This window comes from Xiphophorus couchianus, chromosome 1, assembly GCF_001444195.1.
Source record: "Xiphophorus couchianus chromosome 1, X_couchianus-1.0, whole genome shotgun sequence".
Lineage (NCBI taxonomy): Eukaryota > Metazoa > Chordata > Actinopteri > Cyprinodontiformes > Poeciliidae > Xiphophorus > Xiphophorus couchianus.
This window is the reverse complement of record NC_040228.1, coordinates 12386363-12667692: the sequence shown is the minus strand read 5'-3', so window position 1 is coordinate 12667692 and position 281330 is coordinate 12386363. Positions and strand designations below refer to the sequence as shown.

Here is a 281330-nt window from a genome sequence, read left to right as displayed (position 1 = left end):
GATGGCATTTAATGAGCTTTCATTACTTTTGCATTTATTTACCCTTCATCTAATCACTGTTGATAGGTAATTACTCGACCATCAAACCTAAAGCATAGAATTTCTTTATTGTTTTATGAATTTTATCATTCATAAAAACTACTGCTCCCAGTTGTATTTCTCTGTTTTAGATGGACGTAAAATCTCTACTTTGTGTTCTTAAAAGCACGTTCACCTGCATTCGGGGTTGTTTGTGTTAAACAGGATTCTTCTCTATGGAGTCTCAGTTCTTTTTTTTTTTCTTTTTTCTTTTTTTGGCTTCTTGCGTAAGCAGTCTTTCTGCTGACCCTGAAGCCTCTCTCAGAATAAAATGTGACCAGATAAACTGCTGTGGCATCAGCTCAAAGCCATAAATATGTAAATATTAAAATAAATATCCGGGTTCTGGTTACAAACCTATGTTATATCGCTTTTACATCCACAGATTTCCTCTAAGACACATTTCTGAACGAAACATCACCAATGGGATTATGAGTGTAAGCTGTGGCACTCTGTTTTTAATCATTCAATTTTATTTGTTTTCATATTTCCTTCATTTCTAAATATCGCTCCCTCTGGCCGCCTTGTGTATTGACTTTGTTTTTTCCTTTTGTTCTAAATTAGTACATGTTTTGCTTCCTTTTTTTTTTTTTTACTTGTTTGATTTGGGCCCCCTTCTCTGTAACTCTCAGAATAACTTTTTCTCGGAACTGCCTCTCTTATTTAACCTTTCTGAACGACTGGTTTCAAAAGAGGAAGCTTGAGCATTCGCTGGCTTTGCTTCACAGCGAAGCCGGGTGGTTAAAGGAATGCAGAAAACAGCTGGTTTTTGGAAACATGTAAACAAGTTTATTATTTTATGGGTTTTATTGTCCATAAAGGCCGTTTCTGCAGCGTTGCTCACGACTTGAGGAGGCGGTCATTCTCTGCACTGCTAAGATAAGACTATGGTGGCATGAAGCATGTTGAAACCATTTTTAATATGAAACAAAGATAACCTGATTAACCTTATGATGCTAATTTTTACTAAGGCAAAAATCAGCCTGATGCCCATATGAAAAAGTATTTGAGGAGAATTTGCTGGTGTGCTTCGCAACGTTTTAGAAATTACTTTGTAGCTTTAACCAAACAGAAATTTTGTGTCCGACCTGCTCTTGACATTCTTGAGATTGATGTGTTGCTTTGTGAGGTCCTTCAGCCCGCTACGTGTTGCCAGACAGATTTTATTACCAATTTCTTGGACCATTCTATCCAACAACAAATGTGTTTTATTTCTAAACCATTCAATGTGCTCAAGTCTTTAGTTGTGTTTAGGATCACTCTGTGTTATTGAGCTTCGTCTACTTTCCCATCGGCTCTCTTTCCATATGAGAAAATGTCTGCGTCGTGATTCTTCCACCACCATGTTTCGCTGTGGTGCATTCAGGGTAATATGCAGAGTTTTGCATTCAGGCCAAAAAGTTCAACTTAGGGCTCGTCTGACCAGAGCACAATCGTTCACGTTTGCCGCATACCTTACATAGCTTACTGAAGTTTGCCACTATTTTGTAAGTACTTGATATTTTTCTTCTTGCACAACTTATTTGTTCTTTTAGCAGATTGCCCAACAGTTCTGGGTTGTTTTTCTTTATTCCTCTAATGTTCTCGAACACCACACCTCTGAGATGAGATGGATTCATACTGACATTAAATTACACTCAGGCAGACTGTTAAACAATCAAGTGTCTCCTGAAATCAGTAATTGACCTGGATTTTATGTGAGGTTATCATAGTAAGTGAGACTCAATTCAAATGCACCCTGCATGTTTCAGATTTGTATTTCTAAAAAAAAAAAGAGTGAGAAGCATGTTTCTTTCACATTAACAAATTAAGCTACACATTTTCTTGTACACAAAATTCATATAATTTTTTTAAATTATTATTATTATTGAGAGTTTAAATTTGTTAAAATCAAAGTTTGGAGTTGTGATGCAAAAAAATATGTGGAAGACTTTAGGTGATTTGAATATTTTTCGCTAGACACTATGAGCACTCTAAAATCCAATTCCTGGACACTATGCTTTTCTGCATAAGTGTCTCCTAAATTGTTCTCATCAATCCCACTTTTTTTGTTTTGTTAGGGAAAAAAACTATATATGCTTCAGCCTGTGCTAACTATGTTTTGCAGTTCAAATCCAGGAAGTAAAAGAACCTCTGGGGTCTCCGCCACAGCACGGCGGGTAGCTTCAGCTGAAAGACAGCAAACAGGTCACCCATCTGAACGTCACTTGGTTCAAACTATTATTGCGTGTTTGTTTATTGTGTGAGATGATCGTGTTGTTGCTCTGGAGGAGAATCGTGGCAAAAGCTCGATGTTGAAGCTGAAGCCCCCAGTTTAAATCGACACCAACAAAGATGCTTCCATCAAAGAAAGCAAAATTTATCAATATATCAGGAAAATGTTTGGCCAGAGTGTCAGTTCTGCACCTTATTTACCAACGGGGGATTTTTACTTTTTTTTTTTTTAATTTTAGGCTGACAGTCGAAAATAGTTTACCGGCTTTGTAGAGGGAAAGGGTGGGAAGCATGTTCATGCTTTCAGTCTGCCGATCTGGCCAAAAAGGTTTCTCTTCTGCACAGTCGTTTCCTGTTTCTTTTCTTCTTTTTTTTTAACCAGCTGGTCTGAATTGAACTCACAAGTTCATGTTTCATTTTTTCACAGCACTTGATAAGATCTACTAAAGCAAGTCTTATGCTCACAGGGGAGCAGCCTTCTGTGAAATTCAACGGTAAAAAAAAGGGGCTTTCAGAAGATGTGTACCGCAGAGAAGCTGAAGCGAACTGGATAACTTCACCTGGACAACGGACAAGTTGTTTGTGTCTTGATTTAACTCTTGTATGTTTTAGTCAAAGTTATTCTATTAAATTCAGTTTGAAAAGAAGCCCTTTGCTTTGCAGAGCGCTCTATTGTCACACTGTTGACATTTCCTCTTTCTTACTGTACGGTTGTAGCTACTACTGTGGTTTATGTTGCACTTCCATGAACTCACTGTTCATGGAAGTGCCACAAAAACGCCGCAGAGCTGAAATGTAGTTGATTGTCGTGTTCTCACAAAGAAGAAGAAGAAAACAGAAAGGGAGATTCCCATAGAGTTTATTTCGAGAAAAGGCTTCTTAGCTTGAAATGCTCTGTACAAATGTATTTACTTGCATTCAGATTTGACTAGCGATCTTAAATTTGTGAATTCATTTAAATGTCTGTGTTGCACACGGATGTGGGGACTTGATGTTTGAGTGAATTGGAGAAAAGCAGGCTGAAATCTACAGAAACACTGGCACTCTGCTCTGGGTCACAATACGTCTCAGAATACTTGCAGCAAAAATGAAACTGGTTATTTATCTGCTAATAAATAACCAGCAAATCTTGTTGAAAGCTTTGTGCTTCATGGACTTGAAGTAATACATAATGTGCAATTACCATGCAAGAAAAGACATATAACCATGCGACAGCAGCATTAATTTCCCTTTTATTAATTAATACAGATTGTTTTTGCATGTGAGGATTACACCAATGGCTACAAGGAGCAGGGTACACTGCCTGGAAAGTCATTGATTTTCATTCATTCTTTTTTTTTTTTTTTTTTATAACTTCATAGTGATTATTTTAAGAGAATTATCTACCAGGAGATAGGAACTACTCACAGCCTCTCAGCAGAACCCCATTTCAAAGACATTTGAAGTATCCCTTTAGGATGAGTTTTGATTAAAAAAGACAACACATTTTAAGAACTTAAATGTGTTCATTAGCAACTGTTTGATTTTGCTACAACAAAAACAAAAAATACAGAAGTGAAAGAATAGCAAACTAGCACAATGTAATGCAGGAATCTACATATTTTTAACACTATCAATACATTGGACTTTTAAATGCATTTGAAAACATGAATTTTTAGACTTAGCTGTTTTACACTATTTACTCAGTGTGCATTTAAATGATATTAAAACATGATCTAAACTGCCTCGTAGACATCTTTGCTAAAATTTGGTCTGAAACAGGACCTTTTTCCATGTAGTAATTCATTTTTTACAGGTTTACTAGAAATGCAAACCTATTTCAACCAAGTTAGACAAGCATAAGAAACATCAGAATGACCGAGGCTCAAACTCATGATCACTTTCTCACCCAATATCTTTTTACCTGATGATTGTGCTTCGGTACTCTTCACCTTATTTAGGTCTAGAGTTTCTGAAGTGGGCATTTCATATGAAAACTAATTCTTTTTTATGTGCAGGCAAAGGTTCAACTCTGTTCCTCGTCTGACATATTCTTGTCGGTATCACGTCCTCTGTGTCTCAGAACAACTCTGAACAACTAAGCCACAGAAGTGGAAGTCTAGTAGTTCTGACTGGAAATGAAGATTTGTGCTGAACGTTGGACATTTTCTATGAAAATAAAAAACCAACAAAAAACCTGACACACACACTTTGATGTTGTCACCTCCTCTGGAACAAGGATAACATTGGTTCAAATGAAGCTATCTGTGTTATGGTTCATTCTTCCTGGTATTATTGATATTTTTGTGGACATTATAGTTATTTAATTCAAAGTCTGAGCACACATCCCTTTTAGATCAGGCAGTTTGTTTGGACAAACCTCAATGGAAAAAAATACATAGGTCTGAATCTGGGCACTTTTTTAAAAAAAATTCTTTTTTTCATATTTGTTAAAACTATCATGTTGTGACAGCACAATATAAGACAGATAATCTGTAAAAAAAATATCGAGCTCATCCATGTGCTACTATTGGCGTCAGCAGAAATGCACCCATCCCTGTCAAAACCAACCAATCAGAGCCAAGAGTGGCTTAGCGCTGTCAATCAATCTCGTGTATGCGCTGCTAAGTATGATAATGGTGGAGAAGCAACTTACCGCTCCAGGAAAACTGTTTACCTGTCATTATCAGTAGCTATGCTAACTAGACTGAGTGTTTGTAGCAGTTTAGTTATGATTCATGTTGCGGTGAACCAGCTGTGAATCCTTTTTCTCTCTAAAGTAGCAGAGAGAAAGGGGGATGGTGGGACGAGGATGATTGACACCACTGAGAACCTTCTCCTGCCTCTGATTGGTTGTTTCTGACAAGCAGTGAATTTCTGCAAATGGCAGCTGGACTGCAGGGAGAAAGCAGAGGGGCTTGATTTTTTTTCACTAATTATTTGTCTCATATTATACTGTCAAGACATAGTGACAGTTTTAGCAAATATGTAAAAAATCAAATTAAATTAAATATTTTCTTCCAAAGGAGTGCCATACTGCAGCTTTATTTCAGCGCTATAGTGTTTGACAGGATCCCAAAGGAAGATTAAGATTCTTCTTTTAAAAAAAATAAAATAAAAAATCGGATCTACATATCGGGTTTCTTCATAACAAATCAAATTAAAATGACTAAAATGTGAGTCTTAGTCATTTTAATTTGTTGTGCCCAATTCACAAAACTTTCCAGAGGAGCCCCTTGTATTTTAATCAGCTTCAGAAAAGATAAACAAAACCCAAACAGGTTCTACAGCTTCCTTTAAACTCCATGTTTACTGATGCTAAACTAACGGCGCTTATCTTACAGCGCAACCTCTGAGGAAGAGGAGGGGGAGGCGGAGGCGTTTCTGCAGCGTCTCTTTGCGGACGGTCCCTTGGCCCCGCCGCGCAGCAGCGCAACAGCGTCACCGCATGAATGACAGCGAGTCGCGTCGAGGCAGGGAGACACTTTACCGCCGCCGTCGCCGCCTCGCAGGAGCTGCTGGAGCCGCGCAGGACGCCCCGCAGCCCGGCCGGAGCAGGTGGATTTCCGAGCAGCGGCCAGATTCGTCGGGATGCTCCAGCTTCCATGTTCGCCGCGGTGAGACCATGAGGAGGTGACCGGGCTGTGGCGCTGACAGGCAAGGAATGTGCGCCAACAGGTTGGCAAAGCTTTTCGCCATCACGTCAACTGGACCCGAGTTGCTGAACGTTTCGATATCGGCTTCCCTCCCTCTCCCCACCCCAACCCTTCGCGTTGTTTTTTTTTATTGAATATTCCCCAGCACCAGCTCAGTAAATGTACGAATACGGAATCATAGATTGAAGTGAGACGCGTTTTTGTTTTACGCCACAGCTCTGATCTGCGGAGAGAGAGCGGCTCTCAGCGCACGTTTCCTCTTAGTAAAACCAAACATGGTAGTTTGAGTTCAAGGCAAACCGTCAAACTGCTCGGTGGGGTTTGTGGGAAGCAGAAGCAGCTTTCAAGATAGGCACTTTACGGTTCAGCTGAGTTGAACTGAAGTTTACCTGTTGTTTGTCCTGACTTTATTTGTCCTTTGAGTATTTCTGTCTGTGGAACGAACCTTAGAGCAGTTATTTAAAAAAACCAACAAAAAATCAAGGCCAGTGGCATCCAAGTGAGAGCAGTATGCACAGAAACATGTATGATATTCACTAGAAGTCTGTTTTTGTAGAACAAACCTGACGAGAATAAGTAGAGAGACCCACTTTGCTGTCATATTTCATGTCATTCATTGGCTCTACACTTGAACTGCACATCCCCCTCCTCCATCAGATGAGCTGGGACGGTTCTGCTTAGTGCTCTTAAATTAATCGTGGGCCTATCTTGTTGAGCTTGGCCGCCACTTCCTCTGACTGGCTTGTGTTTTCCGGCCAGCAGCAGGGGAGCTGACGGTAAATGAGAGGCCATCACCATCATGCCCCCGGGGAAGTATGGGACGCAGGAGGAGTGGGAGCAGGACGGAGACCAGGAGATCTTCATGGACTTCCTGCTGCCCACCGGGATCTTCCTGAAATTCCCCGTGTCTCGAAACGACACCATCAGAAACATCAAGAAAGTACGTCTCCTCACCTCAGTTCACCTCTCTTGGTTCAATATTGGTGTTTTCTGTTATATCCCACATTGTTAAAGAATCATAAGATGCCCCTGTATCATTAATGGGCTTTAATCGATTGACTGCAGATATGCTCTGTGGCTCAGATGACCGCACAGATGCAACTATAGCTGTTTGTTGTCACTCACAATGCATCCTTTTAAAGTAATTGCTGGCTTAAGATGTGGTTCAAACATTAAACTAATAACAAAAAATGTAAAAAAATAAGCCGCGGTTCAAGCAGTGCTCGCTGGTTCTCATCCAGTGATTCGAGAGGGAGCTGCAGAAATGCTTCCCAGAGCGAACGCGGCCAGATCTGCTGCGAAGTGTGAGTGTGCCAACAGTTCTGCCACTTCATGCTGCTTCATTCAGCCGCGTTAGGTAATGATTCTCTCTCTGAGGCCCGGAGAAGATTATTGAAAGACGAAGTCCCTTCCAGGTCAAAGGGAACTCAGTGGTTTTATTGGAATAACTCTGGATGTGATCAGCAGATTTCCCCAAGTGTTACTGGTTTCTGCAACAGAGAGCTCTGAGTTTTGTTGTTTTTCTTTTTTGCATGTGTATCAGATGGTTTGGAAAAACGCCAGTCGCGAGGCTATGTTCTGTGGACTGCGTGATCCGGACCTGTACGTCTTCACCTGCATCAACCAGACGGCAGAGCGGGAGGAGCTGGAGGAAGAGTCGAGGAGGATCAGCGACGTGCGGCCTTTCATGTGTGTTTTGAGGCTGGTGGCGAGGGAGGGGGACCGCGGCGAGAAGCTCACCAACACCCAGATCAGTCTGCTCATCGGCAAAGGTGAGCCCACAGTTCTGCTGGAGTGCTTTGTCACTGGCATGACCTGCTCTGAGGTTATGAGAGGTCAGTGTATTACCTGAACTAGAAAACTCCAGTCATTTAATACAATGGTGCCTGGAAGTCGGATTTTCTGAGTTTCCGGTTTGAAGTGGAGCAAGAAAATCCTCTGAAGTCTGAGTGGGAACGCTGAAGGTTGTGGAGAACCTGTAGAGAGTCACAATTCCTAGTCCTGGAAATTCTGAATGAATTCAAAAATCGATTTTAGGCCGCTTAATTGTTTTTGTAGAAATATATTTTGAATAATTCTTTAATATTTTCTTTTATTTAAGAAAAAGCCAGCTAAGCTTAGCCAACGCTCACAGAATTTTATGCGCAAATCTATTTTTGTTCAAATATCAATTGATGGGATTTGATACTGTACGGCACAGTAGAGAATTACAATAAATGTTGCAAAAACATGGTTTCTGAATCAACAATAATTTTTGAATTGACCATGAAAATTGTAATCGAATTGCTAGACACTGAAAGATTTGCATCTCTGGGAAGTTGCAGGGCAATATCCAATATGGCTGCTTCAAAAGTTGCAGATCTTGTCTATTTATTATCACTTCTTACTGTTTGAATCACATTAACATAGTGGCACAGATGGTTCTCTACAACCTCTGAATGTGATCATGTTCCTTTTATTGTTTGAACCTCATTTTAAAATCTCCTATCTGTCCCTTTATAGCCTTCGATGTTACACACATTGATGCATTTGGGAAGGAAAACTGAATTATCATTCTCTTCTGCTTGTTTCTTTGTCAGATAGGGGAAATAAGAATCTCAAAAAGTGCTGTAGCAGATATGTATGAGTAAGCTAAAGCAGTGGTTAGCAGAATTTGTTGAGCTTTTTTTTCCCCAAAGAAAATTAACAAATTTCTTGCATAAAGCAGGAATTTAGCAAGAGTTGCTCTTAATAAGATAGATACTTGTATATATATTACAAATAATGAATTAATGAAAATGAAAACAAGTGACCATTCATGCATCGCCCTCAGGCAGGGTCTTTCGGTTGTTTATTTATTTTTTTTCATCACTTTGCAGCAAAGTGAAGCTTGATTTCTGCCAGAGAGATCTGTTGTTTGTGTTTGCAGCGTCTCGCACGTCTAAAGCATATTCCTTTACAAACCACCAGGTCTTCACGAGTTCGAAGCCCAGAAGAACCACGAGGTGGACGAGTTCCGAACCAAGATGCGGACGTTTTGCGAGGAGAAGTCCCTGGATCGGCAGAATTTGCCGTGGCAACGGTGGATGGAGTACAGCTTCCCGTGCGAGCTTGAGCCGTGCAGCTCCCCGGCGGCCGGCGGGAGCTCCAAATCAAAGCACGGCAAAAAGCTCTTCGTCAACGTCAAGTTTGAGTCGAGCGATGTGAGTCGTCCTGCTGTTTTACTGGGTTATGAGTCAACTTGGCAGACACTTGTTGATCTCACAAAGAGCGCTGTCGCTTTGATTGGAAAAACAACGGTTCCGACTTGAGTAGATTTAATGTGGGGGTTGATTTCTTTTTTTTAATTTTAGTCAGCATTAAGAAAATTTGGAAATCCCCCACCCACTGCAACAACCCCGCCTTCTAAACATCTCTCAAGAAACAAGCTTGATGGCTACTTAATTTAAAGTTGTCACCTAAAATTTGTTCTTTTTGTTTGTTTTTTTTAACGTTTGGCTCTTGCAGGAAAGCTTCATGCTGCAGCAGGACTCCCAGGATCTCCCTGTGGCTCTGATGAAGAGCGCTCTGAAAAAGAAGGCCACCGTCTTCCGCTCGGTTCGACAGGAACCCGAGGACTACACCCTGCAGGTCAACGGGAGATGGGAGTTCATCTACGGGCAACACCCGCTGGGCCAGTTCAAGGTGAGGAAAAACACGCCTGGCCAATGTCGTTTACATTCAATGGTAAGGTAAAACTGCATCCAACCCAACACATTAACATATGAATCTACATAAACATGTAATTTATGACAAATTGAAAGTTGCAATCTTTGAAAACAACTGCTGCTGTCATGATCAGTCCCTTTAAGCTTCCCAGAGACAAGAAGAAAACATGATGGCTTTAGTTTAGTGTGGGAATGTGGATTTTATCTCACATGTGAATCATTTTTAGTTTTTCAGAGTGAACTTAACAAAGTTGTTTTTATTTGTTTGTTTGTTTTTTGCGCCAAGGCTTTCGCAGAAAGAAATCTAAACTGAATGAAAACATCGTTCTGTTTTCAAAATGTTCCAGCTCTCGGCACGATTATAACTCTGTAAAGAGATGTCGGCCTCGACCTTGAGCGCGCAGTCAGACGTACGACTGTACGCTGATGAAAGTCATTTTTACTTCATGTTTCAGTTTGTGTTTATATAATGTGGGGGCTTGAATAGAGATGCACCGATCGATCGGCCACTGGCGGGAATTGGACTTTTTCTTTCATTGCCACTTTTTGTTTTCTGTCCATTAAATGTATAGAAAACCAAAAACACTCACTGTTTCTGACCTTTAAACACACAAATTAACAGCATGTACGGCTATATGGAGAGCTGTTTCATTCAAAATTAAATAAATAAATACTGTTACTGATAAATACTTTATATTCCACATGTTGATTTTCTGCTAAATTCAAAACTATTGCTTCTATTAAAAGCTGCTGCACATTTTTTCTCTTTTATGTTTTATAATCCTTGGAAAAAGGTCTGATTTAACAGGTCAGTCCTCCAAATAAAACCTATAAGCGGTATTGACCGAGAAAAGACACCTGATTGGTTTGTCTCCAGTTTTAAGCCTTCGCAGTCATAACTATTCCTGCTTTTTATCACCTGGACCAAACATTATGTCGTCTGGCTCCCTGATCTCGTCCTTTCATGCCACAAAACCTCAAATTATACATTTTAACAGTGTTTTTAATACTTAAAGACCAACCTCTGCCGTTTGCTCAGCTTGGCTGAAGCTTCGTGTCAGCTTCTCATAGCTTTCCGTTATCGTTCTGCAAGGAACTATGTTATCTTAAGGAGCTATTTTTAGATTTTTCAGCCATCATTTTCTGTTAATCAGCTTTCACTTGAGAATTTACCAGTAAGAGAGAAGCGATTTTATCAACGCTGCAATACTATGCTGATTTCTAAATGGTGTTGCAGTGGGATAGCTGAATGAGGAAGAAACGCCACCCACTCCACTGCTGCTGCAGCTCCTTACACCCTCTCCTTAATTTGAAAATATTCTCCAAATTTTATGAGATACTATTCAGTGTCCAAAACTAATGGCATACAATACAATACATTTGTTTTTTTCTGCTTTTGCTATTTCTATTTTCTTGTAATCCCAAGCATTTCAGAAAACCCAACTCCCTGCTTCAGCTTGTAGATTTGCTTTTGCGCATTGTAACTGATTTGATCTATTTTTCTTGGGGACTGTGACACAAAAATGAGCAAAAACGTGCTGCAGGTTAGAGCTAGGAGTTTTGAATACTTTGGGGGGGGAAAAAAAAGAAGAAAGAAATTACAGAATAATTCTCAAGGTGTCCTTGAAGGGTAATCAGAAAGTTGTGAGCCTAATATCAGCTTCAATCTACGGCCACATGTCAGTGTGTCCTTGGGGAAGGCACCAGGCCTGTCACAATAAGCAATAAATTTAATTGCATAAGTAAGAACAAGAATTTTCCATTTTTCTCGTTTCTTTCTCTCTTTCTACCAAAAACTGGATGTCAAAAGTCTCCAGTCTGGTGCTTTGGGTTCAACTAGCCTCTTTTTCTGAAGGACGATTTTGTTTACAGAGACTTCATAAGTCATTTTATTTGTTGTTTTGATTATTATTGTGGATATTTAAAATGTCTTCCAGTTCCAGTGTTAAATCTTCATTATAATTTAAAGTTTAGTGATCTTTAAGAATGCTTTCTTGCATTATTATGCCATTACCATTATATATTACTTGAAAATGGTCTGAAAGCAACAATATTATCGTTTATCGCGATAACTTCTGGGACAATTTATCATCCTGGAAAATTTGACATACGTTCTTGACCTTTAACTTATTTTATTTTACTCAAAAAAGTGCAACAAGGTCTATGTAGTCAATTTATGGTTTATAACCTGGAACTGCTTTTTTAGCTAGAAAATATTCAATAATTAGGGGGAAAATATATCGTTTTAAATTGTCTGACCAAGCAATGAACAGAGAATTGACTAATTTCAACTTCTGGCTAGTCTTTAGTTTCCTTTAGTCTTTGATATATGATGGCTTTTTTGACAACAAATAAACAGTAGTTGTTTTTTATTTTTTTTGTTTGCTATTTATTCTTTTTTCAATAAACCTTTTATCAATAAATCCACAGATCAATTAGATCGGACTGTTTTTTGTTGCGGGGGATCCTTAAAGTGACGGGAACAAAACATTTTTGCTCTGCAGAAATGTGCCGTGTTGAAAAATTAAGTGTTTGTTAAACTACGAATGCTGTTTGTAAATAAATATCCAAAATAGTATAGATATTTTAAAGACACATTTTTCTCACATTCATGTAGCAGTGAAAGTTACTGCCAATATTCTTCACATGGATGCTAGGTGTGTAAATGAAGAAATCAGTTTGTTCTGGACTCAAATATTGTTGCCGTCCTTGTTGAGTTCTGTGTTTCTGAAGCAACGTTTCCCAAAATGTAGTTTCATTCAGACCGAATCAGATATTTTTATAGTTTGCTGTACTTGTTCCTACGCTCTCAAGCCTTCTGGACCTGCTGCAGAGAGGCGGTTAGCACAGATGTCACAGTAATTCCTCCAACAGGCTCTCTCTCTCGCTCTCCTTCTCTCTCTTTCCATGAAGAAATGTCTTGCAGAGCTGCCAGTAACCTCCCATCATTTATGTTCTTCTTATACAGGGATTCAGAGCAAATATACAAGCTTGTAGCTAATTTTAAGCTGTGTCACTTAAAAACAGCAACAAAAGAAACACACTTATGCAGACAGTTGTGACAAAAAGTGAAAATGTTCATAATCAGTTGGTTTCATTTCAGATCTGCAGTTTGGTCTTAAGGGAAAAACTGCAGCAGCTGAAAGCGTGTTTATTCACACGTCTGCATGTGAGTTTGGACCTGTGCCGGTGGTCCGACACAAAGCCGGGGCGGCTGTCGCATCAGAGGCGGCTTGAGTTGAGACTTTAGGTGGCAGGAGGCTCCCCTGTTGATTTTGAAACCCCAGCTACCTGATGGAGTGACTCATATCTGTCCGGCAGTGCTGCAGAGAGGAACTGCTTCCATCCACACATAATGAGATTTTCACTGCATTAACTTACAACAAATGAACAGCCTTCAGGAGTTTAACCAGTGCCATCAGGACGCTGGGAAATATCTGTGGCTGCTGAGCTGACTGATTGCTCTACCGGTAAACAAAAACAAAAAAAAAAAGTCCTCTTGTCGCTTTTGTTTTCTCCCCAGTACATTTTCTCCTGTTTGAGGAATGGTCAGAACCCCCAGCTTACCATGGTGCACCACTGCACCATCAGCAAATACCAGGAGGATCAGGGCAGAGTGTGCAGCCAGATGTACAAGACCCGCTCCCTGTCCAGACCGCCACCTCTGCCCCTGAAGAAGGTAAGGAGTCGTCGCCCTTTAACCCAGCAGCGCTCTCTGTTTTCAGTTAATCCTCCACCAGCCTGTGAACTTTAGCATGCTTACGGCTACAGTGCAAAATTACGCAGATCAGACGGAGCGTCTCAATAAATGCAAAATTATCCAAAGGTTGAACGGGGCTTAGACTTTACCAGTTTTCTGCTAAAGTTATTGAATTAAAGTGAATGTTTACTTTCACTAAAATTTAAGGAGCAGGTAAAAATGCCAAAATTTTAACAATTTTGTTCACTTATTAAAAGGCTACTGGGAGGTTGAAAATTTCAGGTTTGAAGTTGGTAGAAATTAGCAGAACATCATAATCCTTTCAAGGTTTTACACCAACCTTGTCCAAAAATCCAACATGGCTGTCTTGCACATAATTCTTAGTGATAGTTGCAGTAAATAGTTTAGGCTGTTTGATTTCTGTCAACATGTCTCAGTAAGTCTGTTGCACACACTGAACTGATTCATTTAGGAAACGAGTGTGAAAGTGGAAAAAGCAGAGAAATGTGTTGTCAGCTTGTATGTTTGTATCAGAGATGTTCACAAGTCATTTTTTTCTGATTCAGTCTTTTTTGCCTAAAGTCAGAGTCATCAATTCTTTAACCCTGCATCATCATAGGTTAAGGTCTATGCTAACTATTATAGCATTGTTAATTATCTTTCAATTTTGAATATTTATTAACGGTCGTCCTTTATCAATTTCTCATTGACTTTAATCTGCTGAAGTCTTCTTCATATTATATTGAAAATTTTATCAAATGTAATATGGAATGTTTATATTCCCTTTTAGAGTCAAATTTTGAGTTCCTGTGTAGAAATTAAATAAGTTTTGAACATCTGAATGAATGGAACCGAAAGTGATTTTAGTTTTATGATTTCAGACAGAAACGAGATAATGTAGGAAGTTATGTTTAAGTGTATTTTGTTATGAAATTATCCAAATTATTCCTTTGGAGAACCATTCATGTGGTCGTTATTATGATCGTTATGAGCCATTAACGTCCCATAATTCACAAACGCCACTGATAGGCCTGTCACAATAGTCAACAGATGAATTAATCGCATGATAAGTTAAAACAAACTCAATAATTTCCATTGGCATGATTTATTGTTTATCTCTTTTTTCTCCCTCTTTCTACCAAAAACTGGATGATAAAAGTCTTCAGTTTGGTGCTTTGGTCTAAACATGCCCCTTTGTATGAAGAATAATTTTGCTTACAAAATTCTTTTTATTTGCTGTGTTGTTTATTTATTTTTGGATATTTAAAATGTCTTTCAGTTCCAGTGTTAAATGCTTGTTATAGTTTAAAGTTTATTGACCTTCGAGAATTTGTACTTGCATTATTATTTTGCCATTACTGTTATATTACTCAAAAATGGTCTCAAAACAACAATATTATCGTTTATCGCGATAACTTCTGGAACAATTTATCGTCCAGCAAAATTTCTTATCGTGACAGGCCTAGCCACTGACTAATAATCAAGCGCATTCTTTCTGAGTAAAACATACGCCGCGGTGCATCACCTATCAGAAGGATCTGTAGCTCATTTAGTTCCTTCCTTTTTTTCTTTATACGTGTAAACAATATTTGAGTCTTAAACTAGGAGCCAAAGTGAAGTCTCACGTCTTCAGGGCACAAGTCTAAGTCAAGTGTGAAGGTTTTTATTTTTGTAATTCAAGTCCAATTTGAGTTTTAGTCTTGCACTCAAATCACCGTCTCTAAGCCTTTCTCCTTAGTAAATGAAGTAGATAGTTTACTTTCACTTGCTGTAATTAAATATAAAGGAATCCAACCGTTACTCAAACCAGAGGAAATTTACTTAGGCTACCGTTTGTAGAGAGCTTCTTGTTCTCTTTTTTTTTGACAGCTCAGTACTGCAGTGGTGTTTTGTTTGCTTACTTTTGAAAGAGTAAGTTTGTTGTGTACTTTGAACGTTCTTGCCAAACAGGAAACTGCGCCAAGAGCTTCACCCCTTAGATTACACCGAAGGCAGAGAATGCAAATGTATTTTTAGGTAAATAGAAAAAAAAAATAGAGAGAATAATCTTTCCTCCTCTTTTTCTTTCCCTCTCCTGCAGCAGAACACCTCCTCCCTCTGGTCCATAAATGAGCCCTTCTACATTCACCTCCTTCAGGGGAGCAGAGTCAATGCAGACGAGGGGATGAAGGTCGGTGTGTTTTCGTGGAGGTTTTCTCTCACTTTGCTGCTCATTGAAATGTGGCATTCGTTTGTTTACTAATATCTCAACTTCAGTTATAGGAACTGTCAGGTTGACATGCAAATGACAGAATGGGGGGGAGAGGGGAGGAGAGAGGGGCACGCCGATAGGGGTGGGGGGGTGGTGGGGGGGGGTCACATGTCCAAACCGCACGTTTCCCATAATTCATCAAGTCGGTTGGTTAAAACTTCAAAACAGGAAGTGGGGAGGGCCTATCTGGCTTTTTATGTCTCACTCTGAGGCCTTAATTCTAAGAAAAAAGGCGGGCTTCGTGCTCTTTCCCCTTCTCTTGCTCTCAGATGCGCTTCTTTATATGGCTGTACGTCGCACACGTTCTGTTAACCTTCGCGTGTCGGCCTGATCTGCAAAAACTATCCTCCTCCTTCATGTGTGTTTTGTGTTTCCACTCCATGACAAAGTGCGTAACTACCCAGCCGTTTTATTGTCAAGAGTGTGAACTTCGTGACTCATGCCAAAGTTACCGTGTTGCCTTCCTTTGGGCCCATTCAGCCACTGGCATACAGAGACATTAACAATTACAAAATATAGATTTAAGATTTTCCTAATTTAGGATGACCATATTGTTTGCGCGGTGTTCAATTGTAATTCAATGCTTTTTGTCATGCTGCCTGGACTAACCCCGAGTCACAGCAACCTGTTTACATTGAGAGCGTCGACCCTTTGACTCATAACTCGAGTGACACAGGAAGCTCTGAATCATCTATCGCCAATTCTATGAATCTTCCAAAAACAATCATCCTCACGCAACAGCTAAGCGATGCAGCATCCAGACTGCAGCTGGCGGCCTTGTTCTAATCGCCCCCACAAATGTGTAAATGTGCGTTTGCGTGTCTTTGCTCCAACGCAGCTCGTGGTGCAGGCCGGCCTCTTCCACGGCAGCGAGCTCCTGTGCAAGATGATGACGAGCTCGGAGGTCACGGTGTGCTCCGAGCCGTCGTGGGACCAGAGGCTGGAGTTTGACATAAACGTGTCCGACCTGCCGCGCATGAGCCGCCTTTGCTTCGCGCTCTACGCCATCATCGAGAAGACCAAGAAACCCCGCGGCACGAAGAAGAAGAACAAGAAAGCAGTAAGTGGCCCGTCGGGGTTTGGGATTTGGCAGGCTGATGCTCAGGCCGACGGGTGTAAATGAGTTGGCAGGTACAAACGCTCTGCTGCTTGTGTTTTGGTGCGTATTGTCTTGTGTGTGCTCTGTGGGTGTGTTCTGCTGCTGCGTCTGGTTGTGCAAGTGTGTTCAGTGGCAAGGCTGCGGTTAGCGTCTCATCCGCTTTTGCTCTTTTATCTGCACATTAGTCCAAGGAAGGAAGGAATTCTAAATACATACTCACAGTTGACACCCACACACTTAAAGTTGAACTTTTCATTGCTAGATATTGGAGCTTACGCTGCGACGGCCTATAGAAGCACAAAGCAAAACGTTCCCACTGAGGAACCTTTTTTTTTTTTTGGCTTCTATGTAAACCTGCACGTCTGTTTTTGTTGCAAACATTACACTCACAAATCAAGATGCGAGTTACTGATTTCTGAGTCATTTGAGTCAGAAAGGTTTTGACTTAATGCACAGCTTATGTCACAGTTTAATTGTTTGTACTTTGGATGCAATCATTTTTACCTAATCTAATTATTTCATATTTCAGACCCAGCACACTCCTTTATATCCACAAACAGCATGAAGATCAAATAACATACAAGAGCCTTGCTTAATTCTTTAAATCCATTGAAATTTGTCACATTACAACCACAAACCGCATTGTCTTTTATTGGCATTTTATGTGAAAGACCAACATAATGTAGTGAAGTAGAAGGAAAATGATCTGGTAAAAAGTCTTTACCAATAAAAATGGGAAAAGTCTAGATTGTATTTGTATTTTGGCCCATTTTACTTTGCAAAATTGTCCAACCCAGTCAGGTTGGCTGGAGAGTGTGAGTGGGACATTGATTTTTACGTTTTTCCACGGATTCCACTACCGTGTTGCACTATGATGATTCTGTGAAATGCATAGAAAGAAACTGCTAATATTTCATTCCCTTAGTACAAATTACAAACATAATGATCAGAATAGTCAAAATAATAATAATTGCAAAGTTTATGGTTGCAAATGGAATTTAAAGACCAGGAATGATTGAGACAGAGTTATGTGGCGCTTTTCACCAAGATTGTTATGTAAAAAAAAAAAATTAAAAAATGGATCAGTTTTGATTAATGACAGATTTAGATAAGGTCTAAAAATTGACCTAATATTATATAATATCATTTGGAAGGAACATGATTCTCTCACTGTCTCTACAAATCTCAAAACATTCAATGTAAAGAAAGTTTGACTCAGAATGTAAACTTGGATGTGAGGGGATTTCAAATCCCCTCACATACAGAGCACCATGGTGCCATCTCAGGACAAACGGAGGTGTTTAGTTCAAGATGCAGCACACTTTCTGAAACTAGTCGTCAACAACTTCAGTGCAATGAATCAAAGCTGAAGAACGGTAACCGCTATCTTCTTATTTCACGAACCAGTCAGCCTGCGACTAACAAAGTGAACAATTTTCTCCTCTGTCCATTTGTCAAGCTGATGTTTTCCGCACTAAACTGTGAAACCAATGTGAAAGGTAAAGAAGCTTCCCCACACCCACTTGGTGAACAACAAATTCCCCTTTTTTCTGCAGCTGTGGTCTGAGCATCTTTTGTTATGACAGCGCTGCAGCGGCTGCTGGCAGCATGTTTGGGTTCGCCTCCCTGAACAAGTTGCCCAGGTGTGTTTCCAGGGTATCGAAGCCACTTCTGCTTTTTTAGCCACTTCTCTTTTCTGATGTCCGGAGGAGAAGTCCTGCAGGCAGACGGAAGTGGGGCTATTTTAGCTCGACTTGTTTGTGCCTCTGTTTTTATCTACGCGCATCTCGACTCGGATATATTTGCGCTTTTTGGAGAAATTATGAAGTAACGAAAGTTGTTATTTCTAAGACCTGCCCGGAGCTTAGTTCCTTTTATCCATCATGACAGAAATGACAACCAGGGAATGTTTTTTGGTAAAGCCGCAAAGGTTTTGTGTCCATAACGTATAATTGGCACAACCTGAACAACATAAAGGCAATGCTATAAGAGAACGCTATTAATTTAGCACGGATAAACATAATGCTCTTGCTTTGTTTTCAGTACACCAAACATATTACATGACTTAATACAAAAGTATGCTCAAACTATTAGTATTTTTTGTTAAGATATTCTTTATGTTGAAAAAGTAATTACTCCCTAAGTCTTGGCAGCGACATCTTCCAGTAAGAGTTTTCCATAAGTTGCGATATCTTAAATCAATGTGGAAGAATATTTTTGCACTCTTCTTTGCAGAAATGTTTTCCTGCATGAAGGGTCTGTTCAAGTTAACGCAATACCATGTCAGTCGGACAAGACCAGCCTTTGATTAGGCCACTCCAAAGCTTTAGTTTGGTTTATATATTTTCATTCTAAGGTGGATTTACTTAATGACCCAATTGCGCATGAGTTTAAACACACAGGATAGGCATATCTTCACCATCAGATCAGGATGTTCTGTCAAAAAACAGAATTAGTTGAAAAAAGTTTGAATGAGTAAAAAGGTTTATTTAGGTCAATTTAAAAAGCCACTACCCAATCCTGTTCGCTGTATTTCTTATATGCTGTGACTACTTGTTTATCGCTGAAACCTAACCAACGCTGCATGTTTCCAGGACTGTCCGATTGCCTGGGTAAACACCATGCTGTTCGACTACAAGGACCAGCTGAAGACCGGGGAGTTCCTCTTGTCCATGTGGCCATCTGTACCTGGTACTTCCTGTTCAGTCTCACATTTCCCTATCTCTAAAAACACTTGACATGATCACAGCATCTTTCACCGACACCTAGTAGCAAGTGATCCCATCAGAAATACCCATAGTGGGAAGCGATGCAAAATAAACCCAACGTATTTACACACGTTCTGTGTTGTGGGTTGCAGACAGACAAGCTGTTAGATTCAGAGGTATTTAAAATGCACTCGCTTCTTGTTTTTCACTTGTTTATATACTGTTTTTATGCTCAGTCTGAACGCGCAGTAAAAGCTTAAAGGGTTATTCGCAGATAACATTTTTCTCATAACATGTTTACCTTCAATGCAAAATGTTTTAATGCACAATTTTGTTCACCACAGATGACAAAAGTGACCTGCTGAACCCGATGGGAACGGTCCAGAGGAATCCCAACGTAGACAGCGCCGCCGGACTCCTCATTCGCTTCCCTAACATCCGGCCCCATCCGCTCTACTATCCTCCCCTTGACAAGGTCGTTTTATCCTAAATGTATATGGGCAGCCTTATTATTATTATTATTATTATTATTATTATTATTATTATTATTATTCCAAGATGTCACATCAGGTTTACACCCCCTAAAAACAGAAAGTAGTATATAGCAATTTCAAAGTTACCAGATCCACTGGACATCTCTGAAGTTTGAATTAATTATATCTCAAGAAGCAATTTTTGTACTAGATAAATGTACTCAATATAACAAATCACAATCAGCTATATTGGCCCACATTATCGCTGTTCGCACAAGCAATTACGGTAATTTGACTTCAGCTTTTCAAGGTGTGCAGACATAAAGTATTAATATTTAACTGTATATTAAGTACAATATTAAGAAAAGAACAATATGTTATATTGTTTGGTTGGATTTGATTGTTTGGAAAGGATGGATTTTTCATAAATATTCGCTGTAATTTTGCACCATTGTGGTAATGAAAGAAATTTTTTATTTTGCTTTTTAGCACGTTTACGTGGACACCACGTAAACATGAATTTGATATTTTGCCGCAAAACCAACTTCATGTTAACTGGTTATTGAAATAGATTTTTTTCTGTCTCCAACCCCTGTCAGACCATCGAGCCAGAAATGAACGGCAACACTGTTTTTCCCTCCAAAGACGAGGTAAAACAATAAAATCCTTCTAAAACCTGAACACTGTTAAAGTAAAATGAAACAAAGCGTGTCTTGCTGAGTGAGTTGTGTGCTGCTTCTTTGTCTTTTCGTAGTACTTGAAACTAAAAGAAATCATGGACAACAAAAACTACACCGAGTTTTTTGAGGATGAGAAAGAGCTCCTGTGGAAGCTCCGAGCCGAGGTCCGCGACTATTTCCCCGAGTGCCTGTCCAAGCTGCTTCTCATCACTAAGTGGAATAAGCGTGAGGATGTAGCTCAGGTGTGGAGATAGTTTGATTTTTTTTGTTTGTTTTTTGACTCAACTCGTGTAGCTTACACATATTCCACACTCTGCATTAGTTTAAATGGGTTGTTTATTTTATTTTACTTTCAACTTGTGAGGGTCTTATCCTGACTCCATGCTCTGTCTTACCTGAAGTTACATGTTCTCTTGTCTTTCTCGTTTTGAAGGCATTGGCATTTCTATCTTCTTTTCTTTTTGCCTGTTGACTTATTTCATATGTAGCTTTCATATATGTTTCACTTTCTGCTCTAATTGAAGTGTCATGTTCTCTTGTCTTTCCCATTTTGAAGAGTACTAAGAGAAATTAGATATTTTTTATGTTTCATTTTGTGTTTGATCCTCAAAAGCACACATTTCACACTCTTCCATACTTTTTGTGGCTTTACCACTTTGAACACTTTTGTATAGCCTTGTAATCCTGCCCACAGGACTTGGCGACAAAATAAGTTTGGATCCTCATCCAGGCTTGTTTTTCCACAGTTCCAGTAGTTTTAACATGAGTAGTAATAAATAAAATCTTCAAATAATATTTTGAATGTATGGTTTCCCCAGTCATTCCTCCAGTGGCCCGTCGGGTTTTTGAGTTAAAAAATGTTTAAAGTTGACAGGAAATTTGAAAATGTCAATTGATAATCGTATGTTATTGAAAGATTGAAAATTAATACCTGAACACCAACTATAAAAGTCTTTAAAAATGCAAACATTTTAAAAAAGCTTTAAAAAAAATAAGTAATGCTAAGCCTGGTGGGGGCACGAGTAAAGCCTGGTGGCCCACCAGACTTATAATACACTGGTGGAAACCCTGATATTACTTGCTAGCATTATTAATGAGTTGAAATGCACCCCAACACCATGGCTTTGATCACACTTTGGATATGGCATTAAAAAGATTTGTTATTTATACCTCTGTCAGTGGAGGGGTTCAACGTAGCTAGTTTACCAAAATGGTAGCCTTATTGGTAATTAAAGTGAAAATTGTCTTCTTGAACTTGTTAGATGGTGGGTTTACTGAAAAGCTGGCCTGAACTCCCTGCCATCCACGCCTTGGAGCTGTTGGACTACAGCTTTCCTGATCCAGCAGTCCGGTCCTTCACTATCAGATGCCTCAAGAAGCTCAGGTACATCGACTAGCAGACAACAGGCTTGAAGATTTCTATTTTTGAATATCAGCATTGATTTAAAAAAATAAAATACATTTCTTCCACAGTGACGATGAGCTGCTGCAGTACTTGATCCAGCTGGTCCAGGTCCTGAAGTACGAGTCCTACCTGGACTGCGACCTCACCACCTTCCTGCTGGAGAGGGCGCTGTCCAACAGGAGGATAGGACACTTTCTGTTTTGGCATCTTAAGTAAGCCATAGTCTTATCTCATAATAGTATTTATTTATATATATTTTTTAAAAGACACAGGATAATTTTTTTTTTTCTTGACATTTTTTGTTGTTTATTGTAGATCTGAGATTCACGTAGCATCGGTCAGTTTACGTTTTGGCTTGATTCTGGAGGCTTACTGCAGGGGAAACATCCACCACATCAAGCTTTTGTCCAAACAGGTAACACGCCGCTCGTTTAGTCAGACGTTTGACTCCCACATTAAACGTGTCTGCTGTTCTAAAACTCAACCTGCGCCACCCAGAACGAGGCTCTGGGTAAAATGAAGGCCCTGAGCGACATCGTCAAGACGGGCTCCCAGAAAATGACGGTGGACGACCTGAAGCTGTGCATCAGGCAGGAGTCGTACCTGGAGGCGCTGTCGGACCTGCTGTCGCCGCTCAACCCCAGCGTCATCCTATTTGAGATCTGGTTAGCATTACACACATACACACAGCGGTTTATGCCCTCTGAAGATTAATTACCAAAGTCTTAATGTTAATTCACAATAAGAAATGCTTCCACCTTTATTTACGCTCTCTAAAGTCCTACAAGTTTTGTTTTATGAATAGTTGCTTATAATAAATAATTATCAGTATAAATGCATATTTTAAAAGCTATTTTAGATATTAATTTAGGGGAAATATAAGAAGACAAAAAGTATTTTTGTAAACTCTGAGACATATTTAAAAGGTGGCATGATTGACATGAGCTTTTTATTTTCACAGCACTGATAAGTGCAGATTTATGGATTCAAAGATGAAGCCGCTCTGGCTTATGTACAAGAACCCTTTGGAACAAGCAGACATGGTCGGCATCATCTTCAAAAACGGAGACGGTGAGAAATGAGGCGATGCTAAAACGTCTCCTCACACATGAACACTTGACCTTTGTTAACTAAGAAAGTAAATGTGACTTTAATTTAACAAAAGGTGAAAAAGAAAAACTCTTATGTTGTAAATGAAAGATAAACATACCTCTGTATTTGAAAGCTTATATAATAAAAAATAACAGACAAAATCTAACTACTCTGCCTGAGAAAAGTATTCACACTACGTCTGTTGCAATAAGCAATAAATCACATAATATTTATTATTACATAATCAATTTAAACTCAATAATTCCCATTTGAATATTTTACCTTTTTTTTTGTCTTTTTCCACCAAACCTGGATGACAAAAATCTTCATTCTGGTGCTTTGGTTTGAACTAACCCCTTTTTTGAAGGACAGTTTTGTTTATAGAGACTTTTTTATTCATTTAATTTGTTATTTCTGTTGTTTTTTTTTTCTTTATTTTGGATATTTAAGATTTCTTCCAGCTCCAGTGTTAAGTGTTCATTAGAGTTTAACGTTTACTTATCTTTGAGAAGGTGTTCTTGCATTATTATTATTTTGCCATTACCATTAAATATTACTTAAAAATGGTCTCAAACAACAATATTATCATTTATCCCAATAACATCTGTGGACAATTTATTGTCCAGCAAAATTTGTTATTGTGACGGGTCTAATTCACACCTCTTAGTCTTTCCCGCATTTTGTAACATTACCACCAAACGTCTCTTTGTGTTTCATTGGGATTTTATGTGTTTGACTTACACAAAGCAGCACATAATTGTAAATGGTAAAGAAAAATAATGTGTTGTTTTTACATTTTTTTTAGGAAGAGTGAATCCTGCACGTCCACATCTCAATGCAATCTGCTGGGTTTCCTTAGATAGAAAACGTTAATTTGAATAACAAAACTGAGACTAACACAGGGTCAAGTGGATTTTATGTGGAACTCAATTAACACTGCAAATGATCCTGAACGCACAGTTGTCATGGTAACATGTGGTGGTAGCAGCATCATGCTGCAGTGAAGTTTTCTTCAGCGGGATCAAGGAAGCCGGTCAGAGTTTGTGGGAGGAAGTAAATCTGTCTGAGACGCCAAACGTTGAGGCAAAACATTAGTATTGCGACGCGTTTCTCCATCCAGTTTTACTTGGCTTTTTGCAAAGAGGAAGTGAAATTTCTTTTATCCTTAATATGAATGAAACCAGAACCCTAAATAACTTCTTTGCGATGAATAGTAGTTAGACAAAGTATTGACTCATAGTTGCTAAATATAAATGCAAAGCAAACGGTTCTGTTCATGATGAAATTAAATTACAGACTCTATTTACCAATTATGTTACTTAAAATATTTTTTCCTTTCAATTTATTTAGGGGTAGCAGAATAAAGGGAGCTAAATACAAATGCAGGCCACATCAGGCTTTTTTTTCTATGTGTAAAAATGTTTAAAGTGTGTGTTCATGAATTTAATTATAATAACACTATCAAAAAAAAGAAATGCATTGACATTTTTGTTTGAAATATGGCAAAATGCATAGCAGTTGAAGGGGCATGAATACTTTTTGACTCTGATGTAAATTTTACAATACGTTTGGTTTATTTTTACATTTTTTCACTTATTTTCTTGCTTTGTTTCCTCAGATCTCCGGCAGGACATGTTAACCCTGCAGATGATCCGGCTCATGGAGAACCTGTGGAAGAAAGAAGGCCTGGATCTCAGGTGGGATCCGCTTTTCTCATCCTGCTTGATGCTTTGAAAATGAGAAGAACTCGTTTTCAAACTAAATCCTGCTGATTCCGCCCCGCGCTGTCAGGATGATCCCATACGGCTGCCTGTCCACCGGGAACAAAACGGGGCTCATCGAGGTCGTGAAGAGCTCCGACACGATCGCCAACATCCAGAGGAACAGCAGCAACAGCGCGGCCACCGCTGCCTTCAACAAGGACGCCTTGCTCAACTGGCTTAAGTCCAAGAATCCAGGGTGAGTAAAGTCGACAGTAACGATGTGAATTAAATCATCTCGATACATTATCATTCGATCTGGAAGATGCAATTGCCTTTTATTTCAAAAACGGCATTATGTGCATTATGTTTGCACCGAAGGACTATTTTAAGCTTCTAAGAAGCCACATAGGATCAGTGGGGTTTGTTTATGTAGATTTTTTACTAGCAAAGGGCTCCAGTTCTACACAAGGGCCTCCCCAGTGCTCCCAGGACAGCTTCGTCACAAGGCCCGTCCCAGTTGTGAATGTGAAAGTAGCTCCTGCCATCTTTCTGCATGAGCTGTAATGTGTTCGCCTCCGGAAAATAATTCAAATCTCAAGGAGGCAGACAAGATATTATTTCCAATTTTGTCTGTTAATAAGTTAAGATGAAACGACTAATAGAAACGTTATGTTTAAAACATGTTAAGGTGGTGTTATGTTATAACTTTATTTTAGCACAAAATACCACTAATCTGACGTAGTGTGGCAGCCTTACTGCTGGATGTGTAAAAAGCACTTTGACACTTTTTGTGGATTAATATTAACATCAGTCAGATCAACTCTAATGCTATAACATATTCATGTTAATAATCTACAATTTGCTACAGCAGTGGAGCAATAGATCCAGTGCTGGAATAGAGGGGGGAAAAAATTTGTTAAAATCTCAAAAATGTTGAGGAGGATTTCAAATAATTAGGGTTTTTTTAGAAGACGACATCTATTGCTACATCAGGGAGTTGTCTTATTACGGTCAATGGAAATGAATATGTTCATATTTTTGGCTATGTAATATAATTTAAAACTGCTGGTCTGAATTTGTGTATAGTCCCTGCTAAAGATGGTTCATAAAGGCTGGTTTCTGCTCAGTGATTTAAATTAGATTACAATAATATATAACGATGGGTTAAATCATAAGCTGAAATGGATTTGTCAGACATTACCTGTCTTTTTCAAATGGCTTCCTGCTGAGGCCAGAACAATTTGCTAACATCTTTTCATGGAACAAAGTGAAGTTCAGGCAACTTCATCAGATTTACAAAAACATCAAAGAACACATTAATCAGTAAAGATATTACATATTCAACCACTAGTTGGCAGCAGAACTTGCACCCTTCTACCATATTGTTGTGCATTGCTGCAAAAACAAGCCCTATACGACCTAGGCATTCAACTCTGCACTCCATAAATTATAGTTAGCATTTTTTCTTGATAAAGTAGGAGTTGCTATTATGACAGAAAAAATGTAAGAAAAAAAATCTACATTTTTTTATAGTTCTGTTTAGACCTGAAGCTGAAGAAAGACTTAAGCGTTAAAAGTGAAAAAAAAAAAAGATTTTTTTTTTTTTTTACCTTTTTTTGGTTTTTTTGCAGGGACCTATTTGGTTTCCACGTGTCCTCAATGGGAGTTTTACCCTGATCATTTTAAAATTTAGTTAAAAGAGTTTTTCCCACAGCCTCCATCTTTTTCTGGACCTAAGCAGATTGTGAACAAAGCTATGAACCAAACTCAAACCTAATATAATCCATAATATATTTCCTCCTCAACATAAATATGTTAGTCATATAGTCCAAATGGGCTCCTCGTTTACTCTCTGTAGCATGGTGGTGTCCTATTCCAACCTTTTAGACATTTAGATGTGTCTCTCCACCAAAAAATGTTTTAATTCTTATAGCCCTCTGTGAAATATTCATCTTTACTTCTACTAACCAACTGCCATTTAAAGAGGCCATTCTTTAAATATGGCCTTTGAGAGGCCATATTTAAAGATGCCTCTTTAAATAGCCAGTATTTAAAGAGGCCATTCTGTTTCCTGCCTCTCAAAGTTCTTTGTGTGACCGGAATATCTAATTTATAACCTTTGTGTCGATGAAGTTTGAGCCAAAAGCTGCAACGCGTACGGTTGGTGGATTCCCATTCATCCTGCTGCTTTTCCGAGCTGTGTTTCAACGCTGCAGCAGGACGGAACGAAGTGCACCGGCAGCTCCTTGAGCAATAAACGAGAGTACATTTTTATTTGGTGCCAAACCGTCTGAAGGTCTCGTATTCTCTAAAAGCTTGTTGAAGAAACGGGTCTGTTGGAGGAAATGAAAAAAGGTGTTGTACGTCACTCGGCAGCACAGGCACAGCTGACCGCACGACAGAACAGAAAGGTAATTATCTTAAACGCTGCAGAGACCGAAGAAGAGCAGGGGAAATTAGCAAGAACGTAATACAGCGGAGTCCATGCACATCTAAACTGAAAGGATGTGACGGTCGATCATTAAGCTGCCACAGGATCTCCTTTATAAATACTTTACGCATTGTGTGCAACAGCAGGGAAAAACTGGAAAAGTAGGAATGTGCTGCACAAATAAAACCCATTTATGCTGTCTTTCTTTTCTTCTCTGACTTCATGTTTCTCCAGGGACAAACTCGATCAAGCGATAGAGGAGTTCACTCTCTCCTGTGCTGGCTACTGTGTAGCTACTTACGTGCTGGGGATTGGAGATCGCCACAATGACAACATCATGATCAGGGAAACTGGACAGGTCAGATTTAACGCATTCACATGAATCATTAATCAATATTATTTTTCTATTGAGTTATTTAGTCTGAATATTCTGAGCCTGATAAAAGGCCTACACATATTCTCCACGAGCAGCGGATTTCAGAAAGAGGAGCAAAGTTGGTTTCAGACTTCACAAGAAACATAATTCCTGGAAGTCTTCATAGAACATCTGAAGCATTGCAGCATATTTCAGACTAGTAGTCACACCCGCTTCAAATTATGGAGTAATAACACAGCAGTTGTTCAGAAGCCAACGAAAACGTCCAAACCGGACCTGCAAGAACAGAGGGCAGGTCAGGTTTGGTCAGGTCCTATTCTTGCATTCATGGGAGAGATAATAATATCTGTTCTCTTGGAGTATGTGTAGGCCTCAAACTTTATACGACGGTGAAAATTCTAGTTAAACAAGGCGAACCTGCAAAGTAAAATATTCAACAAGTTCTATCCATTGCGAATCTTTCTAACAGAGACAATAACCTTTCATATTTAGCTGTTTCACATTGATTTCGGACACTTCCTGGGAAACTTCAAGCGGAAACTCGGGATCAACAGGGAGCGTGTGCCTTTTATCCTGACGTACGACTTTGTCCATGTGATCCAGCAAGGCAGGACGAACAACAGTGAGAAGTTTGAAAGGTACAAAGTATAAAGCATAATTCATTTACCAAGGAGCTTTGGGGATGTCTTTAAATACTTACAGCGATTGTCTGCTTTGTCAGGTTCAGGGAATACTGTGAGCGGGCCTACAAGATCCTGTGTCGAAACGGGACGCTGTTTGTCAACCTCTTCGCCATGATGAAGGCAGCGGGGCTGCCGGAGCTCTCCTCCTCCAAAGATATCCAGTATTTAAAGGTACAAAACTCCGCTCATTTTGCATGAGTCTGTATATGATTAGGATTGTGATAACCTACATCAAAGCACTACATTTTATCTGGAGTGTTTGCTCCAAAAAAGCGTGATTTTGTGAAAAAAAGCTTCCTGTGACATTTATTCTAGAAGGACTGTAATGGATATCAATAACTGTACATTCCATAATTATGTTACATACATTATTTATTTGTTGGATTTTCTATCATTTTCGATGTGAGATTATTGTACTGCTATAGGACTAAACCTTCCCTTCAGGACGTTGTAATGTTGTTTTGTGATTATTGCAGCTGACACTTACTGATTTTATGGCACCTTTTTCAAAAGGTTGTGGTCAAAGTTGCAAATTTTTTTAAGCTTCATTTTTCCCATAACATTGTTTTACCAAAAAGTTTAAATTGCTACATGTAGCATTCTTTAACAAGATAATAACTATCTTGTTAAATAATAACAAGATAGTTGTTATTATCAACTATAATAATAGTTAAATAGGTATTATTTAACTATCTTGTTAAATAATAACAAGATAGTTATTATTTAATGGACCTTCTTGAAATAACACCCTTAAAACAAATAAAGTCCTGTCCTGAGGTGCAAAAGAGTAATTCTTTATTGGTTGTTCAAGTTAACATAAAAATGTTCACACATTGTAAATAAATTTTTAAAAAGGCAGATGTTACCATCCAGCATCACGTGGTTTCATCTGGCAGGTTCGACGATCGAGACGTGAAACAGGAAAATAAATTAGAAGAGGTCAAAGGAGATTGGTCAAAATTCAACCTAGTGCAGTGATTGGTCAGAAAAGAAGGAAGTACGGAAAACATTAAGGTGATTGGTTCAGATTTGCCTGAAAAATTGTGATGGCTGGTAAAAATTGCAAGTTTGCACAGAATTGCGACTGATGAGAGAATTTACTTCAATAGTTGCGATCTCAACACCATAACTTCGTGGAGTTTTCCTTCTTTGCACACATAGCTGACTGACAGCTTACAGTCTCTCACATCTGGAGAGGTGGGAGCTGTGCTATCTGGCATGTTATCAAAAGAGCTTCATGAGGGCCTGCGCCCCAGATACACAGACTATTTGTCCTGAAGGCAGCCCTCTAGGATTCGACTCCTAGTGTCAGGACCTTTCCTGCAAGTCTTCTGCCTCTCCTGTCTCAGCACTTTGAATACTGTCACTTCCACCACTAAAACAAACTGAGATGTAAAATTTTTACGTCTTTTAAAAAAGGGTGATTTTTCTTTTTTTAAATAGTGGTATCCTGAAAAAAAAAAAAATCAGACTTGTACGCCTTTTAGTTACAGTGGTTTAGTGACGATGAGAATCATGTTTCCATTTGCGTCTCGTTTTCAACAGGATTCTTTAGCTCTGGGCAAATCGGAGGACGAAGCACTGAAGAATTTCAAAGTGAAGTTCAACGAAGCTTTGCGGGAGAGCTGGAAGACGAAAGTCAACTGGATGATGCACTCCTTGGCCAAGGACAACAGGCCGTGAAAGAGCACCGCACCGGTGCAACCTGCCAAAAATGATAACTTTTAACTTATAGACAGAAAAAAAAACAAATGAGGGATCTAAATTTATTTGACACATGGCATTCAAACACAGACAGTAGCAAATGTTTACATGCCAGCGGCTGAGAAACAACTAAACAGAGGCATCCAGTGGTCCTTTCAACACAGGCCTTTTCAAAGTCAAGGACATTTGCTCCCGTTATCTTTCTTCCATCAACAAAATGAACTGTCTTACCCAAGCAAAACCATAAATGTATATTGGATTTAGTGGAAATTGGTACTTGAAAACCATCTGCTCCTGCAAAGCGCATCACCGAAACAGGAAGTTCATCTCGGCAACTGCATTACTCAGCAGAGAGCAAGCTGTAGACAGCCTGTGGGATGACTTTATGACTTTAGATGTCGCTCACCGGGGGAGATGGCAACGCATCGGATGGCAACGGAGCCGTCACATATTGTCTTGATCTGCCTCTCTCCGACAGTGTTGTGTATTTTTATAATGTGCTTTATTTAATTAGACTGGTGTAGAGAACTTGTAAATTTATGATGTTTATTTTAAATTAATTTAAAATAGTTGTGTCATTGGCCTTTAAGCTTTACTGAGTGCCAGTATACGTTAAACCTAATGCGAGGCACAACGTTTCTCATTTCTGTTTTTCATGAACACACCAGAAGACCAGGCTTTGTCCAGAATCTAGCAATAGAGTCATTTTTGCATCAAAGCCTTTAATGCCATTGTTAACGTTTTTTTTTCTTTAAATAAAAAAACAAAAGATTAGCTTAAGTTTGAGTGTGATGCAGGAGGAAGCAACCTGTTCAGGCTAAACTGGCATCTGCCTACGTACAACTCTAGATTTCACAATCACAATCATAAGAGTTGCTTGTAGAGAGAAACGCAGTCAGACTCATTTGTTTACCTCATATTTTTTTTCTTCTACAAAACATAGCAACTTGCTCTAGTGTTGATGGTAATGAATCATCCTGAACGTGTGCTTCGTGTTAAACTGATGGATTTTATTTGAAATGCCTTAACTCAGCTTTTAAAGACGCATGCCACTGGCAGCTGGTAGGGAGGAAACTCAAGATGCTCTAAAGCAAAGATGTCTTGTGAAGAAAGAGAAAAATGCTGAGGGTTGCTTCTTGAGACAATCGGTTGTAACAAAAGAAAAAGAGCCATTTACTTATGGATGTGCTTCTCATACTGTGATTTTGGTCACACTGTTCATGTCAGAGGTCAGCGTGGTCGATGCAGACTCTCTGAGAGTGTTCACTGTGTTTGTGAGTTTGTGTGTGTTGTGATATTTAAGTTTTGCACTTCCATTGACATTCTTGTCAAATGTGCCAGGTAACATGAAAATATTTCATGCTTTTAAGGTCAATCACTGTCATAATTTAACTGCAGCACAAAGTGCTTTTTGTCAGCTTAAGTGGGGCTGTGTACGGTTTGATTTTATTTCCAGACAAGTTTTTTTTTATTTTTTTTATTACTTTACATGCTGCATACCCCACTGTATGTCCTGAAAGGACTGCTTGCTTTTTAAAATATATATATTGTTAAACAGTCTCTTCTTATTATGAGTCTCTGTGCACTCATGACAAGAAGAAGAGCAAGTGTAGCTGTAGATCTAACAGCACTGAGTTGACTATACTTATCATTTCTGTCCTTTAAAAGGGGCCTCACTAAATACTGCTTCTTTAAGCAACACTGGGGGAAATCAGTCGCTCCTTTTGCTAATTAAATATGATGCTGTTGCCTTTTATGCTGGTTGTCATTTTTAAATTGTTAGAAGCCCCTTTAAGGTCCATGCCAGATTTTCAGTTGTGTAGCTAAAGCAAATAAATTATCATCAAAACAGAAGTTTGATGTGACATTTTTTTTGCACCCCTTTTTTATACATTTGCCACACTTGCTGTTTATGAGTGAAATTTAATTCCGAATAAAAAAGTCAGCAACCACCGAGGCTTTCAGGAGGAATTTTTTTTGCAGCCTGGATGTTTCTTTGCTGAGTCAATATTTATTTTAAAGTCCTTGGTCTATGTTATTTTGTTGTTTTTTTTTAGAAATAATTTGTATTTTCAAGCAATGTCCTCCTGGTCAAATTTGTTGAGAGCTCACATTTCAAAGAGATGATTTTGAACTTGCAATCAAATGTAAAAGGACCCAGCTTTCTAGATTTTACAACATGAATTCTGTAAATCGGACAACTCTCTCGTTTACATTACATAATTTAAGATATCAGAAGAATTGCTCAAAAAGGCAACAAAATGAGATTTTATTAGAAAATGTCACTTTCAGTATCAGGAAAGTGGTGTCCCGATACGAATACAGTTATCCGTATCGGGACACCACTACTTCTCCCTCTGTCTTTGACAGCTTTTTTAACCCCTAGTGCAGAGAGTCTTGACAACTTCTGGTCACTTCACTTTGAAAAATGTTCCCTGATTTCAAAACTTGTCACTGCAGATAAAAAGTTAAATATATTCATTATATTCATCTGCTTGATGTCTGATGAGATGTGAATTCTCTGTTTAGCTTGTTGAATATTTTTTAAATTGGATGAAAATTAAATGCAATTGAATTTGTCAATATCATTTAAAAAAATGGACAGGTAGATATAGATTATATTAGAATTTTTTGATAACAAATGACAATGGAAAAAGTCTAACACAACCGTTGCCCAACATATTATTTTAATGAAGCTTTTCTGCTTTCATTTTTAGTCCGTACTTATTAGACTGCAATAAGTAGATTAACAGAACTTTTTATTATGCATTCTCACTTGGTTTTCTCTGTGCTGTATCCGTTGTGGGCTTCTTAAACATGCCACAACACAACCTGTTCATTAAGCTAATCATTTTGAACGCTCTCTAATTTTTTCAACTTTTTTTTCTCCTTTGCTAAGTATATCTTGTATTTTTCATGTGAAAAAGGCATATCTGTATGGTGCAAGGTCAATGTTAAAAGAAAGTTTAAATAAGCTAGTTGTACTCCATATTGTTGAAGCATCTTTTGAATTAACCCAAAAATTGTACTCAAGTAAGAGCAGCAATGCTTGTAACACATTTTTACTGAAATAAAAGTAAAAAGCAGTCATCCAAGAAATTACTCCAGTAAGAGTAAAAAAAATATTTGATAAAAAAGCTAGCACTAACTTTGTATTTTTATTATTATGTCATACTTTAGGAAAAAAATACAGTTTTGTGCAAATTCTATTATTTTAAAAACTAAAAATATTAATACAAATAAACTACATAATTATAAAAATAAGAAATTAGGTATTCTAAATATACTTTTCCAATCTAAAACTTATTCAGCTATCACTTCCACTCGGCACTGTATAGTAGAACAAGTTAAAATACTTCCAGCGACAATTTAGTGCTTACTCTTTTGGTACATCAGGCTCAGCAGATAAAAAAAAAAAAAAAACATTAATTAAAAAAAAAATTAGTTTTTGTGACGTCTCGTATTTTTCACAGCCTATTTGGTGCGTGTCTGGTGAAACATGTTTGTTTTTCATTTTAGTGAAGTCACTCACAGTGGGTGGAGTATCCAGAAATGTAATGCAAGTAGCGATACTTTATATTAAAAAGTAAGATGTAGCTCCTAAAATTGTTCTTTTTCTTTTCCACTTGAATAAATGTAGCTAGTTACTGCCCACCTCTGTTTAAATAAAAAAGAAATGAAGGAATAAAAACCATAAACAAATGACTGTAATAATTGGGAAAAGTTTAATTCAAGCTTAAGAATATCCTCAGCTTGATCGTGAGCGCCCCCTGCGGCATGCAGCGGTACTGTAGCTCCAGCCGCGGTCTCTGCTGGTTGATTCAGTCCGCCGTAGCTCTGCCGACTGGAGGGATGTGACCCCGGAAAAGGACGCCCTGCTAATACAACAACACCCCATTCAAACAGATCACACAAGAAAGTAAAGCTGGACCAGGAGGGGTGAGCTGTCGTTTACTTGACGGGTATTAGTTTGTCAATAGGGTTATTTTTTTCCTAGTTTGAACCGCGGTGCTCGGACGTGTAGCGGCGGCACCTGGATGCTGTTTCCCTCCGCTGGAACTTCATTCAGGCTTTTGTCTGTGGCATGCTAGGCGAGCTAGCTTGGTTGGTTAGCTCTGCGGCTCGGCTTTGGTTCCCTCCAATTAAAATGTCAGTTGATATTAAAACATAGAGGACTTATAACTGGTTAGGACTCATGCTTATATGCGTTGCAACAATGGCTGTGGTTCTGAAGCGGTTCGGGGGGTACCGCTAAAAGGTTTGCTGCTTGCTAATAGAGCTACAGTTTAAACTGTCTGCGTCCCGCAACATGATTTCTGAGCAGTACTAATATGCTAAAGGAGCAATTTAGGCTTCCTGAAGCTGTGACTTTTCATTTTCTGTCCACAAATATTAATAGAAAGTACATTTTCTCTAAATTATATTAGATCTCAATTGACAGTAACAGCAGTATATATTATGAATTCCTACATGTTATAACAGATATCGACATGATATTGTAGATACAACTCAATATTTAATGTTTTTTTTTTACCCTTAAGTTAGTGCCACAAATACACCTTTTTTAAGAGGTTTTCTATTTTTAATGCAGCCACAGATCCATTGTGCTGCCCTGCCTTTTAGAGTGTCTGCTGCACCCCCACTCCCCAGTATCTGACAGCCCTTTTAGTGGCAAAGCTGGCTCCCTGTTGGCAGCAGGACATTGATGAGTGCTGCAGCCAGCAGGTGTCAGGCCTTGGTCATGGGCAAACACACAGAATCCCCCTGGCAACTGGCACACTTGGTCGTGTACCACAGCATGTTAAGCCTCTCTTAGTTTGCACATTCTCTTAGCTGTTTAGATTTTTGCGGAAGGATTAGGACCACTTGCCTCCTTATACTCCCTGAGGGGTCATCATCAGCTGCCTGCATGCAGCCCACACCGGAAGGGGAACGGCTGGTTAATCTCCGCAATCACTAGCTCCGTTTTTGGTCCTAGTCTTGCTACCCAGATCCAGCGTGTCATCATCTCACACTTGATGTTTTCACAAAATCACTTATAAATCTTTTGAATAATTTTAATCAGTCACTCATTTTTTCCCCCCCTTTTCTCATTTCCAGATATCCTTGTTTCCTTGTCTCTTATTCACAGCCACTTGTATTAAATTGTTCTCAGAACATAGAACATATATATAGCTGTTTGTAATCAGAATTTTCTGCCTTGCTTTGATGCTGGCGCTTTTGAAAATCGTGCTGCTGCACCCCCAAGGGACCAGCTTAAGGCAGCAGCTTCTGTTTCAGGTCCTTTGAGGGACCCTGAGGAGTGAGAATAGATGCTCTGTGATCATAGACCAGATGAGATGTTCTTTTTTTTTCCCACAGGGTTTCAATGGAGTCTGAAAATGTATGGAAATAGTCTAGATTTTAATTAAGCATTAGCTATTTTCGGGGTCTGAGTAAGTACTGAAATGGTATCTTCATTTTAGACATCTGTCAACTTATCTGTTCAAGTTTGTTGAGTTCTGCCAAATTATTTGAGTTCACGCATCACATGACGACGACAAAACATGACCCACTTATCACTGATGTTTTCACACTCTAGTTCATCACCATTGTCCCAAATACTGTCACTATTGTTGTAAGGCCACTGCATGAGCAGAGATGCCTGCGATACAACCAGCAGGTCCTTGTCGGACCTTTTCTAGCCTCTGGTGTCTGCTTGGCACGCTCATGGTGTTGGAGGACCAAAACTGGTTTGACCTCCAGGAAGTGTGTGTGTATGTGTGTGTCGAGTGCCAGGTTTATGATTTACTACCTGGACATGACTTGTGTTGTCTTGACTTGATGTGAATGTTCAGATGAGAATTTAATCAAAGAACGAATGAGTGCTTGGGTCTAGAGTAGGGCTGGGCATTTATCGTATCATTTATTAATTATTTATTCTCATGATAAGAATTTTGATTCGTCATTGTATTGATAAATTCCAAATGAGGATGTTAAAGTTAATCAAAACCTGACAGTTTTATGGGCTATTTTTACTATTTTCTTCACTGTTTATTCTACTAGAGCATCAATAAATATCACTAAAATATGGTTAAATGCTGTTATTGTGGAGTTTAGTGATATATACAAATCACACTTTTTCAAGGTAAATTGCATCCTAAAAAAAGCCAAATTTAAATAGGAACGTTTTTCAAGGGCAGTATTTGTGTTTGTAGCACTATGAATTCTGTGCCATAGAATTACTTAATTTATCACCATCTTTATTCGTTTCACATTTATGCTACAAAATATTGTGATAAAATTCTCATTCCATGTCACCCACTCTTAGTCTCTGGAGATTATTATAATAGTTTTTGGGGGTTTTTTGGAAGAGGGATAAGCAATTCATTGCTCTAAAGTAATTGATGTAAGAAATCCAAATGTTTCATCCCTTAAATTTTATGTTGTGTTGGCAAATACAAATATGTGCTTCAGGGAAATATTTTTGTCATGTGTTGTCATATTTTAAATTAGCAGTAACATTTTAAATATGTATTATTCAATGAAGAGTCTTCTAATATATTTGCATACTTATTAGTTAATAAAGACACAGACTGTGCCAGTTTTCTTTCCTCTAATTTCTGTGTTTGTTCATGAACAGCTGATTGCATCAACACTGCCTGTATTTAGAGATGAAGATTCTTGTCAGAGATTTTGTGGCACATGTTGTCCAGACGCCCCTAAAAGCAAGCAATTAAGTCTTTCTCCACCCTTAACGGAAAAAACAGCTCCAAAGCATAGAGTTTCAATCTCCATGCCTGACTGTGGGGATTATGATCGGGTCCGGTGAATGTAGAAGAGCTCAAATGCGTCCCCTTCTGTCCACCAGACATTCTCCCAAAATTAAGCATTCTGATCTTCACTGGTGAATTTAAGACGGACCTGAACAGGGGGGCATCTTTAATTCATTTGAAGATTTCAAATCCATTATGGTGTGTTTCACTGTTCCTGTAGCCTAGAGTAGTATGACATTTGATAAAATAATTTTTCCAGCTCTGGATCAGTTAGGAAAAAGAAAATGGCGTGGAAAATCTGCAGTACAACTCTATGTCTTTCTGCCTGTCACTGTCTATCTCTCTATCATTTATCTATGTAAATCCGTCTGCCATTTTTTTCTTTTTTCCAAATATTGCTCCAGAAGTAATTAAGAATCGATTCTGTAGGCAGGTGTGGTTAGCACAAAAACAGGTTAAGTTCATTAAAAATAATAAAAAGAAATGTATTTATTTTTTTCACAAATGAAGGTGTCCATAAGAACAAATTGGCTTAAATTAGATTTAATAGTGTGAAAGAATCAGGCTTATGACACAAATTAGTATCAACGTTGCTTGCTGTTAAAAATGTATTGACTGATTTTACATGTTAAAATGTTTTTATTAATAAAACCATTGACTGAAAAGTGAGCAAGATATGACAAGATGTTGGTAGAGTGTGTGTGTGTTTGTCAGTGGGGGTGAGTTTGTGGGCGTGTGTGTGTGTGTATGGGTGTACCTGCAGTGGCACAGCTGCTCTGCAGAACCAGGGCAGGCTGATCAGCTGGCAGCCACACCAGCCTCATGGCCTACTAATGTTTCTCACACATTTGCTCAGGACGTTGGAGCAGCTCATGATTGAATTCAGGTTATTTTTTGCTCTCAGTTTTTCCTATCTGTTCAAGCCATCAAACTGTTCGAGTCATATTGCAGGACTCATGCTTGCTGTAGGAATGTGATTTGTAAACCGGACGTTTCGCGTCGTTCGGGCATCATGCAATGAACTGGGGTGGGTGCGACTGTTTCTGTGCTCTCCGACGGGCTCTGGCCTTTTTGACCTCCTGTAAATGTGTGAGCATATCACGTTGCATAATGTGTACCCTTGTTGCACTTTGTGGCGTGTCTGGAATCTGAAATGATTTTGAGAAATGATCTTTGTCCCTTTTTAGAAATGGCAATTGATACTTTTGGTAATGGATGCACCATTTGATTGTTTGGTTACCATTACTGGACGTTCTTCAAATAAGGAGAACCAAAAATCATGTGATGCTGTTAAAGCAGCCAGTAATTGTTCTAAACGGCACATCTTTACTGTGAAAAGTTTTCAAAGTTATGATTAAGGATGACTCGCATAAAATATTTTATCTTTTTGCTTTAACAGTAAAAGGCCTTTTTGGCTACACTGTTCATAAATCAGAGCCCCATAAACAAAAATACTACTGAAGTTAGAATGATTCAAAGTTTTCTACTTTTACTGTCAATAAGATGTTTAGGAGAAAATCAAAGGAGGCAAAGACAATTGGGAATGCTATTTTCTCCAGTCTCTTATCAATGTTGAACGCCACCTCTGTATAACTTCTCTGATTGCGTTTAGGCTTTTAACTTGGTATGGTCCGGGTATCCATATCAAAACAGTGAGGTTTTAAAAAGCTAGTTTCAGAACCGCTCTAAGCTTCTTTCATGGAGTTACTTTGGTTTAAAGTCCTTTATAATTTTTTTTTCCTGGAAAAAACTCAAAGTGAGCAGGATTTTGTTTGCATACATCTCCTCACACAGTCCTGCCCTCACCCCCACATGTTGCTGCACATTACCAGAGTTGTAGCTCAATTAGCTATTGTTTAAAGTAGGGCTGTGCAAATAACAAAATGTATTATTTAATTTTGAATCTGTTTCCAAAAGATCACAAATATAACATTTTGTCCAAAACTGGGTAATTGGATTTTATGTCACTATTTTGGCCACTTTCGAAGACTGGACCCATGTGCTTCAGGCGGTTGTGGTTTTGAATCGTCAGTGTGAGTATATGTGGCTGTAAAGACAGAAAAACAAGAGGAACAACAGATCAAAACTGTAAAGGTACAAAAGTGTCTAATGACTAGTAGTTGCACTGACAGCAGTGTTGTTTAGCCAACAATAAAAGAAAGCAAAGGTTCACTTCTTTTAAGGTTTCTGCCAGAAGACTTCCTAAGCCTAAGTGGTTGGGTGTCAGGGCAGTCATTCATCCCTGAATGACGGGCCAGCAGCTCGTCATGCTTTTGAGTTAAAAAAAAACGTTTAAAGTTGACAGGAAATTTTAAAATATCACTTAATAATCATGTGTTATTGAAAGATTGGAAGATTAACACCTGAACAACAACTATAACGCTTTAAGAAATGCAAATATTTTAAAAAGACTAAAATAAATAAGCAATGTTTAGCCTGGCGGGGGCACAAGTAAAGCCTGGTGGCCCACCAGGCTTATAATACACTGGGGGAAACCCGGTCTTTGGTAACACTTTGGATTTATATGCGGACTCAGATCATCAACACCTGATGTGCTAGATTCGGTGTTCAATGGCATATGCAATATCACAAATCTGTTCAACCTCATCTAATTTGACATTAAACTACTCATCCAACCTGGAGATGACTGGATTTGATGGAACATATTATGCCTAATTTTACATGTATGTATATATTTTTTCAGTAAATCTGGCCTACTGCAAATATTGCGTAATGGATTTGGAAATGCTTGCAGCCTGTTGCAAAACTTTGAGCCAAGGTAGGCTATATTTAGCATGTAGGAGAAGGATCTTTAATTAAAAGTTAGCGAGGTCCACTCTTGGGACATTAACATGCATGTGTAGTTAAATTGCTCTGTGTAGTTACATCAAAATGAACAATACAACAGTCTAACTCCCGTAGTACCCATAGAATCAGGACATTTTCCTTTTAAGAAACAAATCTGTGCTTTAAATCGTCAAATTTTGACATTCATTATAGTGAGGGAGGAAAATTGAAAAGGTTTGTCATTTATAATATGAAGTAAATTGCTAAAAAATGTGTCATTTTTAGGACGAAATCATAATTGTTACATCCCTGAAGATTAAGATTAGATTAAAAGAATTGTATTATTACAATTCTTAGCCTGGTTTAGCAGCCCCTGATATCCTAACTGATTGATATAAACGTCACAACTCTTAACAAGAGCCCAGCGCTGGTACAGAGAAAGCAAGGGGGGGTGTGTCTCAGGGGGATTAGACCTGGATCAGCATTAAAGAAAGCCTTTGATTATGTCTGGAATATTACCCGGTTTGAGTCGAGGCAGACTGAGTGTCCCTCGAGGGATTAATGCAGAGCCAGCCCACCACTACATGCTAACCTCAGGAACACACAAAGGAATCTGACAGGATCCTGATTGGGTACTTGAAGGGTTGGAAGACGTGAAATATAGTACCAAGCTCCTGGTACACTACACAGCCTGTGGTTTGGGTTTAAATGTTGCTCTTAAACTTGTACAAAGTAGCTTATCTACTCTGATTAAAATGGTAAATCTGCAATTATTTTAAATTTGCACACCTCTCAGTTTGTATCTTCCAGATTTTTATATGTTGCATGTAAATAATTATTCACAATAGATTTGATAGGTCTGTTTAGATCATAATTACAGTCTTTGTCAATTTTGTAATGAAGTTTCTTATTTTGCAGTCATAAAATCAACTTTATTTGAAGGGCAGGGCATGATATTGACACGGCTCTGCTATAGCCTTGACCTAACATTTGTCATGATCATGGACTCTTCACAAATGTTTATGACTGATATTAAGAATTAAAGTCAGTAACTAATATCACATTTAATGCAAAGAGACAACTTGGCATTAACAAAGGCAAATATTTATTTGTAGGGACAAATGGATGTTAACCAAGAAATCATAATCTGTCATAAATGTGTGACAGATATTGTCACACATATCTTGTCATACTGATATGTGTGACAAATATTAATTATGGTCGCATGACAGCCAAAGTTAAGACTAACAACAAGTGACAGGGTAATGCAATATCAACACATAAAGCTACATAATTATTTTAAGTTTTATCATTAATACCCTTTAGGAGTAGGCCTGTCACTCCTAATAAATTTTGCTGGATGATAAATGGTCCCATTAATGTTGTTTTTGAGACTGTTTCCAATATCATTACCTTAATGATAATTTTATTATCATTATTGATTATCATTGTAATTATTTATTGGTCTTGAATAAATAAACCTTTTGTAGAGCATACTTGACATCTAACTGGAAGATATTTTAAATATCCAAAATAAAACATAGCAACCAAAAACCAATAAATAAAACATAAATAAAAACTACTTACAACTGGAATCATAAATAAAATGGATTATAATGTCTCTGCAAGCAAAATTGCCCTTTAAATAATGTTAATTATCAGAATGAAAATTATCAAGCTCATTTTAATCATGTAATTGAATAATTAGATGCTTATTGTAAGAGGCTTAAATAAAATGTTACCCACTTGTATCCTCAATTAGGGACAGTCGGGTCCAAGATTGAAAGAAATGATTTAAGTAAAAATAAATCAGGCTAATTTATTTGGAGGAAAATATTTCTAAAGGGAGTGCTTCTTTCAATAGATGAGCAAATGATGCCAGTCCTCTGCTCATATTCATCTGTAACTCAGAATAAGATGTAATGTATAAATAAAAATTTAAAAAACTTGGAGTGGAGTTTATTCTCCGTCACATCAGGGAAAGAGACAGAGTTTTTGTCTTTTTTGTGTTTGCGGTACTCATCACGTTTCTGATGACACGTCTCTACAATCGTGCAGTACTTCTATTTTTGAGCCAACATTCTCATATTGTGCTTTTGTAGCCCTTGTTTTATTTACAAGACTACAAGCAATACACACGTTTTTGTGTATTCCTGTGAAAGGGTGACACTTTTAGGGATGGTTAAAAATAAAACCTGAAGCACTCAAAGCAGAGTCCTGCGTGGATATGATGCTAAATATGGATTTTCAAGCTTCAAAAACAAACCTCCATGGATTTGTAAAGCCTTGTCATAAAATCAATATGTTTATTTATACTGCAAGTGATTTTGGAATGAAGTGCTCCCGGGTTCGAACAAACTCATAGAAATCCTTGTCAAGACAGGAAAATATTTATTATAAATATCTGTTGGTATCCTTGGTAAAGATGTGTGAAAAGCCTTAAATGTAGCTTATTATTGCAGCAGCACAGTGTGACAGAAACATTTCAAATCCAGACTTTTTTCTATATATTCAGGAAAACGTCCGTGTTAAGAAATATCTACTTATTTTTATTAAATCAAACTAAAATACTTTGTACGAACTGCTTTTGTCAACTAGACAGCACTTTGTTTGCACCTGAAACATTCCACAAGATTGACAACATGGAGTCAAACTGTTGTGACGATAAGAAGTATTAACATTCATCAGTCTGTCATTGCACACAGTCAAAGCTGCCCAAAAATCGACATTGCTGTAAAAGTTAAACTTCTCCATTATCACAGGAGTTGAATCGCTGTAAACTTTACTGCTGAATTACCCCAAAGCTACATTTAACCATAGCTTGAACTGTAAAAAAAAAAAACCAAAAAACTGTGAAAATCTGTTCAAACATCTAAAGTAACAATCCCAGTCAGTTTTTGTGTTTCGCAAAACATTATCAGATAGTTTTTATCAATAAGGGGCAGATTTTTACCATAATCATTTGAAATATTGCACAACACATGAAAAATGTGTAGTCTTCAACATTTTAGGTGAATGTTGCAATGACTGACTGGGTGTCAGATGGGGAGCATTCAAACTGATCATCCTAAAAAAGTGATGTCTAATTAGGAAAGACTTTAGTTGCATTTATTATATAGGAATTGTTCAGATGTGCCAGTAAGTGTAACACAACAAATATTTCTTAAAACTATTATTTCCTACTGCAGATTTTTTTTTATCCCATTCAAATTCCAAGTTGTACCACTACAATAAAATCTAAATATGATTTAAGAGTTTTTAGAAGAAGTCAATAAATGTGGTGGGTGTTGTAAAATCACCTTTCTAAAGATCTTATCTCAAGACGGCTCCTTTGGCCGAGTAACCACAGTCTCCGCTCATCTTTTGTCCTGTTATTTGGAGTGACTGTTTGATTCGAACCTCTGAGGAAGACGTATTGATGCTCCTGAGTTTCACTCCGTCTCCACGCTGCAAATCTCTTTGCTCGGCATACGAGCTCTCCAATTCGTCTGAAGCTCAGAGACGTGATCAAAAGCGTCACGGAGGCTGATCTAAAGACGCTGCCGCCACCAGCCTTCCTCCCTACACGAGCCGCCAGCATCCTCCCTTCATCTCTACCCCCACCCCCAACTCGTTCACCCACCGCCACCAATCCCCTGGAGGTTTCCTGAGCAGCTAAACTGACGCCAGAGAGCTCTCCATCTTTTTATGTCTGTCTGTCTTTGAGTCTTCAGCAGCTCTCCAAATAAAAAAACGTGATCAGCCTCAAGGTTGAGGCGAATAAGCGACTCTGTTGATTGCTCCAGTTACAGATGTTGTAGCTAGTAGCATGAGCTCCAGCTGCTCTGATCTGGGTGATTTCATTGCCTCACTTTGACAACTAAGTGTCCAGCAGGACCCCCACTCTTCCTCTCTCTGGTGGGTTCTGGAAAAGTGGGCTGATCAGCCGGCTCCTCAATTAAATATAACCCAACATCAAACGACCTGTCAGCATGCGTTAGCGGCCCTTTGTTCAGATAAGAGGCCAAAATAAATTGCCAGAACTATCATCATTTTCTGTGGTTTGCTCAGGCTTTTTATACGAGATATTTTTGGGGGAGAGAAAATCCTGACATGCATAGTGATGTGCTCTCTTTCTACATCATTTTTGTATTTAATGGGTTTATTTATTTGGTTTTTCAATTAGCAGATTTAAGCTGGATATCCAGCAGCGCTCATTGTTGGTGCATTGTGAGATTTAATGCGACATTAACCGACCTTGATGCGTACACGCGATCACAGCATAACTTCTCCCTTTTTTATCACCAACATTAGATTTGGCAGCTCCTTTTTATCGCTTGCTTTCACCTCCTCCCTCTGTTTTTTTTTTCTCCACTCCTTTTTTCCTATTTTCTGCATCTCTGCAGACTGGCTGTGAAAATAGGTCAGAGGCAGAAGTGAGATCTGTGCGAAAACTACCTCGCAATATTAATGAAGTGGTGAGGCGCCTAACCTGCACTGCACTGTGACTGTACTAAAAGATAAGAGTCCGTTCAAAGAGGTCAGACGGGATGTATGCAGAGGCTTTCATGTGGTCACACTCCGGTTTATGCATCCATGTGTGTGTACTTTGGCTATTTTTTAAATAATTTTTTGTCCAGCCCCTATAAATCAGAATTTAAAGCAGAACATGTTTTTTAAAAAATCGAAAAAGTTGAGCTAGAACCACCAGATCTAAAATATTATCTACAGCAAATGAACAGTAGCCGAAAGCTGTGATCTCATCTAATCTTATCTAATGTAGCCTGACTTTGTGGCTGAAAAACCTCCACAATTTCATATTTTTAACTCGCACTGTTAATGTACATTACATGTGTGACAAAATTTGTGTTAATGCTGCTGGGTTTTGTGTCACCAGAGCCACAGGAGCAGAGGGGATGAACCGCGAGGAGGCGCCGGGGAAGTCTCCTGAAGACATGTACATCCAGCATAAAGTGCGGGTCCTGCTCATGCTTAAGAAAATGGGTTCAAATGTAAGTATGGTGACCGGAACAGCAGGCTGGTTTTCACATTTTAGGTGTAGGATAAGAACAAATGGGCTTCTGTTCCTCTGCCATATACTGGCATATAGTATCTCATTAAGTATTTATAGCGTTTTCTTTACTTTTGTCACATTATATTCACAAACTTGTGGGGATTTTACGTTTGACAAACAAAAACTAGTGTGGAAGGAAAATGATAAATCATTTTTTAAATTATTTACCAGTAAAAATCTAAAAAGTGCGATGTGCACCTAAAGGTGACTTCTCCAATGACTGGTTGTAATATGACAAAATGTGAAAAGACTAGAGATTTGAATACTTAAGGATGCTGTATTTCCAGCATACACCAACAGAAACCTCTTTAACTCAGTGACACAAAAAAATATGACTGCAGAGTGAAAATACATGCAAATGTTTCTGACTATGAAATGTCTGAAGAAAAGAAAGTGGCAGAGCAAAATAATTTCCTTGAGAAAATTGATTTTCAGAATTGTTATAGAATTATTATTATTGAGCAAAGCAGCAGGATGCAGGTCAGTGGGATCAGAGTTTCTGCCTGCTTGTTCTTGTTTTAGGCTTCATAAAGCTGCTCTGTTTACTCTTTCTCAGCTTACACAGAGCGAAGAAGCTTTTCTCCGGAGTTACGCAGGAGTGGTTCACAGTCAGATGAGCCAGCTACCACAGCACAATATAGACCAGGGTAAGACTGGAACACACACTTCATAAAGTCAATAATAATTGTGTTAGAAGGTTTTTTCTTTTTAAATGTTTATGTTTTGGGATTTTTTCCCCCTGCGGTGTAATCCAAACATTGCCACTCTGACATGCTGCAGAGCTGCTGCTCTGGTTAATCTAAAAACAAGAGAAAATCCCTCTACACACCTCATTCTCAAAGAGTGCACAGCTCTGTAGACCAATCGCATTCCCTGACTGTGCATGGGAACCATCCAGCCGCCCACCAAGCTTTGAGATTACTCACCCAACAAACGGCGCGCATCGCTGGAAACAAGTGACTCACCCACAGCAAGAGCGAAACTCTCGTCGCTGTCATTTCTCTCTTTCTCTATCAGAAAGTATTTTACTCTGTAAACCAAATCAGCACTCCGGTCTGCCGTTTTGCTTCGTGAACATTCATTCTTTTTCAGAGGAGTCCACTAGAGTGCACTGTTGATCTTTTTCACCCACCCTCTGGTTGCTTGAGGTTAAACCACAAGATGGCGCTGCATTAAAGCAACAGTGTAAGTGCAGCAGCACTGCAGTCATCCAGCAGAGAAGTGTAGATATTTTTGTTCTGCTGGATTTCCAGTCCAGTAATCATGTATTAGGCAGCGGCCTGCTGTGTCTCAGGTCCTGCTTTCCTGTTCACGACGTTCACACCTTCAGGGGGCGTTGGAAACAGAAAATTGCCTACAACGTCTTAAAGTGTTAGGTCAGTGTCCTTGCCTGTGTCCTTTCTCTGTAACGATAAAAACACTGCCAGAGAGAAGTGAAGATAATTTCTCTTTTTTTATACTCCTATAAGAGATGCAGTTAAGACTGTGCAGGTTTCATTACAGCCTCACGTTTGTTCATTAACCAGCAGAACATGAAGCATGGCACCATTTAAGGAGGTTTATAGCATCTATAAAAGCCTCATCAGTGATAAGTTCACAGACGTTCTGCCGTCTCTGCTTTGTCAATACAATGGGATCATCTCTTATAAGTTATGGAGTGATGGAAGATGTGAAAGGTGCTCTGTTCTTCATACATTAGAGAACAGATGCACTGAATGTCCTTCGTGCGCCCATGAATTATTCACGGTCCAAAACTGGTCCGAGGTATTGTGATTAGGTATTACACACACGCTGGAGAGGTAATCCGTTTCTAAATAATCAAGGCTGCACAAAGGACGAGGTGTTTCGGTGTGTGTTGGCAAGTCTGAGTGTGTTTGATGGGATTTGATATTTAATGTCTGGCAAACTTGTTTCTTCCATTTACACTTTCTAATAATAATATGATGATGAACTTTAAACTGTATTTTACTGATGAGTTTAAACGTTAAATGGAACGAACCATTCTGTCCTGGTTTTAGTTTCTGGTGTTGGTTCATGTTGTCATATGCAGCAGCTGCTCCATCAATATGCTTCTGCTTCAGTCCAGCAGCAGGGTGTTTTGTTTCTCATGGTGCATCAGTGGTCTGTCAGAAAATAACAAGGCTGTTAGAGCGGCCAGATGTTGTCCAGTGTTGTACACAAAAATGTTTGGTGTTAAAATAGGCTGGTAGTTTTGACGTGAAATTGTTTGCTGTTTTTTTACCTGAGATGCTTGAAGTCTCCGTTTCTCATTCTGATGGGATTAATGGTCGTCGTTTTGGGGAGTGAGCAGCTGCAGTTCACCCCCCAAGTGAACTTCGACCTCTCCTTAAAACTTTAAGGAGAGATTTTAGCTACTCCATAAACAAAATGAAAAGCAATGAGGGCAAGGCTGTTGCACATCTCTAACTTCTTTCATTCTGACTCTTTTGTTTGTGCATTGTTACAGTAACAGCACAAGCATCTGTTGCTGCAGTGAGTGACGGTTAATCAGCTAATTTTAATGAAATCTGTATTTAATTTAAAAAGCAAATAATCTTCACAGTACTTTTAAGGTAATTCATAATGTCGCTGATCCGACTGACCAAGCTGATGTATATAATTAAGGAATCAGATGCTACAGTTGAAGAAAAGAGATGAGACATTGCTTTATAGTAACAAAACAGTTTATATCACATTTGTCAGCACCAATATTGTTTGGTATAAAGCAAAAATAATGTTCTATTTTCACCTCACTCTCTGTGAGCAACCTAACCACGTCAAAACAATGATGGTGGATAAATTATCTGCTGCAGTGACGAAGTTTTTTAAGGTTTAAAACGTCTTTTCAAAATTGAGTCTTTCCAGCTGGGTGGTGATGAACAGAAGGTTTACGGTTTCACATAGGAGCACATTGTGATGCTTGAATGTCAGACATAAATTTATTTTAAGCTGCTGAAGGCACTTTGTGAAACTTAGCACATCTGTCTGCCAGGATTATCTCAGAAAAAATGTTTAAGGGAACATTTAGACGAGAAGCTCAGCTTATGTTTGATTATTTTAACACTTTGCAGTTGTGTGTTAAACCGCTACAGAGTATATCAGTTTCCCAGCTGCCTATTTTTGGTACAGTAGAATAGAAACATGCTTTGTTGTCAATCGGGTGTCAAAGCAAGAACTTAAGGTAAGTGGGAGCACTCATATTCACACAAAAGTCCAACAATATAGAAATAGGAATAAGACTGTGCTGTACGGATAAATTTACAACACAAGAAAAATGATACTGTCAAGTTTTTTTTTTTAAAAATGGCATAGTCAGATTAATAGTGATGTGCAGCTGAGTAAAGTAATTTGGAGATGAAAAAACTTCTTATTTACAAGAAGTGGAAAAACTGCAAATTACGGAAACAATGTTATTTGAAACGAGAAAACTGCAATAAATTGCAACCCAGACTCAAAGCACAATTAATAAATACATTTAATTTGAATGATACATGGATATGTTGCTGTATCCATTACTTCATTTCAGCAGGATTTAATATTGTAATTTTTTTAATTGTTATTTCAAGTTGATCTAAAGCAGTAGCAAAAGGATTATTTTCAATTCCAGTTTTGTATGATTTTCACTCATTTCAACTGTTTTTTGTTTCTTTTAACTTTCCAATTTATCTCAGGGATTTTTTTTTGTTCTTTTTTCGGATGCAGTGAATGGCAACATTATTATCCTATAAAAATAAACTAAAATGCAATTGTTTTAGATCTTTAAAGGTTATAAAATAGGTTATTCTGATGCATTACACTTCCACTGATAACATTAGTTGATATAGAAGATCAGTTAACAGTTTTAATGTTGATTAATAGATCTGAACGGGTTCATGTTGGTCCCTGTCAGGTCTGAGGAGCTGCAGCTTCTTTTAGTGCACAGCAGTGAGATGCAGAGTTAAGGAAAAATATGAACATGTTGAGACAGGATCCCCTCTTATCAGCACAGTCAAGGAGTCCCAGGAATAATCTGATGATTGATTAAAATTTACAATTGAGGAAAATGTGATGAGAGTATTTGCTTGTATTTTCTTAATCTGTGCAGAAATTTAATTTCTCCCCCGTTCCAATCAGTCATTCCCTCACTGATTAAAAGTCAGCTGTCATTCTGTTTATGGGTCACTTCATTTGCATCTCGGATTATTTTAATTGGCACATTAGCATAAATGCAAAAAGTGAGGGAAAAAAAAATTGTTTAGCAGATTTTAATTAAAGCCAAGGAGGATTTATCTGCTAAGGCGCCAGCACTGAGATTTTCTTTATTCAGCTGCCTTGTTCTGAATTCTTAATGCTTTGGCCTTGCAGGACCCCATAGACTTTGTATGAACACTGTTATTATGTTGGGAAGAGCATGAACCCATTAAGTGAGGCTTGTTTTAGTGTAAATTAGTTTATTCTTGACTCATGTGACTGTGTTGTTTTGTTTTTTTTAAGTGGATTAAGACACAAAGAAACAGAAATTCTGTTACGCAGTGGTGACTGCGTTTCCTTTGTAATCTGGCTGCTGGTGCTCTTAATTAACCGTTTTAATTACGGCTTTGCGGTATTTACATTTCATTTAAACACACAAAGGCAACAGTTGGTAGAATCTGTGTTGTATTACAGAACGAGGCCACTGGTTTCTCTCTTAAGGAAACCAGTTGCCTCCAGTGGAGGGCTTCGGCGAATGAGAGGCGAGAAAAAGTTGCCAGAGAAACCTCAGTTATCCATGGAAACCAGAGTTTCCTTCAGGGATTTGAAGTTGCTCTATAAACTGAGAGAATGCTAATTGTTGTCAGACTACACAGCTAAATCTTTAGCGCAAGATGATTTCATGTGTGGTGGTTTCACTTAATTTAATAATTTCAGTTGAAGATGAAAATGAACACTAATGCAGTCATACAATAAATATGTTGAATTAACTCTGTAACCTTTAAATAGCTTAAATAAAAGATCTGAAATTTGGCAGGTTAAATTTAATAGTTATGCAAAATCATGGCAAAAATCATTTCAAGGCGTCTTCTGAAACAATTACCATTCAGAGACAAGAAATGTTTTCCTTTACTGAAAATTACTGAATTAGACACATCTAAGATCTAAAATTAGGTGTGTGTGCAGATTATGTTAATTTGTGATTTTTTGTTGTTGTTGTTGTTGTATTCTGTAGGGTTACACACCTCAACCGCTTTCTAGCATCTGAAATTTGCACTTACTTGAGAAAACAATTGCCAAAGGATGCATCTGTAGCTTAAAAAATACTTCTACAGCAACATTTGAAAAGGTCAGGCCATTCTGTTTGACTTCTTTAGCAATTCTGTTAGCAAAAATAGAATTTTTTTATTTACATTTTTACCGTTATACAGACTTTAAACCAGGGGCCACAGATTAAAAGTTTATACTTATGCTTCTCTGCTCCTCTTCATTCATGATATCTTAGTTGTTACATGAAGTATTTAGTGAATTAAATAAAAATGAAGCTAAAACTGGAGACAAAGGAGGATTTTCATCTTAAATGTAAAATGTATATATATATATAGTTTTACAGTTTTGGCTTAATTACTGCATTTTGTTCATTCAAACACTTTCTTTTTTTTTCAAACTTTTTGGCCTTTTTTTTTCCTGAGTTTGTTACTCTAGCTAACAATTAATCGATTACTGAATTAGTTTACGATTTTTTTCAATAATCGATTATTTGTTTTCAGCCCAAACCTTTGGAAATTGAGTGTTGAACCTCACATAACCCGCCCCTACAGTCTTTCCAACGCCGCTGTTCTCGGCGCCTTTATCCCCTCAGCCGACCCTGCACAGATTGTGACCTTAAATGTTGTTGGTGCTGCACCACTGCAACACCAGAGCCATCAATCCAGACTCTTCTCTGCTTTTTTTTTTCCGTCTAGAAAGACGGGCAGAAAGCGCTTCATTCCTCTCACTTCAAACAGGCTCCCTTTGAGCTTAATAAAAGATTTCGTCTCCTCAGAGGTTTCGCCGAAGCTTTCATGTTGCTTTTTTTTTTTTTTTATTTCAAACAAGCTAAATATTGATTTATACTGCCTCAGAAGTGTAGAGGAGAACTGCGTGTTCAGGTTGTTCCTGATGATGCTACCCTGAAGCAGGGATATCGGTAAAAATGATCCACTCTTTGCTCTTTTAGATAATTTTTCTTAATAGAAAATTTAAGAATTTAAATTCTTTAGCTGTATTTCTTTTTAAATATCTGGTTTAGTGAACAAGACTGTTCAGCTCTAGATGCTGATATAAATTTGCCCAATCAAAATAATGATTCCTATAATTACTCTGGGTCATTTGTTTTCTTCTACAGAGGGATTTGTAGAGGACATATCAGGTAAAGACATAGTGCTGCTGTTTTTTTATTTTTTTGAGCAAATCGACCCTCGCAGGTCTTTGTGTTCACCTCTGTCTGGGAGGCGGAGGTAAGGAGCGGTTCAGCCTGAGGCAGATGGGAAGGCAAGAGAACGGCTGGAAGCAGAGCTGCATCAAAGCTCACCAAAAGCCGCCCGCTCGTGCGCAGCGGCTCCGGCGCGGCCCGATTCTTATCTGCTGCTAGGCAACAGCGTTGAGGGACCTGACGTTTCCATCTCGTCGGCTAGAGCTTGTTGCTGTGTGTGTTCTCTGAGAGCGCGTGTTGGTATCAGGGCGAGGTCCGAACATGACTCTCAGGCGCTGTGTTCAGATTTAGCTCGGCCTCTGGGAGTATTTTGAGAGAATATCTGTTGGTTTCTGGCTCGCGTCGCTTTGTGCCCTTGGCCTGAACTGTCTGTTACGGGGGGCAGAAATCTTTCACGCAAACACCACACAATTCAGATGGTGCTTATTTCCGTCAATCTGCAGCGTTCCTACGGCAACTGGAACTTGGTTTCTGTATTTTTCAGGACTGGAGAAGGTTGGGAAAAGAAAATAAGGATTCAGGAAAAGTTCTGGTTTTCCAGGCTTTATGCCCTTTCCCATTATTTAATGTCTATACTTTTTGTGCCCTTCCTTTTGTTTATCCCTCTATATTCCCTACCTTGTGTCCATCCTTTCTTGGTTTCTTCCATAGTTCCTCTCTTCTTCTATCCTTTCTTTTCTTTCTTTATAATGTTCCTTTTCCTTCCCTTCTTCTGTCCTCCCTACTGGTTATCCTAACTTGCTTCTTTGTGTCGTACCTCCATTCCCTCTTTCCTTTCTGTCCTTGCGTCCTTCAGTCCTTCCTCCTTTCCTTGGCCTAATATTGGTAGCTGTGCTGCAGCTTGACCTTGTCGGAGCTGTTTTTAGTTGTGCAGCAGTGAAGGTGACAGATGTGTCCAGGTGCAAAATTATCTCCATTTTGAATAGTTCCAGATTAAAGTCTTTCAAAAGAAAACAATTTGACGCACAATAACACACAAAACTAGTCTAGTCTTGTAAATTCTGTCTGTTCCTCCTTTATTTACCTGCATCGTTCCCAGTCAAAAGAGAAAAAGACATCCTCTCCCTATAGATTTAACCTTGCTGTTGTTCTAAAATGTACTGAATGTATCCTAGGATAAATGCTCTCTGAAAGCGATACCCAGGTCAAACACAAACTTGTTTGTAGGATCTGTTATGTCTAATGAAGATGATCCTCTCTTTGTGCCAAAGAGAGGATCGAGGCTCACAGTCTCTTGGCCTACTTTCATATCTCTAATGATTAAACCTAACAGGCACTCCTCAAAGCTGCTGTGAAAGTGGGGTTTTTTAAGTAGAAAAATGGTTGCTGTCAGAACGGCTTCCTAGCCTTTTAAAAGGTGTTGATCTTGGTGTTAAGCATGCTTGAGACTGTAAGGTGTGTTTTTACAGCACAGGATGGTGGTGACAGTAGACTATCGCACTCGAGCATGATTTCTCCTTCATTTTATTCCTTTTAATGACCAGAACCACATAATACTGTATCTGTGTACTTTTAATTCAGATACTGAGCCAGGTGGTAAAAGCATCAAAACAGTTTTCTTTTCTGTTTTCAAAGAATTTTTAAACCACTCATTTCTCCTGAGTTAATGTCTAGAATAAGGGTCTACAAACTTTACACTCCAAAGAGCAATTTTTGCCCTCAGTAAAACTGTTCAAAATGTGACTTATAATTTCTGAAAATTATCTGCTACTGGAAATGTTTGCTTTTTTTTAAAGAACCTCCATTTTATTTCTAGTTTTATGTAACCAAAATAATTTTATAAATAGTGGATTGAGATGTTTTCTTCAATAGCATGTTATTAAAAAATTACTGTCCTGCGGAAAATTTAAGAAGAGCTGAAATTGACTATTATTTGATTGTGATATGAAGGAACAGCTGCACATTTTATTTAATGATGCGTCTTTTAAATCCTGGTATTTAAACACTTTCTGGAGACGAAAGCTGCTTAAACAGTTCTGCTGTACGCCATATAAATAGTTTAATAATTTGAAAAACTACTACTGAATCGCTTGTTTCTAAATAAAAGCCAGCAGACAGGTTTTATTGTGTATTTGACATAAATCACAAGTCACATAAACACCAAAGAGGCTGTAATTATAATCTACCATAGCACAAAAGGAACAGGGAAGAAATACAAGCATGTCATGTTTGCGAGTCAACTCTAAATGATGCTTAATGGTGATAATATCGGTTGATTTTAGTATCAGGCAGCCTCACGCCTCAGGCTGCCTCAGTGGAGGAGATTGAATGGCAGTGAAGCTTCAGGTCTGGAGGTTATCAGGATTCTGCTGTCAGCAGCCCACTCAGAGCGTCGCCACGTCCCCGTCAAGACGACCGAGCGGCTTTACGCTGCAGGTGTATCTGTCAAGGGAAGAGTTTACCTGCGTCCACCAAGCCGACGTTCACAGTGGGATGTTTCCTCCAGCTTCACCGGTCACAACTGACTGGATTCATAAGAACCCACGTTTCACGTGTCGAGCTAGAGTTGGTGTTTGAGCCGTGGGTGTCAGAATGGAAAAAGAAAAGAAAAAAAACGCTTGAGCTTCTTCATATAATGTTACAAAATGTTGTACAATCACTCTGTTCCCTCTGTGTTCTGTCTCCCACTTATTCTCTACTATATAATTTACAGGATAACCAGTCTATAACCGAATGAGGAGAACTGATCATTAGTGAATAAACACCTCTGGCAGATTTAGATTTAAAATGTTCTTTCAAGTTTATTTCTGATCGGCAATATGAAAGGCTCTCTTTGAAACAAAATTGTTTTAAATGAAAAAGAAAATTATTTATACCCTTAAAAATACAATTTTTGTTGGCAATGACACCCACCTTCTAAAGAGTAGACAGGCTTTAGTTTTCACTGGTATTTTGGGAGTTGCAGGGCTGTTTTATTTAATCAAATAAATATTTTTGGCCCACAATGTCCATGTTTGAAGGACTACAGTGTTTTTGTGCAACATCACTTTAAATGATTCATGGAAAATTTGCCTATTCATAGATGTTTTTGTAAAACATATCTAAAATGTTTAAAAGAGAATGCAGCTTTGGAAGCTGAAATGTTCAGATGCAATGCTACTTAACAGTTAGCACAGTCCAGACGCCCCACTCATTTTCCTCGACATTGATTGGCTGAACCTTCAAGAGCAAAAATAAGCACAACCTTAGATATTAGACTGTTTCTAATTTGAGTACTAATTGTGTTAGAACTACTAAAATAGGCAGTTACAAGGACAGTAGATCAGGTCTCAAGTATTAGTGATTTTCAGTGAGTACCTGAGAGAGGCTTCTAAAGTATATGCATATATGAATCATTTAGAAAATTTGACACATTTTCATTTTACTGCAGCTAGAACAGCATGTCATGAATGCTCAGGTTAGTTAGCATAGCCACCGATGACGGCAGATAAACAGTTTTCCTGTAACAGAATATTGTTTCTCCACCATTAGCACCAGGAGTACATGAGTGATTGACAGCGCTAAGACACTCCTCCTGACTGTGATTGGTTGTTTTTGACTGAGAGCTGTGCATATCTTCACATGGCAATAGAAGACAAGGAAAAGTTTGGAGGAGATTGATCTTTTCACAGATTATGTCTGACTATACTGTCATGGCACTTTTAACCTTTTTTTTTTACTTCTTTTTCTTTTAAAGAAATACTGCAGCTTTAAGCCAAATAAAATCTAAAATACTGCAGCTTAAATAAGAAGAAGATGAATATATGATGAAACTGCACCAGTCATTGCATTTTACAGATGCTCGTTTTAAAGTAGAAGGTCTGTTGCATTTCATTTGTCTCGCACTCGGCTTTGAAGGTCAAAGTCTCTGATTGACACACTGGGAAATGAGATGGAATCACTTCCTCTCTGAATCATTTATCTCTTATTACAAAAGGAAACTCTCCAATCTCCTTTAAATGCTTTCCTCGTTTTCTCTGAACATGTTTCATTTTCTCTCTTTCTTTTTTTTCCTTTTTTTTGTATCCCAGGTGCAGAGGACGTGGTGATGGCGTTCTCACGGTCAGAGACAGAAGACCGACGACAGTGACCCAGGCCTCTCTCCACCTCTTCCCAAACAAACCCACCCACTGTCCCGCCCTGTGCATGATTCACAACAACATCCAACTCCACAAACAAACACACACACCGATGAGCTCAGGAGAAGAGGGGCGCCTGCAGGAGGCAGAGGAGGAGGAGACGCGGAGTTCGCCTCCTACATCCTGCCCCTTCCTCACCTACTGACGGCACCTGGGATGCACTCGAGCGGGTCACTGTGGGCTGTGGCCTTGGCAATAAGGCAATCTGTGAACACACTCACAAATTGGGTAATTGTCTGTTTTCTTTTTATTTTCTGTGGTGGCATCGAGGGTTGATTTTTGTTAGGTTCTGTCCGCGTCGAGGTGTCGGGCAGCGTCACGTCTGCTGCGGTCACCGAGGCGGACCTTTTCGACAGCTGACCCGAAGCGAAGAAAAGTGATAATCGTGTTAGAGGAGACGGTTGGCAAGTATTTCTGCTTTTAAAAGCCCTGCCGTTAGTTTCGGGTTTTAGCTGTTGTGCGTTGTTTTGTTAACGAGGGGCCTCGTTTTGTAAAAAAAAAAAACTCTCAGCAGATTTAAAGTTACAACCGTGTCTCAGGATCCGGTAGAAAGTCTCCCCGGTGGAGTCCAGCTTTAGTATTTACCACTTCTTCATCTCATTCGGTCACTCATAAGAAGAAGCTGGTGTGAAAACATTAATTTTAAGAGTAACTACTCAAAAAAACAGCTGCATATGACCGCATCAGTGTTTGAAGACATTTTCTGCTTCCGGTTAGATGGTTTTAAATTTAATTAACTATCCACACCGGACTGTGGCCTGATTATGAGGCTCACATTTTGGTTGTAGGACTCAGATAAACTCATTTAGCGACGCATCGATCCCCGACCCCCGTCTGCCGCTTTGGTCGGCTTCAGCCGTGCTCTGCGACGGGCGCAGCTGGATCTCGTTCGTTTTCTAATTAGAAGTTGCAAAGAAGAAAAACAGTGACGCTTTACTGAATCATGGTATGAACCGTAGGATTTCTGACAAGGTATCGACAGGCCGATAGAGCAGAGTGCGAGTATCAATCGTTCATGTTTAGTTTAGTCCTGGATCAATCGACGCTATTTATGAAGGAGAAACGCCTGAAGGTCTTTGTTTAAATCTGGATATGTTGTGCATGAGGCCCCATTTATTATTCATCTTTCTGCTGCTTTCTTTATTCTTGTCAGTGTTTATTTTTAATCATGAGCGATTGATCAGAAATTACAGACACTACCAGATGTTATCGAATCAAACATGAAACACAGGTGTAAACATCCTTTCTGCTTGTTTTTTTTTTCACTCATTGTGACGAGTAAAACTATAATATGATAGTTTTTTTTTATTGTACGTTTAGCTTATCTTGTAACCAGGTTGCTATGTATTGCAAATTTTTTGCTCAGGTCCCTCTTGAAAATGAGATCTAGATCTCAACGGGGTTTACCTGATTAAATAAAGGAATATAGCTGGAAACTAGGAAGAATGAATTTCATGTGCCAATTTAATAATAAAAAAAAAAAAAAAGCTGTGGGTGTAATTTATTGTTTCCTGAATTGATAATATTGTTTTCACTAAATCGGGAATTAATTTAACCAGCAAGCAGCGACTCTTTTACACTAAATTCACACAAACTCTAACTTTTAACTACCTGTAATCAAACCCATAACGCCAAACATTACAACTGTGTGCTGTTTTTTTCTCTCTTTTTTTTTAACTGTACTATATCTGTTGCACTATTATCAGCGGGATATTTGTTTTTAAAAATAGAAAATAAGGAAAACGTTTTAATATCTAGGACAAAGATTATTTGTTTGATTCACTGCGGGGTGAAAAGTATGGTTGTAAATGTGTTTTTATTTGTCATTTACAAAAAAAAAAGTTAAATCTTTAATTGATGCAGCTGGACTTTGAAAAAAAAAAAGAATATTTGTGTCTCAACAGGCATATTTCTTAACAACATGCTGATTTATTTAATTTAGTTTTAAGATGTTTTAAAGCCAAGCATGTCTGCTTTGTGGTTTATCATGTTTATTCAGCCTTGTCACAATGACCATTGTTTGTATATTGTTGGTATTTGTGGAAGCTATCAGCTTCGTAGAAATGTTTTTTGTTGTTGTTGTTATTGTTGGCGGTAAGTTCAAGTTCAGACTGAATGTTTCCAAGAATCATCGCAATGTAAACAGCCAACAGGTCTGTCTGTATTTTATGTTTACTTTATTATAAAACATTCTTTATTTGTCTCTATGCATTTTTTTTCTAAGGTGTCTTACTGTACATTGTACCCATCAGGGCTGGACTGCAGCCTTGGATCAAGTTGTGTGTGCGGGGGTGGGCGTGTGTGTGTGTGTGTGTGTGTGTGTGTGAGTGAGAGAGAGAGAGAGAGAGAGAGAAAGAGATCCTCATTGAACTTAAAATCTCCCTGTTTTGATTTTCAGCATGCTGTTAAGTTGAAGGCAGGATTGTGTATCTTCTTACTGTGACCGGATGTTGCTTAATTGTTTTTGTTCTTTTTATTTTGTCGCCTTGTATTTTATTTTCCTTTCCAGTCTACATTGATTAGTTGGTTTCTTTTTGGTTTTGTATGGCTGCTGACCATACTGCCCTAATGCTTCCAAATCCAACTGAACCATTAAAGAACTTTAAAAAAGCAAAACTTTAAATTTCTTTATTTTTACTCTAAGAAAACAAGCTTTTAGGGTGGAAAAAGTATTAAAATAACCAGAGACTTTTCACCACCAACATTTGTTTCAACGAGGAATTCAGGTATAAGCAAAAGCTACTTTGTCCCAAAGGGAAATAAAATTTAGTTGCAACTCACAGCATCCAAGTATCTTCAAGGAGTCGTGGATTCTGATACTATCGGCAGATCTTTGGTAGCAGTCAGTCTTGCAACAAATCTGAAGAAGCCTCTGACTGAAGACACCGTTTCTGTACGACAGTTTCATTACATGCTAACAGCTTGACAATATTTAACAGCAGCTAATCTATCTCATTTGCTTTTCTTTAAATCTCTGTAATAGTTGAGCTTTGAAGATACCAATCAGCTCCCCCAGTTGAAAAAAAAAAAAAAAGATTTGTTGCAGCAGTCCGTCCAAAACCAGAAGGAGTAATTGTCCAAACACCCAGATTCAGCTAAAAAGTGATGAAAGTTTTCAAAAACAAGTCAGAACCAAGAAAGTAGAAGGCTGCGGGGTTTTTTTGTCTTGGAGATTGGTCCAAACTGATGGGGAAATTAATGGAGCAAAATATGCAAGAGTCCTGGAAGAAAACCTGTTAGAGGTTGTAAAAAGCTGAGCCTGGGTCGGTGATCCATCTTTCAGCAGGACAGCGACCCCAAACATACAGCCAGAGATGCAAGTTTACATCAAAGCATATTCATTCACGTGATAAATCATTGCATTTTGTTGGAAACACATCGATAGATAAGTCCTGTCTCACTTATTTGAACATTTGGAAATGTTTAATTGAGTACCAGGCATGTCTGTTCAAAAGACGCCTTCAGATCCAAGAGTTGAAAACTACAGAACAGTGGTGGGCTGTCAAGGCCAGCAAAGTCTTCTCTGCCAACCCTAGAAAAGCGAAAAGAAAAAGTGTAATATGCATTAATCATACTTCATTTTATCTATAATTTCATTTTTATTCGACAAACGAGTTGCTTATTGGTATTTTTAAGGTTTCACTTTAAATTCCTCCTTTAAAAAGTGCCTTAAACGCATCTGGCAAGCTGGTCCCACCTCAGGACCTGCGGTACCGATAGCCTTTCGTCAAAAATCCAAGGCAGTAGGCCGCCACTATGGGCCGCCATAGTTGACATGACTGGCAGAATTATCAGCCAATCAAAATTGACATATTGAAGGCCCTGACTGAAACCCCATGGCAGAAGAATGAAAGCTTCGCAAACCAACAGTAGCATACATTTTGACAGAAATTTGTTTGTAAGCATATATATTTATATATATGTGTATATATTAAAGCTGACATTTGCAGTCAGAGCCTTGTTGCCCCCCAGTCCAACCTGGCACATCTTCACACGTTTTTTACTCAGCCGCTAATTGAGTCAGATCTCTGAATAGGATGCTACTTAGCCACTCTACTTGTGGGGAGAAAAGAGAGTTTCTTTCTGCTAATTATGAACATCTGTTCACTGTTCCTGTACCTTCTTTCACACATGGAGAAAAAGAAATAATTGTTCCATTAAGAGCCAACAAGCTCGGGGAAAATACAAACAAGCAGACAGACAGTGTTTCAGCATCCCTGCAGCAGCTTACACAAGAACACACACACACACACACACACATACACTCTGTGGGACCTGTTTCTCGTTTTGTTAATATTTTAGTGTTTAATTTTTGATTAATGTTTGGCATAATTAATTTCTCATAGTTTTCGTAACAGATGTTCACAACATCCAATCATAGCAGATTAGTATGTTTTAGACTAATGAGAACGGTTTCTATACTGTTTCAGTCGCACATGACTTCGTGTTTCCTTCAATATACGACTCAGGTCTATTTCTGCAACTCTACAAAGACGGAAAGACAAGAGGACATCCCTTTCTCACTCGTGAGTGGGACAATCATTTTTTAAGAAAATGTCTCTCCTAGACTTGCCTATCCAAAAATACATCTTTGCTCCCAAAGAAGAATTAAATACACGGGTATCCTCCTCCCACTGTCCAAAAACGTGGCGAATTGAGCTGGTCTCTCTGTGTGTGAGTGTCTGCATGGTGGTTTGTCCTGTGTGTCTCTTGCTGCCACCTGTCCAGAGTGTACACCTAATGGCTGCAGGAGGTAGACACCTGATAGACACACCTGTGACCCAATAATAACAAACGGGTATACGGACAATGGAGGGATGAATTATTAGTGAAGGAAAAACGGTCTGAAATGTTATTAGATATTTTTGTCTGCATGAGAGAGCAGATTTCTGCCCCACTGTGTCGATGACATTCATTAGTGTTACCACACGGCCTCAGACAAACAGAAGCCCAGCAGAGCCCTGCTTACGCTGGACCTAATTGGCTCCCGCTGGCTGAAAGACACAGAGTGCACCTTGTGTGTGTGAGAGAGAGAGAGAGAGAGGGAGAGAGCGTGCAGCACATTTCCTCCACTTCCAGCAACATAAGCTCCATTTCTCTCATTCTCTCTCTTTCTCTTATCCACGTGAGGCCCTGGCGTTGTGTTTATCTGATGTCAGACGGATCACATCCAGAGCTCTGCGCCCTGCAGCTGCCAGCATGGAGCTGCTATACCAGCTCTGCCATGTCACGTTACGCAGCTGTGTGAGCACGGTGTTCTGACTATCAGTGCTACCCCGTCAGATTTTGCTACAGTAGCACGGATGGATAGCTAAGTCTATCTGACAGTGCTACTCGTCCAAACCGAAAACCATAGCGGGTTGTGCTAATGTTAAATATATTGGATAACATTATTTGAGTGACGGGACTGAAGTGGAAGCTTAAGGAGCTCTACTTAGCTTAGCATTGGGACAAATTGTATACATGAAGAAACCACAAGAAGATCACTTCCTTCATCTGAATATCCTACCCATTTAAAATGCAAAGCTATAGATGTATGCACTAATCCTTTTACTCGAATGTCCTACCTTTTTAAAAAATATTTTAAATACAGAGGTGTTTGTAAGAATAAAACAGTATCAAACAGGGGAAACAGGGTTTTATTGGAATTAAGTTAAACAGACACATGTTGCGCAGGTCTTTACTTTGCGCTTTACTGCAGCAGCTCCGGGTATTTTTTGTTTGTTTTTTTTTTTAACTCGGGTCAATGCAAACACAATTTCAGTCAGTTAATTTCATCTGCAGGATATATTTTTGATGCAAAAGCTTCAGAGTGTATCCCGCCTCTCGCCCGGCGGCCGCTGCAAGGATTAGCACGTTCCCCACTCCACGTCTGAACATCTCTAGTTTGAGCAGTTAACACACAATACCTACAAAAATGGTTCCTTCTCTTTGTTTTCTTTCATGGCAGCTTTAGCCAGCAGAACTATGGGTCCGGGGTCGCCTCACAGTGTCAGGAGTATAGATTTACTGCACCAAAGTGGGACGTTGAGCTATTCCTCCTCTTTAATTTATGACTTTATGAAATGGACAAGTAATGACTTTGACAAGGAGGAAAGAAAAAGATCAATTCCTCTAATTTTGTTGAAGTTCATTTTCTTGCTTAGTTGTTTTCTTAGGTCTGTGTTTGACGAGATTTTCTTGATTTCCCACTGGACTGTTTTTTGTTTTAATTCTTTTTTCCTGGTCTTACTTTCTTCTCTCTCCTCATCTCAGTCATGATTCGTTTTCTAGCCCTTCTCCCTCATTTCAGTCATTCACTTAAAGTAAATTATGTAAGCCCCAGATCTTCAGCTCAGTTTTGCTGCTGTCGTCTTCCCAGTTTGCATTATGATCCATCTCTTTGAAGTTAACATTTTTTGTAGTCCTGTTCACATTTTCCTATTTTTTTTAGACTAAAGTTAGTTTCTAATCTTCAGTTGTGATCATTGCAGACTAACCTCCATCGGCCGCAAACAGCACAATGAATGCCTGCTTTACCTTCTGTTGACTGGGTCTCTCTGACTTGGAGAATGATAATTTATCATTACATATTTGGAGGTTGAAGCGTAAACATTGACAACTAAAGATCTGCTTTAATATCCAGACTGGAATCTGCATGTTTTGCCCACTTTGAATCAATTTTCTTCCTACTTTTAGCCACTGGTTGCATTTAGCTTGGAGCCCATCCAAACAAACCCATCATGAGCTCAAGCCTGTTCGCTAACAAGCCTCAGCAGACTCAGTTTTAAAGTATTTTACGTGACCCACATGATATTCTGGATAAATATAATCCTGTAAAGATATTCAAAAGTCTGAAGCTGCCCTCAGGTGATCAAGACGCAGAAGGAAAAAATGTTTTTTATTCGTTTTTTGTCAGCAGCCCAATGTTGTTTGTTTAAAATCACACAAAGTGAGCAAGATGAGATGAAAACGCATTGAGAATTTTTCTAAAGCATAGAGCTACAAAAATAAACTCAACTATAACAGAATAAAACAATAAAAACAGAGAATCCTAAAAAAAAAAAAAAAAAACAGAGGAAAAAACTATATGGTGAATGTCCTGACTTTCTATTTTATTGCTTTATTTTGTACTTCTATGTGACAAATCTCTCTTGTCTTCTGAGTTTTTTATTATTAAGTTTACTTAACAAAACCCACAGTTGTGTTGTTTTTTCCCTTTTCTTTATTTAACAAGGACAAAACCCCATTTCAGATCCGGTTCTCATTTTCAAAAGGACGATGTATTTAACATATATTATATTAAGAGTGACAACTGAAGCACTAGAGCTAATCTTTTCTCTCTTTTTTTGTACACCTGGACTCTTCAATGAGTCATAAAAAAGAAAATAAAAATAAAAAGGGTGGGAAACTTCTCCAGGGAGGAAAACCTCAACTTACAGAAGCACCGACTAAAATACACCCGCCCTGATAAAACTAAGTGGGATCGATGCAGCTTCATTGGAAAAAATAATCTGATCGGCGGCACCTTTCATCTTCAAAAGCGCGAGCACGGCGGCCGGAGGAGAGAGAGAGAGAGAGAGAGAGGGAGGGGGGGTCGTCCCGTCCCTCCTTCCCACTTTGTGACTCAACATATTAAAGCTGAGCCGGGAGGGATCCAGAGGCGAGGAGGAGGACGGATGTGGCGCAGTACAGCGCTGCAGAATCAGTAACAGTCCTACACGAAGCCATGCCTGCACTCTGAGCCTCATGACTAATGGATGAGATTCGCTCTTGGCTCCTGCAGCTCGAACGGTCGAAAGTTTTCACCACCGAGGAAACGGAGCCCCGTTTTATTCATCAGCCTTGATCAGTCGCTCTCTCATGCATATTCATTAGTAAACCTAGCGTGCTCATGTAAAAGCGTGAATTTTTTTAAAAATTTGACATGCTTTCGAAAAGGAGACCTTCAAGTTTACATAATTTATAGATTTAAATTTAAGGGAGTAACGATTACTTTATATTAGGTCTGGCAAACCTTTTTTTTTTGAAGCAGAAGCAAAAAAAACCCTCCAAAAGATTCAATTAATCGTTTTGAAAGACGGAAATGTTGCATCACAGCTAAACATCTCTGCATGAGGCTGGGCCACGCTGTGCTAAAAAACGGGATCCTGATGTTCCCGCTGTCGGCCTAACTCTGGGAAAAGTGAGAGAATGTGTCCCAGATTTCTGAATCAGACAAAAGTGGCGAGAAGGAAGCCAATGATGAGAAGAAGCCATTTGCAGTTGAGACACGGCAAACAGGTGGAGGGAAGAACACTGATTTGCACCAGCACCACTACGATGCATGGTGGTGGCTCCATCAAGCTGTGGGAGAAACCTGTAATCCTGGCGGGAATTCTGTTAAAATCTGCAACATACCTGAGACTGAAGCTTGAACAACCCCGAACTGGACCAGTTGCAGTCCAGACATAAATCTAAACGTGGCTCTTGTTTACAGACTCCTCTCCATCCAGTCTGACTGACCTGGATCTATTTTGCAAAGAAGACTCAGCAAAAGTGTGAGTCTGTAAATGTGAAGAGACAAAACCAAGAGGACCTGCAGAAGTAACAGCAGCAAAAAATATTTTTATAAAGTCCTGACTGAACCACTGCAGGCATGTTTACGTCACGTCCCTGCTGTTCTTCACAGCCTCTTGTAAACAGTGTGTTGTTCTGTATGCACTTTGACCTTACTGTACAGTTTGCTCTTATTTTCATATTGTTTTACATCATTGTGAGCATTCGTGCTTAACTTGCTCCAGTGACACCTGGAGTTCCCCACCATCGGACAAAAAGATATGTCTGTTCTACACTGTTCTGTTCTATTCTTTACATTTTTTAGTTTTTATTTGAAAATAATAGAAATGTTATCCTTTTCCTTCTACTTCACAAGTATGTCTTCCAAATCAGATTTATTGCTGTGGCATGAAAAAGTTGAACCTCCTAGTCCGAATACGAGTCTAATCCTGCAACACAAACGCCTGCGTCGGTCAATATGTTCAATTACTTGTGCAGTGGACACACACACACACACACACACACACACACACAAAAGCTCAAATTTTCTACCAAGTCAAACGCCGACCACGAGAGACGACATCAGTAACAGGAAGATCTGCGGTTTCTACTCTGTTGCCCACCTGAGGGTAATGACGCACAGCTCAGCCTGAAGGCTCCTGCCATCTGCTCCGGCTCTTTGTGGCTGCGATTTCGCTCTGACAGCAGCTTATTTCCACAATATATTCGCAGGATAACTATCCACCTCCAGGATTCCCACTCCTCTGCTTCCGTCAACGTGAGGCGTATTTCATAACGCGGGCTGCAGCTTTGAGGAGGTTTCTGCAAAAGATGCACACGAGGAGGGGGAAGAAACTGACTTCACACAATGAAGAAAAAATGTATGTTTCCAAGTGGGGTTTTTTTGTCATAAAAGAAGGGGGGGAAAAATCTGTAGTTTTTTTTTTTTAAATTATTATTTCCAGATGGGAGATACTAACATAATCACTTGAGCCTAAAATATCGACTCTCGCCACCGTCTCGGAGCCAGATTGAGGGAATGCCAGCAGGCCTGAAGTATGTAACATGGTGACTAAAAAAAGGCTGAGCGCGTCCTGTTGCTGCAGGACCGACATAAATTTAGACAATGTTTAGAAAAGATCCCATTACAAAAATAACACCCTGCTGAAGAAATATATTATCCACAACTTCCTTTTCTTTTTTTTTTAAATCAAACTTTATCCTACTTTTATTATTATCTGTAAATTTTGACACCAAGAGCTTCATTTTTCTTTCAGATTAAGCGGAAATAAAGCTGAAACTCCCCAAAGGCTTCTATTTTAGTTCCACAGCCTGAAGGAGGAATCCTAAAAAGCTGAACGTTAGTCCCCCCCCACCCCCACACACACACACACACACACACACATCTCCACCCATCCGCCACTTCAACCCCAGCCAGAGAGGCAGGGGAGGGAAAAGACTGATGCAGAGCCAGCAGCAGCAGCAGCCACAGCTCCAGCATTGATTAATGAAACAGACCCCGAGCTCTCAAGTTCAAAACTGTATTTATTACTCGGCTCTCCTCTCCGCAGATGATGGAGTCTGCAAAAACACAAACTCGGTCACAGAGAGAAAGAGAGAGAGACAGACCGTACTATGCTTGTGTGACTCATTTCCCTTGATTGAAACCGTTTAACTCCTTCTGACGTTTACGCACTGTAAAAACCAGCAGCTCGGATCCACACAGCACGTCATGTCTGACTGGGAGGTAGGCTTCTTTTTGGGGGGCGGGAGGATTTGACCTCGAATAAATAATTGGAGCGCCGGAGCATCCTGCTGATCGGCAGGAATCTGCTGAATGACTCAGCACTCTCAGCTGGAGCGCTCAGAGCAGACATCCATCATGCCGGCAGCTGTAGTAGTCTGTCGGCTGCGGGGCCGCCTGCTCTGACAGAGTGAGTCTGGGCAGGCGGAGGAAGCGACGCTGCTGCAGGGGGGAGAATATTAAAGCTGACCTTGTCGGGAGCAGGTTAAAGAGAAAGCAATTGTGGACGTTACCAAAAATCTAACTCGGCATCTTGGGCATCTTTTGTTTATGGATTAAATAAAAGCCTGACTTTTAAACGTACATTTTCAAAGAGTGAACTCAACACGTTAGTGTGAGAAAAGCACCTGTAAGTGGAGGGATTCTGCTAAGCAGTTCTTAGTAACAAATGGACCAGCCCATAATTCATTTAATTTCATTTCACAGCACAGAAGTTTGATGCAGCATGCAGAGTTATGTTTCCAACCCAAAGAAATAGCTTATCTCACAATGACTAATGTTAGAGCTTTAAAATGGGACTCATACCTGGACTACTAAAAATTTAACAAACAATAACCTCAAAATGTCTAATAAGATTTTTATTCAATAACATAAAATTGCTGAAATTTTGGATTAGAACCACCAAACCAGACAATCTGCATGGGATTGCCGCTACAGACGTTGCATGCATCAGACATAAAGTTTAAAAAAATATTCTTCTATCATATTATATTCAACAACCCACTTCAGTAACATCTTGTCAGTTAAGTTGGTTTGTTGCTACAGTGGTAATAGACCAACTGGAAAATGTATTTTATTGACAAACGAGTCAATGTAGATTAAATGTTTTTCACTTAAGATTGTTCCTTATGCAGAACATCAATGTTGACCCCAGAGCTGGACAGTTATGGTTATAACCAGATGTTCACGTAAAGTCCATAAAAAGACACGTGACCTGATGTCTTCAGTTTGGTTTTTTTATATATTTTCTCATAGTTTCCTCATGATGCCTTCTTCTTTGGGAGGTGCACCAATCTTTCCTCCACCAAAACACCCCCACCACATGATGCCGTCACTCACCTATTCAGAGTTGGAATGTTGTTCTCCATCATTTTTGACCAAATGTACTAATGATCCCTCTTGTTAACCCCTTCAGTTTTAACTTTATGTAGACCACAGGACACAGCCTCCAAAGTTATAGTCTTTATTCCTAAGCTCTGGGTTTTGTTGCTTCTTCTCATATTGTGAACTGGTTTCCCCTAGAATAATGACGTTCTCTAGGTAGTTTAAACTTTTGATCTGAGGTTCGCGTGTACCTAAAAGCAATTCTCAACATGTCACCAATTGGTGCAATGAAATAAGACAAAGAAATAACGCATTAATCAGTGTGTGCTTCTTTCTCCATTCAAGATATTCTTAACTCGATTATTGCTGAGCACCTGCCACCTATTTAGGATGTGCATGGTTTTTGTTGTGTTTTTTTTTTGTTTGTCTTAGCACACCTGTGTAGCTGGACCTATAAAATATTCCAAAGATGTAGTTTGAGAGGCATAAAGAAAGCAGTGGTTCCCAAATAGCCGCCTGCTGAAAAACATGACCTCCATCTACTCCCGTTGGATTTTAGAACCGGTTCTTCTTGCAGCACAATATGCCAATTCAATATGCAGTATGATAATGAGCGAAAAGTTAGTTTGGGTCCAACGTAACACTTGGATAAATCTAAAGAAAACCATTTTGAATAGCATTTTCTTGAATCCAAAGCTTTACAGAAAGCAGTGGAGCAAGACGGTCAAGGCGTTTCCGTACACCAGTGTTCTGACGTCGATGCACTCCAACAATCCAACTCGGCTTCATGCGACACTGTAAGTGACAGCTGACGCAGCAGCGGCACATTTTCGCCTCGACACATCGGCGGCTGAAGGCTGTTTGTGAGCTGATCTTGTGAGGTAATGGTAGAAGCATAAACAGCCACACACGGAGAAGTGTACTCATTTTTCCACTGTCTGATCAGAAAGGTGGCACCGGCTCGTGCTTTTTTTTTTTTTTTTTACCTGAACGCAGGTGCTGTTGCTACGGCAACAGTGGAGGATACTGCCTGGATGAATCATTAACTGACTGTCCATTCACCATTCACTCTGTGCCTCGGGATCAGGTCTTGACCTTCTCCACATCCCTTGATAAAACTGTGCCGCAGAAACCGTTAAGCCCTGCAGTTGCAAAATGTGTTTTTCTGTTTTCTTTTTTTCTTTTGCCACTTTAACTTCAGCCAATCTCTCAGCTCTGACCGAAACACCCGGATCCTCCTGTCCTGCACTCAAAATTAGAGGGCAGCTGTCCCAGGATTATCTCGTCCTGAGACAGATTCTTGAAATGTTCCGGACGGATTTACCAGCAGGGCGACGCGGGGCGGGGGAATGCCGGGAGCCACTTATTCGGCTCAGTGTACAAAAATATCATTTTGAAATGTATCACTGGGAGGCATGGAGGTTTGGTTTGTTTGTGTAGTGAAATGAATCTGCCAAAGGGAAGACGTTACGCTTTACCTCCTGTCCTGCAGCATCTTTTTTTAAGGCCTAATTTTAGCGTGGGTCATGTGAGGGTCAGAGGTTAAAAGTTAAGTGCTGTGAAAAAGTATTTGCCCTCTTAAAGATTTGTGCTATCCTTGTCACCTTTAAATGTTTCAGAAAGTCAGACATATTTTATGTCAGATGAAGAGACATAAAATAAAATGTTTCTCAAATGATGACTTCAAATGTCTAAGAAAAAAGATTTGAGCCAAAGGCTCAACTTGGCTCTTTGTAGAGAAAAAAGACGTCTTGTTAAGTGAATTACTGCAAATAAATATATTTTCAGTGAAGGCTGAACTTTATTTCACAAGCAACACCCAGGCCTGGCTACTGCCTAATGATGCCTGGAATAAATAACTTCCTTTAAAACAGCCTGTCAACAAGACAAAGGTTAAAAACTCAAACGGTAACACATCAAGCTCTTCACTAAAGAAATTCAGCTACGGATAATAAACACAATCATTGCTATCTTTCAGTCTGAAAATGGTTCCAACAGTTAACAGGCTTCATTTGTCTCCATTATGCTCAGTGTTCGTGATTCAATAATAACAAAAAAAAAACAGCATTCACAGAAAGGAGAAAACCCCTACAGACCGAAAATAACCCGGAAAGCATCTTGATGATTGTTACAACATGCCGACAGTCAGACATGGTGGTCTGGGGCTGCTTCGCTGTTTCATGACCTGGATAACCTGCCATAATTGATGGAACCAGTAAATGCTGCTCTCTGCCAGAAAGTGTTTGACCATCAGTTTGTGACCGCTGTGCCACATTTATACTATGCAGCAAGACCAGTACTTGAAGCAGACCAGCAAGTTCGTTAATAAAATGCAGGTTTTGGAGTGGCTCAGTCAAAGTCTTGACAGAGTTCTGGTTGAGATCCAACTCTTTACTCTCCCTCAAATGTTATTAAATTAAAAACATATATATAAATATATTTCCTCCACGAAAAATGCAAACAAGTCATTGCCAGTCATCATTTCTTTTTAACATACTGAAAGAAAAACAAGCTTTAGGAGATTTTTTTTTCTTAATCAGTGATGCGTTTCAAAAATAAACTGCTAATAAAAGTTTAGCATTTAAAGTTAGAGTTGGGCGAGGCTTCATGTTTTGGACTTGTCACTTAGGAAGTGACCAGTCCTTCCTAAGTGAGGAAGGACTTAGGAAGTCCTAAGTCCTACTTAGGACTCTATGTTTTGGACTTGTCACTTAGGAAGTTGCAGCGATTAATATATATATATATATATATATATATATATATATATATATATATATATGTGTGTGTGTGTGTGTGTGTGTGTGTGTGTGTGTCCTCATGGAGTCAGTAATAGAGCCACAATGAGAAGTGTGACAGTCTATTTTGAAAAGTGCCCCAGTGAGCTGCACTGTATCCTCTATGGAAAATACATCCACACCTGTTAACAATTCAAGCGCTTTCCAAGGACTGTCAGACCCACATCTCTTCTAGGGGGGATGCCTCACCATATTCTCTGAGATATTTTATTTTTTCTAGTAATATTGCTCATTGACCTTACATGTAAACAAGTATTCTACTTCGTAGCACCAATGGAAAGATGTCTAATTTATCTCACTCCAAGTTAAATACTCCAGTGGCGCTGCCATTTGTAGACTGTTTGAGGCCGACATCACTGCAGGATTACAGACGAATCCAACTGTCTCATTGGGGAAAAGGTGTGCTTACTCACCTCCAAGCAGAGGTGACAGTCGGGCACGAATTACCATTCTCATTCTCCCCCTGCTGACATCACAGCTCATAGCCCGCAGCCACACATTTTAAAAACGGGAGACGAGGCAGGAGAGGAGCGGGAGAGAGGGAACACAGCGGGGAGCGTGAGTGAGCACCGGATGTTTATGTTGCTCTGGCGGATTTTGTGCTAAGAAAAAACAAATTTGTAATGGAAAAAAAAAGAAAACAAGGATGGGAGAGGTAGAAAGGAAGGGATGAGAGGAGAGGTGATGTCAGAGGACTTAAAAATCGATGATTAAAAGGTCACGAGAAACCACAGGTGAATGCCTGGCTAAATAGCACCTTTTGGCAAATGGGAAACCAAAACTGGCCTCTAATTGATCACAGGGAGAGACGAGGAGAGCTGCAATTAAAGCTTTAAGAGACGTTTTCACTGAGAATGACTTTGAACTCCACAAACCTATATTTACAAATATAGATTTTTTTGGGCTGACAAAATGTCCCACTGTGCAGATAGAACTATGTACTACAGCTGATCTGTTGGTGTTTGAACTTTTAGTTTGTATTTCTTTATAGCTCATTTGTTTAGAACTTGCCATTTTAGTTTTGTCATTCTTTTAGTTAATTTATCTCATTATTTGAACACTTTCAATTAGTGTCTCTTTTTGTTTATTGTTCCTGTTAGCTTCAGGTTTTTCTCCTTTCATTTATGGTGTTGCTGTGTCTTTACTTTCTTGCCTTTCTCGGCTCTCAGCTTAGATGTTTTTTGGTCCTCTCTTTGTCTGCCATTCTGCTCTCCTTCCCACCTGTTTTCCATTTCCTAATTTCCTCTGGCTGCGCTCTCCCAGCTGTCCCCACTCACCTGTGATTAAGTCACGGACGCCTCTTCTTCTGTATTTAAGCTCTTCCTTCTGCATTGCTCCTCACTGGCTTCTTCCTTGATTCTCAGTAATCTACTCTTCATTAACCTCTGGTATCTATCTATTCTGGCACTTTTTGCTGCTGACCAGTTTTCTTTTGTAAATTTAACCACTAACCATGCATTCAATGAGGATCTGGTTGTCTTGTCTACCTTAAACTATAGCATAAAATGAAAATAGCATTCACTAGTAGGTTTAGAATATTTGTTTAGTGCTGCAGGATCTAACATATCCTTACTGGTATAGTGATCTGCTCCTTGTAGATAATTGTAGGCATAGTTGAAAGATGACCTTCAGTGCTCACTGTTCAGATTTTTAATGAGGTGTGGTCTGGCTGCAAATCTTCCCAAACTGTTTGGGGAAACAATAGATGTACTGAAAGCTTGGTGGAACTTCTGAGGTGTTATGGACATTGGCTCAAACCATTGGAGGATGAGGCTTCGCTTTCCAGGATCTGTGTGTTTGTACCTTCTTAAATAGTTATGATTATCAAATAGTTTCCATACTCATAAGTATAAGGACCATAGCAGCACAGCCAAGTTTCTATCTTCACAAAATAGAATTGGAGATCAGAGCTGAACTTCTATAAAATGACTGGTGTACTAGTACCTGATTATAGCGCCAATAATTGCCCTATTATGGAAAATTACCAATCAAAGCCAACCCATGATTTAGCTGTAATTCCCAAATGGGCTGAAAATAAGTGGGAATCCCCCAAAAGGAGGGCTGGGGTCAGGAAGGCCTGGAGGTGTCTGCATCACATCAGGGAAGCCAAGCTTCCCTACTTATCAAATAAATTTAATCAACAGAGAGCACAGTGAGCCATCCAGGATAATCACTTATTGCATTACTGGCCTTTTAACTTGGACAAGATTCTGACTTTTGTGTGTGGGGTGGGGAGGAAAAGCACAAGCTCAACAAAATCTGTAATGAATAAAGGTAATTAACCAAACGGATGCATCGGGAGCAGCTTGCACAGTGCTGATGAGTTGATTCTACAGAGCTCAGCTGCAAACTTTATCTAAAAGCCCTCTGAAACACAAACAGCAGACTGACTGTGTGTTTAGTTGCTCTCTGTCTGGGGTAGTGACCTGATGAAGTAGTTATCACTAATTTCAGTAAATAGCTGGGTAACAGCTTAATTATGAACAGCTTGAAAGAAAACAGGGCAAAGGAACCAGTGCTGTGGTATCACCAGTCTGACTAGAGACTCTCTGATATACATGTGATTAACTTTAATAATCAAGATATCTTGTCCCAAGAACATATTTCAGCAAAGCAGTGGCTGGAAGATGGTTAGGAAGAGGGGAATATTTCTGCTCTAAGTAAATCTAAACATATAGATAAGAGAGTTTGTAAAAGTGATTTAAAGTGGGATTTAAAAAAAAAAAAACTCCCTTCAGTTCCATATAACCCACTTACCATATGAGCCTCAGTTAAGGGTAATGAAGGAGTAAACTACTGACTTCCTCCAGTCTGGACATCAGGTTTTCCTGCACAAGAAAAACCGGGATCACAGATTTTAATCACAGACATGTCTCAGCTAGGGGCCTGTTATGGTGGGTGGGCTGCACGTCTTGTTTCTACATCTGTTATTAACTCCATCCACTGTGTGGGTGAGCACATGCTAATTATGAGCTTGCACCAAATAATAGAGATCAAATTTACTGAAAGGTTTGTTGAGTGATTACACATTAGGTTTAAAACCAGTCCTTTATCATCTTTGCATGTATCAAACTAATTGCCATCATAACATGTTTCTACCACAGTTTTACATAATATCTATTTTTATGCACATTTTAACAAAAATTCTGCCAGTCTGAAACTAAAGCATAAAGAATTTAGTGATGCTTTAAAAGCTTTAGCACAATGCCATATTGGTGTCTTTGAACAGATTTACATTATTTTAGCTCCCTTTAATACTGGCTGGTATACCTTTTGAATTTTTTTAAAATCATTCTCTGGCTTTGTTACTTGACATTTGCTGGTGTGTAACGAAGCTGTCTTCCATGGGATGCTTTAGAAGTAAATTCATACCCTCCTGGAGAAACTTTCCTTCACCATTTTGATTTGACAGCCTTCCATTTAGTCTAGTCATATTTCTGTTTGATCAGGAGTGATTATCACTTGCGTGTGAGTCGAATGATCTGTAAAAGCATCAGAATCTAAATAAATTGGAAAACTGTGTTTTCCAACGCTTTCAGAAAATACTAGACATTCATCATACTATTATTTTGACTGTTTATTTACATACTTCATGAAAATACATAACTACTAAGAAAGCTAAACCTATACCAATTTGCTAAGCACATGGGCTTTATGGGTAAAAAGTGGAAATACAAAGTGACAATGGGTACAAAATTGAAGAATCGACTTAAATCAGCATTTATGTGGCATAGTGGCTTAGCAACTCTCCAGTTCAAATTTGGTGTAGTAAAGCTATGAATATCCTCAAAAGTTAAAGAGCTTCTTTGCTATAAAGCTATCTTTGGTACATTGAAAACACTGGTGTACAGATATGCATTAGCTCCCACCCACTAATTTACATTTGAACAGTCCCAACTTTACGAAGTCCAACTTGTCTAATTTCATCAGCTGCCGTGGACGAGGCATTTAATTTTCTCTGCTCATAACGTGAGACTCCAGGGAGCCAGGAGGACCTGCCCTTCACTGATGACTGATTGGACATTTTGTGACAGCCATGACAGTCCCTCCTCCCCAAATACTCTGAGGCAATAAAGCCGAGGAGGTGAGAGCGTGTCGCCGACCTGACCCGCAGTGTGAACCCTCCCAACAGCGTGTCAGAGGTGACCTTCTGTGGGGTTCAAGGGCCAAGCTCCTAAAAACAATAACATCAAACTCGTAACAACCCACACACACACACACACACACGCCTCCGAGCAACCTGATGCCCATCTGGAAACGCACTCAAAAGCGCAAGCGAGAAGAGATGTTCTGTTGAGATAAACTATAAAAGCAAAGTGAATCAGAATGCTTAACATCATATTCCTGTGATTTAACTAAATATTTAACCTTGAGATGTTGACAGACAGCCTAATCTGCAGGATCCTTGAGGCTTGATGAAGAGGGCTGAAGGATCCTCTGAGGGTTATCAAGCCCCATCTGCCTGATTCCCACTCACTCCGGCTTTGTGCTCATTACGTCCTGCTTTTAGTAGTAATTCTGCCGGAAAGGAATCAGAAAACGTTGTTAGCAATTTCAAACTGTTCCTTGTCTATAATGTCACTGAGAATATATTATGAAGGATTTCTATGGAAAATTGTGTGAACTAGATGGCAACAGTGCATCACTGCAGTCCTTTGTGTGGTTTGAGCACCAAGCGGCCTTTAAAAAAAATCATTTCAAATTACTTGATGGCATCACAAACTTCTGAAGTCGGGGTAAATTTCTACTGCTAAAGCATTTTGGTCTACAAATGTTTCCCTACATAACGGACTTGAGATCGGCTGTATAAGAAGTGTGTTTTCCAAAAATTAGGAATCATGAATTTATCAGAAGGCAAACAGTAAAAGTTCATAAAGAAGGCCAATGAAAATGCACAGCTATAATCCTCTGATATAACTTACAGTATCTACTTTTATACGTAACCATTAAATACTGAGACTCCTTTTATAAGTCAGCTGTGTCTTTGTAATAGATGCTCATTAATGATTTGATTTTCACACATCATTAACACAATATTGTTTATATGGCAGTCATTAGAAAGTAAAGTAACTGTATGACGCTTTAGGGACTTTTGTTTTTAGAAAATGATCTCCTAAGAATTCATGTCTGGAGGAATATACATTTTTACAAATATGAAATAAGATTTTTTTTTTAAGAGAAAGGCATTTCTTCACCTCTCAAACTGGAGTGTAGAAAGAAGGCAGGAGAGGCAATACAGTATTTAGCATCTTTGTGTGCAGTCCTCACAACAGCTTTGATTCTCGTGATAAAAGCGGAGTCTTTTTTCCACGCTCCGTTTGCCGCCAACCACCCGCTGTAAGTGCTGCTCGCTTTAATGTTTCTGAGAAAGCAATTACTACCGTCAGACACCGAAAATGACTTAAACTGAGGAAAAACAAAACTGAGATGGAAGGATTTTTGGAGTAATCTTGGCAACAAATGGGAATTTCTAACCTTCACCTATCATAGTTACATGGTTTTAACGTTGTAAGTCATTACCTGTTTTCTTTTGTTGTTTGATAAGTTGCACGATAAGATTTGTATTTTAAACGAAAAACAACAAGTGTTCACGCCACTTTAAATGGTATTTGTGAAATACTAAGGTACTATTCCAACCCATACCATTGTTTGGTATACTATGCAACATGAAACTATAAAATAGTATATGCTATGCCATGTTCGGCTACACTACAACATGCTATGCTATATTGTAGTATACTATATACTGTACCACACATAAAACAGTCCTGCTTCTCCAAAAACTTTGGATGTTTTCTGCACGTCATTAAAAGTAAATCAACTGTATGCAGCCCTCTTCTTTAATTCATAAAACATAAACATAACCATCTTCTATGCAAGCTTGTGTCTTGTAGGGCCTGGGGGATTAGGATGCCAGTCCATTATAGAGGAGCACAGAGACAGAAAACAGACATTCATGCTTGCACACTTCAGTAAACTTCATATTTTAATTCTTCTGAGGGGAAGATACATTTAAAGGGTATGGAGCTTTAGCAGACATTCTTACCCACCTGAAACTATCATCTAATACAGTAAAGTTAGTGGTATTGTGTTTTCACACTTATGAGATGTGATTTAATTTGATAAAATACATTTTCTGTGTTTAAAAAAAAAGGGGGGGGGGGAATCTATTTACCTTGCCTAAATGATAATACGTGCATTCAATTTGTACAAAAATAAGGGCTTTAAACATCTTTTCACAGTACAGAGAGATAGCACTAAGAGCAGACAACAATGCATCGGCAATCATGGCAATCCCAAACAGCGGGGCCATTAGCCAAGTGTGCGAGATGTTCTGGAGGAAGTAACACTGCTGTGATTATTCGCTGATGTCTCACACCTTTCCACCAAACCTGTTTACTGCTCAGCATTGTTCCCCAAAGACACGACAATGGCCACTATCTGTTCACTGGAGTGCCGGACATCTGTGAGAGAAAGAAATGCTCGCTTTCCCTCCACCACTTCATTTGTTGCCAAGCTGGGAACACATAAAGCACTGTTCTTTAGTTCTGCTGCTGCTCTGAAGTCAATAGACTCTCCTTGTTTATAGACTCATCACTTAATTGTGGTCATTCTCCGCTGTTTACTTGTGATGATTGCAGCTGTCAGGCCAGTGGAGAGAGAACACTCACTTCTAGGCACTTCCAAGGGTTATAAAGGTTATCGCTATGTTATTTCAAATTGTTATTGTTTTCCAGTTGAGGTAAATGAACAAAGGGATGCTTAACACTGTTACAAATGCGCCAAATAAATTAGCTTAAATTCACAACAGGACTTTCCTCGTGATGTTGTTTTTGAGTGGCTTTCTGAGGTATGATAGCCTCAAACAAAGCTACTCTAGCATGAGTGGAATGTATGCTAGCATTGCTCAGTGTGATGCAGATTTAGAAGTGTATGTGCCGAAGTAGCTCTGTGATTACTTGGCATCTTCTCCTTAGGGGTGCTGTCTGTTTTGGAGGGTGTTGATTAGAAACTAGCTCCCAATTTGCAATTCAGGAAGATGCTATTCTCACTTTGGTATGCATGTGTTGTAGCTGTGTTACAGTGGGAAGGATTGTTGGAAATGATCTTCCACTTTAGGACAAGTCGTTTTTTGTTGTTGTGGTTGTTTTTACCTATCCTTTAGAGTTTCAGCTTCCACCTTTCCTGTACTGTATGCCTCTCCGGTGATTTTGGAAATGAAATGCCACAATATAGATAGATGTTGCTTCTGCTTTTTTGTCACATTTATGTGTTGCAGATCATTAAACACATTTTAATATCAGACAAATGAGGTTTGGGTGAATACTCAATCTGTTTCTTAATGGTTTAATAAGAAAAGATCACAAAGTAACAGGTCAGCATTTCCAGATATAGAGCAGATGTCAGGGATTCTCACAGTGCTGCCTGCAGACAAAGCAGGTGTATAATGACATATTCAGCTCCAAATTACAGTTGCACTTTATATCGTTCAATTACATCCAAAATTTCAGAAAGTGACCAGATTTAAAATGTAGCTGTTACCTGACCCTCCTCCACTGTAGAATGCTGTTTAATGCAGTCAGGCACTTTGCAGTATTACAATCACTGGATCGTATTGGAGGAGGCGTTTGGCCCCGGCCCTTGGTCTCAGTTTAGCCGTCTGTGCTAAAGAGGCTGCATGCTCCCACAATAACACCGCTGACGTCACTGGCCAACATCGGACTTGTGATGCCTTCAGGCTCGAATGTCAGGCTCGGAATTTGGACTACATGTATATTTAGCTTTAAATGAATAGAACTGACAAAATCAGACAAGTGGATTGTTTTTTTGATCTGCAGTTGGGGAAACAAACGAAACCCATAATAATGAAAGGATAAAAGAATAAGCAAATCTTCTCTCGGGAATCATCTGTGAAACACAAGTTAATGTTTAAAGTTCACTGCACATTGGTTTAAATATTGTTAGTTTAAGTTGACACTTTGATACATATTTTCAATTTCCCAGGAAGACTTTGGTAAAAATATAAACTGTGTCCTGGAATTGCTTATATATATATATATATATATCATGGAGCAATACATTAATCATTAAAGTATCTGTCAATCAGAAACAACGCATGAGGAGTGTTGTTGTGAAGTGAAGCACCTTTATTAAAGTTGAGTTTGTCCACGTTTAAGCTATAATATTTTCAGTTTAAATATAATTCATGAGTTTATGCATCAGTAACATGATTTCCGCTAATAACAAAGGACTAGAGAACTTTTCTGATCCAAACAAACAAGAGGAAGTTTCTTCAACTTCACCTTTGCTTTATAGGTTTTACTGCATGTTGCATCATTGCACAATCAGTCTGGAAGGCAGAAAGATGACAGCTGGTAGTTTTCTCAGTCATTTCAGTAAACATCTGCAAGAAAACATGCTGGGGAACATGCATTCTTTTGACCATGGAAATTTCTGTCAGAGCGACTGTGTAAACATTACAGGGACGTCAATAGATCCCCTTTAGGTTGTTACATTTGTTTAAAACAATGATCAATAATTATCACTGCATGAGAAATATAAAAAAAAACCTACACTAAAGCATTGCCAGCTGGCTTGAAACAGTTTGAGGTGAAAATGTGTGACCCTTTACTAAGATTTTCTGTTGACATGATATAATAAGATGACATTGTTTTAGGGACAAACACTACACTGCACCTCATCAATTAGTTACAAGTTTTATGAGATCCATGGCCCTCATGCTGTTGTTTGAAAGACAAATAAGAACAATCCCACTGAGCTGAAACCACATTTTAGGGATTTACTGTGGATATTTGATAATAAAAGCTCAGGAACGATGTATCAATCCATTTCACACTTGTCAAACATATAACCACCCAAAATGCTGACCTTTTGCAAATCACACACAGTTATAACGGAATAAAATTTCCACTTCATTTGTTACAGTTTGATATGGAAATGTGTCATCTTTGACAGTTTTTTTCTTTAAGTTGTCAGCTTTGCTGCGTTGTCATTTTTTGGTCTTTTTATATCTTGTTATTCAGTTCTCATCTCATTTAATTTATTTTCTAGTCATTTCTTCCTCTTGCGTTACTTTTTACCTTTCTGTTTTCTCTGCTATCACACTTTAGTAACTCAGTATAAGAAACTTGGTTACGCCCAATGAAAGAATTAATTAATTTATTTAGCCAGTTAGTGATTTATCGTTTTAAACAGTTTTTAAGTTATTTACTGAATCTGCAGATTTACCTTCTGTAATCCACTGATAAAATTCTAAGCCTTTACATAGACTATATTTTTCTGTCTCTGATTTTTATCTTGTTTATGTCTTTGTGGAAAAAGAAACCATTGCAACATGAATTCCTTCTTTCTCACAGATCACAGAAAAACTATTGGTGTAGTTAAATTAAATTTGTTCGTCTGTACATTTTTTTTTTAGATTTTGTTGGTTTAATAACTAACACAGTTGCTTCAGGAATGGACCTCAGCATTTTCCTTTCTATATTTGAGGTTTTTGATTTTACACCATGGAACTAGACTTTCTACTTTGGAGCAGGTCAATGATGGCAACATCAAAATGGATAAGAAAAAGCCAAAATGAAGGCCACTGACGCTCAAAAATCATCCAATGTGGCTGATTCGAGATAATTATGCTGAGGCCAAAATTCCTCCAGTCACCTTACAGAGTTATTGCCAGTGTTGCAAATGCTACACTGCACCTCATGATTTTAATAGTTTTTTAAAATTATTAATATTAAACTGCTTGATGATCCACACACTGGAAGGTGACAAAAAGCAACAACTGGACAAATGTATTGGGGGGGACATATATTCTTTTCTGCACACAAAAAAACTCTGGACAAATTTTCAATTTTACATTTAAACTCAATGATTTTCATTGGTTACTGTGCTCCAGTCTTTGTGGAATCAGTAAAAGGTAAATTAAGTAAAATTCAGGTGCATTTTCTAGAAAAAGACGGGGAAATTGTTACATTTTGAAAACTATTTATTACTGTAAGTCTTTATTTAAATTACGTATTTTCTCTACTTACTTGTTTAACATTTTGATATCCAATTAAACTTTAGCCACTCTCTAATGATTATTTAAACCGTGGTGACTAGTTTGTGCGGACACGTCAGTGCGATTTCCGACAGTCCGAGAACGCAGCCGGCAGAAAACTGCGAGAGAATCAGTGATTGAAGAGAGAGCAGAGCGGCGGTAGCGACGACGGCCATCTTAGAGCTACCGTGGTAACCGACACTCATCTCCTGGATTTTATTTTTTCTGTTCACTATAAACGCTCCAGCCTGACTGACGAGGACCGAAGAAGGCTGTGTTTGACTTCCCCGCGGCTGAACTCCAAGTCAGGATGCGGTTCCGAGGGAATAAACAATTTGCATCCGCAGTCGGACTGGTCCTCGGACTATTATGCGCGGTGGAGGCAGCTAAAGGTAACTAAGCTGGGATTTATCTGAGCCCGTTGCGTCTCTGTGTGTCTTGTGTCTGTGTGAGCCTCCGGCAGGCTCGCTTCTGCTTGGGGCTGGAGGCTGGCGGCTCTCCGGAGCCTTCTGGTTCCGTTCGGGAGCCGTGAAGGTGAACTTGCGGAGGTATAGCCGGGCTGATGCCCTGCGACAGACTGGCGACCTGTCCAGGGTGTACCCCGCCTCTCGCCTGCAACGTAGCTGGAGATAGGCACCAGCAACCCTCCCGACCCCATTAGGGACAAAGGGAGAACAGAAAATGGATGGATGGATGGATAGCCGGGCTGACGGATGCCCGACCACTAACCTGCTCAGGGATGGTGGGTCCAGCGGATGAATGTGGCCGGTGGCAAGTGCATCCCGCGATAATAATAAACCAACACAAACTCCAACACCAGTAACGTTCATTATTATCAGTTTGTGACATTTAATCTTAAATCTAATCAAATAAAGTAAAACGTACAAGACGACCCCTTTATGTCATCTCCATCTATTTCTATTTTTGGGTTGCTTCGTTCTCTCTTTTTTTAAAATGAAGAATAAAACAAGCCTCACCCTCTCTGCAGAGTTTATAAATTATTATTCCCTTTTTGCAGGTACTGCATGTACTCCGCTTAATTTTTGTATGTATATATATCTATATCTATAGATAGATAAAAAAAACAAACAGAGTTCTTATTTTATTTGCAGCATTCATTTAGTATGATTGGGTTGTGGTCCCATCGCGATGGGTGTTGTTGGGTCCGCTACGCACTGCAGATCTTATTCACATGTCCTTGTTTTTGTCTGTGGATGTAAATATTTATGAGCTGAGGAGCTCCAGCAGAAAGATCTGCGCCTACTTATGAGCAGAAACTGTACAAAGTCGAAGTGCTGCTGCTCCCTTCTTTTGCAGCATGTCTTTATTTGCTGCAGGGAGGTCCTCCGCCCTCCTCCCTCCTTTTCCTCCCTGCTCCTCCCTTTTCAGAGATAAACCCCCCTCTCCACCTCCACCGCATGAATTTATAGACTGTTTTTATCCTTAAACTCAAGGCACTGGATCTCCAGAGCGAGCTCCCTGATCCGGGGTGTGTGAGAGGCAGGTGTTAGTCACTGGACGTTATCAGCAAGCCTGGGCAGCTACCATGCCAGCTATCCATTGTTGGGGCTTAAAATATTGTGGGAAAACTTGATTGTGCAAATTTGGAAATTGGGTGTGAACTGGAGGAAATGATCCCTGAAAGGAAGGCTGTTCAATCAAGAGACATAAGGAGCTTCCTTTTATTTATTTCTTTTTTTAAAAAACATGCACGTATGTTTGAGCATATTTGCAAAGCACCATTATCTATGATTCAATGTTGATTATATTATTTGATCTCCCTTTCTTGGGCTTCCATAATTCAGAGTGATGTCAGCCCGCCCGGGGAATACCGTCTTGTTTTACAAGTTTCATATCTTGTACTTAGTTGGACTTTGAATTCAGGTCAACTCTGGGAAGGGAAGATTTAAATACAAATAATATTTTCTGTAATTTATCATTTCTTTTTAAGAAAGCGAGACCAATCGATTGAAATCAGATTTAGTGCGAAAAAAATCTTAGGATTTTATTTTTAAGCCATGTTAGGGCCACCATACTGCCTGTGACAACCACAGCGAAACAATGGTAGATATGTTTTACATGTGTTTCAAAGCACCTTTGGAACCAATTATCAGATTGATTTCCAGTCGCATTTAACCCCAATTTTACTCTGTGCTGGAGAAATGTGTTGTGCGGTTGAACCGGTTATGACAGCAAATTAAATTCTCGCTGTTATGTGATTAACCTGTTCATTATCCTGCCAAATTTCTTCAGCCGCAAATCCATTGTTCAAGCTAATGATACTTTTCATAGAGTCACCAAGTTCATGAACAATTTGGAATGGAGTTGATCATTTGTAGTCTGGTTAAATAACCTAAAAAACCCCTAGTGAAGCAGAGAATAATGTTTGAATTTATAGATTTTACTTCTTATCTCGACATCTAATAGATAAAATTCAGAACCTTATGAAATGTGAGGTACATTTACATTAATTTACAATCAAATAATGTGTTTCATCTGCGATTAGCCATGTTAAAACTTGTGGTTTTGTCCTACTTTTTTCATTTTGGGTTTATTACTGACAGAAGATGATAAATCTGCCTTCACTTCCACTGGTCTTCTTACTGTGAATGTCAGGTTGGAAAAAGATCGTTGGTTCATAGAGTAATGAAATAATGTGTATTTTCATTACAGACTCATGAATTAAACGTGACCACACAGCGTGCTGCTGACACTTTACGCCTCGTGAAGAAAATACCAAACTGAATGGCTAAACTCAAAGGTAGCCATTAAGGGAGTGCTTTATCCATGCCTATTTAACGTTTTTTTTTCTTCCAGTTTCCATGTGAAACGGCTGAGAATGCTCAGCAGTAACTTCATTCCCTTTGTCATCCATCAAAAGGCCAAGAACACCGGCAAATACTTAGTGCTGTGCAAAACGTGCCAGCATCCCAGTTTGTGTGTACAAAGTGCACCTGCTGCCTTCCCCTGCTCTTATCAGAAAAGAAAACCTGTGGAGGGCTTATTTTTTTATTAACCAAAGGTTACCTGCCTATTTTGTGCGCCGCCTCGTAACTTGTTGTCCGTCTATTTTTTTTAATTATTATTATTACCAGCCATCTGGCAGCGAGATGAAGAAGCCAAAAACTCCCGAGGGTTTGTTTCCCTTGTGGTTCTTGGTCTTGAAAGCTTGTTAAGAAGTGATTGGATGCCAACTCTATATGAAACAGATTGAGCTAAAGGTTCAGTTCACATGTTTTGGTAAACATCAGAGTTTGTATTTAGAGTGTATGAATCATTTCACCGCTGTCAAGAAAATGTCAGAGTGCAAATGAATTTGTCTCATGCTGTGCTGGTCAAAGTGTTCAAACTACCGTTCACTTCTCCACCAGAGACACTTCTGGTCATTAAAGTGCTTCTTCCTTGTTTTCCAGATGTCACCCATGTCATTTATTTCTTTTTCTGTACCCACGAGCAGCTGCTAGGTTTGTCCACTATGTTCTCGACTCAAACGTTAGGTCTGCTGCAATGCCTGAGCTACTTCTGTGCAAACAATCGGACAAAGGGAACACTGGCTGCTGGGAAGTTTCGTGGCTCATTCATCACTGAATTAAGTTAATTCCAGTCAAACAAATCGGATGCCCTGCTTTGTGAGGCGTTAACATATGGGTTCTCCTCACATGGCTGAAGCTTATTAAAAACTCAAGTCAGATGCTTTAGTTTTCTTTCCAAGCCTCAACAAGTGGGGTTTATTTAATCTTTATTGAATTCATTAATAAAACTAAGTGTACTTCACTGCTTTATCAAAAATCGGCCAATGTTCCTTTCTTTGGTTTCTTTGACATTTGGCACGTTGAAGATTGAAAAAAATACCTTTCAAATTAAGTGCTTCAGCACACCCTACAATTTTTGGTTTTCATGTACTTTCGGAAACTTTGTTTTATTTCAGTAAAAAAAAAATTAAATAAAGGTTTTGAAAATGCAAACAATATAAATTTTTTCCCCAGAGATCGTACTCTAAAGAAAACCATAAATAACCGTCGGCCATATAAAACTGGATCGGTGGTTCTCTGTAGATCACAATAAAGCTGAACCTTAATATTTCATTTATGTATACTATGGTTTCCCCCAATGTATTATAAGCCTGGCGGGCCACGAGGCTTTACTTGTGCCCCCACCAGGCTTAGCATTGCCTATTTATTTACATTTTTTTAAAATGTTTGCATTTTTAAGACTTTATGGTTGGTGTTCAGATATTAATCTTCCAATAACACGGGTGACATTTTCAAATTAACTGTCAACTTTAAACATTTTTTTATCTCAAAAACACGACGGGCTGCTGGATGAATGATTTTCAAGCCCCTAACCACCGGACTTAGCAAGTTTTCTGAGGGAAACCTTGTTTAACTTTTACCAATCCTTTTATACACTAAACTAACCCTTACCCTAAATCAGCTGGAAAATCCCAGAAACAAATGATACATATACATATATTTTTAAAAAAAACTCCACAGACCTGAACAACCCCCTCAGAAGTGAAGGGAGCTCAGGTTTCTTATGTGTTGCAGAAAGCCGTCACTTAAGCCCCGTTTAAGCCTCGAAGCTATTGCTGATCTGTAAGTCATCGTTCCGTGTTGTGGCGATTAGAAATTGCATGAATACACACGACTGACAATGGCCGCATTGTTCGCTCCTCTCATGCCACTCCAATGACAATGTTGTGAGCTGTTATTCTGTATCAGTTTACATACTTGTTTTTCCTCTAAAATGACAATGTTAAATGTCAAGAGGATAATGGTTAAAGGGTTAGGCTATCTCCCTGAAGAACAGGTCTGCTAACATTAATATAAGCCAAATGAGGGAAATTGTAGTTTTTAAGAAAGGCATCATCGACACAAACTTAAACTTACTTAGGAAATTTGAAATATTTTGAAGCAGTGGGAATAATCAATGCTTTTTTTGTAATTAGATCTTATTAAATACATCAATGCAGTGGAATCATTTTATTTTACTTTAATAACAGCCCGTGTCTATGTTGCATTTCTAGCAAAAACACACTCTTTGCAAAACTCAACCATCTCAGGAGGTTGGGGTGGGGGCGAAGTCAAATGGAGTTCAGCAAGAAAACTGCACACAAAGCTGAATAACAGGTTTAAACTCAAGACCTTTTTCTGTGCGTTTTTGATGAAGCCTTTAGCAAAAATAATTGTATTTAAGAGAATGATAAAATGGTGCTGAGGATAACTGATAGAACGACCGCCTAGTAGGTTGTAGCTACATTCAAATGAAATTAAAGGATCTTTGGTTGTTTCAACAAGACCCTGTTAAATTTAGATGTATGTTTGTTCTGAATTTTATCCCAAATTGTGCTTGAAAAGTAGGACATGAATGTGTCACATAAATTTGGTTGAAAGCTGGTAAAAACAATCATTGTTTCCCCTTTTTTAAAATTTGCTCTGAATAGCAGTTTATTTACCAGCAAACACTGTGCTTCACATGTCAGGCCTAACATGTTTTCCAGCAGCGTTTTCTCTCAGTGAAAGGCTTCCAGGGCTGGACTCTTGACTGAGCAGCGTGCAACAGTGTGGTCACTGTTTGAGAGATCACAACTCAAGCCCCTCAAGAATGTGCGTATTAGATAATCCCCCAAGTGCTAAGATGCAGAGGCATTTTGATTTGCTAATTTGCCTGTGAGGGTCTGAGACCGCTGGACTCTTATTATTTGGGTCGGCGGTGACTTTCCGCTGGTTGGTGCCTTTACGAGCTGAATGGAGGCGGTGAACTGTTATGAAAGGGTCATTTAGTTGTGAATATTAAGTTGGCCAGATTACTAGGAAGTTGTCAGTCACCAAGAAAAGCAGAATGCCTTAAGCTTATTGCCTACTTATGCTTGTTGTGGGAAAACATCAATGTGGAGGTGAAAAGTTTGGGGTGACTGATTTTTAATTTCAATGACATGAAAATATTTTAAAGCAGACATTTTGCTTTTTTTTTGGTAAATTCTTGCACGTAAAATTTAATTTCTAACTCAAGAATAAATAATGATATGTACATGTAAATTTTCCAGTACAAGTCTGGAATTTGATTTCAGTATTTTTCAGGTCTGGATAAGTATGGAAAAATAAAATGTGAATGGAAGAACAATTATATTTCCACACTTTATTCATGATTCCATTGTGTAAATCTTCTTTCCTTCTTTCTTTCCTGCTTTTCTTCCTTTCTTCCTTCTTCTGTTCTTACCTTCCTTTGTTCCTTTATTCATCCCTTTGGTCCTTCCTTCCTTGAGTCATATGTGGTGTCCTTCCTTCCTTCCTTCCTTGAGTCATCCCTTTGAGAAGATCTTTAAGAAGTTGTGTGTCATTTTTACATGTCTGTAAGTTATGTTATTTTTCTGTGAGTGAACAGTAACCAAATTCCCGATTGTACATCTTCTCTGTATGATTACCTTTCTCCCTGGAGTCCCGTTGTTTCCAGGGGAAAGAAAAGAGCCACAGCAGAGCTATTCACACTGGGGCGTATCACATCCACATTCAGGTTCCATGGGAAACAGGTAACCAGAGATCACGTCGTCTGCTGCAGGGCCGCTACCCTCCAGCAGCAGTATAGAGCTTCATCGTCTCACTCTTCCTCACTGCTGCTGTCGTGCAGCTCACACAGAGAGCTGGTTGAGTTACGTTTAACTCAACCAGCTCTCTGCATCGTTTCCAAAGCCCCCCCCCGCCATCCATCAGCCCCCCTCTTCAGAAGAGCTCTGCGGTCATCCAGGGCGTGCTCGCGCCGTTGGGCGGCTGTGATTGCACAGAGGACAAACAAATGCCGTTGCCTGGCAGGGGAACTGAGAAGCTTTCCTGTCTGAGTTGTATGTTTTGGGAGTGTGGGCCCCTGAGGCCCCAGACCTTCCTTTATGGCTTCTTGGGCCTCTGAGAACAGTCCCAGGTCTGTGATGGAAGCGCCTTGCGACGGTGAACTCAGGAACCTGCAAGACAAACGGAGACGTGTGCTCGCCGTTTGTTACCGAGTGCAGATTGTTCATTGATTATTCCTGGTCCACTTCTCGGCATAATTGTAGTTTTTCAGTAACTCAGATTTGCATGCACTGCATACCTTCACCTTTTTGGCTGCGGTGCCTATTCGTCTTTGCTGACTTAAAAAAGGCCTAGAGCTGTATTTGACAATGCCAAAAGGCAATGCGCTGTTTTTTCTTGAAAGTACAGTTGTTTGCTAAAGCCTTTCTACTGGTTATCAGTGTTCTTGAATACATAGAATATTTTTTTTACTTTTTATTTTGCAGCAAAAATGTCCCAGACTCTCTCGGGTGCAGCACTTCAAAGTCTGGCATTTCTGTCTGAGCACAGATAAACCCTCCCTCTTGAGTGTGCTGCTCCAGCTAATAAGACAAGTATGAACAACCAGGCAACAGACGGGCTTTATTTAGCCTCAAACGAAGAGACTGCCGGTCTACTCCAGAGAGCGTGCTGCCTTCAGTCAAGAATTTATAATTCTTTGTATTTATTAGCAATGCAGGTGATCAAACATTTACTTAAAAAAAACACTGAAACTGATGCAAGCTATTCAGTAGGCTAGTTATTGTTTCCTTTTTTAGGTAACTGTAGGGACACAAATTCTTCTATAGAGAAATATACCCAGTTGTAATATGCTTCTTTAGCACACCAATCACAAACTGCACACACATTTTCAAACTTATTGAAATTTATTGATACTTTAATTGGATAGCCAGTGGAGAAAATAATAAAACTAACATCTTTGACGAAATGGACGATTGGAATTTACTTTAACAATAAATCAACATTTTTATCATGATAACAAATTTATCACAATAAATGATGAACAATACAATAAATGCCCATCCCTACTATAGAAAACGTTGTAAAATTATTCACACTCCTTTCAATGTTGGTATTTTTTCCCTTCATTTTTTTTATCCTGTGCTTCTAATTGAGATTAATCACCATCCTGACCCTGCTGGTGAAACATGGTGGTGGCAGCTTCATCTTGCAGCGATGCTCTTCCCCAACAGGTCAGGCTTTGCTGATTTCTATGAGTGTCTTTTTTTTAATTATAGTTTAAGATCGAACTAAATCTGTTATGATAATATAACAGATTTAGTTATGTTATCATGGACAAATATTTAGTCCATCCCCCTACCAAATCATTGTCTCAATCCTAATATGTTTTGCGTTCTGGCTTTACTTGTGATGCGATCAGAGAAGATGATTTTCCGGCTGCTGCCATAACACTGGTGCTTGATTTATGAAGCGGAGCTCCACACCGCAGCGCGGCCGCAACACGTGACTGCACCATCATTATTACACAACAAGCCCTTTGAGGTTTGCTTGTATTATAAACCCTCATCTGATAATCGCAGGCCGCTGCTACAATGTGCTTTGTTATTCCTCCTGAGCAAACAGCAGCCTGTGGCCAGACGTATATGATGTATTTCCTTAATCAGGACGGGTATTCGGGGCTCGTGCGGCTAATGGATCTGTGAAAAACCTTTGGCAAATGCTCCAGATAAAGCCACGGTTAATTGTCTCTTAGGGAAACAGTCTTAGATTTTCTGCCACATGTTATCAGAGCTGCAGTTGCTGTTTAATGATTTCTTTTTCCTCCATGTCACAGAGACGCGCTGTCTGGAACAGCGATGTGGTGGCGGACTATTGAATCTCAGGATTACCAAGAGCTATTGTGTCTCTCCCGTTCTCCCAGGAAGTGTTTCACACGGTTTATAGGTCAAATTGTATAGGTCGGGGTTCAGTGTTTGTGTCCATGTGAATGTTTGTTACATTACTTCATTCACTGGGTTTGCCAAACCTAGCAGTTGTACTTGTTTTGTTTTTTTTAATAGTATTAAAGAAAATGTCATAGTTTTAAACAGCTTTTTAAAGTTAGTCTCATACCAACATAGAAAAACAGCCTTTTATTAGCGTAATAAAATCGAACTGCTGCCAAGTATTTTCTTTTTAAATGTTTCTTATTTAGATGTGAAGAATGCAGAATGCTTTTGAAGCTCTCAGGAAAATCTATAATGTTGTGTCAGGAAAAGTAAAGACTATTGAAATGGAGATGTGCTGAAGATTTAGATGAATGTTCTTTCAGACAAAAATAAAGCGCCAAGATTTGCAGCGTTGTGATTGCAACAACCATCATAACTGCATTTTTATTACTTTGGCCTCATTTAGTTGTATTTCCCAGCTGAAATGTTTTGTCATTTATTCTGAGAAATAATTAGAGCTGCAATAGTAAGACTTCAGTACTTACAAACTAATTTGTGTGCAATTTGCATTAATTCAGTCAGTTAGTCTTTGAATCCTTATATAGCCCCTTCTTAACATTCACGTAGATCAAGATGCTTCACACAATCAAACTCTAGCAAAGTTGCATAATATATGCAGATTTACTTATTTATGGTTGGACTTGGAAGTAATTAATCGTACTGTGAAAAGCCAGCTCAGGATATTTTTCTCATTAGACCTTTTAAAGAAAAGTTTCAGTAATCGGTAATTAAATCCAATAAACATTGATGCCAGTTGAACAAATTGCACTCAAGGTTTGCTTATAGAGACGATCATTTCTGACATAAAGGGATTACAGTGGACTGCTGGTATATGGAGAGGTCTGGGATCTGCAAATACTTGAGACATTTGCTCTTTTATGAGAGCAAGGACCCTGTCCAGGTGTGCAGAGCGGATCTGTAGGTGGTTTGGAACTACTGGTCAAAAGCAACCACTTTATCCTGCTGTTTATCCATACGTCTTCTCTCCAAAACATTTTTGGCCTCCAAAATGTAATGTTTATTATTTTCCTGTGCTTTCATATGCTTGTTCTATTATGAAACTGCATCTCTCCACATGTGCACAATAAAACCTTGGCAGGGGGCTCTACTGTTTTGTTTACCGGTTCTTGTTCGACCTTTGGAGAGAATGAAGTGGCATTCCTTCATAGGATTAAATGTTATTGGCTTTGTTTGCTGTAACAGGATTGCATAGGACTCTGTTGCTGGGCTCAGTGGATGCTCAGCAGTCCACCATCTGTGCTCATACAGTCACAGCTTGAGATGTGAATTTTAATTCTCTTCAAGTTTTTATACTTTTCTAGTATGTACGATGTACTGGTGTACTGGTTCAATGTTTTGGTAAATTCACCTTACCTGGATGTGTGGATATCAGAGATGTTTCTCCTCTCTGACCCACAGAGTGCAAGCTTAAGCTTTTCTATTGCAGAGTAATACTTTGCCTCTTATATTTCAGTAGTTTCCTAATCTTTACTTATCTGCTATTAAGGAGAATGAGGCTTTTTCTGAATGTTACTTACCTTTAACGCTTATTCAACAGAATTGCCTTGCAGGCATTGTTCACTTTGTTTATATCCACAAAGTGTTTTGTGGTAAATATAACTACAGCAGACTCTCAGGCTAACACGTTTTACTCATATTTTACTTTAATATATTCCCTAAAAGCAGGATCTTCATACACAATGTTTGGCACCTAAAGTAAGTTGAACATGGAGCAGAGGAAAAAATAAATACCAAACCACTTATTAAATAGTCCTTTTATTTGTTGGCTGTCTCTGCTTTAATTTTTCAACATTTACCCTTTTAATTATTCCTGAACTGAAAATTGATGGCATGACCTGATGACAGAAATCAGAAATAAATGTTGATTTTAGCACACATTAAATAAAAGAAGTAGAGCGCAACAGGTTTGTTTCTACTGGGGATGGACCGATCATCTCGTATCATCTAGTTTTGTTTTTTTTTTTGTTTGTTTTCACGGATACCAAATTTCTTTTATAGCACTAAAACACATGTAAACCAATTTCTGTAAACTTTGTTTCAATACAATATTTAAATATAATAAGCATTCATCATAAAATAAATAATGTGTTGTAGATTTTTTGAAAGTGGTAGTAGTTTTAAAGCAAGCAGAAAATTAGAGAGTTATATTATTGCTATTTATGAATCTTAATCTGTCCCTAAATTCCCAAAATTACAACATTAATCTGTCTGTCTGTCCGTCCATTTATTACAGCTTGTCTGTTCAGGCTCCATCCATCATTGGGTGTCATCAAATTAAAGAATAGTTCTTTAAACAGAAAGTTTTCAGTTTGGTGCATTTTTGAAGAACTTAACACATTCCAGGATTTCCATCAATTATCAGTAGTCTAAATTTTCAGATTTTGCTGATGACGGTATGATTGAGTTGCATTGAGTTTTTAAGTTTAATTTCTGAGTGTGGAAAACCTCTAATTGAAATTTAATTCCCTCCCAGAGTGCATTGCTTCAAAACCACTTCCTCTAATCTTACTCCTTTATGACTCCTAATGATTTCCCTCCTTGTACAACTATTCTCTCCCCTTTTTCTTGCATACAATAACATAAATAGATTTAAATGAACCAGATTAATGTGTTGCATCTTTGTTTTTATGTGTGAGCAGAAATAACACAAATAAACGTTATCTCTCTCTAGTGGAGGCTTGCAGGGAGGGGGGATGAAGCCGTCTTGTCAAAGGGGCTTTGTTGGTAATTTCACAACGATGACTTTCATGCTTTAAAAGAAATGTTATGCAATTCTTGCTGCATGCGTACGAATCAGACAGATTTGAATTTCACCAGCAATGCACAGCGACATTGTAGCAGAGCTTTTGAATTTGCCATTGGTTGTGTGGGTTTGCCTCTTTTGTTTTCACGCTGACACTTGCTTGCATTCTTCCACAGTTTGCCATCTGTGAATGTATCTGGACCGACTCTTGTTTCAGTGGATCTGGGCTGCCAATCTGGGTCGCCATTGTTGGGAGCAAGTCACGTGTGTCAGGCTTTTCGCTTGTCTTGCAGGGCAAACTTGATGGTCTTTGAGTTTCCCTTATTTAGGAGCCTTTCTTCAAAATATGTCTGTCCATCCATCCGTCATACTGCAAGTCCTGCTTATCTTGTTTTTTCCCCCTCTGTATCAGATTGAAATACTTTACTAAAATACCTAGTAACACTCTTTACAATCAGTCCTGGTTCACCGAACCTTAGCGATGACAGCCATGACACGAGCGGCTCTTGGTCGAGCAACAGGTCCACATGTGACCCAGCTCAGAGTAACTGTGACTCTGTGGAAGCTAAAGCTGATTATTGCGGCAGTCTGTCCCGGCGGCCCGCCTAAAGAGATCCACTTCACTTCAGGTCACGAGTCACTTAGCGAAGCCATTTATTGGGCTTGGTCATTTCCAAATCACTCGTAAGCACATCGAGGTTTTCATATCGAGCGCTGCTTTTGGAGGATGGGATTTAACCGGGCATGCCGAAAAATAAAGTCATATCATTTTGGTTTGACTGATAGAGTCTTTCAGAAGTCTTTCTTTTGCATAGTTTGTCCATGTTAGTCACAAATATTTGTTGCAGGAGTTTTAATTTTATGATGTATAAAAACATGTTGTAATAAAGATACTTGCTGGTGGCAGTAGCTGTAAAAAACACTTTCCTTCACTGAGGCCTTCATAATACTATTTAACTGTCAATTGTAGATGTTGCATATCTATTCAAGTAGGTTGTAATTACTTTTTACTGATTGTGCAATCAGCGATGATTACTCAACATTATGTGATGATACACCAGCAGCCGATCCAAGTATTGCAGAAGAATATTTAATCTTGTCTTTAAACATGTGCATCCTTTGCATTTTTGATGTTAGACTCCAGCATTTTAAGTTTCAAGCATTTTAAGTATGAAACTTAAAAAGCTATTTGATCTTGCAGAGTATTTGTTTTAGTTAGTTTAATGCTAAAAAAAAAAAGAGAAAACGCCAAATTCAACTTTTGTGCTAGCAGAATGGGGATAACAAATGTCTGGGTTTTTAATGCAGACATTTTAAATCTCTGCATTAAAAAATGTTAATGCAGACATTTTTTTATATGTCTGCATTAACTCATACATGTATAAGTTTAATGTTTCACACTCCCAAAAGCAAAAGGCTTGAGTTAATTTGTTTAGTCTGACAGCCTCAGTAAGCTGGTTATTTGACCTGCTGCTTTGTTTCTGCTAATAAATGTCTGATAAAACTCAAAAGATATAATAATTAATGTTTAAATGTTCTGGGACAAATCTTTACAGCTTGTTTATTTTTGTTCTACAGACAAAACCGGTATTTGAAACGAGGCTTTCAGTAGCTTGCTTTGATTCTTCAAAAAACAAACGGAAAAAATCTATAATGGGGGGGGAAAAAAACATTATGATGATTGATGTGCCACTCATTTATTAAAGTGGCACATCAATAGTTTAATTGTGATTTTCCTAAAAATTGTGAATTTAAAAAAGAGAATCATTTAAAAAGAGTGCCTTGCAATGGGACCTTGAAAACACATTTCATTATGTCACTTAATCAAAAATAATTAACTTCTGGAGACATTTTAACTTCAGATGGATTATGTCACGGTGCAGCATCCCACGTAACATTTGGCAACATAGTGCTGCGGTCGATCATTTCCTGCCATTGATTGTGTAGGCTGCAGCGGCAGGTTATTGTTGTTGTCTATTTGGTGCATGCATGGATGGCTGAGTCAGACTGAATCATTTGTATGGGCAATTGTATGCTGCATTAATTGGATAGGCATAGTGAGCATTCATTTGTTGCTTAAAAATCAATAAGGACAGCATTTTTTTAATGTGCCTGAACCGTCATTGAAAAGTTTTATCCTAAAGAGCAAAGGAGGTGTCATTCCTGATAGAAGTTTTTGCTGAGATGATGTTGATCTGGATGTATGAAAAAGAAAGATATTTTCTTTCTAGCTCTTATTTGTAGGTAAAGAAATAGTTTGTTTGGTTAAAGCAAACAGATATAAGCTTAAAAATTATTATGGGTCCAACAACATTGCTAAAATCTTTAAAACATTTATTATTTATTTGTTTATTTATTTATTTGATTTGTGACATAGAGCTACAAAGTTTGCAAAAACAAGTCTGAAAAGTCTGCATGTCCTGCTAACAATCTTTGCAAAGTGGAACACTGACATGATACCAGCTCCTGTTTTGATATGCCTCATTGATCATGCGATCAGTGAATTGGGTCCAGAAAAATTTCACAGAAATAGTTTTTCATCTACTTTGGAAACTAAGTCTATTACTTTGGAAACCGTTATTCTTTGTGTTCAGAGTTACAGCAACATGCTGTACTCAGTTCTGTCTTACATGCCTGAGAAACTCGCATCAGTGAGCTGCAGCAGCCAACAAGGCCTGTTTTTTTCCACTGTGAAGGTCAAATTAAAACATTAAAGCGCCTCAATTTTTCCCCTGATTGGTCAACCTCAGAAATACTACAAGTTTGCACATTTTTCAGTGGATTACATTTTATTTCTCAAATCCTGCAATTCCGTTCATGTCTTCTGCATCACGGTGAATAAAGTATGGAAAAATGTTTGTATTTACAGACATTCAAAAATGATTCATACATCCATCCATTGGTTTGTTTATCCATCCATTCGTCCGTCTGTCCATCCAGTAGTTTTTGTAGGTTCTATATTTAAAGCCTAGCTACTGTTTCCTTGCAAACAATTTCTTGTCAACTTTTACTTTTTTTTAATTAGAAAATGTGGTAAAAATGCCTCTAGAAATATAAATATAAAAAAGTCTTCATAAGCCACACAATATATAAATTATTCAACAACAATGTCATAAATGCATGTTCTCCTAATGTGGTGCAGCCTGGTTTAGCTCAGTCGTTATATCTCTGCTTCTCACTCTGTTGTCTCCAAGTGTTAGCATCATGTCTGCAGATCAGTAGCACTTTAACGCCATTGTTCCCTCTCGTGGTGGAGGCAGGGCGTATTGACTGTAAGAGAGCTGCCTTCCTCCTGTTTTCTTATCCGGCCCAAATATGTCACTCACTGCAGCTTTTCCTGCTGAGTCCTGTCTGCAGCTGGGAGGCTTCCTATGCAGACAAGTGGACAGAACCCCAAACCTGACCGTGTCTTCATCATCTACTTGTTTGGTCTGCTGCAGTTAGCTAAACAAAAACAGTGAATCTGTCTTTTGAATGTTAAATATGTGGGGGGAAAAAACCCTCTCAGTTACTATTATCTTGAAATAATCTGGTCTCCTTTCTGGAGGTTGAAAGGTAATACGGAAGAGGGTAGATGTAACACAAAAAGGGATTTAATTCTTCTGCAGCTCCTCATCAGCACTCTGGTTTTTGCTGCAGGTTGTCTCTCCACGTCTAAAAATAACATTAAAAGCATCCCTAAACTCATTAAAAATGCATCCATGCTGCATGGCAGGATGGAGGAGATAAAAGTCATTCCAGCATAGGAAGAAACTTGGTAAAAAAAAAAAAAAGTCGCCACAAAAAAATCTGAATATGTCCACTTCCACCGAAGCGAAGCTATGATCAGCTTGTTATCCGTCGTCGTCGTTTGTTGGCTGATGTTTTCTTTCTCTGCTTCCTCACAGTCAATAAGCACAAGCCGTGGATCGAGACGACGTACCATGGGATTGTGACGGAGAACGATGACAAAGTTATTCTGGACCCCCCTCTAATTGCGCTGGACAAAGACGCTCCTTTACGCTACGCAGGTGAGAGAGAAAGCATAACGCTGCTGCCGCTCGTTCGCCAGCTCATGACCAACCCTGCTGTTGAGATCACCTTCAGGTCGTAAAATGAAAGAGAAAGCAATATTATGCAAAACAACTGTGTGACTCACAGATGTAGATAGTTGATATATATTATTAATGGTCGACAATGAATTATTAATTTGTCAAATTCATTATTTCTTCCCAAATAAGACAGAAAGACAGCTGTTCTTAACACGGAAGCAGATCCTCTGATCTATTCTGAGCGCCAGGCTTTGAAATCACAAAAGCATCATTGTTAATGTATGAAGGTCTTCCACCATTCTGCGTGTTTTAATAAGTTTTAATTCTTCCCATGATGACTGAATCTGAGATAAACTGTTTGATTTTTTTTAACATTTAAAACAGCAGCTGACTCAGCATGAGGAGGTCAGGAACCGTTAAATCTTACCTTGTTGCTTTAATTATGGTTTCGTTCTCTGCGGTGGTACACACATGCGACTCAACCATAAGATTTTTATGACTTGCCTTTCATACTGATGGACATCTGGCTGCCATACCGCAAGATTGTCCCTTTTGATTTATCAGATCAAAATTGTTTTTTAAGTGTTTTTTGTTTTTTTTATTCTTCCCAGAGGGGAGCCACAATTTATGAGTTTAATGTTATGAGAAAAACATTTCCTCCCGGTGTCTTTAATCACATCAGCATTGGCTTTTGGTAGGGCCTTAAAGCAGCAGATGAGTTGCACGGTCTTTTATCTGCTTTATTGCTCCTCATGTGATCATTTTAATCCAGGATTACTCGTCTTGAATTCCCGTGAGGCTTCAGCTTCCACATTTTCAACCAAAACAGACGACATAAGCGAAGAGGAAGGTGACGGCCCCGCTAAAGCGGACCTCCGCACTGTCGCTGTTTTTACCGATAAGCCTGCAAAAACAGAATAAAACGCTTCATTCTCTGCATGATGATTGTCTCCTTTCACAGCAAATTAGTGCTGAATACACAGCTTGGTGCACCCACCTCTTTCAACGGGGGCTCCCCTTTTGATGAGTGGCGTTTATGAACGGACTGTGTGTCCCTGTGAACTGTCTCTGTCTCTCTCTGCCTCTTTGGAGGCAGAGCAAGCAGTCTGGCTTCACGTGGCGGCAGGGGTGATCTGCTCCATCACGCCAGATTCCCTCCATCTGTGCCAACTAAGAGGGTTCCCCGTTAAGCCGACCCACAGGCCGCTCAGAGGCCCAATCAAATACACGCCTTTAAGTCAGATCAGAGTGAATAAATTCATGTTTGCAGTAAGAGAGTTGCGGTTTAAGTTAGCATGTGCTACAGTGCCTTTTAAAAGTATCCGTAGCCCTTGAATTTTTCCACGTTTTGTTAGGTTATAAGCGCATATTTAAATTTAATTTACTGGGATTTCATGTGATAGGAAGATGCAAAAAAGTGCATAATTGTGTAGCAGAAAGTAAAGATTTTTAAATTTTTCCACAGATACAAATCTGAAAAGTTTGCTTTATTTAGGATCCACATTTAGCAACAGCAGTCCTGGTGCTATTTTCCTTCCTCATGATTTGCTTCAATAAAATAGTTTCTAAAGGTTGCATAAAAAAAACTAAACAAAACAAACAACATGGCAGAATAAATATATTTCCTGGTCAACTGTAGTATCATTCAGTTTATAACTTGGGACTTACATTGTTTGCAGTTTACTAGAATATTGTTTCACCTGTGCTTTAAATTTACTTTTACTGAACATAAAAGCTGACATTAATAAGACATTTGCCTTATTTATGTATTTATTTAGCATTTGCGAATAAATTTTAAATTTGAGATACCGCTGGATAAAATATGGCTTCCCCGATCCCTGCTTCTGAAGCACACGAAGGGCTAAAAAATCCCCGAAGAGAACTTACGGAGGCCTTCACAGAAGCCTCCAGAGAGTTTGTATGAAATGTTGCTTATAATATGGCGAAACCCATCTGTAAAGAAGATAAATGACTCACCCAAAGCCTGAGAGTGTGATCATACAGTCTCTGGAAAGTGGGATTCTTATCTGTAACCTTATTGTCATTTCCAGGAGAAAAAAAAACTTATGTGCTTTTAAAATTTACTTTTTTTTTAATTCGGAGAGAGCCTTCTCCTTATCATGATCTTTTCTGATGTTGGTTGTATAAGTGTACAGCTCAAGAATGTCTCTTCTTTTCCTCAACGTGTCTTCTAACTTTCTTCCTATCTGGGTTTATCTCCTCTCCCCTCCATGTAGAGAGTTTTGAGGTGACCCTCACCGAAGAAGGTGATCGTGGGCTTTTTTTTTCTTCTGCCTTGTGCTTATTTTTAATTTTAATTTCTTTTACGATTAACCCACTAACATAAAAAGCAACATCCACACGTTTTACACAGAAACTCCTATCATGCTCTGTAATTGACCTCCTCGTTTGTTTTTCGCTGGTTCTTTCCCCCTCTCCCCTCCTCACCTTGACTATTTTTTTAAAGAGCTGAAACAGCTGGATGAAAAGTGTGATGTGGGGACTGACTGCTCTTAGAAATATCTGTGCATGAGACATCCATTGCAGTTTGCAGACCCTAACAGTGTATCAGCTGTCACCTCGAGCACAAAAACCACCTTTGAAAACAGGAGTTCTCTTGTCTTTTTGGCGCCATTTCGTCCAGCAAGTTCAATTAAAATAACCATGGCAGCTTTTAAAATGTCTTGAAGCTAAATCCTACAGCTGAATTTGACTCCAATAAAAGATAAAAATACACACAGATTTCCTGAAGGTGCTACATGTGCTCATCATTGGGCTTTTCCTCTTACAAGTATTTGAGAGCAACTCCTGCAGATTTCTGTGAATTTGCTGAGATTGTTAACCGATGCAAACTCTCTCTTTCTCTTCGCTGCAAAGCTTCTGTATTTTGCATCCCTCGCCTCAGTGGATCTCTTTTGAGTTTAATTCTCTGCCACTAATCCCAACCATTAGCATGGCTGCAGTCATTTGATGTGGATGTCAGGCAAGTTGATATTTCTAACCCCAGTTCTCATCCAGTGCTTTTTGTTTTGGATCCTTTTATCGTGCTGGTTTAGTTTCCGTATGATTTCTGGGTTTGTTTTGCAGTTGTTTTTGGATGAGAGGCAGGCAGAATTACACAGGAAGACTTTCTTTAAATGGTTCAAACTACTTACTGGAAGTGTTATTTTTTTCTTTCACAGATTTTATTGGTGGGTGGAGGGGGTTGATTGATGAATTGGTGTTTTATCACCTTTATGTTTAATTTTTTTTTTATTTTATATGCCTTTATCTTTGTATTCACTTTTTTTTAAAGCTCTGTTTCACAACTTCTGTTTGTTACAACATCCTGAGTGCTCCTGTGAAATGCCTGTCCACGTTTTTTTCAGTTTCCGCCTGCATGACTGGATGCACTGGTTTTCAAGTGGCTTGGAAATTAAAACAAAGTTATCTCAAATGTCCCACACCCTCGCCCCAACTACTCACCCACATGATGTGCGGTTTGGCTTCCTCCACAGACTCCATGCACTTCTCTACCTACAACCCTTCGGTTCCCAAAATTTGTGGCTGTTTGTTTATTTTTGCGTGGATATTTTTTTCACAATTAACGCTATTTATTTATTTATTTTTTTTTTTTTTTCATTTTATCTAAAATTTGATGTCGCATCTCTCATCGACTGTTCTGAGCAAATTTCCTTTTGACTCCTGACGTATTCAGGTGAGATTTGCGGCTTCAGGATCCACGGGCAGAACGTCCCCTTCGAGGCAGTGGTCCTGGACAAGTCCACTGGCGAGGGGGTCATCAGGGCCAAGGAGAAGCTCGACTGTGAGCTGCAGAAGGAGCACACCTTCACCATCCAGGCCTATGACTGTGGAGAGGGTCCTGATGGCGCCAACATGAAGAAATCACACAAGTGAGTCAAGCTTGGCCACGTCAGAGGATACCTGATTTGATTTATTGCACAGTCTGTTTATAGACTTTAACATTCACAGATTTACTGTATTATTACATGCAGTAACTGTATAAATATACACAAAGACATTTTTACTCACTACTTTACACGCTATTGGATGTTGCTTGCAAAGGAGCCAATCGAGGAGCCAGATTTATCTTCTTATTGATGGGATGGACCAATAAAAGCAAAGATAAGGAAGACCGTAGATTTTGGTTCCTGCGGTCACGCTAACACTATGTCCACTGCTCGTATTTTTAGGTATATTTAGTCTGTGAAATAGTGAAATAGTTGTTGCTTATTTTGTAATGTTTTACGTTTTTGTTTGCAAATGTAGTGCTTCATTATGCTGTCGATGGATAGCTTTATGCTGTTTTTTTGGCTTTGACATTTGATCAATTACCGTAAACTGTATTAAGTTGTAATAACAATTTTTATATAACTTTTTACAGGATGAAAGTAATAAGAAATAATTAGTAGAATTACAGAATTGCTTGAAAGAAATTATAATTATAAAGAGATTCTCCAGAGTGAGCCTTTTCTGACTAAACAGAGGATAAATCAGCAGGTAACATCTTGCTGCTTGACGTGAAGCCAGCCGATACGCTTGCGGGTCTTTTAGTAGCAGTAGAAGCCGGGTAATAAAGTTCAATCCACAATAGAAAATAATTAATTTTATCTGCTCTTCACTACAACTCCTCTCTTAGAAACAATTTAAACAGAAACTGAAAATTTAATTTGTTGTATTCAATTTGAGCGAAACTCCTGGTAAACACATAAATAGATCTTTTAATTTCCTTTGCATAGTGAGATGCTTCTACTGAAATCCTTGTTGCTGATAAAACATGCCAACCGTGTTCCTGCTCCTCTCAGGGCGACCGTCCACATCCAGGTGAACGACATCAACGAGTATTCCCCAGTGTTCAAGGAGAAGACGTACAAAGCCACCGTGATCGAGGGGAAGAAATACGACAACATCCTGAAGGTGGAGGCGGTGGATGCCGACTGCTCCTTCCAGTTCAGCCAAATCTGCAGCTACGAAATTGTCACGCCCGATGTTCCCTTCACCATCGACAAAGACGGTGAGGACCTTGAAGGAGCGTGCCTTTGTCTTTCCCCGCTTGGAAAACGGATCAGCGCGCAGCCGAGATAATGGATTGTATTGACAGGGATCAAGGTGTCCATTGATTTGTGTACAAACTGACACCACAAGGGTTTCATTTAAAATTCAGCGCAAGCAATGGCAGCCTTCTGCAAATATCATCCAGGGTGGTTGGTATTTTCTCATTATGTCTGTTTCTCATATTTCTTTGTTGAAAAAATAACACAAAAGAATCAATAGATAAGAAGGAACTAAAGACAGTTCAAAATGGCACCTCAACAACAGTGGCCATCCATCTTCTTCTCTTCCTTTACGTCAACGATTTATTTTTGGACTGTTTGTGAGGGTATTATATTTATTACATCTTTATAGTTTAGAAAAATGTCAGTTTCATCAGAAAAATGGTTGAAACTTGAGTTTTATTCCCCTTTGTTTTTGCCTTATCAGGCTTTATTAAGAACACTGAGAAGCTGAGCTACAGCAAAGAGCGCATGTACAAGTTGACCGTGACCGCCTACGACTGCGGGAAGAACCGAGCTTCTGAAGATGTGTTGGTCAAAATCAGCATAAAGCCCACCTGCAGACCCAGCTGGCAAGGTATGAAAGTCACACTTTCCATACTATTTTACAACTCTACACAGATTATCACTCCTTTAATCTCTCAATTCTCCTTTTCTCTTGGTTTTCAGGCTTCAATAAGAGGACTGAGTATGAACCGGGCACCGGTAGCCTGGCTCTTTTCCCCAGCATGCACCTGGAGACCTGCGATGTGCCCATCACCTCTGTCCGGGCCAGTATTGAACTGGAAACCAACCACATCGGAAAGGGCTGTGACCGTGACACGTACTCTGAGAAGTCACTGCACAAGCTGTGTGGTAAATAAATAAACGCTCCGCTGGAAATGTTAATAATTTGCACTCAAAGCGGGACTTCTTTTTCTTGAGCTTTTCTACATTTTACAAACGCAGAGTTGTGAGGTGGAAAGAAAATTATGCAAAAATGAGAGTAGAATATGTCGCCCTCCTGTAGTCTCAATAAAATAAATCCAGTTTCCTTCCAAAGTCACCTAATTAGCTATTCCAAAGTGCAGGGCACGTCTTTTTCCACCAAGATGAGAATAGAACATATTTCACAATCCATCCTAAAAGACCCAGAAACCAATTATATCAGTTCATTGCTCAGTGTCGATTTGGGGGAAAAGGGCAAAGATCTGATCAGATGAGAGTGACTCACATTCAGTTGCCAGGGATACCAACAAGACTTGCAGAATAATTACAGAGAAAGATGATCATTGAGGAAGGTAGAATACATATGTATGTCTTTTTTTTCCCCAGATTTTCATTTCAGAAATGGTGAGAGCCATGTTTCCTTTCCCTCCTCTTTACAGTTGCGTAAAATTTTGTGTTGAGCAAGCACATAAAATACACTGTAGTCATGTGACAACATGCAAACAGAGTTTAGGGGGTGAATATTTTTGTTAGGCATTGTTTTTCACCTCTATCACTCATTTAATCCGCCTTTCCATCTGTTCCCTTATAAAAAAGGGAACAGATGCTTTAACTTTTCAAGTTAAAGCATAAGTACACAAAACAGAATCCAGTGTAGATACGTAAATCTGCTTCTGCCGTCGTCGTATCTTAGGAGCCAGCTCCGGCACCGTGGAGCTCCTTCCTGCTCCGAGCAGCTCTGCCAACTGGACGGTGGGACTGCCCACTGATAATGGACACGATAGTGACCAGGTGTTTGAGTTCAACGGCACCCAGGCCATCAAGGTGCCCGATGGTTTGGTGAACACCAACCTGAAGGAGCCCTTCACCCTCTCTGTGTGGATGAGGCACGGACCCGGCTCCCACGAAAAGGAGACGATCCTCTGCAACTCAGACAAAACAGGTAGAGGTCTATGATAATCTGATACGCTGCAGAAAAACGGCATCGCTCTGATCAGATTAACAAAAGTCAGCGTTGTTCTTCAGGTGATAGAAGGCCAATGTTGTAATTATCTTTATGTGTCTCTGAAGGTTCAGACCTGATCTAGCTGACTCTAGATCGTTCCTCTTTAGGTCAGTGCATCTGAAAGCTGAGTATCTGAGGTCAAACCTGTGACAAGTTCCCTCGGCATCTCATTACCGCCACACACTTGGTCTGCTAGTTCATGGGATTAAAATAGCCATCGTATCTCTGGCTCAGACTTGCGCCACAGTTATAATCAGTGTTTGTGTTGCGCCAACTGGAGTGTGCAAGCCCTCACTCTCACCTCTGCTCACTGACTGCGCTTCCTTTTATTTTAGAGACTATATGATCAGTCACAGGCTGCCTTGATCTTATTTTCTGTAAAGTCTCTGGTGTGATCAGTGAGCAGGCGGCCGTGGCGGCTCGTCAGCTTCGGTTCGGCTGCTCATATAAGAAGGATTACATCAGAACGGCTGTGTCCCGGACAGGACGCTCTGAGGCTTGTGATGTCAGCGCACCATCCGTGACCTCTCTTTAGCACAGAGTCACGAAAGCATAAATCCTGCTCTTATGGGTCACCACACGTTAAATCTTGGTGCTCTAATGAGAACAAAGTAATGTTAGTTTTTTTAAATTATTATTAATTTAAGATGTCACATTTTCAGGAGATTAAATGAAGAGTAGGGTCTAAACCTGATCGTTTCCTCTTTCTTCCTACCTGCAGATATGAACAGACATCACTACTCCCTCTACGTTCACAACTGCAGGCTAATCCTTCTCCTCCGCCAGGATCCGTCCGAGGCGGAGAACTACAAACCAGCAGAGTTCCACTGGAAACTCGACCAGGTCAGCCGCCACTTCTCAAACCGAGCCCTGTTTGTGCTCGTACAGCTTTTCAACTCTTTTATTATTATTTTTTACTGCCATGTTTGCAGGTGTGTGACAAAGAGTGGCATCATTATGTGCTCAACGTGGAGTTCCCCACTGTTTCTCTGTTTGTGGATGGGACGGCCTTCGAGCCCTTCATGGTCACAGAGGACTACCCACTGCACCCCTCTAAGATCGAGACTCAGCTCACAGTTGGCGCCTGCTGGCAAGGTAGACACTCTGATTCCCTTCAAGTTATTTAATAAGCATTCACAGTTTATTTCAGAGGTTTCCAACACAATCCTGTAGACCCACTGTCCTGGAGATACACCTCCGTGTCTATCAGTGACAGTCATTGAAGATCCTGGTTTACATAGAGTGAAACAGACAAATTTATCTGACATAATACTATGATATAAATAGAATTTTGAATTCAATTTCAGTTCAAGAGGTGTGAATACTTTCAGAAAGCACTGTATGATGATGAAATAAATAAAAAATATCTAGCAGTACTCTTTACAGTCTGTTTTGCGTTTTGTTTAGTCACTAAATGTTGTTTTTACTCTTCCTGGGAATCTCTACTGATGCGGCATGATCTTTTTATTCTGTAGCATCTGTAGTCTCTCCTGCAAAAATCCTCAACCTTCCTTCCTCTCTCTTTCCCTGCTCTCTCGTTTCCCGTCCAATCACAGAAAACTCGGGACATGACAATGACACTGAGGCGGGCCCTGAGACCACCTCAGGTTGCTTAAGTCTTTCCCTTCCTCCTCAGACATGTCCATGTGTCCAGAACGTCCCGCCATGCTAACAGCTTAACTGCATCTTCACGCCATTTTAACTAGAATGACAGGAACATTCTAGATGCAAAGATTGTTGTTTGCTTGTTTATCGACCCTCTTTACAGCATGATTGGCTGTGTATAAGTTTTGTGATGCCATCCTACCTGTTATGTTTTTTTTTTTTTCATTTTCTTCACCACCTTTTTAATGATTTATTTAGATCTTCAGCAGTCAGGAGGTTTGTCCTCTATTTCAGCCAATACTCTGTCTCCAGCAGAACAGAAATAGAAACATAAAGAGCACAAAAACAACTCCGATCCGACTGCGTGTTTTCGTCCATACCGTCAAGTGTGACCTTGTCGAAACTCCTGCATATCAGATAACAAACCTGCAGTTGACTAAAAATACGCAGATGGCTGAAGGTTCGTTTGACCTAGGGATGTACGGTTTGGGGCTAACCCTGCAGTAATTAAAGCTCAGTATTATATATTATATTTGTCAATATCAACATTTTCCCGTCTTGAAGTTCCGTCGTTTGTCACAATTTGCTGAGAAAAGCAGATAATTTTATTTTTATTTTCCTCTCCTTTATGTCTTTTTGTTGTTGTAATATCTTTATCCAGAGTACTTTCGTAGCTCCACTTCATTGATTTAAATGTTGCATGTGCTGAAGGCATACATAAGCTCATCCATCATCTGCCTGTCTCATCCTCCAGGCCTCGGGCCTTTAAGGGGGGCATATACTAACTTGCATGAACTTCATTCATGCCAGCTTTGCTCATTGAGACAGCACGCTTCCATAGTCAGCTCTGAAACATTGAAATCCCCTCTTTAGTAACTCACTTATTTTCGTGTTGTTACTTTCTGAACCAGGCGGGAATGCCCGAATGGCTCAGTTTTTCCGAGGAAACCTTGCAGGCCTGATCATCCGCTCCGGCAAGCTGGAGAACAAGAAGGTGATCGACTGTTTGTACACCTGCAAAGAAGGCCTGGATGTGCAGCTGCCTGAGGAAGTAGCTTCAGCGGTGAAGGTGAGGGAGCAGAGTGGCTCGTGCAGGCTGGTCAGTTGCTTTTAAAGACATACCACACGGATCGTAGCTGTTTTATTTTGTAGTGACTTTTTTTGCCCACCGCACTGATTTATTTATTTTTTTGTAATATCTTACATAGTATATGTAATTTGTTAGAATATAATACAGGAAGATACCAGAACTGCTGTGAGCAGAGCAGAGGCAAACTCTTACTGTGTGTGAGAGAGAGAGATCACTGCAAATAGGACTTAAACAAGAATTTTCAGAACAAAAACAAATATAATTGTGATGTTAACATTTTAAAATGTGAAAAATGGCCTCAACTTGTTTGGCATGGCTAACATTACAACCACAGTATATTCTCTAGAGAATATGGAGCCTTATAATCCAGTTTGTCTCCCATCAGGCAGAGATTGACTTGTCAAAATGATAAAGCCATTCCCCTCTCCTGTACTCTGTTCAGCCTTCCTGTTATCTGCCAAAAGTCTTGCTCTCTTCCACATTTTGCAGCATGAATAAATGACAAACACTTTCAAAATTGTTTCCCTTTAAAGAACTTTGTACATGTTTGTGCTTCCTCTGACACTATTTTAAGCACCACAACTGTAATTGACACAGCTAAGAAGCAGGTCTTCTTCTATTAGTAACAACTTCCACACTGAAGGCTGTTCTTCTGTCACAAGATGCCTTTCTATGTGAATTATAAAAGAAGGAAGTGACTAGAAGGGTTTAATGATGCTGAAAAGCAGACTGATAAGGGTTAAATAAATTTTTAATTGTCTCATAAGTAACCTTTACAACAATGTGTCTGCACATTGTTGTAAAGGCGAATCCGTACAACTTCCAGGGATTTTACACTTGAAGATCTGTTTTAGGTAAATAAATAAACTTTTGGGTTCAGTTATTTAAACTCCTACTTCATTTCCTTCACTTAGGTTGATTTCAACCCCAACCAGTCCTCTCTGACAGTGGAAGGCGACGACATCGGCGCCTTTGACAAAGTCATGCAGCATATCTCCTACTTAAACTCCCGCCAGTTCCCAACCCCAGGCATTAGGCACCTTCGCATCTCCACCACTGTCAAGTAAGTAACAGAAGCAAAACGTAATTTATCTCAGAAGCCTGTGAGTGGACAGCATGTACACTAAATTAGAGAACAGGGACTCTTTCATTTACGACCGTGATTTTAGGGTATTTGTCAACTCTTTGCCAGGTGTTTGAACGAGGACGCCTGCGTGGCGGTGCCAGACGCTGAAGGCTACGTGATGGTGCTGCAGCCCGAGGAGCCGAAGATCAGCCTGAGCGGCATTGACCACTTCGCCCGCAGCGCCGCTGAATTTGAGAGCCAGGAAGGCGTGACTCTGTTCCCCGAGCTTCGCATTGTCAGCACCATCACCCGGGAAATGGAGGCCGACGCAGAGTCTGAAGCAGCAGAAGGCACTGACGATGACCCCACAGGTAAGGGACAACTGGACCTTAAGAGACCTTATAGTTTAGAAAATTAGTAAAATATTTAGTCAAAGTAAAAAGAAAGCAGTCAGACATGTTTTTAACCAGAGTGTTGGTGTAGCTTCAGCTGTCTGTATATTTATTTATTATATGGAGTGAATATCTTGGTCCGAGCTTTAATTTTCAGTTGTTGCTGATATGTTTTCTTCTTGGTTAAATAACCTGAAAGGCTGAAAGGCTCTGCAGAAATGATTTATAACAGTGTAGAGATACTGTAGCTGGCAATAACTTTGCCTGGAGGATGAGGGAACTGTACAGACACAATGAGACGGAATCAGAGCTAAGTTGTTTATTTCTGGGCGTGGTAAGCGACCAGCCGTGCCATCTGTCGGGCTTCCACATGGGTTAAGACGAGGAAGGACAATAGACATGCTCCAGAGCCGACACAGACACACTAAGGTACAATGTGCTGTTGTGAGCAACACGCCATATGGGACAAAAGGGGCTTAGTAAGATCTGTTGCTCTTACTTGCTTTAATCTGACCCAACTCTCATGACCGGACAGCAAACAAGGTCACAGTCAATGTTAAAAATCATTTAATTGTAGTTGCCGGAGAAATTAATTTGTTGCAACTAAAGCTAGACTGCATATTCAAGCTTTGAATCTAGACAAATTAATATCAGATGGCAGGTTCTTACCTTTTATGCAACTCTTAAATAATATAGAAACATTTATAACTAGCTTTTGCCTTGTTTTACTGTGAAATATACTTCAAATACTGTAGGAAATTCAGTTTGACATCCATCATAAAACAATCTTGCACACAATTTTCATCATAAACATTTCTTTAGATTTAGCATCACAGCTCAGATGAACAATTGATGCTGCAGATACAAAACCCACACTAGTGCTCCTTAATGTCCCAGCAATTACCTAATTATAGTACTTCATCTAATGCCACACAACGCAGACACTCAGTTTGTGCTGATGAAGATTCTCTCTTTCTTCCCAATATGGTCAGTTTGTGATTAGGTATTTCAAGTTGCTCATTTACCATTGCCTGTTTAAGCAGCTAAAACAAGTTATTGCAACTGACCAGCATTTCTTACTTGTAGAAGCAGGTGACTGTTGCTATTCATTTTCTAAAGAAACCTAAAAACCCAACTAAAACATAGCAGTATCAGGTCTTATTAAAGTGTTGGGTTTTTTTTCCTTTTTTGCTGGGTTTCTTTCAGTTCAAGAGACAGTTGTGTCAGAGGAGATCATGCACAATTTGGACTCGTGTGAAGTGTCTGTGGTGGGAGATGAGCTGGACGGCGAGCATGAGAGCCTGGAGGTGGATGTCTCTCAGCTGCAGCAGCGCGCCCTGGAGATGAGCTCATCTAACCTGGGCCTCGTCATAACTGGTACACAACACCAGAGAAAGATACAGATAGATGGCCTCCACTGAAATGACGCGTTTATTTACTTCTCTGTGTGTCTTCCAGGTGTGAACACTATGGCCAACTATGAGCAGGTCCTGCACCTCATCCGCTACAAGAACTGGCACACCGAAGCGCTCTTTGACAGGAAATTCAAGCTGGTCTGCTCTGAACTCAACGGTCGCTACATCAGCAACGACTTCAAGGTTGAGGTAGGAACACTCCTGACAACACATCACCATCGTTTTTATGAATTACTGACATCTCAAAAAGTCCTGTTTGAAAGGAGAAGTTTACAAGCGAGGCCTCCCTTCTCTTTAGGTTAATGTGATCCACACGTCCAATCCTGTAGAGCACGCCAACAATGCCATGGTGCAGCCCAACTTCATCAATCCTGTCCATCATGCCTCTGTCGATCTGTCTGGTCACAACCTGGTCAATGCTCACCAGGCTTCGGGTACTAAAATCTGTGGAACATTTGGATGTTTTTTGGCTTGTTTTAATCATGCTAACACTGTCTTTGTGTTATGTTGTACAAAACCTGATAAAACTGTGTTTTAGCTACAAGTATCTTACCAGTTTTAATAGGCAGATGGTATTGATGCTAAGTGTTGAAATCAAATCTGTTTAATTAAAGCTCTAGAAATGATCCGGTCTGTTAAAAGGCCGGCGCTGCTGCAGATGGATTACTGCGTATTTAGCCAAAGTAGGGCGTCTGTGAAACACAAGTTGTTTTTTTCCCCTTTTAGTTTCATTTTATGGTGTTGGTTTAAGGATCTGCGACAGACTGGCGACCTGTCCAGGGTGTACCCCGCCTCCCGCCCGGAACGTAGCTGGAGATAGGCACCAGCAACCCTCCCGACCCCATTAGGGACAAGGGTGGACAGATAATGGATGGATGGATGGTTGGTTTAAGGATTACACTTGAGCTCAAGTCTGTGACATCTGTACCGGCCATGTTTGGAGCTCGACCTTGTATCCTAATCTCTGGTATCTGACAAACACTCCCGGTCCAGAACAGAGATCCTATCTGGATCACGTTAGGGAAAGTGGAGCAGTTTGTCGGGAGACTGGAAAAGCTATTTAAAGAAAACACACACACACCTTGAGCTCCTTCATGTGCAGCTCTGACACACCGTGGTTGCTGCTGTCCTTGAAATGTTCTTGTGCCTTCCTGCGTAAAACCGGAATCCTTCTATCAATTTCCCCCCGCTGCTTTCTGATTCGGGCTGTTTTCTCTGCAGTGGTTCCCAGCGCTGCCACCATTGTCATTGTGGTGTGTGTGAGCTTCCTGGTGTTCATGATAATCCTGGGCGTGTTCCGCATCCGAGCTGCACACCAGCGCTCCATGAGAGACCAGGAGAGCGGCAAGGAGAACGAGATGGACTGGGACGACTCGGCCCTCACCATCACAGTTAACCCCATGGAGGTAGAAAAAAAAGAAATAGATGCAAAATGAGATGAAATATTTCACAACGAAAGATTGTTCAACTTTAGACTTGATTAGTGATCCTGTGTGATGCAGTGACTGTGTCCTAGAAGCTGTGATGGAGGGACATTGTTGCAGAACTTGCATTTGAAATAGGAATGAATCAATTATTTTTGTGGGTTTTTTTCACTGTTAATGGCTTTTATTTTAGCCAAGAGAAACAGGTTTGTTGTCCCATGTAAGCCACCATTATAAATCTCAGTATTTTGGCAGGGATAAATATGTGAAAAAATGAAATTAGATCACTTTTTGAACAAAGCATAGCTAAAGGAAGCCCTTTTTTGAATAAGGAAACAAAAATAGGCTAACATTACTATTTAACTGTGCAATAACTTAAATTTAACAAATTTATTAATCAATAAAGTAGTTTTCAATTGAATTGAAAATTCTCTTAAATCATTTTTTTAAAAACGGTTTCTGCTTGAGAAACATTTAGAGAACGAATGTTGAGATTGGTTTTTGTTTTGGTCTCAAATCCCTTGAAATATCAGAAAAACTTTTCTGTTCAAAGACATTTCAGTGAAGCAAAACACGAAATACTAAAAACCGAACAAGAAGTAAGACCATTTCTTAAAGTTGTGTTAAAAAACAGAATATGTGAAGTACAACAAACAAAGGATGCATGTTTTGAATTTCTATACATTCTGTCTTGTATAGCACATTTCAGCTATACAAGAGAGTGCTTTACGTCATAGAAACACAAAAATACGAAGTTATAAACGACACCATGCAGTCAACAATTGCAAAAACCAGTAAACATTACATTTTGATGAGGGCCATCACTAACCGAAAATAAAACTCCGAAATCATCAGATTTGAAGCACTTGCTTAGCCAAGAACAAGATGGCTGCTGTGAGTCCTCCCACCATAATTGTTTCTGACTCCCGACAGATTTTATATGTAGTGCTGACATTGATGCTGCGCATCACCTCTTTTTATCACGCACACATTCATTTTAAAAACAGCTGCGTGGGTTTGCAATGGACATGTTTGGTGAAAGGGGCCGGAGGCAACGTAATCCACGTAAACGGCAGAGCAGAAACTAAACGCACAGAAACCAGAAACTTGAAAACAGATGAACAACAAACCGGACCACAGCTCAACGTGAAGATGACTGAAATGCAAAGAGGAGACAAAGAAACTCACGACTAGGAGAGGCAGAAAACAGGAGGTAAAGAAAGTACCAGACTAACAAAATGAGAAACTCTCAAGCTAAGATCAGCAACTGCAAATGCATGAAGCTTAACCATAAAACAGTGTTGATAAAAATTGATGTTCACAACCCCTTTTGGTCCAAACTGGCTGAACTGTTTTGGAAAAAAAAAAAAAGAATTGGTACAAATTTGACTGTTATATCAGCCAAACCTTTGGAGGCATCCTCTAAAAGCCCCAGGGCACCTCAATACAAATGCACTGATTTTTAAGTTCTTCACAATTATGAACTACTCTTTTTTTTTATCTATTCTATAGCATTAGTAACATCAACAAATAGTTTTAAAATGTTGTAACATTCTATAAGATAATTTTCTAGTGTTAAATGAAATAGAAATATCTTGGACTGGATGATGCAGTGTCATATATGCATAATATAAATCATAGTTGGCCACGAATGACTGAATAGTGACTGTGTTTGTCTGATTTTCAAGCAACTATATTCAAAATGAAATGTACATTTTTACACTGATCCTAAATCCCAAAAAAGTGGCGATCAATTTTGCTGTGTTACTAGCACCTCTATATCAGCGGGGCTTTCAATTAGACATTACAACAAAACTGGGTGTAAAATACCCTTATTTAGTAAGGGTGCACCAAAAAATCGTCCCTGATTTCCTCAACTTTGGGAGATGATTGGTGGAGCCTCACATGTGAAGCCGACCTGATCCACCGATCCCATCTTCCTCAATAAAAATCTAAAAATAATCTACTGTTGCTCTGCTGTGAGAGACATTTGACTGACAGACCCACCAGGTTATTTACGTCTGCAGTTATCAATAGTCACCCCACCGTTTCCAACTCTTGCTATATTTAGCAACAATTCAGACAAAAGAAAATTGGTGTTGGCCAAAATTGGAATCGGAAGGTCAGGCTTTTTAAAGATTTTTAATCTGTGATCGGCGAGAAAACAGCAGTCAGTGCATCCCTACTGTTAGTAGTCAGGGAGGGGCAAGTTGTTTGAAAACTGCTATTAAAGCTGCAATCCATTCGCTATATTCGTTTTTGCACTCATTTGCCATCTCTTCTTCTCTAAGATCTCGAATTAGCTTTCAGGCCAACCCTGCATTTATGATGATGGTAGCTGAGGGATGAGAGGAGATCATTAGTAGAAAAATGGAAAACAACTACCAGTGCTACGTAGACCACAGACGAGCACCTTTATGTGCAAACAAACACGTTTGGGATGTATCTTGCCCGGTTTTTTTTTGTTGGTTTTTTTTGCATTAGTAACCAAACTTCCCCTCCCCTTTTTTCCTGCACCCTGTGATGCAGACGTACGAGGACCAACACAGCAGCGAGGAGGAGGAGGAAGAGGAGGAAGAGAGCGAGGACGGGGAGGAGGAAGACGACATCACAAGCGCTGAGTCAGAGAGCAGCGAGGACGAGGAGGGCGGTGAGCCAGAAGACCAGCAGCGGACCAGCAGACAGCAGCAGCTGGAGTGGGACGACTCCACCCTCACCTACTGAGACACACCAAGCCCCCCACACATGCTCTGACACACACACACACATAACCAAGCCACAGTCACCGCTTTACGCACCCCTCCATGCAGTTTCATGTCTAGGAGCCATGATATATATATATATAAAAAAAAAAAATTTAAAAATAAAAACGACAAAAGAATAAATAAAGTATAGAAGAGTCCTTCAGCGTATAGGGTCAAGGCTTTCCTGTTGTTATCTTCGTGGTGGTACTCAGTGTAGTGTAGTCATCACCGGATTGCTGATTTTTACTTTATGTTTTTTATTTATTATACTTTTTAATTCCCTGGAAAACTTGGCCTACATTTCTTCTGGAGTGTGTGAGGAAGCCAGCCCTGCACTTTCTGTTCTCAGTCAGGCTTTCGCGCGGAGATTCTTTTAGATTTCCCGATCTATGTCCTGTGGCTTAACGCTTTTAGGGTCGCTTGCCATGACTTCGGTTTTCTTGATTGTAGTCCACAGTGGAGCAGTTTTATCGAAGTAGCCTGCAATCTCTCTTTCTCTTTTATTTTTCTTGTTTTAGTGCATGAGGAAAACTTGGGAAGTCTTACGTGTAGAGAAATGAATTGCTTTTTAAAGGTTTTTTGTAAATATAAAAACAATGTAATTAGTCAATGTGTTTAGTGAAAGCCCGCTCAGCAGGGCTCGATATCTTAAAAAAAAAAAAAAAAAAAGATAAACACGCCGTATGTAATGTAGAATATTTGTGTCACCGCAGGCTGTAGCATGTCGCTGAATTTCTGCTGAAGCTGTTCCACCGTGCTTTTCCCAAAAGTCTGCCTCGTGATGAGAAACCCAGGACTGTTACGCGGAGGTTTTCATGACAAGGTGGTGTCTGTTTTTTGACGTTTTCTTTTGATCGTTTTTTGCGAGAAGTGAAACCGGTTCCTGTACTTTTCTCGTGAGCAGGATGATTTGACAGGTTTTCGCCCCGTTACTATCGACGACCAAAAGCGCCACAATCTGAAAAATAAATCATTTCTCGAACCTTTTTATGCAATACTGACTTAATAAGCAAAATTTGGATTGATATATAAAGAGTAATGTCAATAAATAACTGATTACAGAATTAAATGTGTAAATTATTGATTTTACATTTCATAACATATTAAAATCAGACAAGAATTTTATAATTTTATTTAATTGTTTCAGATTTTCTGTCATCATGAAATAACTCACTGTTGTAAAAGATGCCCTAACATCTGATTGGTTGGCCCGTACCACAGTTTCAGCCTAACACAATGAATCAGAGTCAGATTTTTAAAATATTTTTTAAAATTGAACTTCCTGTCAGTTGCTTTTAAACATCCAACTCAAAGCTATTTTGTATCATAACTGATGCATTAGGCGTTTGTGTTTGTTTATTTGTTTTATTGCCTTAAAACCAATTGCCACCGCAGGACTTTGAAAGATTTCAGTAAATTCTGAAATACTTCTTATTTTTAACATTGTGAATTTAGATATTAATCAACCAGCTCCACAGTTAATTATGCTTCACATAACATTGTAATATTTAAATAATAACAGCTAAATCACTTCCTTTGTCTAATGTTACTGAAACGATTAAGACATATAAATATTTAATAAATGACTTATTTATTAAATTGTGGTGTTTTTGGCCCATCAATGCGTCACGCTTTGCTCCGCGTGCACAGGTGGCAATGCTCGACTCCTGGCGTTCACCTCATTTCGTTCCCGGTAGAACTCGTTGTTGTACAGAAGGAATCTTTTTATTTTATTTTTCAGATCAGCTGCGCTTGTTTCACAACATTTGGTACTTTTGCAGACGGCAGGAGAGCAAGGCTGCGAGATTTTGAAACGTGGGTCCCGAACTTCCTGCAAGTGAGGAGTTTGGACCAGCAGAGATTTGCTCTGCACCTCCACCGAGGTTCAGTGGTGGTGGTTGGATTGTTTTTCAGAGAGAAAAATGAATCTTTGCTCCACGGTACGGCTGTTTAATCCTAAAATGATCACAGGTTTATTCGGTGCATTTTGAACCTATTCTCCTGCTCCGACCCACATCACGGATTTTGCTCTATTTCAGCAGGAAAACACTTTAAAAATGACTTCTTCTTTTTTTTCCACAATAGACCACTAGACTTTATTGTTCATGGAACCACACTGGTAGAGTTGTTCCTACATATTTGTTTACATTTGGTAAACTTAATTTTCCTGCTGGAGTTTAGTATAAAAGCTCATACGATCGATTGGGAAAATGCGACCAGCCTGTCTCCTCTCAGACACTGTTGTCCGTCACTGTTGTGTACATACATATATATATAAATATATTTGTCTTACAAAACCAGAAGGTGACGATCCTTTGCGCTTTACTCTAGTGTGAGGGTACTAAAACCTGCATTAATTACTAGCAGATTTGGGGCATTGCATGGCGCAGAAGTGGTGTTTACAAAAAGCATTGTGGCTGGATTTTGGTTATTTTTCCTTTTTCTTTTTTTGTTTTTGTTTTGCATGAGTCTGTTTTCAGAGGCCAAATCTGATTTTCTTTATGGGGACAGAGCTTTCTTTTAAAGAGTTGGGTTTTTTGTGTGTTTTTTTTCTAATCTCCATTTAATTGCTTAACGACCAGTCTCCCTTCCACCACGACACGTAAAGCACGGGGCCAGGTCTGAGCCAGCTGAGGTGGGGAGTGCCTTTTCGCCAATCGTTGCAAAATTAGCAGGTCTAACAGAAAAATAAAAAACAAAACAAAAAAAAACACATTTATCCACTTTCTTTTATTTGTGGCATTTTTTTTTTATTGTTTCATGCTAGATTTCTTACAAAGCTGAGAAGATGGGTTTTTTCAGCTTGTAGTGACTGTAGTCCACCGCTAGTTTTATTGAAACTACAAACATTCTACATTAGATGTCATGTGTCCTTATTGATGTGTAGAGAAAGTAGATCCATATTGTATCTTCTATAGATATTGTACTGAATCCACCTTTAAATGATGTACAGTACATGAAGAAATCGCTTTGGCAGCATAATGTGGGCGTACTAATAAATTTTGCTGTCTGTGTACAGTGGAAGGTGATTTTTTTTTTTTCTTTTTTTGAACCGTGTCCCATCGCCAGAGTTGTTGAGAAGTGATTCTGAGGGCAGCATGAATTTTACGCAATCGCAGTAAGGCCTGCCATCTCCAAAACTCGCATCCTCATCGTGTCAGACAGTTCAAAGTCCAGTTCAAAAGTCAGTAATGCTTTTAACACAAGCCTCCGCCATGACTCCAACCCCCTTAATCTGAGTCACTTCTTGCCATAAAACGCAGCCAGGCCGTAGCGCCCCTACTAGGAATCAACTTTGCATGAGCCACACGTCTGTGAATGTCCCGTGTGGGGTTGAGACGGAGAAAGGAGTCTGTGACGCACTACTGATTCTCGAGATTGTCTTGTTTCACACATCCATCACCCTCCAGACCAGATTGATGTTTTTTTATTTTATTTTTTTGCTGTTTCTTTTAAAATGTTGCTCAAATGGACAAACGGTTGTGATGTCTGCATAAAAATGTTGGATGCTTCCTTTGTTGCTTGTTGGAGCCGCTCTCACTTTCCTAGCAGCCGGTAGGCGGGTTGTAGCCAAGTCGACGCTCGCTCTTAAACAAAATAAAGGATGAACTGATGGGATGTAAACACTTCCTGTCCTTGTTTTTTTTTTTTCTTTTCTTTGAGTTGTTACAATAACTGTGCCACTGTTTAAAATGCATTTCTGGGGTGGAATAACACACCCTGCATGCAGAACGTCTGGAGCAATAGTGCCCTCTGGTGTTGAGTAAAAATTGTGCAACATTTTTTTTTAAGATCACAGGTTAATAAAATTTAAACGCTGCTAACATGAACATCACTGAAGATTTGTAGAGCGTGTCTAAAAGCCAGGAAGCCAAACCATAACAGGACATACATCAACACACAGACACTCTAATAAATAAGGTCAATTTAGAGATAATTAACCTAACAGTCATAGTTAGGTTAAGGAGGAGGAATAAAAATAAACCCATTGAACTTTACCGCATGATGCATATCCTTCCACAGCCGCTGGATACAAGAAGTAACTACAGCTAACATTTAAAAACTGATGTTTAATGTATTGATTCCATTGTAATGATTGTGTGTGAAACTAATATTTTTTTTGTCCTCCTGTAACATACTGATTCTGTTCTAGCAGCACTGAAATGTGAGTTTTGCTCAGTTTAGTCACTAAAATGTCCACAGAAAAACACTAGATTGTTTATAATTAAGGTGATCAACAGCTTTTTCTAAAATGTATTTTAATATACAGTTTAAAAAAAGAAGTGTTATTCTAAATACAATCGATATTCATCACGGATGTACCGGTATACTTTCTGGAAGTAAATTATGATACTTGTAATTTTAAATCTGAAATGCACAATACTTCACACATGATCAATATAAAGACCATTTTTACTGGACCTGTTGAGGAGCAGCTCTGTACAATCAGAAGTCACTTTATGCTTCTCACAGCAAACGATAGACATCATGCGCAGTCCAGGTCAGAAGTTTTCGTACCAATCTTTTAATTTGGGCCTTTTGGAGATTAATTTACGCCAATCTTTCCAGCATAGGACAATCGTACAACACGAGCTCTGTGATTTTTTTTTTTTTTTTTTAAAACAAGAAACAGCTGTGTAAGTTTGTTATTGTTGCTTTTCAGTAATACAAACAGGGTCAAAACTGTGCATACAGGTAATGGCTGAAATATAAGTATACAACCCCAACTGTTTTTAGATAAGTTCCCATTAGCAACTAATATCTCATCCATGTGTTTTTCACATCTGTTAAAAGACTTTTGGTGGAACTATATTTTATTCATTTTCTTGGTAGAATTGGTAGTTTATTTAACTTGCCCGGTTCCTGGCATCACATTTCAAAAAGCTTTGAAAAGCGATTCAAACACATCCAGTTTGGATTTGTTTTTTAGGAACATTCTCTCGTTTGAACAAGCTGTTCCCAAGTTTCAACCGTCTCCCTGCTGATTTCAAGTAAATTTAATAGTAGTCATCCTCCTTATTCATTGTTCCACTTTGGGCAAATATCTAGACCGCAGCACGATGCTACCAACACCGTGCTTAGCACTTGCCTCACCTTGATTCCTCTAAACGTTCTTCTTGTCACAATAAAGTCAAACTGATGATCCCAATTCTTGTGTTTAACCACGGTTAAAAATAATAAGAAATCAAATAATCATTAAAAGACCACAAGTAATGATTTTCATTCTAGCTTGAATGATGAAGTTCAAGCCTTGAGGCACCTTTATAAAGGCTCAGGATCATCATTTTTTTATCCAAACAACTTCAGTTTAATTAAAACCTTAAGAGTCTATGAACTTTCAGGTTGTAAATAAGCACACAGCAAACCAACACTACAAATCACAGCACCGTCGTCTTCTACATTCATTTGCATGTATTCGTACCGACTATATTACAATTTTACAGACTTGGACAAATAACTGAAATTTACAAAAGTTAAGAAGTATAAAACAATACTATTAAAATTTTTTGCATCTATAGAAACACTAAAAAGTGCACACATTTTTTTTGCAAAACTTGATTAATTGGCACACTTCTTTTTTCTTTTTTTTAATAAGAACAACAAAGAGTTATAACTGTAATTTTGTAAACAATCTATGCTTGGGTTTTCACCCCAGAACTGGCTAAGGCCATAATTTTGTCTTCCGACCCTGAAAGAAAAGGAAAGAAATACAAGATGAGCGTTGGTAGTTGAACAAACTGAACAATGAGTTCATAAAGATTTCCATAAAGTGTTTCTGCTCACCCAGGTTTGCAGTGACTTTTTCAAACTGACTCAGAGTCGCCGTCGCGTTTTCAGCCAGGAATGTGTCATCCTCTGGAGTGAGCTGTTAGGGAAAAAAATACATCTACAATGTCACAACCCTTTAGAAAAAAAAAAAAAAAAAGATCAGTCTGTGAACATCATAACTGCCACATGACTAAAATAAACTCCAACGGGAATTTTGCATTGAAACATTAGCAGAAGCCACCGAATCAGACTGCGCAGTGCGGGGTTCGTCACCTTCTCTCCCAGCTTCCTCAGGGCCGTGAGGATTTCCATTTTCTGCTGCGTGTGCACGTCCCGAGACATTTTCCCCACCATCACGTCTCGGTCCATCTGCCCAGAATGTCGCACAAAGGTCGGACAAATTTCGGGCAGAGCCATGGAAAAGAAAAACACGATGCAGTGAGTGGCGTGAGCCAAACGCTAATCAGTCAAAAGATTTAACGGCACGAATGATTCTAACAAAGCTCCATGAAGACTGACAGAGGAATGGGTTCACGACGATAAGAAAGAGCAAGCAGGTTTTGAGGGAATACATTCAAAACCGAATTTAGGTCTTTTACAGCCTTTTTGACGCCAACATCAATATAATGACACAGGCTTGGCCATGTAATCACGGATCTGATCTGGGCTTTGGTTGTCTGCTGTTCAGTGGAGCAATGGAGTCTATCGGCTCTTCAGCACTGGAGGACACAAAGTGATGAGAGGTGCATTTATTGGTAAAACCAGGAGAGAACTGAGCAGCAAAAGAAATGTTTAGGAGGTTTAACAATTTGACAAAAAGGAACAAAACCAATTCTGAAAATGCTGCAGTCAACCCTTGAATATTCTGACCATTTCTCAGGCTGTGACTGATCGGTGCATGTTTGAAAGTGTAACTCAAACCTCGGCGAGTCGAGTCCTCAGCTGTCCTGGCTGCTTCTTTGCAAAAAGTCGGATCACCTCTGGGGTTTTGAATGCTTGGCTGATGGCAGCTTGGATTGCCTGATGGAGATAAAGACTAAAACAATGAGATAGTGGGACAAATTTAGAAATACATTTTCATTTTTATGAGACAATCTCAGAATTTAACCACAGGATCTTATAATTTTATGTGCCAACAACTAGGTAGCTAAAAGCAAATTATGCAACATCCGAGTCATTATTGTCAGATACTGCAGCTTCTCATAATTAGGGAATAGCTAAGTCGAAATACTGACTTCTAATACTATGATTTTATATTACAATTGTTAATCTCATTCTAACTCATTCATTTGATTATTCCTTCATGCTTGATCTGCGAATGTTACAAACTAGCCATTGACCTCCACAACAGCATTCGAATTACCAGGTAACAAAAACAATAAGTATTTTCTATTATATACGAGTGTTGATTATCAGTCATCCAGGACATATAAGTGCTTGAGTAAAGGCAACTGGACTTTTTCTCCTGTTTCTTAAAGATGTTTCATCTCTTATTCAAAGGGCTTCTTCAGTTCAGAACTGCATGGGTTAGGTTATTGTTTTCATGAAATTAAAATGAACATTTATTTTTAGCGCTTTAGAAAGCACTGTCATACCGCCAAGTTTAAACTTTTTCCAAGAGTAAATTGAGATTTTATGCAACAGCATCACAGATTTTACAGCATACATGTGAAGGCCACATTCTAGACAAACATATAGAAGCTCTTTAATAACAGTAAAAAAAAAAAAAGATTCCCTGTGGATTTCCTGTTTGAAACTTTAGGAGAAACGCCTTCATGTTAACCTTTACAACACAATGTGTGTTCTTAAGAAATGAATTAAACGACAGTAAGGACTTCTCAGACAGATTCTACTTTGAGAGTGTTTAAATATTGTTTGATTTTATGTGTCAAATGCCCATGACATGAGATGCAATTTTTTTCATCACGGAGTGGGAGTATTACTTCTACAAATTAATAAGTTCTTATTAATAAATGTCCCTACCAGCTGCATCCCACTAAGTTCATCCACCAGTGTCATGTCTCCTGTCATTATCTTCTTCAGTGAGTCATTGAATTCCTCCAGCTGTTCCAGTGTCTCTTTCTTTGTCTCCTCATATTCCTCCTCGTCCAGGTCCTCTCTAGAAAAACAAAACAAAGAAATGATAAGGACCTTATAGAAGATGAAAGGTTAATGAGTTTATTGATTGGTTTATAGTGCACCTGCATTCCTCCAGGTCCTGAAGCTGCTGCATCAGTCTGTCAAGCTGTTCCTCCATGTTCTGCTTCAGTTTGCTGGTTTCCGACTTACCCCGTGATGCCATTCTGTTAAAATTATGTTTCCAAACTCTGGGTAACAGATTTAAGGAAGCAAATTAACAAGCAACAGATCAGACTGGCTGACATTAGTCAGTAAGTCCCAAACAGACTGAACTTGATGCCTGGTGAAGCTTGTATTCACCGTGGCTGCTATCTTTGGTCACTATTCCTGATTATTTTACACAATAAATCCGGAGGCTCAGATAAACATTGATACTAACAGCAAGCTAGCATGCTAAAGCAAAGCATCTCACCGTGAGTTGTCTTTGTAATAACCAGTTATAAACAAGTGGTAGGAGCGAAGGACGTTTGCTTCAGGCTAATGGGAAGAACCATAAAATAGCGAACAGAACCACTGCATAAAAACCCATATAAAAAAATGACTACTTTAGTAAAAAAGACTGTTCACTGTTTGTCTCGAGTCGCATAAGTCTTGAGGATTTGTGACCATGAACGTAACTTCAGAACGTGGGTGCGGCTCTCGTAAATTCTGTCCAATCAGATTTGTCTATCTTTACGTAGCCCTCGACGTCAGCTACGTACAGGAAACAGCTGACATCCGCCAATAGGAGAGCGAAACAGAAACTGCATTATTTTATAATAGGTACGAAAACGTACTATTTCTTTTGAACACTGACTGTTATTTTTAGTTTGTCTTCTTAAAAATAATTTGGGTTACCTCCATGTTACTAACTTATAGAGCTAACAATCTAAATTACGATGGGAAATTCAACTTTAACGAGACTAACACATGTTAGCTCTAGTTATAGCTCTGCTATTTTAGCCTCTCAGCATAACAAACCTCCAGTATTTTCTCTTGGGGTTTTTTTGTGCCTGGGTTTAAAGGGACTACGTTAAATCACACCTGAGTAGTGTCAGCTGCTGTGTTTGTTGCAGGGCAAATCCTGCACCAGTATGAGTAATGGAGAATCCCAGTACATCCAAAGTGGTTCTGCTGGCCTGCGGCTCCTTCAACCCCATCACTAACATGCACCTGAGGATGTTTGAGCTGGCCAGAGATCACCTGGAAGACACAGGTTGACGCCATTTAAGATTGCATCCTTTGTTTTAGTGTTAAGAGTTTTTTTAGTGTCAAAAATGGATCTTAAAATGAACTTGGAGCCCGTGAAGAAAGGGAGAAATTTGTGATGTGCTTCTACCGTCTTCTGCCTGACAGAACAATCCTGCAGCATCATCTTTAACTAAGTGGGAAGTGGAGCATTGTTGCTAAGATCAACAAATAATAAAAAATAACAAAAAATAGAAAATAACAACTATGGAACATTATGATTTTCCTTATTTCTTCATAGATCCTTTCCAAGCAGTCGGGCATATTTTAAAAAGAAAGTACACCCTAGTAATGTTAAATTCATACAAAATGCCCACACTTGTAGAATTTAAAGGGAGGGCTACTTTCGTTTTACATGACTTACTATACAGCAGAAGACAAGGTTGTGGTTAAAATATCTACAAATGCATTTAATGCTGTCTAGAGCTGAAGGCCTCCTTTAAGCACTGAAATCCTTAAGTAGTACTAAAGTGTTAATTTTAAACTTTAAAAAGTGTTTTTGAAGAGTTGGAAACTGCATAAATTATCGTTTGTGTTACTTCATTTTGCACAGTAATAAATAATGCACTTTTAAACTTGGTGCAAAGTGGAGGAAAAGACACCTGGTCTATTTGAGGCTACCCTGCAATTTTGCAATATTTCTTCATAACTCATTATTGTTTCTATTCTTTAATCATCTCAAATCACACTCCTACTGTGATTTAAACACCAAAACCATATCTCCTTTGTGTTTAAGGTCAGTACAGTGTCATAAAAGGAATCATCTCCCCGGTGGGCGATGCCTATAAGAAGAAGGGTTTGATTGAGGCCAGCCACCGGGTGGAGATGGCCAGACTGGCCACAGAAAGCTCAGACTGGATCACAGTGGACTCCTGGGAGAGCCAGCAGTCAGACTGGGTGGAGACGGCTAAAGTTATCCGGTAAGTTTAAAGTTCACAAAACATTTTTTCTCTTGGATTTTTTTTTTTCATCCTCTGACTCTGTTTTAGCTATTTTACATCTATCTGTGCTGACAGCTGGCCTTTAAGCATATTCACATTAGATGTAGTGACGCACGTGAGTATGGCTTAATTTGAAACTTTGGTAAAGTCTTCCAAAGTTTTGATATCATTTTTATTGTATCTGAGTCATTCAGACTTTAGACCTTTTAATTATTTCTTTATGCAAGAGTTGAACACTTCCTGTTTCAGACTCTATGAAATGTTTCTAAAGTCAGCTTTCTTGCTTGAAAAAAAAAGCTAATTTAAAAATAAAGGTTATGAGGAAGTGGAAAATGTGACAGATGGAATTTATAAGGGCAAAATAAAAAAATTTAATTGGACTGTTGTGACAAAATGTATGTGGAGTAATGTTGATACCTTTAAGTAGGCTCAGAATAAGTTGGAAGTTAGGCTGCATGTAAAAGTGTCGCATGTTACCTTCATTTCATTTGTACATTAAAGAAAGGGTGATGTGATTATAGCGTGCTTTGTCCACTAGATGGCAATATTAGGTCTGTGTGATATGGAGACATCCAGGGCAGGAGCCTGGAAGTGCAGCTATGTGAGCAGAGCTGCTACAATAAAACTTCTTGAGCAAAAGAGAACTCATTATTTTCAAACATGAACTTAACAGATAAGACGGACGATTTTAATATATTTTCTAGATTTATACAATACTCTCCCCTAATTATTTTCCTGTATTTTTGGATATTTTTATTAACACATTTTGAAGCTGGATTTTGTTCTCATTACCATTTGGAGCAGTGAGACACGATCACCAGCGTATCAGATTTACAGTACTTTATTGGGTCTACATAGTTTGACGGCAGCTGCAGCACACTCTAAAACTATTAACATTAATAGTTAACGGATCCTTTGTTTACTTCTCAGAGATTCTGACTCTCTCCTTTGGTAAATATAAAATAGGATAGAAGCTAATTGCTGGGCCTAAGGGCTTCTTTCATTCAGTCATTAAACATTTCCTTCAGTTTTAGTTGCAATGCTGAACAAGATATTTAGGATTCGTGAAATTGCGACTGGGGAATATTTTTGCTCAGAGAATATTTTTTGGCTCATAGATCAAAAAGACCAGCCTGTAACCTGCAAGATGTTTTCATAGAATAATAACAGATGTAGATTTTTGTCTTAAAACACATATGGATTGAGGGATTTCAACAGCTGCTTTTGACTATGTAGCTGTTTTGTCTTTATTCGTACAGGCATCACTATGAAGAGCTGCTCGCTAGAGAACATAACAGGGACAACGTGGACACCGTCAAGTATACGAAGAAGAGACGTATAGAGGAGAATTATATAGCGAGTTCAGTTCATCACAGGAAAAGAGGTAAGCTATGAATATATGTAAGGTTATGTAAGTAAATAGATGTTGTGTTTTTGGCGTTCTTGCTTATCTACAGCTTACTGCGTTCTGCTGAAGTGAAGGAATGCAGTTTTTTTTAGGGTGTGGGCACTCTGTCTCATGGTCTGGACGACAGCCAGTCACAACCAACAAAGTGAATTGTTAGAGTGAAGCAGCGTGAAAATTGCCTCTGGGCAAAAAGGTGGTATTTACAGATGCACTTGAAATTAAAGCAAAACTGCGTCACACAAGAGCAAAACAATAGCTGGTCATGTGAACAATGGTGTCATGAGCTTGTCGTTATCATTAATTAAACTTAACCTGCATTTAAAAAGCATTAAAGGTTGTAAACAGGTTTTATAAAAGGTTTTGTCCTATGTCAGCAAAACTAAACCAAAATTAAACATTTTTCATTTACATTTGTATTTATTTACTTTGTTTTTATTCATTTTAACATCAATAGGCACACATATTGATGTTATTACAAAGCAACACCCCCAAAGAAACAGGTAAGTTTCTAAAGTCAGCAACAAAGCTAACTTTAGAAACTGTGTGATAAATCCCATTTCATGGTCTGAAACAGGAAGTGTTCAACTCTTGCATAAAGAAGGTATTATAAAAAGTTTTTCTCCAGCTATGGAGAAGTATGCAAACCAAAACGTATACAAAAACTTTTGTTTTTCCAACATTATTTCCTGTCTTAATATCTACATGTTTTGTCTATCCATCCATTTATTTGTTTAACAATCATCCATCTATCTAATGATCGATCTGCATTTCGTTCTTACTGAACTATTTTTAAAATGGTCTAGAAACAGGCTGGAAACTGTGCAAAATTCAGTCTTTGATTCTACAGAATCTTAGTTTTATGTCGAAGTTGTCTTCTCAAAGATCTTTGAACAGGTGTTGCTACACCCCATCTGAGCTCCTTCAGAGCTGAACTCCTTGTCCCTGTGCTCAGATGGCCCTCAGCTGATGCTGCTGTGTGGAGCAGACGTCCTCGAATCCTTTGGAATCCCCAATCTGTGGAAGCAGGAGGACGTCGCTGAGATTGTGGGTCGGTACGGGCTGGTTTGCATCACCCGCAGCGGCGGCGACCCACACAAGTTCATCAATCAGTCGGACGAGCTGTGGAAGTATCGCAAGAACATCCACATCGTCCATGAATGGGTGATGAACGATATCTCAGCGACTCACGTGCGCCGGGCGCTGCGTCGAGGCCGAAGCGTCAGATACCTGCTGCCCGAGAGCGTCATCCACTACATTCAGGAACACGGCCTCTACAGCGCCGAGAGCGAGCAGAAAAACGCTGATGTGGTTCTGGCACCTTTTCAGAAATACTCTGATGCCTCTACAAGCGGATAGTTTACTGAAATGTATATAAAAAACAGAAACTGGTGGTGAAGCTAAAACAAGTCGCACATTTTATTGATGCTCTCAATAGTGCCTGCTCCACAGATTGTAGTAATTGAATAATTATAGTTTCATTTTTGCATTGTCAAATAAAGCAGCTGAGCTAAGGTTCAACTACAAATAAACAGTTTTATACATTTGATATTTTGTACAAAAATTGATCCAATATTTTTTATTGAATAAAAATATACTTGAATGATTCTGACACTGCTTTAACTCTGCCACCTCATCATATATTTTCACTCAGAACTGGAATTTTTCATGCACTCCGCACTCCCCCTTCCCCTTTTAACAAGCCAAAGTCTTTCTGGAAACACTTTTTGTTGGACTAAGCAATTTGTGCCACATTAATAATAAACAGGTTTCTTTCATTCTTTCATTCTTGTTGTTCTAATGCGGCAGAGATTGAAAACTGATAATTATTCAGGGTCCTAGTTTTCGTGTGCTCCCTATTTTTTTCTCCTCTACTTTTGCATAAGGCAAAGGTACTTTGTTTGCATACCACCATTCATGCACACCCTCATTAAAAGCCGTTTGCAGGAAAATTACATAAATGAAGAAAGGTGGATAAAAATCTCAGGTAAACACAAAAAAATGCACTAAACAATAATGGGACCTGAAAATTTACATTTTAAACTCAATAAACAATATTTTCATTTTTAAAGGGGGCATCAGTTTTTAGTTTTCAGGAGGTTTGTTGCAGAAGAGGATCAGAGCTAAAGGCTAATTGTCTGTTTAGTTTTGGGAGCACTGAGCCAACAGGCCTCCAACCCAACAACATAAAGAGTCTACATGATTAATTCACTCAAGAATCGCAAACCATTTCAGTTTCATTGAGTGCTGATATGTAACATTACATTTTTGGGACCACAAACAATGACCTATGCTTTTTCTGCAAAAATAAATACAAATGTAAACAGATACAACACATCTAACATGTTGTATGAATACACATAACTTTTTTTCCCCCACGGAAATTAAAACAGACTTCCTTTTATTTTCATGAGTTATATTTACCTGAAGGATTTGATTTGATTGAAAATTCAGAATTTTAAATACATTTAGTTGGTTTAGTTAAATTGGTGAAATGTTCTGACTTGAATCAAACAGTTTGGATATTCTTATAATTGTTAACAGGGATTTAATGCCATTCCATGGCGTTTATACTTATTAGCACAGATGAACATGGCTCCTTCTTGGTTCTAGAAATGGCGCCCAATGTTGAACCAGACTGGTCGAGGTTCACAATTCTCTACCGGACTTTGTTTAACTTTTCCATTATGTCTGCCAATTCTTAAAGCAGGGCTTTGGAGGTGTTGCCTCGTAATAACATCAATAGGTGTGCCTCCTTTTAGCTTACAAAGACATGTCACTGCCGTCTGGGCTTTCCCAAATGTTCAAAGACACGGTAAACTCAGTGTGTGTAAACCACTGAGAGTAATGAAAGGATTCTCTAATTTTTCTGGCATTTAGCTAACAGAAGTAGGTCCAACTTACCTAAAGCAGGAGGTGTGTAGTCCGATGCAATGTCATATAGCAAGAAGAAAAGGTTATACTTCTTTCAGTGCATGTCAATAGCTGTCAGAGTGACGGCTATGATGTGTGTTATTATATACAATAACACGGTGGAATAATTTATGTTTTGGCACATTTGAGGTTTGATTTAATTGATTGTAGAACATGCTGAAGGTACGATGGTTCATATTACAACGTTCAGTTCCACTCAGACCTCTGAAAATGTTGGTTAGAGGAAGTTAAGTTATGCTATCACACAAAAAGATAATTATTTTGAAAGCATTTGATTAGAATAAAGGATTAACTTCATCACAGAGGAAAATGATTAACTTTGCATTAATGTGTGAAAATCCAAGATTGCATCAAAGCCTCCACTCTCTTGAAAATTGCTGTAACACTGTGGAGTCATCCCAGACTTGTGTTTTTTTTTCATAGAACAGACAACACCTCAGCAACATGTTCCAGGAAAACGCTAGTGGCCCTTGTTTTTTAACCGGCCACGAGGTGATGTTTGTTTTCTTGAAAACTGAATTTCTTCCACACTTTGTGCTCGAGTGTGTCTATTTGTCAATTTCAATTTGCTGCTGCTCAGAAACATTTGCCATTTTGCTGTAGACTGTTGTATGACATTGATAACAATGTAACTTAAATTGGTTTGAGGTCAGGAGAGATTTGCTGCAGTTTAAATTTAATTATTAATAAAAATTAAAACATTAAATTAGTTGTTGCATAATATTAGAATAGGATATTTCACATTATTTAAAATTAATTCACAAAATTCTCATATTTTTTAGCTAAATATCGGTAGAATTCTCTGACAGTAAGCAACGAGGTCTGTTTTTTTCTTTTATTTGTGTTTTAATTCCTTAGCTTAAAAAGTTGTCTGACAGTGAACCTGTCTGACAAGTCTTTGCTTTCCATTACCATCCAGGTAGTGACGAGAGTGCCTCCTGCATCCTCACATGATCTTAACTTCAACAGAAACAGGAGGGATGACACACCCACCTGTGTGTCACGGGAACTTTCTGAGAGCAGCACTTATTAAGGCTCATCTGCATTGGATCACCGGTTCAGAGATCACAGTTTGCTCCTAGTAAACCCCTGAAGAAGGAAACTAAGAGAAATCAGCATGCCTACCAGTCTGTGTGGAACATGGGACATGATCAGCAATGTCAACTTCGACGGCTACATGAGTGCACTTGGTGAGTTTGAATTTAAAAAAAATACTCCATAGGATGAAAACTTAAAAAAAAAAAAAAAAAAAAAGCAGAAAATTTATTTGTGCTATGAATACACAAATATACAAAGAAAAATTGAGCTTGGATTTTACACCAGGGTTATTATTTTATTCATGAGTCTGTGGCAAGAGTATGCAAAAGCATTCCTAATACATTCCTTCACTATTCCAGGTATCAGTACTTATTTGAGAAAGATTGCCCTGCGGCTGAAGCTGAAAAAGGTGATTGAGCGGCAGGGAGACCAGTATATCATTAAAACTCTCAGCACCTTCAGAAACTATGCTATCTCCTTCAAAATCGGTCAAGAGTTTGAGGAGTTCACAAAGGGACTGGACAACAGGCACATCAAGGTGAGGACTGATGTTGTAAACGTACCACTCAAAGGTGTTTGTATGAAGCATGAAACGTGCTGACCTAATTTTTTTGCTCCCATTCTGATTATTCTCTCTCGTTTTTTTTTTTGTGCCTGTTTTCCGACTGCGCAGTCAACAGTGACATGGCAGGGGAATAAACAAAAGTGTGAGCAGATTGGAGAGAAGAAGAACCGAGGCTGGGCTCACTGGGTCGAAGGCGACAAGCTCCATCTGGTAGGAATGAAATTACAAAGAAATTTCGACTTGTCTTAATTTCATGTGTTTCATATTCACTAAACATTTCTGTCACATTTTCCACCTCAGGAACTGTACTGTGATGGAGAAGTCTGCAAGCAGGTGTTTAAGAAGAATGTAAACGAGTAAAGAGGAAGGAGATGTTTAAGGAGAATTCGCCCGGTGCTGGAAGACAGCATGCGTCCGATCCACAACTGCTGACCCTGAAGAAAAGAGAGCCACACCAGTCTAGAGACTGTCAGAGGCTATGGGGGGACTCAGATCAGGAACAACAGATGTAGCTTTTTTAAGATACAAACTTACCCCACTAGATGACACCACTACACCACTTTTACACTGCATACTGAAGCTACATTCAAGCTTCTAAGATGAAGCATCAGGAATGTTTCATAACTTGTTTCAGCTGGCTGAAAACAGATTAAAGGTGCTTTTGGTTTTTCTCTTGTTCGAAATTCCTCCTTGAGAGCTGTTCTGTTCAATTTGCATTTATTGTTTTAAATGTAAAACTCTTATTCATGTAGATATTTTTAAAAGAAATGTAAGATATACTAAAATATGTTTGAGATACATTTTTTTACGATTTGAATTTTGCTAAATAAATTTTGTTTAAATAAAAGCTGTAATTTGTGATATTTGTCCATCAAAAAAGGTGAAAGTAAGAGGTGTAAATCTACTTTCTATGTGGTTTAGCGGATTGAGATTAGAAATAGACCTGAAATATTGATTCAGTGGGGATAACCTCAAATGCATGCCACACTTTTAAGATATTTGATTTTAAAAACAGATACCTCACTTTCCTCCAAATTCACAGATATCCAACCCATTGTGCTTAAAATGGCAATAAATACATTAAGGTTTGTAGTTGCAGGTAGAACTTTTTTTTTAAACAAATATAAAGAATACTTTTCAATTCCCTGTATAACCATAAACAACTACAAATGTTTGTTTACAAGATGGGAACGATTTTAGTTCCAGGTATTTTCATTTTTTACAACAGTGAGATAAGTTCAATTCATTCAAAACATAACTGAGCTATTGTTGCTTTTTGGACTTCACAGTTTCAGCTGAGGCACCATAGGTTCTTGGTTACCCAGCAAAACAACAACAACAAGAGTAAACATAGAGTTTAAAACCAGACCAATCAAGTTTACAAATGTGAAAATTATTTTAGAACACAACACTAAATGCAATGGTATAAGCATTTTTGCCCATTTCAACAGAAACAAAACTTCCCTTGTCTGCAGAAAATTGTTTGTTGGACACAGTGAAATAACATTGGAAATGTGTTGTTAGTTTTCTATTACTTTTTAACCTTTGCTCATAATATGTTGAAGTAAAGTGAGCATAAAAGTCTTGAGACTTTCAAGCTCAAAATAGGGCTGCTGAAAAAAGTCAGAATTCTGACTTTAATCATTCTAATTTCAAATTAATTTGAATTGAATTACTTAGCTTTCCTTTGGGACTAATAAAGCATTTTTGATTTAATTTATATAAAAAAGGCATCTTTTGGAGGAAAAAAGAGATGACTTTATTGATTGATGACTTAGATATTAAGCCAAAATTATTATTTTTTTCAGTTGCCCAAATCCTCTCTCGTGTAAATATCTTGGGTAAAAAGGTTTCATTTGAAAATATGCGCGAAAGCTGGCATTAGATAAAAAAGTGTCTTGCTTGTTCATAACTCAAGGCGAAATCTACGTAAAAAAAAGAAAACGGCGATGCAGACTGAATGTTTATAGAGGAACAATCCTGCCATAACTAAGCATGCACACCGAAATACACAAATGATCAGTAAATTACTAGATTACAATACATTAAAGTACTAGATTGCTCCTCCAGTACGCCAATGCCCAAAGAATATTTTCGACGCAGTGACGCAACACTCCTCCTGAGCTCTCTGAGATCACGTGACGTGGAGTAGAGCCAAAATGGCCGCTGTTGTATTTTGACGTATATAATAGCTAGCTACTTTTCTTTTTGTTTGATTCTCGGTAGAAAATCTACCAAACCAGAGACGCTTTGAAAGATCCGCATCTCGCCATCTACCATATATCGGCGTCCTAGTTTTTACCTTGGCGACAATCAAGACTGACACCTATTTGTTGAACGTGTTAAACTATGCATATTCAGTTCTAATCGAAGCTAGCTAGCTAGCTGGCTCTGGCTGGCACTCCGAAGCAACTGAAAGTGAAATAGCTAGCTGGCTTAGCTGCCAGGATGGAGGAGTTGAGCGCAGACGAGGTAAGGTGACAATGGATGAATGCCCTTAATATATACGGAGCGAAGCGTCACTACATTGATGTTGTTATTTTCAGTCCTAACATTTCGTCTCGCAAGCTTTTAGGAGTTGTAGAGCGAGCCTGGTTGCTACAAAAGGTAACAGAGGTGTTAGCTTAACGTCAAAGGAAGGAATCACTCGCTCAGTTGATTGATTCTACAGTTCTCTTATTAGGAAGACAGTTATGTCCGAGTTGAACAACTCGGCTCCTAATTTTTTTTTTTAATTAAGTAAATTCATAATTGAAATATTATGTTGAAGAAATCAGTGGAGAGTCGTGTAACTGCCTGTGCCGTGTCATTTAGCAGGAGCACAGTGCTAACTGGTTCATGTTAGCTCACACGCTGTGCTTAACGGTGTTTTTTTTGTGTTTTTTTTAAATAAACTCAACGAAAGACTTATTTATACAGCTGGTCATTTTCACTTCTAACATGGATACTTTTTTAGTTTGAAGTTTGTGTTATTCCACTTCTTCTAACGGTAAAATTTCTTACTGCTGCTAGCGTTGACTTGCTAGCAGTGTTTGAGGAACGACTCAGCAGAAAGGGGCAAACAAACATAAAAACAGTGGACCACCATAGTAGTGTTGACGGGGCTGCTCCCTTTAGACCTCAGACAAAACACGCACTGCTTTTTCTAACCTTAGTTTACTATACAGAAAATATACTGTCATCCTTTTAGCTCCACGTTCTGACTCTGTTTACAATGTTGCGCATTTTAACTATTTTTAGGCTTAAAAAATTATGCAGAACTACATTGTTTGTAAATATCTTAAAATATAGTAATTGTTTAATTCCAGTCCAACACAACCAGCCTCAGTTTACACAGTGGATGTCTGAAAAATATAGGTTTCCTATGTATAATTTCATCTGATAATTTTTCAAGTTTAGGTAAATTTGAAAAAAATGAAAACAATTGGAATGTATTCTTACACCTTCCAGTAAGATAAAAACAAGATTAATACTAAATAAAATAAAAACTACCGAATTGTCAGTTTTAAATCTTCTGTAGGATTTGGTGCATGTTAAGTGCAAATATCTGCTGAAATGGTTCGGTTAAGGAGTCCTGCAGAACTTTAGGTTTTCTTCATCCTGAATTTCCTCATTGCCTAACCATTACCTTAAAGGACCCACTGTCAAGAGGTTTGAAGTTAAAAACGTGATTATTGTCATTACGTAAAGGCCAAATGGCAAGGGCATTGCTCAGTTGCCCCACAACCTTGGGCATTTTGCCTATCTTATTACTCCCTTTACAACCACTTGATAAAAATAAAACCTTATCTCTTCAATTTCACATAGACATGCCTTACAATAATCATGAATAGGGAGTAATACTGTGTAATTAATCAGAAACTGCCTGGAAATATTTCAGCTGGCTGGATAGTTTTGTATATCTGCTTCACTTCCTCTGAATTTATAATTTTTATTTTTTATTAAAGATTCGCAGAAGGCGGCTGGCACGGCTGGCAGGAGGACCGACATCGCAACCCAGCACCCCCCTAAGCACCCCTCTCACGTCCCCACAGAGAGAGACTCCACCTGGACCCCTCCCTGGCCCCTCAGGCGTCTCACCCCAACCTGTACCACCAGCTGCCTCTCAGTCATTGGGTCTCAATGTCCACAGTGGTACCCCTGCCACATCCCCTATGGGCACCTCTGGTAAGTAATCAAAGTTTATTGGTTATGGCTGCACTCTGGCATTTTATTCTGATGACTTTAACTGCCAGAAGTGTTTTGGGTTAAACATTATCATCTAACAGTTATATGTGTAGCACCATATTTTGTGAACTTTTGCTCAACCCTGTACTTATCTGTAATTAGCCTGGGCGATATAGTTTCTGTAAGCCACACAGGATAAAAACTTGTTGTCTGAGCAAGATTTTTGTAAGGAATCTTAATTATTGCAGCCTTTATATATTTGAGGGATAAAAATGAGAAAATTGAATAACAATGGGCTTGCTGTGATCACTTTATATGAGACATAAAGGGTAGACAAGGTAGGGCAGAGGGGAAATTTAGGCTTTTCTCTGTGTTTTGCACTACTATTGCTCATATGGACACATACATTTCCTGGCATTTTCTGGGTAGACATTGGTTGTGCTTTCTGCTACCTAAACCTGCTTGAAAGAGCCAATAATATCTCTTAATACACATTTCATTTTTACTTTTCTACTTGGCTATTGACTAAGCTTCCAAGGGATGTAGCTTAAATGATTAAATAAATATTTTCAATTTAATTCCAGCCTCCTAGCAACCATTACATTTCTTTAGGGTAATTCTGACCTGTAATCATGTTGCACACAGAGTAAAGCTTAAAAGCAAAGTAGTAAACATGTGAGGTACTTGTGGTTTCAGAGTTGGTTAACTCTGGCAGCTACTTTGCTTTTCATAGCCTTACCCTTTCAGTCTTTCCCAACTGATCAAGGATAGAATACTCCTGTCTTTCTCTGTCTTTCTTCGCCTCTTAGGGATATGGCTTAAAAAAAAAATGTTCAGGCTGCTGACACACATTTTGTTTTGCCTCAGATGTTTAAATTTATAGTTAGGCCCAAAATTATTCATACCCCTGGAAGAATCATGTAAAGTAATCTGTAAAATGTTGTTTATGTTTTTGTTTTGATTGAAAAAAAAAGTACATTTCATGTTGGCGCAGCCAAGGGCCTAACCTCAGTCTGATAAAGAGTCTGTGGGGAAAGCTGAGGATTAGGGAAAACAGCAATGAGGCGTTCTGACCTCAAAGGCTTGGAGTTCAACACCAAAGAATAAATTGTCAAAATACCACTGGAAACCTGCAATTATAAAAAGGAATTCATTGCCAACAAAGATTTTTTTTGGTTGATATAATAATAATAATAATTTTTGACACCCGTTTGCTTTTTCTGAATAAAATATAAATAAAGCTGAATTACTGATGTCAAAACTAGTGCTCCTTCTACATTGTTCATTATCTCTTGAGAGATGCCGGCCTAATTTTCTGTCAGAAGTAAACTCATTGGTTGAATTCTGATTTTTAAAATGAAATATGGCAGATATATGAATAATTTTGAGCTTTTTTTTTTTTTTTGACTAATGTTCCTGCAGGTGTGGCATATGGTAGTCAGAGCAGCGAAGGTGTAAGCTCCCTCTCCAGCTCCCCCTCCAACAGTCTTGAGACACAGTCTCAGAGTTTGTCTCGATCGCAGAGCATGGACATTGACCCTGCCTCCTGTGAAAAGAGGTAAAGTTTTTTTTTTATTATTGACGTTTGCTACAGTATTCCTGTAAGATACTGTTTGTTATAAAAAAGTAGCTGTAAAAATGTTTTATTAATCATTTGGAAAAGAAATGTTGGGATAAACTAATTGGCTTAAAATGTTTGTAGGATATTCACAAGCCTGCTGAGTTTTAACACATTCGGTCTTTTCTGCAGCATGTCCCAGGTGGATGTGGACTCAGGGATTGAGAACATGGAGGTGGAGGACAGTGATCGCAGGGAGAAGAGAAACTTAACTGAAAAGGTAAAGGGTTGTGTTAATCAAAAATCAGGCTTTAACATAACATTATTGTTTAGATCTTCAGATTAAACACGGTTGTTTACTTCTGACTAGGCTCTTTTTTTGTTTCACTTTCGGTAACTTTCATTCCTGGAAGCATATCTGTCACCTGATCAACCGGAGTGGTTCTAGTCAGTGAAAAGATTTTCTCTGCTTTTTCAGGAAACTTCTGCAAACTCTGATGTCTCTGAAGATCAGGCTCTGCACTTGATTTGTAAAATCCTCCGCGTATCGTGGAAGGAGCAGGACAGAGATGTCATCTTTCTCCCTTCACTAGCTGCAGATTTTCACCAGAACCCTAAAGATGGTATTTTTCTGAACTGTCTTTGTCTGCCATTACAACTGTAGTTATTTTATTGTAAATTAAAAACATTTACTTTTTATTTCTGCCTCAAATAAGTTGTTTGTTGCACTTTTGTGAATCTTGCAGTGTACTCTGACTTCAAAGACCTCATCAGCCAGATCCTGATGGAAGTCTTAATGATGTCATCCCAGTCAAACGTCCACAACCCGTTCGCCAGCTTGACCGCCACCTCTCAGCCCATTGCGGCAGCGAAATCCTCCGACCACCGGCTGACGCTGGTGCAGCCCTCTAGCCAAGGCGGCAGCCCGATGGGCCCCAGTGCTGGGTCTTTTGGAGCCAGCTCTTTGTCCAGGTAAATACCCAGACTCACGGTTTTTTGCACATGAACTGTGTATATTTCAGAAACGCAAGTAGATTGCTGATTTTTTAAACATTTTTTTTATCATGAAGTTCCTTTGTGGATTTTCTTGTCATTTTTTTCTGCCCTGGTTTCATTGTCAACAGACCCTTTTTGCCAATGATGATCTTGTTATCCATGCTATCCACAGTTTGTATGGGTGCGATAGTCCTCATCCAATGGCGTTGAATGCAGCAGAGAGGACTTGCCCGTCTCTCTCTACCCCTGCTGCACCTGCTCCACCCTCTACGCCACAGTTTGTAGTTCCCCCCAGCCCACCTGCCACCGCCGGTACCAGGCACACCCTCAATCCGTCATCTACCCCCATGCCCATCTCTCAGAGATATCGACCCTACTCTGTCACCACTCCCTTGGTGGCTTCTACTCCCTTGAGCCCAGTTTACAGAGGATATAGTTTCCCTGGTCTTTCTCCCAGCCCAGCTGTGCCCTCCGTTCCTCCAAACACCCCGGTTCCGGCAACGCCTTTAAGCCCCCAGTCCCTTCTTTTGAGCTCGCCCAGCTCAGGCATTCATCCCCCTTCCCCGCCCCTTCCCGTGGTGCCTCCTTCTCCCAGACTGAGTTCTCGACAGGCTGCCTTTGCTGCCAGGATCCCATCATCTAGGTATCTCATCTGTCATTTGTATGTGTGTTTGGCATGATCTATTTAATAAACACATAAAAAACAAACAAAAAAATTTTTGTGAATCCCACAGTTTTATGTTAGGCATGGCGTGTGTTAATCTATAAGTTGGGCCGATTTTCTTTTCTCTTTTCTCAGCCTGTTTTGTTACTTTTCACTCAGACAAATCTCTGATTGTTTTAGCTGAAGATTTTGACTACTGGTGTACAACAACTTAGAGATTTATTGGTCACTAATGGCAAAGAGCTAGATAATAAAAGTTACTGGGTCCAGCAAGCAAATGTTGTGCTAAAAATGTTGGGTCCATTGTCATTACACACACATTCCATTTTTAATTTTAATGCAATCATTTGTAAATATAGACTGCACAAACTGCTTGTTTAGAGTGAGGCAGACATAAAATCAGACAGAAGTTTAATGCAGTAAGGGTTCCTGATCGTTTTGCATATATATTCTATCTGACTCTTGGAATTGGATCTGATAAATCCATTTCTAAATGTGTCTAAAGTTTTTAAGTGGGATCTAGCTAAAGTGTCCTTGTCTCACTATAGTAGATCGTGTCCTGGCTTCTGGGGGTAGCTGTCTTATTGTGTTAAAGCCGCACTTTGAAAAACTTAAATATTTAAAAATATTACAAGTACACATCCATAGTAGGGCTTACAAAGCTGTACTGTTGTCTTTGTCCCACTTTCCTCCATGTCTTTTAGTAATTACCATTCCAAATTATTATTTTTTTTCTCTCTTCCTGTCCATACATTCTTTCTCTCACCTCTTCCCTTTTCTCATCCTGTCAGCCCCTTGTCGTTCCTGTTTTTTGCCCTTTCTGACATGTCTCAAGACAGCAGTGATGAAGAGTCTGAGGAGGAGGAGGATTTTGCACAGGTTCAGTTTGGGTCCAGGTACACCAATGCTCGGTGTGTGTTGATGCGTGTGTGCGCACGCTTGCACATGGATGTGCTTACTGCATGGTCCATCCAGTGGCTCCAGCAGGTTTACCACTAGGGTTGTGCAAATATATGAGTCAGAACAGAGAAACTGATGGACGTCCAGCTGTTGGATGGTTTATTAAATGTTTCTTTATATGTAGGTGGTAAGTATAAAGATAAAGAACATCTCAGGTGGGATTAGATGGAAAACCTTTTTCTGATTTTGACATTTTTGTGGCTTATTGTGCCATTTTACTTTGTTGTATCTTTGGCTAATAGATTTAAATAGTTTGTCAGTATCAGTTAGCATCCCCGTACTGCTAACATTTGTCCTTAGGTTTTAGACATTATAACCTGACAAAGCTGTGTTGTTTTAGAGTATTATCATACATTATATTTGAGAGCAGTGGTGATTTATTGATGCATTGCATGTTTATAACCACGTTTTGTGTAATACATACTGGGCTTTGAAACCACTCGTACCGTGTTGCAGCTGACCACTAACAGCAGTTTGAGCTTTTATCTCTACATTGTTTTGGTAAATGAAATGAAATGACATGAGACTCGGATAAAGGTGAGTTTTGCCTGCAAGGATTTGCTGCAAACAATTTAATTATTTGAACTCTTCTAAGCCCTTTTTGTGGCCCTGGTGAGACTTGCGATGCCATTTAATAAGCTTGTTTCCTTGCAGGATCCTTCAGAGTTTTGCGTTTGTTGAAATTATGGTTTGATGTGATGGAACTTCTCCCGAACACAGCAGGGTTTTCTTCTGTTCTCTAACAATCCTCTCTCTGTATTTCATGTGTCTGTTTTTAGTCTGGGTGCCTGTGGAGGGGGGATGTCATGCGATTCAGCCAGCGACCGTTTCACCATTGAAGCATGCAAAGAGACAGAGATGCTGAACTACCTCATTGAGCGTTTTGACAGTGTTGGCATGGAGGAGAGGAAAGCTCCCAAGGTGGGCAACTGTATGCAAGAGGAGATTTCTTGTATTTGTGTCTTTATCTCCAGATAAATAAGAAAACTGACTTAAGAGGATGAATTAAAACATTGTTAATTTTTGCATCTTTTTCATGAATAAGTGTGACTTAATGACTGACGCTAAAGTCTTCTTTCTGATAAGCTCCAGTCTTGTTCAAAGAACATTATTACATTATTATCTTGATCTGATTCTGTGAAATCCATCTTCTCGTTCCCATTTTAAAACCAGGAAAATATTTTATCTTGTTTATTTTTCCAGATGTGCAGCCAACCAAATGTCAGCCAGCTTCTCAGCAACATTCGCTCTCAGTGTATCTCCCATGTTGCCCTTGTCCTGCAGGGGGCTCTGACTCAGCCTCGGTGAGTGGAACCATTCACTTTTTTCCTCTTCAGCTATTTATTTTGTCTCCATAGCAACTACTCTTTCTCCTTGCATCCAGAGAAGGTTAATTATCTTTTGTCTCCTCTAACTGCGCGTAGGAGCCCCCTCCGACAGTCTCTGCTGGTACCTTACATGCTGTGTCGGAACCTTCCGTATGGCTTTATTCAGGAGCTGGTGCGCATCACCCACCAGGAAGAGGAAGTGTTCAAACAGGTGGGGAGCACGGCCTTCTATGTTCAGTGACCAGCTTGCCATTTTATTTCAGACACTCGGGCAGAATCACGAGTTATAGTTTTACCGTGTTACCTCTGAATACAAATTTAATCGGTTCCAATATGCCGTTTATATCTAAAACATATTTTTTGACACTGTTGACAGTGTTGAGTGACTTTAGTTGCTAAACTGTAACGCTGATGGAAGAGTCTGAGATTAATGATATATATCGGTGTGATTCCACTGCGTTTTAATCGCAGACTGGACTCTTCTGTTGCTGTGTGTGTTGACTCTTCTCAGTCTTCTACTAGAGTTTGAATGTTGCGCTTGCAAGCAATAACAAGTATTTCTGCTGTATAGCTTAAAGGGGCTCTATTTCACCTCCAAAGTTTCATAATATTTTCAAACCAGCAACTGTATTTTATCTAAGTCCGTAATGACGCAAGCTGAGAGGAAAGTCGGCTCACCACAATACCATATTTTGTGTTTTACATTTAAATGACCAATACCGAATGATTTTATTCTGTTTCATAGTTTTACTTCATATTTATAAATGTAAATAATAAGAGAATCTTCTGAACGTCTCTGAAGCCAACAACAGAAACTAAAAGTTGTAGTACTAATTAACACCAGCATTTCCAAACATGTTTTCCAGATTTTCATTCCCATTCTCCATGGGCTCGCTCTGGCAGTGAAAGAATGTTCCTTTGACAGCGACAACTTTAAATTCCCCCTCATGGTAAGAAGCCTGCAGAGCGGAAAGGGAGAAATATCATAATTGTAAGACTTACAAAGTACAATTGGCAGCAGAGAGAGAAGAAGCCACAAAATAACCTGACTGACAGCTTTCCTACTTGACAGATCCTTTTATTTCATCTAGATGAAATAATAAAATGTTGATGCTCACTGTCAGATGACAAATACTTAATGCTAAAGTTGTTTAATATTTCTTTTTACGTTTTAAGAATGCAAAGATTGTTTATTTTTTACAGGCATTAGCTGAGCTTTGTGAAATTAAGTTTGGAAAAACTCATCCCGTGTGCAACTTGGTGAGTACAAGTATGATTTTCAGAACTATGAGAGAGATTTTTTTGTTTAGTTTATGAACATTTAATTACTACAAATGTTTTTTCTATTGCAATTAAATACGGAGAAGTAATTTTAAACCCTCTGATACTTTTTTTTTCTATGGCCAAAGTTATCAAGTTATTTTTTAAATGAAAAATATAAGTGAAAAATGCAAATCAATTTAAGTTTTGGTTCTTGGTTTTTAATTTGATTTTTGTTTATTAACCCACAATGCACAATTAAATACTCTAAAGATAATTACTACTACTAATAATAATGATATTTAGTGGTTTATTCTGGGTTGTTAAGTTACCCAGAAACTCTGGGTTGGAAAATGCCCAGTTTGTTGTTTATTATTTAGTGTAACATGTAAATCTGTCACTCTTCTTCTTCTGTTTAGGCAACATCACTTCCTCTGTGGTGTCCCAAACCTCTGAGCCCTGGTTGTGGCAGAGAGATTCAGAGACTATCCTACCTTGGGGCGTTCTTTAGCCTTTCAGTATTTGCAGAGGATGATGTAAGTTGCACGTTCAACTTGTATAATTTCACCGCAATATATCAAAAGTCTAACAATCGTAATATCACTGTAATCAACATCCTTCCTGCGAAGACAGAATAAATATTTGATATTTATGTACCTTGCACTGAGGCTCGGATGTTTGTAATATATATGTTTTTTTTGCCATCATTTCCTAAAACCTTTGGGACTTTGAACAAAAATTGCTTGTTGTCTTGTTTAGACCAAAGTAGGGGACAAGTATTTCTCTGGCCCAGCCATCACCATGGAGAACACCCGAGTTGTCAGTCAGTCGTTGCAGCACTATCTGGAGTCAGCAAGGGTGAGTCTTCACATGTTCTTGTTTAATTTATTGTTTTTACTTTTATTTAACTTAATCTCTTATCATAATAATTTATTTCCTTTATCAGGGTGACCTTTTCAAAGTTCTCCATAATATTCTGCTGAATGGAGAAACGCGCGAGTTAGCTCTCAACTACATGGCAGCTCTAGTCAACTACAATGTGAAGAAAGCTCAGATGCAGGTATGTAGCGCACACATCCTTTATTCATACAACAGCAGTTTGAACATGATATTTGAGTTTCGGATTTGTGTCAAAAGAAAAATAAACTGCAAAGATAAAGTTTGCACCCGTAACATGCCTCTAAGTAAAACTCTGGTTTTGACAAGTTTTGTTTTTCGAGCGACTTTTTTTTTTGTCTCTCTCTTTGTCTCAGACTGATGACAAGCTGGTTTCAACAGATGGCTTCATGCTCAACTTCTTATGGGTGCTGCAGCAGCTGAGCATGAAGATAAAACTGGAGACAGTGGACCCATACTACATTTTCCATCCACGGTGTCGCCTTGTTGTCAGCCTGGAGGAGACTCGTCTTAAAGCCACCATGGAGGAGCTAAAAAGCTGGATGGCTGAGCTGCGTAAGTAGAGAAAAAGGAAAAATACTTTCAGAGTGGACTGTCAAACCCCAAAGTAAATAAAATAAATACAACCTTCTGTTTTTTATTTAGGATGCAGAGATTATTCCTTTGACTAAAATAGAATCTATATAAGTATAATGTTTTTTTTTTTCTTGTCTGTGTGAACATCATCAGATGAGGATCCCTCAAAGTTCTCGGAGCCCAAGTTTCCCACCGAGTGTTTTTTCTTGACACTTCACACTCATCACTTGTCCATCCTGCCAAGCTGTCGGCGCTACATCCGCAGATTGCGCGCCATCCGTGAACTCAACAGGTAGTTTGTACACAGCGAACGATCATAACCTTATTCATCTATTGAGTTATTTATAACCTGGTTTCACATTTTAGGACTGTAGAGGAGCTGAAAAACAGTGAGAGCCAATGGAAAGACTCTCCCTTGGCCAGTCGGCACAGAGAAATGCTGAAACGATGTAAAACCCAGCTCAAGGTCAGTCCTGGTAGATTCTCTTACTGTCTGTCTGCTATATATTGATCCAATCCTCGGGACCGGCTTAAAGGCACAGACACACCAGGATTGTCTGCTGTCAGAATTGACCCCGTTTGGACACTCGTACTTGTTCTTTGTGCTGAAAAGCTGAAAAACAAGCGATTATGCAAGGGAACGTATTTCCTGAGACATGATGCTTATCATGTGTGACTGTCCTGTCAGAAACTGGTGCGAGCCAAAGCGTGCGCTGACGTGGGCCTTCTGGATGAGAACCAGCTGCGCAGATGTCTGCAGTTTTACAGCACAGTTATTCAGCTCATACTTCGCATGGTGGACCAGGCCTACCCCAAGTGAGTCGGCATACCACGGACTGACCATGCTACTGTTTGTCGAAATGCTAACAGAAAAAGAACCACTGTTTTTATGTTGTTTTTTTTCTGTCGGTCATGCCATTCTTCAAAAATAAACATTATGCCACAAAATGTTCTCCTTTTTTCAGCATTACCCTCCCTTTGAACCCTGAGATTCCCAAAAGCTTTGCTGCTCTGCCGGAGTTTTATGTTGAAGACGTGGCAGAGTTTCTGCTTTTTGTTGTGCAGTAAGTCCTTCATATGTTTAAGACATAATAAAATTGGATAAAATAATTTTATTTCCATTGCAAAGTTTTATTTCACCTGTATGAATAATTTGCATTTCTCAGCACATAGTACTTCAGAGAATTCCCTCCTTTACTACCTCTTTATTCCTTGCAGGTACTCTCCCCAGGTTCTGTATGAGCCGTGTGTCCAGGATGTTGTCACCTTCTTGGTAGTGTTCATCTGCAGTCAGCACTACATCCGGAACCCCTACCTTATAGCCAAGTTGGTGGAAGTGCTGTTTGTCACCAACCCTGCTGTACAGCCTCGCACTCAGAGATTCTCTGAAATGATGGAGAACCACCCGTTGTCCATCAAACACCTGGTCCCTGCTCTCATGAAGTTTTACACTGGTGGGTCTGCTTTTGACTGTAGAGTTTCCCCTTTTTTGTGCTTCTATATTTAGTGTGGTGACTAATCCTAGTAGTGTAATATCTGTATCTGTTTACAGTGATGGCAGCATACACGTTTAGGTTATCATGAAAATGGACTGAGTTGATTTCTGACTTTTCTATCTATAGATTTTAATCTATTCATATTTCTCTTCATTAGTCAATATATCAGCTTTGAAAATATTTTAATCAACCTTTTCACTTAGAACAGTGAAAAGGTTCTAAGTGAAAGGTTCTAAGACATAAACATAAATGTTTATGTTTGTAACATAGGTGATAGTTTAGTTTTACCAAAGGTTTTGCTGCTTAGCTGGACTCTACATTTTCTGTTTGATGTACTTGTCAACTCTGAGTTTTGACATTCCAGCAGGTCGACAACCCTAAACAACCACTTCTAAAACTGAATGAGTTTTCTTTTTCCATTTTAATTACAAAATTCAACTTTATTTCTCTTTTGAACTACTCCATTGTGGATAATTTATTCCTAATTTGTGAGCTTAAATGTTACAGAGTTGTGTCACAATATTTAGTCAACTGAATCGTGTGTACTTTTAAGTGTACTTTTAAAAAAAGTGTAACTTAAGTCCAGGTTTTGTACAAATATAGATGTTTCTCTTTAGTATTTCACTAAATCGTTGCATTTTTCTCTTTAGACGTTGAGCACACTGGTGCTACCAGCGAGTTCTACGATAAGTTCACTATACGGTACCATATCAGTACTATCTTCAAGAGTCTCTGGCAGAACATTGCCCACCATGGCACCTTCATGGAGGAGTTCAAGTGAGTTTGTCGATTACAAAAATTGATACGTGATTAAAAATAAACAGTTGACGCTTAATTCTGAGACATTTTGGGTGTTTCCAACCTGATTTGAGCTTGTATCTCGTCTCATCTCCCCCAGCTCTGGCAAGCAGTTTGTGCGCTACATCAACATGCTGATTAACGACACCACCTTCTTGTTAGACGAGAGCCTTGAGTCCCTGAAGCGCATCCATGAAGTTCAGGAAGAGATGAAGAATAAGGAGCAGTGGGATCAGCTGCCCAGAGTCTGCTCTACTTTATTATTATTTTTTTAATCAAAAACTCCCTGCTGTGTTGCAGTAATATTGATGGATTTTTTTCGTACATGTTTATTCTGAGTTTCAAAACGTGGCAACAGATATGTTAAGGCACAGTTTATTCGACCAGTTTTTTTTTTCTTCTTCTTCTTCAAACTTCCAGGAGCAGCAGCAGAGCCGCCAGTCCCAGCTGACTCAGGACGAGCGAGTGTCTCGCTCTTATCTGGCGCTGGCTACAGAAACGGTTGAAATGTTCCACATCCTAACCAAGCAGGTTCAGAAGCCCTTCCTCAGGCCTGTGAGTGTTGCTGCTTCCTCAGCACGTTCTACAAGATTCACTCCATGTATTAAGTGAAGCTATTTCCATAATAAACTAATTGTTCACATAAAGTCGAAATTATGAGCCTGACTTGGTGGTCTCAAACCAGACAATATTTCTGAGCCCGTCCTCTTTTCTCCACACAGGAGCTCGGACCTCGTTTAGCTGCTATGCTGAACTTTAACCTTCAGCAGCTCTGTGGGCCCAAGTGCCGGGACCTGAAGGTGGAGAACCCAGAGAAATATGGCTTTGAGCCCAAAAAGCTCTTGGACCAGCTGACAGACATCTACCTTCAACTGGATTGCGCCCGCTTTGCTAAAGCGATTGCAGATGACCAGGTTGGCACTGACTGCATTAAAGATTTTGATTCAGAGACTAAATTTATAGTGTTTTATTTGGAAATATTTCTATTGAAAATGTTTACCCTTATACCTGGTAAAGTGGTGGCCCTGCAATTGCTTTTCCTCTTTCACAATGTCATTAACATACTGTTGTGGATCTTTGTTTTCTTCGCAGCGATCATACAGCCGGGAGCTTTTTGAGGAGGTTATTTCCAAGATGAGAAAGGCTGGTATTAAGTCCTCTATTGCCATTGAGAAATTCAAGCTGCTATCCGAGAAGGTGGAAGAAATAGTCGCCAAGAACTCCCAGTCAGAGATGGACTACAGCGACGCACCTGATGAGTTCAAAGGTTCGTTTCTCCAATCAGCAAAGCTAATATTTGGGAGTTTAGTAACTGTTACAAAGCAAAATCAGTACTTTATTCTCAGTCTTCTGCATTTTGCACATATTCTACAATTATTTCCCTGCAATAAAGAATAAAGTCTGTTTGAACAGATAATATAACGTGGATTATATAACTGAAGTTATAAATCCCTACTTCTAAACTGACTCCACCCAAAGAACCACAAATCAAGTTTTATAAGTATTATCTACTTAGGAATTTTAAAAATATTTAAGGATATAAACAGGACAGTTGTAAACTTTGTAAAAAAAATATTATAGAATCAACCCGAAAGATGAATTCTTGATGTTTCAAGGCATCAATACATAAGTAAATGAAGCACAAATTTTTTTTTTCTTTTTCCAATGTCAAATCTGAGTTGTTCATAAGCAATACATCGTAATATGTAAATGCGGAGTCAGAACTCTGGAATCCATATTCAGTGCATAAATGAACCTTTGCCCTCAGGGGAAACAGCCGCTTCGGTGTGACCCCCAGGTCAGTGTAGATAGAGAGGGTCTTCATTGAATTCCAGACATTCGCTGCAGGTTTTGGCAGCTCATACGGATCATATAGACAGCTTAGAGCAAAGCTATCCTGTAACCACAGACTTAATATAATCCACAAAGAGAATGCGGTCTGCATACCAGCTTTGATTCCCAGATATGCCAGCCAGCCCACCACAGTTGATGGGAGTGTGTCATCCAGGACTCGGGCGTAACAGCTGTGTGTGTCGTTACAATGTCGCACGCCTGGTTTTTATTTTTGTAACCTACAGGATTCATATAAACAACTCTGACATTTCAATATATAAGGGGCACTCTTAAGTTTTTATTGGGTATTTGGTTCATTTGTTTTCTTAGGTGAACTAATATTACTATCGGTGCACCTGTTCAGCTGTTTAGGATGGATTTTTTGGGGTAATTCGCACTTTGTTTTTGAAAACATGCATTGTTTTTATACTGAGCTTTTTTTTTTTTTTTTTGGTTAAAACTTTGTTTTTGAGAACCGACAACCTGCCTGGTTCTAAACTCCATGCACAGTTTGAACTGGTGAACAAATTTGAGGGCTATGTGGTGGAAACAAACTAAAAGGCTCTAAACTTTAGAATGAAAAATGTATCAATTTTATGTTGCATTTCAGAATTTAAAAAATATCTAATTAAAAAAAGTTTACTATATTTTTCTCCTAATTTTATCTTGCATATATATATTACCTTAGACCCTCTGATGGACACTCTGATGACTGACCCGGTGATACTGCCCTCTGGGAACATTATGGACAGATCCATCATCTTGCGCCACCTGCTGAACTCCCCCACTGATCCCTTCAACAGGCAGCCCCTCACAGAGAGCATGCTGGAGTCAGGTAACATCATTATGATGGATCTTTATTGAACGACCAAGAATAGTAAAAAGTTCTCAAACACTGAAAGAAACAACTTTTACGTTTTTTCAAATTTGTTGACTTGGAAGTGTTTGTTTTTGTTTGTGTTTTTTACTCCTGCAGTGCCTGAGCTGAAGGAGAGAATCCACGCCTGGATGAGGGAGAAACAGGGCGCTCGGCCTTTCTAACAAACCCTTCGTTGGTGTCTGGCTGCGTTACTGATTTGAAGGGATCTTTCCAAATCATCTGAATTTAATGTCACTACTACCAATGAGAACAACATTTTGAGTGGAGGGGAAAAAAAGGATACCTGATTGGATTTTTATTTGCATTTATCCTTTTTGTCTCAAACCATTATCATGGTTCTAAAAGCAAAACATAATAAAGTTAAAACTTTTGAGTTTGTCTCTTGAGTTTGTGTGAATTATATCAAATGATAATTAACAGTTGCTGGTTTATGTATTACAATTTAGCAGAAATCCATTTGCAAAAAGCTCATTGATCATCTTTACAGTGGTCGCTCTGTTTTTTTTTTAACCATCTTGGTTTATAAAAAATCTCGAGTGAGAGCAGAGCCAAGTAGAGTGTGAATATTGGTAAACTTGTTTGTGTTCTTCAGCTCATGTTTGTGCTTATAGATGACAAGTGGAACCATAAAGGATGTAGGCTAATGTAATTTAATTTTCAAAGGAAATGTTATTTCAGTCTTTGAACGTAATAAGCAGGAACTTCAGAAGAAAAAAACTGTTATATTTTGTTGCTGACTTCATTAATCTGATTTACTTGTATGTGTTCTGGATCTGAAGATAAAAGCCTCATTGTCACCTCAAGGTCAAGTATCTGTGTTATAGAAGAGGTTGGGGAGCGAGGGAAGAGACAAATATGAAAAAAAAACTACCAGAAACAAAGCTCCTTATGGATAGGCAATTATTTTATGTTACTTTAAATTTCATGTAAAAGCCATTTCAGCTCTTTACAAGCTCTGAAAGTATTTCCTTTAACAGGAAAGCTCCATGCAAGTCTATGATAAACATGCCTCCTATATAATTCCTGCATATCTACGAGCATTGAAGGTCTTTGGCAGCTCTTGGTGGTACATTTAGAAATTGAAAATTGTCCAAACAATTGACAGAGACTGGACAGTTTTGAGACTTGTACAGTATTTACAGGCACTTTTTCTGTGCAAGTCCTGACAATGTAGTACAAATTTTGGAATCTCTTTCCTTAATATTAATGATTTTTGATTTACTTGAAGAGCTGATCTAAGGAGGACAGGTTCTAACATTTATTTCTGTTTATTGCCAATTATGTCAGAATCTGTCCTCCATAACGAGCACCTGATTCTGTTAAATCATCCACCTTCACTCATTAAACCAGACTAATTAATTGAAAGCAAGTCGGGGGTTAAATAATAACAAAGGTGTTTTTTGGTGTAGTTTGAAATTAGATAAGTTTACCATGAGCATGTCTGAACACAGAAATTTCCATTAAATGTAAATAAAAATACATTATGTTCACGTTTCTGAGGCTTAAAATAAGCTTCAGAAACCTCAAACGCATATTTCATTCTTACTGATAGTGATGGTCAACATGGAGCTAATGACTATTAGAAACTGGCTGTGTTAGATGCAATGCTCACTTTTTCTAGTCAATGCAATGTTGCAATTTCCTTTTAAAACGGATGTACTGATTTGTGAGGAGACATAAAAAACAAAATTGCTTTAGACAGTTTTAAACAAGATAAAATGTATTTATCATTTTTTTTCATGGTATTTAACTGATTCTACTTGATGTCAAAAAGAGCATAGACAAAGATGCATTTGGTTGATTAATAGAAAATGTTCAGAGTTCTTAGAAGGGATGCATTTAATGACCAAAAAAATATATATTTAAAAAAATTAGATAAAAATCAGGTTTAACAATCAGGTCGGAAACCTGGCAGACTGATCTTGGCTGAAGCATTGACATGTACAAAGTAAAACTGTTTATTATAAATACTAAGGAAATGAAATATATTTCCCCTATTTTAAGATTCAAGAACAAAATTACCTGTTACAAAGAAAAACTGTTTATTTTGTAAAACAAATTCAGCTGAGAAAGTCCTTTTCATAATTATAAAATTGATGAAGTCTATGTAGCCAATTTAAGAATACAGAGTGTATAATTTGCCACTAAAAAGAAATTTAATTTTAATTCAAAAAGCCTTATAACGTTAGTGCTATTCTGTTGTAGATATTAATGCAGATATTACATAAAAACATACAGAGGGACTGCACCATAAACCGCCCTTTTGGTTTCCTTTATTGTTAATAAAAAATAGTTTTGCAGGACGCATCCTTTATCATTAGAAAAGGCTCGTTTAATTCCTCGCTAGGCGGCGCTGGTGTGCGGTGACCCTAGCGACAGCGGTGCTGGGAGAGGTGGGGTAGAAATCCTGCAGTGTGGCGTCACGGTAGAAAAATGGAGAGAGAGGCTCCACCCACACCCCAGATGTCCGATTTCATTGGCTCCTTGATGTCTTAGTCACCCACTTCTCTTCGCTGATTGGTCCGTTGGCCTGCCAGTCAGCACGTTGAAGGGGAGTTGACGTAATCTCTTCGGTAAATCAAGGCGATCCATCGATTTCCATTTTCGCTCGGGCGCAGACTGGCGGCCGCTTTTTTCTGTCGCTACGGGGGGGGGGAAAAAAAAGCAAGCTATTTCACCGAGTCACTTTGTTCACATTTTATACGTCACGTATCCATACGGCGGAGGATACCGCTATAATGGGTGTTTTCCACGGAAGCGGACATTGTAGCAGTTTACGTGTGTGCAGATTCTGATTAAAAAACACCAACAACACATCCTGACGCCCGCAAGCTAACGTTACTTCTCCCCGCTGTCCGGTGGTGCCGCCTTGGATAGAGTCGTCAAACGTGAGTATGAACGACCGGCCTGGGAACATGTATTATATGTATAATCTTAATGGTTGTTATGCCAGATTAATTTCTGCTGGCGAACAGCTGTCTGTTGGTGCCAACATTAGTCATAGAGCTGCGTGTCTGTTGCATATTTACGTCACGGAATGTACGCTTTCTTTTATTTTTAGGAAATAAGAAAATGTAAATGATGTCGTTAGTCCAAAGGGGTTACGTTTTATGCACAGTTGGTTAGCTGCTAGCTCTTAATGTTGATAGAAGCCCCAACCACAAACCTTTCGGCATGTCTTAGCAGTGTTAAAATGACCAAATGTTACAATTATGGTTTAAAACTCCAGTTGTAGCCATTTAAGGGGTTTTAACCTTTCGTGCTGAATAAACGTGAACAGTGCGTCCCAGCCTACGCTGCTAATGGGAGCCTTAATTCTTCCCACAACATTCAGCGCAGGAGGATTAGCCCACTTCTTAACATCGGCGAATTTAATTTTCCAAGTATTAGAAATGGACGCTCTTCATTTGTACCAATGCAGAGTCGCATGCAGGAGACGGGGCCCCCGGGCTCGTTGTCCCGCGGTGGCCCTCAGGGAGAAAAAGGGGGGAGATTGAATTTCATGGGCGTATGCTTCAGCAAGTATGGCTGACTGCTAGAATATGGAAACAACGAGGGACAATTTGGGGATCTAGAGGTGAAACGGGCTAAAAGCGAGCAGAAAGAAGCACGGGTTGTAATTAGTAAAATCATAGATACAGTGGCGACCCGAGATTGAATGAGGCCCATTAAACAGTTATGTTTGGGTGTCCACTTTTGCATGTTAGAGGGGGGGGAGAACATCCCTAAAGATGTAATAACTATTTAAGTTAGGAAATAGAACAGTTGGGGTCAAAAATAACAAGAAATTGCTTAATTTAAAATTTTATTATAGGTATTGCCATGAAATGCTTAATAATCCCTGACTAATGTTGTCTTTTTTCTGTAGCCAGTGTAAATTTGGTTTCTTAACTTGTTACAGTTCTTTGATTCAATCAAATGCTCTTTACTGTGGAATGTATTTTAAAAACAGCAGTAAAGAAGATTCTGCTTCAAATTTACAACATGTTCATCTTAGATTTCTTTTTTTTTTTTTAAATAAACATTATCAAAAGAACTGATGAATCTGATCATTTGTGTACAATTTCCTTCATTTGGTTGATTTGGAAAAAAGAAAATTTACTCATCTTCAAATAAATTAAACATAGATTGTTTGTGGGCACTAAAGCTTTAACAATAAATCCTGCAGACTGACTACCGATTCTACACAAACAAAAATGGAAAACTGTTACATGCCACAACTGACAGATGAATAACATGTGCCTATAGGGCTGATATAGGACCTATGTCTTAAGTGGATTCTGTTTAGCATGTTGGTAAAATACTTTAGATTACGTGGATGCACTTATACTGTTTTTGTGTGTTTTCTTTTGGAGGAATATAAAAGCAGTCTTACTTAGGAGTCCGAACTGGGCAGCAAGAATGTCTGGGGCGTCTGTAAAAGTTGCTGTTCGAGTCCGACCCTTCAACTCCAGGGAAACGAGCAAGGAGTCAAAATGCATCATTCAGATGCAAGGCAACACTACAAGTAAGTAATCTACTGGCACGCACATGAGAGCATCCTCACAAACCACATCTTTGAGTTCATGCAGGTTTGTCTGCACGTCCTCCCAAGTGCTGTTCTCTTCGGGAGGTCTTTTGCAAAGAACCGGAGAATGAGCAAACTGAATGGTGGACGGTTAAGGCAAAACAGACTGAAAGGGAATAAAAGGCTTGCAGAGGGGAAATCCTCCCCCTCTGATTGGGGCCTAGATGCCTGAGGAGTCTGTGGGAGAAATCCACAGTTGGTTCCTGATGGGGGAAACCCAGAGGTCACTATAAAGACTGACCTGCAATCACCGCCCAGGTCATCGGGCCTTAATCACAGCCATTGTTGTGGCTCTGTAGTTTATGATTGCATTATCTCTGGGCTTACACTAACAGTTTGTGTTGCACCTTCTAGATGTAAATAAAATGTTATAGGTTAAAGTTACTCATTCACTTAGTGAACTTTTTACTTCACGTGGTTTTCTGTGTTTTGTTTGTTTCTGAAAAACCGAAGCGATTTATTGACATAATTATTAGGGATGCAGCATTCAGTCGACAAAAGTTAGTTAAGAAACTCAAAGCACATTTTCATTTTTTTGTGTGTTCTTTTAAAATAAAACAACCCTGAATTGGTGAAATCTAAAATTTGCAGATCAGACGTCAAATAAAATGGAAATCTGTACTGCGAGGAAAAGCTATCTCTGAATTTCTATTAATTATTAATTTGCAATGCCCTTTTGTTGTTAGTTTTTTCTCATCCCCTTTAACAACACGTTCAAGAGATGAGTAAGTAAGGTGGTGATGTACTGGTGCCAAAGTTTTGATTCTTCTATAGGTCTCTAGGCCACAGGACTTTTAAACATGAAGAGGATGGGTTGAAACAAGCCACAGGGTTTGTAACAGTGGCTAATAAAAAGAACTGATGCCAGATCGAGATGCTGTAAATTAAAAATGTTTTAATTTAATAGATCACATACTGAAATATTGTAACTGAGGCATCCGTGTGGATGTAAAGTGTGTCTTAAAAGAATAAAGAAAAGAGACGATGTTTTTTTTTAAAAGTCATGTGATCAACCTGCTTATTTGTGATCGTGAGTCATCAGGTGCTGTGAAGTATTCGCTGCCTCCTTAGTCATGACAGTGCTGTATGTCCTGCTTCGGTCCGATGATTAACACCGTTCCCCCTGACGCTAACAGAACCAGCTAATGACCCAGTAACACAACGACGTCTAGCAGAGGAAACTTGTTTTTCTTACAGTCTCTCTGGCTTTCCTCAGCTCTTCTCCTATCAGTCTTATCAGCCTCATTAGTCTAAGCTTGTATGAATCTCCTATAAGATCAAGTCTCCCTCCTAGATGTGCCTCACTTGCTCTTTATCTCTCGCAGTCTACCAAAAAGAGGATTTGTTAAATCCCCAGTACTTTTCTTTACTCCATATCCTCGGGTTTACATCATTCCAATGTCACCCAAAAGGAGCTGGAGGGGAACTTGTGGTTCCTGGCAGAACTGCAGTGGCATACGCAGCGTTTTTAAGGTGGGGGTTAGTCAGCGAGCGTGGAAGTAAGGGAGAGGAGTAGGCTGCAGCACCGCCTGCTCTACCTCCTCATCACATGGCCAGATTGCAGAACAGAGAGAGAGAGGCTGGCAGGGAGCCATGCTCTTCTTTCAGCAGGTCTTCATTGCAGATGGTATGCTGAGAACGCTGTCCTATTAGGATGCTGAGAGTTTTAACTGCACCTACTGGGTCAAACATGTGATTTACGGTGATTTGATGTACACTATGTCTATTTCCAGTGTTTTTCATTCACCCTTTCTTTTATCCTTTAAACATCTCGCTCTCTCTTTGAGTCCAAATAGATTGCTGACAACTCCTGACTTGAAGAGGAAAAACGATTTGCTTTTTAAAATAAATTCTTTGGAATTAAGTTCTTGAAAGTTTCAACCATCCAGACATTGGTCAGGAGTGATCAATCTGTGAATTGGACAATTCTGGTCAGCACACAATTTCTCTGTGCTTTTGTGTTTGGGTCTGTAGTGTGTAACACCCAAAGGTCATCAGAAGTGCAGGTGAAAATCTGTCCTTTTTTTTTTTACTGGCTGATTGTAATATTTTGGATCTGACCTACAGATTTTGTTTTCAGCCTTAATTGATGTCTAAATTTGTCCGTATCAAAGGAAACTCTAATTTGATACATTTAAAGAATGGAGCAGAAAAAATGTATTTCTTGTACTTGACCGCTGGATCATAGAACAGCACCATGTGAAAAAACTCTGACTCTAATCCCTGGCTGGTTGATTTTGTGCTTGACTAAAAAAAAAATCACATTAGTGTGAGGTAATTCTGAGTCATAGCTGCTCGATGTAATAAAACATGCTTAAACAATTTGTATATTGCACTTTGTATAAATTAACTCAATATTTGGTTAGAAAGAGCTAACCAAACGCTTCCTTTAACTTGCGTTTTCATGCTATTTTCAAGGGTTTTCTGGGCTTAAAGAGGACTGCAAGCAGTCTGGCATTTTTCATCGAATTGCTTGGTCAGCGTTTAGGTGTTTGGCAGATGTTTGCGAGGGGCCATGACACTCCCCCTATTGTGGTTGCTCAAGGGTATATGTGTCCATCCGTGTGCTTGTGTCAACAGCACAGAGCAAGAGAGAGCTGGGGGGGCAAGAAGAGCAGGACGAGCCGTCTTCTCCTCCGTCCCCCAGTCTTTTCTCAATGCACAGAGGGCTGTCAGGGATTGGGTGCATGCAGAGTAGCAGCAAATTGATTATCCAGCATGTGTGGCCTCTGCAGCCAGCCTGGAAATAAGCAAAGGCCCTCTTTCAGTAACGGCCCTGAAACATACCAGAGCTAATGTGGTTATAAAGGAGAGATATAGCGGCCAGTTATACTGATATGTATTGGTGTTTCAAATGTTAAATAATTTCACCACATCCACAGCATTCATTCAGTTCATGATATTCACGCTCGTCTCCATCTTGTTATGTAAACTATGTCGGTTCTCTTTAAGCCAGTGAGCAGAAACAAAAAATAAATAAATCTGATTACAGAACCACGACTCGTTTGTCTTTCAGATCAGATGAATGACGAAGCCTTTTCACATGTTCACGAACTGAATGCTGTTCAGTATTATGCCCAGTGTTGAAGTATAAACAAAGTGACAAGCTGATAAAGCAACCAAAAGGTCACCACATCAATTAAACCTTCACCTTTCAGATATAATTCTACCGAGTGTCCTCTCAGTAAGAGCTAAGTGGTTGGTGACATTGGAAAATCCCCACCGGGAGGAAACGAGCTCTGCTCCGCTGTCTGTTAACGCATACAAACAGGCAGCAGAAATAACTCTATTATCTGCTATTTATGAGGTATTGGCATTGAAAGGAATACTAGAGGGACATTCACGGAGATATTTGTTTGAGGGATAAACATTGGTGTGATGAGTCCTGTTCACACATGTCCGATTGACCCAATTAGGACCAATAATCCACCAGGCTTGCCTCAGGCCGCCACGCCCTGCCGCCGTAATCCTTCTGACCCATGTGGGTTTCCCTGGATATACTCCCATATTCCCACTGGAGAGCTGCATTTCTCAACTTTGATTATTTGTAGCGATTCAGTGACTTCTCACAAATATTCTAGGTTTACCTGTGCTTTTTAAAGGCTAAATTTTACAGTGTTTTGTAATGGATTGTGTTGATAGTAAATATGTTGGGTTACTGTTATCAGTTTTACACAGAGATACCAACAAACAGAATTTTGGGGCTAGTTTGCGATCTTTGGGTTTGTACAGATTTGACTTGCCAATGCTAATTTTAGCCAATTCCAGTTTCTCTTCAGGAATTTTAATCTTAAGAACTATTTTCAAAAAACAGTTCATTCCTTGCAGAATATTTATCCCTACTTTAACGCTGAAATTCCCAAAATTCTGACTCCACTCACCGTCCAGTTGCTCCGCTAAACGCTGAACGTTTAGCTTTCTCTTGCACTCTTGCAGTCTGAATAAACGACAGAAACGCCTAAAAATGTTCCCTTTTAAGTAACATATTGTGGGCTTCCTCTGACTTCAGCTTTTATTAATATATTGATAAATTAAAGAAGGTGTCTTTAAATCTGAACAAATTTTATGCCGATTAGAAGAGCTGGAGTACGGTACATTCGCTCCATGTAAAACATTGAATAATCCAGAGTCTAGCTAGCGCCACCAACTGGTTTCTCTTTGCATCTTTAGCTTCAAATGAGGATTGAAGAGATTTCTTAACTTTTTCTCCAAGTGTTTGGGGTGGAGTAAACATTATTATGTCTCTTATTATTAGACGCAATGATTAAAAATAATTTAAAATAATCTACTCTTTAAACAAATCGTTTATGATTTATTCAGTAATTAGTTTTCAAATTACAAATCGGCATTATTTAAAGCTGCACTAAAACTTTCCACTGAGCCATTGGGACTTTGTTAATTAGTACTAAATATTTTTTTATTAAGTGTTTTTAAATGAATGAGAACTGATGACATGGCAGTAAAAAGCCACGAGAGGAATCCCACAGATTGGAATGCACTTAACGTGGCTGAGGTCAGACGAGCAAAGTGATCAGTTTCTTCAAATACTGAAGCAACTACGTAATCGTCGGCTCCACTGCGCCTCATAGATCTGCCTCAGTCAAGTAACCATACGTGTTTAAAATTGTCAGTTTTTGTAGTTTCTTGTTTCAGGCTCTGAAGTCTGTAAAAAGTATTTGTTGCAATTAAACAACAAATAGAAAAAGTACAACTAATAATGAGGAAAAGCAGAACAAGCTGTGTGCTTCATAAAAGTTAGTTCTGTTATTCTTACAAAAGGATAAAGTGAGTAAAGGTGCCAAATAGCTGTACTCTGTGAGAAAACCAATTTTCTGCATCGACTTGCTCAGTTCAGTTCAGTCCTTTTCTTTTTTTTCCCTTCTTTTTCTTTACAGCTCACATTTTGTTCCAGCAGCTTGCAAATGAGCTCGGTGCAATTGGAGCGAGCTTTTCAGAGGAAATATTGGATATCGGATGAGCTAATAACTACCCCCACTCGTGAGTGAGTGGGGGTAGTTAATCGCATCCTCGGCAGCAGAGACGGTGAAAGTCGAGCACGAGCGCTGTTCACGTGCAGCGCAGCGTGAGGCAGCATCACATAACCACACTAAGGTTTACTTTGCAGCAGATTGCTTTGACATGAACGACACGGGATTAAAAATGCTTGGTGCGTAGAATAATTGTTGTGAACTTTCAGTACCAAAGGGAATCATTGATAACAGAAGCTGCTTTTTATTTAGACCGAACTCAGACAGTCTCATTCAGGTTTGAGTGACTCAGGGATGCTGAGATGAGAGTCCTGGCATATCAGCACTCGCAGCGTCCTTTGTTCTTCTTATCACTGAAGACGGACCTTTATGAGTCTGCCTGTGTGTTTGGACTTGTTGGCTCCCTGAGGGTATTGCATGACGGATAAGAATGTAAACATCAATGTTTTGACTCCGTACTGTATCTACATGGCACTTAAAGGGAAGAAGCGGTTGTTCTTGCTGGGCGTGTCCGGCTGGATGTAGATTATGTTTCAATGAAGATAGTCAAGTTCCAGCGTTGCCACCATCTTCTCTACACCACAACCGGCAGTGTTTTTCTCTTTTCTCTTCAGCCTGCATTCGTTCATCCATGCCTCGATGACGAAGCAGATAAAGGCATGTTTGTTTTCCCGATACTATGCTCCCTCTTTGATTCTTTTACCTTTGCTTGGTTCGCTGCCTCGGCTCAGTTTAAAAGGCTGAACTTTTCCCACATTTTAAGAGCACGGCGTTTTTGTGCCTTCGTTTTCACTGTTCTCACTCCAGACTGTATTGTTGTTTTTCTCCCAGATTCTGAGGGTTGCATTCAGAAACAAGCTCCCCAGCTTTGCAGTCGTAGCACGGCTAGCTTGTTGATGGCCAAGAAGCTAATTCGGGATTATTCGTGCGTGAACAAAGTTATTTTTGTAACCATAATGATTTTGCAAATGTATTAAGGCAGCAGCGTGAAGCTGATTTTATGTTCAAACATGCATAAACTCACAATAAAATCTATATGAAAAGGCTCTTTCTTACTTTAGATAAGGATCAAAGAAAAGTTGATTCTGAAACATTTTTCTGTCCCCTCCGTGTTCATGATGTCATGATTACATAAAGGCAGAAAGCATTTAAAGTGAGAGTTGAGTTGCTGAGGGGATGCTGGTCGAGGAAATCCAGGTCACCGCTCTGTAAAATGGGCGCCTGTTGTGTGCCATGAATGCACGGGGCTGTGTGTGTTTTTCCCCCGTCTGCACCGCCTCGCCTGGTTTACACTGTTGTTCCCACTCAGCTGCTCTGCCCGGATCATATGATAATCCCCACGCTGTTTTCAGGCAAATTGAGAAACTCCTCTGTCATGTTAAGAGATTTAGGGCAATTGATTCCTTTTGAATTTACTGATGGTCAAAAATGAATGGATAATTGGAAGTCACAATTTCAATTTTTATGAGTATGGAGCACAGAAGTGTTTGTATTTCATTCCGCTGTTTTGATCATTCAAAGAAAATCCAGGATGTGACAATACTGTTTTAGTAAATAAAGCTGAGCTGAAAGGTAGAAGCAGTTTCCACTTACAGAAAAAAAAACAAATTGTGGAAGAACTGCTTCCTTTGCAAAACTTTTTGTTTCGTTGTATCAGATTTGCAATCTCACTTCCCAAAAGAAAAATGAAGGTGCTGTTCTGAATGTTTTTCACGACACAGGATGTGTTGAGAAATATCTTTTGGCTTTTGAGGCATCATTCATAAAGTTTTAAGTGCTCTCCTGGTTAGAGATGCTCTTGTCAGACTGCTGATCCTGATTCTTGAACAATAACTCTTTTACCAGATTCTCAAAAAGCATTCTGTATTTACTGGGATCAGAGGGAATGTCACACTCTGTGGCATAGGAGTCGCTGTAAAACAGGACCTTATTAGTATTTTAAAACGGTACATAATTACAGTTGACATTTTATTCCGGGTTTAACATGTAATCTCAGCAGAGAGCTTTTACCTTTGGAATAAATTCTTGGATTTCCTGAAGTCTTTCCAACATTTCCAAGCCAAATCAAGTTGAAATCAAGTAGAACAGTATTTCTGTGCCATGTTCATCCTGCCTGTTATGTCTGAAAGTGCCACTCTGTCAACAAGGTGTAAAAACTAGTTTTCCTTTTTAAAGGAATGGATTTAAAACATAACGAATGCTGTAAACTAACTTTGAGCACTGAACTTAACCTCGTTATTATATTATAATTATATTATTTGGTGCATTTGCTGACCGGGAAAATTTTTTAAAATTAAAAAAAAAAAGTATTTTTATTTTGCCATTGTGGTAATAATTCCCCCCTCTTGAGTTTAAACCCAACACATCAGCTAACGGGCTGCCTTGTGTCCCCTCGCTTTGTTGAAGTTCTGTTTGTTTTGCTTCTGAATAGAGTCCTGCTGACTTAGCATGTTTTCTCTTCTAGAAACCTCCCCTTCAGTCGCTGTTATTCTGATCCCGGCCGCTGAGCCTGTCTAAGCTGCTGCTATCAAAGGCGCTTGCACCCCCAGTTTGGTATCAGGGAGCGGTGTATGTATGGTTTGGCTCGGGAGTTCAGCGGAAAGATTGGGCGGCTGAAATCTGTCCATTCCTTCCTGTCACTGACAGTCTGTCGGCATGCGAAGCACTAACTGCCATCTGCTGCTGTATAAATAGACAGCAGAGCAGAACGGGAACAGCTGGCGCAAAGACCAACACTGTGACCTCCTCCACTGCTTTCTAGTTCAGCAAGCGACCCCATCTATGGTCGCTTTATTTACATGTATGTGTCACTTTTTTGTCTGTGTTTGGTGTAAATCTGGGACGGGGACTAAATCAAAGTTCTTTTTTTTTTGGTAATAAGATTAAATGCAAATTTATGTTCTTAGATATGCTTTCAGCTACTGCTTTGAATTTCTGTCAGAAGCTTATAGGATTGCGTTTTTACTCCACTTGATTAAGAAGAGGGAAAACCTATTGCCAAATGTGTTGAACCTGCTCTCTCCTACTTGCTGTCACCTTAAACGTCTGACACAATCCTTTTAAGTTCGATAGGTTGTAAGAGTTAAATGGGAATCCTGATCCACACAGAGGTCAGCAACTCCAAGTCCGGGAGGGCCAGCTTCCTGCAACTTCTGGATGCAACATACCCGATGTTGGCATGTCAACAAGTTTTATGGACATGATTCAGACTAGCTGGAGGAGGGATGCACCCAAACCGACAATGGTCCTCTAGGTCTGCAGACTTCTGCGCTTCAACATTGACTTCCTGTAGCGCTTAGTTCCTGCTTGAGTTAGACCTGGGCACAATTATAAGTAAGTTATTCTTATGCTTTAAAACAAATGTAGCCCTTTGTCTTTGTAGAGGAGTTTATATTTAATAGAACTTCATCACTTTAAAGCTGAATTATCCAGTTGGAGAACCTTTTTTCTTTTTTTCTTTAAACAAAGGGAGAGGGAGGAGAACAGCAGTGTGAAAAGAGTCATTGTTACAGAGGAGGACCGGGCACATAAAGCCTTGTCATAACAAATTACCTAATGTTTTTTGCAGACCCCGTTGTCAGCTGCATTTCCCTGCATTCAACGCTTTGTCCTGGCGTCTTCCTGTCCTTTTTTTTTTTTTCACCTTTTGTTTTCTCCCCCATAGGAAGGGAAATATGATGTGATCTGCCTTCTAACACTGGAGTTTTTTTGTTTTTTTTTCTTCAACTTTTGGTACATTCTTTCAGAGTTCCAGGTGTATCTCAGATGATCGTTGTTTGAACCAAATGTGTGCTTTAGAGAGTAGAAACCTTGTCACAAGTGATTTAGTAAAGAACATTCTTCCTATGACTAGACAAACTCTCCTGTCTCTGGAAAGTTTTCTGCGTTTATGGAATATTTATTAGACCTCCGGTGAAATCGCAATGCGATCAGTGGGACGCGTTTTCTGTTTTGGAGATGTTGTACGGCTTGTGTTGTGGTTGCAGCAAGCTCAGCTGTTTGTCAAATGTGCCAAGCAGTGTTCACACACTACTTTTAGCCCTACATCCAGTGATAACTCTGTCACCCGCGCTGCAGCCTTGGTAACGGTCATCACACACAGACAGTATGCCATAGCACAAATGAAAACGCGCAGAACATTTCTGTGGTCACCTCAGCATCCACCTAGTTCCAGCCTTGTGCTTCCTGTTGGAGACTAAATAACCAAATTAGCGTTACTGTGGTTTAGCTTGGCCTCATGTCAACAGCTGTTTTGCTTCGGCGCTCATGCAGAAACGGTGACGCAGGCAGGCAGACTATGAAGATGCATAGGGAAACAGCATGCGGCTCTAATATGCTGCTGGATTTTTGTTTCTGAATCACCTGGAATTATTGAGGAAAAACAAAGGGAGTGACTCTTTTATGTGCTATCAAATAATAAAATACTCAGCGGGTGATAATTATCTCAGATATCCAGTAAATATATGTAAGGCTGCACAATATAAGGAGAAGATGCGCTTGAAAATGTTGTTGAATATTGCGATAACAATATTGGTTGTGAATAAGCCTGTCACAATAAGCAACTAATCGATTAATCATATGATAAATTAACATGAGCTTGATAATTTCCACTTTTGATAGTTTTTTGTTTTTTTTTTAGTTGCAATTTTGTTTACAGAGACATCACAATCCATTTTATTCATGTCTTCAGTTTTGTGTTTTTTATTTCTGTTTTGTTGTTTTTGGTTGATGTGTTTTTATTTTGGATATTTAAAATATCTTCCAGTTCCAGTCTTAAGTTTTCTTTATAAAATGAAAGTTTATTGGTTTTTGACAGGGTGAACTAGCATTACTATGCCATTATCACTATATTACTTGAAAATGGTTTTAAAACAATGATATTATTGTTTATCGCAGTGATTACTGGGACAATTTATTGTCCAGCTAAATATATAATAACAGGCTTAGTTGTGAATAATGAAGGTCGATCCAACAGGCCAAATGTATCTTTAGCATGTAGTGTGTACAGTATCTGCATGGCACTTGAATTCTAATTATTTACCAAATATTGCATTTGAACTGTCATCTGTGTTTGGCACAGATTGATATAACAAGGAGACATTGTGCAGCTCTGGTCACAGGCATTTGTGAATAAGTCCGAGTAAAAATCCAACTGTTTAATTTTGCTTACAGAAAAAAAATCAAACAAATGTGTAACACCATTTAATTGCAATTATTTAAAAATATTGCTTCTACAATGCAGCCTGTAGCTTCCTAACTGTAAACTTTAAATAGCATTACCTGAGTTATTTTAGTTTTTACACCGTCGTCGACTGTTCTGTCTTATTTCCAAACAGGTGAATCTTTCTTGTGGACAAGTGGGGCAATCATGAAAACAAATTTTAGTGAATCATAAATTGTCCCAGAAATTATTGCGATAAACAATAATATCGCTGTTTTGAGACCATTTTCAAGTAGTATGGTTTGCAATACACCATACTGATAAGAGCATAATTTTATCTCATAGGATAAAATTGAAGTTACAGAGCTCAGTTTAATTCATAATGAAATTAATTGATGTATTTTTTTTGTGTGTGACATTCTTATTCACAAGGGTAAAGTGTTAATCTTCTTTCAGCCAGCTGTGCTTGTTACCAAGTAAATGTCTTAAAAACTCACCCTGGCAAAGGTCAATTAATGAAACTTCCTGAGCAGAAAGGAACAACCCTGCAAAACTTCACCAGCACCTTTGTTAGTATTACTCACATAATTATTCATGTTTGTATTCTGCTGGTTTAATCAGTGTCAGGATAAAATGCTCATGTTGCCACTTACTGAAGGATTGTGTTGCTCTTGTGGGGTTTGTAAGAAGTTTGTCATTGGCTCATTTGTGATTCATAGAGGTAGCAGGGAAGTTGCAGGAAAAAGTCAGAGTTGAAGTAAGTGTTCATACTTAACTTGTATGATAGAAGGACAAAAATGATAGGACAAAAATTCTTCAAATTTTGTTCTAGTGCTTTAATTGGGTAATTGTGTTTTAACACTAGTGGTTAAGGGCTGTATCAAGGTATACCAGGTTTTTAGAAGGTTTTTGTTTCATCGTACTGTTTTTACCGTTCTCTCAATGAGTTGGAGAAAATCTAAATGAGATAATACTTCATCTTCAAACGTGGATGTTGGGTTAAATAGACGCAGTATTTCTGCCATACTGGGGTCTCACCTGTCCTTTTAATGTATCTGTGAGATCAGGAGACGCGTCGGCGGTGTTGGCTGCCTCCTCCAACTCGGTGGCAACTGGAGTAAGGCTCCCTTCGCTCTAAATGAAATAAGGTTGCCATGGGAAATGAAATGTTGAAATGAATTACCGCGATATCATCTGGTGTGTAAGGATAGAGTAAGAAGCAACAGACATCTCATTGAGCAGAACATTTTCTGGAACTGCATGACCCTCTTAAAACTCCTCGCATGAACCGAACATGTTAAGCTGCTGAGTGCATTCAGTTCATGCAGCCGTCTTGGTATTTGCTTGGTTTTTCCTTTCTTTCAGTTCTGCAGAATTGTAGATCCTCTTGATTGTATGCACTGTTTTTAGCGGGGCATTTCTTTGTTTCCTTTAAAAGTCTACATATGGGTTCACTTCCTGCCACCCTCCCCTTCTTGCGATCCTAAATTGGCATTGATCAGCCTGAGCGAACAGCTAGCAGTTCCCTAGAGGTTTGCTTGAAAAGAGAGGCTGATGTGTTCAGCCATTTTAGACTCTCTCTGCCTGTCTCAGGTGAAAGGCGAAAGCTTTTAGTCCCCATCTGGTGCTTGGAGACCTCCTAACAGCCTAATTAGGGAGGTGTGTTGTATTTTTTTTCTTCTAAGCTTTCCTGCTTGGATTATGAGACCCCATGTTGTATGCTGTAGCAGAAAATGTCTGCCAGCGATAACCAGCTGAGTGATGCTCTCTGGATGGCAGGATGTGGTTAGTTAACAGCTACCTGCCTTGCTTTGAAATGGAGAGCTCCTGTGGTGTGCTCGCATAATCCCAGTCCTAATTTTGGACAGGATCTATGGATGCAGTGCAGCTCTAATTGGGGGAAAATAAGGTTTCTCATGGCCTTTTTTGGCCTTCAGTAGCTTTTCCTCACATAACATTTCAGTAAATCTTTAAGAAATTGTCTCAATTATATATGGATCCTTTAAAGCAAGTAAAAATCAATGATGAATTCTGACTATATATGAAGTATATGATGATATTAACTGCTGCACCTGCACACCTTTTATATCAGTGATTTGTTTAAAAAGCCTTGGGTAGAGAAAGTTATCATCACTTATGGGATCCGACGCTATAAGTGGCTTAATGTCTTAAGTTACAAATCCCACAGCTTTTCAGAACCGGCGTTTCTGTATGTTTCCTGTGTTGGAACCGCCATAAGCCACAAATCCATACTTAAATTGACAGTCATTGTTCACAGATCTGTATTTTAAAGCAATTTTCAGCGATCGCTGATGAGGAATGCACGAGAAGAGAGAGAAAAAGGGAACGCAGCGTGCCGCATCCTCCAACCCCCCCGTCTGTGCCAAGTTGAAGTTGTTATGGCAACCGGAGTCTGGTCCTATACCTGTTGCCATGGTTGAGAGAGACAGATTTTATGACGTCGTTTATGAGGCAGCAAAAATGCGTCTTCCGTCTCAAGATGGAGGATTGCAACTCCTGCTGGAGTTTAAGTGTAAATGTGTCTGCGTTTACTGCAGACCCGCTGGGTTTGTTTCCTCATTGAGCCAATTTGTGACATCCAAGTATGTTGTTAGTTGAAAAATATCAGACGGTATATGCTGGTTTCTGGTCCAAAAGGATATTTTTATTACTTTTGTGTACAATAGCATCAAATCCCCCTCCTACCTTTCTCTTTAATAAGAACCAACTCATCTGATACATTGACGCAATGACACACTTTATGCTTTGAGTGGTCAAAAGTGCCGAACATGGTACTTAAGAATGATTGAATACCTTTTTCTTCTAAATAGTAACACCATACCTCTGATATGAATCCAGAAATGCTCTTTAGGAATTTCAGAAAGTGCTTTGTCCTGCTGGAATGCAGTTGTTGATTCCCTAGGCTGAGATTTCCCCATCCACCTGCCGCCAAAGCTCCTCTGTCCCAATATCTTTCATTTGTATTGCTGTGTAGCCTCTCGAGCTAAGGGTGGCAGCTCATTAATAGCAACTGTAGATTGTTCCAGGAAAGGGCAAGAGGGGCATCGGTAACCTAAATCCCCCCCTTGATTTCTTCATGCCAACTCTCCAGTTTCCCTCCGGAGGCAGGTCAGAGGTGAAAATGGTCTTTATTTAGCCACCCATCTCTCTGTATCCTCTTCCAGGGCCCAATATGGAAGCAGCGGCCGAGCACCTTAACCTGAAGCTTGCAGAGCGCGGAAGCAAATGCATAGTTTTTATTTAAAGAAAGCTTGTTTTGGTGCGGACGTAATCGCCGCGTATTAAATGCAAAGCAGCTCAGAGGACACGCTGTGCTTTTCTGTCAGCATGATGTGACCCATGGAGGGCGATATGCAATCCCTGTCCCTCCTCTTCTCCTGCATTATTGATAAGTGCGCTGAAATCCTCTGAGCATGTAAGGCACTCTGCTGGCGACATCTCGATGCAAAAAGCCTCTCAAGCACCCTGATTTGAAGGAGCCAAAGGGGCTTGAATTTGCTCATCAGCTTCAGGACACAATTAAATACAACAACGCTAATTACAGCCCTGGAGTTGGCACTACACACCTCTTCTGGAAGATTGCAAATATAAACGCAGCATGCACACATTTAGTATATTGCTCATAATAATAGTTCGGGCTCCCTTGTAATGTTTTTAAATTAAAGACGAGCAAACATTTCCTTTAAGCTTTCGGTTGCTGTAGCGTGAGTACATACAAACAGAGCAGCAATCCTTCTCCGTCTGCATTACATTTACAGCGTCCAGCCTTGAAGCTAGGACTATTGTCCTGCGGGTAGCAACCAGCGTGGTTGAGGGGGACGACATACCAGACATGGTAGCAGATTCTTTCCCATCAAGAAATGTGTGTGTGGCCTCAGGGACCGGCTGGGCTGTGTGGAAACACTGTCAGCACGTTTGAAGCAGGTGAAATGTAGCAGAAGACGTTGAGTATGTTGGTGCTAATAGATAGGTTTGTCACGATAATAAATAAACTATCGCAGAAATGATTGCAATAATATTGTTTAGTAACAATCACTGTAAAATAATGGCATAATAATGCAAGCTTGCCCTCTCAAAGACCAATTAAACTTTAATTTTGTAAAGAACATGTAACACTGGAACTGGAAGATATTTTAAATATCCAAAATAAAAACACAACAACCAAAAACAATAAATCCAACTGAAATAAAATGCAACTTAAATCATAACTGAAATTGATTATAACACGTCTGTAAACAAAATCACCCTTTAAAGTATATTAATAATCAGAATAGAAATAATGAAGTAATTTTGTTTCCTCCAAAATCTGTTTATGGTCTTTTATATTTCAAAAGAGACACACAGACAAGTAACTCACAAATGCACAAAACACCTAACAAAACCAAAAGAAAACACATTAAGAACTTAAACATTCAAGGTGACAAACATTAGTTGACTGCAGTGAGACAGAGTAATTTAAGTTTATCTCAGGGGTGCATGTTGAGAATTAGTCCAAGAGATTTTATCACAGTCCACAAGGTAGGAATGAGGTGATGGCGTCGTCCTCCCCGAAACTAGGCATCCCGACATCAGTGTTTCAGTTTCGCACATTTTTCGAGCAAGTGAGTACATTTGGAATTAACAAATAGAGGTAATTTTAATTTATCATGCGATTCATTGCTTATTGCGACAGGTTTACTCAAATCTATTAGTTATTTCACTCTGGCTTAACTTTAATTAGAGAATAAAGACACACTGGTTGGGAAGACTTGAACCGTTTCATGTTCCCTAAAAAAGATAAAAGCAGATGTAATGTGTCACTGACTCGTGACTTTTAAGTTCAAATATATCACGCCTGGTGCTGGGATTCAAAAATGCCTCTTTGGCAGCAAAGCATAAAATAAACAGTGGATAAATGCATATTAGAAATTTCTGGTCCTTTTTTGAGGTCTGACTTGCTGATTCAGAGTTTTATTTATTTTAATTAAAGAGAAAAAAGTGTGCAGTGGGTATTATTTTTAAAACCAACAAACAAATAAATGAATTATAATTTGCTATGCTGCATCGATTTATTTAAAACTTGTAGTTGACATTTAAAAGCCATAGAAGGGAATGTGTAATTTATTCTTTGGTTTCATTATACATGTTACTCTCTCACTGTAGGTTGTAATTGAAACTTTATGAACAAAGATGTAATAGGTGAATTATACCACCCCAGATGTTTTTAACCTTTTTTCTTATTTTTCAATAATCTCCTCAGCTATCCTGAACCCCAAAGCCCCCAAAGAACCAGCAAAAACCTTCAGCTTCGATTACTCCTACTGGTCACACACCACGGTGAGTAAGACATGCAGATTGCTGGAAAATGTATTTTTAATATCTATTGGTAGCCTAAACAGTTGCAAATCCTAATGCTTTATTTCCCACCTTACAGCCAGAAGACCCCTGCTTTGCATCTCAGAACCGTGTGTACAACGACATCGGAAAGGAAATGCTAGAGCATGCTTTCGAGGGCTACAACGTCTGCATCTTTGCCTACGGCCAGACTGGAGCTGGCAAATCCTACACCATGATGGGCAAGCAGGAGGAGGGACAGGAAGGAATCATTCCCATGGTTTGTATTTTTTTAAGATTGCTTTACACAGAATAAAGTGCTTTTGCACCTTTAAAAACAACACTTTTTTCTCAATTATTAGAGGTGTTCTCTTGAACATTCTCTCTGTGCATTTTTATTAATCATTGAGATCATTTGATGAAGTTGTTAAATGGTTTGCCTTTTTCGCTTGCTTTTTTTCTTTGTCCCTTCTGTTTATTATTTCCAAATTCAGTTCATGTAAATTAACAATCTTCTTTTTCTGTGTTCCAGCTTTGTGAAGATCTATTTGAGAAGATCAATGAAGACTGCAACAAAGAGGAACTGTCCTACTCAGTGGAGGTACATTTACAATTTACAATGGTCCTTCCACTATTGCCAACCTGGTGACTTACTCACAATATTTAGCAGATTTTTTTTTTCAGCCTTTCTCTCCCAGAAAGTTTTGAATATAGATTGATGTACCTGTTTGAAGTTACTGATATGTTTTTAAATCCTCAGCCTTCCAGAACATAAACTCTGAGACTTAAACTTAAAATGTATGCTGACATATTTTCTAAATTTTTTTTTTTTAGGTGAGTTACATGGAGATCTACTGTGAACGGGTGCGAGATTTGCTCAATCCTAAAAACAAAGGGAACCTGAGGGTGCGAGAGCATCCGCTGCTGGGTCCCTACGTGGAGGACCTGTCCAAGCTAGCTGTTACATCCTACACAGACATTGCTGATTTAATGGATGCAGGAAACAAAGCAAGGTGAGTTAAGCCCCTATGTCAAGGTGAGACATGAGGGAAGATGGGGATATATAGAATGATTGGTAAAACAATATTAACCCTAACCCTATAGTGAATACTTCCATCATCTGTACTGACAGAATGAATAGTTTAAGATGCTAGATCTGAGTCCTAGATTATGCTAAATCACTTCTCATTCATTTACTGCTATCCAACATTTTACACACGAAGAACTTACAGAATGTGAAATGCATGGATGTTCTGCTGTGTTGTGAAAGCTGCTGTGAGGAGGAGTGAACTCTGCTTTAATCTCCCTCTGCTGACTCAGAGGGCTTATATCCAGAACGTGGCGTGTAAAGCCTGCGTCTCCCTTGTGGCTGTTCTTCTCAGTGTGCCTTGTACACTTTCTGTATGGAGTCCTCACAATATTATCCCCCTCTGCTACACAAACTAATCCCCTGGACTCAATTCACCCTAATAGGTGTAAAGCCCAGAGATGATGGTTCTTGTAACAACCAAAACTATTCATACTGCTTCTTTCACAGCGACTAATTTAATAGAGGTAGCATCAGTTTAATGTCTGTTTTGATGTGATTTGGTAACTACGCCCCTGTGTGCTTACACACAGAACTGTTGCTGCTACCAACATGAACGAGACCAGCAGCAGGTCCCATGCAGTTTTCACCATCGTCTTCACACAGAAGAAACATGACAGCGAGACGGACCTCACCACAGAAAAGGTCAGACCAGGCAGTAACCCTTCGCAAGCTTAGAAACATTTATCCTTTGTGGTTAAATGTTGAGTGTTCATTGTTTTTAACAGAATCAGTGATGACGCGATTGTTGGAAATTAAAGTAGCAGAAGCAGTTTTTTTTAAATGTGTACTTTACTTTTTAGTTTTTAATAGTTTCTAGGATTTCCTTATTGGTATTACATGACTCAGATGTTCGTTCCTGTTGATCACCGGCTAAAAAATAAAAATTCAAGTCTGCTTTTTGGCTTTACGTACCATAGGTGGGTTTGGCATGAAAGAACAGATGAATATTTGGGAAAATATCTCATGCCCAAACACTAACAACAGTTTCTGATCCACCAAAGCAGTGTGGATTAGTGCCACACTACACTAGTTTAGTGTGGTGTAGTATAAACTGTTTAATGTGATATAGGGTGTGTAATGCTGGTGGCCTGTTTTTCGTTTTTTTGGAGATCCTGGAAGCCTTGATAGCATACATGGCTTCATGAAGTCCTTAACAGGTACAGGAGCAGGAGATACAAACTAATGAACTCCACAAGTAAATTGAAATCGGCCCATTATTTTGTTTTTCAAGAAGATAATGATTCAAAATATTTAGCCCAGTCAACAAAAAATGGGTTCTTGTAGCCTGGCCAATGCATTGCCTAAAACTAAAGTATTGTCTAATGACAACAGGGGTATTTTGATTTTTCAACAGTGAATTTTGTAAAAACAAAAAAACCCCACTGAATAAGTGTCTTTGAAATGTATTATAATTTAAGAAAAATATTTGCTTTTACTTTTGCCAGACTGACTTAAACAGCTGTTTAGAAAATTTGCATTCTGTAGTGAATTTGTAAAGATGGCTTAATTCAGCCATGAATGGAGAAGGGGGGGAAATGGAGCCATTTTATATTTGACTTCCAGCATTTCCTCTGATGCTGTAAAGACACAAAGATTGCTGTTATTTTGAAAACAATGGCCATTGTTTTCAGCCACTCTATCGTTTTTTACTGCCAGGCTGCATCTCACCAAACAGGAATGCTTAAATGTGTATTTGGATGAATTTTAACCACTTGCTTCTTAAATGTAAATGTTGTAGATATTTCTCTATAATACTTGGTCCTCTTATTATGTCAGTAATCTCTGGTTTAAAGTGCTGTGTTTAGGTTAGACTAACTCTGATCTAATCTGGTGATCACGTTTTGTTCAGAACCTGATGGCTTCGTCTTCCCAGTTGAACAATATCAAATAAGTGACAGATAAACTCACTGGGTTAGATTATAAAAACGGTTTTAGTTCTGCATTATATGTTTCTAACATTATAATCACTGACTAAATTGTATAAGAGTGATTGTGGTTTCTATGTTCAATCATATTTCTCAGCTGAAGAGAAGTTTTGTTATTTCATCAGAACCTCTTGTATCGACGCCCATTATCAAAATGTGTGGAGAAAAATCGATTTGTTTTTTGTCGTTTCATAGCCTAGCACTCGTTAGACTTCCTTAATGCAAATCAAATTTATTTATAAAGTCTGGCATCTCATAGATTTGCACTCTCTCCTCAGGTCAGTAAAATTAGTCTGGTAGACTTGGCAGGAAGTGAACGTGCAGATTCCACTGGAGCCAAAGGTACCAGACTAAAGGTAAGAGTCTCATCTAAAGTGGCACAAAGCATCACCAATCAGACAGCAGATATAATCCCTATGTGTCCTAATTAATATGTTTTATTTGATTTCAGGAGGGAGCAAATATCAACAAATCTCTCACCACATTAGGGAAAGTCATCTCTGCCTTGGCTGAAGTGGTAAGCGCTTTATGCCTGATTTTCCAATTTCTTCCAGTTCTTTCCTCCTCCTACGGCCTTACTTTCCTCTCTTGAACTTGACCCTGCATTCTCGGGGTGTTTGTCGCCTGGCATGCTGTAACGTCTGCCCCTCTGTTTTCTCTCCTCTTGTCCTTTCAATACCTGCTTACACAGGATAACTGTACCAGCAAGGTAAACACTTTGACAGCTAAAACTCTAATGTCCAAAAACAATAATTCATTGATGTTCATACTGTTAATAAAGTTGCACAGGCTCAACTGTTCCTGTTTCATCGCCTAATGTTCAGTGCTTTTAGGCAACATGCAAAATTATGCCGACAGTCATTAGAATAGTTTTCTGCCTGTATTGTGATTCACAGCAGTTTTTTTTTTTTTTTTTATGAAACATCATCCATCCATCCATCCATTTTCTGTGCACCCTTGTCCCTAATGGGGTCGGGAGGGTTGCTGGTGCCTATCTCCAGCTACGTTCCAGGCGGGAGGCGGGGTACACCCTGGACAGGTCGCCAGTCTGTCGCAGGGCAACACAAAGACATACAGGACAAACAACCATTCACACACACACTCACACCTAGGGAGAATTTAGATAGACCAATTAACCTAACAGTCATGTTTTTGGACTGTGGGAGGAAGCCGGAGTACCCGGAGAGAACCCACGCATGCACAGGGAGAACATGCAAACTCCATGCAGAAAGACCCCGGCCGGGAATCGAACCCAGGACCTTCTTGCTGCAAGGCAACAGTGCTACCAACTGCGCCACAGTGCAGCCCATGAAACATCATTATATTGAGAATTTCTTAAAACCTATTTCCCAGCTTTAATTTGAGCAATTTTGTTCCTTTGCAGAGCAAGAAAAAGAAAAAGTCGGACTTCATCCCTTACAGAGATTCTGTTCTGACCTGGCTGCTGAGGGAGAACCTTGGTATGAACCTTAGTGATGCTTGATAAATGTGCTAATCTGTTGAAATCTTCATCTTTCACGTGTTTTGAAGTCTTTATTTTTGCATAGCAAGTGACCCATTTTTGTAACAGAAAATGAAGCGGCAATGTATAAAAGGAAAAAAAAAATATCCGGAGCAAGCATGCCTTACCCTGAGCCAAGTTTAAGAAGAACACCGTCAGCAGACTGTATTTCAAACTAATAATACAAGAAGCTCCTTCTATCTTCGGAAGAGGCATTTAAAGAGCACAGAGTGCATCTTCAGCCCTTCCTTGATTCTGTAAATTTTACTATTTAATTTACTGTAGTGGGAAAAAAAAATTATTCAAAGTAATGACTGAAGTGCCTCCTCAACGTTTCTCATCAGGTGGTAATTCAAGAACAGCCATGGTAGCTGCCCTCAGTCCTGCAGATATCAACTACGATGAAACTCTCAGTACACTTCGGTAAGATTATTGCTATGAGCTCACATTAACAGCAAAAAAAACAAAACACAAGCTGAATAGTTGAAACTCTCACAAATGAATCCTGATGGGGATTTTTTTTTTTTTGGTAGCTATGCTGACCGAGCCAAGAACATCAAATGCAACGCTGTTATCAATGAGGATCCCAACAATAAGTTGGTGCGTGAGCTGAAGGACGAAGTGGCCCGACTGAAGGAGCTGCTCCGCGCTCAGGGCCTGGGAGACATCCTGGACAGTGAGTGCACAGCCACACTGTTCAGCCACTGCCTCCAACAAGCTGGCAACAACTTCTCTGTTCATTACTGTCTCAAAGCTCTGTGCCGTTCACGTTCCCTCCTATCCAAGTGTCTGTATTTGTGCTTAATTCAAAATAATATGCTTTCAAAATACACTTTGATTGGTAGGTATTGATTTATTATTTTCTCCTATGAAATTTGTATTTGGGGTCCCGATGGAAAGTATGCTTTCCTCTATTGTGCCTGACAACACAAAGTAAACCAGATGGAAATATCTCAGTTCATTAGCTACACACAAGAGTAATGGCTCACAGGCCTGTCAATTAGGAAAAAGACAGCAGTGTCAGCATGAATAATTACAAAGTGTCGCAATGTATAACAAACTGCCTACTTGCTAATGTTTGCTTATATCTTGTGTAACAACTTGGCACCTAACCAGTCAGTCTATGACCTTGCGTCTCGTCCTTGTCATCATTTCCATTTAGCGCTAAAATATTTCTCCAAGTCATTCCTCTCATACTAGCACTGACTTCTGATCCTTCTCATCTCTTCCTGCTCCCTCCCCTTAGTTGATCCAATGGGGGATGATTACCCAGGAAGTGGAATCAAATGTGTGTATATGTATGCCAGTTATGCTTTGTATATCACTATTTGCCAAAATTCTAAAGGCTAATTGCTTAGGACCCCCACTGCTTATATATTAAGTCTGCTGCCAGCTTTGCATGCATTTGCTTAAAAGCCATAAATGGCTTAAGAAATAAGACTCAGAAATGCAAGGCTTTTGTAGGTGGTCTGATTTGGCAAAGGTTAGCATGCCAGTAGGTTACTATGCTTCGTGCTTGCTCTTCTCTGTTATTTTTTTTAGAATGATGGGGTGAGGCAGCTGCTTTTTTTGCAGGTCTAAATCCTACTATGTATAAATTTAAAGTAGCACATCAGTCTCCGCCATGGATCATTTTATAACCATGTCTCACCTTCTCTCACTCACTGTCTGACACTTCTTTTTTGTTGCCATTGGTTCTTGCTGCTTTTTATTCTGTTTTCTTTCACTAATCATCCACCGCAGGTGACACTGCTCAAAGCTTTAGAATGGCACTACTGAGTTCTCAAAGCGAGGCTCAGATCTACATACGGAAAGGTGCATATACTTTTACTTATAAGTAGCCACTTCAGAAGTGTGTATGTATATGGAGTTGACTAACGTAGTGTGCTTTAATAGTTTGAATAATTTTGTAGTGTGCCCTCTGCTAATACACCTCTGCCCTCACTTTGGAAATGGAACCAAAAGTAGTCGCTCACTTGCTCTTTGTAATGAGTGGTGCAAAGTTTAGGAAATTCAAAAGTTGTTCGATTTCAAAATTTAATTATCACACCCTTGCTTTTTCGGTTTTATATATAGGAACATGTAAAAGTTGCAAATGTTTGAGTAAAAGTTCATTCGTTTTTTCTTATTCGCTGTCAGACAATTGCTAACTAACTAAGCAGTATTAGCAACATGGCCATTTTTCCTCACTTCATTAGCTATACACAGAAGTGTATAGCTAATATACTCTTGTGTATTAGCTATACACAAGAGTGTTAAAAGGAAAATTGAGGTTGCAAGTAAGACTAAAGCTAATTGCTTTAGCTATTTTAGCTATTGAGTTTTAACAATTTACTACGAATTGTTGCCATGTAGCTTTATATAAAGTCCTGCAAGTGGACTAGTTAATGAGTTAGAAGAAAAAATGTCGTGGTAATTCATAAAGACGACTGCTAATTTTAGCTTGTACAGTTTAAACATGTAACGCATAGTTGTTTCCGCTAAGCTAATGTTAGCTCCATGAGCGGTAAGTTGATTAGCCTTAACCTGTAACAGGTTTTTGTTTCCAGTGGGAATTTATTAAAGTTGTGTATAAATCATCTTGGTGAACTTATGTTGGCTGGAAGACTCACATTAAAGCTGTAGATTTTAAGCAATTATAAGTACATCAATTAGCTTGGAAAATAATTCATGTTCAAAACATAAATAACGATGAATCATTACTGCTACTCAGTTTTTTAGGTAATGTTTTCTGTTTTAACAAAGCCTACATGCCCCACATGAACTGATCACTCAAAATCTTATCCTCTTTTTGAATTTTTCTCCTAGAGAGTACATTGCAGGCCACCTTAATTAACTTCATGGCCATCATTTTAACCTTCCAGTGAGGCAGCTGCTGCTTTGCTGTGTTTCTGGCTCTGCGATCGCATGTGTAGAGCAAATTAATCAACCAATCTGCAGGCTGGACTTTGGCAGCATGTCTGTTGGTTTCTCTTCTTGCACTCTCTTGCAGTCTCCATCTCACTTCCATCCTGTAGTTAATAAATTAACAGCAGTTTTCACACAGGGTCTGTAATGCTGACTCATATTTAAGCTAGTAGTGAATCTGAGTGCATGCTGAGCTCTAGTCATTCTTCTCTGAATGGTGTTGAATGGGACCAGTGAATCTCCTAGAGTGAAAACTGCTGCTTTCTGTAGATAATTTGCATTGTGGTTGTTTGTCTTAACCCTCTGATGTAAAATGTGTGTCTTACATTGGTCTTTCCCCTCCTGTGTCCTCCCCCTCCCCAAATCTTTCTATTTCCCTTTATCTTCCTATTTGATGTTTGGTTCCTTCATTTATGTGTTTACTCCCTCCACCCTAAACCCTGGGCCTCCCCCCCCATTTCTATCTTTCTCTCTTTCTTGTTGCTGGCTCAGACCTCAAAGACATTCAGAACAATAAGAATAGATACTTGATAGCCTCAGAGAACCAACGCCCTGGCCATTTCTCCACAGCCCCTATTGGTTCCCTGACAGCTTCGCCGTCCTCTGGCGCATTGTGCAACCAGGGGGGTCTTCAGTCGGTCACCAGCATCCAGGAACGCATCATGTCCACACCTGGAGGAGAGGAGGCCATTGAAAGACTCAAGGTAATTGGAGTAAATAACACTTGTGCTCCTACAGTAGTCAAAATGTAAGTAAACCACAGCTCACTTCGTCTGCACACTACCAAGAAGCAGAGGGTAATTTTTAAGCTTCCAAATTTGAAATCAGCTTCAAGTAAAAACCTTAATACCACAGCTTTTGCTTTTGTTTAATAATATTGTTTAATATCTAAATACCAGTGCTTCAATCTTAGCCCCCTCACCGATAAAACTCCTCATCTAAATCCACGTGTGTCCTCTTGGAGCTTCATATTGCTCCTGTGTACGTTACAAGGTAACAACATAGAGGCTGCAAGAGCCCGCCTTGAGCTGGAGCTGCAGTTTCCATGACAACCATGGCTCCCAATCTGTCCGTCATCCCAGTGACGTCAAGCACCAACGCAAATACAGAGGAAATAAGACGAAAATAGATTCAATTCTTATTGGCTCGTAGCAATCACAGTGAGGCACATCATCATGTTAAATGAATGAAAACAATAAGCATTTTATTGAAGGTCAATATTTATGCCTCTTATAAATGTGATTCTCCCCAGCACTGTTTTTACACTGTATGTGATCTGCTTCATTAAATATTTACTGTTATAATGTTTTAATAAAAAACCAATAACTGCAAAATGTAACAACTTGCCCTGCTTTAAGAGTTCAAATTTGCCCCTTTTAATTTCAAAAGAAAATGCCTCAGCCTAAATAATTAAAGCTCTTTCTTACTCATACATCAGAATAAGTCCACAAAGAGGTTTGTTTAACTAAAATACGCTAAGCTGCGAGATTTTTTTTTCCACTTCTGTTTTCAGGAATCAGAAAAGATCATTGCTGAGCTCAATGAAACCTGGGAGGAGAAACTACGGAAGACAGAAGCAATCCGCATGGAGAGGTCAGTACAATCAGACGCCGTATTTTCATTTCCATATGCATATCCTGAAAGCGGGGGAAGGAGCATGTGTCCTCCATGTGCATCCACCCCGTCAGACCTAATTGGGATTCATAGTCTGCCTTCGATGCGCGTCGGCTGGTGTGACGGCTTTGAAAAGCAGCCCCCACACCTCCGTGACGTCAGGCGCTGTTTGTGTTTGACTTTCCCAATCAGGCAATCCGCTGTGCAGGCCTACTTCCTGCTGGGTTTTATGTGTGGATGTGACAGGCGTTTTTTTTGTCTCACACAGATCTCTTTGTTTTTTGCTTTCATCTATTACTCTGCTGCTTGAAACTGTGTTTTTTTTTATTTTATTTTATTGTGTGTAAAGCTAAATGTGGTTTTCTTGACGTCTCCCTGGAGAGCTCAGTGGAAAATGCCCTGTTTGTAAATGACGCGTCCCCCTGCTGTCTGCGACTGCTGATTTTTCTCTCTTCTTCCTTACATTTTAATGCCTTTAATTTTCAGCATTGTCTGACATTAAATCTTTAGAGCTTGCAATCAGACCTCTTGCTACTGTCTCTTCATTCCTCTTTGCTGCTTTTCTCACTTTCCATTGCACCAATTCTGTCCATTTCCCTTGTCTTGGTCGCCTTGCGCTGCTGCACAAACACCCTTCTTGCACTTTTTTTTCTCCTTTATCCACTCATCTGTGGCTGCAGTCCTGCTGCTGTCCATCCTCTGAGTCAGACAAAATCACTTATTCTAGTCTATTGTTAGGTCTCATCCTCTTCCAGTTCTCATTAGAGATGTCTTTTATGAAATTAAAAGACATCAGAAAGATGTGTAACATGCTTTATGAAGTCCTTATTAACTATGCAATGCTGTTTCTGAGTATACATACATGTTGTCTTCATTACAGGGAGGCCCTGCTTGCAGAGATGGGCGTGGCAATCCGTGAAGACGGAGGCACTTTGGGCGTGTTCTCTCCTAAAAAGGTAGGGAAGGAAAGGATGACACGCCGAGTGGGCATTGATGGAGGGGAAATCAGTCATAATTCCTCTGGGTGTGGATACTTGCCTTGTCTCCCATCACTTCTGTTTTCCATCTTATCTTTTTCCCCAAGAGAGCCCTCCCTTTACTGTCAGCAATCCACTCGGTCATTCTGTGATTCTTTCCACTTTCTTTTTTCTTTTTTTTTCACCTACTCAGCTTAGCTGTGACGGGGCATTAGATGAGCAACTTGATTGCTTTTCTGCCAAGAAGGTTTGTTTAGTTGAATGATTAGACAAAAGTATCTTTCCAGCAGTAGATTGGTTCCTAGAATTAGGGGTCGTAATGTAGTATCTATTCTGTGCTTGTTCTCATGGTTTAGAACTAAACCTTTATGCTTTTATGACTTGTTTTTAGTTAGAAGTCAGATCATTTACAGTGGTGTATTATTTAAAAATGCTGCTCTGTTCCACGCTGATGATTCAGACCTTTTACTGCCAAAGTCTTTTATTTAAGCTATTAGCCTTACTAGGCTTTCCATTTGCCCCAGCTCCCCTGCAAGTAGAAGCAGCAATGTGTGGCGTCAGTAAAAACTCCAATTTATGTTTGTGTGCAATTGTTAACAAAATCAGAATAATAATCAGCTTTGGATTTAGAAAACTTCTTCCAAATGTTGTGTTTTGGAGAAATAATGCCTGGTTGTTGCACATTATTTTCTGCTTCTTTTATTTTTTGTTCATATCTTCATATTCAGTTTCTTTTACTGAAATTTCTGTCCTTTTGCTGTCTTCCTTTCCACGGGTTAGCATTTCAGAGAGAAGCCTTGTGATCTCTATACAGACTTTAATGGGGTGTTTTCCCCAAAGAAGGTTAGTTTGGATTTGGATTTGTAGCCCATAGAATCACCCGTAGTCCGTTTGTGATGTATCAGATACTTTAGAAAACCACAGTTGTTAATCTTTCCCTGATGTGACAGAAGATGTAGAACAGCTGCTTGAAGCTGGTGGAAGGTTTTGTGGTGATCTTTATTCCTTTTGTTTTTCTGTTCATCTTCAGACTCCACACCTGGTCAACCTGAATGAGGATCCTCTAATGTCTGAGTGTCTGCTCTACTATATCAAAGATGGGATAACAAGGTAACCAAAACCTGGATAATAAGACCTACAAGTTTCAGAGGATCTGCACATTTTCTAATGTTTTATGTCTAGCAAGGGAAACCTGAGGAGTCGGAGGCTTAAAATCTGGCACTGCCAGCATTTTATTCCATCTTATGTGACTGGCCTCTCCTTGTCCTTTTAGTAGACTATTCTTTTGAAGTATTTGGTTACATTATTCCTCTGCTGGGGGGCATTGACTGATGAGAACATTACACTTTAGATCTAGCCTCTTGCATGTGTTGCCTCAGTGGGTCTAATTGACATCTGCTACATTTTCTAAATGCCTGACGACGAAACAGAAGACCTGGTCTCTCAAAATGGACTCTGTGTTTGTGACAGGGTCGGTCAGGCTGACACTGAGAGGAGGCAGGACATTGTTCTAAGTGGAGCCCACATCAAGGAAGAACACTGCATCTTCCGAAGCGAAAGAAATGCCAATGGAGATGGTGGGACATGAATTATTTTTCTTCCCAGTTTGTTTAATGTTTATATTTATTTATTATGGTGCACAATGGGTTGTTTATAAAAGGCTTAGAGTATTTTTTAAATATGGAAGCACTTAAAACTAAAGCTTTGTGAAATTAAGTTAAGATTTTTCTACTCCCATTGTCTTTTGGTGTATTTTTATCTCAATACTTTGTTTTAAAATTTGACCACATCTTATAAAAGTGGGAAAACTACAAAATAAAAATAATTTGGGGAGCAAAAAACAAGCTAAAATGAAATGTTATGAATTTCATTTGCTCCAGAAATACATTCAGATGCTGCCATACATGTTTTGTAAGTAAATAAAAGTGGTTAATTAATACATGTTGCAAAAAATAGGCTGTCATTGTCTATAATCAGAACATGTACCCATTACTCTTTGACTCAGTTTTGATTGGTGGTAAACTATTAAGTCTGATAATTAAATTTTTTTTTTCCCACTCTGAAGTTATTGTCATGTTGGTGCCATGTGAGGGATCTGAAACCTATGTCAATGGCAAACGTGTTGAGGAAGCAATCCAGCTTCGTTCAGGTACGTGTCCTTTGTTTATTTATTTTGTCGATTTAAAATTAGAAATATAAGTGTTTTTGATTCTGTGATACTTTTATGGGTAGTTTTTTTTTTAATCTTTGGTTGGACCATATAAAATTCGAGATGTTCATGTTGGGTTGACTTTCTCTGAAACTCCTGGGATCCACCTTTGTTCAGGCAACCGCATCATTATGGGAAAGAACCACGTGTTCCGCTTTAACCACCCGGAGCAGGCTCGAGCTGAACGGGAGAAAACACCGACCGCTGAGACCCCCATCGAGCCTGTGGACTGGACGTTTGCTCAGCGAGAGCTCCTGGAGAAACAGGGCATCGACATGAAGCAGGAAATGGAGAAAAGGTATTGGAGCCGTCCTCCATTCGTTGTTTGAAAGGTCTAGGTTTTTGTTTTTGTCTGACTTTATCACAACATACTTTCTGCACCTATGAAGGCTCACCGAGATGGAAATTTTGTACAAAAAGGAGAAGGAAGAAGCAGACCAGCTTCTGGAGCAACAACGATTGGTGAGTTGGGATAAGATGGAAAAAATCAAGACCCACTTGACTTTCCTAAAAATGTTTGAGAGAGAATAGTGCTGAGTGGGTTTTTATAGTACTTTTTACTTTAAGCTAATTTTGTTTTAGCTAGAAACAGCTAAAATCAGCTAGAATCAGCTTCTTGACTGATTTACCTAATTTGGGTTGTTTTGTGTGCGATTTTTGAGGAAAATGTATTTCCACATAGAAAATTCAAAACCAGGATTTTCTAAGCTCTGCTTAGTTTCTTAAATACTAATTTAAATTGGGACCTTTAAGCCTCAATTAAACAAATGTTCACGCCGACACTTGTGAACTGAGTGTGTGAATTACATTTTTACTTCTGGTGCATGTCTGTTCTTCTTGCATGGAAGTTTTCAGATGAGCTTTTCATTTGTGTTCATTTCTGAGTTTAACTGAAATTTTTCCATAGAAAGTCGATCAAGACTTGGATTGCTCAACTTTCCAAATTCCCCTTTTCCCACCTTTCTTATGTTTCTGATAGAGAATCTGAATCTTGCAAAACAGCACCTGGAAGATAAATCAGATTTGATATGGAAAACACAAAAGCTTTTTAAACCAAATACTTGGTGTTACTAAACCACAGGTTTCTCTTCTCTTCTGAAAAGATGCTGCTTTTGCATGGTTTATGTTATTAGCATGTTTTCTTAACTCCTACTGGTTCTGGACTAAGTTGCAGTGTTTACCGCTGAGCTGTTCAACTCTTTGAAGTGGCTGTCGATTTGCTTGGATTAGATCTTTCTAGTTTTCTTGCTCTGGTTTTTGTCCTGAGTTTCATCTCTTCAATGCAGTTGCTGACGTATTTCAATGCATTGTGATAACTAAAATATTCCTGCTGTAGATTTATTTATTTTTTGACAGATAGTGGTTTTTGACAATGTGGTTTCTCATTGACTTCTTTGGCTACTTCTCTTTGTTAGCATAGCGCACTGAGGGCGCGGCTTCACAGTGGAGTTCTCGCTGCTCACAGTTAAACGACACAAAGACCTTTCTCATATTTCGGTGGGATCATCTGCAAAAACGTCAGCCATTAAAGTATCGCTTTACCAGAGACATCACATGCCCATTTCTGGCTTCAGGCATAGTCTCACACACACAAAAAACTGACCGTCAGTGTCGACTGGTTGTGATCTGTAATGTTTGTTGTCTACAAAAAATAAATAAATGAGAAACTGCATTTTGTTTTTCCAACTAACAACTTTTTTGTAGTGGATTAACACTTGCCCTCACTTCTGGTCGTCTTCTCTACTGACTTTCTGATCAGCTGCAACAACACTCTGTCTTCTAATTCACCGCTAACACTAAAGCCACTCAAACCTTCTGGACTAAGGCTCCAAAGTCCACCTGTGTGCATGCCGCTGTCGCATGTTTGGGATCCAGCTGTCAAATTGTAAAACTTTCAATTAAGAAGAGGAATATCACAAATCATTAGAAAAGTACTCCAACCAGCAACTATCGTCTGTTATTTCCTTTCTGATCATTATAGACATGCTTTTACTTTTACTATTAATATGCAACAAAGGAAACAATCATCTGAAAATTTGCTCCCAATTATTAAAAAAAAACATAAATTCATACCCTGTGGCCGTTTAAGTGGTAAAGATACAGAAAAACTGAGAAGAATGTCAATGAAGCCACTGTTGCTTTGAATTTCTTTTCCCATCTTGAGTTTGAGTGAAATTCCTGAGGTGACTCTGCATGGCGCCATACATCTTTCACCGTTGTGATGTATGCAAAGTAGGGATGTCCTGATCAAGATTTGTTATCATTTAAGAACAGGCACTTATATATACCATGTCATAGTCCAATATCAATTCTGTAGACATGTTTGAAATTTCAGTATCTTTAAAATATAGTTAAACACCATTACATGCATTAATATATTCCATTATAATTTATCACCAATGAGGCTCTGGATATTGCATCCATATTTCTGACTAGGGTTATTTTGTGGACACAGATTTTGGTAAATTTAAATTTGAATTTTGTGAACAAGGTTTTGGTGTAAACAGGTTTTCTGAATTTATTGGCCAATTTTAACATGTTTTCAGAGAGTTTTGATATTATATGTTACCGGTAATTTGGCTTGTAACAATTCAGTGCAGAAAGCTCTCAGGAGCAGTTGTATTGCTTCATAAACTTGGCAATTTGCTTTGAAATAACTCAACATTTAAAGTATAGTGTTGCTGCTTTCTGCGAAGCTCTTTACTACATGTGAATATCTGAGCACACCAAGCTCATTAATCTAGCTACTCTAGTTTTGCTAGTCTTTGTTTTCACAAGCACAGACATTAAAACAGATGGTGTGAGGCGAGTTTATTCAGAGACTCACCTGATGAGAGAAAACACTGGCCATTTAATCAGGTCAGATCGCAACCAAAGTCTGATGCATTCCTTTGGTCAGGACATCCCTATTGCTAAATACATAGAGTATAATTTATAAAAAAGTATTTTTTTTATAAAGTAAGTCCTACAAATCCAGGAAAATTCTCTTTAATTGGCCCATGACTCCTACTTTGCTCTAGGTTTAGGTTCCCATGTTGCATATTCATACCATTTTTTTGTAGTCATTCTTTTTTTAAAACCATTCTTTCATCCTCTCCCTGATTTCCCATTGTAATTTCTCCTTTTTTTGGGAACCATTTTGGTTTGTTGTTTTCTCAAGGATGGAGACTCTGATAGTGGGGATGACTCAGATAAGCGGTCTTGTGAAGAGAGCTGGAGACTGATCACTTCCCTGAGGGAAAAGCTGCCGCCCAGCAAGCTGCAAACCATAGTGAAAAAATGTGGCTTACCCAGCAGTGGGAAAAAAAGAGAACCAGTTAAAATGTACCAGATCCCCCAACGCCGGCGCTTCACCAAGGACTCCAAGTGGGTGACCATCTCCGATCTGAAGATCCAGGCGGTGAAAGAGATCTGTTACGAGGTAGCACTGAATGATTTCCGCCACACACGGCAGGAGATCGAGGCTCTGGCTATCGTGAAGATGAAGGAGCTCTGTGCGAGCTACTGCAAGAAGGACCCCAACGAGCGGGACTCGTGGAGGGCCGTGGCTCGGGATGTTTGGGACACTGTGGGAGTCGGCGACGAGCGCATTGAGGACGTCATTACGAACTGCGCTCGGCCCGGAGGAGTAGTGATGGACGATCTCAAAGTGCACATTGATAAACTAGAGGACATCCTGCAGGAGGTGAAGAAGCAGAATAACATGAAGGACGAGGAGATCCGTGCTCTCAGGAATAAAATGGTGAAAATGGAAAAGGTTCTTCCTCTCATCACCCCGGAGGGCCAAGAAAAGCCTCCCATGGCAGGAGCTCCCACTAGTGCGACTAGAACCCCAAGCCCTCGGGAAGAGAAGTCTCCGGTGCAGGAGAAGCCAGAGGGGGAGGACGTGGATGCACAAATATGCCAAAACGCAGGGGACGACTCCACCATAAAGCGAGGTCACATGCGCTGGATGCGCCAGGAGCAGGTACGCCTCAAGAACCTCCAGCAGCAAGAAATCTCCAAGCAGCTCCGCCGTCATCCTGGACCTCACCGCTTTATACCACCAGAAGACCGTAAGCTGCGCTTCCCCTTCAAAAGTAACCCCAAGCACCGCAACTCATGGAGTCCAGGTACTCATATCATCATTACAGACCAGCAAGTCATAGAGCTAAAGGTGCCCAAAGAAGCTGTAGAAGAAGAGGAAGGAGAAAGCCCTGCTGAAGAAGCAGTACAGCCCAGAGACAAGATGGCTGCCTCAGTCGTCCACATCACCCCGCCTCTGCCGAACACTTCAGTCCAGCGCCGTAGAGACTCTGAGCAAGGTTTAAACCAGGGTCACAGACAAAACCATAGGAACAACCAACAGCCACACGAACGCGGCCGCAGCAACTCTTTTAACCACCGCCAGCGGCCCTCGGGTTCCATGGAGTCTCTGCAGCCACCCGAAAACAGGAGACACACTCAGGCTTTCTACCACCCCAACCCACCAGCGCAGCCGGCGCTTCACTACCAGCATCCGCCGTGCCACTACAATGGCGTGATGTACACAGACGGCGTCTTCGGCGGCCACCAGCAGTACCACCACGCTGACCATGCTAACCCTCCTTTCAGCTTTCAGCCGCCTCCACGAATGCGCAGGCAAATGTCCGCTCCCAATCTAAAAGCCAGCAGAGAGACGGCAGTCTGACTGACAGAGGGACAGAACTATGTAGTTTCAAACACTTTTACTTTTAGGCAAACGCATTACAGATCACAACAGCAAAACTGACTGGGACTATTGCACTTGATAAATGTGTTACTGGTTGATCCAAGTGTTGTTCAAAATGTAAAAAAAAAAAAGACCTTTTCTCATCATCATGATCATGTTATTCCTAATTTTTATCAGTTTGTGCTGCATTGTGTGTGTGTATGTGTGTGTCGGTCGTCTTCAGGAGCATTGAGAGAGTCACAAGGATTTAAAGCCAAGAAGACGATAAGGGGGTTATTTTTAACAGGAGAGCAACACTTCGCCTGTTCATTTATCAGCATGTACGACAATTCATGAGTCATGCTTTGATTTGCCAAAATTATGCTCATGTTTGAATGTCTGAGTTTACATTTTTATCATTTTAGTATTGATTTGATGACGAATGTTTCAAGCCGCAGCACTATGGCATGTTATTGCCCAAATGAGGAACAGAAAGCAGTTGGTATTTATTTCATTTTTGTGCCATTTGACTGACTTCCAGATGGAAAAAAACGAGTCCTTATTGCAATTTTAGACTTTTAATGCAAATCACAAATCACCATTCTCCTTACTTAGCAATCAAACTATTCTTGCTCATTTAAATTTGAAGAACTTGAAGCACCAGTGAAAGGTGCGCCTTTTTTAACTCAAGACTGCGATCGTAGTAATTGTGTGTGATATTCAATAAGTGCCTTTTTATGCACTAACTTTATTAACCCTGCTATGCATTTGCAATTCAGTATTTTCTTTTTCTTTTCCTATGTATTCACTGTGCTGGCTCTTTTTCTTCTTTTTTTTTTTAAGAAACTTCACAACACACCAAAAAGTTCAGTTGTTTTTGCAAGCAGCTTTGTGATTTGTATCCTTTCTTGTGCTTTTTTTTCATGTAACTGCCACCACTTTTGTTAAAGTATTTGCACTCCAAGTCTTTGGTAAGCTGTGTATTTACCCAGGGAGCACAGTGATGGTTATTTTACACCTGTAACTTGATTTCTTAGATTTCTTTTTACCCTCCCCCTATCAAATATCTATTATTTCTTCAAATCCTGGAGCTCATTAAGCTCCAGGATTTATGGCTGAAATGCTGAGACACACAGCTGAGATATTAAGTTTATAGTCAAAACCTTTCTGAAGAATTCAGCAGTTTTTCCCCCAAGTCATAAAATGTTCACCATGTAAATTGTACTGCATTTTAAAAAAATTGTAGTCCAGCCTTAAAATTTTAGTCTTGTGGTTCATTGGATAAGCACAGAGCTCACTTTGTGTCAATGGATACCCACTGAGTGTTGTCATGGTTCCCAAAGTCTGGCCTTTAAAAAATGTTGGAGGAAGGGCAACGACTTGAAATGTTTGCATACTTGTTATTCAGGAGAAATGTCCATATCAAATGAGATTTTGAGGACTGTTTAGTTTTTGTTGGATCCAGACAGAAAAAGCAATCATTCAGAGAAATACATCTGTTTTTCCCACCGATTGTTCTGTGCTGTAGCTGCTTCAAATAGTTTTAGCAGAAAGATTTGTCTGTTCATAACTTTTACTTGCTGCAGCTCTAAGTCACCCCAATAATTCTCATAACATATAATCAGAAACAAATGCTTAAGGAATATGTTTTAAAGACTATCAGACTGAATGTAATGATTACTGTCCCTCGATGACTATCTATTTTTGCATGTTACATCTTAGAAGTCCTAAACTTATAGGACCTGCTCCTTATAAAAAAGCAATTCTGGAATTGCTCCAGTTCTGATGGTAACCAGTTAGACTGGAAAGTGTGCATAAAACATCAAATGAACTCTGTACAGTATGCTTTTCTTCTGAAAAACACATAACCTCGATACAAGTGTTGTACATCTTGTTTAATCATCAGTATGTGCCTCATTTTGACTGTGTGTGCTGTTGCTTTTACAGTATATTAGGTATTTTCTCCAGACCTATAAGACCTGATGAATATTATTTACAAGTATATTTGCAAAAAAAGGACACGTGTGTTGCTGGAGAATTTATTTTTCAAATGATGACTGAAATAAAATTACCTACTTTTATTTGAAGGTTTTCTACTAAAGAGTTTTATTTTTGTTTGTTTTTCTTCAATACTGTACAGGATAAAATTGTAGACCTACAGAGATCCCAATCAGGACTTTTAGTCTGTAGTGTCATACTCATTGAATTATGGACATTTGACAGTGCAATTCCCAAAGCTCTGAATTTCATCAGTATCTCATTGTTTACTATTGTGGTGTTCCATGTAAATCAGTGATGTTCATGGAGCTGCATTGATAGCTTGTCTTGACAGCAGTAACTCAAGTCTCTGCAGGATGTCTTCTGTTTCAATAGATGCCTCCAAAGCGACACATTCAACAGCAGTTATTTTTATTTTCATAAAGTCTTTGTGGAATTAATTGCCTTTACTCCTTAGTAGATTGACAGGATTCGGACCGGATCTGCATTGAGGACTGTGAATATGATGTGCCTGCTCTACCACTGAGCATGTGGAACCCCATTTACATTATTAGTTTGGGGTTTTTAAAAAAAGAAATTCACGATTTCCTCCTTCAGCCAATGTCTTCAGTTGCCTGCAGTGCTACGCTGAATGACTCCTAATAATTTGGCTCATACCATATTTTAATGGTAGCCCAGTTAATGTGTAGACAAATCCTCCAAAGAAAACTGTTCTCTTACTTCATAAACGTGGCACTAGCAGGGTTTCCCCCAGAGAACCTGCTACGCCTGGTGTAGGTGCGCTAGGTCAGTCCACTAGCAGCCCATCATGTTTTTCTGTTGAAAAATATTGACAGTTACAAAACATTTGGAGGTGCATGTGCAGGAATCATAAAGTGAAATAATAGCATGAGGTCAATGGGAAGGTGAAGGGAAGGCACAATTCAATGTGTCAACTATAAACCCTAGCTTAATCTGTCTTTACTGTCACTGTTACTGGTGTATAAGTAAAGATTTAAATAAAGAACAACACTTAGACAGGTGGGGGGCAAGTAAAGCCTGGTGGCCTGCCAGGCTTATAATACACTGAGGGAAACCCTGACTAGGGTTCTGGCATCAAGTAATCAAAATACCTCATCAAAAAATAAAATCTTTATTATTCTGGCCATATTCAAATTTGCAATTATGCTTCTGTCTGTCTGAAGATCCAGCATACGTCTGTCTGTCTGACAGACTTATTTTTCCACCTGAACCAGTGCTGTCCAGTCAACAATGTTGTCGACATATTTAGCAAGCTTCCATAGCCCTCTCCTGACTTTTTTTGTGTGACTTTTGACAATTCTACAGCTTTTTCTGGTGATGTTGTAAATTCTTTGGAGACTTGGGGAAGTACATACTGTTCTTGGTCAGCTCAACGATCAGTGGGTTCTGTCGTGGGCTTCTCCCCCGACCCACAGGTCTCTCTGATGCCTGGCTGCTCCAGTCCATCACCAGCTGGAGCCAGACCTCCTCGTCTAGGCAGGGAGTAAATGTAATATTCTTTATCTGACTTAAATTGCTGCGCTGAGGTAAATCACTGAATTTGTTGGTTTTGTCAACATTTTTTGTCTATCCAGGTGGCTGATGTTGGTTGCATACCTAAATGGAAAACTAATTTCTTGTGTTTAGTAATCATGATTTAAACATGAACTCAGTTCATTATTTTACATATTGTTTTTCCTAACCAAGTAGCCCTACTTAGCATTTTGCTTTGAAGGGGAAGAAACTTAACTAGTGTTTCATCTGCTCCCTGTGCAGTCAGATGTGTGTGTGTGTGTGTGTCTTGGGGGTGGGTGGGTATTTATGACAGTCTGCAGAAGCAGGTCACGTGACACTGAAGGACAGGATGGTGCAGCAGCCAACTGCAAACATTCTGTTTGCTGGGAATGTCACTGTAAAAAGTAAAAACAGTTTGTTGGAAAGAAATATACGACCCAATAATAAAGCTTTTGCAGCACATGCTCACATTAATGGCAAGTGATTTAAAAAAAAAAAAAAAAACTTGCTCGAGAAGAGTGTGACTGAAATGAAGTCCCAAATAAAACAGGTGTCAGAAGCAGAGTTTAGTTCAGGTAACTTAAAAATGCTGTGATGAGGACGGATGCAGCACTTAATATTTTAGAAGCTGTGAAAGACGAGGTAAAAAGTCCTGAATAGGTAGAGTCCAGTACTCTGCTCATGTGAATTGTAATCCATTAAAATTCACTTTGTTTCTCATGATAGCGATTATCAACACTGATAATGTTGCACAAATGAGTGTGTGTTGGAAAGAGGCTTACATTTGGCTTTCAAAGCCTATAAGTATTACATTTCTAAAATATTTAAACACTTTAAATGCTCATTGTGAATCTGAATCTAATGTATGACGTTTCTTATGATGGTGAAAGTTCTGCCAGCTTTACGCTGTAAGTCTTCTCTCATTCGAGCAGAGAGTTGGGGTTTCGGTTTGTCGGTAGTTCTCAGCAGCGAGCCGAGGAGGTCAGCACCAGATGAAAAGGCTTCATTGTTTTCCCAGAATACTGTGAACAAACAGGATGAGGTCATCGGGACCACAGCCTGCCTGTCCTTCTCTGATGATGGTGATGATGATGATGGCGCCCCTCATTGGATTACATTTGACTCAGCTTCTCTCGGTTCTTTTCTTCTTCTACTGAAGCAAAAAAAAAAAAAAAATCACTTAGCATTTTAAATTTTAATAATGTATGCTGATGGGTTTTGCTTTCTGATTTACAAATCGGTTTGGATATGGTTTTTTTGTTGTTTCTTGTTGTTCCAAGTAATACATTTTCTAGGCTATTAATATTTTACACAATGGGCAAAAGTATTCTGCTGTTTATTGTGTACTGACATGTTGCAACATACTTATTTGCCATCATTCTAGATTATGCAAAAAATGTAAACTTACCCTTATGTTGCAGACAAATGTCTTTGGATAAATGATCAAAGTTTTCAGCAACAAAGTTCCTGGAATCAGTCCTGGGCTGTTATTTGGGCTGAATTGTGTTGCTGATTTCACCTGTGTGTGCAGCTGATGGACAGCTGTCCATGTCCCCCTGTGTGTTGGTGTCCAGGTTTACGAGAGCAAACTGCAGGAGCTCCAGAAGCAGGTGGAGACGCGCTCTCTGGTCGCAGAGACGCCCGATGAGGCAGAGCTGGAGGAGGACGAAGAGGAGGAAGGTGTGTACAAAGAAGATGTTTCTTTTGCTGCATTAGCCAAGAATGAAAAGTATATAAATAAATGAGCTGTGTGTTTTCTTCCACATTCTGTGTCCAGAGCCTAAATTACTGGGATGTGCGTATATCATTTTTCTATAGTCATCTTTTATTCTAAGACATATTAATAGTCATTCTAATTTCCCACCAAAGATACTAATTGAAATCAGACTATAGATTCATAAATCTAATCCAACATAACAGTTTACTAGATGTTTAAATGACCGTACTGTTTTAATGTTTCAGCCCGTTGGCTACAAATTGTCTTAAAAAGTCAGACAACTAATTCCTCCTAATTTCATTTTCCATTTTTAACACCTTACTGGCATCTGCTTGAAGTTTTAAGTCCAGCTGCTGTTGGTAAGTTGACACTTTTAGAAATTGTGTGGAGCTGAATTGGAAAAATAGTCCAGTTTGGATTTTAAAACGGTCTTACTGTCTCTGCACAGTCATTTCTTGCAGGAAATTTGCCTTCAGGACTCCACGTTATGAATTATGCTGATTTTCTTCCATTAATTTAACATTCTTTGAACCCGTGGAGAGGCTTAGACAATCCAAACGGCTCTGTAAAGACCCTTCAGAATTTTTTCCCCTGGTCTAATTTGCCTTTAAAATGCGCCGTGAGCATTATGTTGATGTCACCTCTGCTTGGTGTGTTTTCCACAGTGCCGTGGACGCAGCATGAGTTTGAGCTGGCTCAGTGGGCCTTCAGGAAGTGGAGGTACCATCAGTTCACCTCCCTGCGTGACCAGCTGTGGGGGAACGCCGTGTACCTGAAGGAGGCCAACGCCATCAGTGTGGAGCTGAAGAAAAAAGTGAGAGAAATCATGCTGCTGTTAATGTTGTTACGATGAATATAACAATGTGTGTTATACTGCAATAACTGAGGACCGGTCTGATGCAATATTTGGTAATGCAATCCCGCTCTGCACGCCAATAATGAGTCATTTGGGTAAACTTTGATTCTTCAAAGAAATAAAGATAAACTGGGTCCAAGTGGCCAAAAGATGATGGAGAATGGTGATGAAGTCACAATGACATGCAAGACGAGACTGAGGAAAATGTGGATCAATTGCATCTGCTGGAGGTGAAACGCACAATATTTATAATGCAAATTAGTTTTTTTCATTTAAAGTCGGGTCTTCTCCTGGGTTCCCTTTTTTGGTATCTTTCTGAAATGTTCCGGAAATTGTTTATAATACGGAAATATGACATGTACATCATCCTTAATGAGTGGCGCTGTTAGGTAATTTATGCTTTGTATTACCTTAACCTTTTGTCAGTGGATCAAAGTCAGAACTTTAATTGGATCAGAGAGTTTTTGAGATTATCCAGTTAAAATACTAAAATACAGCCTGTGGCCTGTCCTTAATACTTATTGCATGATCAGGCAAAATGGATAAATAAATAGGTCTACTTTAGATGGGCAGTTTTAGTCATATTGGTATTTTTATGTATGACAGTTTTGGATTGAATTGTAGTTGACTGAATTAGCCTGGTTTGTCCCATGAGAAGACAGTTATTATTGAATAAAATTTGTCATTTGGGGTGTTTTTGAGTGGCATCTGTCTCTCGTTCTTGCAGCTTTTAAATGATCCTCTAATAGTTTGTGTGACTAAAAATGACATTTGGCATAGTCTGCCGGCTAGATTTCTAAACACAAACGCGTGTGATGTCTTCAGGCAATGCAGAGCATCACAAGGGAAACCAAAAGCATCCGCTGATGTTTAGAAGTCAAACAGTTTTTGGCAGTCACAACAGAAAACTGAGTCCAAAGTACACATGATGACTCTGGTGGACTTTGTGTGTCTTACCTTTGATATTATTTAGCTAAAACATTGCATCTCCCTCACAGTTTTACATGCTCAGGATGTGACACTTTAATGTAATGTTGATTGAATGTGGTGGGGGAAAAAAATGGTAGAGGAGCGGTGCTCTAGTCTGACTTTTAAATCATCCAGAATGCAGCATTGATCCACTGTCACTTGGACAAATGGAAGTGGGAGCAAATCTAAAGCTGGTTTGCTATACTTTGCCTTCCACCAGGAAGCCAAGGGATTTACACTCCACATGAACTGCAAGATGCTACAGTAGAGTCACTTTCCACAGTGTTTTCATCTTGAGTTTTCATTCTCTGGATGTTTTAAAGTCAAGTTTTGGCAATAGTTTGAGGCTGAAGTGACTCGTTGAGGGTGAGGTCCTTTCTAAATTCTCCCTCTTCCTCAGGTCCAGTTCCAGTTCGTCCTGCTGACAGACACGTTGTACTCTCCACTGCCCCCTGAACTCCTGCCCCCAGAGCCGGAGAAGGAACGCGATCCGAGACCCTTCCCTCGCACCGTGGTCGCTGTCGAGGTTCAGGACCTGAAGAATGGAGCTACACACTACTGGTCCCTGGAAAAACTCAAGTAATAATTACCTTAATTTGCACACACATGATGTAGCCATGAGAGTAGTTGGACTACACAGTGTCTTCTACTACAGTTGTTGCAAACTGTTCGATTATTGCTCTGACTTTAGATATAGGCATCTGTAGTAGGAGTTTCAAAAATGTGAAGGAAGCCATTTTATACAGTATTTTAAAAATCAATTGTTTTGACTTATTTTTGCCTTTTTTTTTTTATCTCTACAGAGAAAATAGTCAAATTCAAATCGCCTGAACATTATCGCTTTTTCTCCCCCTCCAGTTTTTTTTTTTGTGAGCTGTAAATTTCCATCCTGCATCCATTAATCCTGAGTGCATGTGGTCATTTACAGGCAGAGGCTGGAGCAGATGAGGGAGATGTATGACCGCGCTGGAGAAATGGCCTCCACTCACCAGGACGGCGATGGAGAGGGAACTCTGACAGGAAACGACCCGTTCTACGACCGTTTCCACTGGTTTAAGCTTGTTGGGAGGTTTGTAGCTGAATATGAGCACTACACATTTCAACTAAATAGTTTTGGTTCTTGCTTTTTTTGCTTTTTGCTTTTTACTTGTTAAACAGTACCAGGGAAGGGTTGGTTACCAGTATCAGGGTATTTAAGCTGACTTAAAAAATGTTGCTACATTTTTCATTGTTTACACTTTTTAAGAAGAGCAATTAGATTGTTATTCATTTGTTTTTTTTTATATTAACATTTTTATTGAGAAGGCACATTACAATACAATTATATAATTGCGCCGATTACATTCACATTGTTACATGCTTTCTCTATTTTCTAAGTTTAGATAAGAGAGAGAGAAAGAAAAAAGGAAAAAAAAAAAACTTAAATGGGAGCGGCGGGGCGACCCGAGTACCGACCAATAATTGACATGTCAAATTAGAGCATAAATCTGAATGACAGCAAGGTTTACGAAAAATCAGACACAACAGGTTTAACATATTCTGTCCACTTTGACCATATCTTGTAGAAAGCATCTCTCCGCACATTAATGGAAAAAGATAGTCTCTCCAGTATATAGATCTCTTTCACTACATTTATCCAGTCATCAGTTGTTGGAGGTTCCCGTTTAAGCCATTTTCTTGTGAGGGCCTTTTTGCTCCCGGCCAGTAAAATGAACAGAAGTTTTTGATCGTTGTAGTTCAGTTTGTCAACCGGTATGTTACATAAAAATATGCATTCAAAAGTTAAAGGAAAATTAGCCGTGAAGATGTTCTGTAAATGGTTATGGATTTGAGACCAATATTGCTGAATGGTTTGGCAGTCCCAGAAAATATGGAAATGATTGGCGTCATCCCTTCCACATCTCCAGCAGGTAAAACCCCTTCCCTGGTATCGTTTCTGCTTTGGGGTTATAAAAAATCTTATAATATTTTTCCAGCAGAATTCACGCCAAACCTTCGATCTTGTTGTTGTCCATGGAATCTTACAGATGTGGCCCCAATCTTCTTCTGAAATTGTCAGGCTGGCTTCTTTTTCCCACTTCATTTTAATATAAACAGTGCTGTCCTTCTTACACCGCAGGATGGCGTCATATAACCTGGAAATTGTTTTACCTGGTTTTGATTTAGTTAGTAATATAAACGTTTCCACAAATCTCAAATTATGTAAATGTACTTTTAGCTCTTTATTAAAATAATTTCTGACCTGTAAAAATCTAAAAAAGTCATCTGCACATAAATCATGTTTTCTTTTCAGGGTCTCAAAACATTGGAACGTCCCTTTATGGACAAAGGAATAGTAATTAGTTAGGCCTTTTGAAATCCACTTCTTGAATCTATCGTCCTGTTGATTTGGGGGGAAATCCGAATCATAAGCGCACCATCTTAAGAGTTTAGAGGCATTTTCTAAATCACAGATTCTAATTGCTTCGTTCCATGCAGATATCATTACTTGTGATATTGGTTCATCTGCCAAATTAATTTTACTCTGTAATTTTGTGTCAGCTATTATGGCTTTAATCGGCATTGTTTTGACCGTTTCCCCTTCCACATTTTTCCATCCTGCAGTGTAATCCGGACAGCACAAACATATCAAAGGTCTCAACTGAGCTGCACAAAAATATTCTCGTAAACATGGAAGCCCACAACCCCCTTTTTCCTTTTTTAATTGTAGAGTTTTGTATTTGACTCTGGCTTTTTTCCCTTTCCAAATGTATTTGGACAGCATCTTATCCCATTCTACAAATTGTTTTGACGGTACGGGAACTGGTAGGGATTGAAATAAATACAAAAATCGGGGGAGAATGTTTAATTTAACTGACTCAATCCTGGAGTGTAGGTCTAAAAAAGGTATGGCGTTCCATCTTTGGATATCTGACTTTATGGCTATGTTCAAGGGGGCATAATTGGCTTCAAACATTTCATTAGGGTCACGATGGATCACCACCCCCAGGTACCTAATACTATCTGCCTCCCATTTCCATTTATAGCAATTTTTAATTTCAGCTGGTGGGTCATAATTCACCGCTAGAACCTGTGTTTTGTTCACATTAACCTTGTATCCTGAGTATAGACCGAAATCTGATAAGATTTTCATTAACTTGGGGAGAGCCTGAGTAGGATGAGATATAACAAGCAACAAGTCATCAGCAAATAATGCCAATTTTTGCTCCCCTCCTATGGTCCTTATTCCAATTATATCCCGTCTTTGTCTGATCCACTGGCTCAATGGTTCTATAAACAAGGCGAAGAGGAGTGGCGACAAACAGCAGCCCTGTCGAGTCCCTCGCTCGAGTATGAGTGATTCAGTAAGGTCTCCATTAATTTTAATTTTGGCTGTTGGTTTATCATACAACCCAGATATAGTATCTATTATAGATTTATCAAATCCAAATCTCTCAAGAACCTGGTATAAAAAGGACCACCTCACAGAATCAAATGCCTTTTCGGCGTCTAAACTTAACACTAAAGTCTCTATTTTTTGTCTGTGAACCTGGTTCATAATATGTAAAACTTTCCTAATGTTATCTTGAGTTTGTCGATGTTTAATAAAGCCTGTTTGATCATTATGTATTAGTCCTGGTAGGATAGTTTCAAGTCTCTTAGAGATGATGGAAGTGAACAACTTATAATCAATATTTAATACACTGATTGGGCGGTAGTTACTACAATTTAGGTTGTCTTTTCCTTCTTTCTTAATTATAGAGATTATTGCTTCTTTCCATGATGGGGGTACAATTTTTCCCTTCATTACCCAATTAAATGTTTTCTGCAAGATGGGAGTCAAATGGTCCTGCATTATTTTATACCATTCTGGGCCAAATCCATCTGATCCTGCCATTTTACCCCCTTTTAATCTTTTAATTGCCGAGTGAATTTCTTCTCTGGTTATTGTGGATACTAACAATTTATTTTGTTCCTCCGTCACTGTTGGTAACTCCAAATTAGACAGAAAAGTATTAACATCTTGATTATTATCTACATGGGTTTGGGAGTAAAGTTTTCTGTAATAGTTCTGAAAACATTGTTGAATTTTCTCCTCTTCGGTTTCTAATTGGCCATCTAAAGGATTTCTTATTTTGTGTATAGTCCTCTCTGCTTGCTGCTTTCTGAGTTTATATGAAAGAAGTTTTAATGATTTCCCGCCTACATCACAGTACTGCTGTTTGTTAAAAATTATTTTTCTCTGTACTTCAACCATGCTTAAGTCGTCTAATTCTTTTTTAAATTTTGCTATATCCGATTTAATGCTGTCGTTCATAGTCACAGAGTGTTCGTGTTGCAGTTTTAACAATTTATCTTCCAGGTATTTACGTTTTTGTATGTTTTCCTTTTTTAGGTGGGTGGATATACTAATTATTTTCCCTCTAATCACTGCCTTCATTGCATCCCATAATATTCCTGGTGACACCTCCTCATTATCATTTTGAGCTAAATAATTTTCTATTTCTTTTTTTAACTTCTCTTTAATGTTTGGGTAGTTTAAAATATTTGTGTTCATCCTCCATAATGTAGATCTCTTTTTCCCATTCAGACAAATATCAGCGTAAACTGGATTATGGTCAGAGATTGTACATGGACCGATTTCACAGGTTTTAATTTTAAACAAATCATTCTTGAACGTAAGAATGTAATCTAACCTAGAATATAAGTTATGAGGGTGAGAGAAGTGGGTGTATTCTCTATTAGTTGGGTGATGTTCTCGCCATACATCAACTAATCCTAAATCGTCCATGAGGTGTCCCATCCTCTTACCAATATTTCGTCCATCGCCTTTCCCACTAGAAGAATCAAATTTGGTGTTTAATAAAATATTGAAGTCACCCCCGCATATTAAAGTTCCCTGACTCCTCGTTGTTGCAATTTCGAGAACCTGTCTATACAGGGACCAATCACTGCCCGGTGGAATGTATATATTCAGGATGGTGGTCATGATACCATCAATCCTGCCCGTAATCATTATGTAGCGACCTTCTTTATCTTTGTACTCTGATATGTGTTGATAGTTAAGAATTCCAGATAACAAAATTGCCACTCCCCTTCGCCTCCCAGAATTGTGGGACGAAAAAAACACATGTTTAAAACCCATCTTGTTTAACTTAACATGCTCGCTATCCGGTAGATGTGTTTCCTGCAATAAAACAATTTGGGCTTTATCTCTCTTAAATTTAGATAGGACTTTCTGCCTTTTTACTGGACTATGTAAGCCATTAATGTTGTTTGACACCAATTTTATCAACCTGCTACTCATCTAACTTATATTTCTTAATTATATCACAAAGATTATTGGGCTCCCCGCTCACTCTAAAAAACACTGAACATAAAACATATAAAAAAGTCAACATTAAGAACAAACAGAACTCAAACTGAACTCTTGACTTCCAAGGTGGGGGTCTCAGATGAGAACCCTGCTTCACCTCCAGAGGCAGCTTCTTCATCGGTTAATGAAGGGGCCCTTGGTGGCTATGGCCTCAGTGTAGAGAGCACCGTGAGAAACCTGCCTTATTTACTTATTGTACTTCATAAACCAAATACAAGTCTTGATTGTTAGTAACTGAGTGAATAAACCTTAATTTTCCTTGTGCGCGGGGGAAGACCTCTTGAAGGCTCTGAGTTTTTCTTTGTAGCCGGCTGCGGGGTCCCGCCTCTTGTTTGCTGGCCCACTCCCCGGTCCGCCGCGTACTCTGCTCCAGGTCAGCTGCTTCAGATGCTCCAGGGCCGTTTCTGGTGACTTAACGACCCGCACAGCGTAGCCTCTACTGGACATGTCTTCAGTAGCTTCCACCACTGTATTGTAGATCTTCGTTTCATCTCCATATTTCACCCTCAGCCGGGCAGGAAAGAGAGTCTGAAAGGGGATTTGCTGCTCCTTCAGAATCTTGCGCACGTCTGCGTATTCTCTTCGTTTTTTCAAAATCAGAGGGGGATAGTCATGGTCCAAATTCACTTGCTTGCCGTTCCAGGTAAATCCTCTTTTCTGCCATGCTTTGCGAAGGAGAAGTTCTTTGGTTTTAAAACTGAGGAATTTCACAACAATAGATCGCGGGGGAGCGTCGCTTGGAGGCGGAGGGCCTAGAGAGCGGTGGGCCCGTTCAATGTGTATGTCGAGCTCGTCTTGGGACAGCGCCAAGCCCTCACGGAGCAACTTCTCCACAAAGTCCCCCATTGACGCCGAGTCCCGTTCTGCCGCCTCGGGTACGCCATAAATGCGTATGTTCTCTCTTCGTGTACGGCTTTCTAGGTCCATTAGTTTATCCTCCAGCTTTATCTGTAGCTTTATTATTTCAGTGACGGCGTCCTCCGTGGTTAAAATCCTCTCCTCCGCTTTTTCAATCCGATCCTCAGCCTCATCTAGTCTGGTGTTCATCTTTCGAATTTCTTCTTTTATTTCCCCCAGATGCGCATTATTTTCCTGTCGGAAGCCTCTTAATTCCTGCAATACCGTCTCCCATTCAGCCATAGTATCACTGTTGTTTGTTTAGTTCAAGTCAAAAAGTGCAGCGGTAATTTTTCAGACCGGAGGTTCGAGATGAATAGCAGTTGGCATTAGCTAAAATGCTAGCAATATTTTCTCGACTTTAAACGTCCGCTTATTGGCGTTACAAAGCATCAGTTTTGAAGTATTTCGCTCACCCCAGTTCTTTTTCACCTTTATAGGTATGTTTTCGTCGTTTAAGTGGGGTTGGGATTTCAATTTCTTAGGTTCTCTAGGGAGCCCGTTCACAGCGCGGCCATCACGATGACGTTCAAACCGGAAGTCAGATTGTTATTCATTTGTGTTTAAAATTTTGTTTTAAAACGGTATTATTTACCAAAGCTGTACTGAAGCTTTTAGGATTTCTTGAGGGATTTTATTTTTCATTGCCATCACTTCTCATTGGAGATTCATGTGTCAGTCATATCACATGTTTCCCACATCATGTTTTGTCATTTATACCAGATGATATTTTGTTCATTATTTAAATTTGTTTGTCCATTTTATTTGTTTTTCTGATTTTTTTTATTTATTTGAATGTGTATTTATTTTATTTCACATCACATTTTGAGTTTTTGTGACCATTTGTTGTGTTCCCTTTATTTCTGATTCACTTTGTATCGTCATTGGTTGCCATGCTCTTCCTGACGCGTTCTATAATTCATGTTAACATGGGGTTTGGATGAGGTGGGAATGTTGGCGTTTTGTGTTTTATCCTCTTTCAGACAGCTACATGAGGAGATTTACATGCTAATCCATTAATGTGCCGTTATTCATGTTGGTTTAAAATACCATTTCTGGTATTTGCTGTGACACCTGCGATTAGTTTAATGCCGGCTCTTTATGAAATGAATCCTAAACTGATGAGCTTATTTAAAGCAAAAGTGGCTTTTGCTTTAAATGAATGCATGTAATTAATGCGGTGAAAAGTGAGGCTTTCTTTTTACCTTTTTGATTATTTGAATTAAAGCAGGGTTCCTACACAGTTTGGACAAGTGTGGAATTTGATCCGAGTATTTTTCAGGTCTGGATAAATATTTTCACTTGTCCTTTTTTTTCTCTTTCCATCCTTTTAATTTATTTTTGAAGATTCCCCATTTGAATCCACTTTTGAAATATCTCCTGCAATATTATAGTGAGCTTTAGGATTTTATGTTTTGCAAAGGACTGAGAGATCCGGAGAGTTAAGTCTCCAGAAGTCTAAAATATTTATATGAAAAATGTGTAGGAACCCTGAAAACTTAGAAAAACAGCAAGAATTTTTCAAAATGAAATGAGATCACTGATGCCTCACAAAGCTTCTGAAGCTTTTTTTTTTTAACTCTTCTGTTACCCTCACTGCCGTTCCCAAACCTTCGCTCCCCCAGTAGCTCTCCCATCTTCAACGGCTGCGTCAACGAGCACCTGGCCGACCGAACGCCCTCGCCCACGTTCTCCACCTCCGACTCTGAGATCACTGAGCTGGCGGACGAGCGCCAGAGCGAGATGTCGGACTTCATAGACGACGAGGCGTTTGTGGACGACACGAGCTCGGATGCGGGCACCGAAGAGGGCTCGGACATCTTCAGCGACGGGCAGGACCCCTTCTACGACCGCTCCCCCTGGTTCATCCTGGTGGGAAGGTCGGTGATCCTCTTCCTCTGCACATGGAGGCTGGGACAGGAGAGCTGCTGTTGGCTTGTTTTACTTTAGTTGAATGCAGTGAAGAGTAGCTGAAGTATCAAAGATAAGAGTATAATTTAAAATAATTAAATTGAAGAAATGGAGGCACATGTAATAGTAGTTGTTGTTTTTCTCAGACTCAGAGAAGCTGGAAATAAATGAAGTATTTTTTTAATGTAACGTAATTCGTCATCGTTCTGTGCTCCGAGGTCGGCTGTCGAAAATCTACTTTTAATTTGGACTCTGTTCCTAAGAACGATGAAAAGCCAGCATCACCTCCTGCCGTCGTCCTCCTGTGAGATGTCTCATCCTCCACCACCACACTCTGCTGACTGCATTAACTCCCATCTGTCTGTTAAAACGGCCTATTTGTTGTCATTAAGCAAACTAAGTACTTGTCCTGTTTGTTGGCTTTTTCAGTTTTTAAACTTGGATTGTTTTCATTTTGATTTGTTTCGGGGGTTTTGTGTTACTTTGAAATCATTTTATTTCGGAAATGTATGAACTCAGACTTTTGTCATTTGACCGATTGGGGAAAACAGTTTATAATCTACTTTCTTTAGTGGGTGTATTTAGCAGTTGAAATAAAAAACAAAAACACAAAAAATACCTTTAAAGCAGTCTAAAAACACCTATAATAATGTGAAGGTTAATGCTTCATATGTTATTTTGTAAAAAAAAAAAAGTTGACTCATGGTGTAGGTGACAGCTGTGTCTAATTTATTATGTATTGGTTGCATTAGCTTGCTTCCAATGATTCCTGATTATTAAAAAAAACTTACTAAGTAACTCTGTTTAATTGAAATTAGAGCATTTTTCAATGTTTTAGTTTTTAAAACAGGCTATACTTCGTGTATATGGTCATATAGCTGGAAAACAGCTTATAATTTGCAGGTTTTAAGTAATGAAAATGCATTGAATAGAGTTAGGTTTCATATAACTGTGAGTGCTGTTAACACCTCCAAGTAAAATTGCCCAGTTTGCGCCCCTGTTTTTGCACCATGTTGCCTTTTCATTTTGTATCACTTCCTTCCCCTAGGCTCAAACCAGTGATGTTCAGGTGTTTTTTTCTGTAGTTTAATTTTCTTTCTTTTCAGTAATTTTGGAGGCAAACAGTCGTAAGAGTTGAAATCTCGGACCTAATTACATTTAATTTTGTGTTGCCACCTCATTTACATTTATTTTGGTTCTGTTTGGTTGCTCCTGAAATGTGATCAGTTACTCCGCGGTTCCAATCACAATAACCCGTAGCTAACTTACCTTACACTACTTACTCTAGACTCAATAGATGATAGAAAATTGTATATATGTACAAATATCCCTGAAGTGGATGTAAACTGATGCATGGTTAGTAAAAAAAAAACGGCCTGTGGCAGACTGGTCGGTTTGCTACTTTTAATTTGCAACATAAGTAGCAACATAAGTAACCACAGAGTAACCAAAAATGTACAAAATGGAGAAGCTCCTTCTGAAAACATAATATCTTAGCAATAAGCAGTGTCGGTGCATCCAAATAATACAACACATGGGTGCAGGTTTTTCCCTGCATCACTTTGACTTCAGATATTTTACAGATAGATGTCTTGTGCTTTTGTTTTGGGCATTAGTCTTCATCGAAGTGCTGCAGGTTGTTATAGCATGTAACTAGGAGCGCTGCACTTGCAAATCATGTCTTGCGAAACGAAATGTCAGTGAGACCAGCACGGCCAATGGCCAACACTGTAAAATGCTCTTATATAGTCTTTACTGCTGCAATCTGCTGATCAGTCATTCCACTGTTTAACTTTATGAGACACAAAAATGTAACTATTAAGTATAAAAAGAGATTTTAAGTAGCTTTTGCTCTTTACATTGTCTTTTTTGCCTTTTCATTTACTTTGTTGTCACTAATATTTTACTGTATATATTTGTTAATAACTTGTCCTAAACATGTTAAATTTTTAAACCTCTGCGTTCCACCTTCAGATGCTAAATAAATGCTACAGTTATTGATGCGTAGCGACTCACAGCTGCAGCGGTTGTTCATTGTTTCTCTTCTCCCTTTTTTTTGCTCTCAGAGCTTTTGTGTACCTGAGCAACCTGCTGTATCCTGTGCCGCTTGTTCACCGGGTTGCCATAGTTACAGAAAAGGGCGAGGTGCGAGGCTTCCTGCGCGTGGGGGTCCAGGCTATAGCTGGTGAGTAATTAATGAGATCTCTAATGCTCCGGGATTATTACAGCAACTAACAAAATATGTGTAGCTCTAAGTTCGGCTTTGAGATTCTAATGGCAGCATGTGGGAGAGTCCTGAGGGATCCGATGCGCTGGCAACGCAGAGATTCCCTCAGATCCCTTATTTATTCCCTTTGATGTGCTTTGACAGTTTAGGTTTGTGACAGATCGGGATAAAAGGAGAGCTTGTTTCTTTTCTAGCTGACGAGGAGGCTCCAGATTACGGGTCCGGGGTTAGACAGTCGGGGACTGCCAAGATTTCTTTTGATGATGAATACTTCAAAAAGGTGAGTCTGGAGTCACATGAAAGCAGTTTGATACTCAGACTTTTATTTCTATTTTTTTTTTCTCCAAAAATACCAACTTGGTAAAGAAACTTTAGACACTCAAACCCTCTCTAGACCAGCTATATGCTAATGTCTCCGACTTTTATCCATCCAATCAGACTGACTTTCCCTCTACGGTTATGACCCGCTCTGGCTTGTCCCTGGAGGAATTGCGCATTGTGGAGGGTCAGGGTCAGAGCTCAGAGGTCATCACACCCTCCGAGGAGCTCAACAGAATCAACGACATGGGTACGGCCGCCAGACTTTCACCTCTCCACTCGTAAATTTTCAGCCTCTCTTCCCTTCGCCGGAGAACACGCTCGGCAGATGTCCCTGGTGGATCCAAAGTTGAGCTTTGTTGTGTAAATGAGGCAAATGCAGGGGCTTTTATTTGCTGTGTGAGAGGATTTTTTACAAAGCTAAAAAAAAAAAAAAAATTGTGAATGGCAGGTGTGATGAATAAAGAGGAGCAATTCACACGCCAGCAGCTGTAAGTTTTCTCCTTTTTTTGGTCATTTTTGATGACCCTGTTGTTCTCCTCAGACCTGAAGCTGGGCAACATCCCAGACGCCAAGCTGAGTCACAGTGAGGGTCTAGCAGGCCAGCTGGAGGTGGGGAGCATCTTCACCTTCCGCGTGACTGTCCTCCAGGCCAGCGGCGTCCCACCTGAGTACGCCGACATCTTTTGCCAATTCAAGTGAGTCGACATTCTTCAAAAATAAGAGCAGCGCTGTTTAGATTGCCTGAAATATCGGTTTGTGATGCTTCACCAAGCCTTCAGCTTAGGAAAACTGCAACAGCATTACACGTTTGTGTGTAAATTGAATTAATTTAATCACTCTGACTTGTGTTCACGTTTTGTTTCAGTTTTCTCCATCGCCACGATGAGGCTTTCTCCACCGAGCCGCTGAAGAACACCGGCAAAGGAGCTCCGCTGGGTTTCTACCATGTCCAGAATGTGAGTACAGACATCTGGACGTCATTCCTTTAATCCAAACTGTTCCTTATGACCAGAAACTACATTTTTCTTTTTCTTTGCAGGTTTCAGTGGAGGTCACAGAGTCTTTTATTGAGTACATTAAGAGCAAGCCCATCGTGTTCGAGGTGTTCGGCCACTATCAGCAGCACCCGCTGCACATCCACGGCCAGGACCTGATCAGGTTTAAAAAATACCTTCTATAGAAATGTAGAATATAGTGCCTTCAAAAGTATCTTTATCTTTTTCCTGATGTTGTCACATAAGAACAGCTAACTTCTGATTTATTTGCATTTTAGATGGAAGAGCAACACATAGTGATTAACTATTGTGCAAATTGAGGGAAAAGGAGACATGATTTTTAAAATAATTTTACTGATAAAATTCTGAAAGGTTTGCCATACATTTGAATCTAGAACCTCTTCTTATTCTGATATCCTAAAATAAAGTGTCTTTAAAAATCACTTGAAGGGAGCAAAGGTTTACCTCAGGGCTTGCAGCAAAATGTGGTTTATAAATTATTCATACAGGGAACTATTTTCTGATGGCCTGTCATATTAAATACAAATAAAAATGTCTGTCTTAAATGTAACAAAATGTGGAAATATTCAACAGTTAGGGTAAAAGTTCTTCATTGAAGGCACATTTTTCACTAAAATACATATGTCCTTTCTTCCTCTTTAACAGTCCTCCAACACAGTCACGGAAATACTACCCCATCCCCATGCCTCTGTCCAAACCAGGTAACAAATCATCACACAACACCGCAATATAGTGAAATGTTCTGTCACCATCATTTCCCCGTAACTTTGACTTTGTTATGTAACCATATGTCACATGTCGTTTTTTCATTTCTCGCTTCCTTTGGATCCCTTTTTGTACAATCTCTATAATCCTCTTACCCAACTCTGTCCTGCCTTTTTTTCCCCCCACTCTTCTTTTTTTCTCCACACATGTACTCACCCATCTTTTCTGCCGTTCACACACGCAAACGCACATCACCCATCCAGACCACACCCGTAAGATCGAGTTGATCCGCTACCTCATGAGCGGCTATGTTAACGGCACAGTGCTGGACACGTTATCCGAGCACGCCAACGCCCTCGCCTCCTCCGCTGTGGCCAGCCTGGAGGACGAGGCTGACCAGCTCTCACACTTCCCCTTCCTCTCAGTGCTCCACGACCCCGTGTTCACTGTGCCTAAGCACCACGGTTGGTACACAGGACTTGGTAGCGGTTGAGGCATTAGATGCCCCCCGTAGATGCTGTTTTGTGATTAGACTAGCGCTTTGTTCTCGTGCTGCTCCGTGTTTGCAGGTGCACATCGGAGCACTGCAGTGATCGCTGCGGACACGTTTGGGTCCCGACGGCTCAGCTCTAACCTCCCCTTGCTGCTTAGACTGACTGGAGCTCCTACCTTCCAGTAGATGTCCCATATTTGCAGAAATTTAAATTGCGTCCCAAGTTGTGAAGCGACAATTAACTCCTCACACTGTCTTCACATTTCAGTCAGGCCCTTGCAAAAATATTCACACTCATTGATTTCTCACATTTGTTTTGCTGTAATGAAACACTTCAATAAAGGAAGAACAATGACATGTGGGTTTTCAAAAAAAAAAAAGCTGCTACTACTCAAAATCTGAAAAGTCACATCTACAAACAGACGTTTTTGCCCGTTCTTCTTTGTAAGGAATTTCAGGCTCAGTCAGATTAGATAAATGGCGTCTGTGATGATCCCTTTTCATCTCTTGCCACAGACTCTCAATTGGATTATAGGTCTGGACTTTGACTAGGTCGACCTTGCACATCAATACACTTTGATCTATAGATCTATAGAATGTAGGTTTTCTTGAAGAATCACACGCAGTCTGAACAGCGTCCCCATAGCATGATGCTGCCACCTCTGTTTTACTGTGGGATATTTGGGTTCAGGGTGATTTACCGGTTTTCTTTGTCCCTGACCAGTTGGCTGTGTGCCTTGGTCTTCAAGAGGTTGTTTGTTCACTAATGTTCTCTAACGATCCTCTGGATTAAATTGCAAGGGACTTTATTTACTAATTAAATGGGGGGAAAAAATCAAATACACCTTATAGTTTTCATATTTTCATTTGTAAAAATTTGTCTTCACTTTGTTGTTTTCGATCACAATGTCCGAATAAAACACATTGAAGTCTATGGTTGGGATGTGACAAAAACCAAGAAGCTTTTCTACCTTTACAAAGCCCTGTATAATCCACTAGACTCAGCAATGTGCCCATACGACATGACTATGTTGTCTTGTATTAAACACTGAAATTCAGTGGAACATCAAATTTAAAATACTTAGCTGATGGGTGTTTGTGTGTTTTTTGATAGTTCCAGCCACCAAGCTGAACACCATCACCAAGTCGAACCTGGGTCAGTGTGTCAGCAAGTACGACCTGCTCATCTGGTTCGAGATAAGCGAGCTGGAGCCGACCGGAGAGTGAGTGTGTCTCTTTGCACCATTCCCAGGGGGATGAATCCAGCCTCTAAAAATGCATTGAAGCCTATCAATAAAGTCTAACCTGGTTTTGTCCACACACAGGTACATCCCGGCTATAGTGGATCACAGTGCCGGATTGCCCTGCCATGGCACCTACCTTTTGCACCAGGTAAGGGTAGAACATTTTCTACTCCCCAAAATTCAGTAGATAAAGACTTGTCTATCTATGATAATACTATCGTATAAGTTGTTTCTGTTGCCGTGGCTTTTAAGCTGCAATCTTGATCTCCTTTCATCTTTTCTGTAGGGGATCCAGCGGAGGATCACAGTGACTCTTATACACGAGAAAGGCAGCGAGCTCCACTGGAAGGATGTTCGTGAGCTGGTTGTAGGTGAGCCATCTGTCCGTGAGCTTCACTTGATCTAATGGAAACTACACAGTAACACAGGGTAAAAAAGTGAGGATAAACCCTTTAGACGAGGCTTTACTGCGAATATACCACACATACCTCTGGGAGGGGAGAGAGGCTTCTGTTTTGCTTAAGGCAGCTTCTCTTTCTAAGCTTTTTATACACTGCAGTTGCCACAGATGGACCAAATAATTACATTTCACATTTTTCCCATTCAGCCTCTGGACTCTGACCAGATGCTTGTAGAGTGTGTGTGTTTTTAACATTTTTTTTATCGCTCAAGAAGTCTCAGTGACCGTATTGACGCGTCATGCCGTTGTATTCTCCATCAGGTCGTATCAGGAACAAGGCCGAGGTGGACGACAGCGCAGCCGACGCCGTCTTGTCCCTGAACATAATTTCTGCCAAGAATATCAAGTCATCCCACAACACTAACAGGTACGTGAACTGGACTCTGAGAGTTACTTTGGCTCTGATGAACTCTAAACCTGACAAGGGAATAAATCCATCTGTTTGTTGTTGTGTAGGCTTTTCATGTTTTGGTGTTTAAATATGTGAAAATGTTCTTGTCTTTATAGTTTCTGAGGGTAAAATGAATTCATTGCATGAGCTTTCTGTTGTTGTTTTTTTTATTTACAGTTGTTGATGTGCTTTATTGTTTCTGTTGCCTGACTGTTTGTGCTTCTCTTTTTATTCTGTGCACTTTTTCCTCCTGCTGCTGCTGGACTCTTGATTGTCCTCAGGCTTTCTATTGATAAGGATATTGATAGGTACCATTCATCAGAGAGCATAAGGCCTTCAATGAAGGACCTTTATGTCTCTCTTTTAGAACCTGTAGACTTTTAGAAATAAGTTTAATAGATTTTTGCTACCCTTTTTGGTTCCCTTCCCTGTTTGTTGCATAAGATATGTCTTTGTTTCCATTACCATTCATTTACTAAAAATCTCAGCTCAAAATGAGATTGATGGACTGTTGATGGACAAAGGCGATCTAAATGCAATTGCACCCTGATCAGTACTACTTTTATAGATTTATAAGTTTGTGACTTTAGTATAAATAAAAGCCGTGAGCTGACCTACTGTGGCCTCAATTTGATTCATTTTTTTGTTTTGTTAATTACCCTGAAATTCAGTAAGGTCACTGTCTGTGGGTAAATGCTCCCCCTGCTGGTAGACGAGGATAAATGTAACCTCACCGAAAAGGAATTGGCTTGTAAAAATAATACATATCGGTATATTCAAAAAGGTAGCTTTACTTTTAGTTGCATCATGCTGAACTTTATTCTCAGTATGTTCCAGCTCCTACTTTGTGTCTTCTCTGTGTTTGTCCTCTCATCCTGTCACGATGAAAGTGTGAGAAAGTTTCGTTTTCAGCCATCTAGACCTGTGCACATCCACACACCAGTTCTTTAGCCAAATCCCAACCTTCCATGTCACAACGAGAAACACAACAGTGTTTTTTCAAGCGAGAAAGCTCAACTCCTGTTGCTTTCCTCTGTTTTTTTCCCTTCAGAACGTTCTATCGTTTTGAAGCTGTGTGGGACAGCTCGCTGCACAACTCCCTCCTTCTGAACCGAGTCACTCCATATGGAGAGAAGATCTACATGACTCTGTCTGCATATCTGGAGGTTTGTCTTTCCGCTCTGTCTCACGGCGATCTCGCTGCGTCTCGGATGCTGGCTCACTCACACTCTGTTTTCAGCTGGACCACTGCATCCAGCCCGCCATCATCACTAAAGACATCTGCATGGTGTTCTACTCCCGGGACGCTAAGATCTCCCCGCCGCGTTCTCTCAGGAACCTCTTTGGGAGTGGGTACTCCAAAACTCCTGACTGGTAAGCCTGCAGGTTGATGCACTTTGGTGCATCTATTAATGATAATAATAATAATAATAATAAAGATGTATAGCACTCCAATAAAAAAAGCCAATCTGAGTTTTGAGGTTCTGTTTTGTGTACAACTTTAGCCTGCTGATTACAATTTTGCTTTTTGACTGGGAGTGTAAAACATGATTTTACTGTCAGTGGAAAACTCTGACAGAAATATTTGAATCGATGTTTTACATTGTCTTTGGTGCCTCATAGAATTAATGAAATGATCGGCTGTAGTAATTGTAATCAGTGATATCTGTGTTTGTGTTCCCCTGAGAATAAGGACACTTCTCAGAGATTTACAGATGGCAACAAATATTTCTACATCCAGCATTCCCATTACTGAGGGAGAATATTTTTCCCATTCAGTATAAACAGAATGTTCAGTAAAACATTCAGTATTTCTGTTATTTGCCGGTCTGAAGCTTAAAAGTAGTTTTAACAAACAGCAGAAAAACAGCTTCTTACTCCTTTAATTCTTCTTATGTATTAATTATTTTAAGTACTTCTCTGGTACTTTGAATAGCTAACATTAAGATTTGTCTGTGGAATAATAATTGCCACTTTGATAAGTGTAGTCAATAAAGCCCTGGTTGCGTTTAGGTATGGTGTGTTCACTGACCATAAATAGATCTTATTCTTTTGGTTTTTGACCATACAATCATGTCAGGTCTGTTCAAGTTGAAATCAATCTCCAATTATTACCATGCTTTATACTCTTTTGGCAGAATTTTTCATTTAATGTATTTATTTTTTGCTCCTTTGTTACAGCAATCGCGTCACCGGGATCTATGAGCTCAGCCTGTGCAAGATGTCCGACACCGGAAGCCCTGGTAAACGAGGAGAAAATGATTTAAAGAAACATGTGAATAGTTGTTTTTTGCCTTTTGTGTTGACAAGCCGAGTTCTCCTGCACAGGGATGCAGCGGAGGAGGAGGAAGGTTCTGGATACTTCAGTGGCCTACGTGCGAGGGGAGGAGAACCTGGCCGGATGGAGGCCCAGAGGGGACAGTTTGATCCTAGAGCACCAGTGGGAGCTGGAGAAACTCGAGCAGCTGCATGAGGTGGAAATTTGGATATCAAATTTCACATTCACATATTAAAAAATATTGCAGTTTTGCATATGGTTGCTGATGACCAATCTTTAAAAGGAATAGTGATTTTTTTTTTTTTGTCTGAATTTTGCTAAATATAGCAAACGTGCAGACATGACCGTGGGTCTGTCAGTCAAACCTCTGTCATAGCAGAGCAAAGAAGGGCAGTGGCTGATTTTTAGACCTTTGCCAAAGTAGATAAAATCGGTGGATCTGATCGGTTCTACATGCAAGTATCGAATGATCACTGATCTCCCAAAATTAAGGAAATCAGGGTCGATTTATCGGTGCAACCCTACTTAACACTGCAACTAGAAGACATTTTAAATATCCAAAATAAAACACAACCAAAAACAAAACATAAAACTGAAATAACAACCCATATACAAGCAAAGCCATAAATAAAATGAATGATGAAGTCTCTGTAAAACAAAATTGCCCTTCAAAAAAAATATTAATCATCACAATGGAAGTTACCAAGCTCAGTTTAATTTATCATGCGATTAATTGCTTATGGCGACAGGCTTAGTTCCCTTTCTCTGTCATGTTCTTTTGCTGCTGTGAAAATATGCAGTTCAAATAACTCCTAATGATGTAAAAATAAAAGAAACGCGACTTGTACCTCCCCTCAGGTGGAGAAGACCCGTCACCTCCTCCTGCTGAGGGAGAAGCTGGTAGAGGCGCCTCCTGTGGGAACGACTCCCATCGCCAAGTCCCTGAGCGAGTCTCTGTCCCCCAGCATGAGCTCGGGGACCCTGTCCACCTCCACCTCCATCTCCTCGCAGATCTCCAGCGCCACTTGCGAAAGCGCCATCACGCCCAGTGAGAGCAGCGGCTACGACTCAGCGGACATTGAGAGCCTGGTGGACCGCGAGAAGGAGCTCGCCTCCAAGGTGAGGAGAAATCCCACACGGCCAGACACACGCCGGTGATTTCTGAGCTTCCTGGAACTGACGGATGTTGTGTTGCAGTGTCTGCGCCTGCTGACGCACACCTTCAACAGCGAATACAGCCAGGTGGTGAACAGCATCAGCGACTGCAAGGTGAGAAACGATTCAGATGTTTTCCTCACTCCGGTCACGTTTGAACGGGTAAGCATTGTGATACGTTTTGCCTTTCTCTCCAGCTGTCGGACATCTCGCCCATCGGACGAGACCCATCGGTGACCAGCTTAAGCAGCGCCACCCTCACGCCCTCGTCCACGTGCCCCTCCCTGGCTGACTCCCGCTGCAGCTCCTTAGACCAAAAGTAATAATGTTCTCCTGATACTGGTGCATTATTAGCCACGGAGGATGTGTATATTAGCTGTTTTTATTTTTTTCTTTTCAGCTAGTTTTAACATTTACGAAATAAATGTAAACAAAAACTATACACAGTTTGCATTTAAGATACAAAAAGAAAGCCTTTTCTCTGTTATTGTATTATACTCAAAAACTTTCAAGTAGCATAGTTTTAGCTTCACCTGATTCAAATTCTGTTTAAAGAAAATCTCTTATCAGCATCTTTTGCTATCTGATTATTAATCAGTTAATCCAAAAAATAACACATTAGCCTTATTAAATGAAGCAGAAACAGCTGGACTTATCACATTTTTATGTTAAAATAAACACCAAAATGAAAAAACAACAACTTTGAAACAGAATGCAATGTATTCCGTTTCATTGCATTTTCATTTCTTTATTCTTCTTACTTAAAAAATGAACTGAATTATTTGTTTATTTCCATCTTTGTGTATTTTTTAATAATGTATGAAAAAGGTTTACATTAAAAATGGGCAGAATATTTTTTTTTTATCTATTTAAATGTCAGAATAATCGATACAACAATAGATTTACTAAAATAAAGCAAGTTTGACGGTCATACAACAAAATCTTATAAAACAATCTGTATGCATGAAGGAAGTCGCAAGCCATAGTTTACAACATAAATGAGCATATTTAAATCATATGGTGGACAATTTTGACATTAACTTGGCTTTCTGTCTTAAAGGACCCCAGAGAACAACTCCCGTGCCTCCAGTCCCTCCTGCTCGGACTATGAGAACTTCCCAATGGTTCCCACTCTGGAGATGTCCTACCTTGCTCGGGCTGGAAAGAACGAGTTCTTAAACTTGGTGCCTGATATTGAGGAAATGAGGCCGGGGTTAGTAATAAATGATGGCGGCTCATCTGAATTGTCTGACCTGCATTAGTTGTGTAGTAAAGGAGTTATTTCAGCTTCAAGGCAAACATGTATGTGTCCATCCTGGATGATGTCAGAGGATCAGATAATTAGGAAAACAAAGTAACAAGGTCATTTAAAATATATATATATATATTTGCTTCGTTTCAGGTCTGTGGTGTCTAAGAAAGGTTTCCTCAGCTTCATGGAGCCGCGCTCCAACACGTGGGTGAAGCACTTTGTGGTCGTTCGCCGCCCGTACGTCTTCATCTACAACAGCGACAAGGACCCGGTGGAGCGAGGCGTCCTCAACCTCTCCACAGCCCAGGTGGAATACAGCGAAGACCAGCAGGCCATGCTCAAGGTGCTCGTCTGTTTCGGCTTCTTTAAATCAGAAGTTTAAATACACTCATAATAAGTGTAAATGTCATATTAACCTTGGGCTTTCATCAATCTGGTTGAGCTTCTTCTTTTTCCAGGGTGGATTGATTATACAACATATAGCTTCAGTCATTTTTATAAACTAGAACCTTACTTTAGTGTGAGTTTTCATCAATCAAGACCTCTTTAAATGTATCAGAATAAGTGTCCCTCTGTGGGTGGCAGAGAAACCTGATGCTTGGACTTTAGACCTCTTCCTTTGGCAGGATTGGTTCATAAAACGTCCTGAAGCTTAATGCTGCTACAGTTTGCCTTTTGAGATTGTTATTTTGTCATAACACTCAACCCTGTCCAAATATCAACCATCTGACCTGAACTGTGACCCTCAGATGTAAGACAAGTGATGTTCAGGAACAACTCAGGAATGTTCTGGGACACATGTGTCGCCAGCGGTGAGCTTAGCGTCACATCAACATGGACTGAGAAGAACCGAGATAGAAAGAATTCTGGAACGGTCTTGATCGAAATCAAGCAGGATCTTTGCCAGGAAACCAACCAACTCAAAGGAGATCCGCTAGTTCTGATAAGATCAAATGTCCAGCCAGAATTATACTATGAGCTCTTTGGTGGCGCCTAAAGGGGAGAGTACTCGCTCAACTTTTCTTTCATTCAGTGCATATCAGTTCTTCTTTTGGAACATCATTGGCTTAAATCAAATTATTTAGTCTCTCCACCTCGGAAAAGTAACTTTTCCAGTCAGTCTGATAAAGCTGTGTCTCATGATGTATATTTGATGTTTGCAGACTCCCAACACGTTTGCGGTGTGCACAAAGCATCGAGGAATCCTTCTGCAGGCCAACAATGAGAAAGATATGAACGACTGGCTGTACGCCTTTAACCCTCTGCTGGCAGGAACGATAAGGTACTTTTATACTTTACATATGCTGTCTTCAGTTCCTCTTGAATGAATGCACCTTTGCCTCACCGCAACATGTCGTCCCCTCAGATCGAAGCTGGCGAGGAGGCGCAGCGGCCTGATGAAGAACTGAGTGGAGCCGAGGAACCCCCGCGGCTCTCGCTCTCTCTGAGCAGCCTTTGATCAAACAAAGTGTTAACACTTATTAATCATTGTGAGTCTTAAAGGTTTCCTCTTGTAAGTAGACTTGTGGCTTAAGTCTCTACTTTTCATGCGACTAAACGTTTAAGCTCCGTTGAACTTTGCCTCTCCCCAGCCCATCCCCTCCCGTCCCTCCGGCACCCCGAGCTCTTCTTCTTCTCCTCCCCCCCTCGGCTCTTTTGTGTTTTAAATTTTTACGACGGGTCTGATTTCTTTCCGCTTTGTCGTCATTCCTGAACTTCCTGACTTGTAGCATGTCGTAGTAGTCTACTTGTGTGTGCACGGCTCTCCAAAAATCTAATTTTCAGTTTGCCAATCATCTGTAAAAAAAAGAAAAAAAAAAAAAAAGGAAAAAAAATCTTTTCAGTGTTATTTGTCTCCCAAAATAAGTTTAATTTAACTTTTTGGTTTTTGATAACGTGCTCGGATAAGAAGTGCAGCAGCAGTCCCCAGGAGAACACCAGGTTTGCTTCCTGAAAACAGCTCAAATTACAAAAAAAAGAAAAAGAAGTTAAAAATCTGCAAATATATCAAAGCAATCTCTTAGTTATGCTCTATTACTTACTATTGGTATTGCTTTCCTTTTTTTATTGTTAGCTAGTAGGAAATTGCGAAGCGAAACTTAAAATTACAAGCGAAATCCTGTCGAGCTCAGCACTGAATCATCCGTGATGCTTGGATCCCTCCTCTCAGCCTCCTCTCAGAAAATGTACAACTTTTGTACGGGTAGTTCCTGCAGGAGTACTTATTTTTCCGTTTGGTGTTCCACCGTAAGAAGGATGTGAGAGGGGAGGTACGGGAGAGAAATAAGAGAGAGAAAGAGAACAGCTCTTTGCTTGAAACACTGCAATACTCAAATCCCATGGTAGGCTGTTCTTTCTGCTTCTACAGCTAACATAAACCCAAACTTTGTTACTCCACTGTCACATGTGTGTGAAACTAAAGACGCGATTAGAAGTGAAGAAGTTGCTGGGTTGTGAGACAAAGCGAGGTGATGAAGTTGCTCAGGCACAGCCTGAGGAGGAGGAGGATGATGAAACGTTCCCCTCGTTGGGTAAAACCTCTAAAATTAAGTTTTGTCCATTTCAGCACCAACAAACATGACCACTTCTTCATTTTCTGTTCAGCTTCCTGAATTGAAACTTCTCCAACCCATCTCTTTTTTTTCCCCCCTTCTTGTTTAAATAATTTTCATTTCTCAAAGTCTTTTTTTTTTTGTTGTTATTTGAAATGTAAAAAAAGGGCATTTACTTATTTTTTTTTTAACCAGCATTTACTGGTGTTGCACTTTTTGTTTTTGCACATTAACTCGCATCTATAGCAAGGTCAGGTAATGCAGGATTGTATCCGAGCTTCAGGAACAAGAACGAGAGCACATATCAAAGCTACACTGGATGAAAAGATGGAGAAAGGGTTTTTTTTGTTGTTGGTGAGGATGTTTGCTTGGTGCCTCTGTCTCTGCGCAGAAGGGCGTAGTTAAACTCTGGCCTACCAACCAGCAGTTCGCCCGCCGTCTCACCTGACACGAGAGCAGAAACGGAGGTGCCTGGGATAATTTAATCTCCGATCACAGGTCAGGAAACCTGCTGGTCAGGGAGTGCTTAAAGAACTCATCGTAGGATATAAACCGTGCATCTATGCATTCATTAGGAGATGGGGGGGAAAAGTGCTGCTTTTTCATATGGAAGAACATCAGATCAAACATTTTCACCCCAGTGGGTAATTTTCAGAAGTATATTATTATGGATTATGTGTTTATCATTTTAAAAAAAATGTACATATTAGTTTGCAGCTCTTTGCACATATTAATAAAAGGTTCAACTAACTGATCAAGTGAAGTCTGTGTGGTTTAGTTGTTCTGCTCATAGTGAACCAAATGAAGATTTGGCAGCCTGAACTGAGAGAGAGAGAGAAAGAGAGAGAGTTGAATGTAGGATTTAGGGTGTTTGGTTTTTGTCGTTTTCCACCATTTCTTTAAAAGGGACCTAAGATGTGACCCACTGCACCTTTTTTTTTTTTCTCATGGAGGCGAGTTACATTAGTGCTTCCTCTTTACCAGAAAGCGGTTCACAAGTCTGCTTTCGTCTTTTGAAGAGATATTTGCTAACGACGCACGGTGGCCAGGTGTCTGAAATCTTAATAAAAGGTGATTTTTATTAGCTTATTTTATCTAATATCAGGGAATATAACACATCGTAGCTATAGACTAAAATTATGATAGAACTCTTTAATGTGACTTTTTTTTCTTTTTTCCGTTGATGCCTTTCAAACAAAACTAGTCCTGATATCTCCATCAGCCCCCCTCTGACAGTATCTTTGGGATTCGTGCATTAAGAAGAATAAAAGGACAAGACCTGAACATTTTACTGCTGTACATTTTTGTCAGACTGGTTTCATTTTCATACTTATTTTGTAAATATCTATGTTGTACGGAGCTTGAACTAAACTGTAAATATGTTTACTGTATTTGTAATAATTATAATCCATCCGCTGTATAGCATAGATGTGTCATGCAGATATCCTAACTCTGTGTATGGTAATCTTGCACCACTGAACTGTTTAGTGAATGAGACAACAATAAAAAACGAAAAATGCAAACTGCATTAGCAGAATGTGTGATGCCTGCTTTGATTTTTTTTCTCTTTGTCAAGTTACGTTTGTTAGCTGTGCAGTTCAAATAAACTTAACACAAGAACCAATTATGAAACGAGCCAACAAACACTATTTTGTCAAATGCCGTCATCAAAATAAAAAAAAGTCTTCATTCGTCTTTTGTTTTTACTTCCATTAACAGTTTAAATAACATTCATTATTTATTTTTAACAAAGTTTATGACATAGTTTACTGAATTCCCACTTAATATTTTGCTTCAGTATGTGGGATTTTTTTTTTTATTTATGCATAAAGCTAAAGGTTAAATTAGTTTCAGTCAAGAGTTTAGAAATTAATGGAATTGTTTAATCACATGAAATTAAGACGTGAGCTGAGAGGCCGCCTTTCATTTTTTATTTAAGTTATGTGCAAGTTTTGATTCTTTATTAGTATTTTTAACAGGCGCACTTTAGTCAAGCCTTAAAGCTTCAATGTGGGTGTAACGTGAATGAGAACCGAACCAGCCAATAGGAGGCGGGATATCTCTGGTCAGCGTTGTGGACCAATTAGAATTCTCGGCCGAAGTGCGTTGTGTCATCTAGGCGCCCTCTGATTGGTGGATGCTGTACGTGGGCGTACGTAATCTGTTGCATCACGTTTGGAACAGAGGAAGGAGGAAGCAAGCACCGAGAGAGGAGAACCCGAGGAGAAGCAGCTCGACTCTCATTTTACCTCGTCTTACCTTTCAGCTACTTTACCCGAGGAAAATCATGGCTCAGTAAGTTTTCTAAATACGCCGTACTTATTTTGGCAGTGGCACAACAATTGGTTGTTGTCGACGTTTATGCTTTATATGTAGCAGTTCTTTAGCCTGTTTTAAAAGGGGTAATCTTCTCTGTTGCAAAGTTTTAGTAGTTTTCTTGCTGAGTATATAAAAAAGCTCTTGCCATAAGTACAAATAAATATTTGACATGACATTTAACATGTAAAACTACACGGATTAGTGGCTCAGTAATCACATTGTACTCTGGGAATTGAAGTCATCTTGGGCTCTAATCTAAAGGCCCTTTATTTTAGTAAAAGAGCCAGGAAACCCATACCAAAGTGATGTAAAAGTTTTTTAGTATTCCAGTCTGATGCCAATCTGCCGTCAGATCCTGACATTATATATTATAAGATTCCTCTTGATTTCAGAGCAGACATTGCACTGATTGGGTTGGCTGTCATGGGCCAGAACCTCATCATGAACATGAACGACCATGGCTTTGTGGTAAGACCCTGACTTTCCTTTATTTACATTTCTCCTTGGTACATCGTGTTCTGCTGTTGTTGTGGGTTTTTTTTCCTCCTCAGTATGAGCAACATCTCTGCTCTGCAGGTCTGCGCTTACAACAGAACCGTCTCCAAGGTGCACGACTTTCTGCAGAACGAGGCAAAGGGCTCTAAGGTGGTCGGGGCGGAGTCCCTGGAGGACATGGTGTCCAAGCTGAAGAAGCCCAGGAGGATCATCCTGTTGGTTAAGGCTGGACAGGCAGTGGATGACTTCATTGATAAACTGGTTGGTGTTTTTCTACCAAAACATCAAGAAAAAAAAACTAAACTATGAAGTGTTGTATTCTTAAGAGTCCAATTGTATGATACCCTTGAATAAACATGCAATCCTTTCTATACATTTGCACAAAGATTTAAAACAAAATAACCAACCTGAACTCATTTTAACTAGAGAAGGAGTAATTATTCCTACTGCTGCTGAAATGGCAGAATAAACACCAGGTATACAGGTATATTTACGGTCTGGAAATGAAAACTAAACAGCCATGTTTTTCATTCTTGTAAGCAAGAGGAGAGAGTAGAAAGGTGGGGAAAGGCAGAACTGTTAATTTATGTGGCATAGAGAGGGAGGTAATAATGTTTCATATTCATTGAATACATAAACAATAAAAAAAAAACACAATTTGTGGTCTATAAAGACAGCAATAAACAGCATAAACATTGACAAATTTTGGGAGTGTAATTTAAAAAAGAAATCAAGTTAAGAATATTGTTATAATTTCATTTTCTGTTGAATTTAAAACCGAAAAATGTGTAGAAAATAAATCTAAAATCATCAGCTCAGACTTCAAAAAGAAGAGAAATTCAGTATCAGCTGAGATGATTGGTGCATCTCTATTTTAAACTTTGGAGCATTATCACATAAGCTGTTAACAGTTATGAAATAATTTCATTTTTAAAGGCTCAGTATGCCTTTATCTTAAATCCACTTCGTATTCTTTTTTTTTTTTTCTTTTACAGGTTCCTCTGTTACAAGCCGGAGACATCGTTATCGATGGAGGCAACTCTGAGTACAGAGACACGACTGTAAGTCACAGAAGTTTGGCAGAAACGTTTTTTTTTTATTTATTTCCCAGCATAAATTTTCAAAGTTGCTCTTGTGTTTTGGTCACACAGCGGCGGTGTAAGAGCCTGAAAGAGAAGGGCTTGCTGTTCGTTGGGAGCGGAGTGAGCGGTGGAGAGGAGGGAGCTCGCTATGGACCCTCGCTCATGCCAGGGGGACATAAGGAGGCCTGGTGGGTCCTAAAAAAAAATACTGAAAGTTGCCTTTTCTCTCGTGGTTAAAAGTTAATGTTTGCAATTAGCTGGTTAAATATAAACATTTGACGTTATTCATTTTTAAAGGCCACATATTAAAGACATCTTCCAGAGCATTGCTGCTAAGGTTGGGACAGGAGAGCCTTGCTGTGACTGGGTGGGTGCAGCCGTTTCTTCTTTAAACATTTAGGGTCCAGCAGCTCCGGCTGTGCGGCGTTGGCTGACGTCGTTGTGCGTTTGTTGGGGCAGGTCGGAGACGAGGGCGCGGGTCACTTTGTAAAAATGGTCCACAACGGCATCGAGTATGGAGACATGCAGCTGATCTGCGAGGCCTACCACCTGATGAAGGACGTCCTGGGGATGGACCACGATGAGATGGCGCAGGTGAGGTTTGGGAAGAGAGCGTCCGTCGACGTTATTTTTCCCGCCTTTTGTCGGTGTCGTGTTAACTCCCTTCTGTTTTAAAATGGTCAGGCGTTCGACAGCTGGAACAAGACAGAGCTGGACTCCTTTCTGATTGAGATCACGGCCAACATCCTTAAATACAAGGACGCCGACGGGACGCACCTGTTGCCCAAGATCCGTGACAGCGCCGGACAGAAGGGCACGGGGAAATGGACGGCCATTTCAGCCCTGGAGTACGGCACACCCGTCACTTTAATCGGTAGGAGGAAATAAGAAATGAGGAAGTTTCTTGTTTCCCTTCATCCTCCTGCAGTTCTGGTTTCTTTCAGTAAACTCCACTCCTTGTAACAAAAAGGATTAGGACACACCTGCTAGGATTACAGCGTCAGACAGTTATTGAAGAGTAAAGGTCAGATTTATTTCAAGTCAACAAGCGTTTGTTAGATGTGATTGTTACGAGGCTGCAGGTTAACAAGATGGAGGCTTTTCTGGCTGCTTGCTCCTCTCTAGTGACATAAGAAGGATTTGGACTTGTTTACTTTTATATTGTTGTGATTATCTCAGAAGTACATGAAGTAAGGCTAACATTACAAAAACAGAGAGAACTCACTCTAAAGGACACGACTGTAAGTAAATCAGCTCCGAGAGAAAAAGTTGGATCTTTTTTAGCATGAACCTCCCCGTTACCAAACCCATCCAGGCTTTGTTAGGATTAGCTTTTTTTTTAATGCCGTTCGCTCTGCTGCTGTCGGCCGCCGCACACTAAAAAGACCTTCATTGTGTGAGAAGTGTCCCAGCTTGTGTGGGGCAGTGTGCATGGGGGGGGATTTCAGAGGCCTCACCAATTTTTCTCTTGCATCATCTAACTGGGCAGTTTGTTTTTCGCAAAGTCATGCTGACTAAACGGAGTCTTTACAGTAGAAAAGGATTTTATTATTTATGTGTTAAACCTTAAGATTTCTGCGTTCTGCGACACACCTACTTAAACTCCATAAATAATGCTGAGTCATGCTGATTGTAATTTAACAGCGCTCTGTTGATTAGATTGTGCTGCTTCACGTCAGCTCCTCTACGTCTGCTCTGAGAGATTTCAGGAAATCTAATCGTCGTCTGTCCCTGATTTCGTATTCTCTCCTCCTCCCTTCTTTCCTGCGTCTCAGGGGAGGCCGTCTTTGCCAGATGCCTGTCCTCTCTGAAGGAAGAGCGGGTCCAGGCCAGCCGCAGCCTCTCCGGGCCGCAGGGGGTCAAATTCAACGGCAACAAGGCTGCTTTCCTGGAGGACATTAGGAAGGTGGAGAATTGGGCTCCTGAAATGCATCATTATTATTATCATTATTTGTCGATATTTGTTTAACCCTTAACTGTCACGAGGTCTCTGGTGTCCTTACAGACCATTTGGATAACATGGAAGCGTTTTCAGGCTGGCAGTTAAGGGGTTAAAACAACAACAGTAATATTCAGTATTAAGTCGAAATTGTAGCATTTTGTCAAATATTTAACAACTTCAATTTAAAAATTTGTTTGTCTCAGTACATTGTTAGCTACCGGCAAAATCTGCTTTGCGGATGGCCAATATGGAGCTAAAATTGTGCTGTAGATTAGATTTTATTGTGCTACAGCTTATCTGAGAAAATAAAGCACCACAAAATCTATCTGCATTTTTGGCTACAGATGTATCGGCATGAAATCAGAACCTGATGAACACAAATGTTGCTCCAAAAATCTGGTGAACTACGGTAAAATAACAATAGATTAAACAGAAAAGTAACAAAACTACATCAACACTAATGAAGGTTTGTAAACACCATAACTTATTATTATTACGTTTACTGTTGTTGCTGACAGGAGGATTTTATTTGACCTAAAACAGAGTTCGAGTTTCGCTTTGCTGCAGTCGTTGAATCTCTTAGAAAGTTTAAACTAAATTAACTCAATAATACCGCAAAAATGGATACATATAGAAAAGTGTGGCACAATTTAATATTGTTTAACATTTAATATTGTTTAATATTTAATATTGTTGCTTTCCAAGTTATTATGAAGGACAAGCCGCAGTACGCGCAGGTTTATGAAGGTGTTCTAACATTGACGTTTTAGGGAACTCATCTTCTGTTGAGCATGGCAGATTTCCTGTTTTAAACCTGAGCAGGTGGAAGTGTGAGCTCCTGCATATCGCAGCAGCCTGGGCTTCAGAATATTCTGCCCTGTTAAAGCGATTGTTTTTGTTTCTGCAGGCTCTCTACGCCTCCAAGATCATTTCCTACGCGCAGGGCTTCATGCTGCTGCGGCAGGCGGCCAAAGAGTTCGGCTGGACGCTCAACTACGGCGCCATCGCCCTGATGTGGCGAGGAGGCTGCATCATCCGAAGGTGCTACTCAGCGTTGTTCCATCCTCATTTCATGCATGTTTTAATAAAAGATACACAAGGCTTCAGTAAAACGTCTTTCTACTGCCTGAGAAAAAAAGCTTTACTGCTGTGATGTTAAGGAAGTTAAATTGGATCTTTTTTTTTTATTGTGTTGTAATGTGGGAATTTTAGTGGAAGAAAGTGTGACCTTTCCTTTACAGTCAGATGGAGTGAAGAATGATGACACCGTGGTTGATCATCTGATGGAAAATGTTGCATCAATCTAAATCACATACAACGTCTCTCTGTCTCTCTCTCTTTCTCTCTCTCTCCAGTGTTTTCCTCGGTAAAATCAAAGAGGCGTTTGACCGAGACGCTGACCTGCAGAACTTGTTGTTGGACAATTTTTTCAGTAATGCTGTGCAAGACTGCCAGGTATGAAGAAGTGGGAAGTCGAGCAAACCCAAGCTTACAACAGCCGCATTGACAAAGTCTATTTCCTTCTTGTTACAAAGAAAAGCTGTGATGCAAAGCTGTGACTTATTGCTGTAACTTTCAGCTGTCTGCTAAGATCTCTTTACATTTCGGATCAAGTAAATTCCGTCCAAGTTGTTGGAAAACGAAGCCTGGCAGCCGATTTCAAGACGTCCTTATTTTAAAATTTACTGAACCTATTTTAATTAAGACAGATTCACACGTTTAGAACTTGCTGCAAATATAAAATCTGTTCTTCCTGACCAGATGTGCTGCATGTAAGCAGCTTGGATGAAGCTCTCATTTTTTACCTTCTGTCTGTAGGAGTCGTGGCGCAGAACGGTCTGCGCCGGCGTCCAGCACGGCATCCCGATGCCCTGCTTCACCACGGCTCTGTCCTTCTACGACGGATACAGACACGACATGTTGCCTGCCAACCTGCTGCAGGTAAATATGGCAACAGCTGCTGGAATCGGCTCCCACTGAGTAGAGGGTCGAGTCTTGCACACAGAGAACATGTAGGAGCTGCGTGTTGGGAACTGTTTCTGTGACCACATGTTGTTTTTCCACATTTTGCCATATTACGACCACAAACTGCTGTGGTTTCCAGCACGACGTAGACCATAAGACCTTAGACAGGTCAGGGAGGAAGTTGTGGAGAATTTATGTTAAAGGTTTGGACGTCTAATGGAGCACTGTTCAATCCATCAACCATTGTTACCAATACTGCTTAGTCAGAGTAGCAGCCATTTTTGGAATAAGGCGAGTTGGTGTTCTGTTAAAAATCAGGCTGGAGAGACAGCATAAGTCATCGTCCAATGAATCGGAAGTTGAAATTTTTAGTGTACACGTAAAACACTGTGTATGAGAGGAAATGCTGCTCATCACGTCTGTCATAAAATATGGTGGCAGGATGAGCTGATGGGTAGATAAATCCTGCGAGAAAACCTGTTGGAGGTTTTAAAGGTTTGAGCACCTACAGTAGACTGGTTTAGAGCAAATTATATGCATGTGTTAAAATGGCCTAGTCAAAGTCTGGACCTAAATCTAGCTGATCTTTGGCAAAGAATGTAGCTGCATAAAGCTGGTGGAGACATACCCTAAAAGACCTGCAGATGTCTAAATTAAGTTGCTAAATTAATTCAGGAAAGTTGAATTCAAATCAACACTCTTTATTTAATTTGATTAAAAATATCTAAAAACTATAACTTTCCAGTTCAAGATAATGTACAAATGTGTTGATCTATCACATAAAGCTACAATTGAACACATTGGCATTTGTGGTTGAGATGTGAGCAAGATCAAGTGGTGTGAAGGTATCCGTTTTGATCATCAGTCGCTGACAAGTAGCTCATGTGGCTTTGATTTTGTTGTTTTCAGGCGCAGAGGGACTACTTTGGCGCTCACACATACGAGCTGCTTTCAAACCCCGGGCATTACATCCACACCAACTGGACGGGCCACGGCGGAAACGTCTCCTCTTCTTCCTACAACGCTTAACAACCACCCCCACCTGGTGCAAAACCCCCCAAAAAACAACCACAAATAAGATGAGTAAAAGAGGACATTGCTTGGAAAAGAAGAGCCTGGGTCCCACATTCCAGCTTCATAACCAACCTCAGCTTCATCCTGACTTTTACTCTTCAGAGACCTCTTGCAGTTTTATTTATCAAGAAATGGGACCATAGCGTGTTTCTGCTTCTGACCTGTTCTGATGTAGCAACAATCACACACACAACAACCCGTTGACCTCATCTGGACACCAGGCCAACGTTCATCAGTCGTGTCGGACCCAGTGTTAACACTGGATTAAGGTGAAGCGTTGCACTGATCTGTAAAAGGCTAAATAAAGATTTCAATCCCTTTATAATTAGCTTTGATGGTCCTTACACCGTGTGAGCTGTGAACAAGACTAAGGTTTGTTTGTGTGTAGCTCTAAATTAGGAAATTCATTACAGACTCTGGTAGTCTCACAGAGACGGACAGACAACTGGAAATAAATGGAGGCCTTTGAATGTAAGCTTTAACGACATTGACACATCAAGAGTCACGACATGCAAATTCTCTTTTTCAAGTTTGCCCCAATTTTATGGTTATCTATTTTTGCTTCAAAGTGTAATTTAAGTTGTTGTCCAGCAGGGGGACTTTAGGTTGCAGAGTGAACAAAGCCTCTGAGTAAACTAATATTTGTTTTTCGGATTTCATTGGAATTTAAACTGTTTAATTGTATTTGTTGCTACCAGAGATCCTTCCAGCCCACAGCATCACCATCACCAACCGCTCCTCAAACACACTTAGATGATATGATTTGTGGTATTTGGGGTAAATATTATTGAAGTATTTTTGATCCTGAGGGTGACAGTCTGGGTCAGATTACTAAAACTGACAGGATATGACGTTTCAACAGAAAAACGATCCGAAACAAATTGAAACAGAAAGTCAAACATTTGCACCTAGTTCCTGTTTAAATTAATTTCAATTTAATTTTGCTGTGTAATCACCACCACAATCGAGAAGAAAAGTTCAAATTAAAACTCCAAAATTAAATCAATAATGGGACTTTAAATGTGAGGAAAACACAAAACATCAAAAGCTAAATCAGTGAACTGTCCCTTGATTCACTGAACATCTTCAAGCTGATGGCCAGATTGGGTTTTAAAAAAATTCCTCCTTTTGTTCTAGCTTCAGTAATAGATGGAGCAATGCAGCAGCTATTGCACCCAACACAGGGAAGGATGCTGCGCCTGCCAACACAGCTGTTACCACACTCACTGGTAATCGGCAAACACAGCTTCATTACACCTCACCTTACCTTGGGTGACTCTTGCGTTGAGGTTAGCATAACGTTCCCCATCTCTCGTCATGGGACACTTCAGATCTTTACTTCGTGTGTTAAATCTTATATCTTAAAGCAGAGCAAATATAGTATAAATATTGTTGCTGATTTATTAAGGGACACAATAAGACTCAGTAACCAGTCACTGGTAACCAGTGACCAGTAGACTCAGTACAGTAACCAGTAGACTGAGTCACTAGGTAAACTTTTCAGCTCTTGTCTTCTTGCAGACCATTGATTAGCAGCTGTTGCATGAGAGGCTATCAGAGCTCAGTGAAGCCTTACGGAGGTGAAACTGTGACTCATCTGCATTAAAGAGAGGACAGACACTAAGGAGATGCATAATGGAGCAGGTTCAATTTCCCTTTATCCACACAATGGACGTGCAACCAATCTGAACTATTTCAGCAGTGTGAAAGTCGTATTATTTTATTACGGTAAGGTCAATTTCTTGCATAATAAGGCTTTAAAAAGTACAACCTCAAACTAAAATGCCGGAGGTTAGTGATGTAAAAACCTTTCCCACAAGTAATGTGACATTATCCTGTACAATTCAACTTAAAAATAAGCCAATCTGTTATTTTTAAATGCATTGTGACCAGGTGTGCTCCATTTGTGTTTTGTAAGGCAGACAAACTGTCGAGCTATGGGAATAACTCTTAAGAATCAGACAACGGATCAGGTGCCTTAAATGTTATGAAAAAACTGGAGTATAACTTTGACTAGACCTCTATGCAACACCAAGTAACAAGTCTTTAATAAGTAATTAATATTTCCACAAACCTACAGCTGTAGATCAGGCAGCCTTTGCATATGTGTGAGTACAAAGAGCTGCTGACGTCAACACCAGCTGTGTGAATCAGGCACCAAAACACACAGATTGTCATTAGGCCAAAAATATTTTCCATTTTGCATTTTCAAATCAGCTGTCACAATTTAATCCTTTCTAAATTCATTTAGATACATTTCACTGGGTACTCTTGCTTCCTTCTATGAGCCAAGGACATGACTGTGAGGTTAATTGGTCTCTAATTTATCCTTTGGTATGAGTGTGTGTGCATGGCTGTTGTTAACAACTGATAACGAAGATATTTTGTAGTTTATTACATTTAGTTAACGTTTTTCTTTTTGTTTCAATTTGATCGGTGTTACCAATTAAGCAGTCTAATTTCTAGCTTCCTTAATGCGTTAAAAAAAAAGATCCCTTGAAATAATCAAGGTGCAACAGCACAACCTGCTGGAGGAAGACTGTAACTACACCCCAACTAGTCAAGTTGAACACCTTGCATTACAAATGTGAATATGTAGCTGCTGTCCTAGGAAAGCATGACAAATCCTTCCAGTCAGGAGGAATGGGGCCAAAGGTCCAGCAATCTATTGTGGAAGGATATTTAATCTGTCTCAAATTACTCATCTCTACTAAATGCAAAGATAAAACCAGAACTTTAAATACACTAAATACAAAAACACATCCTACCACTTTCTTACCAGGTTCAGCAGCCTCTTCACAAAGTCTTTAGCATTTTCTGTTTTTTTTTTTTAAGAATAATTTGCACATTCAGATCAGAATGTTCCCTCTCTCTAACATTCAGAACCCGCCTCCTTCCGCAGTGGTATGATGGCAGGACGTTCCCATCATGTCTGTACTGGCATATAATTGTTTGAACAGATGAACGCGGCGCCTTCAAGCATCTGGAAATTGTTCTCCAGGATGAACCAGACCTGTGCAGCTGCACGATTCTCTTCCAGATGTCTTACGCAGTGTGTTCCAGGTGTGCCTCCAATTAAATCAAATGTGTCAATTAACCTACTGGAAGTGTCCAAAGCCATGACGTAATCATCCGGGCTTTCCCTCATCCATGGTAATCGTCCTTATTTTGAAGTAGTCAATAAGTAAATAAATATTCACATATTCCCATTACTTGTGGTTGTGGCAAGTATAAATAATATTGATAATTCTAAATGACCTAAATTAAGAGAAGTTTGGCTGATTTGCTTTCAGGCAGAGAGGAAAAAAAATATGATTCATGTCTTTTGAGTGGTTATATCTGAATGTACAAGTAGAAATAGGTTTGGTAATCTGAAGGGAGGATTAACACCACAGTGAAAAAAAAAGGTGGATTTCACCACATACTCGTTTAAATATATTTAGGATTAATTCTCAACTCCTAGTTAAGTTTACATAAAAAAAATATATAGATTTTTCTTTAACAATGTGCTCACAACCACTCTGATCATACTCCATCCCTCGCTGTCTCCAAGGAGACAGTGAACGGTCATCAAATGCAAGGAACATGTGACGTCAGTCACTTTTCTCTGCAAGCTTCCCGCTCAGGATAGAGCATCACCTGCTCTTCATCGTGGTTAGCGAGACCATACAGATTAGAAACACATTTCTCAACTCACAAACTATAGAAATGATCCCTGAAAGTATAGTCTTGACTCATCAAACCTCCTCCACGTCTTCTAGTACGAACCTCTTACCCTTCTGAGTGACGGTGCAGACAACGCGTTGCAATCTCTACAGGTAATTAATGTAAAACTTAATACATCTACACAAACCCCATTTAGGTGGTTGTAATTAAATTGGTAAAAGTATAAAGTGTCCTGTTGCAAATTATGTTTAGTTACATAAAATAGGTGACCTCTCAACTTCCAGAAATTTAGCTGCACATAAAACAGAAGCATAACTCATAACGTAAATATAAATGCTGCATTAAAATAGGAAAAACTAGGATATAAATAAGAGTTCATATATTTGTATTCTCTTGTTACCCATAAGGCACTGCGTTTTAATGTTCCACAGCTCACACGCTTCTATCCCACGTGGTAGAATATGCCAACAACAGACTCACTCTCCCCCCCTGTCACGGTCTGCTACATGCAAACTGGGGGGTCGCTATTCAATAAGTGTGCGGTCTTCAGTGTTCCTAAATTAAACCAAATGACAAAAATGATAAAATAGAAAGGCATATACGTGATGCATATGGTAGATGCAATTTAAATACTCGTAGTCTGTAAGTCTCTCGCTCAAAATGGATAGTTCATTCCTCAAAAGCAAATATGCAAGTCAAAGAAACTCGGTGTCATCTAAAAGTAAAGTCCTGGCATGTTTGTGGAGAAGATAGTCAAGTGGCTTTGTCATGTTTTCATGCAAAACGTCAGACCTTGCTGACACTACCTGAAAATGCTAAAGAATGCTACACTATTTGCAAAGCCGTTTAAATTGTAATGTGTTTAGTTGTTACACATTACTGTACTTATTCAGGACACTTATACTCCACTGCTGCCTAGTCGTCTGCTTTGCTGTGAAACAAAATAAGCACTTTTGCACGGTCACAATCTTTTTTTCTTAATGATAAAAGAAATTTCTGCAAATACTTGTACATATTGCTCAGTTATCTTTATTTCCTCTAAAGTTTATACTTTGTAAGCTGTGAGTGCTTGAAAACCAAAGTACAATTCCTTGTTGGTTAACACAACCTTGACCTGCATACAAATGCGTCACATTTTTGCTGCATTATGCTCTATGCAGTTGTTTTTTCCACAGCATTATGCATAAGCCAAGTACAAACGTATTTACAACAGAGAAAAGCTTTACACAACTGTAAACAATATTAATCAAAGTTGAGGTTCACTGAGAGAAATTGCTCAACTTGGCAAACTTTTTAAAGAAATAATAAAACATAATTTTGACAGATTTTGAAAACTAGCTGAACAGTTTGGTATGTAACGATTCCGGCAATGAAATGATTTATAGGGAATAAGTATCCAGGATTCATAAGTATAGTTCATTTGGACTGACATAAGCAAATGACGTTATAGAAATTCAGAGAATTTTATGGAAGCAACTGATTCATGTCTGAAAGCAATAACAATTTGCTGGAAAATAATGAGACATATGGTGACTAAATGTTGTGCAAGTTGAATTAGTGATCAAAATAAAACAGAATCCAAGCAGAGAAATGAACCAAAGCAATTGAGAAAAAGTAAACACTTTGTAGAATTGCATGACTGCTTAACCAAAGGCCTTAGGGGACACGGCTCCTTTTCATTGCGACTTGTTGTGCGTCAGTAGGTCAGAATATGAAAGATTTGATGGCGTGCAACACAATATCTCTACATTAAAATTATTGTGTTACAACTTGATCTTAGGTCAAATTCAAATATTTGAAGAAGTTGAGTTCTAGCTTTTAATCATCAAAACAAACGAAAAGCAAACACTTGGAATATAATTTTGTATGTAATTAATCCATGCACCAGTTTCACTTAAAAAAAAAAAAAAGAATTTTTAAGTCAGAGGTCTTAAATGAAAATCACAGCACAGAATAAATAATAATATATAACTCTGCAAAACTGTCAGCTATCTCAAGTAAAAAATAACATGCTTACCAAAACTGAGACCACATACAACTTAAAAATAAAACCCTACTTTTTATTTTACATTGCAACACTAGTATCAATACACAAAGTGTGATTTTGCACTCAGGTCTTTATACTTAAAAATGCCAATGCACTTCTTCATGAAGGTAAACAGCTATCAACATATCCTGCTATGCTAATACAACTTTTGATCACAATAAATATAAGGTTTTATACTCGCATATACCAGTAACTTGTGAAGTATTTATGAACATGATCTAGTGAGGTAGAATTGAACAGTTTTTGGAGAACAAAATGAAATTTCTAACAAGCAGGATGACTTTGGTCCCAATGTGTCAAAGCAAACAAATATGTGAATATAATTTTGATATCACTCTAACTGAGTGGTCGAATGTTTCTTGCTAATGAGGAGACGTAGATCCTTCCCAGAATTAAGGCGATTTCGGCTTCGTCATCAAGCGTCGCTGACTCCAAACTGCTGCTCAGAAGAAAATCTGGCTTTTTCCAAATCCGACGACCCTAGACATGTGAATTAAAGTGTTGGCAATTCAATTAAAGTCAAAAACAAGTCTTTGTCAAGAGGGTATTTTCCCTAGTTAAATTAAGTTTTATTTCACACTTCCCTTTGATTCACAAAACATAGAAAAATGCATTCGAAACCACTTCAAACACAAACTTTCAATGGGAACTATTCAAACATTCACCAGGAACATCTTCCAAACTTCAGCACTCTTTCAGTGTTTTCCCCCCTCCCTTCACACAGACTTCACAAACAAAGTCACATTTTCACACAAAGAGGGTGGTAACAACGAGAAAATAAGACGAGCATTCACATCGCATTGGACAGCAAGAAAAGATCTACTAAAAGATACAGATATTCATAGCACTTGACAATTCAGTGTGATTTTTTTTTTAAATATAAAAAAAATCAGGGATGGATAGAAAAACGGTACGAGTAAGCAGAAAACTCAGGGATCTTGAGATGCCAGAAATGTCCTTGTGATGGTCACTGAGAACACACACGTACTTTGCTTCTTCCTCTCACACTCGCACAAAGCCACAGGTTCTTCTCACCTCTCCCAGGCATTTGTCTTTCAAAAAAATATATAAATAAAGCACAAACAGTTCTTGCTTTCCTTCCTTTTGCTCACTCTCATTCGGTCCAACACCAAATCCACTCATCGAGATCAAAAAGCGACAGGGGCAGACAAGATTTCTATATCCCGAAAAGAGGGAGAAATAAAAAAAAAAAAAGAGGGGAGAGAAAAGAAAGGCAACACCCACCGTCTAACACCGTATACGCAGAGTGAAGCTGTGTTCTCGGATGATAAAGCATTTACACGTGGGAGGAGGGGAAGGGATACTGAGATCTGCCGAACATTGCAGCCAATGAAGCGACTCCTCCCGGGAAATTGTGAAAGAGTTGGTGAACTGCGAAAGAAACGTTCATGAAGGCGTTTCCAAAAGAAAAGAAAAATAAAACAAACCAAAGAAATACAATATGATGCATAAATATATATAATTATCTGACAGCCAGCTTTCGACGGACTGCAGGGAGACCTCAGCAAACTCGTGCACGTTTATAAATAGTTATGGTACATGCACGGCCGTCTCTTCGTAACATATTCTCACAAACAAAACTACGTAGGAGGATTCCACAAACTAAATGTTTTACCCATTCAATGCATGACTACACTGTCAGTCACACCAGTAGAAATGTTCGCTTTTAATAAAATAAAAGGCAGTGTTTCTTTCTTAAATAAGATATAAGCCATTCCTTCCTGTAGGTATACTTACCAGATTTGCCTAACAGCAAGAGAAAACATCAACTCTCACCTAGCTCTACATTCCCCAGCTAGAAGACTTAGACTCCATTGACGTGCCAAAGCCGGAGCTGAAGCCGCTGCTGGAGGCCGTGTTAGTGCCTCCGGCCCAGCCCAGGCTGGCTGAGCTGGGGCTGCTGTAGCTGGTGCTGGCAGAGCTATACGTCTGATCTCTGGTGGTAGAGGCTGTGCCTGCCGCTGTGGTCAAGCCCTGCTGGTTAGCCAGCATGCCCATCATTCCCCAGCTGCTCTGCAGCGCTGCCTGAGCTGCTGCCACCATCGCTGGGTTAAGGCCCAGAGCCCCAAAGTTAACCCCTCCACTACCGCTGCTTAGCCCCCCGCGATTACTGCTGTACCCCTGACTGAACCCGCCAGCCCCAAACCGACCCCGATCCATCATTTGCCTACTGTTATTGTGTTTGGGCTCAGCGTTGGAGATGTGCACGCTGACGCCCTTGATGATCAGGTCCTCTCCGCACAGAGCCTGGGCGACCTAGGGAAGAACAGAAGGAGAACATTTAACACCACAGGCTGTTGTTTACTTCAGCCTACAGCTGAGCAATACTATTCCTAATCGTTTGTGCTTTCTTTATTAATTCAATGCTTTGCAAAAGTATTCACCCCTCTCAAAAGTTTCCGCATTACAACTGCAGACTTCAGTGTCATTTCAGGGACAGTTGTGGTGATAGATCAACTATAAGGCAGCTCATACTTTTATAAGGGAGAGAAAATGTATGTACTTAATTTGTTTTTACGAAAAAATGATGTTTAGTCAGAATTTGTCTTCAATGTGTTTGAAGACAAAAACATTTCTGCAGCAGCAAGTCTTTTCAGGTATGTCTTTACCGGCGTGTTTTTTGAGACTGAAGTTTTAACCCATTCATCTCTGTAAAACAATTCAAGCTTAACATACACAAACATTTGTGGATGTAAAATAAATAACGTGAAAAATGTTTGAGAGGTGTGAATGCTATTTATTGTTTACTGCAACATCTTAAAATTTGAGCTAATATTCAGTGTAAGTGAAGAGTAGCAGCTCTTACCTGATCATCAGCAAACGTGACAAATGCAAAGGCCCGGAAAGGTTTGGGAATGAAGACATCAGTGACTTCACCGTACTGCATGAAGTACTGCCTCAGATCGTCCGTCGTCATGTCCTCTGTGCAGCGGCCAACAAAGATTTTGCGGCTCCGCATCGGTTCATCGGGAGAAGCCTGGGGAGAGAAAAAAGCCCGATCAGATTATAGATAGAGCGTTTGATTATGTACAATCTATTGTGATGATTTAAAAAGTGATTCTCAAAACTTCTAAACAGCGATAATGAAGGAATGTGACTAAATCTTAACAGTGAATAAAAACATCAAATTCTCATTTTCTAGAGTATTCTGTTATGGTGTCCAGCTTACCTTTGAGTTCGGAAGTTTGCAGTCACACCATCGTCCGTCAATCATGTGTCTCTGAGCAATGACTTTAGTTTGCGTCTCATAGTCTGCAAAGCGGACGAAGCCAAAACCTTTTGAGTTGCCAGTTTTTGCATCTCTCTTCACCTGGAAACAGCAAAGAGTGAGAATGGCAGATTAATTTTCACTTTAAAATTGCTATTCAGTATAGTTAGAGCTTAATAGGAGGGGGAAAAAACAGGAGCATTTAAAGTTAAATGAGACATTAGTACCTGCACCATAATGACCTCCCCAAAGGTGCTAAAATAATCCTTCAAGTCTTGTTCTGTTGTTTTCCAAGGCAACCCGAGGACTATGAGGTCTGACGTTTTCTGAAAACCTCTTTTAATTTTAACAGCCGACGCCGCGTCGATTTCCTCCATCTTCCTTTTGTTATCTGCAAAGAACCAATAATATTCTGGCATAAGAAAAAAATAACACAATCACAAAAATCTAATTAGACACACGGAGAACGGAAAGTAAACATCCACAGAATCAACTATAAACCAAGACAATTTATTCTGTGCCATTATATGTATTTGATATACAGCTACGTTTATTAATGATGCAGCTCCAGCTTAAATGTCAGGATTTACTGACAGGTTGGTAACACATTTGTAAAAAAATAAAAAATCTTATGTCACAAGCCACTATCACACCTCCTGATTTTCTTTGAAAGCATTTAAACTCAAGACTTTCTTTGGTTTACAGATTCAGGAAACTCTGTTTGACGTTAGCTTTTGACCCGACAGTTTAATTTGTCCTTTAATGCCACAATACTGAGGTCAGACTGGTTCAGGTATTACCTGTCTGACAGGGCGTGATATTGTTTTTTTTTTTAAAGTCACACATCAAACCTTGATGTTTAATTCAAACCTTAACTTTGACAAACAGATTTGGTCAGACGCATGGGGATCCACTTTTAAAGTTAGAACTCTATTGTATTTTGAAGAAAACACTGGATTCACAGTTTAATTGGTTCTTATTATTGGCCCTTCTTCATTTTATATGTGACTTTAAACATGTTTTTGCTCACCAATGATGCTCTGAATGGACAGGCACTTGTAGCTCTTAAGTTCTGGACCAAACTGCCCCTCATCTAAAAGCAAATCATTGCTGAATGGCTTTTAATACCTTAGGAGAGCAATTTTTTTTCTGTTGAACCATGTTGATCATTTACCTTATGTAACTTGTGATTTCTTGATTTGTCTGTATGTTAGTTTTGTGCTTTTGTGTTGTATTCTTAATTTTACCACTTTTTGTAGTTGTATAATGCCTGAAAAATACATTCTATATAGATAACCTTGAATTTTTTTTCTGAAACAGTGAAAAGTTTTTGAGGGATTTATGAAGGAGTGTTGATGTGGTTGATAAGTATTGTTTTCACAGCAAACTCTAAAAAAAACAAAAACTCTGTACTGTGCTCTGAGTAAGCTTTTGCTATCTTTAGGCATTTGATTATAAAGTAACACAACTGCAGAAATGCAGAGTAAAAATAGCATTTAATGGTGGGTTTTGTGCAATAGTTGCTAAATCTGACTGACTGCACACTTGCTGTAAATACAGGCTGAAGTTTGCAGACAGTCTGCTGGTAAACAACAGGAAAACGCATATCCTGTCTCACCTTTGGGATAGTTGACGACATAGACCAGGTTTCCCCAGCTGCTCTCTGGTGCATGCAGGACGCCCTCCACCAGCCGGACCCCCCTCATGCACTGGGACTCCGGGTTTCTGTACCGAAGACCACAAGCCCCCGGGAACTGGGCTGATACCGAGGATAGTAGAACAGTCCCATCGTCCTCCGAGGGGATCTCCATGGGCTCCTCGTTCTCATCCTCAGCCACCCTAATGTACAGCTCTGACATGTTGCTCCGGGATGGCTGAGCGCTGCTGGTCCGTGAGCAGTCAGCTGATGGCGGAGCTCAAGTTGCTGGTTAACTACTGAGGTGCAACGCAAGTTGGAAGGTCTTAAACGTGGCTCAGATTTTCTTCGGTTTAAATAAAAGACACAAGTGTACGGCAACGGAAGTCAGGAGCGGACAAACCGTGCTCATTCGACAGTTGTAACATTTAAAAGCTGGCGGTCATGAAAGCCCGATGTTTTCCCTCAACGGAACACGTAAACAAGTTAGCCAGCTAGCTAAAGAGCTAGCAAACTCAAAGCAGCTCGGAAAATGAATGACTATGTTTAATGTCAGCGAGTAAACACTTATTATTCCGGCTTACAAGTATGTAATCGAAAACACAATGTAAACAAAAACCTCCAGAAGTTGTTGTTTTCGGTGAAATTTGATGAAGGAAATCTGCACAGCTACACACGGCTAACAAAATGGCCGCTCATCTTGTAAAGATGACATCATCGTACTGGAACAGCTCACTTTCATGTAGGGGAGGTCGAAAAATAAAAATAAATGAAATAAAAATTATTATCACTGGTAATCTCTTTTAATAAATTATAGTTCGTGTTTTTGACGTTGTGTTAATGTTATTGTCGTGCGGGTTTTGATTTACAAATCTTAAGCGAAGTGAAAATCTTTTTAAGGCAAAACCACTTCGACTCAAGATAAAACCAAAACAAAAGGAACTCAATTAATATTCTGAGAAAAATTGGATACCTACTTTTTAAAAATGTGTAGCAAACCTAAAATAAATACCGTGAATATATTAATAAAAAAAAATTAATTACTCTGTACAGTCTTTATTCTGTGCAGACAATGCTGAAATGAAACAGGCTGGTGTAGAGACTTACTACATACAACAAATAAGAAATAAAATAGTTATGTTGAAGGTATATTCCTTCAAACTATAATTTTTCTGCATAATATTCTTAGTAATAAACAAAATAACTGAACTTTGGTTGGGAGTGTCACATCACAAAAGACACAGAAAGCAGAAGCAAGCAATACAATCTCTCTATTGCTTATATATTGTAAAGCATTCGTGTGGATGATAAGCATTGCTAGAAAAACCTACATGTATTAGGTGAAATTAATAAATTCTTTCATTTTCTACATTTGAAAGTGAATTAAATTCTGGATTCCTGTGCGTTTCTGTAAAGCAGGTTGTGTTTTCTGCAAAGCAGAAAGGAGAGGGCTCAAATATAAAAGTATGGGCCGGGTCATGATCGACTTGAGTCCAGTCTTACAAAAAAATTATCTGATGATCATTTATTAAATCCCAAAGTTGAAGACGAAAATAAAATTGAAAGTATTTGCAAAAGTTTGGTAGAGAAGGATGTGTAACAAAAGTGACTAAATTTACAGTTTTAGTGCAATAACAAAGAAGACATTGTGATCCAAAATTGCTCTCAAAGCTGTTATCAGACAGTGTGACTGATCCAATACCTTCAGCTTGTGACCTTGTTTGTTCTCCAATGTATGATAACCAGTGACCTGCTGTCATCATGGGAGAATAATATAATGATAAGATAATTTATATTGCTATTTTCATCCTGTGTTTTGTACTATAAAATATTTATTTTTCATTTAGCTTAACCAATTTTGATCATTTTTTCTTCAAAATCGCTGAATTTTCGCAATTTCCCATTCAAATGCTCGGAAGCGAAGCAGGTGAGGCCGCAGCGAACTGAGCCTCACCTGGGATTGATCAACCTCTCGCTAACTGCACTGGCTGCCATTCTATGGGAGCATGTTCCTCCTGTCTGTACGTCGCCAATAAAATGGTTAAAAACATTTGTCATCATTTAGCTTATCTATATAATGTACAGTGTCACCAACTGTGTGTGTAACGTGAATCGTGTGCTGAGGAGCGATCAGAAACCGCAGAGAACAGACTCGAGGTGAGGCAGGCAGTTCTCCTGCCTCATGGCAGGGGGCGCTCATGATCCCAGACATTGTGACTCAGCGTCTGCAGAGTAAGAGACAGCGCGCTAGTGACACAGGAAGCTATACGCATGCTACGTGTAGCGTGGCTGATACAGAGAGCGAGAAAATGATGGTTTGAGTTGTATAGGTTTCCCCTTTGCTGTGTAACATAGCATTAAAATAATAATATATATATTTAAAAGTTTCATTGAGTTAACGGAATTATTCTACCTTGGCAGCGCGGCTATGGATGGCATGTGAAAGTATAGTCTTTTTGCCCTTCAGTGTTGTCCGCATGCGCGAAATGTCCGTATGTAAACAATAACATGCAGGGGGTCTTATGATTTGGATGAAGTCAGTGCCTCACCAGCCATGAACCTCACCGCACGTCACTGATGATAACTTTAATTACCGCTGACATGAAAAGTGGAACTAAAATCCAAGTGGCCACATATTCTGATTGCTGATGGTCACAAATGTGACCAAGCCGCCGGCCAGGGCTCAGCAGGCTTAAATGCTGATTGGACTGCACCACTAGTTCCTGCTGGCAGGGGGAATTTGTAGTGTCTTTGTTTAGATAAGTTTTCTATTTAGTAAATAATAGTATTTAAAGTTTAATATTTTTGATTTCCAGTTTTGGGTCTTTAGTTTAGCCAAACTTAGCTGTACTGTTATTTGTTTTTGTGTTATTTGTAATTGGTCTGATCAGCCAGTATATAAACCCCTGTGTGTCATTTCTTTGTTAGGTCAGTTATGCTTGTGCGTGCAGCCAGTTTGTTTACATTTTTTTGCCCGAGTTCATTTTTGTTTCTTTGACTTCTTTTATGAGCTCAGTTTATCTTTTGTTATTTATAATCTTTGGGTTAAAATAAAAAACCCTATTTTTCTAATATGTCCTGTGATTCCTCCTGTTTTTAACTCGGCCCATCACAGTGATGCAGCAACAAACTTTTCACACATTTGCTCAAAAGGTAAGCAGCTATAAGCAATTACAGCCCTGTGCTGATAACAAACATCTCCCACAGGCGTGCCACAGAGTAGATGTGCTCACCTTCAAAGAGACAAATCACAAAATGCATTGGAGCATGGAGAACATAGTGCCATCCGAAGGTGAGTGTACCGATGATGAACACAGTAAAACTAAAGAGGTGATTAATTATTGGATGTTATTGTGACCATTAGCTCCTCCGCTGCATTTAATAGAGCCACACTTGGCTCTGTTTTTGTTTGTCACTCAGTCATGCCTAACCTGAACACTTTGTGGTGAGTTTTTTCAGCCTCTGCCTAAAGTGAGATTTAATAGACTAAGTGCCTAACATTAGGAATTGAGATCTACTATTGACAAGTCGTTGCTTTGACAGCAAAACGTCTCTGACAAGTCTGGTTTATCTAAGAACATCTGGAGTCTATTGAGATTTCTGCTGCGTAAAGCAGAGTTAAAGCTTTGGACAATTTCAGGAATCCTAACAGAAAAGTATTTTAGGACTGGAAATGAACACAAAGACTCAGGTGATCTGAACCTACAGATTTTGTGCTGAGGGAAGCATTGCAGCTATTTTTTTTTGTAATGTGTGACCGGTTTGCAAAAATAGAAAGATAAATGGGTCAACATGCCAGGTAATTCAGGGAGAAATACTGTTAGAAGCTGTAAAAGACTTGAAACTGGGGAAGAGGTTCACGTTCCAACAGGGCAATGATCCTAATCTCACAGCCTGAGCCAACTTGTGTCACGTCAGCACAGGTCTAATTGAGAATCTATAAGACTTAAAAATTGATGCTCGCAAATGTTTTACAATTAGATTGAAATTTAGCTATTCAGCGCAAAAAAATATGAGTATCAACATGTGCAGAACTGCTAGAGAAATACACTAAAACACTATGCCAAAGGTGGCCCTACAAAATACTGCCTCAATAATGAATACACAATTGTCAGATTTGTAATTGGGGGGAAAAAAACAGGTAAAGCATGTTGTAATCTGACTGACATGATGTAAAAAAAAAAAAAAAGTAATCAATGGGTGTGAATACTTACAGCAGAAAAAAATAGTTTTCCTCTTTTTATTTTTTTTTTAAAATCCATCTTTACATTTTCAGGTATCTTTATATCTTTAGTTTAGTTTAAACTGACATCTTTATTCCATGCATACGATTACATTCGCTAGGGTTGATTGAATAAACAGAAATATGAGCAGACCTCTGCCAGCTGGTGAGATAATCCAGACCTAGACGGGTGCAGGTGATCTAAAATAAACGCATCCCTTTTTCTGAGCAGCAGAAGACACAAGCACCAGGCTCATTTCGTCTCACAGCTAAACAGAATAAAACTAAACATTTTAGTTACATCGTGCCATGTTTCTATGGTATTATATTCTGATTGTCTCAATCAGCTCTGAGTTGGACGCAGCTTTACCTGTCATTATGCAGTCTTTCTAACCTCCAGGAGAGGGCAGTATTGACTGTTTTTTTACAGCCTTTTTTAATAGGCTGCAGCTTGCCCTCCAGGCCTGTTCCAAGCGAACCAGTTTTGCGAGTTTTTGTACCCGCACAAACAGACTAATTTTTAATTATGCTATAAATCATGTTATACTCCAAACATGTCATAACCCAAAATATAAATTACACAGGGTAATATTGGATTGCCAATATTTTTGCTGTATTATCTTATTTTCACCTTATCACAAACATAATTATGTTAAACAGAATTGCATATTTGTAAAAAAAAATCTCAGGTAAAGAATTATGTGTTTTTGCTCCAAAGATAAACCTTTTTCTTGTCACCTTTGTTATCGTGACATCTTGACATGCACCAAAGCTCCTGTAGATGACAACAGCGCAGTGTTTTGCAGTTACATGCATCATATACAATGGGCCATGGGGCAGAAAATCTAAACTTCCTAGAGCCTTTGGTTCCCATCTGCTCTGTGAACTCATGAACAGGAAATGGAATAAGCTCCGCAAAAAAAAAAAAAAAAGGCACACCAACATCCTCCTTCTTTTCATGTGGCCTATTAGCCTTTCTGTGCATCGACTGTTAAGTGTCTTTACAAAGTTAAAAAATCTCTTTCATGTTCTACTGATTCTTTTTTGTTGTAATTTCAGTCGGAGCATATGGTTTGCACATCTGGGGGATGCTAAGCATGGTAGCACCCAGCCCCCCCCACACACACACATATTGCTCCTGTTAAGTGATCCATATATGGTCTTCATTGTCATTGCAGATAATCATTCATCGCTGCTATAAACAGGTCCTCCTTACTGGTCGTCTTAGGTTTTGGGAAAAATAATTGAAACTAGTAAAGTCTTTCCTTTCTTTGTTTTCACATATCTCCTTGTCTTCACCCGCCGCGCGTTGTTTGAGCATTTCTGCAGACTCAACCATGAAAGTGCAAAACCACAGAAAATGTGCACTGTTATAAAACCAGAAGGCTCAGCGACAAAACCGTGCAGCTTCTGTCATGTGACCACATACAAGCAATCAGATCAGGAAAGTAGGTGAGTGTATCTTGTTTCATTTCCTCTCAAGCAGATGCATTTAATCCCACTTTGATTGAAATAAGGAGTCATTAAAGGAGACTTAACGATGCCAACATGAAGTGAAAATCACTATTGTGTGCAACTTTATGCCGTTAAATGACACTTCTGCCAGGCAGACAGGGTTCACATGCCACCGAAGAGACACACGAGGGAGGAAGAGGAGGTTGGAGGAAAGCTATGTGTGGCTCTGAGTGGTTTGCCGAGCCTCTTCATCTCTTTCAGCGGGTAATTACAGAATCATGGGTCAACCACGCATGTAACCACAGTTGCATTGCACAGTAGCAGATGTCCTCTTGGCATTCTCTAGCAAAAAAGGTAAATAAAAACAGATGTGGCCGGTTGCTATACAGATCTTGGCCAAACTTATGCACACCACTAATTGTTCCCATGTGGGCCCACTGAGCCGGAGCAGTACAAGGAGAGGCAAGGCAAGGGGTGGGTATGGCCTGTTTGAGAAATGCTGGTTTTTCTCAGGAGGAGAAATTTATGAATGGGAGAGGGAGTCTCTGGTGGCATAGCTGTGGTGGTGTGTGTTTATTTTGCTATGTGTAAAAGCAGGGTTCCCTTGTCCAATTCAAAATGAGTGCTTTTTCTCTGTTTTAGGGCTCTGATCCTCCAGGTCTCCTTTCTACTTGATCACAATGGTTCTTTGATGGTTCTGTGCCTGACTGGATGTGAGCCAGGTGTGCTGCGGGCCATATGAAAAACTGAGGAAGAGGCCCGATTGCAACGATATCCTGCCTTCGCAGATGATCTGGTTACTGTACAGGACGCACGCCAGAGCGGAGACCTACAGTGCTGTGTTGGTACCGTGCCTGTAAACCTGTATACGGGATTTTATGTGACGGGCCACCAAAAAGCAGCGTGTTATTGTGAAGTAGGAGAAAAATGATGCAAAATGTTCTACATGTAAAAGATATCAAAAAAGCGCATTTGTATTTAGCCCCACTGAGTCGTTACGTTGTAGGATCACATATATGTCTCGAACAGACTGACATTTCTGTTAATTCATCTGCACAGACTGACTCAATGGACATTGAGATGGAATGGAAGGCAAATTTGAAAGTCTTAATAACTATTCTCTAACATAGCTATACTGAGTGTTAGTTTTAAGCAACACATAATTTATTGGTTCCTCTTTGATCAGACCATCTTCCACATGTTTGCAGTCCCTTACATGAGTTTTTGGCAAACTGCGAACAGAAGTTATCATGGCTTTCTTTAACAGTTGTCCTTTTGGTTGACTCTTCCACCTGAGCTGTGAATCTCTGCATTTCCTCCAGAGTGACCAAGGTTCTTTCGGCTGTTTCCCCAATGCTCTTTTCATCCAGCCTGTTTCACAGTCACAGTTTGCATTTGTGCCATACACTTTCCGCTTTGAGATCACGGACTGAACATTGTTTTGTGAGACGCTCAAAGCTTTTACAACTTACCCTTGCTTTAAGCTTCTGCTCAACGTCCTCCCTGACCCGTCAGCTGTGTGTCTTGGTCTAAATGATGCTGTTGTTCATTAATGTTCTCTGACAAACCTCTGAAGACTTCACAGAGCAGCTGGATTTATACTACAGCAACTGGTTGCAATGGATTGGGCACCACAGTAAAGATTGATAAATCCAAATTATTGAAAAACAAACAAACAAAAACAAAACATTAATCTTTTGCTTCCCACTTTACAGACGTGCTAGCTGTGCTGGCCTATCACACGAAACCCTAAATGAATAAAGTTCAAAAGGTGTGAATACTTTTACAAGGTACTGTACAGGTGATCTTGCCAGAGCGCACACTACAAAAATCCCATGTAGCGGCCTAATTCAGTCTGATGTTTCATCTTCCGTTGAGCTGGAATGCGATCCATCCTCTTCTCGCCACAAACCCACACCCACATACACTTCCACGTCTTCCACTGTGAAACAGGCTGCCAGCAGCGTGTGCCTCCTCTCCCTCGCTCATTAACCGCAACTGTCAGATCCTCCAGAAGAGGAGCAATTAAACCAGATAATAAACACTCGCCATCAATTCCTGTTTCTTGTTGTTGTTGTTGTTGTTGTCGATGATGTCGAGCTGGGGGCTCCTCTCCTGCCACCTTGGTGCTAACTAGTACTTGAGTAAAACACAGGAGCGAGCAGAAAGGGGAGAGTCCCCCAACGTAACAGGGAAGAGGCCCATACCTGACGACAGGGGAGAAAAAAAAATAATGAAAAAATGACGCGCAGCAAATGTTAACAATTAGATCCTAATCAGACGCAGCTCACAGAGGCTCTTCTTTCATCCCAAAGCTTCACAGACAAAAAGCAAACAAAGTGAAACAAACTGTCAAGATAAAACACAGCTCTGGCAATGTCGTAAGGTTTCTTAGAGGGCAGAGATCTCACTGTGTGCTGCTGTAGAGACTCTGTGGTGTCTAGCTCTTGTATTTGAGCGACATAACCACTTTTCATCAGAGTGGGTAATGCTGAGAGAGGACGTGCTTAATGGTGAAGCGAGATGGACCTGCTGTTTGAATGGGTATTTTTGAGGAACACCCTCTGTTTGTTCCTTTCTTTTTACTGAATTGTTGACAATTATTATTTTTTTTTTGAACCAGGACGTCTTCTAACAAGCCGAACTCTTCTTGACCTGATGCATGTCACAGGTCTGTGTGGTTCATTCATCATTGTTGAGCATGTGAGAAAAGAAACATAGTTGCTTGGATGGTTTTCCACTTAAATTTGAAGGCTGGACAAAGCGTCCTTCTTTAAAGACAATACCCTTTCCTCCAAAGGCTATAAAAACATGTATACAGCTGTACAAGGAGTTTCCTGAGCCAGAGGCAAAATATGCTGTCAGATGTTCCTATTACCAATCAGGATGTCGTGGCCTTGGAAAAAAGGGCCCAAGAAGAAAATGTGGCTGGTTCCAAAAAAAAAAAGAGATGAAAAAAATCCCCGATCTGATTTCCCTTTCGGTGTGGAAAAGCTGACGTGACCGCTTGTTTTGAAACCATATTTCCCACAAAAACACCCTCAAAACTAAACAAAATTGACAGTGTTGGATTTATCGTCCCGTGCTCTTTTGTCTTCAGCCGCCACTGTTTGTGCCTTTGCCATGGCAACAGAGGGGTTATTTGTCTTTACAGGCCTTTTTACAATAACGTCCCTTTCCTGACCAAACAACAGAGGAAATATCAGGTCAAGCCTCTTCCTCCTTTCTTAATGATCGGGTCAATTCGGTCTCCGTGCTTCAGATGGATCGCTCGCATGTCGCCTTGCAGTTCTGTGTACAATTTCTGATGAAGATTTCCGTCGTCTCAGAGTGCGTACATTTTATTTTAAACACTTTTCTGTTTCTAAAATGTTACAGGAAAAGAGGTTTTCTATTTATGTTCAAGATGTTTGAGAGCTCAATAAGCTAGTTTTGACAAAAACACTAGATGGAGACAGAAAGCTGACTCCCAGTTTGGAAATGTCCTCAAAAGAAATGAGTGGTCACCGTTTCAAAACTTTTTACACATGCAAAGTTGGAGAAATGTATCTCTGAGAAGCATAAATCTGAAAATCATAGGGAATTTCACTTTACTTCATAAAATAATCTGCTTTTCTCAGATAAAATGTGTGCACTCATCTGCAAATATCCTTCCTTTGACTTTTAAGTACCATCTGCAGGCTCTGCCAGGCCAGTTTTATAGAGGCACGTGGCCTCTGTATAAACCTGAGAGAAAAAAAGTTGTCACCATTGAGCAACATAGTACATAAAGATCCACCTTAAGCTTATTACAAGAAAGTCTGACTGCTTGCAAGAACATAATGAAACTAGGAAGGAGAAAATAATTGTGTTTAGCAGTGTTTATGCAAATGAGTCTGGATTGTGAAACTAGTTGGACACAAAATACTCTATAAATGTTCAGACTATTTAAGATATGTTGTTATAGGTGAAGTTACACATGTCCCAACCTGGAAATTGGAAGTTAGACAAAATGCCTTAACCAAATGTTAAATGGGTTCAGGGCTATACAAAAAGATTATGTTGAACTGAGCCAGTGATTATGTAAATCACTGGCTCTCACTTGGTCTGAGAGCCAGTGATTTAGAGAATAATGTCGATAGGAAAGTAGAGAATTCTCTTGTTCCTTCATGTATCTGAAATGTTTTATGAAAATGAACATTAAATACAGATTCATACAGTTAGGCCCAAAATTATTCTAAAATTACTCACACCACAGACAGATAAAGGATTTTCAGTCCTTGTAATTTAAGTAAATTACTATTAGGTTTCTTTTGGCTGGACGTTTTTGATTGACCCAGTCGCATCCTCAACTTGAAACTAAGTGAATCTTTGAAGGGAGTTAAAGATTAGGGTGATGGCAGAAAGATCCTTCATTTTCAAAGAGTTGAAGGTCATGACCAAAGCGAAATAGTCAAAACAATAGTGGAAACATGCAAAAATCTGGTCAGCAATAGTAGGAAGGGTTTGACTGCTGTAATGGCATTAAGGGTTTTTTTTTCCATTAAGAAAGGTATAAATAGGTTTTGGCATGCCTTTTAAAAAAAATAAAGTACATAAGTATAGGTAGCTTAAAAGAATAATACTCCTTTTACATTGTTTCATTATTGTCTGAGAGATGTCTGCCTTTTCTCAAATAAACAAATTTCTTGATTCAATGTAAATAACTTCGAGCCTGTCAGGGTACGATTCGCAAACCCCTGACAGGTATGTCAGTAATGATCTGTTAAAGTAGATTTTTATTTCATCTGTCAGACTTCAGTACAACTGTATCAGAAATTACTGTAGATCTCAACTTTACAATCAGATTGTGAGGACATCTCACATTTTCTCTCCATTAATTCAAGACTCTGGCTTTAATTTTCCACAAAATAAGTGGAAATCATCGACTCATGATGATGTGAATAGATAGATAGATAGATAGATAGATAGATGGTTTTTGTAAATATATCAAAAACATTTAGCTATCAGGTTTGCTTTTACATCTCCTAACCTGAAAGCTGCACAGAGCATTTGCAGGCTAATTTCTTCTATCTTCATGAACAGCACTAATAACAGAAGATACTGACAAAGTAGATGAGGAAGAATTAGGCATAAAGGCAAGAAGTGTGCAGATAGAAAGTGCATGTCACAATTAAATTACTTAATGGGCCAAAGTCCCGCGACAGATCACATGTAATTTACATCAAGAGTCGCTATAATAAAGACTTTGTAAAACTTACATTGAAATTCAATTAGAGTGTTGAATGCATAACCAAAGCCGTGAAAAATGAACTCATTGGGGGTCCCTTTTCATTACTTGCCCCGAGGCAAAAGAGACCATTAATTTAATACATTCCATGTTTTTTCACATGAGCATTTTTAAGTTGGTGCACATTTCCATCCTAATGTATCCAACACAAAGAGAGAGCCTGCCAAAGACTGCATTATACGAGCTGCAAAGAAACCCCACCCGCCCCACTCTCCACTCCACACTCCACCACCCCCGTCCAGTTGTTACCTTGAGTAGTCGGACCACTTTCAATCAGTCAAGCTTGAAAAACGACCCTTCAAAAATAGAAAAACAAAACAACAAAAGAAGAAATTATGATATGGTATTATTGATTTGTAGAGTGGTGAGTATTTCTGTAACGGGCAGGTGCCATCCCCATGGCACAATGGCGCCGCTCGAGTTAGACTGTAAACAGCTAAACGGTAAGTCTTAATTAAGACACTGCTGTTTTATCTTGGAACAGTGGATCTGCACACTTCAGTCGGCCACGAAACGGAGACAAAGCGGGGGACCCTCGTCAGAAGTTCCACCCTTAAGAGGAGAGCTAATTAAAAGACTATTTCATTAACTGTTCCAGCTTGGTAAATACAAGTTTACCAGGGGTCAATAGATTTTACAGCACATAATGATTTGGAATATAATTACTGTGTAAAGGGAGCTGTGAGAAATGCCTTCAAAAAGTTGTTTGCACGGCCGTCCCGGCATGTCAGAGGCCAGGTTGTGTTGTGCTGCCATCCACTTGATGCACCAACAGTCTATCAGGCTTCCTGTCACCTTTAAGCTGCACATATCACCGCCAGCAGAACCACACTACAGCTGTTGCCGTAAAATAGAAGAAGTACATCTCATTTTGACTCGGCTAATTCCGATTTGTCCCTCTCCAAATTGCAGGGCCCCGATCAGGTCCAGGTTGTCCGCCAGATTTTCTCAAATGCTTTATTGCAGAGGAAGAGAACGTACTTGTGTTTTGTCATGTACTAATTAGTTTAAAATGAACACGCTTTGTTTTTTTTCCTCCCATTGTTTTTCCAGCTCTATACACACAGGCTGCTAATGGATCCAGCTCGAGAGAACAATGCCTCATATAGTAAACTTTTCCCTTAATGAGTGGATGCAAACAGCAGGGCTGCATGTGAAAAGTCATAAACACATACTTTTTTATTTTAGGGGACAGAAATGAGAGTGACACTGGAGCCAGTCTGGGCGCGTCTTTGTAAAGCGAGGAAGTATGAAAAAATATTTTAAAAGTCATGTATTATTTATTGGAAAACCGTGAATGTTAGAGCCTCTTTTCCTTGTTTCAGCACGCATTTTTCCATTTGTCTTGTGATGCTAAATTTTTAACGTTTTCCCCCCACATTGCGTTGATGTTGCATATAATTAGTGACTTTACAGCAAAATTGCTTCTGACACCGCCGTGTTCACAAATTAGGGGACTTCAGATTGGGAGGATTCAACTGGGAAAGTGGGTCTGAGAGAAGTACGGAGTTGTCTAAATATTACATGTGTTGCCTGAGAAAAGTGACAAAATCGGCCGAATTAACAGAAAATTTGTGAAATCTTATTAAGAAAAAAAAATAAACACTTGGTTTATTTATATAAGCTTGGAAAGCTCATCATGTTTTCAAGAGCAGGCTGTGCCCTCTGCAAACACACATCATCTGCATGGAAAAAAAAGGGTAGGAAATGCTGAAGTGCATAGTTGATTTATTTATTTTCACCCAGACGGATACTCAGAGCTTTATACAGATTTTGCCATTTGGAGGCTGAAATAATGGATGGGGCACTCATCCATTTTTAATTTCGCCGTGTTGTGTGAAGGGTAAACATGATGTTTGAGATGTCTTTTCTGTGCTGAATGGTGTTTTCTTTATTGTGAGACTGTGTATCAGGAGTGAAAACTAGTCACGACAGTATAACAAGGCACTGAGGGTCAGACATGCTGGAAATAATGTTTTTTTCTAAGAGGGAATTGCTACAAATAAACTAATACAGGGTTATTGCATTTGATTTCCCTCAGAAGTCATAACATGTAAAACAAAAACAAATAAAAAAAAATAGAAGAATTTACAATGTGGATCTTTGTTGTGATGAATTAAATTAACAATAGAAGATGATAACAACTAGGCATGGGCTGGTACTACAGATTTGATGAAAGAAAATAATAATAATAATAACACACCTAACAATTTATTACTGTAGTACAACTAATATTTGTTGTAGCTGTAGGCCTATTGGAGTTTTACATATGAGAAACCTGAACTTCTGTTTCATTATATTTCCCACACGGTTCTAACCAATACCACAACTATCAGGTGCTTTGTCTAGAACAATAACAAAAAAAGATTCATGGTCTGTAAGAAGAAAAAAAAGTCTCTAATTTACAATAAAATATGGTAAAATTCTGGCAACCACAGAATTTTACCATATTAATACGGATTTTACTGTATTTAAAGTTCTGGCAATCACACCTACAGTAGTTTATCATAAATTAGAAACATGCCAAAGTTCTGCATGATCAAATAATAGGCAACACAATGCAAATACAGTCTGAACAAACATCTTTGCCTTCTCTTTTAAGCATATGCAAGTTTTTAAACGTACACTTAAAATTAGCATCCATTTGTAACAAAGCTAGCTGCTGATTTTATCTTTTGCAGCAGTTAGCCGGGCCACAATGCTAACACTAGCTTCTACGCTGTATTGTGCCAGCTTAACTTTTAAAAAGATCTTGTTCTAAATTTAACTGACATGCTGAAACTTATTAAATGTCTTTACAGTTCAGAATCTTAAAATTTTGAGTTAGTCTGTTGTATCATTTTTACATTTAACATTTTCTTCTTATAATGTAATATCTCTGACGTAGCCTTCACCATCTTATTTTCATTTAGTTTATTCTCTGTTGATCTTTTCACTCATTAATCTTGTTTTGATTTAGCTGGGCACCTGATGAAGTAGCTTTCATTACATGTTCTCCTTTAATAGGAAGAAAGTGAAATCGGTCTTAAATTCAAAAACTAATATCATCACTCACTGAGCCAAATCTTACTTGCTCATTGTACAAGCTTTATCAAAATATGAAATGGGTAAAATTGAGAAAGACCAAAGGACAGACCTTCTGCAATGTATCTCCAGAAAAACAAAGTCTATGTCTTTTTTCAATCAACAACTAGTGGAAGTGGTAAACTGCTGCTTTTTAACTTCCTGTAGAAGCAGATGCAGAGCTAATGTTAGGTTTTATAATTCTACGGTAGCGCTAGTAAACCCCTAACAAGGACAAGCTGTAAATTCGGTTCACAGAGGCTAAAACTTAATTAATGTATGCTCCTAGTTCACCACTGAGACACTTTAAACTAAATTCACAATCCCACTGTGAAGTAGTTCATAAAGGGGTAACTTTTCATACAGAGGGCATTAACAGTTAAAAAAGTGAAATTTGAAGACAGAGCAATAACAGGATGAACTGTGCCTGCTTACATACACACACGCACGCACACACACACACACACGCAAACACACAACTGTTCCCGTGCTGTTGTCTCGATGGGTAAAAAATTTGTTTTTCTGTCAAAAGCAGTCAAATATTTTCTCAATTTTTAGAACAGTCATTATTGAATAGTTTTTTGTAACTTTTACAAATAATATATCTTTTCCAAAAATGTCACCATGGCAGTGAACAGTATGTTATGAGAAAAGATCAATCTCCTCTCTGAGCTTCTATTGCCGTCTGAAGAAATGCACTCCTGACCTAAAACAACCAATCAGAGCCAGGAGGAGGACCCTTAGCACTGTCAGTCAACTTTGTGAACTCGCTGCAAAATGTGCTAATGGCAAAGAATCAACTTACCTTTACAGGAAAACTGTTAATCTGCCGTCATCGGTGGCCATGCTAACTAGCCTAGACAGGCTCTGCTGATGGGAAGAAGCACAGAGCCAGTGGGTTAGGTTAGAAGGATGTAGCGGCACGCACATGGTCATGATTGACAGCACTATGACCCGCCCCCTTGCACTGATTGGTTGGTTCTAGTTAGCACTAGGAGCACTGGGAGAAGCCATAGGAGCTCAATTTTTCCAGATTATCTGTTTCCCAAAGAGACAGAAGCTAATTTCAAGTCATCAAATTTTTTAAAAGTTTGATATATATGTATGTATCAAGCATATTTATGAGAATTAAAGGTAACATAGTTACTCAATTGTGTTATAAAAAGGCACTTTGTGAATGGAAAGTCTATACTGCCTTTTAAGTCAAGTTTATAATTAGTTCAAGTTCATCGTATGAAAGAAATCCATTGTAGACCTCAAAGTTCTCTAAAAAGTTTGTTCCGCTCATTAGGGGAACATTTGAACACGCTGTAAAACAGGATTTGTTTTCAGTTGTGGTGTTTTTATTCCAATCCTCTTGTAGGTCTGTGCAACAGCCTCCAACATAAATATGTTAGCATCTTTGCTTATGAAAATGTACTACATTCCTTGCAACCAATTTATTTCTCTTTCACATTTCTGTTGAGTTAGGTTGCCATAGTTTTTCTAATGATTAATCATGTCTGACCATCCAAGAAAAAAAAAAGAATTAATTGGTGCTTTGTGGAATAAACATGCACATGTGTATAAATTCAATCACTGTTGTTAATTAATTCGTAGTCTTCTGAGATCCAAGGACAGCGAAGTTTGATGACAGAAAGTTCACCCAAGGGAAGTTGTCTGGAAGAAAATCTGGGGAACTGTTTTCAGTTTGGACACAAACACAGGCTCTCAGATCCTGCCGATAATTTGGGATCATTTTTAATAAGTCGTAATTACGCAGAGGGTCTGATTGTGCTCCGCAGCCCCTGAAAATGAAATATGTTGCATTGGGGCCTGGCGGTAAAGGATATTGCTTGCCGTTCATACATAATTGAGAGATCTTGAATGTCAAACCAGTGGGAGAAAATGCAACAGAAGCAACAGTACACCTCGGCACAAAAACCTGCAAAGCATTGTTTCTCTGCTCAGAGGAGTCCCTGTGTTTTGTGGATTACTAGTGCACCTGAACTAGGTATAATGAAAGGTTTTTTATTCAAGATTGCATTTCCAAATCAGCTATTTTAACCCTTTTCAAATAAATGGATCAGACGACAACTATCACAATATGCAGGCGGAAAAAAGATGCATTTTTCTTAACTTTAACAGAAAAGCTCAGAAGATGAAGGATGTTTTTAGCCTGTCCTCTTTCTCTGCAGGTCTCTGATGGAGGCTGGAGGACTGGCAGCAGGAAACAGATAACCTGACTTTGTTAGTGTATGAAATACACAAGAGCTGCCATGGAAGCTCTTTATTTCCTCCTCCCTCTTCACAGATAAATGACTTGCCGTCTCCCGAGCACGGAGCCATCTTTTTTATTTTTGACATTTTCCTGTTTAATGTGGTGCACTTTTATAGGAGCCATCTTTATGCTCTGCCTTTTTGCATTTTCTCCTAAGTCCTAAAATACAGTTATTGATGCCTCGCCTCTAGTGCATTATGCAGTATTTGTTAGTAAATACCATTTTTGCATATTGGTGGTAACAGGAAAATGCATGTATGGAAATTCTAATATAAATTGACTTATATGTATGGAAGCAGACAGTGCTCACTAAGCTCTTCTGGACGTAATATATTGTTCTTTATGCTGCTAATCTCATGGAGGAGTCTTAAAGCTGCTGGCTGAAGGAGGAAAGAAAAAATACCTGTGCTTTAGCTTTTAAAGACTTTTATCTTATATTACAGGAATGACAGATTGTGCCTCTTTCTAAGGCTTTTATGCTTTGTTTCAAGAGGACCAGGAAGAGGAGAGATATGTGAGGAGACGAAGGGTGATATTGATAAGGATGGAAGGTGCAGAGGAGTGTATCCCGGTGTAATGCAGCTTTACGGTGCCCTTTTTCATTTAGCATGAATGGTTTTTATGAGTCCATTTCTTGGGTGAACAGGGATGTAGGAAGACTGAGGGGTTGAAACAGACAGAGGACACATAAGCAGCGCGGAGAAACACTAAGCTGGGGTCTCATTACCACCAGAACAACCCTCTTTCAGGTAAAAACACATCATATTCAGGCAAAAACATGAATGAACAGAGCAGTTAAAATAAATGAGCGTCTCCTCTAAACACTGAAGCTTTACTGCTAATAACTTTCACCTGGGCTATGCATTTATTACCTTATCAGATTCTGTTTTTCTGGATACATGTTGAATAAAATTCATTCCCGTCAAAGCATCACGTTTAACACATTGTGCGAACATTCACAGTCTTTAACACGTTTCCCCCCCTCCAGGTTGTATGGACTTTTGTCACATTCCGTCTAAAAATGAGAAATCCACACTGCATCTCAATGAATTTTGACAGCATTTTCACTGTAGACTGAACTGCTTTGAACAGAAGTGAACTTTATTTCCGCAGGTAAGGATCTGTTGCACATAAATCAATGTTTTTAGATTTCTTTGTGTTTTACTAAGCCCAAAGATGTTTGCTTAAAAAAAAAAAAAAAAAAACACTTGAAAATTTAACTGGGAAACTATGTAAAATGGGAATTAAATCAGTGTGAGTGGTTGACTATAAAAAGACGACAGGAAAAAAGTTAAACAAAAGTAAATATCATGTTTCAGCAAACTTTACTTGTCATGCTATGTGGACACCCTGTCTACATAGATGAATATTCACTCACCTTTGGATAACTGGATACTTCAAGTAGCTCCAACTGAAGACAGAACAACCTGCTTTCTGATCAATCCAGGAAATAATACAGCAAAAAATATTCTTCTGTTTTTCTCTTTTAGACCAACGTAGCAAGAATTATTTTAGATAAGTGAACATTCTTGGCAAAACAAAAAACAGTGTTACAATACCCTTCAAATTTAAATCAAAAATTTAATAAGTAGAATATAACTTGTACTAAAATAAAAGACGTTTAATGTGGTTGTCTACTTAAATATTTCACCTTTTTGGCACCTGAATAATTTCATTGGTGAACTTTCTGCCGCTTTAAATGTATTATAATTACAGAAGTTTCCAAACGTAATATAGCAGTTCTTATTCTGTTTAAAACTTTGCTGTAATCTAATATTCAGAGGGGAAGATCAAATGACTATGGGATATACTTGCACGTCCTCATTCACTCCAACCACCAGCCCCGAACTTAACCAGCTCCAGGTATGTTTTTAAACAGGAAAATAAGTAAATTGTCATAATTCGGATGTACGGTGCATCTGATAAACCTAAGTAAATTTTCTAACTGTAGATATGAACGGACGGATGCACTGAAACAGAAACCTGAAAGTGTTTGTAAAACCTATTAGAGATTAGAGAGGATTGCTTTGGATAGATGACTTCCTCGATCTTTACTCGCTCATCTCCGCCTCCTGATGCTGATACCGATACTAACATTTAAAGCCTCCACTTCTCAGGAACAATGCCCCTTTTTCCACCCCCTGTCTCGCAATAGGGTTTTGCGGTTTTATCCCCTGTGTCTGAGGCACATAAAGGCTTTATAAGGGTGCTTACAGACAGACTCGAGCAGAATCAGGGGTTTTTGAATCTGTTTAAATGATTTTAAAGGCGGGGCGGAAGGCTATGATTCACTGATTTATTGCTTCCCCCCTCTTAGTTCAGATTGATGTTTTGCTTTTCAATGCCTTCCTGCTTTTATGGCATCATCTTGTGCCAGAGATGTGACTGCCCCAATAAAGAGCCTTTTAACTTTGCTCACATTTCTATAAAAAAGAAGAAGGGAAAACTGTTTTGAAAAGGTATAAAAATTGAAAATGATTTGAGATCTATCGTCGGCATACGATGCTGTTAAAGCGCATTTACTCCTTTGCAGATTTATTCTGTTTTTGTTAAAAAGATAACCCAAGTAAATACAAGCTAAGTTTTTAAATAATTGTTTAATTTGTTACAGGAAAAGAAGCTACCCAAAAAAAAAAAAAAAAAGATGTTAAACTAACTGTGATCAATCACATTTGTGGGAAAGGTTACCCAGCCCTGATTACTGCTAGACCAGTTCAATCAAAAAACAATCTCTGAAACAGGACCTGTCTGACAACATGAGGCAGGCTAAAATATCTCAAAAAGCAACACACCATGCCCAAATCTAAATAAATTCAAGAAATAAAAAGTGGATGCCTGCCACCCTGGAAAGGTTTACAAAGCCATTTCAAAAGTTTCGGGACTCCACATTTTAGAAAAAGAAGATGATGGCAACCGAACTTTGTGGTGGTTGTTTGGTCGTCCTGTGTAATTTCCCATAAAACGCCAGAACCATGAATTCTGCTTTCTATGACCAAGTGGACGTCCAAATGGCTCAAGAAAAGCAAAATGAAGGTATTGGATCCTGCGATGCTATTTAAAGTTCAGACTTTAATCTAATTGAGATGCTGTGGCATGATCTTAAGCAGTCATTCATGTTAGAAAATCCTCTAATCTGGCTGAATTAAAACAATTCTGCAAAGAAGAGTAGAATAAAATTCCTCTACAGGAATATAAAATGGTCGCTGTAAATGGTGTAAATGGCAAATGGTGGTGCAACCAGTTATTAGGTTTAGGGGGCAGTTATTATTTTGACTTAGGGTCAGATTGGTTCATATAGCCTTTTTACCCCTGAGTAAATAAAGTTATGATTTGCAAACTGTAGATTACATTTAGTCCAGGATTTACTTGTCAAATAATACATTTTATAATTACATTATCATGAAATATAATGTTTCTTTGCATAATGTGAAACATTTGAGTGAGATAAAAGACCAAAAACAGAAGATCTATATGGGATCAAACACTTTTTTTCCCTAAAGCACAATAAAAACCTGACATTCAGGGAAAAATGTTGCAGTTTCTCATTTAATCTTCTGACAGTAACTGAAATGTAAAAGAAAGCAAGCTGATCCTTTATTACCAGTGGAGCATTTATAATTATCCTTCAGGTTTTAAACAGGCGACAGCCACTCACATGATATTTACGCTGCTGTATTAAGACTCCTGCGATGAGAAAATCCTCTGAACTGCAGCGTCCTCATGTCATAAATGTCACATTGGACTGTTGTCTAAACAAAGACATGGCCTGGAAACAAGGAGCAGTTAGGGGGACAGGTTAGGCACGACGAGAGACATCCATTATAATTAAATGTTACACAGTCCCACTCCCAAGCCTTAATACAAGTAGGCTTACTGCAAAGATCTGATTTAGGACAAACAAGATGACTGCATCTTTCTCTAACTATCACCCACAGCCGAGGAGCGCGCCGCGATACGGGGCTGTAAAATGACTGATGTTTGTAAAAAGCGACATTTCTGCACAGTAAGCACTTCTGCGGGGAAGCTCCTGAGTTTTTATGTGCGGGTTCATAAACTCTCAGACTAATGCACCCTGACACTCTGTTTTGATATCATTACAGCATTATGCTCATCCTTTTTTAAGTGAAAAAACGCAAGTACTTAGAAAGTCGAAATTCATAAATAAATTTATGTCAAGCTGCACTTAATATTGATTTTGTTAGTGTACAGATTCAATAATAAGGTACCATCTACATGAATATTTAAATATAATCTTCATTTCTGCATCTCCTAATGGCTTTTTCTCCTCTACACTCAATTTAAACACAATTTGAAAACTATAATGTATTGAAAATGACTGGAATTCAGCAATAAATCACTGCTGGGAGACTGGGGGACCTTTTATAAGACAGTCCAACATTAGTTCTCAGGGGAATCAGCAAAATCAGATTTCTGCCTTTTTTTTTTTGTTAAACTTTGCAATTAACGTCCTAGCTTTTTGTTTCACCCCAGATGCTTGTCTCAGGTTGTCTGCAGGTTAACCAGACATGTCAAAGGTCAGGCTAGAGTCAGTGAAAGGGCCACCACATTGCACAACACACAACATGCAAACTCGCAGCTATCTTGTGTTTTAATTGTTTAGCAAAAGCCCGAGCGACCTGCATGAAGTCAGTTATTGTTAACAGTTAATGGATAAAAGTAAAAGAAGACGAGTGATGCGTCGTTCGAGGCAGCAGTCCAAGCTAGCGTAAATGAATGAACAAAACCCTCTAATAGGCATGTGGAGCCACAGTGTGCAATCCATATGATGGCTATCAATAATTCATTCCTGGCTTTGGCCTTTTGGGAGACATTAAGGTAATATGAAGAGCAGTCAGACCAAATGGTTTGCAAACCCTTTTTAAGGAGGATACACGGTATCATTTACCTTATTTCTGCAGAACTTGCAACTTTACATCAAGCATAACCGCTTTAGATAAAGCACAATCGAAATGCACTTGTGTTACACTTTATTTAAAAAGATTAGAAAGGGAACGTCAACATTCGCTCACGTTAAAGCGGCTTCTTCTGCTTTCCTTGGGTCTTCAGTTGAAACACAATATGGCTCGTAAATAGCAGAAAATAAAGATAATCTAAAAGTAGTTACATTAAGTCACCGAGCAGTCGTTACACTGCAGACAGCGTGCAGCTCAGATGGGATTCACTCTGCTAATGGTTTGTTGTTTTCTCTGTCGGTATCATCACCCTGAGTCCATGTGGTTCTGGTTCAGCAGTCGTTCTTTGTTGTCTTTACTTGCCCTCTGACAAAGCACTACTTCAGCATTAATAATTGGCTTTTCAGAGACATTTTGATTTCTCCCCCACATTTGGAAAGTCATATGGATTTAATTGAATGGGGATTTTTTTTTCATCTTAAATAGACTTCCATTCACCCACAAGTTGATGTGAACTGATCTCAGATGCTGAAAGTTAAACTAAGCATAAGGAGACCTGAAACACTGCTCGAAGTGGAGCTATGCTGCTTCGGGAAAAGTATTCAGACTCCTTAAACCTTTCCAAATGTTATCACTTTATTTCACAGACAAATAGTTAGTAGTTCATATTGTTAAGGGGAAGAAAATTCAGCTGGGTTTTCAATAAGTTTTTTATGAATTAAAGCCTAAAACATCTGCTGTGCATTTGTATTCCGGCCCATTTACAGTGACATCCTTAAATAAAGAAGTAACTAACTAGAGTCCATCTTTGTGTAATTTAAGCACGATATAAATTCAGTTGCTGTGGCCCCCCCTGACCATCCTTTGGGGGTGCCACTGCTTTGTCAAGACCAAGAAACTATATTTATTTATTATCTTATTTTTGTGTTTTATTTCAAACATGGTAGAAGTATAAAATACTGTAAAATATATTGTTCAATCCATTTTCCAAAAATGTAAAAAGTTTTGCATCACAGAAAACAAAAAAAGACAAATTCATTCACCTAACTAGCAGCCTGACCAAGAGACGCTTGGTTACTCTGGAGGAACTGCTGTAAAGAACAGCTCAGGTGGAGATTTTCTTGAAAAAAGCAACTCATCTATTGGTTGTGCTCTGCAAAAATCTGGTCTTTAATGAAGAAATTCCATGTAGTTTACCACAGATCATATAGAGGAAACAGCAAACATATGAAAAGGGGTGCTTTGGGTAGATGAGAGAAAAATGTAACCTCTTGACCTGCATACAAAATGCTGCATGAACACTGAAAACACTATCTCTGTGCATCACAAATGAGATTTTTTGGAAAAGCTTAAAAAATGATGTTCAGAGATGCTCTCCATCCCGTCTAACTGAGATCGAACAATTTAGCAAAGAAGAGTAAATAAGAAATTCTCCTCATACCCCAAAAGACTTGCAGCAGCATTTGCAGTGTAAAGTGGTTACACATTTGAAAACGCTCTACCAATTTGATCCATCACATGAAATCTCAAAATGAAGAAATGAAATGCAGTTTGTTGCTCTAACACAAACAAATGAAGATGAAAAACACGTACTGTACACGGGAAGAACATTTCTGAGTGCCCCTAATAATTTTTGGATTTCTTTGTAAATGCTGCGGGTTCTGGGTAGAGCGGACATCCAACCGCAGTTTGACTTCTCAGCTCAGTGATTAGTTCCCCCACCCCGTCTTATGTAAAGGTGGCCCGGCAGTGGCGGCTAATGGCCTCGCTGTCTCTATAAGTTATGGATGTAGCCTTTTGTGCTGTGGGGTCGCACATAAAGGCCCCTCTTTTTAATTCATAGTAACCCATGGTCAGGCTAAATGGCTGAAAGTGGGATTGGATGTCCGTGTTTATAACAGCGTACACTTTGTCTAAGAAAAAACAAAAAAACAGCTCCTGACACGACCAAAAACTCCAACTCTGCAATGTTCATGTTAATTACTTGACTAAATTGAGCTTTAATATGAATATGACTCACATTTTCCAAATAGAAAGAACATATAAAAAAAAAAATCACTTTCTTGCCAGTTTAAAGCTCTTCTCTGGCTTGTATTTCTCAGTTATTAATGCCTTCATGAGTGGTCACTCCTTGAAATTAAAGACAGCTCATTAAATTTTAAGACTGCTTCTGTAATTATAAGGATGTCTACAGTAAATAACAAGATTATACAAGTTGAAATAGGTTTTACACACTACAATGAGCTTGTTAGGCTTAACATAAATGTGCCATGCAGTATTGTGCAGTGCATACATCCGGTATGCATTGTTAGTCATCTGTTGTAGTCAAGCTTCACATAATAAAAGCTCAGTCTGGGTTTATTTTGAATGTGTCTGTGGCCGTCGCTACAAATTGCTGCAGAATCTCGATCAGTGCACTCCTCTCTGCCGCATTTTTCTTCCTCTGAGTGGATGATTAAAAATTGATCATTCTTTGTAATAGAATAATTTCTGTCTCTTTTCATATTTTAATCCTGTTTTAAGCAAAACACGATACATTAATCAAATATGACACAACATACTCTTAATGTAATCATGCAGGGGGAATGTGAATTGCAAATTCCTCACCAACCGTCCTCCTGCAGCCCAAATGTACTTCCATTAATGTAGCAAAATAAAATAATCATGACCGCTTTAAATAGGAATCAGCTACATGGAATGCGACAGAATATTTTAGATTCGGGTTTGTGCAAAATGGCAAAAAATGCAGGGGCTTTACATCAAAAGCCGACGGCGTGATGCTGTGAACAAGTGCTGGTGCCTTGGGAGAGCGACTCAAGACAAATGCAAGTCGACGCACGCCTCGCCAGGCCCCATTTCCTCGCTGATCGAGACGGAGCACAAGTTTTCTGTGTCAAGAACAAAGATTCTTCTCAGCTGAGATGATTCTTGACTAATGGTACATCATCACTTCCCCCCCGGTGTCCTTGCTGGCCAGATTGACGGGTCGAGACTCTGCATGTGTGAGTGTGTGCTGCAGAGATTACACTGTGCCTCTGCTTTCACAAGACGCTTGAAAAATGTGATTTTTTTTTTTGTTTTAGTTATTGTTCAGTGAAAAAGTATTTGCCCCCTTACAGGTTTTCTCTGTTTTGTCACACTTTTGTGCTGGAGATCGTCAAACAATTTTAAATCATAATAAAGCCATCAGTTGAATGTTAGTTTAATTTTTAACTCGGCTGTGTTTTAAAAATAATCTCCCGCTGAACCTCATAAATTGTGTTGGCAGTAGAGGGCCAACATAAACTCTATAATAATAAACTCTATCGTCAAGGGTTTATGAAAAATGACAATGAGTCTTTTCTGTGACTGTGGAGGAACTTTAATCCACTCTTCTTTGCAGAATTGCTTAATTCAGCTACATCGGAGGGTTTTTCCACTCAGATTTCAGTCTGCGCTTTGACTAGGCCACTTCAAAACCTTCATTTTGGTTTTTTTTTTCTTTCGTTTTTCTTTAGACGAGGATTTCCAGAGTTGCTTTTGACATAGACTGGTGAGCACCGTCATGCTCAGGTCTAGATATGATGTTCTTATTATTTTAAAGGTTTTTTTTGGCTCTAGTGGCCTTTATTTGAAAGTGCTAAGACAGGAAAGTAGGTAAAGACAGAGGAAAGGCAATCGGCAAATTCTCAAAATGAATAAATAAAATGCAGTTTATTGCTTTAACACAAAGAAATGAAAATGAAAAACACATACTGACCAGGAATCGAACCTGCGACAGCTGCGTTGAGGACTAAGGCCTCCTTCTGTGGGTTGTGCTTAACCCCTGCGACACCACAGCTTTTTCTGAAAGCAGTTTTGATTTCACATTACTGGTTTACAGAGCTTCCTACTTTGTTAGTCCACAGAATATTTGACCAATAATTCGATAATGATGATGTGAAATAGACAGTGGCGGTGGCTTTCTTCCTTGAACTCTTGCGGCTCTTTTAGTCCACTTCATGTTGTCGGACAGGTTCTGTACAATCAAGGGATTTCTCACAGTTCAGGTAGTAGTCATGTCTGGAGGTGGCTCATGAAATTGAAACTCTTATTTTCAGACGTGGGCAAGTTGCACAGTTTTGTCTTCCCTCAAAATCATTGTTTGAAAACTACCTTTCAAACTACCTTGATTGTTTGAAAATCATCCAACTCCACAACCTTTGAGTTGGATGATTTTAAACTGATTTTAAATTTTGTTTGATGATCTGACAAAAAAAAAAAACAAAAAAACAAAGCAAGACAGGAGGTGGGAGTCTGTTAAGAGGGGAAATACATTTTCACAGCATTGCATTCAAAAAGAACAATAAAAGTCTGCAACAAGGGGAGAAAAGATTATGCTTCCCAGGGGTCGCAGAAAAGTGGAAATTAGTTCACTGATGATGACATCCTGCAATTAAAGCAATACATTATCAAGGCGCCACAGTGGATCTGAGCAGGACAGCATTTATGGACAAAAATATCTCATCAGCGTTTAGAAGTTTTCCTTAAAGGGATTGGGACTTCGCATTCCAGAGACATTTGCTTGGAATGGAGAGAGGCACCTTTCAAACAAGTCAATATCTAGCACAGAAGAAAGAGGTCCTAATTAGATTCATTTGCCTCTTGGATCAATGTTTTCCTAGGATGTGAGTTATAAAGTCGGAGTGGAGCATAAATATTCAGAAACAAATAAAGATGTGTGTTTGGAGAAATACGGCTGATGGTGCTCATAAAATCTCAGCCCGGCATGCAAAAGGAGAATGAATATTTAAAGATGGGCTGGAAAGAAAATAGCTCAGGAGGAAGCAAAACGAGGCAGTTTCTAAAAAGGACTGACCTTGGCCAGCGAACTGGAGGAATCCTTTAGAGGGTACCTTGGCCATACTTAGTGAAAAGTAGATAATTTGTTAATGTCACGCACTTGTTGGAAATGGCAGATAAATGGATTTCAGCCATTATTTTCCAGCCTAAGTGAAGTGAAGGAGGAAACGTTGCGGAGAGGACAAACCCAGTTATGACTGATAAGTGTCTAAAAGCTAATGAAGGCTGGCTAGGCCAAGGTCAATGGCTGCTGGTGAGATGCTATATGCTGCTCCGTTGTCCTGCTGCTTAAATATAGAGGAAATATACATTGAGCTTTTAACACCTTGAAACACAGGAGAGACTGGGATATGAAATATGGGCATGTAATGGCTTTTTAATGACGGCCTCCCAGCCCACTATTCTGGCCTGAGATTGAAAATCGGAGGTGAACCTTGATATCACTACGCTAAGTGCTTGTAATGCACCGTAACTTCTGGCCGTCCTGTTGAGAGAGACAGTTCAGGCCAGGAGATAAATGCCCCCATGCACTGGACAGGTCCTCTGCTGGCAGTGGGACAGTGCACTCACTGTGATCCCAGCCGGAGTTACCCCAGAGTTAATAACAGCCATGGGGACGTGAGGAGGGCTGTTTTTCTTTTGTGTCTGAAAGTAGACAGACAAACAGTAATAGTAATAATAAAAAAACTGATTAGAAATTCGCAGATTTTTTTTAATCGTTGCATCAGTCAAAGGAATACCAAAGAGTAGAAGTGATTTTATTATGTGCAGCGGTGATTCTTGACGGGAATATCTTCACCTGGACAAACATCCAAGCCCTGTTCCTCTAATTTCTTATATTATAATATTAACTGGACATTTAACTCCACATTTATTGGTAACGATATACAGCTTTGGAAAAAAAACCCATTTAACCCCATTAAAAACCTCATGGTTATTCCACTAAATATTCATTTCTGAACTCTTCCTGAGTTAAAATTAACTCGTTTTCTTTGCACTATTTGAGGTCTGAAAGCATTGCATCTTTTTTGTAATTTTGATCAGTTCTCATTTTCTGCAAATAAATACTAAATTTTTGCCTGGAATTTTGGAGAATTTTGTCTGGAATGTTGTCAGCAGTTCATAGAATAAGAGAAAAATTTTCATTTTACTCAAACATACAGTGTACCTATGAAGAGTAAAATCAGAGAAACTGATCATTTTAAGTGGTCTCTTGATTTTTTCCAAAGCTGCATATATTAATATGCAGCTGCAAGATTAATCACACTCTCAGACTGTGATTGATCACAATTAATCACTCTGCTTTAATTTACAAGCTAGAAACGTGAATATGCATGTTCTCCAAAGTTGTTTGCGAAAATCTTTTAGTGTTTAAGACTAAACATGTCAGAAGATTGTCAGTTTTACAGGTTTTCATATTGAGGAATGTTTAAAAGTCATTTTGTTTCCAGTAACTCAGACTTCACATCAGAGGAAAACCCTTGAGCGGTTGGTCCTCAACCATCTGTGCCTCCTTGTGAGGTTTTCATTGGGTCTGCTGCAGTTCGCCTGTGAACACACAGGGCTGCATCAAGAATGAAGGAAAGACATGCATCCTGTACACTGTCATTCCAATACTGGTGATTAATTTGATCATAAATACTCAGAAAAACAGTTAAAACTAGTTTTATTACCTTTCTTTTCAATTAATATTCTCAGTTCTTTTTGTTTTGGCCAAAGATTTTGTGTAAGAGCCACATATCCTAAACAAAGGACGTCCAAGCCCTTGGTTAGGGAACGAAACACAGCATAAAGTTTTTCTATGTAATTCTGTAATTTATTTAAGTTACAAGTTTTGTTGAACATAAAGACGAAACACATCTTCAAGTGAACTGTCCCTTGTTTCGTTTGACCAATCTGTACTTCTTTTCCTGCCTTACTTTGAGCAGTATTTCAATTTTAAAGACTCTGCTCAGACTACAGTTTGGTGACTAGATGACCCTTGGCTGGACTCTTAGTTTTGATTCTCATAATCCAATCATCTGAGTGAATAATTACCAAATAATAATACCGGTGCAACATCATCTTGGCTCCATCCAGCAGAGTGGCATTCCTTCCGCCACTTGTGTGCTTAATGTCCTCTAAAGACCCATATTACACCCCAATTAGATGGCACTCTTGTTTCCTTACATCAAGGGCTTGACTCTACCGGCTTGTCACCCCTCCCTCCCTTGGCCTAATCAATTTCATTACTCCAGTTACAGCCCCAGCCCCGGCAAAGCTGTGCCCTTAAACTTCAGCTCCTGCTCCAATCGATCAATAGCTCGAATCGCTGCCAAGGTTCCATTTAAAGTTCATTTATTTCAAGCCATCATATAAAACAAGACAGAGCATCAATGCAGCCCCACTTTGTTTTATTTGACTGAGGATTTCCACGATGAGACTCAAATCTTCTCCAGTTTACTCCCAAAGCAGGAAAATGCACATGTCCGGTTCCTTTGCTGCCAGCCAAATAACACGAGCAATGTGAAGAATAAGAAACATTCAGGGGCCCAATCACTGATTTTACAATGAAAGTCCCTCAAAGCTACATTTAGCCTGGTATATAAGCACTGAACATCATCAGCGTGAGCTATGAGGGTGAGTTTCTGTTTCTGTTCTCACACTTAAATTTCACAGAAATGCGTTCGTCTTCTTCATCGCACATTTCCTTCTTTCACGGTTCCCCGTCGATCCTGTCACATCCGAAATTATCACCAGTTAATTAATCCCAATGATTAATAAAATATAGCCAGGTCTGTCTTCCTCCATTACATACTTTATCTGTGAAGTCTGCGGCGACGCCAGGCTCCGGCATGTAATTATACTGTACACAGAATTAAAGATCCTTAAATATTCATAAGGGTTATATAGAAGATGATCATGATTGTGGAAGCCTGCATCTTCAGTCCTTCATTAACCAGACAACTTCATTATCATTCACAGCTTGACAAATCACGGCTATGGTTTTGGAAATCTAATGAAGATAATTTGCTTTGGATATTGTGAATGAGGTCCCAATTTACCCCAAAAGTTCCCCCCAGCACTGTCTCAAGTGCCCTATTTGACTTATTTTGCTCCGGGAAATCGGATGTAATTTGCTTACCTTTCTCAAATTTTTTTTTTTGTACATTAGTGAACAAAATGAGAAAACAAAGTGGGGTCAAAAAGTTGTACGACAGACATCAAGCAACTCCTCAGATTTGTTTTTTTTTTTTGATGATTCGGGGGCCAGCGGTGAGTCAAAGCTGACGGGCCGGGCGGACCCGGACCCTTCAGACGCCTGTCACTGCCTCTGGAGGATGACTTCACTGCTTGTCACAGAGCATTTCACCTGCTACAGTCACGTCTCTCACACCACTGCTTATTTGCAAGATATTTACGAGCTAAAAAAGCAGACTCAATAATTTTGCTGAACATACATTGCAGTGTGTTGTAAAACTGTTCATAACTCTTCAACTTTTTCTCTTTTTGTCAACGTACAATCACAAATTTCAATTTATAAACATGACAGAGTTTTATTCAGCTTTTTTAAAAAAAAATTCAAATACAGTTGAATAAAATCCAGGGCAATCATTGCCTAATTAGTAAGCAGAGTGATATACTATAAATGGACCGTACCAAGCTCCGCCCACAACCGACCCACGTGACCGCAAGTCTCACAAGCAAAGCCTCGCGGTGCGTTGTTTCTATGTAAACATGACTTGATTAGTGCATCATTTCTACCGGATTTTCACAATATATCAGCTACTACAATGGACAGAGGAACTAACAAGTTCATGTCATCATCTGGGAGGAGGTTACTGGTTTCTCAGTCACAAGCTGGTTGCAAACCTGAGGCCAGCAGGTGTCAGTCAGTTATGGTAGATCTGAAATTTGGTTTGATGACGTCAATATGAGAAGCTACAGACTGATAGGAGGAACCAAAGAGCTCTGTAAAGGTAAAGGCAAATCTTCTGAAGCTGGGATATAATTAATTTAATTTCACATAATTATCGTGGTAGAAGCCATTTGTTTGTTAAAATTTTATGAGATATATTTGTTCTATTTGATGTTTGTTGTGAATGACGTAAACTCACAAACGAACGAGGTAATTAGTCCAACATTTAGAAACTACAGCGACTGTAATGTGCCGCAGCAAAGGTAAACAAAGGTAAAATAACCTGAACAGGTGATCAACTCAAAACCACTCCTACCTTTTTACTCTCTCTCTCTCTCTTTGTAGTTTAAGCACACCTGTTACCGTGGCAACCGCCTGCGCTCCGCAAGACGAGCAACGATTACGTTAAAAACATAACATTCAGTCGGTCACGATATCAAGTTTCCAGGCTTGATATTTATGTCTCGATTATTAATCAGCGCTTCCCTGAACACAGCGATGGTTGATTGACTAGCTGTACTTGGTGCTAACGTGGCTAACACGAGTAACAGTTTAGTCCAAAGCCTTTTCTGCTAAAATAAAATCTTTAGTGTTTGTCAGATACAGCACACATTGCATATTAATCTGTTTAGCTAACGTAAGACTGTGTAGCAGACAGGCTTCAAGGTGTAGAAGTTGTATCAGTTCTGCCATTATGCTGTACTTAGCTAACGGGAAGCTAAGTGTGTTTGTGAGACGGCCACGCACGTGACCACGTAGAATGGGCATCAGCCAATGAAAAGCGGCCCCTGTGGTAAGGTCCATTGAGCTGTTCTTTGAGTCTTACAGGTTTGTAAACATTGGAAAACAAACAGGATCAAGAAGGTCAAGAAATCCAGCAGACAGGTCAGGGAAAACAGTGTAAAATAGTTAGGTTGTAAAACAATGTCCGAAAATTTTTAACATTTGCCAGAAATGTTTAGAAAGGCAAAACTGCCAAAAGATGACTGTTCATGATAGCTCTAAAGCTACGCAAGCGGAGCACTAATAAGAAAAGCAGCAGCTCAGGAGTGGTAATCTGTTGACAAAACTATTTGTCATAAAGAGAAGTCATAAAATTAAGAGGAAAGAAGAAATGTCTCTTGTGGAGTTTGGTTCAAGAAATGTACACAAGAATCATGAGTTTGAAGGTCATCTGATTGGATGAAGCAAAAACAAAAAACTACATAATCAGTTCTCAAGTTGTGGTGCCCTGCATGTTTCAGATGTTTCCTGGTTCAACACGGATGACTGGTCCGCTACCAGATCTCTGCAGAAGTTGATTAAATGCGAAAGAGGCCATTTAGTCATTTGAATAATTTGTACTCAAGCAGAAAACACAAATACTGAAGTTTGACAAAACCCAATGTTTGATCGGCTAGCATTCTCATCAATAGTGTCGCCAAATGCATTTTCTGAGTATTTTTTAAACACTGGAAATAAAGCTGAATGTGGCATTTCAACATTCAAGCTTCAGGTGGAGAACGCGGCAATAAATTTATATTAAAACTGACTTCTAATAGATCTTTATACCCCCTTAATATATGAAAATAAATGTGTGGAACTTTTCTTTAATTTAAAAGATATTACTTCTTGGAAAAATCCTAAAATTAAAATAGCAATAATGCAAGCACAAACCGAGGAGCATCATTAAAATTAAGGCGTCTACTTAATTTCCTTTTATGTCTTTTTAAAAGTGCTCATTTTATGCATAATACCATAATCGTATTATAAAAAGCTATTAAATAAGTGCGAAATTAAAGGGTTCTTTGTGAAAAATTATAGCCGTGACCTCAAACTCCAAGGGGTTTTTTACAGTAATAACGTCTCTTTTTGGTTTTAGGAGCAATGTTTCATGTTGAGTGGAGTTCCACTGTGGGCTCTTACAGCGCCACTTTGATGGAGGAGCCGTGATTCAGTAGCACATTTGGGTTCGAACAAAAATAAGAGAGCCCCGTTTTTGGTAGAACGAGCATGTCGGCATTGCCACACATGGCAAATGCGAGTGCAGCAGGGCTTGGCAGGGAGAGGCCCATCTCTGGGAGTGATTTCTTCCAAAGCTGGCTCTAATGAAAGCATCTTGTTTTAATCAGGGATTCTGGCTGCGATAGCTGCAGAGGGAGCTGCGAGGACTTGGCAGTCGGTTGCAATGCAGTTTGTGGCACTCATACAAAATACACAAATATTTCCACAGTAATTATGTGTCAAGTTAAACAAGCAATTGAGGACTCGAGGCTGAATGTGTTGGGGTGAGGGGGGTTGTAGGATGGGGTCGGGTGTTAGGCATACGGTGAGTTACATGGGTGCAGGGGCGGCAGTGGGGGCTGAGCGAGACCCTCAACAAGACAAATTAGGCCAACAGGCTTCAGGACTGCTTTTTCTTTTTGGCTTCTGTAATCGCAACAGACCACGAAGTAATTGTGAATCCTCTGTGAATCGAGCGACGTCATGTGGTGCTGCCACATCTTGTTCCAGTGCAGGAAGGCAGTTCAAAGACTGGGTGGATGGCCAACGGGGCTAAGTAATTGTGAGATCAGTGACTTGAGCTTTTTTGTGGTTCTCAGTTTATATCGGCACATTTGTAAATCTACATTGGCTCCAGTACATGAAATTGAAATACGAGCACCAGTCTGTGATCCCACAAAAGCTGCTGGAGAGACTGGAAATGTTGCATGAGGATCAGAAATCCTGCATATTAGCAGAGGGTAGGAAACAGACAAGCTTCTGCATTTGTTATGTTTGGACGACAAATGTTTGGTGTGATTTGACAAAATGTTAGAAGACTCTTTTAAAAATTTGTCTGCGGCTTTTTCTTAGCTCTGGAGCTTAGTTCTTGTTTTCTTCTGTCACGATCTGTGTTTCTTAACGGCATAAAGGTTGTGTGGAAATTTAAAGCAAGACCAGAAATCAACCAAGAAATCCAAACTTACAGTTTTCTTGGTTGACATCCAATAAATCTGATCCCATGGAGGGAAACCGCGTTATGGGCTGGTTTTTTACATTGTGGCACTTTAAAACCACAAACTTAAATTTATATAGCTGGGATTTCAGGTGACATACCAACACAACGCAGAGAGAAGTGGATGTAAGGCTTTAATAAACACCTACCAAGGTGGGGCAGGTGGCAAAAAGACAGACATTGTTGAAATTTAAACGTTCTCTCCGATCATGTAGGACAAACAGAAAATGTATTAAAGAAGGTGTGTAACAGAAACTAAACTTTCTTGACCACATGCAAAATCTTGTGTGTGGCTAAAAACAAACACATCAGCCCAAGCACACCATTCCTACAGTGACATACGGTGGTGGCAGCATCATGCTGAGTGGATGCTTTTGATCAGCTGGACTGTAGGAAGATGGACAGAGCTGAACACAAGGATATTCTGCAAGAAATGTTACCATAAATGACGTGAAACGTCAACTAAGCAGCTGGACAATTACCCCAGACATAAAGCTAGATCTACAAGGCAGTGACTTAGATCAAAGTATATTCATGTGGTAGAAGCGCTGGTATAAATCTAATTGAATCTGTGGGAAGGCTCTACATGTGCAAGACTGCCAAATCCATGCAGCTCTATCTGCAGTGAAAGATGTTTTTACAAAATACTGACATGTCTGAACTTATTTGTAAAAATCTATGAAAACAATGTATTCTTTACCTTCTACTTCACAATTATGCACTACTTTCTGCTGGTCTATTTAAAAAAAAACAACCTAATAGAATACAATTAATTCTGTAGCATTAAGTCACAAAATACAAAAAAGCTCAACGGTTGTGAATAGTTTTTTAAGCCACTCTATCTAGAAGTCAACCTAATGGCGGTTGTGCCTGCCTATGTCAGCTTCTGCCCCGGTGTTACGCCAACACTTCCCATGACCTTCCTCCTTAAAGAAAGTCTCCACTCTGAGTATCACTGGACCTGATTTAATGCTGACTGATCTGAGCTGGAAACCAAACACTTCCCAATCAGCAAAAAGAAGCCCCCCTACTTTACAGACTGACAGCACGCAGTGTGGCATTAAGAATGTCCTTCCAGGTGACAGGATCTAAAAGAGCAACTTTGCAAAGAACGATCCACGTCACTGTGATAAATTTCTGAAAATCACAAGTAAAAATGGTTGAAATTGAAAAAGCAAAATCGTGTTTTCAACTGCGACCAGTTAAGCACATATTAAAGTGATGAATGTTGTTGTAATTAAACAAGACTGCACTGCATTTCAGATTCCAGATTTAAAAAAATCTGATCACTTTGAATGTTTGTATGGTTTTAGACAAGTTAAAAAGTTTATGTTTGTTTAAATTATACTCTTTAATAAGCTACAGTTTTATATCTGACATTTTTGTTGTCTAAAACTTTTTTCTGAAGTTTTGTTGTAACCTCATGCTGCATGGGGCAACATGTCTGTGACAAAGCAACAACAAAAGCATTAGAAATTTCCACTTTTGCACATCTGTCCAAAGAAAATAGTTTCTAACCTCTTTGGTTTGTTTAGACCCAACTTTCTCAGCCCATTTCCAAAAAATTGTCTTTCTACCAAAATCAAATAAAAATGAGTCACATATGATTTTTTTAAAAATGTGTTGTGATAACATGATAACCTTTGCTACGCTGATGCTACCTTTGCTACGCTGAGGGCATCAGCGTAGCAAAGGTCTTTGGCTTTGTTTCAGTTTCTCAAGCGATGCGTTCTGTAACCTAGGCTGGAGACTTCCAGTCTGGGAAGATTGGTGACTGTCTTTAAGGCTGTAAATGATCTTTCCCACGGATTCTGGGCTCCAAATTGTTTGGAGATGACCCTAGTAGATTAATCGGCACCAATAGTTACTTTCCTTAGATAATTGCTAATATCTTTGTGTTGAGAGACTGAATGTTCTGGACAGGCAAATAGCTGTAACCTCTTCTTTTATGATGCACTTATTCTGCTGTTGATCAGCTACTTAAGTGCATTTGACTAGCAGCATTTGGCTCCTTCATTTCTATAGAAGGAGAAAAAGTGGATGTAGTTTCTCACACATACCTCTAAACACTTGGGGTCCATGGAGATCTTTTTATGACTATTTAAGGTTGGTCTGTCCTTGTCTATTGTCAGAAACTGCTGTATGTTGGAAACTCTCCATTTTTTGTCCACAGGTCTTGTTTAAATTCAGCCTTACTAAAGAGCTTCTGGAGAAAGCCAGGATTTCATATTTTACAATATTTAAATATCACTTGACATCTTTAAATGGATGTCTTTTCTCTTTTAAGTTACCAACCACTTTTCTGTTGTTCGGATGTTTGGGTGGAAGACGTCCCTTTTCTACCTTTTGAACAAGGTCTTGCCATTAGGCATTGCATTTTGCTTTTGTTAAGTTCAATGACAGGTTTTCCAAGCTCATGTTAGATTCAAGATAACATGGAGAAAGTTTACGACCTGGTAATAACTATCATTATCCCATAATGATAACAATATAATTATACACTGGAAAACTTATTCTATTTTTCTTAGTTGTTTTTTTCGTTTTTACAAGAAATAATGAAGCTGAGAATGAATGAAACCATTATTTTGAACATATAAAAAACAGACACTAACAAAATAAATCAAACTTAAAAAGAAAAAAAAAAGATTTTACTCATCCAGTAAATACACGACTATAAAACTACCAACATTAACTCCCATATCCAGTTCACACTGTATTAGCATGTTAGCAATATGGTCTTTACAAGGTTATAATCCCAAAGTTATGGTTAATGTTAGAGCTAAATATTTCAAGCTAACTTAGCTATAAAATATATTAACAGATAATGGTCTTACAGCAGATTAGCAAGGAATAACAACAATATTGATAGTGTTATAGCAAAATCAATGCTGCTGCCCACCATTGACAAATCTTAATGCCTATTAGTATTAATGACCAAAAACATTTGATACAGTATTCAATAGAAAATTCTAGACATAGAGCCAAATACTGAGTCAAATGCACTTAAGTGGTTGATCAACAGCAGATTAAAAGAAGAGGTCACAGCTATTTGCCCGTCCAGAACAGTCAACACAACGGCAAAAAGGAAAGATATTAACAATAAGGAAAGTAACTATTGGTGCCTATTAATCTAGTAAGATCATCTTTAAAAAGGGCTTACCCCCCCAAATATTATTTAGGCTGACAGTTTTAAAAGACCGACATGTCTAAAGTAGAAAATGTCAGTAAATCATTTTGTGTTTACAAACAAATGTTTCAGGATTTTACAGTAGCAGACTTTAAACACAGCTCAATGTATTGCTTCTAATACACAGTGCATCTGTATGCTATATGCTATGAAATATGTGCATTTTGTTCCTTATTGTAACAAATGTTCGAGCTCCTCCGTCAAGCTTTTCACAACCATTTGACTATGACTCTCATTACACCCAGTCCAATATAAGCTCCCTCATTTCTCTCCTTACTGTATGGATCCAACCCACAAAAGTGACACCACCTCTCTGAAAGAACACGCTCATTAGCAAAACTGGCTAACAGTAGATATTCCTGTGTCTATTAGTGTTACATTTACCTCTGGCGTGACAGCGATTCATCACCAAACATTAGCTTTGACTGGAATCCTGTGTCTCTTCTTTTGTGGCGCTGCTGCTGTGACAGCCATTAAATCACCTGTCATTGTGAAGCCACCTCACTGATGCGGCCGTTGATACCCTGGCCAACTCGTTTAGCCCAAAACAGTCAGCTACACACTTCTGATACATGTCACATGTTGTAACGGTTCGAAAGCAGGTAGGTCTAGATGGCAGGATCGGTAGCTGGATTGACAGACAGATATCTCTGTTTCCTCTTCACTCTCAAAAAATTTCTGTTTCTTTGACTTTTTTTTTTTAATGTTGCTTTCATATATAAACTGATGCGGGAATTGAGGAACAAAGTAAACAGTCGGGCTCAGATTCCATTTCTTATTTAAATGTTCACATTGTCTGAGCCAAAACTCTGATTTCCCTCCTCACTCTGCTGCACACAAAGCCCATCTTCCCAGGTGCCAGCTGCAGATGGTGGTAAAAGGTATTTGCTTTTCGAAGGAGTTGTCTTGGGTTTTTGAGCAAATCCATTATTTAGCACGTTCGTGGCTGAATGTTTATTGTTGTGATTTTGGAGAAAACGTGTTGGTTCCCTGTGACGTGGAGGAGTGAAAGAACACCCTGAAGGGTAGTTCAGATGAGCCGTGGTGGAAGCCTGAAAATGAGGCTCGAGTCAAAAGTGAGACAAGAAGGGAACTGTCTGCACCAAGGATGGTGAACTCATTTTACAGAGCCTTGCAAAACGTATGCATGTCTCCTGTACCTGTGCTCTATTTTAACATTATACCCATAAACGTCTGTGTTTTTTTTTTGTCAGGGTTTTATGCTTTAGACCAACAAAAGCAGTGCATAATTGTGAAGTAATTTGTGCTCCCCCTGCCCTTTTCCTACTTTGTAGAACAAGCTTTTTCACAGTCGAAACCATTTCATTAGCTCTGGCTGTATTGGTATGCTTATTATCCTGCAGAAATGTGATTCAATGCCCCAGTGTTAAATCTTTTGCAAAACAGTCTTCCAGCAGCATGATGCTGCCGCCACTGTGTTTCAACATGGTGATGCCTCCATTCACAGGGTTTGATTTTATCTTTTCAGAGAACATTTTTACATATTTTTGTTGTACCCACTACCTTGTGGGAAGCTTTAATCGTGATTTCTGATGGGGGTTTTTTTGCCTTTGTTCCATAAAGTGTAGTTAATAGTAGTCCTGTCAATACATTCTCCAAAATTAGCTAATTTCTTGCTGCTCCTCCAGAGTTAAGCACAAGTTTCTTTTGCTCTGAGTCAGTCTTAGTAGAGAGCCATTTTTTTTGGGCACTTTTACAGTTGTGACATACTCTTAGTATTTTTGGACCATAGATTAAGAAGGGCTCTGACCGACATCAAAATTTTGGGATATTGTTTGATAAATTAACTTTACTCCAAAATTCCCCACAACCTCATTGTCGATGTGTTTCTTAGCCTGCATGATGTGTTGTTTTTTGTTTTATATTCTTAAAGGTTTTTGGAACAAACCTCGAAGGTCTTCGTAGAACATCTGTATTTACACTGAGCTGGTGCACTGGATTTATTTAGGGTTATCATCATAAAGGAAACTGAATACACATGTATGGCACACATTTCAGATCTCAAAAAAGGTAATCAGTAGTTAAATCACTACGCTCTAATTTTTGTTGATCTGACAGAGAAAACTCCCACAAAATGCAGTGGTGTTCCTGGTTTAAACATGACAAAACCCCTTGAAAAACGTTCAAGGGGTATGAATACATCTTAAGTTTTTTGTCCAAGATTTCAGTTTAATCTATTAGCGTGTTGCTAATTAGCTGACATTCGCATGCTCTAGATATGCAAGTTTTCACTTGAAAGATGCATTTCATTTGGAACAGGACAGCATCATCCTCCATCTTACATATTTCTTCTCTCCATTATGAAAATCTTTTACTTAATTAACAATCAATATTGTTTTTTTTACAGTTTGTGTCATTTCAAGACAAGACAAAATAAAGTAATACATCACTTATGATGTAAAAAAGTTATTTTTTGTTACAGTAAGCCACACAGACAGAATATTATCTGACTTCTTAGACTAATGTCCCAAGACTTCCGTCAGAAGAAATTTACTTTAACGGATGTTTTGCACAGTGGCGCAGTTGGTAGCACTGTTGCCTTGCAGCAAGAAGGTCCTGGTTTCGATTCCCGGCCGGGGTCTTTCTGCATGGAGTTTGCATGTTCTCCCTGTGCATGCGTGGGTTCTCTCCGGGTACTCCGGCTTCCTCCCACAGTCCAAAAACATGACTGTCAGGTCAATTGGTTTCTCTAAATTCTCCCTGGGTGTGAGTGTGTGTGTGCATGGTTGTTTGTCCTGTATGTCTCTGTGTTGCCCTGCGACAGACTGGCGACCTGTCCAGGGTGTACCCCGCCTCTCGCCCGGAACGTAGCTGGAGTTGGGCACCAGCAACCCTCCCGACCCCATTAGGGACAAGGGTGAACAGAAAATGGATGGATGGATGTTTTAAGCTGACACAGTTTATTCTGTGTCTTCTTTACAGATATTTTTTTTTCTTATTAAAAGAAATGTCAAAGGGATATGTTAAAATATTTAAACAGTGTCTTTTTTGCATATTCTTGATTACATTCTTGTTTTTTGAGCTGGCTAAAGAATAGATAGATAGATAGATAGATAGATAGATGCTGAATACATCTTATCTGTTAGAACCCCTAAGAGCTTGAAGTACAAGCGTCAGTACCAAAATGCGCCAGTGGGGGGCGCTTTAGCCGTGTCGTATCAGCTGCAAGCGTACAGAGTATAAAATCTGGTCAACATGAAAAAAGTTTTTGATTTTCCTTTTCGTCAGATGTCTTTTATTTGGTGCATTTGTTTAAAAGTGCAGTCATATTCTCTGCTGTAAGCACGATGAAGTGTGATAAAGACTGTCCCACATGTTTTAAGAGAAGTTTGTGACATTCCCCCCCCGGCCGCCTTAACTGTAACTAACACCTTGGAGGCAGGCGTCTCTGAGTCGTTAACTGTTTGGTTTAAGGGCACACAGACTTTATTGGAGATCTTGTTTATCACTTTGGATCTTACAGAAAGAATCTCCCTCATTTGGCCATAAAGTGAACGAAAATGCTTAATTAAAACATAAGTTAGCAAATTTAAGACCCAAACGAGCAAATAATCCACTTTATAATACAGCCTGCAGAACAGATGATGGATGGACTCGGGGTCAAAGTGCTGTTTCTCAGATTTCTCTTCATTTGCACAAAGACACTCTGACGCCTCAACTCCCTGATAGTCAATATCGTTGCTAACAAAGGACAGAATCTTGAAGTTGTCTCCAGATGAACAAATGCAGATCTGCAAAGTGCAGCTCATGAGATGTTTCCCTAGCTGCTGAGTTTTATCGAATGGTGGGGGAACCTGCTGCGAATGGCAGGCAGCTCAGAGAGAAAATAGCCGAATGCAAACGATCTGCGCCTCTCTTGTTGGTTATTAAACACTTTATAGAAAATTAAACCTTTCAGAGGTAGCAGTAAAAAGACCCGGCTGCATCTGTCTTTTTCTGGGCTGCAATCTGAGGGCATTGGTATCCAAACAATTCCGGAGGATAATGCATTTAAATACAAGTCCTATTATTTTTTATTGTTATTTTGCATTATTATTATTTTTCTCATTCCCTGCTCCGCATCTTTGGCTACCAGATGTGTCTCCACACTGAAGAATTATTTCTCCTCCCCAGAGTCGAATAAATGCAATCAATATGAGTATTGCTCTCAGGCCTTGAAATATTACATTAATGTTCCATGTGGTGACATTTTAGCTGGAATTTTCAAATACATCATGAAGGCTCAAATTAATATTTATCAGCGAGAGGCTTTTATGCTTTGCAAAACAGTATTAGCGTGAAGTCCAATAATCTTGTCCTCTAAGCAGGAAAATGGTGTCTGCACAGGCTCCGTTAGACACGTTTGCAGTTTAAATCCTTATTTAGATGTCTGTTTTTACACATTTTTATAAAAATGCACACAAAAAATATCTAAAACTGTGAAAACAGAAAAAAAAAATTATTTAAACAGGCTCATTAATGACAGTTTACATTTCACACATTTATCGCTTTTCTTGTGATCCCTGGAGGGGGTTCAAGTCAGACTCATTTGACTTAAGTAAAGGGGGTAGAGGGTGGTGTATGTTGGGCTCAGCATAAATATAATTATTTATTCAGACACCTTAAACAATTTGTCCTTCCTATCTTTGCTGATCAGAGCAGAAAAGCAGAAGAAAATCAGAACACATCGATTACTCAATACACACTTGAACTCATCAGATGAAGCCACCAAATAGTGTAATTTGTGCTCACTACACACACACACACCCACACACCCTAGCCCACCCCCACACATTTAGCTGCATGTCAGAGATTTTTTAGAAAGTTTTATTTCTTGTTAGGATATTTTTACACAAAACGCTCAGGTTTTGTGATATTTAAACAAAAAGCAGCTAGAACTGTCATCCAGCTGCTTTTATATTTAAAACTGAAAAGTAGCATGTATTCTGCTAAAATACTATGACATGCAGTCATAATGTCACTAATTAAATGATAAATTTATTGTTTTGATCTTCAAACATAAACTTTAGATAAAAGTGGGCATGAATATGGGAACCCCCACCCTGCCATTTAGAATTTATAAGTTTGGCCCAACCAGGAATTTAAAACATGATTTTTGGAAAATAAACATTTTATCCAAAACATGAGTAAAACAATAATCTTTTAAGGACATAAATGCTCTTCCTGAGTCACATACATATAGGTAGCTGCTTACTCCAGTCTGATTAAGGCCACGCCCTTAAATACACTTAAATGAATTCATCCGGCTCATACGATTTAAGCCTGGACTGTTGAGGCCACTTTACTGAGTCTAGAGCATGACTGTGGAAGCACTGAGCAAAGTACATTTTGATATTTTAGAGGTAATTTTATTTAATGTATGTTATTAATGTTTTACTTGCAAATACCTCCTGGATATAAACAAAATGTTTGCATTTCTGTTTGGATTACCCTTGACTTCTAGTTAATTATCATCAATTCTGACTTTGGAATATTTATTATTTTTTTTAACCCCTCCAGGGTTTTTTTTTGTGGGCTATAGAGTCCCTTTTTTATGAAGTAGGCTGACAGGAAAGGGGGAAGAAGAGGGGGGAAGACATGTGGTCCGGGAGTCGAACCCGCAACAGCCGCATTGAGGACTTGAGGCCTCCAAATGTGGGTCGCTCTCTCCCCTACGCCACCACGGCACGCCCCTGACTTTGGAATATTTCTACAATTCCCTATCTTAAAAAAAAAAAAAATTCTGAAAAATTTCAGCAATTTATCAAATATTGCGTATCCCTTTGCAACCTTACAACTCCTCCCCCTATGTGGGAAAAGTGTAGCTCTCTTCTTTCAGCCAGCTGTTGAGCAGCAGGCAGCAACAGGTGTGTGGGTATGTGAGGGGGAGCACTGTACTCCTCTTCTCCATTCAGCCGTGGAACTACAACATTTTCTGGAATCAGAAAAATGTTGATTTTTATTTTATTTATACCCTTTATTATGGTTAAAATAAAGGGTCATTTTAACCATAATAGTGGTTTAATGGGGAATTCTAGTGGTTTTGAAACCTTGGCACATCTTGACACTGGTAATCTGCCCCATGCTTACTGTCAATCAAGGCAAATGCTGTGCATCAATAAACATGGCGAGCAACATTGCCTCATTTATAGATCTCTTCTAAATTATTCTTGTCATTGAGGCCTCAAATTTATGCCAACATTGATCCCGCAAGGGAAAATATATAGACGAGTTTGGGTCGCTGTTTGATGACCTGAGGGGTCAAGGAGATGGTAACATTGGTGTTATTGAGCGTGGCATCTGTCGTTTTTCACCTGGGTTTCTGCCCTCCTCACTGTCCTCTGCATGCTCTCAGATGCTTCTTTCTGTGGGGTGAATGCTCCAAATCTGTCGTGGTTAAGGTCAAAGCTGGGAGTCAGGGGTGTGTGGTATGCTCAAGATTACTGACTCAGACAATGAAACAGCTTCACATTAAAGAAAATTAAAGCTTCTTAGTGTTTTACCAGTTCAAGATGCACATTACTGGAGCTAAACTGTTCTGACATTGGTTCTAAATGACAACTTGAGCACTTTATGTCATGCACATGCCATTGTTTCAATTGGCTATACTTCCTGACACACAGTCCATGCATTTTGTGCTGTGTGTGCCATCCTGAAGCAGTCTATTTCCAGTCAGGTAGCCAGACTGCAGCGGAGCGTCACTGCTGCGCCGCCGAGCTCCGAGCAGAATGAGCCAGGTGTTGCGGTAACAGACTTCCCCTGTGGCCCACTGATGAAGAACATCTGGAGCGCTTCTGTTCCGCCACTTCTTTCCTGTCCCCGATATGACCAGGCGATGTAGCTAACACTGCGATGCATGTCGACACATGGCTCCAAGGTCCCCAGATAGGAGATGAGACGCTCAGATACTCTTACCTGACAGGGCGGCACCGGCGACACGCTCTGAACCCTTTCCATATGTGTGACTGGTGTCGGGTCCAAAGGGTGCCGGGCCCAGCCAGCGAGAAGCCGCTGCAGCAACGCAAGGAACTGTGTTTATCCGGACCCAAAAGGTTTCTGCGCACACTTGAAAAGTATGGATTTGATATTTTTCCAAAGCTGCAGAAGTAAGAAAACAGAGTGTGAACAACTGGTTTGGTCTTGATTTTATCATTTAAAAGACAAACATCTTATGTTTATAAAGAATAAAGTGCTTTTCCGATCGACCTGTAATCAAATAAGACTTTTGTGTTTGATTTGCCACATCAGAGCAAAATCAATCAATCATTTTGGGAGCTACTGACAAAGACAAAATCCTCTAAATCTACATAGTTTAAAACTTAGTTGAAGTGTGTAGTAAAGTACTCACATTAACATTCTAAGGAAGGATTTTTACAAAACAAAGGGATCAGAGATCATTAACTACACCCTAAAAAAAATCTGTATTTATTCAAGATTTTTCATAGTGACAAAGCTTTTGAAATAGTGGCTATCAGATTCTGTCTAAATATCCACCAAAACTGAATTCATCCCTTTTTCACACTGCTAAATCTGACTTTCTGAGTTTTGTAGAATGCACAAGTACAACTCAACCAGCTAAATGTTTTATAGATACTGAATTACAGTTTTGAAAAGCATGTAATTTTACAATTTGTCAGAATCCTGGAGGCAGCAGAGCATGAAAAGGGGAGTTGCTTACTAATGTGACACTTTATCATAAAAAGCATCCAATAAAACATCCTAGGACTACTGAAACATTGTGAAAATAAAAACTGATGTATTCCACATTATTTTTACCAATTTGATGACATATTAGAAAGAAAAAAATATATGTCTATAAACTACAGTTATAAATCTCATACATGCATGAGTCATATTTTTAAACTCTCCCGTTAAATTGCATCAAGCGGTCCCATCACCGGCCGGACTTTTAAAAAGCTCGGCCTTTATTCTTTCCTGACAAGCTGCACTTACGACATGACTTACAGCTGAAAATAAAAGTGTAAGGCAAACTAAGTAATCCAATAACAGAACTTTTCATTTTACAGTACTGCAGTCTCCTCTGAGTAAATACACCTTAAATCATCAGGATACAATAAATGGACGTCAGTGGCAGGTGAACGCGAGCGAGTAAAATGCAGGTGCTCCCAAGCATGACGTTTTTCCACATTTTCAGCAGATATTCTCTTTAAATATCCTCCCACAACATAGATCTGGAGATATTTAGTCCTTTCTTTTTATTCTCGCAAACAACACATGCTTGATTGTGTTTGTCCTCTCCTCCTTCTGACAGCTGAGGCCATAAAAGAGTTAAATCTGCTGGAACCCTGCCCCGTTGGCCAATTGAATGGCAAAGCACAGTGATCCAAAACACCCTCTGCAGAAAATAAAACAATATAAAGAAATGCGCAATGCTGGGATTTAATTTTCTCGCCACCATCCATTTATATAATACATGAAATGAACCTCAAATTAATTTGCGCCGAGGCTCTAAAGTAACAATGTAATCTCAGTGTTATAGCACAGTTGCAAATGGATTTCTGTCTCTTGTAATTTTATAAGAAGCACTCTGGGGGTCACCTTAAAAGATGTCACTATTTTTTAAAGCACAAACTGTCCCGCGGCCTGTCAGCAAAAAGGGGGGGAATCTTCTGCAGCGCAATCTGTTTTGTACCATCGATTTGTCTGCTGTTGCGCCTTGTCACGTGGTCCGCCTGTTAGGGTTTGCTGGTATTGGCAGAGGTGACTAATATTATACCCAGATGTCTATAATAAAGTGCAGTGTCTGCTTACTTACGCGCAATCCAGCCGTCGCAGCTGCCTGAGCAGTGCAGAATGACTTGAACCCTGCTAAATGTTAAGGGAACATAACATTGCAAGAGTGACGGAGAGAGGGGCTCAGCAGAATATGATGACGCTTCTATTAGTGTCTTCATGGGTGAAAGATTTAGAGCCAAACTGTAAATTATCTGGATTGTGACACCTCTGATGCTAAATGTATGTATGGTTTTCCAGGTTTTGTGTGTGTGTGTGTGTGTGACCTGTACAGTTCTTTGCAAAAGTATTCAGACCCCTTGAGCTTTTCTATGTTTGTCAGGTTACAACCGCAATCTTCAAGCAGTTTTAGTGGGATTTTAAGTGATAAGCCAACACTAAGTAGTAAGTAACTATGAAGGAGGAAGAAGTATAAACTGGAAAATTGTGTATTTGCATTTTATCACCTGATAAAAATTTATACGGTGCAGTTACAGGTGGAATTTTCTGGGGTAACTCTCTCCCAGCTTTGCACAACTACAGGCTATAAATCTTGTAAAAGTCTTACAAAAGATTCTATGTCGGTTTTAAGGTCTGAACTTTGACTAGGTCATACTAACACATGAGTATACTTTGACCTAATGCACCCCTTTGTAGCTCTGGCTAATTGCACAGGGTCATTGTCCTGCTTGAGGAGAAACCTCAGACTTTGTCACCTGTATCAGGTGTTCTTCTGGGACTGTCATGCATTTAACTCCGTCCTTAATTCCATCCAACCTAACCAGCTTCTCTTGCACTACTGTAAAAAAGCACCCTGCACCATGATGCTGCCACTTCCGTGTCAGCCTAGCTTGAAGGCCGTGTCACCATTTCCATTTCTGGATGATGAACTGAACAGTTCTCCATCAGATGTTCAAAGTTGTGAACATTGTCTTATAACTTAACCCAGCTTTTAAGCGTTAAGGTGTATGTAGTGTTTGTTAATGTTCTCACAACTTCCTGAGGCCTTCACAGAACAGGTGGATTTATACTGACATGACAAATACTCACAAACTGACTATTTACAAATTAGGTGAAGCTAAATATTCCAAAGTCAGAATTATAAAGAAGTGTCAAAGTAAAAATGAATACCAAAATACGTAACATTTTTCTGAGTTTTGCTAAAAAAAAGAACATCAACTTAAAACCATATGACAGCTTTAATGTTTTTGAAAATCCCTGAAAAAGCATTTAGACTGTAAAGTGGCAAAATGTAAAAATCTTCACAGAGTATGATTAGTTTTTCGAGAAACTGCAACTAAATAAAAGATTACACAGTGTATATATAACAATTAATATGCCCAGTTATGTTAAAGCATGAAGCATGCTAAGAAAAAAAAACAAACATATATTTTTTTCAACTGCAAAAGGTTTCTTTGTCAGGTGATTACCAAGCTGTACCTGTCGTGCCATTCAGTCACTTCAGATCTCTCCCCCACAGCCATAACTTCTCCCCTCTTCCTCTCAGAATCCACTCAGCATTGTCCGACCTTTTCATCCTTCACGGGAGTTCACACAGACATCTCCTGAGCCATAACTCAGCACCTAAATTTAGGCAGTATGTTGAGACGCTCCGCCGTGGGCCCAATAGCACCTTTTTGCCTTTTTTAGGGAACAAAGCGCAGCGTCTAGCAGAGGCCATCCTTGTGTGGTGTTTGCTTTTCAAATTACCACCAAGACTCAGTGAAGGTCATTCCGAATACACAAAGTGACATGATTTAAAGAGTGTTTTCACAGCGGTAGCAGTTGAGAGGAGAACGCCGCCGGACGACACGTAGCTCAGACGTGCATTATATTGTGCATTATATGTTTATTTTAAAACTGCATGCTTTACTCTGCAAAAGGTCTAAACAGAAATGGCTCTGATTGAATGCGAAGGTCCCGTTCTTTCACCCAAAACGTGCAACTTTGTGTGATGAGTTTGCGTCTTGCTCATTTCTCCTGCTCGTACATTTGCTGCTGAGCTTTTAAACCAACTTTTCAGCTCCCCCCCCCTTCGCCCTCTGAGCGTCAGCGTTTTCTCTGAAGGAGGAATTTAGAACTCAGAAAGTTTATAAATAAGCCTTCTATCATATTCCACAACAGGTGTGACCCCTATGTCCTAAAACTGAACACTTTCAGTGGCTGCCCGCTATTTGCTACAAGAGAGGAGGAGTGGATGAACCATTGGCTGCCATATCAAAGACAAACTGCACCCCTGCATGTGATTAAGTTTTCCTTTTTTTTTTCAACTTTCCTTTTGTTTTCTTTTTTCACATTCTCTCTGAATTATGGCCGTGTGTTAAATGACACCGGTTTGTGCACACAATAGCAGCTGTAGCGAGGACAGACATGTCAAGTTGCGCTCTTGCCAGGGGAGTTTTAGGTATTCAATGAAGCTTTCAAGGATAAACAGCCTATCAGGTGATTTGCTGTACCCGCCAGAACACTGTGAGGAACGCCGTACGTCCCCGCGGTGTTTCAGCAAATGCCTGCAGAAGCTGGCAGTGAAATCCTGAAGGACACCCAGAGTCAGACTTAAGAACAAATCTATTAGCTGTTACTTGTTAAGAACGTTCTCTGCGAGTGAGGAAAAGCTGGAGTTAAACACTTATTAACCAAGAGCCAAACACCCGCCAGGTACAAGTTGCAGGTAGATCATATTACAGCTGTGTTCGTCTTTTTCAATGGCCAGCATTAATCAACAATATTTTAACAATTTAGCCTTCAGGAGACCTAAAAGTGTGAAGAGCTCTTAGATCCAGACTCTCAACAGTCACAAAAGCTTCTTACAGTCGGTTGTGACTGCAGAAAGTTTTTAAAGGGGGACGGGGCCCCCCTGACTAGGGCCAAAGATCATAACAAAATCAAAGATTTCCATGATTTTTTCATTCTGTCATATATGATGAACATTTTCAGATTGTGTCACGTTACAGCCACAAACTTTGAGTAATATAGACGAACACCAAGTCTGAAGTGTAAAGAAAATCTCTTAATATCTGAAAAATGTGTTGTGCATTTATATTCAGCTCCACTGAACAGATACTTTGTGAAATGACGTTTAGTGTCAGTTGTAGTGACTGATATTGTTTTAACTGTTGGCAAAATAGCTGTTAGATTGGATAGATTGGATCTGTGATCAGTTTTCCAGCATTGTCACAGACTTTTCATGAGATCTAGCTCTGGGTTTTGACTGGGCCATTTTTCCATATAAATTTACTTTGATCTAATCCAGTTTATCAGAGCTCTGGTCGTAGGTTTAGTGTTATTATCCTGCTGGAAGGTGAATCGCCAACCCAGTCGGGCCGCATGCCCCCCAACTTTGACCAGTTTTGCTGTCTCTGATAAAGAAAAGCAAACCCACAGCATGAAGCTCCCAATGATATGTTTAAATCATGGGAATGATGTGTTGACGATGATGTGCAGTGTTAGTTTTACATGTTGCCCAAAAAGTTCATGATGAGCTTCATGATGCTGTTTGCTCACAGCTTTCCTACAACAAAACCTCTTAGACCTTCACAGTACAGCTGCATTCATAATGAATGTACATAATCAAACAGGAAATTATATGATTTTATTTAGGGGTTTCAGAGTAAAAAGGGCTTAATGCTGATGCCGATGTATAGCTCACTCCAGATCACTTTTTCACAATGATAGACCAATTTGTGTCGATCTAACACTCAAATTTCCAATAAAATACATTTTGAACGTCAGGGTTCTGAAACGGCAAGGTGAGAAAACGTTTGAGGGGTGTGAATACTTTTCACACCCCTCAATGATATTTTGATATTTTGAAAAGCACTGGAAATGTTACTCTTACTCTCAGTCATCTTCTCTTCTAAATTCTCCCTCTGTGAGTGTAACAGCTGTCTGGTTGCTCAAACTCAGTGAGTAAGGATGCTTTGTCATGCATGACCAAAAGGCTTTAATGCAGGTTTTATTTTATTTGTGAAAATTATTAAGTCAAGCAAAGAAGTGGAGGATAAGGGAACAAAAGGGGAAGCGATTTTCTTAAATCTCCCATGAAGTAACAGCAAAGCACTACATATTTATATTACGCACAAAGACAGCGCGTATTCTTGCTCATATTACAGATTGCATGCCTCATTGAGGGGCGGGTGTAATACGCCATTTTATTTACCACAACTTCACCGTTAAGACCAGTTGAGAAATAAGAGACGATGGGTAATGGTGGGTAAAATGTCCTCCTCCATGTTACTCCCATGTCCTTAAATGTCCCTACTGTCCCCTGTCAACTGAGAGCCATCTCAGAATTAGGGGAAGGTGAGCCAAGAATGAAAGCTGGCCAGATTACTTTACATTATTTCAATCAATTATTCAAATGTCCCCATCGCTGTCACGACGGCTGGCTTGACGAGGCATAGCAAATAGTGATCCCAGCGCCCCCGCGCTCGCCTGCAAGCTCAAGACTGACCATGAAATATTAACATGGGACATGTTCACACCAGAACACAGAGTTTTAGACCTTTTCATTGGACCCAACCGCAAATAGGTGTAGGGTCAACCTGCCTCTGTCCCTGTGGTCACATGAGCAGCTAGAGCAGCAGGGTGAGGCAAAGGGGCGGGATGTTATGTATAGCCCAACAAGTGCAAGAGGAACAGGGTACTCTTTGTCCCGGGCTGAGACTTTAAAGAGTGTCAAAAGCTAATAAATATTTCAGATTTTGGTGCGTGTTAGGGGACGGGCCTTTCTCCGTCAAGTGTCTGCTCTGTTTACCCTCCCAGGGAAACAGGTGCAGCCGCTTGATGGCGAATTTCAGTTCAAAAATAGCATTTTGCGTTTTTCTCCTCCTGGAAGCCCTCTCTGGGACAAATTCTCATGTAATCACACACCGTGGGTTACTGAAAACTCCTGAAGTTGATCCATCGAGACATGTGTTGCCCCGGGGAGAGGAGGAGACGCGAAGGCTGGTGGAGTCTGAACAGGATTTCCAGTGCTTTGCTAAAACATTGACATCCCGCAAACTGTTTCATATTTTGTCAGGTTACAACCGCAAACCTAAATGTACTTTATTAGGATTTAGACCAACACAAAGCGGTGTATGACTCTGAAGTAGAAGTAGAAATGATCCGTAGTTTGGAGGACAAAAAATCTAAAAGATTTGGCATGCAATTTGTATTCAGCTCCCTTTACGCTGATACCCAAAAATAAAATTTTGTGAGAAGTCTCATGGATTGCAATTAAAGTCCACCTTTTTCTAATCTAATCTCAACATTAACCAGCTACTCTGTGAAGGCGTCAGAGGTTTGTCAGAGAATATCAGTGAACAATGAGCATCATGATGCCCAAAGAACACAGCAGACAGGTCAAGGAGAAAGACGTAGAGAAGTCTGAAGTCTGAAGCAGAGTTTGCTTGTAAAAAAAAAAATATCTCAAGCTCTGAACATCTCACGTAAAGCAATGGAAGCCTTAATCAAAGAACAAGCCAAGAAGACCGCAGTAACTCTGGAGGAGCTGCGGACATTCACAACTCCAGTGAATGAAGCACTTATGTAGAAAGCAGTAAGAAAACCAAGAAAGTCAAAGAAAAGCTATAAAATGTCTATTTTCCTGGCAAAAAGACTTAGGATGGTCATTCACCTTCCAGCAGGACGAAGACACTAAACACACCATCAGAAATACAACAGGATAGTTTACATCCTACACATATTTCAGGTTTTATTTTTTAATAAATTTGCAAAAATTTCTAGATTTCTAGTTTTTATCTCTCAAGTTGGGATACTGAGTGTATATTAATGAGAAATAATATGAACTTTTTTGATTTTAGCAAATGGTTTCAATGAAA

The 281330-nt window shown here is 39.3% G+C and overlaps 10 protein-coding genes, 1 long non-coding RNA gene and 1 other non-coding gene across 41 annotated transcripts; 8 read left to right on the top strand and 4 right to left on the bottom strand.

Annotated features, from left to right (window-relative positions):
- The first annotated feature begins 5693 nt into the window (after window positions 1–5693).
- On the top strand, window positions 5694–31871 carry pik3cd (phosphatidylinositol-4,5-bisphosphate 3-kinase, catalytic subunit delta). 6 transcript variants are annotated; one of them, XM_028017751.1, is made up of 23 exons: window positions 5694–5888; window positions 6690–6867; window positions 7471–7699; window positions 8877–9109; window positions 9414–9590; window positions 13137–13292; window positions 15394–15483; window positions 16403–16624; window positions 19258–19354; window positions 19716–19846; window positions 20444–20494; window positions 20599–20766; window positions 21787–21908; window positions 21998–22141; window positions 22245–22344; window positions 22428–22594; window positions 22891–23000; window positions 24640–24718; window positions 24813–24980; window positions 27390–27513; window positions 28024–28169; window positions 28253–28385; window positions 29760–29897. In XM_028017751.1, the coding sequence occupies exons 2-23, from the start codon at window positions 6727–6729 to the stop codon at window positions 29895–29897; spliced, it is 3126 nt and encodes a 1041-aa protein (XP_027873552.1). In that variant the 5' UTR covers window positions 5694–5888; window positions 6690–6726. The 6 variants fall into 6 exon arrangements, with proteins under 6 accessions (XP_027873552.1, XP_027873537.1, XP_027873518.1 ...); XM_028017736.1 differs by having other exon boundaries at window positions 5694–5928; XM_028017717.1 differs by having other exon boundaries at window positions 5694–5949.
- Window positions 31872–33717: 1846 nt separating this feature from the next.
- ctnnbip1 (catenin, beta interacting protein 1) lies at window positions 33718–57666 on the top strand. The gene is made up of 4 exons (XM_028019487.1): window positions 33718–33857; window positions 44337–44451; window positions 45070–45160; window positions 54948–57666. Exons 2-4 carry the CDS (start codon window positions 44356–44358, stop codon window positions 55004–55006), a joined length of 246 nt encoding a protein of 81 aa, XP_027875288.1. The 5' UTR covers window positions 33718–33857; window positions 44337–44355; the 3' UTR covers window positions 55007–57666.
- Window positions 57667–79401: 21735 nt separating this feature from the next.
- Window positions 79402–115192, top strand: clstn1 (calsyntenin 1). 4 transcript variants are annotated; one of them, XM_028025346.1, is made up of 19 exons: window positions 79402–79667; window positions 94700–94822; window positions 97081–97110; window positions 98541–98736; window positions 99649–99857; window positions 100325–100474; window positions 100567–100752; window positions 101519–101767; window positions 102552–102673; window positions 102763–102925; window positions 103387–103437; window positions 104347–104504; window positions 105440–105588; window positions 105718–105962; window positions 107190–107360; window positions 107442–107587; window positions 107697–107832; window positions 108620–108804; window positions 111352–115192. In XM_028025346.1, exons 1-19 carry the CDS (start codon window positions 79586–79588, stop codon window positions 111544–111546), a joined length of 2946 nt encoding a protein of 981 aa, XP_027881147.1. In that variant the 5' UTR covers window positions 79402–79585; the 3' UTR covers window positions 111547–115192. The 4 variants fall into 4 exon arrangements, with proteins under 4 accessions (XP_027881147.1, XP_027881155.1, XP_027881161.1 ...); XM_028025354.1 differs by lacking the exon at window positions 97081–97110; XM_028025360.1 differs by lacking the exon at window positions 103387–103437.
- Window positions 115193–116159: 967 nt separating this feature from the next.
- On the bottom strand, window positions 116160–120086 carry lzic (leucine zipper and CTNNBIP1 domain containing). 2 transcript variants are annotated; one of them, XM_028025400.1, is made up of 7 exons: window positions 119887–120086; window positions 119537–119638; window positions 119319–119454; window positions 118257–118355; window positions 117609–117704; window positions 117351–117432; window positions 116160–117255 (listed from the first exon to the last, which is right to left on the bottom strand). In XM_028025400.1, the coding sequence occupies exons 2-7, from the start codon at window positions 119635–119637 to the stop codon at window positions 117200–117202; spliced, it is 570 nt and encodes a 189-aa protein (XP_027881201.1). In that variant the 5' UTR covers window position 119638; window positions 119887–120086; the 3' UTR covers window positions 116160–117199. The 2 variants fall into 2 exon arrangements, with proteins under 2 accessions (XP_027881201.1, XP_027881195.1); XM_028025394.1 differs by having other exon boundaries at window positions 119537–119662; window positions 119887–120085.
- Window positions 120087–120150: 64 nt separating this feature from the next.
- nmnat1 (nicotinamide nucleotide adenylyltransferase 1) lies at window positions 120151–124827 on the top strand. The gene is made up of 5 exons (XM_028025382.1): window positions 120151–120236; window positions 120530–120669; window positions 121438–121621; window positions 122902–123026; window positions 124003–124827. The coding sequence occupies exons 2-5, from the start codon at window positions 120555–120557 to the stop codon at window positions 124404–124406; spliced, it is 828 nt and encodes a 275-aa protein (XP_027881183.1). The 5' UTR covers window positions 120151–120236; window positions 120530–120554; the 3' UTR covers window positions 124407–124827.
- A 2120-nt stretch (window positions 124828–126947) lies between these two features.
- On the top strand, window positions 126948–128023 carry rbp7a (retinol binding protein 7a, cellular). Its single transcript, XM_028025414.1, has 4 exons — window positions 126948–127171; window positions 127379–127557; window positions 127693–127794; window positions 127885–128023. Exons 1-4 carry the CDS (start codon window positions 127099–127101, stop codon window positions 127942–127944), a joined length of 414 nt encoding a protein of 137 aa, XP_027881215.1. The 5' UTR covers window positions 126948–127098; the 3' UTR covers window positions 127945–128023.
- Window positions 128024–129724: 1701 nt separating this feature from the next.
- On the top strand, window positions 129725–145375 carry ube4b (ubiquitination factor E4B, UFD2 homolog (S. cerevisiae)). 2 transcript variants are annotated; one of them, XM_028015010.1, is made up of 29 exons: window positions 129725–130056; window positions 131532–131751; window positions 133174–133309; window positions 133502–133589; window positions 133788–133932; window positions 134056–134281; window positions 134478–134948; window positions 135761–135865; window positions 136709–136850; window positions 137133–137233; window positions 137354–137468; window positions 138124–138207; window positions 138461–138517; window positions 138937–139053; window positions 139277–139375; window positions 139464–139577; window positions 139771–139969; window positions 140144–140282; window positions 140357–140456; window positions 140679–140806; window positions 140956–141054; window positions 141209–141444; window positions 142137–142263; window positions 142385–142529; window positions 142705–142839; window positions 143007–143198; window positions 143377–143551; window positions 144806–144952; window positions 145094–145375. In XM_028015010.1, exons 1-29 carry the CDS (start codon window positions 130033–130035, stop codon window positions 145156–145158), a joined length of 4131 nt encoding a protein of 1376 aa, XP_027870811.1. In that variant the 5' UTR covers window positions 129725–130032; the 3' UTR covers window positions 145159–145375. The 2 variants fall into 2 exon arrangements, with proteins under 2 accessions (XP_027870811.1, XP_027870820.1); XM_028015019.1 differs by lacking the exons at window positions 134478–134948; window positions 135761–135865 and having other exon boundaries at window positions 129726–130056; window positions 145094–145266.
- Window positions 145376–147414: 2039 nt separating this feature from the next.
- On the top strand, window positions 147415–212941 carry kif1b (kinesin family member 1B). Of its 17 annotated transcripts, none has more exons than XM_028014885.1 (50): window positions 147561–147885; window positions 149353–149504; window positions 164974–165050; window positions 165148–165327; window positions 165580–165648; window positions 165882–166060; window positions 166668–166779; window positions 168341–168418; window positions 168514–168579; window positions 168754–168771; window positions 169447–169522; window positions 169908–169986; window positions 170097–170239; window positions 170810–170851; window positions 172963–173174; window positions 173984–174063; window positions 174965–175040; window positions 176092–176171; window positions 176532–176638; window positions 177127–177210; window positions 177388–177568; window positions 177660–177732; window positions 187027–187132; window positions 187230–187247; window positions 187835–187983; window positions 189395–189573; window positions 189923–190063; window positions 196876–197127; window positions 199225–199343; window positions 199580–199665; window positions 199824–199953; window positions 200248–200401; window positions 200572–200662; window positions 200746–200864; window positions 201368–201423; window positions 203035–203143; window positions 203246–203312; window positions 203451–203535; window positions 203886–203991; window positions 205067–205181; window positions 205256–205389; window positions 206197–206258; window positions 206344–206489; window positions 207152–207412; window positions 207491–207562; window positions 207646–207767; window positions 208509–208661; window positions 208851–209043; window positions 209864–209982; window positions 210067–212941. In XM_028014885.1, the coding sequence occupies exons 2-50, from the start codon at window positions 149399–149401 to the stop codon at window positions 210107–210109; spliced, it is 5505 nt and encodes a 1834-aa protein (XP_027870686.1). In that variant the 5' UTR covers window positions 147561–147885; window positions 149353–149398; the 3' UTR covers window positions 210110–212941. The 17 variants fall into 17 exon arrangements, with proteins under 17 accessions (XP_027870791.1, XP_027870799.1, XP_027870686.1 ...); XM_028014928.1 differs by lacking the exon at window positions 170810–170851 and adding an exon at window positions 171307–171378 and having other exon boundaries at window positions 147562–147885; window positions 173041–173174; window positions 196873–197127; XM_028014944.1 differs by having other exon boundaries at window positions 147562–147885; window positions 173041–173174; window positions 196873–197127.
- Window positions 160764–162802, bottom strand: LOC114143212 (uncharacterized). Its single transcript, XR_003595194.1, has 2 exons — window positions 162556–162802; window positions 160764–160847 (listed from the first exon to the last, which is right to left on the bottom strand). It is a non-coding gene; the product is annotated as an uncharacterized LOC114143212 (long non-coding RNA).
- A 447-nt stretch (window positions 212942–213388) lies between the features above and the next one.
- Window positions 213389–220454, top strand: pgd (phosphogluconate dehydrogenase). 2 transcript variants are annotated; one of them, XM_028015030.1, is made up of 13 exons: window positions 213389–213547; window positions 213964–214039; window positions 214148–214327; window positions 215062–215127; window positions 215218–215336; window positions 215446–215515; window positions 215608–215742; window positions 215833–216022; window positions 216924–217054; window positions 217998–218131; window positions 218446–218545; window positions 218909–219031; window positions 219965–220454. In XM_028015030.1, the coding sequence occupies exons 1-13, from the start codon at window positions 213390–213392 to the stop codon at window positions 220082–220084; spliced, it is 1602 nt and encodes a 533-aa protein (XP_027870831.1). In that variant the 5' UTR covers window position 213389; the 3' UTR covers window positions 220085–220454. The 2 variants fall into 2 exon arrangements, with proteins under 2 accessions (XP_027870831.1, XP_027870842.1); XM_028015041.1 differs by lacking the exons at window positions 218446–218545; window positions 218909–219031; window positions 219965–220454 and adding an exon at window positions 218251–218317 and having other exon boundaries at window positions 217998–218203.
- A 3190-nt stretch (window positions 220455–223644) lies between these two features.
- LOC114149520 (small nucleolar RNA U3) lies at window positions 223645–223860 on the bottom strand. Its single transcript, XR_003596522.1, has one exon. It is a non-coding gene; the product is annotated as a small nucleolar RNA U3 (small nucleolar RNA).
- A 944-nt stretch (window positions 223861–224804) lies between these two features.
- On the bottom strand, window positions 224805–231423 carry tardbpa (TAR DNA binding protein a). Of its 3 annotated transcripts, XR_003595531.1 has the most exons (7): window positions 230690–231421; window positions 229299–229462; window positions 229033–229173; window positions 228670–228840; window positions 228035–228119; window positions 227088–227234; window positions 224805–226322 (listed from the first exon to the last, which is right to left on the bottom strand). XR_003595531.1 is itself a non-coding variant. In XM_028017813.1 (6 exons), the coding sequence occupies exons 1-6, from the start codon at window positions 230928–230930 to the stop codon at window positions 227140–227142; spliced, it is 897 nt and encodes a 298-aa protein (XP_027873614.1). In that variant the 5' UTR covers window positions 230931–231421; the 3' UTR covers window positions 226375–227139. The 3 variants fall into 3 exon arrangements, 2 of the variants coding, with proteins under 2 accessions (XP_027873614.1, XP_027873602.1); XM_028017813.1 differs by lacking the exon at window positions 224805–226322 and having other exon boundaries at window positions 226375–227234; XM_028017801.1 differs by lacking the exon at window positions 224805–226322 and having other exon boundaries at window positions 226375–228119; window positions 230690–231423.
- Window positions 231424–281330: the final 49907 nt, after the last annotated feature.

What these genes read in the sequence shown, in the direction of transcription:
- pik3cd (XM_028017726.1), top strand. Translation starts at nt 6,727, where the DNA reads ATGCCCCCGGGGAAGTATGGGACGCAGGAGGAGTGGGAGCAGGACGGA. An exon ending in GTCATCCTATTTGAGATCTG is followed by an intron (nt 22,595 to 22,890) that starts GTTAGCATTACA and finishes TTATTTTCACAG; the next exon opens with CACTGATAAGTGCAGATTTA. An exon ending in AAAGAAGGCCTGGATCTCAG is followed by an intron (nt 24,719 to 24,812) that starts GTGGGATCCGCT and finishes CCGCGCTGTCAG; the next exon opens with GATGATCCCATACGGCTGCC.
- ctnnbip1 (XM_028019487.1), top strand. Translation starts at nt 44,356, where the DNA reads ATGAACCGCGAGGAGGCGCCGGGGAAGTCTCCTGAAGACATGTACATC. An exon ending in TTAAGAAAATGGGTTCAAAT is followed by an intron (nt 44,452 to 45,069) that starts GTAAGTATGGTG and finishes ACTCTTTCTCAG; the next exon opens with CTTACACAGAGCGAAGAAGC. An exon ending in ACAGCACAATATAGACCAGG is followed by an intron (nt 45,161 to 54,947) that starts GTAAGACTGGAA and finishes TTTGTATCCCAG; the next exon opens with GTGCAGAGGACGTGGTGATG.
- clstn1 (XM_028025346.1), top strand. Translation starts at nt 79,586, where the DNA reads ATGCGGTTCCGAGGGAATAAACAATTTGCATCCGCAGTCGGACTGGTC. An exon ending in GTCACTGCACAAGCTGTGTG is followed by an intron (nt 100,753 to 101,518) that starts GTAAATAAATAA and finishes GTCGTATCTTAG; the next exon opens with GAGCCAGCTCCGGCACCGTG. An exon ending in TCACAGTTAACCCCATGGAG is followed by an intron (nt 108,805 to 111,351) that starts GTAGAAAAAAAA and finishes CCTGTGATGCAG; the next exon opens with ACGTACGAGGACCAACACAG.
- lzic (XM_028025400.1), bottom strand. Translation starts at nt 119,637, where the DNA reads ATGGCATCACGGGGTAAGTCGGAAACCAGCAAACTGAAGCAGAACATG. An exon ending in AACTTAGTGGGATGCAGCTG is followed by an intron (nt 118,356 to 119,318) that starts GTAGGGACATTT and finishes TATCTCCATCAG; the next exon opens with GCAATCCAAGCTGCCATCAG. An exon ending in AAAAGTCACTGCAAACCTGG is followed by an intron (nt 117,256 to 117,350) that starts GTGAGCAGAAAC and finishes CTTTTCTTTCAG; the next exon opens with GGTCGGAAGACAAAATTATG.
- nmnat1 (XM_028025382.1), top strand. Translation starts at nt 120,555, where the DNA reads ATGGAGAATCCCAGTACATCCAAAGTGGTTCTGCTGGCCTGCGGCTCC. An exon ending in GAGACGGCTAAAGTTATCCG is followed by an intron (nt 121,622 to 122,901) that starts GTAAGTTTAAAG and finishes TTATTCGTACAG; the next exon opens with GCATCACTATGAAGAGCTGC. An exon ending in AGTTCATCACAGGAAAAGAG is followed by an intron (nt 123,027 to 124,002) that starts GTAAGCTATGAA and finishes CCCTGTGCTCAG; the next exon opens with ATGGCCCTCAGCTGATGCTG.
- rbp7a (XM_028025414.1), top strand. Translation starts at nt 127,099, where the DNA reads ATGCCTACCAGTCTGTGTGGAACATGGGACATGATCAGCAATGTCAAC. An exon ending in CGGCTACATGAGTGCACTTG is followed by an intron (nt 127,172 to 127,378) that starts GTGAGTTTGAAT and finishes TCACTATTCCAG; the next exon opens with GTATCAGTACTTATTTGAGA. An exon ending in AAGGCGACAAGCTCCATCTG is followed by an intron (nt 127,795 to 127,884) that starts GTAGGAATGAAA and finishes TTTCCACCTCAG; the next exon opens with GAACTGTACTGTGATGGAGA.
- ube4b (XM_028015010.1), top strand. Translation starts at nt 130,033, where the DNA reads ATGGAGGAGTTGAGCGCAGACGAG. An exon ending in GTGGACCAGGCCTACCCCAA is followed by an intron (nt 140,807 to 140,955) that starts GTGAGTCGGCAT and finishes TCCTTTTTTCAG; the next exon opens with CATTACCCTCCCTTTGAACC. An exon ending in ACCTTCATGGAGGAGTTCAA is followed by an intron (nt 142,264 to 142,384) that starts GTGAGTTTGTCG and finishes CATCTCCCCCAG; the next exon opens with CTCTGGCAAGCAGTTTGTGC.
- kif1b (XM_028014878.1), top strand. Translation starts at nt 149,399, where the DNA reads ATGTCTGGGGCGTCTGTAAAAGTTGCTGTTCGAGTCCGACCCTTCAAC. An exon ending in AGCAATCCAGCTTCGTTCAG is followed by an intron (nt 177,211 to 177,387) that starts GTACGTGTCCTT and finishes ACCTTTGTTCAG; the next exon opens with GCAACCGCATCATTATGGGA. An exon ending in GTCCGACACCGGAAGCCCTG is followed by an intron (nt 206,259 to 206,343) that starts GTAAACGAGGAG and finishes TCTCCTGCACAG; the next exon opens with GGATGCAGCGGAGGAGGAGG.
- pgd (XM_028015030.1), top strand. Translation starts at nt 213,390, where the DNA reads ATGCTGTACGTGGGCGTACGTAATCTGTTGCATCACGTTTGGAACAGA. An exon ending in CCGAGGAAAATCATGGCTCA is followed by an intron (nt 213,548 to 213,963) that starts GTAAGTTTTCTA and finishes TCTTGATTTCAG; the next exon opens with AGCAGACATTGCACTGATTG. An exon ending in GAGAGCCTTGCTGTGACTGG is followed by an intron (nt 215,516 to 215,607) that starts GTGGGTGCAGCC and finishes TTGTTGGGGCAG; the next exon opens with GTCGGAGACGAGGGCGCGGG.
- tardbpa (XM_028017801.1), bottom strand. Translation starts at nt 230,930, where the DNA reads ATGTCAGAGCTGTACATTAGGGTGGCTGAGGATGAGAACGAGGAGCCC. An exon ending in TGTCGTCAACTATCCCAAAG is followed by an intron (nt 229,463 to 230,689) that starts GTGAGACAGGAT and finishes GGTTCTTTGCAG; the next exon opens with ATAACAAAAGGAAGATGGAG. An exon ending in GGGAGGTCATTATGGTGCAG is followed by an intron (nt 229,174 to 229,298) that starts GTACTAATGTCT and finishes TGCTGTTTCCAG; the next exon opens with GTGAAGAGAGATGCAAAAAC.